General features: G+C 32.3%; 9 protein-coding genes and 3 long non-coding RNA genes across 17 annotated transcripts; 6 read left to right on the top strand and 6 right to left on the bottom strand.

Annotated features, from left to right (window-relative positions):
• The first annotated feature begins 82 nt into the window (after positions 1-82).
• On the top strand, positions 83-9,509 carry Miro (mitochondrial Rho GTPase). The gene is made up of 10 exons (XM_088238549.1): positions 83-255; positions 411-542; positions 1,831-2,027; positions 2,346-2,535; positions 2,813-2,948; positions 3,061-3,191; positions 3,671-3,892; positions 4,166-4,359; positions 5,378-5,449; positions 8,564-9,509. Exons 1-10 carry the CDS (start codon positions 187-189, stop codon positions 8,688-8,690), a joined length of 1,470 nt encoding a protein of 489 aa, XP_088094675.1. The 5' UTR covers positions 83-186; the 3' UTR covers positions 8,691-9,509.
• A 111-nt stretch (positions 9,510-9,620) lies between these two features.
• On the bottom strand, positions 9,621-17,935 carry Polr3B (RNA polymerase III subunit RpIII128). Of its 2 annotated transcripts, XM_088238547.1 has the most exons (12): positions 17,689-17,935; positions 17,220-17,551; positions 16,621-16,733; positions 15,689-15,864; positions 15,256-15,443; positions 14,799-15,183; positions 13,686-14,049; positions 13,046-13,504; positions 12,167-12,961; positions 11,948-12,084; positions 11,324-11,487; positions 9,621-9,875 (listed from the first exon to the last, which is right to left on the bottom strand). In XM_088238547.1, the coding sequence occupies exons 1-12, from the start codon at positions 17,773-17,775 to the stop codon at positions 9,656-9,658; spliced, it is 3,420 nt and encodes a 1,139-aa protein (XP_088094673.1). In that variant the 5' UTR covers positions 17,776-17,935; the 3' UTR covers positions 9,621-9,655. The 2 variants fall into 2 exon arrangements, with proteins under 2 accessions (XP_088094673.1, XP_088094674.1); XM_088238548.1 differs by lacking the exons at positions 17,220-17,551; positions 17,689-17,935 and adding an exon at positions 16,833-16,920.
• A 1,722-nt stretch (positions 17,936-19,657) lies between these two features.
• Positions 19,658-36,382, bottom strand: LOC148273541 (sphingomyelin phosphodiesterase 4). The gene is made up of 13 exons (XM_088238553.1): positions 36,243-36,382; positions 35,867-36,166; positions 34,571-34,673; positions 32,326-32,542; positions 31,738-31,936; positions 30,472-30,740; positions 28,092-28,281; positions 25,514-25,698; positions 24,761-24,987; positions 22,814-22,944; positions 22,593-22,727; positions 20,451-20,573; positions 19,658-20,262 (listed from the first exon to the last, which is right to left on the bottom strand). Exons 1-13 carry the CDS (start codon positions 36,273-36,275, stop codon positions 19,834-19,836), a joined length of 2,541 nt encoding a protein of 846 aa, XP_088094679.1. The 5' UTR covers positions 36,276-36,382; the 3' UTR covers positions 19,658-19,833.
• Positions 36,383-37,575: 1,193 nt separating this feature from the next.
• On the top strand, positions 37,576-40,836 carry LOC148273542 (uncharacterized). The gene is made up of 3 exons (XM_088238557.1): positions 37,576-37,848; positions 37,956-38,289; positions 38,479-40,836. The coding sequence occupies exons 1-3, from the start codon at positions 37,711-37,713 to the stop codon at positions 39,732-39,734; spliced, it is 1,728 nt and encodes a 575-aa protein (XP_088094683.1). The 5' UTR covers positions 37,576-37,710; the 3' UTR covers positions 39,735-40,836.
• Positions 40,837-42,813: 1,977 nt separating this feature from the next.
• On the bottom strand, positions 42,814-51,211 carry LOC148273543 (glyoxalase domain-containing protein 4). 2 transcript variants are annotated; one of them, XM_088238561.1, is made up of 5 exons: positions 50,722-51,211; positions 50,232-50,281; positions 46,186-46,451; positions 45,427-45,582; positions 42,814-43,451 (listed from the first exon to the last, which is right to left on the bottom strand). In XM_088238561.1, the coding sequence occupies exons 1-5, from the start codon at positions 50,809-50,811 to the stop codon at positions 43,156-43,158; spliced, it is 858 nt and encodes a 285-aa protein (XP_088094687.1). In that variant the 5' UTR covers positions 50,812-51,211; the 3' UTR covers positions 42,814-43,155. The 2 variants fall into 2 exon arrangements, with proteins under 2 accessions (XP_088094687.1, XP_088094688.1); XM_088238562.1 differs by lacking the exons at positions 50,232-50,281; positions 50,722-51,211 and adding an exon at positions 48,194-48,311.
• On the bottom strand, positions 48,346-48,820 carry LOC148273544 (uncharacterized). Its single transcript, XR_015824551.1, has 2 exons — positions 48,684-48,820; positions 48,346-48,431 (listed from the first exon to the last, which is right to left on the bottom strand). It is a non-coding gene; the product is annotated as an uncharacterized LOC148273544 (long non-coding RNA).
• On the top strand, positions 50,458-57,734 carry LOC148273545 (uncharacterized). Its single transcript, XR_015824552.1, has 2 exons — positions 50,458-50,507; positions 57,649-57,734. It is a non-coding gene; the product is annotated as an uncharacterized LOC148273545 (long non-coding RNA).
• IA-2 (tyrosine phosphatase IA-2) lies at positions 55,000-142,715 on the bottom strand. The gene is made up of 22 exons (XM_088238554.1): positions 142,564-142,715; positions 129,119-129,223; positions 80,403-80,456; positions 78,143-78,203; positions 77,937-78,068; positions 76,001-76,224; positions 75,112-75,921; positions 74,850-75,026; positions 74,513-74,695; positions 74,207-74,336; positions 69,662-69,748; positions 69,467-69,546; positions 66,772-66,839; positions 66,087-66,296; positions 64,940-65,091; positions 64,783-64,837; positions 63,649-63,870; positions 61,884-62,081; positions 60,359-60,525; positions 60,118-60,171; positions 58,609-58,786; positions 55,000-57,333 (listed from the first exon to the last, which is right to left on the bottom strand). Exons 2-22 carry the CDS (start codon positions 129,216-129,218, stop codon positions 57,223-57,225), a joined length of 3,453 nt encoding a protein of 1,150 aa, XP_088094680.1. The 5' UTR covers positions 129,219-129,223; positions 142,564-142,715; the 3' UTR covers positions 55,000-57,222.
• Positions 142,716-151,454: 8,739 nt separating this feature from the next.
• On the bottom strand, positions 151,455-170,022 carry Ack (activated Cdc42 kinase). Of its 3 annotated transcripts, none has more exons than XM_088238552.1 (13): positions 169,634-170,022; positions 169,343-169,469; positions 168,078-168,334; positions 165,643-166,057; positions 163,715-163,916; positions 162,838-163,033; positions 162,201-162,326; positions 160,337-160,440; positions 157,803-158,054; positions 157,060-157,203; positions 155,462-156,977; positions 154,935-155,144; positions 151,455-151,964 (listed from the first exon to the last, which is right to left on the bottom strand). In XM_088238552.1, the coding sequence occupies exons 2-13, from the start codon at positions 169,436-169,438 to the stop codon at positions 151,868-151,870; spliced, it is 3,615 nt and encodes a 1,204-aa protein (XP_088094678.1). In that variant the 5' UTR covers positions 169,439-169,469; positions 169,634-170,022; the 3' UTR covers positions 151,455-151,867. The 3 variants fall into 3 exon arrangements, with proteins under 3 accessions (XP_088094678.1, XP_088094676.1, XP_088094677.1); XM_088238550.1 differs by having other exon boundaries at positions 160,274-160,440; positions 169,634-169,967; XM_088238551.1 differs by having other exon boundaries at positions 157,060-157,170; positions 160,274-160,440; positions 169,634-169,966.
• Positions 170,023-172,370: 2,348 nt separating this feature from the next.
• On the top strand, positions 172,371-191,732 carry stmA (Protein EFR3 homolog stmA). 2 transcript variants are annotated; one of them, XM_088238555.1, is made up of 19 exons: positions 172,371-172,648; positions 177,061-177,265; positions 177,633-177,783; positions 178,575-178,727; positions 179,086-179,184; positions 179,561-179,721; positions 181,162-181,240; positions 181,564-181,759; positions 182,975-183,045; positions 183,138-183,344; positions 185,112-185,284; positions 185,409-185,512; positions 185,660-185,780; positions 186,313-186,448; positions 187,084-187,191; positions 188,187-188,313; positions 188,732-188,817; positions 190,012-190,182; positions 191,256-191,732. In XM_088238555.1, exons 1-19 carry the CDS (start codon positions 172,639-172,641, stop codon positions 191,454-191,456), a joined length of 2,559 nt encoding a protein of 852 aa, XP_088094681.1. In that variant the 5' UTR covers positions 172,371-172,638; the 3' UTR covers positions 191,457-191,732. The 2 variants fall into 2 exon arrangements, with proteins under 2 accessions (XP_088094681.1, XP_088094682.1); XM_088238556.1 differs by having other exon boundaries at positions 172,396-172,648; positions 190,015-190,182.
• An 8,144-nt stretch (positions 191,733-199,876) lies between these two features.
• Positions 199,877-201,348, top strand: LOC148273549 (cyclin-L2). Its single transcript, XM_088238560.1, has one exon. It carries the CDS (start codon positions 200,006-200,008, stop codon positions 201,209-201,211), a length of 1,206 nt encoding a protein of 401 aa, XP_088094686.1. The 5' UTR covers positions 199,877-200,005; the 3' UTR covers positions 201,212-201,348.
• Positions 201,349-203,269: 1,921 nt separating this feature from the next.
• LOC148273550 (uncharacterized) lies at positions 203,270-215,547 on the top strand. Its single transcript, XR_015824550.1, has 3 exons — positions 203,270-203,403; positions 206,917-206,991; positions 214,240-215,547. It is a non-coding gene; the product is annotated as an uncharacterized LOC148273550 (long non-coding RNA).
• The last annotated feature ends 5,225 nt before the right edge of the window (positions 215,548-220,772 follow it).

Genomic DNA, 220,772 nt, shown 5'->3' on the forward strand with positions numbered 1-220,772 from the left:
CGAGGCTCTACTGTAATTCCACATTGAAATATCTTATCAATTTTTCTCCCGTTTATGTTATAATATAAAATATTTTAAGAATTGTTTAATGATATTTTCCAGTCCATTTTGGAAATAGCAGAAGACTTTCCCGAAATAGACAGCTGTATAGAATGTTCGGCCAAAACGCTGAATAATATTTCAGAGATGTTCTACTATGCACAAAAAGCCGTTCTGCACCCGACATCACCCCTCTATGTAATGGAACATCAAGATGTAAGTTTACCATCCTTGGTGGCTACTTATTTTATGTGCACTTGAAAAATCAATATCACCGACTAGTACTACATATTTTTTAATCATCCCATATAATATACAAAATTATCTGTCTACAGTTGTGGTCTATCATTCTACTATTATTGTTATTTTAGCTGACTGAAAACTGCAGAAGAGCGCTAACAAGAATATTTAAGGTGTGTGATATAGACGGAGATGGACTACTCAATGATTATGAACTTAACCATTTCCAAAGGCGGTGTTTCGATAGTCCTCTACAACCACAGGTAATATACTAGTATATAAATATATTCCTAAACTTCCTTTACCATATCATCTTTCTTCTTCTTGCAATGCCTTGTCAGGTCCCCCGGATGTCGGCGATCACTACAACGAAAGCATCTCGGTCCTGCGCTACTCTTATATTCCACAGCCAGGACAACTGCTTATTGGATGCACTCGCCATAGTGATTCCTGGGAAAAGAAGACCAGAGTGGTTTCCCGTTAACTTCTCTGGTGGATTTTTCTGTCAGAGTCACCTTTCCTTAGCTGGTTGATTTTGGTTTTGAGGCGCCAGAAACTCGCTTTTCATCGTCCTGTTATCTGCTGTGATCACACCTTTACTGGTGAGATTCCACTGCCCAGGGTTTGCGACGTGGACGCTAACGAGTTGGACTAGTCAGTACTATTGCCAGTGGAATGCAACTGGGCGTTGCAGCACTTTATAGAATCACACCCTCCAGCAAGATGTGACTCTTTAAATAACCTTAATTATGAACCATTTTGGCATTGACAACATGCTTAAAATTGACAAACGTAGACATAATGGCTCTATAATTCACATTATGTTTTGTACTCAATTGAACAACCTTCTCTGATTCCTTATTTAAAATTTAAAAAACGACCTTGTCTGGTTACCAGAAATGATTTTTTATATGTTATTAACTACATAACATGGCCATATTGTAAAATTTTTATAAGAAAATAACATTTATGTAGATTTTAATAATTAGTAAATTAATCTCACAGTAAAACCCCAATTATCCGGATTAATGAGTGCCAGATGCTATTCACATAAAAACTTACTTAAACGTGGTGTTCAGCAAAGTTAATTGCTTTGACGAAGAAACGCACCGACTGCCTGTGCCCTTTTTTATTTGTTATTATAACATATTATTTTTTTATTTTCTGATAACGGATGTTTGGCCATCTGGATGACTGGAGTAAAGCATCCTTGAGGTAAAATGGCGCTATATAAGTTATCCATAATAATAATTATTATTAGATAAATGGAATTCTACTGTATATATATATTGTATTAATTGCGTTCTTATGATTTACCCAAATGTTTCAATTTTGAAGACCATTTCCAACGAGTTGTAAATAACTCACTATTGGAAAATGGGAACCAAGGTGTGGTAGAGTGGGGTTCGAACCTCGGACGTCTAATCTGTAAGTCAGCAATACTAGCCACTGGTCCACAACCTGGTTCAAAATAGATTTACAATATTTGTATAAATGTATTGCAATAATCTTTCATTGTAATTTCAATTTTAATGTGATTTTCAATGCCAGGTATTAGATGAAGTGAAAGCAGTGTTGGCACAGAACGTCCCGGATGGAATAGAAAGAGATTCAGTAACTTTAAAGGGTTTTCTATTTCTACACTGTCTCTTCATTCAGAGGGGTCGTAATGAGACCACGTGGACTGTTCTCCGGAAATTTGGATATAACGAGAGCCTGCAAATGTGCACAGAATATCTGTACCCAGTGTAAGATATGTATATGTATTATGCATTCATTATTTACCGTTGAATTGTATTTTTAAATGTAACCAATCTACTTAAAAATATATGTTTTAAAGGTATGCTAGTCTTGAATTTCTGGCTTGCTTTCAATCTATCAACAAAGTGTAAATTTATGCATTTATATTACCATTTATGTACACAGTTTTTCTTTAATTTTCATTGATAAGGCATGAACAATAAAAATAAACCCTCTAAGGGTGGTCTCAAAATAGTTTATAAAACAGTACAGCTTACAAAACAGTTTATATATGCATCTGATTAATTTATTATAATAAATTGTAGAATCAAAATACCATCAGGCTGCTCTACAGAACTCTCTCACAGAGGACAACAGTTCCTCACACAGCTATTTGAGAGATATGACAAGGACAGGGATGGCGCACTGAACACTGTGGAGCTTAGGAACGTCTTCTCATGCTGCCCTCAAGTTCCCTGGCACCATCTACGGCAAACGGTGCCTACTAACGAAAAGGTATTCAATATAATATGCGTAAAATTGTTAGATACTTGACAATTAAAAAAATTATTGTTAATGTAGGCTAAGTGTAAATAATTAATGTAATTTATAAGAACCTGCTGACGAGTTGTATGTATGCAACTCAGCAGGACTTTAATTTAAGAATATTTTGTAAATATTTTTGAAAAAAAATAAATAAATAAAATAAATTGTATTCAATTTAATATTTTACAGCAATTAATGTGCAATTGTTATTTTTTTACAAACTCAGATTTTTTTATTACTTTCATAGGGTCATTTGACATTACAAGGTTGGCTTTGTCGCTGGGCTCTGATGACATTAACAGAACTCCCAAAAACCCTAGAATACTTAGCGTATCTCGGTTTCAATGTCCATGAAAACGAATCTCAGGCTGCGGCTATTCAAGGTAATTTACAGTTCTTGTTTTATTTTTATTCGAGGTAACTGATAATTCTTGTTTTTTTTTTGTTAATATGTGCAACACTGCAAATGGTAAACGGTAATTATTTTGATTACAGTAACACGTGAAAAGAGATTGGATCTGGCGAAAAAGCAATCTAGTCGTAATGTGTACCAGTGTCATGTTATTGGACCAAGAAATTCTGGAAAGACTTCATTTTGTAGGACATTTATTGGAGCTGGAACAAAGGTAAGTTTGGTTCTCTCTTGTTCGTGAAAATCATTTATCAACTCCATGCTTCATTATTTTAATTTCAAGAATTTATTGCTAACTAACTTAGAGTATAGGTGGGTTTTAAGTTGTTTTTTTTTTACGGAAAACTGTAGTTTCTCACTTCTGCTGGGAGAGCATGCCATGTCATAAGGCCTGCAACCGGAAATGCGCATTCATCAAATTAAGTGAGCCGATTGGTATAAAGACTTCCTATTGCTGTAGATGGAGTGATTTAAGCTTAAGTCTTTCAGCCAGCTCATCTGGAATGCATGCTTTGTCTCACACATTGAAACCCGAATGTAAACCATTGTCAGGAGGACTTTATTATTACTGAGCCATAAATTAATTGTATCATCAATTTACACTGAAAATGAATCTTTTGGGCTGTGTACATATTTAATTATTTAATACAGCAATCACTAGTTTTATGAACTTTTGTCCATATTATTTTACAGAAGTCCAGGAGTCCGGCTGGTGACAGCGACAGTGACGCTATCCACGCCTGTATCAACACCGTGCAGGTTTACGCCCAGGAAAAGTATTTGATTCTAAAGGATATAGAAGTCAGTCGAGTGTCGGATCCCTTGCAGCCCTCTGAAGTTAACTGCGATGTGGCTTGCCTCGTCTACGATACCACTCACGCCAAATCTTTTGAATACCTTGCCAGAATATTTATTGTGAGTTTGTTGATAGTTTTTCTTTTAAAATATTTTAAGTATGTTAAAAATTAATTTATTTAACACCAATCTTCATGCAGGTCTGCAGAGTTAAAAATGGATACGTATTAACAAATATTTTTGAATCTAAATATACTTTTTCAATCACCAAAATATAGAGTTAGATTAAATTTTGTTAAAACAATAATGGTCTAAAAATTCTCAATTTACTTTTTCACAAGATTCAACTGATTGATCATAATTTATTGTTTGTATTATTTATTATCTTTCCAGAAATACTTTGCTGAGAGCAAAATACCCGTTTTAGTTGTTGGAACAAAGTCAGACTTGGATTCTGTCAGACAAGAATACTTATTACAACCTGATGAATTTTGTTCAAAGTATAAAATTCTGCCTCCGCAGTATTTCACCATTAAGGACAAAAAGAAAGACATCTTTATTAAACTAGCAACAATGGCCGCATTCCCGTAAGTACCTCCAAACTTTATAAACTTATTCATTACCTGGAACGAGTCAATAATAAATCTCCCGCTTATACTAACTAACTCATTCTCCCTTCGTGTATTATTTAAAGCCCAACATTGTTATTTATTTGATTATAACTTTATTATTGGGCCTCGCTTTCGGAGAGTTTGTAATTTTATAAAACTATCGAAAAAACATGAAAATGAAATGTTGAAAAGGATGAAAAACCAAAAAATATGTGCTAAGATTGATGACGCCAAATCATATTACAGTAATTTTACTATTTTTTTTGTTAAAAATACCTTTACACCAAACCTAAAAATAATAATGAAATATTCCTGAGATTAACATGTTTTTTATCCAAAATTGTTATGTTTCACACTTCCTTATGCCAAAACGATGTTTACACAACGACCGTAGGTTTTATTCCTTTGCAGTACTTCATTTTTTGATTGAAGCTATGAATAATTGTATGTATTTTTAATTCAAATGAACTTACATGAATATTTTTGTCAGTCGTTTCCAAGCTGCCTGGATTTTATTTTACAAGCACAGGTTCGTAGAAATTTGTCGTCGGACAATGTAAGTTTTACATGTAAAGTTTTAGTCATCTCATTTCCAGTTGGAATTTTTTTATTTTCTCACCTAAATACAATGCCACCACTGCCTTTGATGTCGCTTATGTTCGAAATAGGAATGCAAAAAAAAATGGAGACAGTAATATAAAATATAAATATATTACAAAATTTCTTGCATGCTTAACTAAGTCTGAAGCAATAGTTTGTTATGTAAAATTGTGATTGCAAATATTTTCTGTAAAATCAGTTTTTCCGAGGAGTGTCTTTAAAAATATATGTTTTTTAATGCCTGTCAATTTTTGTATTTAATAATATGTATATTAGTATAAACAAAGATTTGTATATTATTTTATTTGTTATATTATTTAAGATTTTTATTTAGCAATGAAAATAATATTTTATAAAGGATCGCTCTATTATGACAAAATTATTTTATTTGCAGTCCCCTACGTCGCTTGATTCACATGTTGTACCTCAGACCAATAAACTCAGATTGGTTTAATGCATACTCCAGGTTATATTCATCACCTTTCCGTATTTAGGTGTTTTTCTTAGGCCTGGCTTTAATCGTTGTGGCTTCATCATATTCATAAAGTTTTAATTTTTATTTGAACTAATGAGAACACGCTTCATATAATTTAAGAATATTTTTTATAATTTAAACTATGAAATCAAATACTTTTATACGGCCATTACAAAATTTATCTTTATAACTTATTCGAATAACACATTGCTTCACTTCACTTATTTTCTTTTTATTATTTCACTTAAATAAGTATTTATTTATTATTATTTTTGCAGTTTTTTTTTTTGACTTAAAAATGTATTGAAATGACTTAAAAATGTATTGTTTCTCTATACTAGTTGAATAATGTATTACCATTTTATAATTTTAAATTAATCTGATGAAGAATTATTTTTGCTTATGGCTGGCTGATATTGTTTCAATCAGAATTGAAATTTTATATTTAACAAATTAATTATTTAATCCTATTTTTTTTTTACACTTAGAAAATTATCCTTAATCAGAGAGATATGCATTTAACTGACAAAATAACGGTACTTTCACCACTTGTCATCAAGTTTTCTGCACGATGATCACAGTTACCTCTTTTTTTCACGTATTTGATACTCACACTTCCGAGATAAGGCGTTGTTTCCCCGACAAAATGTTTGCAATATTCACACCTTATTCACAGTTTGACTTATATAGGGTCTTTTCACGATTTTTTACTTTTGTTACAATGGTAATGGTATTATTTTTTCCGTGCGACATACGATAAATTTTCTACAATGGCTTAAAATATGCATATTTTGAATTACCTGAAAACAAGACATTGCGTTCCGCCATGGGAGAAATGTTACTGTGCTATACTTGCATGCAATGTTTGTTAGAAGTGAACCCAACGGGCATGACATGCGAGTCGTTTTGTCTGTAATCTTTTTTTAACCCCGAAAATTATGAATGAAAACTTGTTTCTTATTCATTGATATCATTCGAATTTTAGTTAGTTTTTTTTTTAATATTGGCATTCTTATAATTTACCTAAATGTTTCAATTTTGGTGGCCATTTTCAACGAGTTGTAAATAACTCACTATTAGAAAATGGATATCAAATTAGGGTAGAGTGGGATTCGAACCATGTGAGTCCGCAACACCAGCCATGGGACTACAATCCAATTATCGTTTTTCCTGATTTGTGAAAATACCCTATATGTATGTTTGGCCCCTTATATACATAAATACAAAGTTTTTTATATTTATTTTACATAATTTTTCATGTATCTATGCAGTTGAGTTTACTTCTTGATAAATTTATTTTATCTTATATGTATATGCATAGTAGTGGCGCTGATTACAAATTGATATTTGTTTTGAATTATACATAAGTATATAAAAAATAGTATTTATTGACGGCAATTGCATGTTATATTAGTATGATTACAAAATCATATAAAGGGTTTTTAAATAAGGGCGGGTAGACGTTGAAATGAAATAAAACAAGTTGTTTGTGAGATACTAACAAAATTCTTTTTTATTTGAAAGGCCCATATGTGCCATTAAGTGTGAAATATGACATTGTTTAAATGCCCACCTCGGCTTCTTACGGCGGCACAGATTCAGATCCGATTTTCAATGACTCTTTCGCGTAGATCCGGCTGAATTTGAGCGATGGCCTGTGTTATCACCTTTAGGGCATCGGTCAATTGTGGTTTATTTGCATAGACCTGTGACTTAAAAAGACCCACAATAAAAAGTCTAACAGGGTCAAATCGCATGACCTTGGTGGCCAATTCTGATCACCCCTGCAAGAGATAACCGTACCATCAAATCGTTCATGCAGAATGTCAATCGTGGCATCCGCTGTGTGGCGCGTGGCGCCGTCCTGCTGGAACCACATATCGTCTAGGTCCATATGGTTCAATTTGGGCCATAAGAAGTTGGTTATCATCGTTCTGTAGCGCTCGCCGTTGACGGTGACCGCCTCACCAACGTCGTTTTTGAAAAAGTACGGACCAATGACGCTGCCGGCCCAAAATCCACACCAAACGGTAACTTTTTGAGGATGCAATATCACCTTGTGAACCTCGCGTGGGTTGGTGTCGTCCCATATATGGCTATTTTGCTTGTTAACACAGCCATTCATTCAAAAATGCGTCTCGTCGGTAAAAATGATTTTTCAATCGTTTCAATGAAAAATTGGGGTCATCTTTCAAACGGTTCGAAGCCCAGTCACCGAAGAAACGGCGTTGTCTATGAGCTTCTGGGTCAGTTGGATCTTGTATGGGTGTAGGCCTAAGTCTCGACGCAATATTCGCCCAGTTGAAGTCTGCGAAAGGCTGAGTTCTTGTGCGGCGAGGAATCGACTGCCTCAGGTTCTGCTGTACACTTTCACGGACAGCGGCGATGTTCTTGGCCGATCTTGCGTTCCTTGAACATACGGGTGTTGGTTGATTGAATACCGAACCGGTCGTCTTAAATTTGGCCACCAAACGTCAAAGAGTTGACTGTGACAGACCACCACGTCTGCCGTAAAATGGGCGCAATGCGCGCAACGTTTGCACTTACGAACTCTTATTTTGATAATAAAATTTTATCATTTGAACGTGCTGTTCAATTGTGTAACTTGCCATGGTGATTTGGCATAATTAATGAATAATAAAAAATATATTTGACAGATATCATCAAAACAAAATGGCCGCCACTTGCTGTCAAAATCTACCCGCGCCAATTGAAAACCCCTTTATATGTTTAAAATGCACAGCATTTGTATATCAATGGCACGCAAGATTTAATATGCATATGTATATATACTGCAATTTGTGTATTAAACTTAATATACATAATAAAAGTAATGAAATACAAGTTTGATACTGTCTCATTTCAACCTTTTAAAAATGATATCCATATAAAAAACAATGAAAAGTTACTTTTTCCACTTTCAACTATTTTAAAGAATTACTTGTCAATATTTCTCCCTTAAAAAACAATTTAATTTTAAGGATGTGCTTTGTTTGCATTCTTTTAAGACGTTTTGCCTAGAAAATATAAATGCTTTTATTGTTGTTTTCTTTCCATTTTTTTTATCTTTCTGGTGTTATTTTTGTTGTAAATTATTGATTTCAGACACCTGAAGCAGTTTGGTCTGATTCCCGGTGAGCACGCCACCTGGTGGAAGGCTGGTATCGGTATAGCGGCTGCTACCATCGTTGGATTCTTTGTAGTGAAAGTCCTCAATACGTCGGATCGATAAAATATTACTTAGAAAATCATTTCACTTACCAAATATATGTCTGTAAATATATTTTTAACCAAGGCCAATGGGTCATAGTACTATTGAAATAAATCAATATAGAGTTTTAGGAAAAGTTTCAATGCCAATTGTAAAGATTTAGTATTTTTTCATTCATAATACAAAATATTTGAGACAATTAGTTTGGAATGCGCTATTTATAACATGTAAAGGACTTAATTATTTTATTTAATATCGATAAGGCTAGTTTTAATATTTAGGAGCGTTGATTCTGACAGCCCTTTTTTTTATCATAGTCAATGAACAAAATGTGTTGTCATCAAAATATCTATTGTTATTTTTTTAAAGCTTTTATTAGTATTAGTTGGGTCAGGTTACCCTAGTCAGGTACCGAGATATGCTAACGGACTGAAGTACTGAAAGGTAACAGAATGGTTGAAAACCTCTAAAGCAACAAATATTTGACTTAATAATGAATATCCAGAAACAATAATAATATGTATTATATCAAACATTTTAATGATTTTCAATTCAACTGCATACTGATTAATTTATGTGATGTCCAATAATAAATATTTGAGGCTAAATAATAACTATACATAGGGAAATTGGTAGAAAAAATTGTAGATCTTCCCAAAAGTATTTTAACATTTTATTTTGTGATTTATTTGCTTTTAATACAAATTGTAATATAAATTGTGAAATTTAAAATAGGCTGAAAAAACATGTTTATATTTGTCAATAAATGATTGTTGATTTTATCACATTCATTTACACGTTTTGCTATAAGTGAAATAAATGTACATACATAATACTGAATCCTGCATTTCTTTTTAATATATCGTTTATTTTTTTGTGCTTACAATAATTGTGTTCAAATAAGAAAGTCACTAAGTCAAAATGTAACGAAGTTTGAAGAAAAAAAACATATTAAAACACAAATACATATTTATTTTGAAAATATACTATTCACAATATTTTTTAAGGGTTAGTCTAGGGACAATATTCATGGCAGTAAGTTCTTGGAACAGCAGTTTACACGCGTACGGCATCTCTATAGTACTTACTGAAGCAGAACTACTACAGGCGTGACACCAGCCATCGTACGCGAGACGGCCGCAAGCGTTACAAATGTCCGTACTGAATGCGTCTGAAGCAATCATCAACCGTTCAATTAACAGCATACTAAAAAAAATAAAGAAATCAAACATTCAAAAAATTATGATAGAAGATTGGGATGGGAGTCTTCTTTCAAGAAAATTATCCACAAGCGGAGTGGGAATTTATGATAAAGATTATATTATTAACTTTTTCAGCCCATTGAAACAAAATAATTCTGATGCCCGTTTTGTGGTATAGCGATTAACACATTTGACTACCATGCATCTGTTCCAAGTTTAACTCCCAGCAACGTCAATGTGAAATATTTATACTGGCACCTGAAGCATACATCTGTTTTTACTTTAACAAAACAACACTGTACAAAAAATAAATATACATAAACATTTTTAAAAACATTAATTGCATAATGTAATATGTATTATGGCGGCCTCCGCGGTGTAGTTAAGGGTATGCTATGTAAAGTGAACCAAATGTGCGTAATGGGCATGTGTATTGTCTGATCGTGAATAATTATTTTATTGTCATATTATATGTTTTAATAAAATTAAGGTACATAAAACGATTTAATTCTTTTGAAAACCCAAATGGATTTTTATACACCATTGTACTTTTTTTACGGTACTGTGTGGAATGTATTCATCGTGCAAAAAGAGGTTTCGGTATACACTGAACTAATGTGAATAAAAGAAGGATTATTATGAATGAAACAAAAATATTTAAAAATTAGCAGTCTAGGCATTTTACACACTGTAACATTCACCATTCTGCCTATGTTTAGACATCCACATTTCCCCAACTCTTCCATCTGTTGACTTTCGTGAAGTAAAAGAGCTGAAACCTTTATTATGTGGGTAAGATTCATCCGGCTAAACCTTTTCACGCGCTAGGCAACGCTTGAAAATAATCTTTCAAATATAAATGATTTTTCAATTTTTATACTTCTTATACCAGTTATTTTAATCAAGATGTTTTGAATATTTCCAAATGTTTGTAGACAGGCTGAATTACCTAGAGTTCCATATTAGCTTATCAAAAATGTTTTCCCTCTGTGTTGCAAAAATCTAAATAACTCCCAAGGGAGGTAACTCAGACTGTCTACAAACATTTGGACATACTCAAAACATTGTTAAAACAAAAATATTTTAATTGACTGAAACTACAGTCAGCTCAAACTTAAAAAAGCTCAGCTAGATTCACTTAAAGGTTTTCTATACTTTTTTCATTTAAATTATTTATTGACAATTCTTGATGGAATTCCATTGTAATGATGTACTAACTTATATTTACAAATATGTTATTAATTAAAAAAAATACTTGGTACACTTCCACTTATTTATTTTGACCAATTAGCGCTTTCACCCTCTAATGGGCATCTTCAGACTGGTAAATGAATAACTTATATGTAAATATAAGTTATTACATCATTTTCTATACTTGTTTATTAATTTCGACACTAACTTCTTGGTTTTTTATAATAAAATATTAAATTGATTATGTTGATGCGTCCTTACCTCGCTCCGTAGCCTATGAGACAATCCCTCTCCATTTCCCCCAAGCGCAGCCCTCCCTCACGCGACCTCCCCTCCGTAGGTTGGCGGGTCAGGACGGCCCTAGGTCCGCGTGCGCGAGCGTGCATCTTATCTTGCACCATGTGCTTCAGTTTTTGATAATAAACCTGTAGCAACAAGGTCATTGGATTAATATTCTGCGAAAAAACTACAGAAAAAATATCATTACCCCCTTTCCACACCTAATTGGGCATAGGGCACTGCTTTAGTACGCCACCGTAGCATATCTTGATCATTTTTAAGGTAAGATGATAGTCTTGTGCTTCAGGTGCCAGTCCAACACCTTTTAAATTGAATATTTCATATCAATCGTGTTGGGAATTGAACCCGAGACCTCTTGCATGGTAGGAAAACACGCCGACTATTTGACCAATAAGCAGAAAAGACATAGTGTTTTAAAATGGCATAATTACATATTTCTTTACTACTTTCATTTATAGTTTACTGTCTGTAATACTATGAATATTTTACTATGCATATTTTTTTATGAATCAAATACACTTTGAGCGACTTCTTAAGAAAGTACGAAAAAAGTTAGTACATTTGTGTATATTAAGTTATACTTACTGGTCCAGAATAAATGTATGCCTCTAAAGGCTCTCCTGTAATTCCAGAGTAGAAGATGTCCTTGCCATGATAATTAAATCCATGTTTGGCCAATTCGTCGCAAATATCAGACACTTTGGATCCACCAAATGCAGTGCCTAAAACAAATTTTCATTTATAAATAAAGCAAACTTTTTTTTAACTGATAGATATCTATCACCTGCAGGAAAATGTACAAACCATAGTGAAATTTTCCTTCTAATAATCCTGCTTTGCCGCCAATCAATTCAATAGTTTTTCCCACTGTCATACGAGATGGAAAACCGTGAGGATTCATAATCATATCAGGACAAATACCGTAGTCATTAAATGGCATATCTTCTTGATCAACAATTAGTCCGGTCACACCTTTTTGTCCATGCCGGGAACTGAACTTGTCTCCTATTTCTGGTCGCCGAGTTTGTCTCAATAAACATTTAATCAGAAAAGCTTCTTCCGCATTAGACGACACCATTACTTTTTCAACATATGCCGGAACCGGACACTTGTAGCATACTGGAACATCTTTGAAGTCTATTTGCTGCGGCTGTCCGGCAACTATCGGGTTAAGAGTAACTAATGGCATCTGTTTATTGATAAGAACTTGTCTATTTTCAACTAATTCACCTGGGGCTGCAATCCCATCAGCATCCAAAATGTCGTGCGATTTAATTATTTTATTTGTTGCCGCATCTCTCGACGGACCGAGGATTCTGTCGGATGTTTGATTAGCGTAGCGTTTCATAGTTGTTTTAACGCTTTTGTAAACTAAACAACGGCCATAACCCCTGTCAATTGATGCTTTATTTAAAATTAAAGCATCCTCAATATCGTATCCACTGTAACTCATAACTGCGACAGTAGCATTCTGCCCAGCGGGAAGTTTATCAAAATTGGTTAATTCTATAGTTTTAGTTTTTACCATGGGACATTGGGGATAAACTAAATTATACATAAGGGTATCTATTCGGTTACGTTGATTGTAGCCAATTGTACCTGAAAAACAAATCAAATTATAATTTATTCGAGTTCATTAAATAAATATTTCAGTAAAAATATTACTCGAACTCGAGTACATACCCATAGCTTGCTTGCCCATGGCACATTGGTAAGTATTCCTAGGACTCTGATTATTATGCGGATAAGGAACGAGTCCCGCACATACTCCGAGTAATGTAAAAGGTTCAACTTCCAAATGGGTGGTTAAATCTGGATCAATTTCATGTTCTCTGCATGCAATATAGCTATCATTCTCTTCATTTACATCAAGATATTCGATAAGTCCATCATTTAAGAAATCTTGGAATTTTCTAATACCCCGGTCAAGTTCAGAAATGTGATGTTGTTCCACTAAGGGTCTACCATATTTGACAATAATGTAAGGTCGACACAGTCGTCCCCCGTCACTGCAGATGTAAACAGTACGCTGGTTGTGATTAGGGTAGATAGAAACGAAGGCAGAAATCAATCCCTTACGCCTGAACATTCTGAATACTTCGATTAAACGATTGTAATTTTTTATGACTCCCAAAATATTACCTGAAATTAAAAATCAATCTAATTTCATACAGATATACCTCTAAAATATAATTGAACTAATTGTACAAAATTATAATAACCCAGTAATGGAACAAAAATACCATCAAATATTCGAAAATTTAAGTAAGGTAATTTTATTTAACTCTATAGATTAATATAATATTTAATGCAAATAGTTTACCATTAAGAAACACTAGATAGACATCGGGGTGATTGATTTCTTCGCCTCCTAAGAGACGAATATCTTCAACACCGGCATTACACGCCAATCTAGTAATGGGAAGTTGGTTGCACTCTGTGGTAATGTGAGTCATGAGTGCTAAGTTCTTCACGAGACCACACGCCTCTCCTTCAGGGGTATCTGAAGGGCACAACATGCCCCATTGTGAGGGTTGTAGAGACCTCGGACCGGAAACTTTGCGAGTTTTCTCAAACTGGGAATTCACCCGTGTCATCATTCCCAAAGCTGATATATAACTTAAACGACTTAATATCTGGGTTACACCATGACGTTCCATCTTAAATCGTTTGATGGTCCAGTTTCCCTAAAATTACAGCAATTATTTCAAGACATTGAACTAAAAATAAGGGAAAAAACGGGGCAAATGTACTGCATACAGACATATTACCCTTTGCAGAAGTATTTTTAACATTTTCTTCTTTGCATAAAAATAGTAGGTTTTACCATTTTTTACGTAAATACAGTAGAGCCTCAATAATCCGGACCCCCGCTTATTTGGTGATCACGGTAATTCGGACAGATGGAGCGGGGGCGTTCGCGGGGAGGCATTTTACCTGTGTCGAGCGCTGTGCTTCTGTTTTTTTTTTATCTTCATTCCAAATGCTCAGCCTTCCTACATGTTTATTATTCACTATTGTTAATAATGTCGAGGTTGTCCTTTGATAATTAAAAAAGTTCTAAAGTTAAACACATATGTTTTATTACCATTAAAGTATTGCAAACCACAATCAGGACACCTTGGTATTCCGCCAAGGTCCTGTTTTTTGCCTGTTCGGATTGTCAGTGCCCTACTGTACTTTATTTTTATAATTTAAAAAAAAATATATATATATATATTAATTTAAACAAACATACATACAATAAAGGTGTTTGACAAATATATTGTTAATTACAAGATTCGCCAAGCCAATCTATATGGCTTGTCATAAAGATCCTTTACAAGAAAAATATTTTGTATTTTTAAAAAACGCGATAAACTATTTATGTTTTTATGTAAAATTGATAAGTAAAATTGATAATTAATATTGAATCAAAACACTTTTCTCTACTTACACTGGATATGGCTACGAACAGCCCATTGGCAATGACATCGGGTCTCATGTGTTTTACTATGTCAAATTGTGCTGCTTTTATTTTTGGTATTATTTTATCAGCTATCATTTTCAATTCCCAATTGAATCTTTTGAATAAATCTTCAAACATAAGAGCCAACATGGATCCGGCAAGTTCCAAACGTTTATTTCCATAATAGTCAGGATCATCAATAGTAACTTTATTAGTTTCAGCTTCGATTACTCTTCTGACCATTAAAGAAACATACACTGCTTTGACATAGAAATTAAAATTTTCTACGGGGACATGAGCTATTATAGTAGTAGCCAGTAAATCCCTCGCTTCGTCAGCGGGAGTTCTTGTTTTACTTGCAGCTGTAACATATCTAAAAAAATAAATAATTTACAATATTAAATGGATACATTTTGGAATATAAATAAATAATATCCGAACAAACCTTTTCACTTTGAGTTTGGATCCCATATACTCTAATGCTTTTTGCTGGGTAAATATTTTTAAATTGTGACATTCCATAAGACACGGCGCCATCTTTTTAAGTGTATTTGAATCGGTTCCTACCAGTTGTATTATTTCTTGATCACTGCAAATTCCCATGGCTTTGAAAATAACGGCTATAGGAATATCCTACAAATATAACATTATCACATTTATTTAATATTAGGTTTTGCATGAAATTATTTATCATATATACATGAATATATTTATTATATGTAATAAAGAATATTGGAAATAGTTCATAATAATTTACATATCACATTTACATATTAATTTACATATAGACAATATTTTCAATCACTAATTTTCCATAAAATCAAAATGAAAGTACCTGTTATTTCTATAATAAAGTTAAGGTTATTTAAATTACTCACATCAGCTAGAGCATTATGTCGGAGAACATATTTTCCATTTTTTACAATAACATTGGTTCGGGATTTCTTCTCATGTGTTGAACTCGTTACCTGGCACTGAATTGCACCCTTGAACTCATCTACGATCATTCTATTTGTAGAAAGCTGTTCTTGAATGAGAATTACTTTTTCTTGACCTGCAAAAATAGTAAAAAAATAAGTTTAAGAATCATTATTTAAGAGAATAAATAAAAAAAAGATAAATGAAGGTAAACGTCATTTTGCGCTGGTTCGATTTATACCGATTTACAATTACACCGGTTGTTGCCGGCGTGGGATTCCCCGGTTCGGTCGACACCAGACGACAGTAGGCGCCGCGATTCTTATAGCCAACATACTTTTACACATTGTTTTATTATATTATCGTGTACGCGAGCAGCCTATTGTGTGTGTGAAATTTTTTCCGAGTTAGTTTTGTGTTTAAGAAAAATAAAAAGGTATAATTACATTTTTATTGTATTATTATTTAAATTAAAAGAATATTCAATTTTTTGTAGTTTATGCTATGATTCTGCAAGAAAGGAAGCAACAATCAAAGCAAATAAAATTCAATGCTTTTTTCAAAAAAGTGTGAGAGCTTAATTTAGTACCGACGAACTGGTGAGTATTTATTATAAAAAAATTCATTATCAAGAGATTATTATTTATTTTGTAAACTAATTTAAACTGTATTTATTAAATACATTTATAATTTATTTTATATACCATATGTATTAAATAAACATGTTAGATTGTTCTTAGAATTTTGACACGGAACCTAACCTTATATTATCTTCCATTAAATTTTTATTCATTTTACACTGATTTTTTTTAAGCCGGTGTCCCTCGGAACGGAACCCCCGCGTAAAACGACGTTTACCTGTACTGTTATTGTATGCTGAATATCATTATACCTCTCACTATGAAATAACCACCAGGGTCATGCGGACATTCATTTAGTTTTGATAACTCAAAATGAGATTTGTTAGTGAGGACACAGTTTGATGATCGAAGCATTAGCGGCATCCTAAAAAAGATATTCAAAATACATATCGTCTTGCGCCGGCAATATTAATATGTTATGTAACATTTTTTTTAATTTTAGAAGATTAATAAAACAATGTACCTTTTGATGATGTTTTTTTTTATATTGATATCAAAAAGGAAAAACATGTAATTTTATTCTGAAAAAATATTAAAGTATATTTAGTTGAAAGAAAATCTTAATTTAAAATACTTTTATAAAAGAAAGATCACTTAACAGATATTACCAGCACAATGAATTGTTGATTGATGCCGATTCTTTTGTAAAAAATACAATTAAAGAAGATTTCGAAAATGTATAAAAGCAATGTTTTATTTAACAATTAATAATTAGAAGTTTGTTTGGATGACAAAAGATAAATTTACTCTACGTTATGAAAAAATACATACCTATTACTTAATGATTATGTAAATTATAATGCGGTGGCAAAATATTATAAACATACTTTTTTTGAAGTTCTGTACATACCTCCCAATGATGAGGTTATTTCTTATAACCCTCTGGTTTCCTCTCGTATACTCGATATCCACAGTAATGGGAGCAGAGTAAGTCATGTCTCTCAGTCGACATTCGTGGGGCGTAGTTGCCTTTATAATGTTAAACCCTTCCTCCACATCCGGTGTGCCGACATAGGCATTTAAATACTTCACGTAAAACAGGGGATCTGCATCGCTCAACACTTTTTCATTTGCCTGAACAATCTTTTTTATTTCGACATTGATGAAATAATTGAAGGAATCGATGTGCTGTTTTACCAGACCCTTAACTTGAAGAAATGCCGGTACCAATTTGTATTTGTCCTATTGAGATATGAATTAAGGTTAGGTTTCATTACATACGATATACAACCGTTTTTTAACTAGTCGCAGCATGTGTACAGGGTTGATAGATAAAATAATGAAAATACGCTTAGCAATTATCAATAGTAAATAGATACCTCTAAAGCCTTGATGGGTTGTCGTAAAAGTTTTGGGTCCGAACACCAATCCTCGTTTACTTTGTCATTGATGTCTCCCCGAGTCATTTTGAGTATTTATTATACTGTGGTTTAAATACTTAATTTTAACAAGTCATGCTGCTTGTTTTTTCAAAATCCTAAGAATGAATATATTGCATTAAGAATATTAAATCGCCCGGCGACCTAAATCCTTAACCATTATTTTGACACTTTAAAACCACAGATTAATAGCACATGACATGCGGAGTTGATCTATGAAATTATTTTTAAATACCATAATCAAAATTATGAGTTCAGGCTCTACTAGTGATGTGCACAACGTATTGATGAAAATAACCGATTAACAGTCAGCTATATATCGATCGACTGTAAATAAGCGTTTATGAAAAAAAAGAAAAACGAAAGCTTAAGTTCTCATTCTTCATTCTTTCGGGATAGTTTGTATTTTTATTTTTTAACCCTTTGTGCTTTTTAAGACCCATAGAACAAAGTGGTACATTAATATTAGAATTGAGGTCATTATTTTCTGTAATGTATTAATATTTTTCTATTATTATTTTGCATATTGTTTTGATTGCTTGTATATTGTTTTAATATGTAAATAAATATTTCTGATTTATACATCGAAGAGTCCCGACTTTACACGGAATTTTCTAACAAGTCGGGACATAAAACACATACAATTGTGTCTATGTAAAATTGTGTATTTTGTGCAATAAAAAAAAATAATAAGTCTTATGTCACAAGAGAAAAAAAAAAGTCTTAATCTTACACTGGTAGATCAATCCACCGCTCAGATTTTCAGATGCAAATGTTTATTATCTTATAAAATAACATATTTTATTAGTTTTGCAAGACGTAAATCAACATAAAATATTTATAAGATAATTCAACAAAGATACATATTAGAAAACATACAATTTGAAGGTATGTGTCCTGGGTAAATCTGCTTGCATGCGCATTACTGACATTCACGAACTTGTTAACTATTGAGTTAGTCCATCCCAATGACATATGATACATAAACATGTCTTATAGAGTAAAATATTTTAAAAAGCAGTGACACGAAAACGTACCCATAGTTACTAAGTACCTTTTATTTAGGCCAGGGCTGCATTCAACGAGCATGCATATGCTACCAAAAATTGAAGTATTGTACCAAAAAAGTTTGTATTTTAATGTTAACAATCAAAATTTCTTTTTGTAACATTTCGACCCATTTATTTCTTTTCACTAGATTTTTAGGAACGAAAAGATCACGTTTATTATATTTTAAAAACACGTCCCTATCAGTGCATCACTGTAACTAAGAGCTTCGCAATTGCGCTGCTAGGCGTAGTCTGACGTTTACAAAAAACAATATGAATTGTTTTAAGCTTTGTTAATCACTCATGAACAAATATTTACCAATGAAAAGTTACACAATCCTTTTTACAATGTTTATTTGTGAGGTTTTTACACATTAAAATTTTTACACATTGATCGGGTTGTGGTCCTGTGGCTAGTGTCTCGGACTCACAGACTAAAGGTCTGTGCTTCGAATCCCACTCTACCCCAACTTTATTCCATTTTCTAATAGTGAGTTATTTACAACTCGTTGAAAATGGCCCTTAAAATGAAATATTTGGGTAAATCATAAGAGCGCAAATATTTCTTTTTAAAAAAAATAAAAAAAATGACACAAGTAGTCATTTTTGTTTTGATTCTAAACGTCACGTCTAGCTGGCGGTCGAAGGACGACTAAGTACGCGTTGGGCATGAGTGAAGGCATGTTTATGTACAAGGAATTAAAAAATATGATGTACACCTAATACCTATTTTTTGCAAAAACCATAAATTATAATCTTACACTTGTAATGCTCATTTAAAAATACATATTGAGAAATAATATAAATATGTATACTCAAAATCAAATAAAGGTATTCGACCAAATAAAACTACAGAAGTAAAATTATGTATAAATTTTAAATGGATATAAAAATAAGGAACAAAACAAAAATATTACATTATTATAAGAATTTTGATACAAAACAATAAATTATTAAGAAACAGAAATGACATTATATATTCAATAGTTTTAACATTATAAAAATATTCATACATATTGAAAAACAAAAGTAATTATTATGTACTTCGTTCTCGATTAATAAACCTAAAACTGTCATCAGTATTATCGAAGGAATTATTAGGAGTATTCACAGCATGTATCTCTACCCTCGCACCTGAATCACTTCTAGAACCGGTCAAGAAATGAATGGTACCTTTGAATATAACCATAACTATCCACAAGGTAACACATAGGGAGACAAAGAGCGGAATTCCATAGCCTATTAGGTAGGATATAAGGCAAAATATTGAAAACCAAAAGATGTAAGAATAGGAAGCTAGGGGTCGCAGGCAGAGACGTGGAGGTAAGGTTTCTGTGATCAAAGCTCCATAGTTTGGTCCACTTTTACAGAACTTGCGAATCTGACACGGTGGTTCGAGGACTTCTTTACTTAGCACGCCAACATAATCTTCTCTACTCCAAAGGACTTTCATGTCTTGGCAATACTAAAAAACATTTTTTTAAATTACATAAACAATTCCTATAAACTTCATAGTATGAACTAAAGTTACTGACGTGTAACAATAACAAAAATGTACATATTAAAGATGCATTTCACCCTATGGCAGCATTATTTTAAGTAGTTCTTAAATTGGTTTGATTTAGTTGCATTTAAATATAAAATTATAATTACCACTTCATTGATTCTTGACGTAATTTGGTTGAATAAATTAACTAAAAATCCATTTTCGTACGATCTCACCGGTTGAACATCCGGATTTCCCATGTACTTAAGATTTTTCTCTCGTTCTCTGGCCTGTCAATGAAATAAATAATTTAGTAAATGTATGGATAGGTATGTATTAACTTCTATTGCTTTCCTTTAAGTTCAATTTATATCCTTTAGTAAAAAAATATTTATATTTTCATTTATTTATTACGTATAATATACACATATATATTTTTTAATCTTATAATTGCAATATTGTGAAACCATTTTTTTTCTTTTTTTATTTCCCTAAAAATTATCCTTAAAACATGATTTCTCGCTCCTTATAGTCAAGTTAGTACATAGTAATAATTATTATACAAATCGTGTAATCATATGTTTTAATGAAAAGGATCTTCAACCGACAAGCCATATAAATTGGCTTGGAAGTTCTGTAATAAAAAAATATGTACAGGTCACCCCTGTTGATTGCGAGGGATACGTTTTGGGCATGGCCGCGATAAGCAAAATTTCACGATCAACGATTTTTCACGAATCACTAATGAATATTTTTCAACAATGTTTTAAGTATGTCCAAATGTTTGCGGATTCGATGGATTTCCTCCCTAGGGAGTTATTTAGATCTAAATATAATTTAATGGTAAAAGAAGAGGTATAAAAATTGGAAAATTGTTTTCAGGCGTTACCTAGTAGGTGAATTGGTTCAGCCGGATGAATCTCACCCCCATGATAGAGCTCTCAGCTCTTTTACTTTACAAAAGTCAACAGATGGAAGAGTTGAGGAAAGGTGGATGTTAAAACATAGGCAGAATGATGAATGTTACACAGTGTGTAAAGTGGCCACTTAAACCAGTCAATGACAGGTCATAAGCCCTGTAAATGCCTAGACTCCTATATTTCCTTTTCAAAAATGTTTTGCCTCTCTGTTGCAACGAATTTAGATATTTTTCAGCTGATTCTATGTCTGCACTGGCCGATTCGCCAATCATTTGAAGGCAGTGCAAGTTTGATCATTATTTAAACCGATCAAACCGACCATTGCTTGCTTTCAAAACAATTTTCCCCGCTTTTTTCAATTGATCGCACTGTATACTCAAGCAATTTGAAATCCCTACCTACAACTGCAATTTTACCACCATTTTTTATTATTTTTAGTTTCTTTTCTAATGTCACTACATTGTAAAAAATATCGCTTACTAATAAATCTGCACTCGGCGGGGTCGCGATCAACTAAAGGTTACCTGTATATTATATGTAAATAATAAAATATAAAAAATACAAAAAAGATGAAATGTAACTAAATAATTTCAACTCTTAAATAAAATGATATACAAGTCGTGTTCACATTTTTGTTGTTTTTCTCTTTAACTGTATTCCTTTGTGGGTTGAAATGTACATATGTATACATTTGCATATTAATAGCAAAGTAAGCCTGTCATTATGTGAACATACATAATGCATTCCTATTCTTATTGTTGGAGGTAGGGGTCAGTGCTATGCAACCTCATGACGTCGCTGCGACCTGTGAAGATCTATTGTGACGGGTCCCCGTGAATAGTTCTCACCCTCCAAGCCCAGGTCTATAAAGGGTCTGACTACTGAAGGAAGACGAGAGTTTACATTTCGCTAAATCTCCCCCTCCAAGCCCAGATCCGTAAAGTATCGGGCTATTAGGTAGGGGGCGAGCTCTTTAATATCCTCAGGTTTAACCAGTGGTCCCCCGATGATGAGGCTCCTTTTATGATGTAAAGCATCACATTCACATAGAATGTGTATAGGTGTTTCCTCATCTGCACTGCAGAACCTACATCTAGAAGTTTCGGAAAGGTTAATTCTAGCAAGGAGTTTGTTCAATCTGCAGTGCCCTGGGCGGGCTCTAGTGATAAACCTCACTAGATTTCGGCTGAGCTTTATAAGGTCAAAAGCAAAACTTTGCGAGTACCAAAGTATCTTACATACTTTTATTGTTATTTGATCGTAACAATTTGTTTAAAATATGTAATTTCCATTGTAAAATTTGACATAATTTAAAAAAACTAATTTTACGTTAGCAATAAAAGCAAATTTTCAAAGTCTATATTATAATGTGAAAAAAAAAGTATTTACATCTTTGGGCGAAAGTGTTAGATTGTATTTTGCAACATTCCTTCTAGTAACTTGATTGGAATTTCCATAAAGGGAATCTGAAGAGTTAGATGAATTCCTAAATGACTGGACATTATTCGCAGAAGACAGATCCAACTGCAAAAAAAATCATTCATATAAATTTTGATATTATGATTGAATACATTCAAAGATTATTACTATGAGAGCATAACATAGATTACCGAAAACAAAGAAGCTAGTTGGGTGACAGAAGCATTCAGATATCCCGGAACTTTAAGTAATTCCTCCAAAGGTACTTCATCGCCAGACTCTGAGTCTCCCATTAGCCAATATGTAATTGCTCCAAAGAAACCTATAAAAAGAAACTCATAAATACGAGGCATTATATCCATAAATTAAGAGTACTGTTTGGCTCTCGTGCTGCGAATTTTTTTTTTCCAAAAGTTGGGAACACTGGTAGTGGGGCATCTCCTGAACACAGCGAGCACCGGCGACCCTCGTTAATACCAAAACTTGCCTTGTAGTGTTCGTTTCTGTGAAAGATATCAATAATAAATCCCGCCAAGTGCGAGGTGCGCGCTGTCATAAGGTTCCTTCTCGCGGAAGGAAAAACTCAAACTGAAATTTTTGCATAGATCAAAACTGAAGGTGCTATGAACCACCGAACAAACGTATTTAAGTGGTGTCGTGAGTTTAATGAAGGAAGAACGAATATTCATGACGAGCAAAGGAGTGGAAGACCTTCAATTATGACCGATGAGTTGGTGCAAAAAATCAACAAAACTGTTCGCGGAGACCGCAGATTGACAGCAGATGAAATGTCTGCGATGTTTCCACAAATTTCCAGATCTCTGTTATACAAAACAATTACAGAAACACTGGAATATCGAAAACTGTGCTCATAATTTATGCTTATTAGTTGTTTACCTGTTTCTATTCTTCATTCGCGTGGCACACACGGTGGCGCGCGGACTGCGGCACCATTATTACGACATAGTTTTGGCTTTTTTGACACATCATCCTTTCCTTTTTCCTTTTTCCTCTTTCCTCTTTTTTCCTTTTTCCCATTGAGTAATAGTTTTGATTTAAGGTAATTTATAAACAAATACAATTTATATACAAAACTATGTCGTAATAATGGTGCCGCGGTCCGCGCGCCACCGTGTGTGCCATGCGAATGAAGAATAGAAACAGGTAAACAACTAATAAGCATAAATTATTGTCTTAACCTAAATTCAAAGCAGGTGCAGTGTAATTGACCTTTTTGTTTAAGTGTCTTTCATTAGGGTTAGTCTATGTTAGAAATATGTAGACCTGTGAAAAAGTGGGCATTATTTGTGATATAGAATGAGGCGTGAAAAATGGTGAGGTGTGTAAAAAAAATCTTCTTATCCACAGTGTAAATATGTAATGTGGAAAAATAAAAATGTTTATTTATCTTCATTTTAAATTTCAAAAGTAGTATGTTTGTAAGCATTTATTATAATTTTTCTTAATAGTTTAATTTTTTAAATTATCAGAATAAACAATACATATATTATTTGTTTACTTAGTGACAATATGCAATGGCGATTGGATTAAAAAAAAACTTTTCTCTTGTATAACGAGTAATGCTTACAAGGGGGAAATTCAGTCGGTCCCATCTTCCTCGTAATAACCAAATTCGACTGTACTGCAATATACATAGGTATGTAGTACAAAATATTACAAGAACACAAATACTACTTCTTTAATTAGAAAAATACATTAAAAAAATATTACAGTATTTTAAAGATGAGTTCCTATTTTCATTTATTTTGTTACAACGAAAAAAAAAACAGTATTTAAAGTTTTTTTTTTTGTAAAATGATATTTTATTTACGTGATTATTTTTCTTTAATAAAGATTATTGTATAGGAGTAAATATGTATGAGGTAAATCCAGAAAGTGAGTTCAATTTGTATTCCTTACCATCGTAGTTTCGCACATGAGTGGAACTTACCCTGACCTATTGAGAAAATGAAACCATTATGAGTTCGCTGACTGTTGTGTACGCTTTATGGTATTTGTTGGAATGCCGAAAAAAAATCTGTAAGGTCTGTAATTATTTTTCTTAATGCGAATAAACCAGTCCACATTCATCAACAGTTCCGTGAGGTGTACGAAGAACACTATATTTCACTGCTTACCCTTCCTCTGAGCTTTTAATCTCTCCTGACAAGCTTGTATGTTGCTGGTGACTTGAGCGTGTGCCTGTTGGGCATGGAGCATGAGGTCTCTGGCCATCGGGCGGAAGGCCCCAAGGAACAGGGGCCGATAGGGCGCAGCGCCGGGCTCCATATACCCCGACACGGGACCTGGACCAGCCTTGAAGGACTGAGTTGGTAAATGAGGCATTTGGTGGATGCCACTAAAACTGAAGAAAAATAATGCTTAATTAAAAGCTTTCATCACATGAAATGTTAATCTAAAAAGGTATTTTTGGACTCAATATTTAAAAGTCTCTGAATTGATTGATATCTATTCTTCTGTAATGCCTGAACAACGGAGGGCAATGTCAAAAACATTATAAAAAAAGAACACAAGAAAAAATCATTATTTTTTCCACACCTCTGACAGCCTCTGAAGTAACATGTGACAATCTCTAAAGCTCTTGATTGTACATAAATTATTCTTGCCATTTGTAAATTCAGTGAAAATATATCTTATGTAAGATATCCTAGTTGCGTATTATTTAATAATACAAACATATTATTTAATAATCATAACTTACCTACTTCTAATTATTAATAATAATAATAATATTAAATCGGGATAATCTAACACCGGATCATGTCCCGATACTTCTTGATATGGCAAATGATTAGAGTACAAATGTACACCATCGGGTGCAGGCAGAAAAATGATTATGAAAATTTATAAAAACAATGACATATTTGTACCTGTTATCTATGGTATTTGATGATATGTCCAGTAAGCCAGGATTACTCGCTTGCAAGAACGAGTGAGCAAGAGACGAGTACTGAGCTAGATAAGTGTTGTTATTGGCTAGCATAGGTTCACCTTCTAGTGCTAAAGACTTCTCTATGTCAGTGAGTATCGGCACAAGATTTGTTTGGGAGAAAACCTAAAATCAGAAAGAAAAAAAAATTTGGCATAGATAAGAATAAAATAAGAGTTTTTTTATCTTTATGCTATTTTATATAGTGGTAACTTTTATATTTCAGTCGCCCAAGGTGTTGCAATATAAATAAAAATACCTAACTTTTCGGGATCTAAAATTTGCTTAATATGGACAAAAATTAAGATAGAATTGACAGTTTTTTTGGCATAATGTACAAATATCTAAATTGATACATATTGACGTGACCACTGTAATACTTACAAACCGGTTTATACATTTTACAATACATATATGAAAAAGTCCAAATATTTCAATACTAATACTAATATGCAGTATTAAATGTTTAATTTAAATAAAAAACCCTCTTCCATATTTATTAAATCTAATTTAATTTTCATAATATCAGGATAAAAAATATTATCCATAGTTACCAAGTTGGTTTATTCATACCAGGGCTGCATTCAACAATAATGCGTATCCAAAAATTGGAGGATACTTATTTTTAGTATATAAAAAAGTTTGTATTTTAACGTTAACGATCAGCATTCGTTTTTGGTGGATCCCAGATTCTTTCCTTAAATTCCTTATAATTTCAACCCATTTCTTTCTTTTCATTGTATTTTGGGAATGAAAAATTATATTTTCAAAACATATTCCTATCAGTGCAGCCCTGTAACTAAGAAGAGCTCGCAATTGCGCCGCAAAGTGTAGTGGGACGTTTGCAAAAAATAATATTTATTTGTGAATTAGAATTGTTTTAAGCTTTTTTGATAATCACTCATGGAAAAATATTTACCAATGAAAAGTTACACAACCCGTTTTACAATGTTTATCCAAAAGGTTTTTATACACTTTCACGACACAAGCAGGCATTTCGGTTTAGATGCTAAACGTCACACGAGGCTGGCGGTCAAAGAATGACTGAATACGCATTAGGCATGAGTTAAGCGTCATCTTTAACCTTAACCACGCTTGCCTACTTTATAAGGCATCAGGTTTTCGACGTCCTCGACGTCCACTGATAACTGTTCGTTGGCAGTTTATGTAAGAACTACGGAACGCGAACCTGACTTGTGAGGATGCACACGAGATAGCAGTCGATAGAGATGCATGGAGGCTCTTTATGAAAACCATATACTCCAATTAGGGAGCGGACATGGAATGATGATGATAAGTGTCATCATTTTTGAGGGCTCAGGGTATGTCTACGTGTATTAATATGTCAATGCTTAAAACATTATTTATCAAACAAATATTTCAGTATGGAGTTTCCCATCTCTTCAAGCGATTCATGGTTTCCATTAAGTCAAAACGTATTTCACAAAGTGGTAATTGAAGTTTTGTAAAAAGCTAAAAATCCTGGGGGGGCTGTGGATAAAACGCATAAATTAAAATCATCAAAAACTGTATTTGTGACATCATTTTTTTTCCCATGTGTTTTTATTTTCATTGAGGTTGTAGCTGTTGATTTACTTTTCGCTCAGTAGAAACAGTATTATTAATTAATATGATTTATACAACTAATATTTATTATATTGATTATAATCAGTTTTTTATTATAATAAAATGACAATAAAATAAGAACTTTCTATTTCGTACAGATGGCAACTCTTTCTCCGATGCAGATACGATCTGTTTTGGTTTGAAATACATGGTTGGTTTCTTATTTGTTTTCTGGACCTGAAAAGCTTATATACTGACAGGATTATTTATCTAAAAGCACTTACAATCGTTTTTATAATTACTGAATGGATAAATAAGAGAAATAGCAGAAAATATTTCAGTAGGTATGAAAATTGCGTCAGAAATGTCACTTGAAGTCAACCATAGATAATCTGTAATTCCAATTCTGGACACCGGCAGTATAGAAGTGGCCAGGGTATAAATTATGATATTTAGTTACTATTGCGTAGCAAGATGAACAAAGCCATCAAAACATAACAATAGGGAATGATCAGGTTGTTTTAAGACAATTTTAAAGTAATAAGGGTCTAAGAAATACTGTTGAGTAAAAAAAAAATATTTTTTCTAATTAGTGGCATAAAAAATATTTTTAAATTAATAGCTTTGAATTCCCGCAAAAACGGTCATTGCATTGGCCACGCCCCTAATACGTCACGATTCATGTTAATTTGAATTTTGTAACGATTAAATTTTTTTCAGAACATCATCACAAATCTTGACATCACAATTATCTAGGGACATATTTTATTATAATTTATTTTTTAAAGTTATGTATGAAAACATTTCTCCACAATATCCATATTGATTTTGAAAATATTATTAATTTTTCTGCATCCATTTCATATATTTTTATCGGTATTCGTAGTATGTGATATTTCCCTATTATACAATAATAACTTTTTTTAAATGACATATAATTTTTATCTTGTTACCTTTGTTAATCGAAATAGCATTATGGCATTTTTGTAGGCTGTAAGATCCAATCGCAGAAATCTCGGCACAATCAACTGAAATATTTCAGTATAAGCGAGTAAATTCTCTGACATGAATGGTAGAAAGGAAGAGTCTATCATATTTGGCCGTGTCACTTCTTCAGTTGATGAATCTAACCTTTCTTGTTGTCTGAAAATAAAAATATATTTTGGTAATGCAGATATAAAAAATGAACAAAATCAACAGTTACTAATGTTTATATTCATGATTTATTAAATCAAGTATAATATTATTATCAGCAATATAAATCTTGCCACTTGCCCCAATCTGTACGGTTACAAAAAAGTTTTATAGCTATCTTGTAACTAACACAATACATACAGTACCCAGAAGTAAATAAAGTACACCAGGCTTAAGAAAGAGATGGCTGACTTTGTAAAGTTTCATATCTGTCGCACGAGTCCGGTATCTGTATGAATGACAAAGACGATGCTCTAAGAAGCCGATTAGGCTAGCAGTCTCTTTCTTAAGCTCGGTGTCCTTTATTTACTGTAATTGTTTTTGGGACATCCAGCAGAAATAAATTACATTACAAAATAATAAGATAAGACCACAGTTTCTTAATCTTTAAAATATTGCAACCTCTTAAAAGGTGATTTCTGATGATATCAATATGAAATAATTATTTAAAAACATTTTTTTTACACATTTAATAACCCCGGATTGGCACATGAACATGTACAATTTTAGTGCCCTATGCAACATCAGGTGCGGATAAGGAAATGATAATAATGATTGTAAAATAGCAAAAAAACAGGCTGTGTGAACTGAATTTTCATAAAAATTCATTGTACTGTGATGCACCAATGAGGAACTTCAGCCCAGAAATTGGATACAAAAAATGTTTTCTTACGCGGGGTAAAAATTACAGCATTAAATTGTACGGCAAAGTTTCTTGAAAATGTACAGAAAAAATAATAAAAAATATTTTGATAAAAACGCACTACTTTAAATGACGTCACTGGTTCATGTGAATCAACCTATGATCTGAGAGCTATGGAAGATTTCCGGTCTGCACTAGCAGGCGACTACGCCTCTGGACCAATGGGAAGAACTGAATGAGAATAAGCGGAAATGAACCTCTGACGTCACACGCGGAGTTATTTTAGAGATACAAAACTTTAAAAAATCGTAGCACCGATAATACGATATGTAAAAATTAAAAAAAAAAATTGACTTAGTTTAACAGTCTAATAAACAAATAAAAAATTTGAAAAAAACCACTGAACTTCCTCATTAAAACAGTATTATGTGGAGTAGTTTGTAAAGGGTGAGTTTAAGTTATTGTTTTATGTGTTATATATATTTCTTTCAGAGTTTTTTACTACCCCTATTTTGTTATTGTTTGTGTTTCGTTCTTTATTATTAAACTAATGTGTTAATAATTCTTATAATAGATAAGAACATGAGAACACTGGTTAAATGGCTTTATTTTAATATATTATGCATGTTAATAACTATGTTTTTTTTTTTGCTAGTACACATTGTGTCTAATAACTATAATATCTTTATAAATATTGGGTTTAGATTTTCAGTATTTCTCCATTACACATTTACGTATCGACTGAAATAATTTGTTATTAAATAATAAGTACTGATTAGGCACAAAAAAAGCATTTTATCGGAAATCGAAGATAAATTATACTCTCAGTATACAAATGTTTCGCATTGTTGCGTATGAAGAAAAGAGTAAAGAATTTACGCCTGTCGCAGCCAGTCACATAGTCGAGTACTAGCTACTTAGTAGCCTCAGGTTGTTGGCGCGGGTGCACGTTTCGTCCGATTAGTTAGCGATACCCAATGGTTTTTTTATGTTTTCAGCAGTTAGATTTGAAATATTATAATCTTTGAATTAAATTATGGTTGATTAAAGCCATTACCTATAAATATACAATTTTTCCCTTTTTAAATCACTTATTTTTTTAATGTGTAGTGACTACACAGCACCGTAATGCGCGGGTGTTTTTAGGACAGTAAGAGAAAAGTTAATGTAAAAACTATTACAGGTAAATAAAAAAAACAAAATCAAATTTCATGTTGCACGTAACAACATAATTAGTAAAAAAAATAAAGAGAGTAGGTATTTTTTTGTTTCGAGTAAATTCAAAGGTAAATATTTTACCGATGATTCTATCATAAAAAATGTTAAGTTGATTATTGCTTTAAATGAACGTATGTGTTCTAATCATCATCATTCCCCATCGGCCAGTGGTAAATAGAGCACTGCATTTGTAAACCAAATGCAGCAGCAAAAGTCCAAGACTTTGGTGTCGTTTGGTTTGGCGGATTTAATAAATAAAATTAATTAAAAATACTTACTCAGCCTTGTCGTCCTTGAGACTGGCGTACCTCCACGGCTGGATGAAGCTGAACCAGAGCTCCAGGACGAGGCGGAAAGAGGCGTCGAGCGGCCATGAGCACATAAGGCGGCGGATGTGCGGCAGTGCACGGGGGCCGAGCAGAGCCCCGGCTGCCCTCCGCAGTTCCCCCAGGCTGGTGGGGTCCGCGGGTCCTGATAGGGAGAAGGCGTGGCACTGCTTGATGAGCGAGCGCGCGATACGGACCTGCTCACTGCCCGGATATGTGCTCTTCCAATTATCACAAACAAATATATTTATTAAAGACAAACGTTCACAACACACATCTTATAACATGTATTTATTATTATTTAATATATTTGTAAATAATTTTACCTTTTATATTTTGGTTACATTCTTTTTTTTGTATTTGTTGATATTATCGCTAAAAATAAAGTTGTTTTGTTAATACCCAATCGTCATCATCATCCTTCCCCTTCCGCAGCCAGTGGTGCATGGGGCACTGCATTAGTAAACCAAATGCAGCATATTTCAATCATCTGTTGCATGAAGGTAAGGTGATCAGTCTTACGCTTCAAATGCCATTCCAGGAATAATGAAATATTGCTGTTAAAAGATCATTTAAAATCAGTATTTCACATCCACCCTGCCAGGAATCAAACTACTACACAATGAAGTGACTTATCTCCACTCCATTTTCTTATTCAGGATTTATAACCAAGTGCAGCCATCGAGTCGAAAAAACCCATCCAGGGTCTGGTTCTATTTCACGCATAGAACTATATTCTTCACCCTTGTGTTCTTTAAACCCTGTATAATAAAATGTGTAAAAATATATCGTCAGGGAAAAATTTTAATGCTCTAAGGGACAAAGCGTAAATTGTCCAAGGGAGGAGAAAAAAGTTTTAAAAATAATTATAAAAACAATATTAAAATGTTGTTTTTAAACCTTTTTTCAATCTCATATGCAATTCACGCTCTGTTACTAATTAAAAACTTTCACTGACGACATAATACGCAGCAAGGATACACAAAAGTATGGTTTCTGTCACGATGGATGTGATCTTGATAACAGCCCCCCAAAGGTTAAAAAAAAAACAGTTGAAAAATTTGGTCTTATTCAATTGATAAACAGATTTTTTCTACATAATTTAACTACAAAAAACTACTTCATTATTTCACTGGTGGGTCTGTTTATTTGAATCACAAATAATGACAAAATACTAGAATGAAGACATTGGATAGTAATCAATTTAATGATACATACAGAATTTACGAGTGTGGACTGAGTTTGCGAGTCGACAGTTTGGTTTGAGGACTGACTGAGCCAGATGTCAATAAAGACTTGCAGGACAGTCTCAGAGCGCCATACTTCTCCACGAGGATGCAGCTGCGAGGAGCTGCTAGACCCGGAACATACTCCCGGAGACTCCTGGTGCACCAGCAGGGAAGAGAACTGAGAGTGCCTAAGTAAAATATTATTTAATTGTACACTCCGTAGTTGATTTGAGAAAAGTCATAGCGTAAAAAATGTAATTGCGATGATACTAAAAATACTAGTATCTTCAATAAATTCATTCATGTCATACGGTTGGTTGCGTAACTTGCTTTGGACGAACATTGAAAAAAAAGTTTTTTACGATTTTCTTAAAACCAGAAGAAGCCTTCAGAGCGGATTTTGTAACTCTATGACTCAAATATAATATTGTGTTTACTGTGTATCATTTTTGCGTTTATTTACTAAGGATTAGTTGTAGGGCAAAACGGTTGATTTATTTTATGATAGAAAATAAAGTACAGTTGATGTCTTCCCAAAAAACAGAATGTTACAATAATACCATTAGTGAACACTCACCGATTAGCAGTTTGCATGGGCGACACAGCTGGAGTCTTGCCAGTAAAGTAAGCAATGTGAGGCATCACAGGAATGTTGGGGTCCGACGGGAGGAAATGTATCAAGTATTCGCAGCACAGGCTATAGTACACTGTATTCCAACTGTCCCAGGCTCCTGTGGAACTCGGGGCATTGTGCATGTATGCAGCAAAGTGGAATATGTAATAATCAAATGGATCTGAATAAAACACGTTAAGTAAATTATCGATTTATTCTTTCTACTTTGAAGTTTTTTTATTTATAACATCACTCCAAGCAGAAATGGTATATGGAAAATTGTGAAATATCGTGTAAACTTATAATTGAGGCCTAATCACAGTGGTGAAAACAGTAGCACAGAATACCCAGCTTTGAGATATCTCATATTTAAATATAGTGATCTTACCAGGAATCGAACTAGGAACCCCCCATGGGCAAGGCAAGTGTCATAGTCATTGGGACATGGTAGACACTATGTAGAAGAAATTATGAATTGAAGAGAAAAGAGTGAGTCCATTTTTAGGCTCAGGCTGAGATGCCCTCTATGTGGCGTGATAAAATAAAAAGAAAAATAATAATCATGCATTGGCATTTGGAAGAAAGCATTGTGGAAAATGGTTAAACATATTAATAAGTATGAAGGTATATTATTATAAGTTTGTTATTCATAAGCCGTCGGTTTGAACTATTATTAGTATGTTGGTAAATAATTTATTCTCGCGTGAGAAATTTCTGTCTTAAAACAAAATGATGAATTCCAGAGAAAATCCAAAAAATTATAATGGATTGTTAACTTTTTATTGTACTAAATAAACATTATTATTTATTTATTTACGGACTTATTTAGTATATTTAAAACTGGTTAATACATTTATTTATAATATATATAGGTACAATCGAAATAATAATTATAGATTATTAACAAAAATAACAAATACTTTATCTACTACATACACACTTAGGTAATAGATTTCTCTGGATCATGTCTGGTCTGCCAAATTAAAATAAATAAATAAAATAAAATACAGTTAAAGAAAATTAAAGATAGGACAAAAATGTAATAATAATTACTATCTCAAGACAATAATAATGGTTTTTGTGAGGAATTCAGTATTATGACGAGAAGTAATTTCGCCTGAGTTCGATAGGGATCATGTTAGGATCTGTGTTAGGATTTTGCCAGTAGTGTCTTGATAATTTGATGTTCCTCTGTAATTTGGTATAGAGACGTATTGTTTTTCTTCTGTTGCTTGAGTGCATGTTGTATAGGGAAAATTATTCTAATGTTTCCTATATGTATTTGGGTTTTGTGTCGTTGTTTGATTTGTTTGTATTACTACGTTCTTCTTCCTTTCGGAGGCGGGATCTGGAGCGTGCGGCCGCGGTCTCAATTTGGAACTAACACTGTATTCCTTCACTATCATACTGGGAAATTAGAAAAAGGTGATTGTGCTGACCATGTGTATTTGATTGATCATAAATTGGCAATATTGCAATGAGGAGTACAATGAAAGCTTTTAAAGTTTCTTTGTTTTGTTATTTCCGCGGTTTGATTGTAAAGAAATATTAAATTTTTGCTTAATTAGTTTTAAAAAAATTATATTGATATGCGAAACTGAAGAAAGACTCAAGTCTTTATGAACAGTTTCGGGAAAGGGGTGAATGCTTTCATTGTATCTGAAGACAAGATCTGGTCTATCAGTGATTGTTTAAATCTAGAAAGACTATTATTATAAATAAACAAATATTTTAAATCAAGGAATAGAAGAAAACATGCATTGCTTTCGATATCAATGAATATACATTATTTTAAATAGGTATTTTTTTATATTCCATGAAGGCAACAGAATACAACACAATAAATATATCCAAACAACAAGTAGGGAGAATAATGCTTAGGTATAAAATGACATTTTAGATGCATTCCAATTAGAGCCTAATTTTTTTACTAGGTATGTCAAAACAGGGTGTGTGTGTGTGTGTGTGTGTGAGTGAGAGGGTAGGTGGGAGGGTGTATATATGTGTGTGCGAGTGAGAGTATCATAAAAAATATATAAGTGAGGATAATTACAGTTTAAATTCTTTTTTTTTTCAGAATATTATTTTTAAACGATGTTGCAGAGTCTAGTAAAATGTCGATGTCAAACGTATCTATTTGATTGTACAAGGTATGCGTTTTTTAGGAGTGTGAATTAAATGAAAAATATATGCTCATACAAAAGGATACTGAGATTTAAGGAGATGATTTGCCTTGTGTGTGGATCCACATTTAGTAAGTCTAAGTAAAACTGAGGCATTCTTCCACTCTCCAACATTTGAAATAGTTCCAACTGTAAACATACATTATAAACATGTGAATCTGGTTTCTATAACTTAAGATAAAATTAATAGTATTTATAACATTTTGACAAACAAATCAAATGAATCAAAATCGTATTAAGTACTGTCCACTATATTTGTACTCTAATCAAAATTATAGAGTAGATTTAGAAAAAAAAAACAAATACACAAGTGTAAATTTGATGTTAAAAGTACTAACAATATAAACAAAGAATATTTTTCAATACAGTGATGTTTGAGTATAATATTATTAATTAAAAAAAAACAGAATTTTTGAAAAAAAAATATCAAAGCCAACATGAACATGATCACAATACCAGAGAAAGGGTAAAAATAAGACTTCCATTTAGAAAAAAGGCGATGCAACAAAATTCTCAATTTGTTTCTTTTTTGTTCCGACGTTTTGGCTACCATTGCAGGAGCCATCTTCAGGATAAAATTAAGTTTTCAGTGACGGGATGAGAAATAGATATTCTACGACCAAAAGGATGTTGTGTACTATGAGCAGCTACAACCTGGCGATTCCATTACGGGCGATCAGTATAGGCTACAATTGATTCGTTTGAACCGTGCATTACGAGAAAAACAGCCGAAACACAAGCGAAGAAATCTTCTGCATGATAACGCTCGACCTGTCGCAAGTCGTAGAAAAATATTTGGAAACGCTCAAGTGGGATATTTTACCGCATCCACCGTATTCGCCGGACATTACTCCTTCTGATTAGTAGTTGTTCTGATAGATGCAGCACGATTTGGCAGTTACTTACTTTTCAGAAATCGAAAATTCGCTCCAAACTTGGATTGCCTCATAAGATGAGACATTTTTTCAAGATGGAATTCGTCATTTGCCTGAGAGGTGGGAAAAATAGTAGCCAGCGATGGACAATACTTTGATTAATCTGTTCATTCATTTTGTTTTGAAATAAATATATTTTTGACCACAAAAAACCGGACCAGACTAATTTGTACTCCCAATATATTACATGTACTTAAATTAAATATAAAAAAGTATATGGAGCAGTACATTAGAGTCTAAAAGAAAGTTAAAGAAAACAGTGACTGTCTAGGCTATATATAATCTAGCCATGTTTAACATGCATACCATTAATTCTTTTTTTTTAGCAAGGAATGTAACAAGCTTATTTATTTGTATGGTAAACTAAACTTAATTTATAATACTTACAGGTAGCAAGCGGCTAGGAAAGACGTACTTCAGCTGAGGATCGTTGATAAGTTTATAACAAATTCTGAACAATGGTCCTGAAGGAAGTAAGAAATTAGAGAGAAGTTCAAAATCAGCATTGTTTTGGGCAGTGATTCTTCGGAGTCCCCAATCTTCAGATGAACCACCATTGCCAAAAATACTTCCGACTATTTGAGGGAATATTGTTTGCAAATCTTTGAAAGGAATTTGCTCAACAAGTTGAGTTATTTCATGCACTCTTGTGTACAACGGCGCCCTTAATATCGGGTAAATGCGAGACTGAAATATAGAAAAACATAATGAAGTTAATGTCCGATTGCTCAATGCACAATTTAATTGTTTTAAAATGATTTACCGAAATATCGTGCATGCCGGTCATTTTATCCATTTAAAATGTGATTTTGATTGTTTACGCCGAAAAAACGTCAAAAACGTATTATTCTATTTGTCATTTTTGTTTTAAATCTGTGTCTATGCCGTCTATGGTATACTTAGCCAGACTGAACAAATAATAATGTGAGTGCAGCATATTTTTATTTTGTTCATCCAAAGATAAATAAAAAAAACTTTCGTTATCGGAGGCATCTAATAAAAGCGCTGTTATCTTGATTTTCCCGATACCGAAAAGGTGGACGCGTTAGCAAAGAAGGCGGTCCATTGTCCATTCTAGGAATTCTGCTTATAGTAATTTCCTACCATTAGGTACAATCTCCTCGTCTTAACGAGAATCATAATGAAGAAGCAACTTCGTACATGGCAAGAATATTAGGTACCTCCTCCCAAGAGTAAATATCTTTTCCATTTTAAACCGAATATTACCAAAAAACTTTGGTTCTTCAAAGTGATTCTAAACAAATTTGAGACAACCTCTAGAGAGGTTCCATATATGGACAGAGATAATGTAGAACTATTAGATTGCGCATTAGACACTACTGCATTGGTTCTCACTTGTTCAAAATCCATGTCCGGTATTCTGCCATGCGCGAAGTTGAGTAGGTAGGAAGAAATTGTTTTAAGGCAATATGGCCGCCCTTAAATGTACATGTATATAAAGCGTTTAATAATAATGTCAGCTTAAAAAAGAAGCTGCAACCCTTTTTTTTTAATGCCCACTGTTATCTTGGGTACCCTTCAGACCTCTCCAATATTGTATTCCACATTTGATCAATATTATAACTCTGCTGTCCTGCTCCAATAAACCTATACCAATTTTTTTTGTAAATAACTTGTGACTAAAACAATTAAGTTGTAAATGTGTTGTAGATAGTGTAATGTTAGAAATTAACAAACTAACATAAACATTTTATTCTCAAAAGCGTTTTTATATATATTTTTTCTGCTTGTGTAAGAAAAGGTTTTAGGCGTATATACTGTTGTGCTATATTTAGTTATAAAGGTGCTTAACTTGCATTGTTTCTTTGTTGTTCTCAATATGTGTTATTTTCTAAATTTTAATATTATTTGTGCCCCGAATTGAGTTGTTGTAACTCTTGAGAATGTAATTCAACGTATTGTACTTGTAAAATACTTTGTGTTATATAATTTATAAATTAAAAAAATAAAATTAAAATGTGTAAAAAATTTAAAAAAACACTCACCCACGACACTAGCTAGAAGACCTCAAAAGCGCGGTGAAAAAAGCCACAAAAATACGAAAAAGAAGAAAAGATATGTGAAATTAAAAGTCTGACAGATTTATCTATGGAAATGAAGATTGTTGAAAAATTGTTTCAGAAATTTGACAAACGCGAATTGATAAAAAAGCGTTGTTATTGCTCGTCTTTAAAATATTCTTAACCTAGACATTTTAGCTCAAAGCAGTCATGTCCGATATTGAAATGGCAGAATTTGATGATGACGACGATTTAGATATAACTGATACAAAAGGCCTTTTGAGTGGATCCGAAGAGGGTGAAATAAACGATAGTGATTCCGACGATGGTCCGGCGCAAATAAAAAAGGTATTTTAGATTTTTTTTTTTTTCTACATGTACACAAGTATTCTCTGGAACTAATCTAATATATTTTTGTAAAATTACGCTTAATATAACCATTTGTTATCTTTAAGGAAAACGACACAGATAATACAGTAAAAAAATATTCCTTTCAAACGGAGGGAAATGATAGTATTAATCGTTCAATATTTGACGATGTAGACTTGGCAAAAATGGAAGAAAGAGCAAATAGGTTTGGGTTTGACAAAGAAAGTGACATAAAAATCCTGGAAAAAGAAAAAACCGATCTATATGAAAGTTTGTCAATTAACACGCAGGAAGATCTAAGGCATGCGAGACTGGATACCATTCACGTATATGGCACCCACAAAATGAAAACAAATGATATTTTCGAGTATTTTTTTGCCCACAAGCCACTGTTTTTAGAATGGATTGATGAAAGTAGCTGTAAGTGTTTTTATCATTACTATTTATATTGATGATTGTACATATTTCCAGGCGTGCCTCATGTTTGTAAACCCCTAAATTTAAACTGGGGCCAGCTGAAACTTTGCATCAATCAATTTATCAAGCTAGTATATAAAAGTCTGCGCAAGTAATTGAAATCTGTTTTAACTCGGAACTAATTATTTTTAGGTAATGTTGTTTGGAAAGATGACATCTCTGCCGCAAAAGCCATGGTGTTTTATTCTAAGGAAATATTGTTATACAGCGAGGATGATATGAACATGAACGAAGATAATTGTCGGAATACGAAGCCAGGAGATGCTGTACAAGGAGCTGATATCAAAGTTCCCATTCCTCCGGGGAAATGGAGAGCCGGCGCTCCTCACCCTCAGGCCGAATTTTTATTCTTACGATTCGCTAATAAAAGTGATAAAAAAGCAAGCGGGACAGAAAAATTAAAAGTCATGTCCTCAAAATATAAAGATAACATAGATAGCGAAAATATTAAGTCAGGTCTTATATCTGAATCTATGAAAAATAAGATCAAAATGATGAAAAGAAATCATTTGAGTTCAGAAGAAGAAAAGAATAAAAACCCGTGGGGAGAGTTATGTCAGACATGGGGAATTAATGATTCTCAAGAAGTGTTTGGAGTTCCCAATCCAAGAATCAGTCATTCTGTCCTCCCTCCACTTGGCGGAGTCAGAGAACGTATCGGTAATCTCGGTCCCTTGCGAATTAACCCCCCTCTGGCCAGCAGACTGTCCTTGCCCTTCAGGAGTGAGCGCACCGACGTTAAAACTAGATTGGGTAAAAGAACTCAAGAAGTAATAGATATAGAGGATAGTTCACAAAGTGACGAGGAAGAATCGCAGAGCAGTGATGAAGAGTGGACCACCAAAAGGAAAGTTCCCCGTATGAGAATGCACGCTGACGATGAACAAGAAAAAATGAAAAAAACAATTAACAGTAACGATCTTGTCTCCTCGCAGTGGGAGGATAAACTGAATATAAACAATATCATGGTGGAAGTGAAGAACGAAGGGGCAGAAGTCCCGTGTGATCCAGTCGACACTGAAACAAGAACAAATACCAAATCTACGAGTAATAATGATTTGCGATCTCGAATAGGCCGAAGAAGAAACTCTACTAATTCCGATAGTGATAACTCCTCTAGTTCACCTCCTCGAGAACATTCTAAAACTAATGTTTGGTCGAGATTAGACATTTCAAACAAAAAGACAAGCTCTAAACCCAACTCGGATTCTGAAACTAGAGATTTAAGGCATACATTGAAAAAATCTATTAGTACTAAAACCCCTAATAGACCCGGATTTCATAATCCGGATCTCCGGTCACGTCTCGGTAAAAAAGCAGAGTTTCGTGCCAGCCCCTTAAGAATTGAAGTTGATAATGAACATTATGCTCCATCTGATGATGAATGATATTACAAGTACTTAATTTATTTAGTTTCAATTATTATTTCTATATGTAACTTTCAAATGTCTATAAATTTTAAAATTTGGACTGACAAATGTTTATAACAGTTGGAAACACTGCATTACTTTTTAATTATATAAAAAGTTGTTTAACAAAATAAATTTTTGGTAGATTTTTTCTTGTCTGCGCTCATCTGATGGGACACTAGAATTGGAAGAATCTTGATCATTGACTATGTGAAGATAAGATCATGTCTTACATCTCAGTCCAGACCGTCTATTAGATATAATAGAGAAAAATATCTAAATAAAATAAGTTAACTGATATTGTCGGGAACCAAATCTGAGTCCTCATCCATACTAAAGCAATATACTGATCACTCTCAATTTACTTAGGTAGAGCCGCTCAACTGAGATATTACAAAGTGCATAATTTTTCAACTATAGTCTAAAATGAACAAAAAAAATTGCTCGGATTAAGGATTGGAGTCTGAGATTTTCACCAAAAAAAGAGTTTAGATTAGGAGAAAATCTGTTTATCTTGATTTTTAAACTAGCATTGCCAGTAAATTGAGCTTAATATATCATATTATAGGTGAAGTGAATTAACTGATATTTTAGAGGTAAAGTAAATTCATAACTTATATTGCATTTCTGTAATCAGTATAATTCAAAAATATTTTTTCCTGCTTTATGTTCAAAAACATCCATGTTAATTAAAATGATGAAAACTAATAATAAATACGCCAAGCCAACAAGTCATTTCTGCTTTTCAAATATGAGATATTCTCTTGTAAAAATAATTATTTTTTTTACGAGAATTCCGATTGGCAAACCGTAAAACAGTAATGCCCTGTAAAATTTGCAATTCAGCAGATACGACTTTTAGACTTATCATGGCAGAATATTATTTAAAAAAATTATGAACAATCTGTTGAAATGGAACCAAATCACTAGCGAAAATACCCAGTTTGGATATTTACAATTATGTACATAAATACAATGGTCAAATACTTCGAAAGTGTAATAACTCATATACATGTAATTTATGTAGTAAAAATAGATTTGATTTTTATTTCAGAGTGAAATAAACCTTTGTACAAATTATTAATATTGTCCTTTAATTTTACCTCAATTGTATATCATATTATATAATATGGACCTAAGAAAACTCTAGGAACTATTTGTCTTGCGAAACTTTTGTAAAAAGTTAGTTAACCTGTTGAAGAAAACCTTTGGCAATGAATAACTGGCGATTGAAATAAAGTGAATAAAAAAAGGTTTTTTTCTATATGGCTGAAATTGTTATCGTGATCACTGGACTTATTTTCATTGTTTCTTCTCTTTACGTACATCTATGGAGAAATGGCGTGATGTTAGTGGTAGATGACAATAATTTATATTTCTCTTTTTACTAACCTTTTACAGAAAAAACCCTTTCAGGGTCACTAAAACAATATATTATCTAATAACAATTTTTTTTTGTATTTGTGTCTCCATAATATTTTTAAATTGAATAAAACTGTAATTTTTATATTGAAATCAATCTACAAAACGAGAAAAGTGACGAATAATATTCAGGATAGGTTTGTTTTGAGATAGGTGTTATTCTTCTTAGTAATTACAATTAACATCCGTGTGTATTTAAAATGTATAAAATTCAGCATTTTTGTTCCAACTAATTCCAATAATTTCTTAGTTGTGTTACCTGGTCCAACCCTCCAAAAACATAAATTCATTTATCATTAAACTTTCTGTTTATTTTCATTGAATGCCTTTGCAAATAGTGTTCTTTGAGTAAGTAACTAAACAAGTTAAATGAGACTTCACTTCTACGTAGGTACAATTGATATTAATCTCAGAGTAATGCGCCAAGTTATAGAGCAGCCCAAATGTAGGAATGTCATTCTATGACTATTGGGTATTAAGTTAGCTACAGTTCGCAGCAAAACAATGGGCCGTACTCAGGTCGAGAATTGCCAAATGGATATTAATTTGCATTCTAAATACTTTTAAATATGTACCTGGATATTTATTATTGCAGGGTTATTCCAATTTATTTTTATATAATTCGCCTATATTTATTTTATAAAACTGAAAATACATGTGTGTGTTTATTTTTTATGTTACATTTATTGAGACATAAATCCCAACTCCATGACACCAAAGTCCTATGTTGAGTTTGTTTGTTTGTCCGTCACATCTCCGAAATGGCGAGTCGTAGCGGCCTAAAATTTGGACACATCATTTATGATGAGATTTCATGGTTAATATTGCTATTTTCGAGTAAAATTTAAATCGACCTCTACTCGATAAAAACTCAAACTCTATATGGATGCCTAGTGCGGCCCCGACATATTGCCCGTAATCAACCGTCATTATCAACAGTAAGCATACTTGAATTCACAAATTTATCTCCCAAATTGAGAAAAAATAGTATCTGAAGTAAATATGTTGATATAAGGAAAGTTTTTAAGCAACATAATACACAATGGGACAATAAATGCCAAAAATCAATGTAAATCATGGGAAAATATTCAAAATCAATTACCTGTGAAAACTGTCTCCTTTAAAACCTTTGACGCTCCTACTGCTGCAACCAAACATACTGCAATTCACCATAGTTGATTTTTATTTATTATAACGTAAATATTTAAGTTATTTACAAACAAAGCCAAGCACAGCTACAAAAGCATCCGATCGAACCGTTATGTTTATGTTGTCAAATAAAACAAAATGGCCACCAATTTGTTGCTAAGCAACAAACCAACATCGCTTTCGTTCTATGAAACATAGTGATAGGGCTTCTCTATAGGTTCACGCATTATTACTCTAAGATATTAATAATACAATTGATAGGTGTGTCCAACTGTGAAACTGCTATCGCAGGTTCTACTCCTGTCAGTTGCAAGAAAAAAATCCAGAATTTTTTTTTCTCAATTGGTCTGGGTGTTGTGGTGTATTTTTATAACTTCCTTCTATACCCCACCCCCTCTTTCCCACCTGCTGACAAGTCTCTATATTAGAGGCTTAGAAGGTTATTAATTTTAAAAACAAATTATGGTTGAAGCAAAACAAATATAAAAACATTATTAAAATCTGTATTTAATTATTATAAAATATTGCTGATACACAACTTACATTTTAAATACATATTGTTCCCTTTTCAGCATTTATACTTAACATACTAAGCTTGAATATACTGTGTGAAATTAATTTGCTTTCGTAATAAAATAAAGCTGCAAAATATTAAAATCTAACCAATAATATTTTGAGTATTGTAAACGCATCAAATTAATAGCTACAAGTCCTATGAGTAATAATACATGTTATCACTCGAGATTTATGTTTTAGAAATAAGATTTAACCCCTTTTAAAAATATATTATATATCTATTAAGATTCTTTTTATCACAATACACGATGAATCAAGCCTCTCTGGACTTGTCCAGTTTAATGTATTTGGTTAACAATTCTTCTCCTTTAGGGTCAAACTGGGAAAGTTGTGTAAAACCTTCTTCATCCACAAAACAGATCTCATGGCCGTCTGGATCAGCAAGAATTATAACCCTTACGGATGCTTTCCCTGGAGTGTCAAGTTTTATCAGCGGAGTAAGGATCTTCTGTTTGGCTTCCTGGATCTTCTTGTCGATCTCTGGCTGTTGATCTAATGGACAAGCAAAGGCAATCCTCCCATATGCTTTAGCACGGTCAACAGCTTTACCTGTTTAAACACAACCTGATTTACATTCTGTTTATTGTACAAACATAAAGCTTTTAAGGCATTAAACTTTTTTACTTAACAAATCAACGCTTGTCAGTTCATGGTTTACCTCTTTGTTCTAATTCTCAAAGTACCCTCTTAATACCCATCCACAATTCCTCTTTCTTATCTAACTCATATAGTGTCCATGCGGCTTGACAATGGAATCATCTTCCATCTACTATCAAAGATGTTACTACAGTATCTCTGTTTAAATCACATCTGAAGAAACATCCCCTTTGTCTTTCTTAATCTCTCCTCATTACCTCTTTATTCCCTTTTCCCATTGAGTGATTTAAGGTTATTTATATACAAATACAATTATTTATATTTTTGTATATCTTTAACTTTTTTATCTTTATTTTCTATTGAATATGTTTTGGAACTTAAATTATAAAAATAAAACTTTTTTTTTAATAATTGGTTTTATTTTATTGGTGGAAGAAATTGCCATTTGGAAAAAAGCCCGCCAATGTACAATTAACATTATTATGCACAAAAAGTTAAATAAATAACCACGTGTGTGCACTACAATACTAAAAATTTAAGTTATGTGTTGCAAAAGAAAGGAAAACCTGATTTAATATTTATATTTTTGGTCTTAAAATAGTACAAAAATAATATATGAATATCCTAATATTAACTTATATTAATTATCATTGAACTATATACTAATTATTAACATTTCTACACTATACACTGGAAAGTTATAATGAAAAAGATCGCAGAGAAGAACATATTTTCAATTTTGGGAAGAACCAGAAGATTTGTTGATATGGGTTCATGTAAAATCACCTACAACACAATCACTAACCACACACACCGACCACCGCAGCAGCGCATTATCCAATCAAACCATGACAAATTTAAAATAAACTCACCATATTACAAAACAAAGCTCCAAGAATAATCCCGAGAAAAAAAAAACAGATACACAAGGGTAAAGTCGATGCTAAATTACTTTATTAAAGTAGGTATTTATAAATGTGTACTTGTTTGCAATGGTAAACGAAGAAAACCCCTCAACACAATAATATTCGTTCACAAAATCATTGACTCTAATGAAAACAAAAAAAAACTTATTTAAAACCAACCCGAGTATGTTACTTTTACATGTTTTTTAACTTACATTTAAATAAAATAATATTTTTTTGTTTTCTTATTTCTAATGGTATTTCCTAATTATATAAATGTACAGCTCGGTGCATCAACGAGTTCTGTGTCCTTGTCTTCTTGCAAAATGGCAGACTTTTTTATTTTTTATTTCTAGTTTCATATCTGTGTTCACATTGATTAGAAAAAACTTTTTTGGCCAACTCTTTTGAGGAATAACCATTAATAATTTTGTGAACAAAAAACTTTTCATTAAAATGTATCAATTAATCATTTTTGTTTGTTTTAGCATCAATTTAATCCTAGTGTATCCATTCTTTCTCGAACTATTCTGCAGAGTAAGTTTATTTTTTTCCTCTTCAGTAGTCAAAAACAAAATACTACGACAATAAATATGAGGCACTAAAATGGAATTATATATCATCCTGCATGAATCTGCACTCGCATATCTTCCGATTCTTCCCATAAGAGAAACCTTCCTTGCTATCTTCTTCATCACATATCTCGTATTCTGGGAAAAATGTCAGTCGAGAATCTATAATAATCCCCAAATATTTCACCTCCTTTAATATTTATTCATCCATCACTACTGTTGTATTGATCTCTTGATACAGTATTCAAAATATACCATTAGTGGTGGTAAAAGACATAAATAATTAAATTTTTGAAGGAATTCCAAGATCATGAAATGATGTTCTTTAAATATATTCCAACTTATGTCATTTTTCCACATTAACTTTTGTTTGTAAAATAAAAAGAAGGAATTTCAATTAAAATCATAATTATTTTTTTAATTCATTAATAAAACTATATTAAAACTCACCAATATCTTGAAACTCAAGTTTAACTTGGTTTGCCTTAAACCCAAACACAGCCGATTTCGATTTCTTTTCAAAAACATCTAATCCAAGTAAACCGTTCCAATATGCCATAGACTGTTGAATATTGGAGCTCGCTAGTATGATCTTTTGAATAGGATCTAAAAAAAGACAAAAGTTTTAGTTTCGGTGCAACAACTCTCAAATTGAAAAAAAAAATCATTTTGAAAAATCCAATTGATTTTGTTGTTTACTCTTTTAGTCACATTTCCAAAACAAAGAGTGTTCCAACTTCACGGAGAAAAATTGCTCTTAACACGTCCGGGGACACTTCTCATAGAATTCACTCATATAAACACGTCATGTCATAACTTTCTTATTTTTTGGAATATTTCACTTCTGATTGGACAGTAGTTGATAGGTACATACTGAGACACTTTCATTGCAAATTGTTTTTTATAGGGACACAATGTCTCCTACCATATAATTACTTCAGTTTCACGTAGGCTATAGCCGTCTTTTAACTACCACTGTCTTTAGAATTGACAGCTTTATCAGTCATTTCCTAAATGAGAGACACGATTTTGACTGCTGTTGTAGACAAAACCATGAACAAGTTAATTTATCAGAAAATAATTTTAATAAACAGTATGTGTGGTTCCTAGCTATTGAATAAGATATAGCAACCTGTTGTGAGAACAACAATGACAAATTTATTTTTAGGTGACAGTAAAGGGTAAATTAGATAAATATGGAAATATTACCAGCATCAGTTGGTTGCGGTTCATCAATAAGGTAAAACTTGTATCCGCCTGGAGCTTGCACAAACTTAGTTCCATTCTCTTCATCCACCGGCCAGCCTTCAGATTCTGCTCGACGAATAGCCTCTCTGGACTTAACGGCGATTCCTATAAAATCGTTTCCCTTCTCATAGGAAGTAATACCGTAGTTGTAGGTCAGTTCTACCACAAAATGAGACTCTTCGGGTCCATATCCAACCATTGTTTTACTCCAGCGATTAGCGTAAGGTCTAAAATTAAATTATAATTTATCAACACAAAAGTATAGTTTAACAGGAAAAATCTTTGAAGCCTTTGTTAATCCTAATTAGGAAGCCTAATTCAAGAATCGGTACCTTAGAGGATAAAAGAGAGGTTGACAGTAGAATAGTGAGTGTTCATGTTACACTATGCAAAGAAATACTCGTAGTACAACCAAACAATAATCCTAGTGTTCGATACATAAAGTTCTCTGTACCGAGACATGATTTATATAAATCAAGGTTGAATCTTATTAACCGGTAATTAAATATGCCATGTTGTGAATACATATTTATTATTGTAATAATTATTCATCATTGATGATGACGATGATTGGAATGATCCATGTCCGTTTCCTAGTTGGAACATATGGCCTACACAAAGAGCCTCCAGGCATCTCTGTCAGCTGCCAGCTCCAGTGCATCCTCCCAAGTCAGGTTCGTGTCCCGTAGTTCTGACATGTACTGCCGATGAAAAAATTGACATGGCTTATTTTGCTTTGCTTAGTCATAAATAATAAGGGGGGCATCAAGTGCGCAACACAACTCCATCCCACAACTTGTTAATTCAGGTTTATAAGACTCTATGTAGTTTCAAACTGAATTCAAGACAGGCGTCGTGGCGCAGTTGGTTAGACGGCCAACTATGAAACTGGCGTCGCGGGTTCGATTCCCGCCAGTTTCAAGAAAAAAATCCAAGAAATATTTTTTTCTCAATTGGTCTGGGTGTTCTGGTGTATTTTTCATTACCTCCTTCCATATCCCCTCTATCCCACCTGCTGACAAGCCTCAAAATAGAGGCTTAGTGGGTTATTCTTTTTTTTAAAAAAAAAAATATACATATTGTATCGTGTCAATTATATCCATTATTTTATGTTAATTATTTTAAATCCGGTAGGTATTAAAGTATTGTAAATAAATACAAATATATTTAAAGAGTGTTATTATTAGGTATTTTTAAATGTAGGTAGGTCTGTCCAAAAGTTTGTGCCCAATTAAAAAAAACAATAGTAGTGTGAATAAATGATTTAAATAAATGATATATTTTCCTAAATTATCTACAGTTTCTCGCCAACTTATAGGTAGCTTTTTTATTCCATTAGTTTGTAGTGTAGAAAGACTCAGGTTTTGTAAAAAAAAACTTTTAAGTCCTTTTGTACTTATCTCTAGAATTTAATTTTTCCCTTGTTAAAAAATTGTAGGGAACTAAATAAGTGAAAATCACTTGGAGCAATGTCTGGGGAGTAATCAGGATGCGGCAAAAGCTCCCAATTAAATTCAGTAATTTTTTGTAGCGCTTTCAGAGCCGTGTACGGTCTAGCATTATCAAGATGAAATAACACTTTCTTGATACTCACCAATCGCGGGTGTTTTTGAATCAAATCTGAGTTTAAATGACAAAGTTGTTCACTGTATAAACATCTGCATTGATGGTTTGACAAATCAAATTAAGCCAAATTTTTAACAGTGCATAATAAATAACACCGTACATAATTCACCAAACTCTTAAAAGTATATTTTTAGGATGCAAAGATACCTTAGCTGTTGGAGTGGGCTGTTTATTATATTTTTAGGATCTGTCCACCGTCTTTTTCTTGTGAAATTGCGATAAACAATCTATTTTTGTCACCTGTTACAAAACGGTTGAAAAATGGCTTTTGTTCAAAGCGATATAAAAGGAAAGTGCAGATGTTTATTCGCTGCTGGCTTCGGATAGCTCAAGGGGTACTCACTTCTCTAGCTTGGATACTTTCCCAGTCTCCTTTAAATGACAAAAGACTATTCCATGAGATGAATCTATCCTATCTGCAATCTTATCCACTATTAATTATGGCTCCATTATCATCAATACTGCTTTCTTTCTTTCTTTTAAATATTTCAATCATTTCTGGGTCCTAATACTGATACAGTACAGTACTGGTTCACCGTGTACACTGTTTATTTTTATCGCTACAGATCTGGCGGTTTCATCTAAAATAGGCGGAAAATAAAAAATATAAAACGGCACATTTGAATTGATTATCGATATTCATTTTCTATGGGTACTTATTTTCATTCGATGTTCTCGTGAAGGGTGACAACTTTCGTAAGTTGGTGATAGACTGACTAATTCAATAGGCAATCGATGACAAGATGCGACAAGTTTGAAAACCTATTGCTCTACGTAGTGAGTCATAGGGAATCCCATATATGCTATAAATGTGCACAAACTTATGGACCTACCTGATACTTGTGTACAAAATACGCTTTGTTTTTATTCACACCACATTAAAAATAGTTACTACAATACTATGTTTTAATGCTTTACAATTTAGATTCAAATATACATAATAATATATGCAACAAATGAAAAATGTTAGATGTATTCTATTTTTCTTTAATAAAGTGGGCTATGTATAGCGTGTGAGCTCGCCAATATATGACAGTAAAATTTTTATTGTCTTTGAATTTCCTAGAGTTTTAACCATCGAAAAAATAGAAGATTGCAAATAAAATCAACAGACAATGGAAATTTGATGTGTACTATTTTAATAGATTGTTTATAACAGAAAAATACATAGAGAAATATGCATTTTTATTTTTTGTAATAAAAACAGTCTAGTAAATTCGAATAAATAAAAATACGCTTTATATTAACAATATTAATTAAAATGCAAAAATAACATTGAATACTTGAAAAATAAATATTACTGAGTGTTACAAACATAATTTAAAAAACGGATAGCGATTAAAAGTAAAAACTATCTTTAGTTTAATTCTTATAGCGATAAATACATAAACATTATAAAACAGGAGTTATACAAATACAAAAATAATATTGTAACTAGGCGGCTACCTACACGGTTAAATTTCGAAACACCACGCAATTTCTTATCTCGGCTACGCTATGTAAAATGAAAAAAAATATTTAAATTAATAATTTCATCACGTCATGAAGTCGCCCCTGGGTAGCGCCTGCTAACGTCAATCAACAAAAACATCCTCGTTTTAATTACAATATTTCGGCTACGCCATAAATCTCTTTTTTTAAATAATTTCTCACGTCACAAAGTCGCCCCTGGGTAGCGCCTGCTAACGTCAATCAACAAAAACATCCTCGTTTTAATTACAATATTTCGGCTACGCCATAAATCTCTTTTTTTAAATAATTTCTCACGTCACAAAGTCGCCCCTGGGTAGCGCCTGCTAACGTCAATCAACAAAAACATCCTCGTTTTAATTACAATATTTCGGCTACGCCATGAATCTCTTTTTAAATAATTTCTCACGTCACAAAGTCGCCCCTGGGTAGCGCCTGCTAACGTCAATCAACAAAAACATCCTCGTTTTTATAACAGTATTTCGGCTACGCCATGAATTTCTTATAAAAAATGTCAAAACGTCACAAAGCCACTCTCTGAGTGTCGCTACTGACATCATTTACAAAAACATAATTATTTGTGCTTTTTTCAGGTACGCAACATTTTTTTTTAAATACACCTACCTAACCGATAAAATACTATTAGTAATTAAACCAAGGTGTGCTTTAAAGTTCCGTATGGCCAAATAATATTATTGACATGTAGTTCAAGCATTGCTGCATTCACGTTGCTTTACTTCTGAGAGCTCAACTGCTATGTTTTTCTATGGTTATGTTAATGTCATCTGTCATGTATTGGCGAGCTCACAGGCTATACTTACGCCAATAAAGTATAAGCTCGCCTGTAAATTTAAACTCAAGACCAGGCATCCAATATTTAGTTTTACCAACTAGTAAAATATTCAACTCACCCATTGCATGCAGCCTCACAACCTTCACTGAACTCTTCATGGCGAAGAACCTTTACAGAAATTATTTAATAAATTCCTCGAAACAAATCAATTTATAAATTTCATAAATAAATTAATTAAAACCACAAAAGAATGCATGGAAGTAGGAATGTGCCATACAATAAATAATAAATTTAATGCATTCATCATGCATGATGCATCTTATAAACTATTATGAACTTATTATCTTATCTGCCACTCTGCCAATCTCAACATTTTAGATAAAATAACATACAGGTATTTATAAATTCAATTAGTAAATATACTAAAATCAAATAATGTTTTTTTTTCAAACTATTTTATAGTGGTTTCTTTACCCTATAGATAAAAGCACATTTTTGCTATTAAAAGACAATTACAAAACAAGGTGATGTTTACACTGGCATATTAAAGAACGCATTTTCAAATACTTTCTAAACTAAAATAATTTAAACTGCAATTAAAGACACACCTTCATTCCGAGAACATCTCTGTAGAATTTAGCCGTTGAGGTTCTATCGCCCACTTTGAAAACGAAATGCAACACGCGACCCCGAATCATTATTGCAAATTATCTCAAATAGGCGGAAACGAAACTATTTTATACTAACGTTAGTGTGGAATTAAACTGATAATATAGGTAATTATCGCGTGTGCGATTGATAGAGATTACATGCGCCCGGCACTCAACGAAACAAGTTTCAAAACATTAGAAAAACTGTATTTAGTTCGGCCAATAAACCGCAGAATTGTGGCAAATAATAGTGTATCATAAAATGAAGAAAAAAAACTAATAGTTGAAAGAAAAATAGAATCGGACAACCGGAAAATATTTTAGAAAATGAAAATTATAAACTAAAGTGCAAAACGTCAGACCCTCAAAACACACAGATTATACACACACACATTATGATAAATGATGACGTATGTCAAACACCCGTCGGACAGAGATGTTAGATCACAGATTGTCAGTCATACATAGACAATGAAAGTAAACAATACCGCAACGCAGCATATGAAGTACCATAGACATAAGTGCGGTTTTTTCGAATTGCTTTCTGCCGCAAAATAATAAGGGTGTCTATAATATTGTGCACATATATTTCGAGAATTATCATGCGCAATCTTCGAGTATATACATATATACTCTAAGTGCGCAATACACAAAAGTTTTTTAATAGTACAGAATACGAAATCGTTATGACTAAAATTAGATAATTCTTTTTTTACAAGTTAGTTTACAATACTTGGAACATTTGTCCGAATTCTTTATTTTGCAACAATAAGAAAATCAGAAATGAATTTGTTAGTTCGACCTTGATGTGGATCATATAAAAAGAATACAAAAGAAATAGTAACTTGATATTAGGATAACACAAGGCTAAAATTAAATTTCCTACAGTTTTGTTTGGTTTTTTAATTTCATCTTACGATTTTCACGTAATCTTTTTTACTGTAATGCATAACATTACAAAAATGTCGTTTGAAATAAAAACCCTCAAAACAAAAAATAACAAAACCTCGGAATATTCTGTACTTTTTGTTCTGTATCTAATAACTTATAATCTAATATTTAAATTTATGTTAATTATATCAAGTTTTTTCTTCACATACAAGTGTATTTTGTGTGTAATCTTTATTTTTGTTTTCCATTTTGAATTTGTTTTCTAATTGTATTTGTTTTACATAATGTATAAGTTTTAATGAAATTTGTTTTATTTTAATTTTATCACCACGTGTACCAATATAGTATTTAGGTATATTTAATTTTGTATTACTGTGTACAATAAAAGGCAGTTAGCCGTGTAAAATAAATAAACAAAAAACTAATAGACTAATTAATTAAAACTCGTGTGAAATGTTAGTTTTAACAATCCCAAAAAACAGTCCATTCAAATATTTAATAAACTGTGCTTATGTGTGCGTAGCAAAAAGTTTTCATATAAATCATTCAAATGAGCGTGGTTAGACAAGCAAAAAAATAACCTTTTTTTGGTTCGCCGACAGACACTAACGCATTAATATCATCATCATCATCATTATCATCATTCCCTTTCCGAACCTAATGGTGCATAGGGCACTGCATTGGTAAACCAATCGCAGTGTATCTTGATCATTTTCAAAGTAAGATGATCACCCTTACGCTTCAAGTACTAGTCCAGGGAGTATGAAATAAATATTCTAGTGTGAAAAGACCCTTTTAAATAAATATTTCACATCAACCATGTCGGGAATCGAACCCGAGACCTCTTGCACGGTAGGCAACTCGCTGACCATTAACATGGGCTTATTAAAAATTCGAACTGTAAATATTTCAATATAAATATTGCATTGTATTATTACGTTGTTAAGTGTTTTAAAAAAAAAACATTGGAATAATTTGGCGATGGGAGGATTTGGGTCAAATTTCACTTTTGCACTTTGTCAAATTTCGTTGTAGGTAAGTGTACCTACTAGGTGTGAGAAGCGCAAAACGTATGTCCGTGTTATTTGAAACTATAATAACAACAAAAAATGTGTGTAACCATGCGGAAAGTTGATATTATTACTAAAATCAATTTCAAATCTAACTTATTTACAAATCATGCTTACGAGACGTGTCCCAATTTTACGTTGTGGTTTGAGATTCTTTGTGTATTTCGATACGTGCTTTCTAACTAAAAATACGTACTAAAAACATTGATAGATATTCCAACAGAGATGGAAAAGGTATTTGAACACGGAAGGAAACATATATCATATTAACACAATGATTGGTTTTGATTTTCAACAAAAGTAAAAAAGGAAACCGACATGAGCTGTTCTAACCACGGGATCAGAGAGAGCCTGCCACGAGAGAAGTTCGAACAATAAGGTGCCAATAATCCCAGTACAAGTTAGGTAATTGTATTCATTTGTATGAGGTCTCGGTGGCAAAGTAAACTGCAGATAACACAAAGCAACGCCAACATCCCGCGAACCAGCAAAAACGCAATATCAGAGCGTCCATCCGCTATCCGCTATGTGGCAAGTGGCGCGATCAGATATACGCTACCATTATATTTACTGCAGTGATCTTCTTGATATTTACTCAACGAGGAAGTTAGTGGTTTGCTAAATTTTTCAATTTTGTTACTAATACAATAATGTATAAACATAGAATTAAGAATAGTCCAGAAACCGTTTACGCACATCAAACAGAAGGCGACTCAACTACTTATAAATGAGTAGGTTTACGTTTTGACCAATTAGTTTTATTGTAGACGTTGCTCAGTACGCAAATCAGGATTTGAATTCAACTATACCGTGTTGTGTCCTTTTAAAGTTTAGAAATACTGCTAGGATCTTAAAGAAACAGGATGCAATCACATTTCATATGTAATTTGCAAATGAATGTGTATATAACAAATGCATTACTTAAAAATTAAATTATTTTTCCATCTGTCAGATTGTCGAAGAAACAAAATGGAAATTTCGTTAGTGTTGCCAGGGTAGAATTTTTTTTTTACCCTACTTAGCTCATCTAATAAAAGAACTAATGAAAATTAGACCTCGGATTAAATAACGCCGTGGGGGACATTTTAACGACATTTTCTACAAAACATCAAATATAATTTAACATGATATAAAAATATCCGTTTTATGTCAAATAAAATTAGTTTTATATTTTAAGTTCAACGTTTATTAATTCAATTACTCTTATTAAATGACCCTTTACTTATCTACTCTGTTGTGTCAATCAATGTTTCCGCGTGCACAATAAAATTTTAGAGAAATTAACAGATTACTTTTTTTTTACCTTACATTTGAGTTATGATTTTTTTTCCAATCAAGCAACATTACCTGGTGACTTCACGAATACGCGCGGCGAAAATAAGTAGAAGTGGGGGAATTATTGGTCCGATGAATTCAAATATGATTCTACGCTCCTTCTGGACTATTCTTAATTCTATGTTATTAGACTATTAAACTAAACCTTTTTTTTTTCAATTTTTATGTATCGTTTAGTATTTCTGAAATAAATCCTGCCCTATAAAATAACATTTCAATTCGAGGCCAATTATTAGGCCGTTCTGTCGCACACGAATAATGCAAAAAATCTATTTTTTGTATGATTTCTTCCAGTATCTTCAAGCGTTATTTTTATTTGGTGATTCGGGCCCTTTTGATTTCGCAGTATTTATAGCCCCGTAAGCTTAAACTGTAAGAACGGATGGTAAAATAAACGTTTAAATGGAAAAGTTCGACCTTCGAGTTTACAATTTCTAAAGATGCGTAAACCAGTTTTGCTAATAAACAATTGAATGTTAGTGTGCGATAGGTGTCAGGAGACCGACGCGACGTTTAGTTTAATAGTAGATAATAATTACCTCTAATATCTATCTCTTATTTTTATTTTTCTGTCAAAATTAAAAAATGAGTCTTGACTACCCCTAAATTTATTTTTCACGGTAATATTTTTCAATTCCTTGTAATGTGCTATTACATTTTCAATTATAATTCTTAATACGGGAAATATATTATTTGCTGACAAAATTTGAAAGACTTGGAGATATTTAGAGATTTCCATAAATTTAATTAATTTTTCATCATCATCATTCCCGTTTTGCACCTGATGGTGCATAGGGCACTGCATTGGTACAACCTTAGGGTATATACATATACATATGTATTATGTATATACTCTAAGGATACAACCTAATATTTGAGAGGGAGTTACTTGTTTTTATTTAATCAAAAAGGGTATAAAATATAAATAACACACATAATGCTGATTTCATCTATTTATTCAGTTAAAATACCTGATACAACATAAATCTTGACAGTTAACTATTCTCTAAAAATACAATTATAGATTTTGGTTACATGTGTCCAAGTTCTATATAGTTTATAATTTTTATAAATAACAGTACGCCTAGATATCATAGTTTTGTGAAAACAAAATAGGACACAATTTATGACTGGTAATCAATAGACATTTCATTTTCACACATTTAGAGATAACTTGATGATGTTCTGATAAAATGGACAATGCAAGAAGTATACTAACTTTTATCCTTCGAGAATAAAAATATTGACATATATTATTTCGTGTAAATAATGAAACTCTTAGAGAGTTCTTATTTTGATATAGATTTAATCTTTGATTCAAAATATGTAGGTACATAGACATCTCAATATGTATGTTTTGGAAGTCATTATTTTAGAGAAAATAATCGTTTTACGAGACCATAGAAGACATTTTACAATGTAGCAATAAAAATAGAATAGTTTTATTTTGTAATGGGGTTGGTTTGTAGCGAAGATGATCTGTACTGCGAGGCTGGGTGCAGTAGAGAACATTCTCGCAAAATGCATTCAAAATATATATTTTATTATCCTTAAGTCATGTATAAATACGTTTTATGCAACTTGTAAATATTTCATTATAATTTCAATACAATAATATAAGTAGTTACCATATTCAAACTTACAATAGATTCATGTTTGCCCACTGGCTCAATTGACCTCCTCTTTCGTAATAAAACAATAATGTAAATATTATGATTATGTTTCTCTTTTACAAGTAAATAGTGGGAAATGCAAATATTGGCAACATTGATAAGTATCATATTGTACTCGAAGGCCTTGAACGTAGAAAATATGTATTTTTGTCCCAGTTTATATTTTGTGCTATAAAAATAAAACAGTGTTTTCAATATTCGTCAAAAATATAAAGATACAAATATATTTGAAAAAGCTTTTTTAGTTGATGTAATAAAAGTAATGAAAGCTTAATCTCTCTTAGTATTTAAATTATCAACGTTTATAAATCTTAAATACAAAAACGATTATACATATTTTAAGCGGTTATCACCCGCCAAAAAGAAGCACTCAAAACAAATAAAGCAATATAGCATTTTGCATGCGACACTCGATATATAGGTAGTTGTTATAAATATATAAATTTCAATATGTTTCATATAGCTGCCACATTATGAATGGGTAAACTTCGTCATAATCTTTTTTCTTTCTCCAACTTATTTACATCAAATTAGTAAATCAACTACAAAATATGTAAGTTTAAATTATGGTATCATCAAATTACGCATTTTTTATAAAACTCTCAATGTCACATGCAAACAGAGGTACAACAGATAAATAAATTGTTTGTAATAAACATCCATGTTTTTTTTTTTTTTTAATTATGAGCCATAATCTACTCGATTATGATCAGATGTTCTAATACATTGATAATCTTATAGTCGTAGATACCGTGTCCTTTGTGAGTGTTCCTTTTGTAATATTTAGCGAGAGGTCAGTTTTGACTTTCCACACAACACGCGCTGTCTCTGATCTGGGAAATAGGGTCCTGTGGACCGTGTGGTTTAGTGAACCAAGAAAGTTTGGTAAAAGCTGAATTTGGTGAGTCCGTGGAACTCTGTCAAGTGGACACATGAGTTTAGTAGACTGGCGGGTCTGATGGACAAGTATGTATGTCCGAACCTGTCATAAATACGTAGATCTCATGAACCTAGTGAGTCTGGTGGACCGACAATTCTAGTAAACTGATGGGTCTAGTGAACCAACAAGTCTAGTGATCTGATGGGTCCGGTGGACATACAAGTCAAGTGATCTGATACATCTGGTAGACCAACAAGTTTTGTATACGGTTGGTCTGGTGGACCAACAAATTTGGTGATCTGATGGATCTGGTGGATCAACAAGTCCGGTGATCTGATGGATCTGGAGGATCAACGAGTCTGGTAAACTGATAAGTCTAGTGAATCAACAAGTTTGGTGATCGGATGGGTCTGGTGGACCAATAAGTCAGGTAAACTGGTGAGTCTGGTGGACCAATAAGTTTGGTAAACTGATAGGTCTGGTGGACCAACAAGTCTCGCGAAAGTATGGGTCTTGACGACCATGTGGGCCGGCGCGTGTTGTGTGAAAGTCTTCCTTGTGGATCCACCGAAAGAATTGGCTGGCTAAGAAGTCGTGGCACTTGCCCACTTTACTTCTCCTTCTCTTTATCTTGCTTCTCCTTTTCGGCAGCTAGCTCCTTCTCCCTCTTCTCGTGCTGTTGCTGAAGCTGGGCTGGGAGGGCTTTCAAGATGGCGTGCACCTAAAATTATAAAACGGTTGTTAATATTATTTAATGTGTACAAAAACGAACCAAATATTAAACATTTTGAGACGATTTTCATTTCGTTGTAAATAACCGTGATAGAAAATTGGAATCAAGTTGAGGAAGAACTGGAATTCGAAACTCGGATATGTAATTTGGGAGTCCGTAAAATTACTACAGGACCATAAACCGACTTTTTTAATAGTGTTAATTGTATTACAGTACATGAAATTTGATCAGGCTGATTATTTTTTTTAGAAAATAAATATTTGTGTTTTTATTATTTACCCAAATATGCACTTTAATTTTCAGACCTCTTCTTAAAGCCGTAAATAACTTGTGCCGGAGAATAGGGATCAAGTTATAAAGAGAGTGAGTCCACAACGCTACCACAATCCGGTGCATTATAAAGGGATAAAATGTTTTATATAACTTCATTTAATTTTTTAAATAAATGTGTATTTTGTTCTTAAATTATTAATATTGTAATCCCATAGCAAGCACAAGAGGTTGCTTCTTTTTTGGTGTGGTATTCCGTTTCGTTTTTTGTTTTTGTACTTTTGCTTTATTATGTATTTCTTTTTTGCTAACATGTAACTTTATATTATATTAAATAAAAAATAAAGAAATAATAATTCATTGCCCCTGTTGCTCCAATACTCTAATAATACAATATTTATTGTAACACGGGAACCCTTTTTTCAACGGTTTTGAAATAAAACGGTACAAATATTAAATTAAATTAAATTTCTTTTTAACATGAATTTAACAATGCGTAATAGTTATTGGAATGCTCTGAATTGCTATTTTACTCACTTGGTGTATAACTCAACGGTTATTCAGTATCACATATTATAATATGTGATACTGAATAACCGTTGTTACGATTTTGCTGTCAAGTATGTTTAAGAAAAAAATTAAGCTACGTAGGTACAACAAATAATAAACATTTTTTTTAAATCCCAAATTGATTTTTATCAAAAGAAAACTATTCGGCATAGTTCTTTTTTTTAGTATACTTTTTTACACGGTACTGTGTGGAACGTATTCCCCTAGTAAAAAGTTATTCCAGTGTACTAAAATTTCGGGTATAAATGTTTTTATCTCTTTTGTTACATATATATCTATACTTGGTACTATTTTAAGGTACTAATATTTTTTGTACATTTTCTTTCATTGCAAAAGAGTATAATATTTTGTATCATGATCCATATTTTATTTTGTTAAATAAAAGTTGCCATCTAGTTTTTGGGTCTGTGAGACCACGAGTACCTCTTCTGCTACTGCCATGAGGACGAACTCGAACTGTTGCTTGGTGGTGACCATGTGAGGACGCTGGTCCCTGATGTGCTCGAGGGTGGCGGCGATGTCTATCTCCTTAGCCCCTTTGGCCATGCGGTTGAGGACCATGTCTATCAAGCAGTACGTCCCTGTGCGCCCTGCGCCATCACTGCAAAGACACATTATTTGGTTACACTTGTGCATCTTATTATAAACGTAAAATATGCTAGATCGATTCTTCCGTCCACAAATGTTGGATTACATTTACCGTTTTTATTGATGGAATTCGAAATATCATCGCTACGTTGGTCATGTCAACAATTATAAAATTTGAAAATAATAAGGATTTAAAAAAAAGAGAAATGCTTAAGTTCTTATTATTTAATCGAAAATTCAAATTTATGGACCATTTCCTAGAAGTCGTAAATAACTTGTGCTGGAAAACTGGAAATCGAGTTGTAGTAGCGTGGGATTTGAACCTCCCTCCTCGTTTCTCCCCTGCAGAAGTAAGCAACCATTTGTTTTTTTAAATATTTTATTTTAAAAAAAATGTATGCGTTCTAAATATTGTTTTAAATATGCTAATATGTCTTCTTGCCCATACTGATCATCGTGGTTTCGGATGTGACAGGGTTTAAAGGACACCCTGTACATCTGGTTTGCCTGCTATTACCTTGGAAAAATACTTTTTATTGATGAGTAGGTACCTAGGTAATTGTTTCTGATTAAATTCCAAAACTAAAAATAGATAATATTCAAATATTTAATTTAAGTAGGTACCTAGGTACTTGTTTATGGATAAATTCCAAAACTAAAAATAGAAAATATTCAAATATTTAATTTAAGTAGGTACCTAGGTACTTGTTTATGGATAAATTCCAAAACATAAAATAAATATTATTTCAAATTCGGCATTCTTTTTGCAAACGTCAAACTCCGGTCTTCTCACTACAGAGGGGTATTCTTATGTAGGAATACGATTTTTAAACATGTATTGAATTTAAAATTATTTTAGTATTACCAAAAATCCAGTAAAAAGAAATAAATGGGTAGAAATTACAAGAAATTTAATGAATGAATCTGATTGAGATCCACAAAAACGAATGTTATATATATTTGGGTAATTTATATAGCGCCGTTTTTGTGAAAATCGTCTCAAGGGCGCTGAAATGAAATGAAATGTTGTTTGTAAACGTTCAAAAACACTTTTTGTATACACAAAAAAACAACATCCTTAATTTTTTTTGTATATGTATTCTCGTCGAATGCAACCCTGTAGGTAGGTCGATGAAAATAAGATTTATGCTTCTACCCTTTTTTTACAGATTCGGTTGAAAATTTTAATATCTACGAACACGCGCAGTGCAAAGATCTATATTTCGCTGAAAACCCCACGTAAATCGGTTAAGCCGTTTAGGAGGTGTTCAGTGACATCACACGTACAGAGGAATTATATATATAAAGATAAATAATAATATAACTTAAGTAGCGCTAATTTACCTGCAATGTACTACGATAGGACAAGAGCGACCACGATATGATTTGTTGACTTTCCTGAAACAATTAGAAATAAAATATTTAATATCTTTTGCATATAAACCCATAAAAATCCATGTTTCTCAGCTACAACCCGAGCATACCCGATCTCGCGCATGCTCGGGTTGTAGCTGCAAAGATTTTCAAACTGCCTCAAGATTAGCATCCAACATCGATCATATTTAATACTTCAAAAGTATGTTACCTTCGGAATTCCAGAAGGGCCTTGGTGGAAGATGGAACTCCACGATCAGGCCAAGATAAGAAGTGAAACTGCGTGACTGTTCTGGTCTCTCCGGTTTTCAGGTTTTTCAAATAGAAGCTGCGCACGAGATAGTCATCACACCAAATATGCTCGCTCACTAGGTGGACCTGAGAAGACACAAAGGCGCATAATCAGTAATGGAAATATTTATATGTTTAGGTCTTCTACGAGGGGGACCGAAAATATAAATGGAAAATAATTAGAATTGCACATGAGATGACAACGATACGAATAGTTCCTCTATATGTTTTTATGTCAAGAAAATATACTGTGTTCAGGTGCATTTGTTAGATAATAAATTAGTGGGATCGATGTAGTTGGAAGACACATAATTAATGGTTCATTTAAACTTATTTTAAACACAGTATACGATACCCACCATTATATTGAACTACTGAGCTCAATAAAATTAAATATCCCAACTATAAACTTCAGAAAAAACTTACTCTTTTTTACCGATATCCATAGAACTAACTATGGTTTTTATTCCCCTATGCCCGGAACTCTTAGGTCTGCCAACTAACATACCAGTCTTGATTTCTTTGATAACAAGTTGTCTTCTTTCAAACGATCACTGAATAAAATTCAATTATAAACACCAGGAAAGTGGGAGCTTTCACTCCTATAAAGTCTACTATATACCATTGTGTCTTTCTATTTATAAATATGTCCTAAAAATGCCCGTTGGGCGTATATATAAATAAATCAAATAAAATATTATGATTAAACATTTTTCTGGTTCCATTCGTAACATACGTAGATTATTCTAATATATTCGTTCAATTATTTTAATATATTTGAAATAAAACATAAACGCGGCAATGTCCACGATTTCAAACGGAATTCGAAGAAATTTTCTCTTGTTTTAAAATAAATTACCATGATTCTAATAGTATTCTTATACCCGTATGCAGAGACAAAACTTAAGGTGAGGAAAGTACATTCTAATTTCAAATGCCGAGAATAACCCGAAGGTGAAGACAATAGAATGTACTTTCCTCACCTTAAGGTTTGTCTCTGCATACGGGTATTAGTCTAGTCTAAGAATAAAAAGCATTCAAGTTCTTTATGTAGGTAAGTTCCTACCAAAAAAATAAAGAGTATTCTGCCTTTAGTGTTTTGTATTATTCAAATACATGCCTAACCAAATTATGTAAATAATTTATGTTATGATGATTTAATTCTTGAATTGTTTGTCTCACCTAGAAGTTGTAATTGTACTCGATTATCCTACTTGCGGTGAGTGTTTTTTAAATTTTAAATACATACCGACTACCGACTTTATCTTTTTTAACGACTTTATCAATAAAGTCGATAGCAAAATATATTTGTGGATAATTAATTAAATTATAGTTAAAATGTGCGACTTATTAATTATTCCTTTAAGATGCTTACCGGCGGCGACAATAAATCTGAATAGAAAAATTCAACTTCTACGTGATAAAAAGAGTTTGTAATATAATACCTCGTAGATGTGGTAGAGCTGTGAGCCCTCCTCCGGCCAGTAGCGGTGGCACAGCGCGGCGCCGCCCTCCGTGAGACGCGTGAGCAGTACCAACACCACGGAGCCCTGCTCCCACACCAGCTGCCACCAGTCGGCGGCCGTGCCCGCCAGGGGGCCCTGCGCTGCGATGTAAGCGGGGTTTCTCGGGTCGTGGTCGGTCTGCGAAAGACAAACTTCAATAATTAGAATAGACCGTCGAGGAAGAACGACAATATCCGAATAAGCCCTCTATATAATTTGCTAAACTCGCAGTGAAATGGGCAATGAAAGCAATAGAACTCTAATTTAACTAAATTCAATTAAAATAGCGAATTATTATTGGATTTTTTAAAGAGTAACTCGTTTATTGACAAAAAAAAAGTTTTTTGGTATCACCTATAGGAAAACGTATGGACTTTTAAACAGTTTTTGGGTATGTGGAGGGAGTGCTTTCACCGACAACAGGGCTGATATTCCGAACGCAATTATAGCGCGTTTTTACGAACTAAATAGGCGTTATAGAGCGCTGTAAATGCGTTCGGAATACCAGCCCAGTAGCTCAATCATAAATAACTATCGACGTGCTAATAAGCGACATGATAACAATTTCTCACCACGGTTGTTTATCGTTTTCACGATCACAATGGAACATCCATGGATACCTAATATAAAATGTCAAAATATTTACGTTCTGCGGCGTATAATCCTGCTGCGCAATCACATATTTGAATTTCACTTGTGTTAATGTGGAAAATATACCAAAAATGCTATTTTTATTTATTCATTTATTATTTATCATGCTATTCATTACATTTAGTCGGCGCGCGGCGGTTGGAAAGCCAAATGTCAAGAAAAGCAGTAGCCACAGTAATTGTAATTTAATTTTCACTTTTTTGTATTAAATACTCCTTACTGTTTTGCAAATGCAATATATTGAATTATATTTTATAGTAAACGCCGATTTTTCGCCAATGAACTGTATTTGCAAACAAAAAAACAAACCGACACGAACGTTAATTTAGAGATTAAACACGCGTTGACTTATGACTGCGATAACTTAAGCATATTCATTATTGTTCATTGTGATCGCTCAAATGCTTAGCATGTTTTTAAGCACGTCGATTGTTATTTGTGATTGAGCTACAGGTTAGTTATAAAATACGATATAGGGAGGAATCAAACGCTCCAGTTTTCTCACTGTTATGCTCACCTTGTTTAAAGTCAATTGATATGGATTTCTGCTATCGGCTTTAGGCTTCACGATGTAGGTGCATTTAGTTAAATACAAACATGTAATGGTATAATATGTTTTTTTTCGTTTTCGTTAAATGTGTTATTCTTTGCATGAATAATGGAGGACATTGGAGCCGTTAAAACAATAAATTAATAACGCAATAAAATGTATTGAGAAACTGAAAGGGATCGAGTAATTGACATTAAAATACATGTTATTTTTTATCTCATGAAACAACTTAACTTCATTTAATTGCATCATATTATTTCCTCGTTTGCTCCGTACAATACAAACAGTCTTCAGACCTCTCTGTGCGGCCTTCCAAATCAGGTCCGCGTCCCGAGTCCAGGCGAGACGTCTAAGACTAATAAACCTGATGGGTTGTCAAAAGGGAAAATTGAAAAGTCCGATAAACCTTTCAATGAAGTCCTGAATTCGTTTAGATAGATAAGAATAGTGAAATACCAATAATACTTAATCGATTTAATTGAATATTTAACAAACTGTACTAACGATAGTAGAGGCGTTGATATAGTCGGAGTTGGTGAGATTGGTGACCTCGTTGAGGACTAGACGAGCGTGGTCGTAGGGCAGTACTCCGGGGCTCCTGTTCTTGGCGAGGTTCTCTGGCTTCTCAGCCGCCGTGGTGGCGCAGGGTTCCGCCTCGTACGCGCACAGGGCACGCCACTCTTGCTCCAGGCGGTCCTTGTTCTTCAGGTGGTCCTCCATATATGTCTGGTAAAGGGGGCACAAATTATAACAACAATTTTACCAATTAAAAAGTATTTTCATTTTTTTATCCAATTATGTGCCCATACGGATGTAGAATACAATTTTGTGTGTGAAATTTAACCTGTACGAATGTTTTCGACTTAATGGCTGCTCTCAGGTAAAAATGTCAAATAATGAAATCGAAGGAAATAAATTCGCCGCGTTGAGTAGTGATTGGCTCATTCGCCTACCTTTCTTGAAGTGCTAGGTTTGATTCCTGGAAGCGAGGACGTAAAATGGACGTATTTTATTTTTTTAAATTTTCACCACAACAGGCCAGGAGGCCCAATTACAGTGGTGAATTACTACACAGAACACCAGGCTTGCGAAAAATCACATTTGATTTTTGCGTTCTCACCGGTATTCGAACCTGGAACCTTCCGTGTGAGAGTCAAGCGTCTTGACCACTACACCGCGGAGGCCGCCAATTCTATTCAAACTTCAATATTGTTTTGTTCCTAGACTGGCACCTAAAGCGTTGGACTGATCACCTTACCTTCATGTAACAGATGATCGAAATAAACTGTATTTGGTTTACAAATGCAGAGCCATATGCATCACTAAGTGCGGAAAAGGAACTGATGATTATCCAATTTAATGAGTGGAAATACCAAAATATATTAAAAATATAATTATTAAGTTGAGAGTAGTTGAGAGTTTTCTATTGTCTCTGCGAACTATGCAAATATAAAATAACGAGTCCTCGTTATTAAAATTAATCGGATTTTTTATTCGGAAGGCGAGAGCTCATACATCATATGGTCCCTTGAGAATGCGGCGTCTTTTGTGACAACCGGTCGAAAGCTTTGCCGTCAATATTATGCTTTAGGAGTTTATGTACGAATATATAAATTATAAAAAAACTATATGACATACCAAAACCATGTGTCCAGTAGAAATATCCATGTTTGTTAAAGCTGGTTCTTCGCTCCTGAATGAAGAAATAACCATTAAGTATAATTTAAACCTGATCAAAATCAACTAAGGTGTATAATGACACTTTCAATTCAGATTCCGTATAAAAAATACATGCCAAGATGAGGTGCTAGATCTGGTAGATGGTGAATTTCCATCAGATTCTCTAGAGAGAGAAGTAATCCTCTGCGCTCCCGTATCTGGTTTTCCTTCAGCTCCGCTTTTTTCGTTTGCTGGCCATTTTCCCGACATGCGAGCTCGACAAAGATCCTATAAAAAGGGAATCCATTGTAAACAAATAATTTAATTACGCATTTTATAACATTGCGAACTTTGTTATAACCAAAAGTCAGCGAACTGCAACGGTAAAGGGATTGAGTAAAACAAATGAGCCAATCGATTTCACGTCTTTGTATAGAAAGCTAAAAAAATCAAAACAATATTAATGTCTTATCTAGCTCTTTTTTCTTCACCGATTATAAACAGAGGAAAGTATGATAAACCTATGATTTTTAAAAAATAATTTTTAAGTCAAAAAAGTGTTTGAATTTATTTGTTTAATTTCATTCATACATTTCATGTCCGCTCCCTAGTTGGAGTTTATGGTGTCCACAAAGAGCCATCTCTATCGGTTGCCAGCTCCTATGCGTCCTTCCAAGTCAGATTCGCGTTCCCTAGTTCTGACTTAAACTGGTGACGAACAGTCATTTCATTTTTACATTTTTTTTGCACCACAACAGGCCAGGAGGCCCAATTACAGTGGTGAATTACATTACAGAACAACCAGGCTTGAGAAAAATCACATTTTTTATTTTTTTTTGTGTTCTCACCGGGAATCGAACCCGGAACCTTCCGTGCGTGAGTCAAGCGTCTTGATCACTACACCACGGAGGCCGCCTCAGGAGGCCGGAGGCAGTCATCAGGGGACGTCCAGGACGTCGAGAACCTGATGCCTTGTAAAGAAGGCAAACGTGGTTACGGCTTTCAGGAGGCATCCGCAGTATATGGACCAGCTAACTGTATCGCCTCCGCTTGAGGACAGTTGTCATAGGAGTTTGCTGCGTCCGTTCTCCTATTACTTCATTCCTCACAACGTCAAACCTAAGATTCTTCTTAGACACCTATTCTCAGAACTCAGTATTTGGCTGTTTTGAGCCCTCATGAGGTGCCACGGTTCGCATCCATAGAGAAGAATAGGTGGTATGCAGGCGTTATATATGTGGCATTTGGTTTTCACTGATTAAATATCTATTTGTTTAAATTACCTGATAGTCTTGACTAGCCTCAGTGTCTCCTGAAGACAGATCGCGCAACTTGGAATGCCGCATGTTCGTCTTGACAAAGCATACTGTGGAAACGACAACCGTAATAGCAAGGAGAGATAGAACCGAAGCAGCTAGAACGGGTTTGTAGGAGTTGTCAAATGTCCAGTTCCATGTCGGAATCTCTTCCAATTTTACAGCAGGAAACTTGGCCTGTAAATAACAAATCAATTTTACTTCGCAAAAAAAAGTTCGTAGAAAATTAGTTGATTGATTACAGTATAAAGAATTAGTTACAATATTATCATTTTAATAGCGATCTAAAACTGGAGTGAATGGTATTAGATATAAAAAAACCCTGACCAAAGTTTGAGGAGTAAAAAGAAATACATATTTTCAATAAAAATTAACCTAATTTTCTATGCCTACATTGCACGTAACTCATTTATAAAAAAACGATGTATTTATGGGTTTTTCTAGGAGACAGTTAAATAAGAGACTGGAATTTACAGACAATGTAGAATACTGAAACAATAACACCGGTCAATAGATATGAGTTTATACGTAGATAAACGTAGCATCTTGTGTTTTAATATTTTGATTAATTGAGATGATTAAAAAAACTGTAACAGTAATAGTATTCGTGTCCTTAATTAATTTAGTTGTAATATAAAATATAAAAACATACCTTATCCCCCACACCCGCCAGAGTTACCTCGACCCCGAGTTTGCGTTTGAGATCATCTTTAATTTCATCTGTAAAAATAAAAAATAACGCCTTTAGATTATGTAAATCCTTTGAAATGATCTAAACTGATTTTTATGCTTCGTTAGTTTAGTAATTCCAACCGGGGTGATATTATCATCAGTAATCGGTTAGCCCGAATTCCCATACGATAAAAATAGATGTAACACGAATTAAAAAAAAAAAATGCAAAAAAACTCTAATAGGCATATTTTCATGCCTGAAACACGAAACATTTGTTATTTATTCGTTTTGTATTCTGAAATCATTTTTATTGATAAAAGTATTAAAAATGTTGTTTTGAGATTTAATTTGCTATGTAACATTGTTTAACATATTACAATAGAGATGGAGAACATTTTAGAGAAAGGATATGAAAGTCTAAGTATTTACAAGGTACAGAAGCTGTCACTGGATGGTTGAAGTGGCCACTTTACACACTGCGTAACATTCACCATCCTATCTGTGTTTGAACTTCCATATCCTGTACCCTTCATATGATAAAACAAAACAAATCGGACTGATTTTTAAATGATTGTTTTATATTTTGTGGTGCCTTAATTAATTTAGGGGAGAGTTGGATATTGGCGCGCGGTTGATAATGGCGCGCCCCCGTCTATTTCCCAAACAATGCAAGTTTGAACATGTTAGATTACAGTAATACAATTGGCTTGGAGCCTTCTTCATGGATTCACTTCTTTCAGCTTCCGGTGTCCTGAGCGTGTTGGACCAGTCGATCTCTATTTTGGTGTGTTTTCTTATAATTTTTGTTAGATCTAAATATTGGAGGTACGTGGCATTTATATATTATATCACTATTTGTTTGATAGTAAACAGATCTGAATTTATTCATGCTTACATTAAACAATACATTTGTTCAATTTATACTATAATTCTTTAAATATGTTTTTTTTAAACAAAAATGACCCAGTTGACAAAGAATGCAGTGGAAAAAATACACCGAATAATTATATATGTGACTATTGCACGAATGACAAAAAAGTGTAATAGAGTGTAATAACTTGATTTTGAAATGGTACTTTTTTTAAGTTTTGTCTTTATTTTTGGTTTTTAACCATAATAGAATATGGTTTTAAAAGGATTTTATTTGATTTTTAACTGTGACTTTAAAAGTTTTGTCTTATGTTTGTTTTTTTATTAAAGTCTCTATTTAAAACAAAACATGTATGTTGATCAAGAAAGGCGCGGAAATATCAAACTAAAGGCGCGCTATTAAAATACCGGTTATATAATACTGCGCTTCAATGACGTTTTTGTTTTTTCATAGAAAACTTACCTAATAACTAATTTTCCGTTATTTTCCTTTGTGTTATTAGAGTTAATAAATGTATGTACCTATAAATGTAATCGAAATCAAAATATCTGTTCAGTTGTGGTTGCAAAATGCAATATACCTTAGGGGCTCGCCAATATCCAACTCTCCCTTACTACATATATTATTTAGTATAATATGTAATATTTGTAACCAATGTTTTTTTAAGACGCCCTTTCTTTGCATAATGTACAACTCTTTCCTCTATTGTTCTTGTTCAAATATTTTTTTCTTTTATTTTTGATATATATATATATAACATTTACCTTAATTTATTCAAAAATGGCTGACACTCCCACTTGCTTTTTAATAATGTACACGCTTACACACACCTGAATATTTACTCTCATACAAATACACACAAACACACTCTCTTACATATATATATATATGCACGCACACATATAAGAATGTACCATAATTTAATATATATTATTTAGAAACTTCGCTGGTCCGTCTTTAATTTTCTTTATCATGTAATTTAATCATTGTTGACTGTTTGTTTCTATATAATAAATAAATACATATTTATTCAATTCATCTATTTGTTATTTTTTTGTAATCAGCTGATGATGTCAATTGCGATCGCTTGGCCAATATGCAAATGGTCGAGTTAAAAAGTACGTGTTTTTTATTTTTATTTCTGAGGAACCTTATTGTGCTCTCAAATACAAAATCAACAGAGTTTTCTTTGGGAGGAGGATTTGAGTTAGAAACTTTGATGATTTCTGAATGATTTAACTCTTTGTTCCGTAAACATAGATTTAATAGAGTTTTTGAACTTTTTATTTTTGAATTATGTTATATATAGCTTGAAAACGATTATAGGTTTTTAAAACTCTTTAAATATATTGAAAAAATGGTAGTACAAAACAGATGATCGGGGAATTACAATATCAAATATTGTTTTTTTTCCAATACGGGATATTTACAAAAATAAATGCATAACCCGCATTTTAATTAAACCACAAAAATATTAAAAATAACTTACTTGCTATCATAATTATAATAATATTGTGGTTTGTAAAGGAGTAATAATTTTACACAACAAAACGGGTGAAAGATATACGCAAAACTGATCCCCAGAAATAATTATTTGAAAGTAATTGTTTCAAAATGTTCGAAACTATTGAAAAATGTCCAAATACGTACCGACAGTGATTAGTTACAGCAATTGTATTATAATATAAGAGATATATGAGTGATTTTACACCTGGTCAAATTTATACCGTCAGGGTGGAAGGGTTTAGTTGGTTATTTCATGCAAACCAAATAAATACACGTTAATATCATGAGCAGGTTTACCTATGCGGCTCGCTACATCTGATGCATTGTACGACTTGCTGTTTTCCTCGACTCGGAAAGTCACCTCGTTTCGGTCCACCCTGTAAAATAATTCATTTAACAAACGTATTAAGAAAATGCGCTTTTAATAGTTCAGTATTTTTCCATAAATATTGTGCTTGCATATATTACATTAAGGATACATAACAATATTACCTCGGATAACTAAAGGCAGATGGTTCCAAATGCAGTAATTCTCTTATGGTCCTGACTACCAGATCTCCTTCTTTCCACGTTCGGATACTAAAAAAGAAAAAATACAATCATATTATAATATTTAACATTTAATTAAAAAAACGGAACATAAATATAACACAATTGAGTTTGAGTGTTTTTTTTATTATTATATTATATTATAGGCGTATGTCTTGTTACTATCAAAATAAATTAATCATGGCTAAAATAGTATAAACTAAAATTACATATAATAAAAACAAAACATTGGGAGAAAAGAAAACAAGAATTCAATATTAATATTGTTGAAGTCATTAATTTCATGGATGAAATAAAATACTTCCAAAAAACATTAAAAAAAATATTAACCCTTAGAACTCCTTCCTTAGGGAGTCACCCGCCCGCCCGCCCGCGCCCTAGCAAATTGTAATGTAAAAACCCGATAACTTTATTATCTTGTATATTTTTATACAAAATGATAGTATTACTAACGTCTATTGGAGAAAAAATAATTCTTTCTCATTAACAAAGGAAAACCTACTTAAAAAACCGATTTCTATTTAAAAATACGGAACAAAATTCACAGGAGCAGCTTTCATTCCATGTCCGGTCCAGGGCGATATTCTGAACGCAAAAGAGCGCTGTGTTCAGAGCCGCGGAGACATATGCCGGATATTTCATTCCATACATAATCGGAACATATCTACTTTACAATGCAATAAAAATATCATCACTCGCTCAAAAGAAACATGCATTTTATTTTAAAATTAAATAGTGCGCTCTTATTGGGTCACCTGTATTTAAAACAAAAGACCTTTCCTAAATTATGTATATGATAATCGATTACGATTACGAGCATTAGCTCATATAGAAAATAATACCCACGTAAAGGTTACTGTTTGATGATATTTTTTTTTTATGTAATGAAGGAAGTGAAAAATATTAAAATCATAATCATCATTTTATTCAAATGTAAAAATAATGCATTATGACATTGACATTCTCATTTAAAAATCAACAAATAAAAAGTAGTGTTGTAATGTAAAATAATGAAGGAGTTTATTCAAATAAAAAGTATCATAAAATTTAATCAATAATGCCAAACATATGAAACTAGAGATAAAAGAAAATAAGATTACCAACGAGGAAAAACGCATTGTACAAGGGAATAAAATTATGCATACAATTAATCAGTTGTAAATCTTTTTTTTAAATACGCTTTTGATATTTTTATACGAAATGTTACGTTAGTTATTAAGATGGTATAACAACATAACTAAAATAGATTTATAAGTGTATTTTAAATTATATCATCATCATCATTCCCTTTCCGCACCTAATGGTACATAGGGCACTGAATTGGTACACCAATCGCAGCGTATTTTAATCATTTTTGTTACATGAAGGTAAAATGATTAGCCTTACGCTTCAGGTACCAGTCCAGGGACTATAAAATGTTCAGGTGTGAAAATACCCTGTTAAATAAATATTTCGTGTCATCACAGCCAATTAAAATTATAAAATTTATCAAAAAAAATAGTAATGCTTGTATTTTAATTTGCTCTCCAATAAGGCATTTTTTAAAAACGTTTTGCTTCAAAAACAAAATTAAAATGCTGTACTCGAAAAAAAATGTCCGTTATTGACAAGTCCATAAGTAATGTTTTTAATATATATTTTTTAATGCTTTTTAAAAATATTTTTTTTTATTACACCTCAACAGGCCAGGAAGCCCCATTACAGTAGTGAATTAGAGCACAGAACACCCAAGCTTGAGAAAATTCACATATCATTTTTATTTTCCCACCGGGCATCGAATCAGGAACCTTCCCCCTTGAACAGCCGACTTAATTGTTGGAGGGAACATAATGGACCTTACTTATAAACTTGGTACAAAGTTACGCCTAGGCACAGCGGTAAAATGAGGTTGGGAATACCATCCTTATTGAACCACTATTATTAGGATGATATTCACATCCGTATTCTACCACTTTGCCTAGGCGTAACTTTATACCATGTTTATGAGTAAGGCCCAATAAAAAAATTCGCATCATTATGATTTAGCTCATTTTAAATACGAATCTAATTTATAATATATTTTGATGGGTGATAAGATAGTCCATAAAAGTACGTTAGGTTATTATTATATGGCCCAATTAAAAATATAGATAAAAATCAATAAAGTCGAATAGCAATTTATAGGTTGAATCATATTATAACAAAGATAATTGTTTGAAAAAAATAAATTGTCTAACTACATTGATTTTTTTAATCATTTTGTGACAAGGTGACGAAATGCGTGATGTCATAAATATGACATGACTTAAATAAGTAAATAAAACATGAAATTTCGAGTCGTATTCATTTATGTAGATATTCTGTAGAAATAATGATTCGCAATTTTGAATTTTGAAACGCAATATTTGTTTTTTTTATCTGAAATTAAATAATTACACAATACCTAACGTCTGTTCATTAAAAATAATTTCTTAATAAACAAACCAGCCGCGTGATTCCCGACGGAGAATAGCCTGTTTCACACATACCATCTTTTCCAAACGGCACGGTAAAATTATAGTGGATTGACATTTATTAGATTCAATAGTACCTATTTAAATTTGATTTTATTTATATTTTTCGTTTTTTTTATAAAACTCTATAGTAAATGACTTTAGTAAAATATCAATAAAAACGCCTCAGTTAATATATTATTTAAAAAAAACCAAAGAAATATTAGCGTTCTTATAATTTACCCAAATATTTAAATTTTAGTGATCATTTTCAATGAGTTGTAAATAACTCCTATTAGAAAATGGAAATCAAGTTGGGGTAGAGTGGGGTTCGAACCTCGGACCTCGGATCCGTGAGTCCGCAACACTAGCCACTGGACCACAACCCAATTCAAATAATAAAGTAAAACTTAACAAAAGAGATTTTAATGATAATTTTATCAAAATCATTGTTGAAATTTAGCGAGTACTCTCAGGTAAAATCCTGCAAAAAAATCGACTGGAGATTAGCCGGTCTCATGGTGTACTACTTATTGCGTTTACCAGGCATTAAATGAGTAAATAATTGTAAAATAATAAATATCGATCCACCGTATTGTATTTTATCATGCCGTGTAGATTTTTGCCGTGGTTTGCTCGTGCACAGCGGTCCAGTCTCCGTGAATGTATGGTACGTACCGTATTACGCCTACTTCCACAGTAACACAGACATTAGAAAATTGAAAATGGCTAAAAACTCCATTTAAAACATACAATTTTTTTCATTCTGTTATCGTAGACCGTTTTCAGTAAATAATATTAACCCTATTTCACATCTCAACCTCAGCACAATGCTGCCTGCACTGCCTACTACAGCCGCAGCCCCCAAATTTTTCGAGTAAGAATTTAAATGTTTAGAAAAACTTCCTCGAAAACAGATATGTCATAAAAATAGGCATTTTTGCAGATACTGTTGAGTTCATACTATCTCCTTTCTATCTCCTTCCTTTATTCCTCTGTTTGTAATATTTTAATTATATGTTAGTTCAAGTCCTGATCATCATCAGATGAGGAGAAATAACCTAGAAACCGGTGGACGTAAAACTCTAAAGTCAAAAAGGTTTATAAATAAATATGTGTGAAATGTCATGCCCCACAAAGTTTAAAATGTTTTTGATATTAAAAATATATAAGGGTATTAGAAGCAAACTTATAAATCTCCATTAAAGGAGTCACTGAGATAGTTGGCGGTGTCAAGTAGTATAATTGAAATCTGTTTTTGCAAGATTTAGAGATGGTTTTAAATTACGTTATTATTTAGGTAGGTAGGTTTTTATGCACAGTTTATTTTGGCATCAATAACTAATTTTCCGTTTTTGGTGGAGATTTCTAATTTTGGTTCTAAATACCCTCATACAACTAATTATACACTTGTTACATAAATTGGATTGTATTTACGACTGAAACGATATACTTAAAGGTGGACTGTGAATAAAAAACGAATTTCATTCGGTTTTGTGATTGGGAAATATTTGAAAAAAGGATAGGAACATGGAATGGATATGATGTGAATGCTTTAATATGATGTGAATGTTCTTCAATTTCGGGCACTGGACGGCCAAATGCCCTATACAATGTAACAATGTTTTCCACGACGCGCGACGAATCCAAGCACTTTTTATCCGATTTTACGTGAAGTATAAAATGTTGTTTCATTTTTATTCTAAATCCAAATCTTCTAATTTTGAATGTTAGGTAGGTACCATAAGGATGGGTCAAGGGAAGGATGGGAAAGAAAGGTAATCGGCCAGGAATAGTATCGATAAATGCTGTTATTTACTTAACAATACTTGTTTTGTGATATACAGTTGCAGTTCAATATAAATATTTTTTTGTGTGATCGTGATGAAGGTACGTTATATAATGAAGGCACAAAAGACAATTACCCACGAATTGAAATGATATTTTGTTCGCGCTTATAACGTGCCCAGCATATTTGCTCATGAACTATTAACGCATAAACACAAATCGTACCTACCTGTCTTTAAAAAGAACGTAGGCGTAAGAACTGTCCACATCATACGTTTCATGGCCCTGCCCTTCGTCGCTCTTCTCCGCGTGTTCGTAAAGTTCCTTTTTCACAATTACTGGAGCTGCTACCGGTTCGTCTTCATATGTAAGAAATAAAATAATGATTCTTACAATGTTTTCAAGCAGTAAACTACAGGTACTACTTACAGGCTTGGATATAAGAATATTTACATATTTATCAGACGTATTAGTTTTTTTTCAGAATAACTTTTAAAAATCGTTCATATTTTTAGATGCAGTTTTTTTCCACTACCTGGTTTTTTGGTGTCGTTTTGTTCAGGAATATGCTTGAATTGTTGGTTGTGTTTGTCAAATGGTGGGCCGGGTTTTTTGACATCTAGGCGCTCCCGACGCTTGAAGCCCCACTCGTAGTCCGCCAGGAGAGCACCCAGCTCGGGGCTTAGCATGTGAGAGGGCATTTCATTCTCAGGACCATCTTTAAAAATAACAAAATCTACTTTTATATACAATTAGATACTGTTACCAAATGTTGTGGCAAAACCGTCACTGTTGGGAAATCAATAAAACTAATTTAACCAAAAGACAAGAAACATGATGACACTATCATACAGAATAAAAAATGTTTGTACTTGTCGGTGTACTTTCTCCAACATAAACTCGTCCTCCTTCGGTGTAAACGGGAGATCCTCGCCCTGCAGAAGTTCTCCAGGTATTGATGAGACGGGATAATAGTGCTGCCTGTCTTCCATCGTCACGAGTTTCTTCTCCATCGTAGGCAACACGAGGACCATTATAACGGGAGTAATCTATTCAAAAATATTTATGATAATACATTATGCATGTCATTAAATACAAATAAATTAGCAGCACAAGGGGTTTATCTTCTCTTACCTTGTGGAGCAACCTCATTGTTAGTAAGATATTCCATTCCTCTTTGTCTCGTTGCATACCCATCATGCTCACCACTCCCACTCTCTTCCTTATAGTGGTCAGGATCCTCTTCATCGATATAAATTCTCTGTTCTGGAATTTCACCTTCTGCTTTATCTTGTTCATCCATAATACTATCTTTGCTTTCATACCCTTGTCTGAACCTATCTGGTGTATTGTAATGCTGATTGAATCGGTCGGGTCTTAGACGGTTCTTGGTTAAAAATTCACTAGTAGAAACGTAATAAGGATCCATAGTATTATCAAATGGTTGTTTCAGTTCCGCTAAAGCAGCTCTAAGTTGATCCAAGTCCTGATTTTCGAGCCATTTATTGACGGGGTCTCTTTCGCCAAGTTTAACGTAATCAACTTCGGGATTTCCCGGTTCTTCGCTGTATTGAGGAAATAAGGCTCGAAGCTCTTCCTCGTTTCCCGGTTGCAACAAATACAGAATGTCATCGGTTGTAAGAGGAATATTTGGTAAGTAACCATTGTTAACTGGTTCGTTTTCCATTAGTTGGTCGGGGACATGTGAAGGATATTGTTGGTTGTTTCCGAATACGGATCCAAGTTTTTCCATATTGAGATCTCTGGTCTCATGGCCTTCGCGGAAATCTCCGGGCGTGTTGTAAATTCTAGAGAAAACTTGGTAATCTCGCGGAGTAGACCGATCGTGTTCTTTAGATCGTTTGTTTTTTCTGCGGTAAGACCTTTTTATTTGCTCTTGCCAGGAATCATATGTTTGTGGGGTTTCTTGAATGTCTATCGGCACTGAAAATATTTTATAAAAATAATATTTTTGTGTTAAATTACAATCATGATGCGCGTTTCTATTGATAAAATTTCTTACTTTCAGCTTCAGGTAGCATCGGCAAGTTTTCTAAAAATTCCGGTTCGTTCGGAGGGAAATAAACTTCATCAGCAAAATCAGATTCTGTGACATCAGTGTTGGGGGTGTATCTAACAAATGCAACAGATTGCGGGTCTACATCATCTCCAGCCTCGAAGGCTCCGAGAGCCGTCGTTAGATCTTGGTCCGCAAGATGGTCGCAGACGGTTGGTTCATAATGAAGCCTAAAAATAATATCGAATTAAGTAAAACCAAATATCATCAGAGTAAAAACAATTATTCTTGGATATGTTCAAAATGCTAATATAAATAACTTTTCCACCTGCCTATTAATAAACCACCTCTTCACTGATATTTCGGAAAAACTCAAATAAATGGACTATGATTTTATGTAGTTCCGTATATGAGGGTACTTCTTGCAAGCCCGGCAATATCCATCTTTCTTTATTTTGATCAATTCACAAAAAACTGATACAATACTTAACTTCAACTTTTTTTAAAAACTTATTTTTCTAATTATAATCAGTAAATATATTATACGTAAGCAGTGATGACATAAGCATGATAATGTCAAGAAACAGTAGTGAAATAAAAAATATATTTTATACATTAGCAACTTTGCAATACTCAAGTGGAAGTTTCCATGTTTGCAACAAAGTTGATAATTTAAAAGTCAAGTCTTACAAATTAAGCCGTATTGACAATGTTAAAATTATTGTAAAAAATTGTATTCTGAATAAATTTCAATTAATAAATCACTTTTTTTAAATTTTGGATTTTTGGGGTTTGCAAGTAGTACCATCATATTTAATAATAGTAAAGTATCAACATGACACAACACGCCCACTGTTTTCGGTTAAAACAAATTAGAGGTTATGAAGTTCAGGAAACGATATTATATTTTTGTCAATTCATCTGTAAAGCATATCGTAAAACACATTATTAATATCTTGTTTTTTGATAGTCATTTTTAAGAACGATTGGTACTTTCGTATCCAGATCACGTTGGAAAATACAATAAAATGTGATCATTCGAGCCAGTACTTGTCGTATGAGTATGGTCTGTATTCGGCATAATATATTACGAAGATTTACATTTCGCAAGAAATATTGTATTTAAAATTATAACAAGAACGTATGAAATTCAATTTCATAAATATTATAATGCGATAATGAAAAAAAATCACAATTTTACCACGAGACGGCATAATATAAAATAAGAGGTATTTCATATGATATTTCGTATTTTTTTCTTAACTCTTAAAAGACTGGTAAATAATTGCTTTGCGCGCGGTGATGTAGCATCGTGTTACCACTAGTAAAATACAGAATATTCTAACGTTCAGCCATTTGAAAAAAAAACATGGAGACGTACTGTTTAATAATTCTTTTTCCATAATTTATGTGAATAAACATATTATAATTTAGCCCTGTTATAACAAAATAAATTAAAAATCACAAATACGCCGCCCATGTTACGCGCGTACGTCCCCCATCACTGTCATCAACCGACTGAAGATTAAATCTGTTTTAGATAACACTCGCCGCAGAACAGCGTCTCTGTCTTACTTGTTATAATTTGTATCTTCCTGATCTCTCTTGTATAAGGTATCTGTATAGATGTGTTGCTGAATTAGCGGATATTCATTCTTCGCGAAGCAAGGATAAATGTTTTTTGGATTAACATCTAGCATAGTTATACAAATTTTACTTTCCAAATCGGGTGTGAAAATGTCCATTTGAAGATTGCAAAAAATACGAATTCATAATTTTAAAAAATAAGAGAGATAAATCAAGTCTTGTGTCATATGTCGACCATTGTGACATCACAGCCACACAAGAGCTAACTACGCAAATGTAAATACAAGCATTCACTTAGTTATCCTGTTCTGAAGAAAGCTAATTGTTATGGAATCCGTAGCATCACGTATCTCACCTGTTCCTAATGGAGTAGAGCATGGCTTGCAGAATACATTGTGTATAGGCGTGACTCCATCTGTATCCAAGTAGCAAAAGTCGTTGGAGCTCATGTTCAAATCCACGCAGTTCCACAGTCGTCAATTCGTGCCTAAAAAGTGGAGATGTTAAACATGGCTCAAATTTCTAAAATACAAACATTAAAAAAAGACTGATCTGTCTTACCTAGCTAAATCTTCTTCCTCTACATTGCCAAAAACTTGGAGACATTTACCAAATGCGTAATCTGAAATACATAACGTGCGTTCTATAGTGTCATTAGGTTAACATGATATCACCATTTCAAGTCAGTCACATTACATATTTTTATTCCTCATACAAATTTATTATGTTCAATGTGTTGATTTAAATAGTTGTACAAAATATTTAGTTTCACAACCATAACATATCAACTACATTACCGACACCTAAGCCGTATACTGGCTTCTAAAATTAACGTGCATACATAATTTATCAAAATTTCGAAGTAACGTTAAAACATTTCCTAACAAATCAACAAAACATAAGACTTTTTTTGTTGTGTTTTTTGTTATGATTCTGTCTTGATTCAACGGGTAAAAAAAAGTCAAATAACAAAATGAGTTATGAAGTCTTAATTTCTTTAAATACACAGGTCAATGTAACACTATTTTTATAAAATATTAAATAATTTTTGTCCCGATAAACAATGATATAATAGTTTATTATCGAGTGCGCAAACATGATTTTTAATAATATAAGAAGAGAGTACAGACTTGAAATATATAATACTGTAAAAAGATAAAAGGATAAACATACGTCTATTGTTTTGAAATTAATGTTTTAAAAAAAAGTGTACTCAAACCGCATAAATAAAATAAATTAAATTACAAAACAAACAAAAAATATCACGCTGTTTCTCCTTAGGGGTAGGCAGAGAGGATATAACGCCATATCACTTTATCTTTGCATACAGGCCTCGCTTCCTCTACATTCGTACATCTTCTCATGCACGCACGCCGATTATTCCTACTTTTGACATGTCCATCTGCAAGTATTTGATGGACTTGATCGTGCCATGTCTTTCTCGGTCTTCCTCGTTTTCTGCATCCATCAACATTCGCATCGTAGATCTTTTTAGCCGTTCTTTCGCTGCCCATTCGCTCTACATGTCCAAACCAACGCAGCACACCTTTCTTGACTCTGTCGATAATGCATATCTCAGCCTTACACAGTTCACGGATCTCGACATTGTGCACCTATCATACATCGTTTTACAACACATTCACCTGAGGGATCGCATTTAGACAGCATATAACCTACTTTCATCATCATTTTTCCATTTCCATACTTCGCTCCCATACATTAGAGTTGGCACTAGAACTCCATTGTGAACTGCTAGTTTAGCCTCCTGCGATAAACTAAAGTTTGCCAAAGTAGATTTCAGTGCACTGTTCACCCTGTTCACGGCACTCACCCTCCTTTCAATATCTTTCTCGGTCTTTCTATCCCTAGTAAACATACTTCCCAGATACACAAATTTTTCTACCTGATTCAGAATATCTCCGTTCACACTGATCTCACATTTAGTTATATTTTCATCCCTTTCAAAAACCATCACTTTCGATTTAACAACATTCATAAGCGAATCGCTTTTCTTGCATACATCGTAGACTTTTGTTTTTTTTACCAAGAATAGTGATTAAATTAAAGGAAAGTAAAATAAAAGAAGAGGGAAAAGAAATCACACAAACGATTTTTTTTTATTATTTGAAATACATACGTAAATCAATTTAGAAAGTTTCTCTACCAAACATTTTCAAAATAAATAAACAATTTTATTAGTGGAACATGTTTTCAATCAAATTAATAATTATCAAATAATGTAATCTAATGTTCCCTGTCCATATTAATTTTTATTAAAAACATCAATAAACTAGACTAACAACCGACTTAAATCCCGTTAGATAATTGTGTTCTAATTTATTTTTATACGTAGAGTTGAACATGTAAAATATTTTACGTTTTATACATAAATAGCCTCTGATTGTGTACATTAGTTGGTGCAATCAATTAGACTAGTGGATATAATATTATGATTTATAAAAATAACAAAAAAAATCTCCATCACGTTAAATACTCACCAATCCTTTGTCTCATAAGAAAAACATCACTCACAGAGTAAGTCGTAGAAACCAATCTACAAAATTAATTTTCTAAAAGCTTTCAAAAGAAACAATAATTATTATTTGAGTCACTTCTCCGTAGTAATTTTATATTCAAAAATATGTTTTTAGAAACGAACGTTTTTTTTTAAAGTTTGTTCTTTTACACCACTAAGCAATTTAATTTACAAAAACGTTGATTACCTTTGACTAGGGTAAAGCGATATTAATAAAATTAAGAATAAAGTTCGTAGACTGCCATTTAATTTGAAAGGATTTTCAGATTAAAATATTAAACTTACCGTCATAGCACCACTCGATTTTCTCAGTACACAAGGACTCGCTAAATAAACAGCCTGAAACAAAAGAAATATGTTTTTAAAATCATGACAGGGATATTTTTGATGGTAAACAGAAAATTATTGTTAACTTAAAAAATTAGTATTTGCGTTCTTATGATTTAACGAAACATTTAAATTTTTCCTGCCTTTTTATTTTTTTTTAAACAACAACAGCGTGGTGCGTGAATGCCTACTATGCAATAAGTCTCGGGTTCGATTCCCGACATGGTTGATTAAGCTTACAACTAATAATAACTTTGTAATTTATTTTTTTTGTCCTAGCTTTTATTTTATTAAGTTGTTTTTTATGTAATTTGTATCTGTATTTAGTACAAGAAAATATGTTTACCATTATTGGAATGGACTGTAAAAGTCCGTCAATAAATAAATAAATAAATAATAACAGATGCGATTATTTTGCATCTAAACCTCAAAAATTAGAAATTTGCACTAACTTTGGTTTTATATTTACGGAGCGATATATGAAATAAAATAGTAATGTATCCTTTACTCCATGGGGCCAAAAGCCCTGCGTTGAGTTGGGATTGAACATAATGGAAAGTGGAAACATACATATTTAATAATGAAAATTAAATGGATAAGACAAAAGTTGAATACATGGATGAAATTGAAATTAGTTTTGATAAATTAATTATGATTGAAATTAGCAGATGTACGAGAAATATGCATATATTTTTAATTCGATTTATCTGTTTTGTTCATAATCACAAATTCATTTTGATAGTAAATATAATTAGATGGGGGGTTCTGGAGTGGATTTTCTGAAGTAGATTTTGAGTGACTTTAGTCCGATGGAGGTGGGACGTGCGCCTTAATAAATTTAAACAAAATTATGTCGTTAACAATTCGTTTTTTTAAATAAAATAAAAAACTATGCTCCAATATTAAAAGTAATTAATGTGTTGTATTTATGCTATAGTTGTAGTTACAATTAAAGAAATTCGCTGAACAAAGAGAATAAGAAAAACAATTAATTTACCTTCACTAGAAATAAATCAGATACGAGTATATCGGCTTTTTAATTGGAGTTTACTGCGGGGGCGGAGGTATAATTTAATTAGTACAAGAATCAAACATCTCTAGAAAATACGTATCCGAGAACTATTCCTATTAAAGTTTTGATTTTATAATTAAAATATTCAGAAGTACCGCTGATTTCAAGTTATAGTAAGGTTAACAATACATTTAAATTAAATTAAATTAAATGAAAGTAGGTTGAATGCTGTCGAAATGCGATCCCTCGGGCGAATGTGTGGTAAAACGATGTATGATAGGTGCACAAATGTCGAGATCCGTGAAGTGTGTAAGGCTGAGACATGCATTATTCACAGAATCAAGAAAGGGGTGCTGCGTTGGTTTAGACATGAAGAGCGAATGGACAGCGAAAGAACGGCCAAAAGGATCTACGATGCAAATGTTGATGGATGCAGAAAGCGAGGAAGACCGAGAAAGACATGGCACGATCAAGTCCATCAAATACTTGAAGATGGACATGTCAAAAGTAGGAATAATCGGCGTGCGTGCATGAGAAGATGTATGAATGTAGAGGAAGCGAGGTCTGTATGCCAAGATAGAGTGTTATGGCGTTCTATCCTCTCTGCCTACCCCTACGGCGTGATGGTTTGTTGTTGTTGTTGTTGTTAAGGGGGGCAGTTCCAGTGTAAACTTGCGGACTAAGACTAAATCCAAAGCGTAGGATATATATATATAAACTCTTCTTATTATCACAATATACCACTTAGATGAACATATTTAATGGTAAAAACATTAAATTGATGCTTTTTACAAAAATTGAAGCACATAATTAAATAATAAAATCTGATACATCACGCTGGTTGATTATTTTGGTCCACTTTATAATATAGTTCTTTTACTATTTTCAAACAAGATTAATAGTTTCTTTATATTACCAGTAATTAGTTATTAACTAATTTACACAGTTAATTACACACTTTTAACTTTAATGTCTTATTCATCAAAATTTTTGTTTTATACAAATTCATTTACTTTACTGTCTTGGACATGTAGTTTTACTTTTCTGTCTTGTGCTTATTATTTTTCTTTACTGTATTTTGAATAATATTTTGCTGTATTATATTGAACGTTTTTTTTATGACTTATGCATGTAATTTTAATTTATTGTCCTGTTAATATTATATTACTTTACTGTATTGTAGGTACATAAAATTTTACTTTATTTTCTTGTACATATAATAATGATTTACTATCTTGTATATATAATTTTACATAATTATCTTGCGCGTTTTGTTTTTTTAATTTACTGTCTTTTAGTAGCATTTTACGTTTTTCATATTTACTGCGTTGTGTTTTTTGATTTGAACTATTTTCCACACATTTTTTCTGTCTGTTGGTGCCATCAAGTATACGTTTATTTTTATGTATCCTATGTGCAAATATAAAAGTGTGTACATATTTTGCATTATTTATGTGAATTGTTATGTTCGCGATTTTTCGTTTTCCTTACCGTCAGAAGGAAGTCATTAAAATATACGTATATCAAAAGAACATAATGTAACTTAATACACACATACTCGTTCATATTATGTTAGCTTGAGAGAATACAAGCAGTGAGTTATGTACACAAACACAATATTATGTAAGTAAGTAATGTATATGCGAAGGTTGTGTTGATCCTTCGTCTCAAGGACATTTATTTTAAGAAACTCGATACAGAACCTTTGCTTTACTCACTCTGATGATTTATAGTCAAGTTTCAAAGATTAGTTATTAATCTTTAACTGCATGTATATGGGACATGCCTTTAATTTGATTTTAATTTCTCCAATACAATTCCCTAATCGACAGACTACACCGGCTCGGAATTGAGTATAGAGAAGTTGATATGTCTTATCATTAATTGTAGTGCTTTCACACTTATAGATTACGCAGACAGGGTATAGTCTAAGCTTATAACCGAGTTACACAGTTTAAACCCGCGCTATGCCAGCGGGTACCCTGCAAGACATCGGACCCTCCCGTCTTGTTTTCCATTGGTAGTTTATAGATTAAAAATTCTTATGGCGACAAAATAAAAACAACTTGCATTAAATCACCTCAACTTTTTGCATTTTGTTTACCTACACTTAAATAATACGTACTGAAAACTTTAATGTTTTGCCTAAAACTGTTATAATTTTTCAAACACATTTAATTATGTACCTACTACATACTGGTATTATTTTATAATTATTTATGTATATTTATAAAGCATAATGTATTTCGATACTTTAAAAAATAAAATTTGCTGTTTATTAGAGCAGTATCTACGTATTCACTTGATATACAGAGTCTCTCTCTTTACTCTTGTGTGCATAATTATTTTTTAAATTTATTATTGTTTAATATTAATATTTATGTTAATCAACGAAGTAAACTTTTTAACTTTCCTTTTAAAGCACTTTCTTGTTTTTTTCCTCTTCCTCTTTTTTAAAAACTGCTATTATCTTTTATTTGCCTTTCTTTTATAAATGTAAATATTTATATTTGTTACAGATGTAATATTTCTTTTTTTTTATATAAATACTGTTTATCATTATATACTTTTCTCGATGTTTTTGTTCTTTCTTTGATATTATGTTATTTTTTGTTGTATTTTTTTTTCGCTGGTTTTATTGTAATTATGTAAAAAGGTTCATGGAACCGTAAATAAATAAATAAATACATAAATAAATAAATAAACCATAAAGCTCTTAAATTTTAATTTTGTAACTGTCATATAAAAGCCCCCTGGGCGTATATAATAAATAAATAAATAAAAAAGTGGGCATTTCACTCGGGGAAGAGTAGCGGACTCCAGATCCTGTCAGTTCCAAGGTCAGTTCCTTGCTTTATCATAACTAGATTCCCATTTTCTAGCTAAGTAACTTTAAATCAGTTGAAGTTGCGTAAGAATTGTAATATTTAGAGTTATCTTTAGAAGATATGCGGTGGTTGAGAATTTTAATGAAAAACCTATTCTAGATTGAACATTGTTTTTCTGTCACTCTCTCGCAAATGCCTCCTTGATACTGGGCGAAAAATACAAGTTCAGATCCCAACTAAAATCTCACTTCTTTAGATTATCATACCCTCAATTTTAAATCAGAAAATATAATATGTCACTTTAGTTGAGTTAGAATGTAAGTTAAAGTTTACAATTGTAAAGTGTCCTTGAGGGGATTTTTCACAAAAAATGCGCTATATAAATCAGCCAAATATTATTATTATCATTACACGTTGGACTGATTATGCCTAAATTAATCGACAAAATCGACATTTCGCTGTCCCATTTTCCGCGCCCCAAAACTAAACAGATTTAGTTGTTATTTTTAAGAAAGAGTATAAGAATGAAATTTTCTGTGTTTTGTTTTGGGTTTTGCAAAAACAAGTGTTGCATTTAAAAAAAAAATCACATTACAATATTTAAGTAAACAATATTAATACTTGGTGCATTTTTTGCATCAATGAAATACATAAATATATTTACATTTAAGTTTCCATTATGTAAAAGAAAAAACGATTATTGTGTACATAATGGTATAAATGGCTGCAGACATTCTGTGCAATTCTTTATTATCTTATAAGTCCGCAATAACACGTTTATTTGTAGCTGCTCGTCAAAGTATTATTGACAATTCAATTCCATAAATTAAGAAAATACTTACTTGTTTATTTTTATTACCTTTACTGGTTTTTTTTATTTTTTACTATTATATCAAATTGCATTGTAGTATTAGCAAATACGCATTTCATTTATACATATTTTTATTTCTTCTTTTTTAGCGATAATATATGCTTGCTTGTTTATTGATTTAACTTAAATTTGTCTTTCTTGTTTACCGTAACACTTTATTTACTTTGTTTGCTTTACAAAATTTGTTTCATAAGCTTATTTCTTTGCATTATTTGTTTATATGCTTACTGTTTTTTCTTGCATACCTTTGTTATTATTGTTTTATTTTTACTTTGCAAAACTTTTTATTATATCCTTTCTAACTAATTTCACATATTTTTTCTGTATATTCCGTGTTTATTATTTAGTGTGTTAGCATGTATTTTTTTTTTTAAATGCCTTTTGAGCGTTAATGAACTAAATAAATAAATAAATAAAAATTACTTATGATTTGAATCTGTGTATATGCAATTTCGTAATAAGGTTATAGCAGTATTGCTAAAAGGTAAAATGCCGGTCATTTTGTAAATATCTTTTATGTGCATTTCTGTTGGAATATTAAATACATTTCTTAATGCCCTATTTTGGATAATCTGGATTTCAGACATGTGCTTTCTAGTAGCAAAACCCCATATGCATGATAAATACACTAAGTGTGAGTGAATCATTATATTTCCTTCCTTAAAATCTGATAGATATTATACATTTGAAACGTGTCAAATCATTGTATTGTATTGAATTTCCAATTAAAATATTTTCTTTGAAAAATAATGCCACTCCAATATTCGATTGTTTGAAATGTTATTGTAGTATTGTCATTGGCTGGTTCAAGTGGCCACTTTACACACGGTGTAACATTCACCATTCTACCTATGTTTGAACATCCACATTTCCTTAACTTTTCCATATGTTGACTTTTGTGAAGTAAAAGAGCTGAAACCTTTATCATCATTTCATAGGCCTAGACTTCCATATTTTCCCTCTCTGTGGCAAGAAATTCAAATATGAATAACTCCCTAGTGAGGAAATCCAGCCAGTCTGCAAGCATTAGGACATACTCAAAACATTGTTGAAATATTTAATATTCACAAATTAACACGACATATAATAAATATATTCGGATTGTTTGTAAATTCCAGCAAAAGCAAAATTAGAATTAAAATTGACACTTTATCTTAATACTGCCAAAACAATTAAAAACTAACTCGACTTTCGGTCAAAGAGGATTAGGTAACTTGAGTTAAATGTACAACCTACTTCCACTATTCGTGAGGACAATTAGTCAATAATCACTATAAAATTGCCATCGAGAAGTGGATGGTATGGAGGTAGGATGAGCCCAAATGGGTAAAAATGTGTTTTTATTTTATTTTGATTTATTTTATGTTATTTATAAATAAACATAAAACAGCATTGTAATAAAATTTTCAATTCCATTATAAATTTCCATTTTCTTTTTGTTTGTCATTGTATTTATTACTCACGTGTTATATTTCCCGTCACGTTCCATTGTTTTTGGATCGCATTAATGGGATTTGATTCAATTAAGTTCTGATTAAATGTTTTAAATTATAATATACTAAATAAATATTGATAAAACAAACTCATCCTTTATATTAGAAACAGAAAAGTCAAAATAAAAACCCTCGAGATCACTTCTGTTTTTCGTTAATTACAGTGAAATAGGATCTTAGGATTTTTTATTTGTTTTCCCAAAAAGAACTTTGGAATAGGGTTTCTGTTATATTTTGGTTACCAGTGAGAATTTTGTAACTGTGAAACAGAATACTACAATAACATTTCAAACAATCGAATATTGGAGTGACATTATTTTTCAAAGAAAATATTTTAATTGGAAATTCAATACAATGAAACGAGTTGACACGTTTCAAATGTATAATATATATCAGATTTTTAAGGAAGGGAATATAATGATTCACTCACACTTAATGTATTTATCATGCATATGGGGTTTTGCAACTAATAAGCATATATCTGAAATCCAAATTATCCGAAATAGGCCATTAAGAAATATATTTAATATTCCAATAGAAATGCACACAAAAGACATATACAAAATGACCGGCATTTTACCTTTTAGCAATAATGCTATTACCTTATTACGAAATTGCATATACACAGATTCAAATCATAAGCAATTTTTTTATTTTTTTATTTTGTTCATTAACGCTCAAAAGGGATTTACAAAAAATAAAAATAAAATACGTGTTTACATACTAAATAATAAACACAGAATATACAGAAAAAATATGTGAAATTAGTTAGAAAGGATATAATAAAAAGTTTTGCAAAGTAAAAAAAAGACAATAATAACAAACGTATTCAAGAAAAAACAGTAAGCATATAAACAAAAAATGCAAAGATATAAGCTTATGAAATAATTTTGTAAAGCAAACAAAGTAAATAAAGTGTTACGGAAAGCAAGAAAGACAAATTTAAGTTAAATTAATAAACAAGCAAGCATATATTATCGCGAAAAAAGAAGAAATGTAGCTCACACTCACTACACTTATAACCGTGATGTTTACAGTTATGACACAAGACAAAGACACAATCTACATCCACCTGATACTCGTACTACAAAATTTAGTCAAAAGTCTCTGCTGTACCTGGCTTGTAGGGAATATAATAGGCTTGCTGAGGGTATTCGAGGCTCGAATAATGTGGCTTACGGTCTAAAGCTGTCTTACCTATGGCAGTATTTTTTTTTTTTTTTTTTCAAAAATATTTACAAAATAGTCTTAAATTAGAGTCCTGCTGAGTTGTATACATACAACTCGTCAGCAGGTTCTTATAAATTGCATCGATTATTCATACTTGTGGAAAGTGTTAATAATTAACATATTAGTGTATTTTTATTTTGATCTTTATTTTGCTTGTTAAAATATTTTAGTGTTCATAATAAATGTGTGTTCTGGCGTTAATGTATATTATAATAAATGTTATTATCTTAAGGCCCAAAATGAGTTATAATAACTCATGGGGAATACATGTAATGTATTTTGATATAAATAAAATATAAAAAAATTCTTTCAAATAAGTTTTAAGACGTACAAGTTATAAAGCGATTATCTTGTTCCACTCTGTTTTACTTAACTACATTTTTATTTTTTTTGTAACAAAATGATTACGTCATACGTTTATTTATTGAGTATAAATCTTTTTAATGTTTTATTGTCACAGTGTCGTTAATTTTTCTCAATTCTTAAAAAAAAAACACTAATCATTCGATTAGATTATGTCCAACAGCATGCCTAAAAAGTTAATTTACGATTCATAATACTCAACATAAATACTATCAAAATAAGGAATAAAAAGTCACCTACTTAGTGTTGGCTTACACAGATGGGTAGGGTGGGTGCCATAGTAATTGGACATGCTATAGTAATTGGACCCTTTAAATCTAATGGTAAAAAAGAAGTAAACGTCAGAATTTATCTCCACCATAAAATAAACACTTTTTTGTGTGTATTTTTCCATAAAATGAAATCATTACATTTATTTTTTGACCATTATATTTAGAATGTCCAATTATTGTAGAATCTTCAATTGCTATAGCACCCACCCTTCTCCTTTTCAGTTTTTGTGTAATTCTTAATCAAAATATTTCTTTGAATTATAATTGTTATTTAAAGATACCGCAGAAAAGGTGAAAAAGCTTTTTTTGAGAAAGGGGAAGTAAATGCATCTACATAAGTTTGCATTTTAAAAAACATATTTTATTTTGCTTCGAAAAACATACATTTCAATTTTGTTAGCGAAAACTAATTCTAGATGTTAATTGAAATTTATTATATAAATAAACGGCGAGTGATACTAAAATCCACGATTATAGAATAATTGGTGACCGGTTTCATTGCTTTCGTGGCACCGGTATATTTCATCAACATCATCGTCATTCTCTTTCCGCATCTAATGGTGCATAGGGCACTGCATTGGTACACCAATCGCAGGGTATCTTGATATTTTTTGTTGATGAATGAAGTTATTTTACATTTAAATATGTTTATACTTATAAAATAAAGGCAACACAGACAAACATATTTACGTTTATGTCATTTTGTGAATAAATAAAAACATGTAATAACTGACTTAATGAAAATGATGTCGTTATTTTATTTGCCAAAGTGCTTGAGTTTGTTTTTTTTTCAATCTTATAATGACTCATTAAATTAATGTCTTGTTTAAACTTACAATAATTTATTTTTACAACGCTTTTTTTTTAAATATTATTTTTCTGCATAAATTTTAATTTAAAATTTTGTGCTAACTTCGAAAAATACGAAACAATCGTCGAAAGAATACGAAGGTGTCACAATTTACATTCTTCTTTTGCAATTTCTTAAAAAGTTGTTTTTTTTAGTGGAGTCGTTTTCGTCTTAAAAGTGCGATATGTATGTATTAAAATTCGTTAAAATATTACATTTTACGAACTTATGTATTTACCCAGTAACGGTTTGTAAAAAGGTCGTCCAGGCAAAAACAATTACTAACACTGATTTTCTATAAATCTGTATAATTTTATAATTTTTTTTAACATTTTTTTTTGCACCACAACAGGCCAGGAGGCCTAATTACAGTGGTGAATTACATCACAGAGCACCCAGGCTTGAGAAAAATCACATTTTTAATTTTTGTGTTCTCACCGGAAATCGAACCCGGAGCCTTCCGTGCGTGAGTCAAGCGTCTTGACCACTACACCACGGAGGCCGCCATAATAAAGATACCAGTCTTGAAGATGTCGCGAAACCGATTAAACCGGTCATTGGATATACCAAATTTGTGGGTTTGAGTATTACTCATCTTTAGTTTCTGTATTTTTTTTAAAAGCATTTACGAATTATCATTTTTTTTTAAAGAAATATTTGCGTTCTTATGATTTACCCAAATATTTAATTTTGAGGGCCATTTTTAACGAGTTGTAAATAACTCACTATTAGGAAATGGAATCAAGTTGGAGTAAAGTGGGATTCGAACCACGGAACTTTGGTCCGTGAGTCCGAGACACTAGCCACAGGACCACAACCCGATTTATTAGTTAACGAAGTTATTAAAAACACAACTGGATGGATTTGAATAAATGTATTTCCATGATTATTTTTACCATTGTAAAGAATGCATATTTTCAATTCTCATGGTACCAATATTTTCACATTTCAATAAGCAATTTGAGTTCCCGTAAAACGATCATTTATCACATTCCACGCTCGAAATTAAATTTCTACCACAAAGGAAATCATTTTCAGAACTTACAGAGATACCTTAAATTTATCGGCTTTTTTATACAATTTAAACCTGGGTGATATTTCTGATGATGGAGTGAGATCGTAAATCACAATCTGAAACGAAAACTTGACAGCAACAAATGAACCTTAACATATAATGATAGTGTAAAATTTTCAAGTGTCAAAAAAATAGGTCAAATAGACGTTATTAGTTAGAAGTTTAGAAAAAGACTCTTGAAATCCTTAAAACTAAATTATTATTTTTTTGTCCATGAATGAGGAAGTTCAGTGCTACGGAAAATTGGAATTAAAAATGTTTTCATGGATGTGGTAAAAGTCAGAGCATTTAACAGCTCTCAAAAAAGTATGAAAAAAAACACTAAAATAAACTAGGTACTTTGAAACGTCACAGGTCTGAACCTGAAGTGAACAATAAATAACCAATCAAATATAGCGTTATTATGTGCTGTGATAGATTTCCGGTTTCCGGGCAGCCATGCTTTTCAACGTTAAGTGTGTTTTGACAGGTACGAGGTTGTCTTTTTAAACGTCAGGAAAACTCACCGACTTAAACTCGAGACGTCACGGACGGTGTCATTTAAAAAAAACAACATTTCAAAAAATCATGGCTTTAATAATACGATGTACCTACAAAAAAATGTCTGTGTTTGATAGTTTATTAAAAAAATAAAAATACTAAATCCTAAAACTCCTTTATTCTCTAAACATGAGTTTTTACTCTATTAGAGAGCTTTAAAACGTCATTATCAATTGTGTATGTACAAACATTTGTAATTTGATACTTACGAGTAGGTATTTAGTAACAATAAAAAAAAATAAAAAAATGTTTTCTCCTTTGCTTCCTCGATTGAACGCGAACAAAAGGTGTCAAAAATGCTCACTTTTGCATACTTGATATTCCATTTTGAAAGCATATAATTTAATAAAATAATAATTGTAACGTAAGATTAAATTGCCAGAGACTGTTGCGAGACATTGCATAGATTTATATATAGTTCTAATAAGAGTGTTTTCCAGATGTTTATTGAAAAGTATGTTAATGTAATAATTTTCATTTAATAATGTGCATGCTTCCACTTTCTATTATGTTGTATCCCAACTCCCAACTCAACACAGGGCTCTTGGCCTCATAGAGTTAGGGATACGTTATTTTTTTTGTAAAATGAATAAATAAAATAAATAAATACAAGATCTTTTAGAACTAAAAAACTTCTTTCAAATGACGTATAACCTTTACCATTTTATTTTACTTTTGATGCACATTTTTAAATTTAAAAAAAAATTAACACAACCTATGTTAACACACAACAAAATGGATTTATATTAATTTATTGGATATTTTAGATAAGATTTAAAACAATAAAATATTCTGAATATAGTAGTCACTTTTTCACAAAACCAAAAACAAAATAATCCATAGGAAATAAAATAAAATAAGTAAAAAGAGAGAAAAGGACCAATTTACCGTTGATTATGCCTGCAGATTGGCCTGTTGAACAGCCTACCAAGAGAGGTGGATCTTTTCTATGCTAGGATTACCAGCTTTTGACTCTTTCTATCAAACCATGCATCATAATTTATATAAGTGATTTCTTTATAAATATGTTTGAAGATATTTTATTTCTTTACATTGTTGCTATTTTCTTTCAGTTAAATATAACGATTGTCTTTGTTTGCAATAGTTTTAATGGACTTATAATCGTTCTACCTTAGTCAGCTAATGTGAACTTTTTTAAACGTATTTTTGTAAATACTAATCTTATGTGTACTATGTAATTGGCAGCAGTTGTGTTGTACATTTAATAAAATAAATAAAAATCAGACCAGTTGGAATTGAACCCGACAGAGAGGGACAAAGTGACTAAATCTTGATTACGACGTCAGCGTTTTATTTGCAAACATTTTTGTAGTCTACAATAAAGATGAGTAGGTACAATTCAATCTGAGAATGAAGAAATGTGATCATTCTTGTAAGTTGTTTTGGCGTCTCCGAAACAAAGACACGTGAGTAAAGAGGGTATTCTGAGGATTTTGACCTTCTCATAATTTAATCCCCTCCTCGTGGACAACGCCATTGTTCTTGTAATACTTTTTTTTTTTTTATTTCAACGGACGTTAAAACGAGAAATCATAATGATAAAATCGAATTTTTAATACTCGAATCAGAACAACACTCAAAATGAATAGTGTAAAACGATTTTAATTGTGACTAAGCGATACATGACATTTTTTCCACCATTTTAGTTTGATTATTAATTTTGCAAAGGTCGAAAAAATCAGACCACTAAATATATCGTGGAGGTGTTTTAACATTATGCTACAACTGCGCAATATAAAAACGAAGTTTGTTTCTAAGAATTGGTGAGGAACAAATCACCGCACTATTTTTAAATGTTTTATGTAAACACAGTTTATAACACAGGTTGTGGTCCCGTAGCTAGTGTCGTAGACTCACGGATCATAGGTCTCAGGTTCGAACCCCACTCTACTATAACTTGATTTCTAGTTTTTAGTCATTAGTCATTTACAATTCGTTGAAAATGGCTCCCAAAATTGAAATATTTGGATAAATCACAAGAACGCCAATATATCTCTTTAAAAAAAAAAAAATTTAATAAAACATGTTTGCTATTTTTTTTTAGTAATAACCCTTAAAGCCTCTATTTTAAAGGCATGTTAGCAGGTGGAAAAGAGAGGATGTGGAAGGAAGTTACGAAAAATACACCAAAACACCGAGCTCAATTGAGAAATAAACCTTACTTGGATTTATTTCTTGCAACAGGCGCGAATAGAACCCACGACGCTAATTTCACAGTCAGCCGTCTAACCAATTGCGCCACAGTGCGTCACGGCGCCTATCATGACACTTATTACACGAAAATTCAAATCCCACTATCTTCACCATAGAGGCGGTAAGTGGTTATACACAAATATTAGCAACATTTATACTCCTGAAATAATTTCTAACACTATCTACCAATCTTCATATATCTCAAAGTTATTCAAATTGTAAAGGCAATTTCTATATTTCTTTCAAATGCGAGTATTCTCCCTTCATGTAAATCAATCTATTTATACTCGAGAATTTCACTTTTGACTTTTCAAAATGAAAAGGGTAATATTAAACAGTCAACACGACAAAAAAACAACTCATACTTGTTACAAGTACAAAAAGTAATTTGAATAATGTGAAACATACATTTTTACAGGGTTTCAATTATAAAATAAGATCGAATGTTAGGGTACATATACATAAATATTTTGTTGGTGTAAGACTATAGTAAAATATTGTCAATAGGTACGGTACCACTTTTAACATTTTTTTTTATTGAACAAAAATGTATAACAAGCTATTTATTTCAAACAAAAAACTGTTTAACAGCTTTAGTTTTTAGGTATTCAAGCGAAGTCTATCTACTTAGGATGATAAAAAAAATACAGCAAATAATTTTATAACTGCAAGGTTTACATCAAATTATAATAATATCTTTCAAAGTACTTTCTTTGGCTAGATTATTACAGCCGATGCACTTACCGCAACGTTGATTCCACAATGAGCAAGTTCAGTTTCTTTAAATAAAAAAATATATCTATATTTGTTAATAGACTATTAAGCTAAGCCAAAAAATAACATTTTATTAATGTCAGCGGTATATTTTTTTTTTTATGGAAAAATAAATATTTGCGTTCTTATGATTTACCCAAATATTTAATTTTGAGGGCCATTTTCAACGAGTTGTAAATAACTCACTATTATAAAATAGGAATCAAGTTGGGGTAGATTGGAATTTGCACCACGGACCTTTGAGCCGTGAGTCCAAGACACTAGCCACGGGACCACAACTCGATTGGATATGATTTTGAAAGTTTTGTATTTCTGAAATAACTCCGCGTGTGACGTCAGAGGTTCTTCTCAGTCAGTTCTTCCGATTGTTTCGTTTACGGTTAGCAAACCGGATATCATTCGCAGCTCTTATATCATTGGTTGGTTCATATGAACCAGTGACGTCGTTCAAAGTAGTGTGTTTTAATTAAAATATTTTTTTCGTGCATTTTCAAGAAACTTTGCTGTACAAAATGTCTAATTTTTACCGCGCGGGAAAAATATATATTTAAAAAAAATCTAATTACCCGTAGGGCTGAAGTTCCTCATTGAGAGCATTTCTGAAAGACTTCCTCTTGGAAGGGCCTTCAGCTGCTCCGTGGTCCCCTCTCAATGTCGGGAATGATGTCAAAACGTTTTCCTTTTAGCATGGATTGTATTTTTAGCCCTCGTGAGTATAATGTTGTATATCATTATGAGAAATTAGTGTTTATATTTCTATCTGACTCAGATCCAAAAAAAATAATACACATTAGTCCCAATGCAAACTGTTAATATTTATTCGCGTAAAATACATAAATAAAAAAACAAATATTACTAAAAGAGTAATAAATAATACTTACTCGTACATCATTTAGCGTATTAAGATAAATAAAAAAATGAGCTGTAAATAATCATAATTAAAAGCAGGTAAGCGTTAAAAAAATAAATAATATTAATAATAATATTGATACATCATATGTCTTCAGGCAACAGTATTGTTTTTTATACAAGATTAGAGGCTACCGTGGTGTTATTAATGATATTGATTTTTCGCATGCCTGGGAGTTCTGTGCTCTAGTTAACCACTGGGGACCCCTGGTCTGTTGTAGTGCAAAACAATTATATTGTTAATTATTATTGACTAATTCTATTAATATACCTACAGTGAACTTGCCATAAATAACAAATGGTAAACAAGGGGCGACAGTGTTTTCTAGAAAAATACTTGTAGGTAGAACGCAAAATATAGGTACTATTGGATTAAAATTAGTCCGTATATGAAGTCATCCCTGTATGTAAGACAAAGGAAAACCTCTATAAATTTCCCTCCTAAATATTAAAATAGTTGATTCGTTTTAGGGGCACCGTGCTTGCCAGTACTCGTTATACGTGGGAGTAGAGTAGTAACGATTTTGCCTCTTCACCCGCGCAATAACAAGAGCCGCTCGGGGCGCCCACGCGCCCTCCTGCGTCACGGGTAGGCGGAGAGTGGGGGGGTACGAAAAAGGAGTGGGGATGGGGGTGAGAACGTCCCACACCAGCCAACCCGAGACTGTGGTCAGACAGAAAATAGATTTCTCTACGAATTGTTTGTATTTGCGAATTATGAGCGACGTTTAATTAACAAGTTTTATTCAAAATTATATCGAGCTATCATTAAAAGCAACTCTAAATTTATACATCAAATAATTATTTCTTAAAGTACGTATGATAAGATACGGTTGCGACTTTTTTTTGTTTTTGTTTTTTTTTTTTAAATATATATTATAAAGTTATGCCTAGGCCTACTAGTAGGAGAAGACCCGTGCTAAGGCAGACAAACATATATGTTTATTTATTTATATATCTCCATATACATACACACACACGTGTGCACCCTTATAAACATTCATACACATACACACGCACATACACATACATACACATACACACATATACAATACATGCATATACATATACATAAATATATGTATACATACACATACACATACATATACACATAAATATTCATTCGTAAGACTCGACTCTTCATTCGACTTTTATGGTAATTGATTTGTTTTTCTACGATAGCGTCATACTAAACTTCCAATACGAGTCAATCTCTTACCCTGTACCGTACAAAAAATACAGCTGCATATTATTTAGTTTTTTAGAACACCTTAGTTCTAATTTTTACTCCATTTCGCTTAAATAGAATGTGATTGGTTGAAATTATAATAATGCCCTTTTTTGACGCTGCACAAATTAGAAAACACAGTGACAATATTTTATTTTACATGCTTTTCTTCTCAGCGGTATGTTCCCTTAGTTCACAAGTATGATTTTATTTCCACAATTTCATATAATTCATATTTTCCATTTACAATCAATTAAAAAGGGGACGCCATTTAATAAACGCCATAAATTAGAAAAACACAAACACGATTTTTTAAGCATGTTTAAAAAAAAAACTCTAAGGGGTGCATTCATTTCAAGCATTATCAAAACAAAACTTAAGAACTGAATTTGTACGGCAATATTGTAATTATTTGCAACTGTAATAACTATTTAAACGATGTTTAGTAAAACTGTAAACAAAATTTTGAAAATTAAATAGAAGAAAAATGAGGAAGTTCAACGCTAAGGGAAATCGTATTTAAAAAATGATATCTTACACGTGGTAAAAATTTAAGCATTTAATTGTAAAGCGAAGGTTCTCGAAAATGTATGGTAAAATTCATAAAAATAATTTTAATAAAAATGAATTCCATTGAACTACGTCACAAGTTCTTCCGAATCAACCAATGACAGAGTGAGAGTGTTGAGATAGATTTTCGGTTTCCTAAAAGTAAACTCACCAATCAGCAGAATTCGCTGAGAAGAACTTGTGACGCCACCGGAGCAGTAATTTCAAAATTACAAAACTTAAAAAAATTATAGCGCTGATAATACGTTACATAGACATAGGCCAAGATGAGGGTAGCGTTTAATGGGGACCCTGTTAGTTCCTATATTCAATCGGTTGAATAAAATAAAAGCTTTTAATCGATCAATACTATTATGAGTCTGTGTATCGGTCATTTTAATGAAAATGGTAAATAATATTGATTTAAATCTGATTTATACGAACCTACTTTATTTTTTGGAGAATTTTTATTTATTATCTTCAAAATAGTTAATCTAACTTTTTTTATTGTAATATTGTGTTTATAATTTGCCAAATCAATTTTCAGCGCGCGCCGTCAGCATTTATTTATCTTCTTTATTTCCTTGATTTTTGCAAGGTAAAGGTAAAAAACGACGAAGTCTTATGAAACTTTATTTTAAAATACCGCAAGGTTCGTAATTAATGTTTCGAGTTGTTTCCGATGTTTTCAGGAGATAATTGGAAGCATTTTACGGAAGTTAAAAAGATCTTTTAATTAATAATTATGTGAAAAGCTAATATTTGTTTCTTTTAAATACAGTCTTCAAAGAAATTTTATTTGAAACTGTGCACAAAGATATTTTTGAATCTTCTTCGACATTTTTTAATATTCTTAAGAACTTTCATGTGATTCGAAAAATTTATTCACGTATCAATATGTCGATTTGCAAAATTCTATCAGGTGAATTTGTTTTTAAATATGAAAAGAGAGAATCAAAGGCTATTTTTTATCAATTTAATTGAAAAATAATTACGTATTTCCTTCTTTAAATAATACTGTGTTTTATGAAATACTGAAAAAAGTGAGTTTTATTTTTTTTTTATTTATTTATTTATTTAGTTCTATGTAACATAGTCGAATATATATTTACAACACAATATTTACATCTATACTTATTCTAACATTATTTATCACTATTATACACTTAGTATCCTAATTTATAATATTAACTGTTTCAAATGTACATTTTCATTAATTATATTTACTATTTACACTATATACTACCTAATATTTTTCACAAATATACTTTTTACATTTAATTTTAAATATATTTACATTAATTTCATTTTTTATGCTTTCTGGCATTTCTTCAAATAGTTTTATTCCCTTGTACATAAGGCAGTTCTGGGACATTGGTTTTGATTTCTTTTCCAGTCTTATATTTTTAGATCCTCTTGTTGCATAGTTATAGAAAATATCTCGGAACTATTCCTTTAATAATTTTGTTTATTTCATTGGCAACATTGAATTTGATTCTTTGATCAATTGTCATGATATCTAGAAGTTGAATCATTTTATTAACATTTGTTCGTCGTTATGAGTACACCTCTTGGCATAGTGGGTAGAATATTTGGTCTTAAACAGGCAAGATATTCCTAGTTTGATTCCCAGACATGATTAACATGAAATATTTATTCCATGTTGTTTTGTTTTTAGTCGTAAAATGAAATACAAATCATTACATTCTTCTTCCTCTTGGTCTAGTTCGAGTGACCTGTTTGTGACGGTGGACTGTCCTGGGATGATGGCATCCAGCTGTCCTATCTTTTGCCACTTTCCTGGTAGTTGTCAACTGCAGGGGTTTTGAGATTTGATGATTTTCGCAAGCCATAATCTTCCATGCGGTCCCCGTGGTCCCCGGTCATTGTTAACTACTTTTAAAATTATGTATTATTAGTAGCTGTGTGTGTCGAATTGCACATAAAAATTTTATCTATAAACAAATATTATAGAGATCTTTCACGCTTGTGCCTGAGGTTATGAAAAATGTGTATCTGGGAAGTATGTTCACTAGGGATGGAATGACTGAGAAAGATATTGAAAGGAGGGTGAGTGCCGGGAACAGAGTGAACGGTGCACTTAAATCGACCTTGGCAAATAAATGCTTGTCACAAGAGGCAAAATTGGCAGTTCACAACGGAGTCCTGGTCCCATCCCTGATGTATGGGAGCGAAGTATGGACTTGGAAAAACAGGGATGAAAGTAGGCTGAATGCTGTCGAAACGCGATCTCTCAGGCGAATGTGTGGTAAAACTATGTACGATAGATGCACAAATGTTGAGATCCGTACATTATGTAAGGCTGAGACAAGCATTATCGACAAAATCAAGAAAGGAGCTCTGCGCTGGTTTGGACATGTAGAACGAATGGACAGCGAGAGAACGGCTAAGAATATTTACGATGCGAATGTTGATGGATGCGGAAATAGAGGAAGACCGAGAAAGACATGGCATGACCAAATCCAACAAATACTTAAAGATGGACATGTCAAAAATCGGAATAATCGGCGCGCGTGCATGAGAAGATGTATGAATGTAGAGGAAGCGAGATCTGTATGCAAAGATAGAGTGTTGTGGCGTTCTATCCTCTCTGCCTACCCTTACGGGGAAACGGCGTGATGGTTTGTTTGTTTAAAAATATGAAGTTCCGAATATTTTAGTGAGTCTTCTCGGAGATATTTTTTCGTAAGGAGTCTATTTATAAAACGACTGGATGCTTGAATTGGATTGGCAGAATCAGCAAGTTGGATTTGCCTAAATAATTCAACCTGACTCTTTTCAAAAATTTTTATTCACATTAGATCTTGGATTAGATTTTAAAAAACTAGAGTTAATAAATATTTTCAAAAAAATACTGTGCCTGTTTGAGTTTCCCTCGGGTTGATGGAAAAATAACGGATAATGGATTTAAAATTAATTTTAAATGAACGTATTTGCCAGTTATCTTCAAATTATTAGTCAGTGACATTCCTTGATGGAAGTTCGTTGCAATTTTATGAAAATCAATTTAATTTACGAGTTGATACTTTGATCCGCTTAGATAAATTGAGTTGATTAAAATATCAAACTAAAATGGATTAAAGTATAAACTGTTTGCTTGATTAATTGAATTGTATAAGCAGTCGTCAAAAATTCTGGTTTATTTATACACAAAATTATATTCTTTATCCGGACACATTGACACGGATAAAAACTATCGGGCGAAAATCCAAAAAAGGGAAATCGAGTACAGATAAGTTCCCTACGCATTCTACAAGTTAGCGCAATTGTCTGCCTTGCATGAGGTCTCGGGTTCAATTTTTACACGGGAATATTTCATCGTTCCTAAACTGGCACCCGAAACATTAAACTAATCATCTTACCTTCACGCAACTGGTGATACGCTGCATTTAGTGTGCTAGTGCAGTGCCCTATGCACAATCAGGTGTGCATAACTTTACAAAACAGATTCATTATTAGTTTCACAGAGTTGTCTCACTTTTGTTCACGTTTTGTTTTGCTCACGTTCTCAAAAAGTTTATTATGTTTAGAAGACTTTTGTGCTCTTTTAAATTAAAAAAAAATCACAATGCGCAAATTATGTACCTACAAAATATGTACTCATTTATATATAAAACATAAACCCTGATTCATATAGACAGGCGCCGCGCCGTAACGCAGTTGGTTAGACGACTAACTGCAAAGCTGGCATTGCGGATTCAATTCCCGCCAGTTACAAAAAAGATTTTTATTTCAATTGATCCAGGTATTGTGGTATATTTTTCATAACTTCCTTCAATACCCACCCTTTCCCAACTTCTGACAAGCCTCTAAAATAGAGGTTTAACGGGCTATTTCTTTTTAAAAAATCAATACACAATCAAAAATTGATGTGAAAACAAGGGAAAACCAAAACGTACGCCAATAAATGCCATCAAGGAGCCTTTCGCTCAATCTACCCCTTGGAATATTCAGTCCTTTGTTAAAAAATAGATACCGTCCCGCAAGTTTCAAGAACTCTGCGAGAACACTGTACACATCGAGCAAAATAAGAGATGTTTATTAGAAAAGTCGTGCGGACTATGGTTCATCTCCCCCCTTTTCCACACGAGTACCATAATAGGGTATTTTCATATTATTCTTGTTTTTAAACAAAGAAAAAATTACGATGAAAACGGTATTAATATTTTTTTCGAGCGACGTCGGATAAATCTTTTAGAAAGGTTTAAAATATCCATATTTTGAATTACCCAAAAACTAGACATTTCGCGTCCTGTAGGATAAACGTCACGTATGATGTTTTGGCGTCAAACTTGTACGTAATGTCTATTAGAAACGCAGTCGGCAGTCATGATACGTGACGTCAAAATGACGTTATGCCAACTGCGGGCCGTATTGAATTCTTGCTCATTTTTAAACCCGAAAATTATAAATAAAAACTTGTTTTGTATACGTTGATAGTTAAATCATTAGAATCGTAAAAATCAGTTCTAAACATGTATTGTATTTTTAACGATATTCTCGACTTGTGAAAATACCCTATTGAATCTTATTTCATAGCACAGCAGCTATTTACTAGTTTTAAATGTATCAATTTAATTATTTCGATAAATAATACATTTTTAGAATAGCATTTGATATTTATAACGTTTTATTTTTATTGCTGCTCTTGATCTTTAGTAAAAAATGACTACTTTAAATCCTCTTCCACGTTTTATTAATTCAAAATAAGTCTCACCCCCTTTCACTTTATTTTCATATCATGGGAAAACTTTTCTATAAAAAAATTATGGTGCCTACTCTTCACAATTTACACTGGCAATAAATTGAACATAAAAAGAAAACAATTACTAAGCTATCGTATTACTGATGAAAATTAATGCTGCCTCCGTGGTGTGATGGCTAAGATGTATAACTTACACACGGAAAGTTTCGGGTTCGATTTTTCAGTGAGAACACAAAAATTAAAATGTATTTTTTTTATTTATTTAAATATATATTACAAAGTAATGCCTAGTAGGAGAAGACCCGTGCTAAGACAGACCAACATATATTTTTTTTTATATATCTCCATATACATACACACACGTGTGAACCCTTATAAACATTCATACACATACACACATACATACACGCACATACACAGATATATATGCATATACACATATATATATGTACACATACACGTACCCACATAAATATTTATACATAAATATATACATATATATATACATACATATATATACATAAATATATATATATATATATATATTTATACATTTTATCCTTTTTGTCATTGTATTGTAGTGTTAAAGTTGTCGTGAATAATATTAATATTAAAATAATTTACCTTGCAATGCAGTTAAAAAGGTTTCGGTTTCTCTTCTTCCTAACTTAATAAGCCACTGGGTTATTTTTTTTTTGCATAGAAGTTACATCGTGTTGGGCGAATAAAATATCTTTAACCTTTTTATAAATTCTAGGAGCCATAAAGCTAAAAGATCTTTGTCCGAAAGAAGTTTTCGTCCGCGGTACAATGTGTTTCTGTGTTAAGGCGTGGTCAATTTTATTATTGTGATGATTAATTATTATTGTTTCAGCGTACAATTGTCTAACGTCCAAAACATTAAATTCCTTGAAGAGTTGCTCTGAAGGATAGCGATACGGTTTTTATTTATTACTCTAAGAACAGACTTTTGACACTAATTGCGAGGGTCGAGACAAGACAATGATGCACCTCCCCATCCTAAGACACCGTACGGCAATACACTTTGTACAAGCGCAAAGTATACATTTTTTATCAATGAGATGGATACAATTTTTTGTAGAATTTTGAATATATATATTATTTTTCTTAATTTATTTGTTGTTTCCATTATATAATTATCCCATCTCAAAGAATCATCTAAAGTTAAACCAATGTATTTAATAGTTTTAACTGTCTCTAAAATTGTATAGTTGCATGGTGATTAATCAGGAGTGATCACTGTCAATGTTTAGACACTGGTGGATCTTTATGGTCCCTATTGGTTGCTGGTTTATATTATTTCGAATTTTGAAATTTGTGATTTTGTTATTTTTCTCGTAAAGAGTCAACAAGTTATAATCTAACAAGTTTTTTACTCGTCTTAATCCGTTTTCAAATTTACATTTTTGTCAGAAAATACACTGGCCATATTGTCTGTTTTATGTTTAGTTCTATGCTGTAATTTATCGCAATAGTTGGGTTTCCTGGTCTGTTCTGGCGAAAGAAAAATGCATTTAAAAAAATATAATTTCTAAAGCCTGCTAACGAAAAAGTATAGCATATTTAACGTTATAGCTAAACACTAATAATATATAATATATTTTGTTACTAACCCATTGTACTGATTTTTAATATACAGACATACAAAGGTGAACAAAAGCAGCACCTTCCAAAAAACAAAATTTAGTTTTCACACCGTCATATATTTTTCAAATGCTAACTGAATGGTTTATGCTCACTGAAATTTGCAAAAGGATTTGCGCGGGTCCTTGTTATACCTTTATTCAAATTTATTAACATTTTATTAGACTCCATAATTCTAATAACATTATTCTAACAATAACATACATAGACGATAGATTTCGGAATAAATGTACGTGTATCCGTGTATGTACGTATCTACAATCATCTGTATCAGTGAGTTCTTTGTGTATAAAATACTTTAATCCACTTATGCTTGTACACAGAATCCCGTGAGTGGATTGAGTAAAACTGTTTTTATTTGGTTTTTTTATCGCATAAGTAACTATTGAAATGAAACCAGTAAAATATTTTTTAAATTGTGTGAATTACTGCGACGGATACGTATTAAATTATTTTGCAATAAATTTCGTTTTTCATAAAATTTGATAAACGTAAACCGTAAATTCGTTAAAAACGGTTTCAAGAACTTCCAACAGAACTTTCTTAAAGAAGACTATTAAAGAATTAGTGAAATGCTTCCAGAAATAGAAACGCGAGGTCTGTATTCTGTTTCGGTAGACAATGCTGCTACCTTCTTTGGAATATAAAAGCTCGAATCCCAAATGAAATTAGTTTATGTATGAGAAACAAAGCTATTTTCGTCGTGGATGGAGCATGAAATAATAAACAATGATAAACAATAAACCTCCGCACCCCAAATTTACCTGATTAAATTATTTATCAAAACCATTTTATTTTTGTGCTCTAAAATGAGATAAAACCTTTTATTTCCGGAAACATAAAAAACCTTGAGGCTAAGGGGGGTAATTGAATTTTCAATTTAAATAATTACTATGTGATTTACTTTAAAATAAAACGAAAATTTTACGGTCGACGTTCATATTTAATTTTTAATGGGAAACGCAGTCTCACTTTTCTTTATACAAACGCATTCTCGCATTTTCTCCCAGGATTATAGCGCTAGAGCATTGATTTTTTTTACACTCTAAAGATATTTATTATTGGCGTGTTTTGATTGTTTTGCTTTATTGGTAAATGGTTTCTTATGGGAGTTAGGACCATTTAAAAATCCAAAAAACACGTCCAGTTTTATCTGCCGTCTTCGGACGTACGGTATTCAAATATGATTAATAGTTTTGAAAAACGGAGAAATACCTTCATAGAAATTTTTATTCTGATACTCTTACTTTAAAAATATAACCAAATCAGTTCAGTTTTGGGGTGTGGAAAATGGGACAGCAAAACGTCGATTTTGTCGATTATAGTTAAGCAAAATTAGTCCGATATAAAAAAGTTAGTCGATTTTTGGAAATATTTTTTTTTCTCTATTTTAAACAATGCTAAATAGTGTGGCATTAATAGAACAAATTTTGATAAAATGTAGACATAAGATATATTTTTAAAATAAATTTCAGTTACAGGCGATTTTTAGCAATTTTTGAGTAAATATACTCGCAATATGTATACAGGAACCCGGGCGCTGACAAATATCCATTGCATTTAGCATTCTAGAGAAGGGTCCTCAGAGCAGTCTATAGCCTTATGAGAGATCATAACAGAGAGCGTCGTCGATACAATAGGGAGTTATATGCTGTCTATGGAGAGCCCAGTGTGTTCAGTTCCATCAAAGTGGGGCACTTGAGATGGGCTGGTCACGTAATTAGAGTGGACAATTACCCCATAAAACGCCTCTCACTCACTGCGAAAAAGGGACGTAGAAGACAAAGAAGGGCCAAAATGTGATAGATGGATTCCATCAGCGCTGATACATCTATACCACACATAACAAGTTGGAAGACAAAGGCAGCAGACATTTGAGAATAGGGAAGACTTCCGGATTCAGCCATGGCCCAACCAGGGCTGTCGAGCCTATTATGATGGTAACCTATTTCAAATAATGCATATTCTGGTTTTATTAATTATATTATTGTTTAATAAATTTATCTGATGGAAAAACAATAACTATACGAATAAATGTAGTAGATAATGATGAAAAATACTCTATAAATAAAGAAATGAGGGTTGAAAATCATTGGTAGGTCTAATATAAAATCTGTTTTATTCATATTTTCTGTGGCCTTCGACAGCAGCCTAAGGAGTTAATTACCTTATAAAAACCACTATCTCAAAGATAATTTCTACATTTGCCACGTGTCGGTATTTCTAATATCGATTAAAAATTATCTGCGTCCCAATAATGTGATTTATTTGACAAGAATAATACTAGATTACATCCATTAATACGTTGATAACATCTAACGCACTACGTGTGATCAGAATATTAATAGTACATATTATGTTTTTTTTTTGTTTCAGCATAATGTACAAAATGATAACGTTCAAAATGTAACGTTCAAAGTTATTTTAAAAATACGTTATCCGCCTTAATCTGGAAAAAGTTATTCAAATATTTTTAAGCTATCTTTTTAAAGGCATTAATTAATAAAAAAAATAGTATGTAACTTTTAATTGGGCTTAAACTACAATGCATTTGTTTTTTTACAAGAGAAAGACATGGCATGAATAAATTCAACAAATACTAGACGATCAGTACGTCACAAGTAGGAATAAGCATCGTGCGAGCATGAAAAGGTTTAAATACAGAAGAAGCGAGGTATATATGCAAATACTGACCAAAGTGGCGTTCGTTGGTTTTGCGAATAAATATTTTTGGTTCGCGTCCAGGTGAATGAAAACACAGTTGTGTGTGTCAAATACTTAACATAATCCTGGACCGGTGTTTTTGGGTCAGTGGCTACTTTCATGTTAAAATACTGAAAAAGGAAATTGAAAGGAGACAAGTTTACCTTGTAGTAGTTAGCGCATTCACCTACCATGCTTGAGATTAGGAGTTCGATTTCTGGCAAAGTTGACAGGAAATATCGTCTGTGTACCGCGGAAGAATCATTTGTCAAAATGTTCAGGAGGGACAAAAAACCTTGTGATTTCGTAAAAATAAAAAAATAAATGCATTTCATTTTGTGTTTTTGATTTAAATTAGAAAATATGTTTTCACCATCGTATGCGTCTATAAAAAGTTAATTGTGGTAATTAAACTGGCAGTTACGCATGGCGTATTTGGTGTATTGCCTTTAAGCAAATCGTGTACCCGCTCCGTAATCCGCTGTATTGGATTTATGTGCATAGGTACGCGGTATTACTTGCCTTTTTAGTGGGGATGATTCATAAGCGGTATTTAATTTAATCGAATGCAAGCGGTCTATTTGTCAATTAAGAAATTCAAATTAACCAATTAATGCGGCTTGTCCTATTCAACTGAAAACAATTTTTTTTGGCTCATACACGGTACTGAACTTTCATAGGCGATATTTGCAACAAAGGTGGTTTCATCGTCCCTGAAGCATTAAACTGACCATCCTTCCTTCACGCTACTCTAGTTCGAGGTATTATGTTGCATTTGCTGTATCAATGTGCGCGGTGCCCTATGCTATCAGGGGTGGTATTCCAAACGCTTTCGAGGCCGTATTATCTCGTGTATTTACGTACAAAATACACGAGAAAACCTGTTTTCTCGTGGCGCGAGAGCGGTTCAGAATAGCACCCCAGGGCTGGTATTCCGGACGCATTTACAGCGCGCTATAACGCGTAAAACGTAAAAACGCGCTATAATTTTGTTTGGAATACCAGCCCAGTAGCCCAAGCACAAATAACTATCTACGCGCTTAAAAACAAGCTAAGCAATAGAGCGATCACAATGAACAATAATGAACATGCTTAAGTTATCGCAGTCATAAGTCAACGCGTGTGCAATCTCTAAGCCAACGCTCGTGTCGATTTGTTTTTTGTTTTCCTCGTAAATAAATACAGTTCATTGGCGAAAAATCGGCGTTTATTATAAACAATAATACAATACACTGCAAAATAGTGAGTATCTAATACAAAAAAGTGGAAATTAAATTACAATTACTGTGGCAAATGCTTTTCTTGACATTTGGCTTGCCAACCGCCGCCGCCGGCTTAATGCAATAAATATCATGATAAATAATAAATAAACATAACAGTTCTGGAATATTTTCCATATTTACACCGGTGAAATTCAAATTTTGACATTTAATATTAGGTGGTCACGGATGTTGCATTGTGATCGCGAATACGATAAACAACCATGCCGAGAAACTGTTATCACGTCGCTTTTAAGCAGTTATTTGTGATTGAGCTACAGGTGTGGATAAGGCTAGAGCGAAGAATTGACGTCAAGCGATTACGTAGATACGAGACTAACGTACGTAGTTAAATATTTTATTTTATTACATGTTTTTATCTACAATTCATGTAACTGAAGTTGAATGAAATTGACAGTAAAATTATGTCCATGTGATTACCTGTCAGATACAAAAAATATTGAAGACAATTCAATGAAAAAATATTATGTAATAGTCCAGAAGTCTAGACGTTTATCAATTTGATTAATTAAATTACAGTTATTAAACGACAACAAAAATTCATTTATTATTATTAACAGTCGTCACTAATTATTATTTATGCTAAGAGCTATTGAACAATTATCGTCACGTCTTAATCGTCCTATTAAGATTAAAATTAGATAGTGTCAAGTAGACGATAATGCAATAAAGCGTAATATGGCGTATAACTCATAAAATTTTAAATATTGGGAATAATTTGAATATCCGTTTTTTTATATAATTAATTTATTTACGCACCGGGTCATGCGGCTAGTGTTGCGGACTCGCGAATCAGAGGTCCGAGGTTCGAACTCCGCTCTCCTTTTTTTAAATGTATTATCGATATGTTTCTTCCTATAATAGTAATCAATAAGTTAGACAAAAAATGTATGAAATTATAAGTATCGTTTATCCCTCTACAGATAAATGACAAATTTAAACCCCTTGTAATCAATCAAACATAAGAAAAGTTGTGAGAAGTGCGTGGGTAAATGGATTTTCATATCCCAGTACATAGTACATACATGATAATTGTATCTTGTGTGTTGTGTGACATTCAGAATGGGGAATGAAAACATATTCCCACGCCCCTATCTCCGACCTTTCAGCCCAATCTAATATTACTGCTTAGTTCTTCAAGCTCAAAGAGAATTTATTATTACATTACGTAGGATATTGTACCCTGGTATAATTAGCGTACGTATTATTTACATTAGCGTTAAAAGTTGAGATTTTATCACTCTCTCTCTCTTTCTTCAATCCGTGCCTCGTGTCTGAGGATGGCGATTACGCCTGACTCCAGGCATGGCTCGTCTGTGAACAGTCTCCTTCCATCTGGAACGGTCTTGTGCTCTTCTATAGGCATTCTTCAGTGATGATTCTGATAATTCAGTGACTATGCCGCTCTATCTTGTCGGTTGACGTCCACGCGACCTTATACCTTCGACACTTCCCAAGAGAATAGTTTTCTCCAAACTATCCGAGTTCCCCCTGGAAATATCTCCAAAGAACTGCAGGATTCTTTTCTCGCACATGGATGTTAGTCTTTCTCCTATGTCCAGTTCCTGGAGTATAGATGCATTCGTACGTCTGGCCGTCCACGGAATCCGCAGCATTTGCCTCAGTGTCCACCACTCCACGCCGTACATGAACACTGAGAAAACCAAGGCCTTCACCAGTCTCTTTTTGGTGTTAATGGTTATACTGCGATTCTTCCAATTCTTAGCAGTCGACTCATAGCACATTTGGCAATACCTATACGTCACCGTATTTCACCTTCACACCCACCACCACCGCTGATGAGAGAACCTAGATAAATGAAATTTTTGACTCTTTCTAAGTTGCGCAATAAGGATGATGGTGCTACTTTATTAGCTCGATCAATGATCATAAGCTTAGTTTTGCTCATATTCATTGAGAGTTCCAGGTCTGAACTAGCAGCGTCTATTCGGTCAATTAGTTATTTCATTTCAATCTCTGACGATGCAATATGTGTGGTGTCATCAGCATATCTCAGATTGGATAACTTCTTTTCTCGAATTGTAAAATAACTTGTCTAGTCGTTAAGTGCCTTTCGAATGATATATTCAACATTATTGAATTATTAAACAAAACTGGAGACAAAATGCAATCCTGTCTAACGCATTTTCGAATTGGGAAGTTATATGATAGTTCATTGTTGAAATTCACAATTGCTGAGCTTTTATAAACAAAGTGTGCTGGTACCCCTCCATCTCATTGAGGACAACCCATAATTTGCTCCAATTTACACAGCCAAAAACCTTTTTATACTCAATGAAACAGAAAAACACAGGTTTGTGAAATTCTCTGCATTTCTCGATAATTTGCCAGACATTATAGTAAATATTGTATTATTATAATTTTTCACTATTTGTTTATATGTATATGTATGTATCATCATAATTTCTCTATCCGCATCTCGTAATGCGTATATTACTGCATTGCCATTGGATACAATAAATGTTTTCTTGCGCGCGGTAAAAAATGGAGCGTTAAATTGTACAGCAAAGTTTCCTGGAAATGTACGAAAAAAATATTTTAATAAAAACGACTACTTTGAACGACGTCACTGATTAATATGAATTGACCGATGATGAATTAATTATAGAAGATTTACGGTTTGTTTGCCGTCAATAGACCAATAGCAGAACTGATCGGAGTTATTTCAGAAACACTAAACTTTAAAAAATCATAGCGGTGATAATACGATTTCTGAAAATTGGGAAAAAAAATTGGCTTAGGTTAATAGTCTATTTTCATTTATTATTAATTTATTATTTATTTATTTATTTATTTTAAAGAAACAAACAGTCGATAAACAGTTTAAAGATAGACCAGCAAAGTTTCTAAATAAGAATCATACATATTATAAAATTATCTTACAACAAAGGGTGTGTTTATGTGTATTTGTATGAGAGTAAGTTTAGATGTGTGATTCTGTGTATTAGTGTGGGAGTAAGTGTTCAGGTGTGTGTAAGTGTGAGCATCATTAAATAGTAAGTGGGATCGTATCGCAGCCAGAAATAATAAGTCTTAATTTATTTTTAAATAAATTAGGGGCATGTAAAATATTTCAATAGATGAAAAAAAAAGCATTATAGTTAGGGCAAGAACGATAGAGAAATATTTACAAATAATAATATTTATAGGGAATGGCTAATGGAATATTAGCAAATTATTGGCGGTTTCCGTGGTGTAGCGGTCAAGACGCTTGACTCACAGACGGAAAGTTCCGGGTTCGATTCCCGGTGAGAACACAAAAATTAAATGTGATTTTTCTCAAGCCTGGGTGTTCTTTGGTGTAATTCACCACTGCGATTGGGCCTCCTGGCCTGTTGTGGTGCAAAAAAATAAATAAAATAAATAAATAAAAATAATAATTTAAAAAACCATCGAACGTCCTTATTGCAGCGTATCTAGATCGTTTTTCATACGTGGGAGGTAAGGAGATGTACTCGTAATATGAACCATACCATTGCTTCATAAAAAATAATCAAATACACTATGTCTACTTCTACCGAAGCTTAGATTCTTAGTGTAATAAAATTTTATTTCGGTATTAACTTTTATTGGACATTACTTTTCCGTGCAGAATAGTTACGAAATATACTAACACCTACAGGAAATGAATGAGCGGGTGTAAATAAAAACTAATAACGCTTAAATCGTTTTCAAATAATTTCCGTTAAATTTATGGACTTCCTAACCTTAACTTAACTTTAATTTTATTAATAGATAAAGCAGAATATGCAGAAAAGAAGAAGAGATATCAGGAAATCGGAATATATATTTTATTTATAATAAGTTATTCACCTGTTATTTATGTTAAAATCAAATCCAGGACCCCTGCGCCTGCGGGAGAACCCAGAATCCTAGTCGTTGCATCATTCAACCTCTTGGTTTAACCCCCCCTCCCCGGTGCGCGGTGATGTGTAGCTAGTACACATTGCGTCTAAAACTTTATCTTTATAAATATAATAAATATTGGGTTTAGATTTTCAGTATTTCTCCATTACACATTTACGTATCGACTGAAATAATTTGTTATTAAGTAATAAGTACTTATTAGGCACAAAAAAAGCATTTTATCGGAAATCGGGGATAAATTACAAATATCATCAAAAGTATACCAACAACACTTGGCGTTACACGTCCACTACATGTCCAGTCACGTAGTCCAGTACTAGCTATTTAGTAGCCTCGGGAAGTTGGCGTGGGTTCACGTTTCGCCCGAGTCGATAGCGATACTCAATGGTTTTTTCATGTTTTCAGTAGTTAGATTTGAAATATTATCATATTTGAATTAAATATGGTTAATTAAAGCCATTCCATTACCTATAAATATACTTTTTTCCCCTTTTAAATCTCTATTTTTTTTCATGTGTAGTGACTACACAGCACCGTAACGCGCGGGTGTTTTTAGGGCAGTAAGGGAAAGGTTAAGTAGTTTTAATATTGAATTTTTGACCAACGAGTAAATCTAGGCGAAAGCGTAAGTAAAAAAAAAATTGATTCTTTATATCAAGATTATTAACTAAGAAGATTTTACAATTTACCGTTTTATTCTAGTCTCCCAAATACTGTCCATCTCACAGTATAGAGATTAGCACGTTGACGAGGGTGATTTCTTCAATGCAATATGTTATATAACTGGGTTATGGTCTCGTAGCTAGTGTGGCAGACTTAGACGGATCAGAGGTTCGAGGTTAAAACCCCACTCTGCCACAAGCTGCTTTCCATTTTAAAAAGAAAATTGAAACACTTGGGAAAATTATTAGAACGCAAATATATATTCTTCTACTTCCACATCCACTCCTAAGATATGTGAAAATCGCCTGACGACTCCAGGAGACCATATCGCAAGCCAACACTCTCGCCTCCTCCTACGTCAATTACGTGTCCCTTAGTTCCATCAAATAAAGCCGAAAGATCATCATCGACGGCCACGGCCGCACCCTCAAAACGCTCTCTATAGGAAACTTTTGCGGTCAAAACAAAATGCCGATTATTCGACTGTTGTATAATGCCAGTAGTCCTGTATGGGTGTGAACTCTGGCATTTTACCAAAACTCAAAACACCAAATTTCGGACTTGAGAATAAGTGTTTAAGGAGAATATTAGGTGTAAGGTTCTTCGATTTCACTCTGACATTAAAGTCTGAGAACGGACGCAAACATTTCCTGTGAAAAAATTTTTCTTGGGCATACCTATAGCGTCAAAATAGTAAATAATCAAGGTACCCCGAAGTTGAAGCAACGCTGTTCTCTGTACACCATTATGAAATGTAAACAAATTATACGAATTCTACACATCTTTGTAAATTTTTTCTTACTACATAATATTATATTAATTTTTTGAACAAACTAATTATGTGCAACTCGTATTAAGTTCGTTGCTAATACCAGTTACTATATAATCGATAACTAGCGCTTCATAAAAAATATATCGTTAACCAATAAAAAAAATTCATGTAGCCAGCTTGAATAATGAAATGAATTACATAATACGCCTTCATTTAAATATGTGTTTGGGGATGATATCTTTTTTTGAAAGAATTGGTATGACATAAATTGATCTTTAGAAGGGGTGGGTTAGTGATATTAGATAGGTAACATCTTAGTCTGTCCTTTATAATTTGTACGAAAAGGTTGAAGGTTGTCTTCTAAGCAGTACCATAATAATGTTTTCTGACTAAATAAGTTTTCAGACCCTTATCAATAATGCAACGAACTGACCAGACTTGATACTATAAAGTAAATATTTAATTTTCAATTTCAATTTTTTCAATTTATTTATTTTAAATATAACATATACATTACAAAAATATATTCAATACGTACATATTATAAAAAAGGAAAAAAAATACACGAAAGAGACTAATGTCAAAGGAGTCGAAGAATCCTGCTCCGGAAAACCCCTTCGGATACATGGAACAGATCAATATCCAGAGCGATGTTGTTCAACATAGCGGTAGCTCTTCCAACAGGCATAACCATAGGCAGGTTGGTCCTGAATATCGGAATATGAAACAATCTATGCTGACGCTGTCTTAGGTAATTATCAGGAACATACAAACCAATGCTCATCATAATTTCAGAATTATCGATCATACCGCGCAACAATCGATAAAAATGTGTGGTCAAATACACATTCCTTCTAGTCTCTAAACTGTTGTAGCCAAGCATACTCTGGAGAAACTCGGTCGGGTAGAGCCAAGGATAATACCCGCACTCTTTCATGTAGAGATATCTCAGAAACTTCTTTTGGATTTTCTCTATCATAAGAGAGTACTTCAGTTCATGTGGCCCCCAAATCATCGAGCCACTCTCGAGTCTACTTCGCACCAAGGAGTTGTAAAGAGTTCTCAGTACGCGGGTATTTTCGAAAACCCTGGCAGTACGCAGAACAAATCCTAACATCTTCAATGCATCACCACTGATTGTCTCTATGTGTTCATGAAATGTCAGAGTGCTTACAAATCTAACGCCCAGATCCTTAACATTCGATGTTCGTATCAGATTCTGGTCATTCATTTTGTAGCGAAAAAAAAGAGTTTTTTGGGCCCTAGTGAAGGACGTGACCGAACACTTGGAAACATTAAACCCAAGTTTGTTTCGCCTTCCCCATTCAGATATATTAGATATATCCGCTTGGAGAAGACGAAAATCGTCAGAAGTTGTCACCTTTAAAAACAGTTTTAAGTCATCCGCAAACAACAGAAAACGCGAGTTCAAAATTACATTTTTAACATTATTAATGAAAATTGAGAACAACAATGGACCCAGGTTAGAGCCTTGCGGGACACCCGAGAAAGTATGGAAACACTCTGACGCGAATAGACCGTAGGAGACGTATTGGTTTCTGTTTTGGAGGTAGCTCGCCATTAATTTTAACATACCATCCGAGAAACCGATCTCATACAGCTTATTTAATAAGACATCATGGTCGACAGTATCAAAGGCCTTGGCGAAGTCATTATATGAACAGTCTACCTGATGTCCTGCATCCAGAGCTTCCGTGACGTAGTTTGTAAAAACCATTAGATTGGTTTCAACCGAGCGGCCTTTCCTGAACCCATGTTGTTCATCAATAATAAATGGCTCTACTCGGGAAGTGACGATTCTACATATGATAATTTCAAATACCTTCGCTCGTGCAGAAAGAACAGCTACAGGTCTGTAATTTTCTACTGATGACTTAGATCCACTTTTATGTATAGGTGTTACTTTTGACGTCTTCCATGTTTCTGGGAAGACCCCCGTATTAAAAGAAAGATTATACAAAAAACAGAGGGGTTTTTTGATCAGTTCCACACAACCTTTTAGGAAGAATGTCGGAATAAAATCTGGTCCGAGAGAATTAGTAATACTTAATTTTTTGATAGTGTCGGCCACATCCTTCTCATTGATATTTTGAACATCAATAAACTGTGCACCGGTCTGTGAACATTGCTTAGCAATATAAACATCTAGAAGCGGAGGTTCATTGCTATATACTGTTTTAAAATGACCTGCAAACGCTTCAGCTATGTTTGCACCTCGAACCAATTAATGAAGAAGAACATATTGTTTTCTGATTATTTCGAAAGTCTACAAGTGACAAATCTAACACTTGATACGTCTTTCTTTATTTTAAATTTGTTTTAACATGGTGTAAGTAAAACAATAAATAATATGCTATGAATGTGACAATGCGATTACCTATCAAATTATTTGTCGTTTTGATTTTTGTTAAAATTTTCTTACGTTTTCTTCATATTTTGTAATACTTTATATTGTATTAATTCACATACTTATACCGAGCAAAAAACTCTAATATTATAATCATCAACGCTCCAAACCCAATGGTGCATAGAAAATGCACTGTCAATAAAGTATTGCGGTGTAAAAAACATTTTTAAAGGCCGTCCTTTTTTTTATTAGTTATATGGAAAATACTCTCAGAAATCCAGCAAGCACATTTTTGAGAACAATAAATGAATTTATTCATAAGTTGCAATTTTTTGTTTTTTTTTTTTTAATTAGTAATGTCAAAATGGCTACACATTTGATAAATGAACGCAATCATGATAACAGAACAATCTATTTATACAATAATTTTGTTTTAAAAATAAGCAAAAGTACTATTAAACATATTAAATACACAAAAACGCTTATTTCGATAAATATAAAAAAAATCCACCCTTCAGCCATTTTTTATTATAATGTGCGATACGATTTAAGTTTTATATTACTAGAATGTTAACTTATACTATTAGCCCATTTTGCAAACTTAAGGTGTAAGAGGATTTAAATGGAGATATCTGATAATACTCAACAGGAGAACATAGAAATGCACAAGAAAAAAGATAAATGTAACGTTTGTTCTATTAGTATGAACTTTACTTAAAATAAACCTATTTGAGAAAAGGCTTTTCAACAACACAAAGGGTTTCGTTATTTAAATGCACTCTTTAAGTAGAAAGAATATGCTTTTATGTAAAGATTTTCCACGAATGAAAGCAGACCTCATTTACATTCAATTCAATATCAAATTTGAGGAAAATTCGACAAATAGAATTCAACTAAAGAAATACCCACTTAAAAGATTTAAGTGAATTCTATTATAAATACTTGTTGGAAATAAGAATGTAAGTGCCATAAAACTTAAATGATTATTTGTACCAAAAAAAAAACATTTCAAGAAAATTAATATAATAATATAAACGTATTTGGAAAAATATTTTAAAGTGGTTTAAGATATCGTCATTTCATTTATCGTTAAAATATACATCAATAATTCAAATTTATGTGGTAAAAAGTACTAAGTGATAATTTTGTGAAATGGTTTCAAGGCGTCAAAAAAAATTCACAATAAAGGGTCGACAACCTTAACAAAATGTTTACGTTTTAAAAACATAGGTGGGAACACTAACGGTATTACTAAAGTGATGAGGTAAATAAATTAATCAAATGCTTTTATAAAGTGGGTTTACTTTTAAAACTACTAATACTCAATTCACATTAAGGTACACAAAAGCGAAATAGGTTCGTCCTAATGTTTATTTTGTTTACTGAATTTTATGGTATATTAATCAAATTTAAAAAAAAAATCTATCTCAAAAAAACATTGAAATTGTATAATAATATGTACATATTTTTTAAATTTTATTCACTGAATTTTATAGTGCATTTAGGAAATTTAAAAATTCATCATCACCATGATACCTTTTTCGAACATAATTGTGCATAGGTCACTGCATTGGTACATCAATCGCAGTGTATCTTAATCATTTTTGTTACATGAAGGTAAGATGATCACTCTTACGCTTCACGTACCAGTCCAGGGACTGTGAAATATTCCAGGGTGAAAACACTCTTTTAAATAAATATTTCATATCAACCATGTCAGAAATCGGACCCGAAACCTCTTGCGTGGTAGGCAAACGCACTGACCATTAAAAATGAAATTTAAAAACTAAAACGAAAAAATATATATTTGTCAAAAAACATGTGAAACGTGTGTATGTGATATATTTTATTTATTGAATTTTATCGTATTTAATAGTTCATTTTTAAAGAACATTTTTATAGAAAAAATATGTTTTATGCACTGAAATCTATATTACATAATATAATAGTAGGTAAAATATTGTCGAACTGCCATTTCTTGGAACGTGGAGAAACTACGACAGACGCTCAAATATATTTTTGACAATCTGGTTGCGCCACATGTACTATGTATATGTGTATTGCATTTTTACTTGCAGGGTGCTGTTGTATGGTATTTATTGCTTCCTACTGTTGTGTGGATGTTGCAATTATCCTTCTGTGGGTACAATATTTTTCTATCCGGCCCAATAGGAACTGTTCTGTCAACGAATGTTCATGTGATTTAATATTTCTAGCGCGATCGCTTATAATTTATTTAAGCTATCAATAAGTCATTACAATCCACTGTGTCGTGTTATCGTGCGCATTTATAATCAGAAATCGACAATTGCAGATCTGACCACGGGATCTAATAGAACCTGTCGCGAGAGAGATGTTCGAACATTAAGGTTGGAAAAATCCCAGTACAAGGTAGTTAACTGCTTTAACTTGTGTTGGTTTGGTGGTAAAGTAAGTGAAGATAACACATAGCAACGCCAAATTCTGCAAACCAGCTAACAAAGCAATATCCGAGCGTCCATCTGCTATCTGGCAAGTGGCGCGATCACAATCAATACCGACAAAATTATGAAATGATAACTGTGATGGTTTGGACGCGTAGAGCGAATGGATAACGAACGTCTATTATTTCCCTTTCTCAAATTTCATATTTTCAGGTGTTCGAATTTTACGGCCTGCTTCTTACGCCTGGTTGAGCTCAAAATGCTTAGCATTTTAGCGATAAAACGGCGTCGTATGGATTGCTATTTTATTTATTTATTAGTAATTTTAAAGGCTGCATGGAGTCAAATTTTTTTTTGATTAATTTTCACATTGATGGATTACGGAAAATTAAGACCCGAATATTTCTGTAAACGGGAAAAAAGTCACTTTCACAACACCAGAAATAAAAGTAAACTCAAATTCCATTGGTGAAAAAAAAATTGATTTAAAGACAGCTCAAATGTGCAATCGTTAACATTTATAATAAGCTATCAAAAACAATAAAGGAAATCAATTGTTAAAAGTGTTTTTCATTTATAAATTTTATTTTATTATTGACGAATATTTGGAAGACGTAAAGGAGTAAATGTATGTTTTTAAGCACTGGGCATCATAATTAATATATAAATGTTTACATAAGTTTCAAAAGTTGAAAATGAGCATCAAATCAAAACGAAATTGTAAAAATTATACGTCATTCGAAAGGAAATTTTCTGCTCTACAAGCTATTATGTTTGCTTTTAGTTATAGATATTACAAGGCTTGAAAATGGAATGTCCGCGCAAAGAGTTTCAGCTCTTAAACTTCGCAAAGATCAACATATGGAAGAATTTAACGGAATACAGATGTTTGAACATAGGAATAATGGTGAATGTAACTCAGTGTTTAAAGTTGCCACTTAAACCAGCCAATGACAGGTTATAATCCCTGTAAACGCCTCGACTTTTAAACTCCCTTCCATAAAATGTTGTAATATAAATATATTTTCACCGTTTATTTATAAAAAAATAAAATATTTTGGTCATACTGTAAAAAATTGCCAGTGGCAATAAGTCCGTCGTTTGACCATGTTTATCTCAGTTTTCTTATTTTGCGTGTATTACAATGTATAGAATGATTAACAAAAAATAATTATTATTATCTAATAATTATTTTTTTGTGACTTTTCACAAGAATGTGTTGTGTTTCAAATATCAAATCTCGAATCGTCGAATCTTTATTTTTGGGTATGTAAATATTTTTTTGTTTCTTTTACTACATCTTATATCTTCTTATTTTCTCTTTTTTTTCTTTAGAAACAATTAGTCTTATCTTCAACTCAATCTTTATTATTACTGAAATTGATTTAATTAAGCTACACACATACAATGTATATTTTTTATAATTTCTATGAAGAATGATACCAATGGATATATATGAAGAATGATACCAATGCTTACTAACAAATTGTATGTATTTTATGTATCCCTGTTAAACTTCAAAATAAAATTAAACAAAAAAATATACATATAAAATATGACGGAATCTGATTTTTATTACCTTTCACGGTAAATGAATACATTCAGTTTTATCAGATCAAATGTTTAGTGAATGAATGAATCCAAATAACAATGAAATGAACATCATCACTATCATTATCATAATTCCTTTTCCTCATCTAATGGTGCATAGGGCACTTCATTGATACACACCAATCGCAGCGTATCTTGAGCATTTTTGTTACATGAAGGTAAGATGATCAGTCTTACGATTCAGGTACCAGTCCAGGGACTATGAAATATTCCGGTGTGAAAACACCCTTTTAAATAAATATTTCATATCAACCATGTCAAGAATCGACCCCGAGACCCCTCGCATGGTAGGCAAATGCGTGACCATTACACCACGAAACGAACATCAGCTTTTAATATTTGACCTCCAGCTGAAGCTATTTTCGAAAGAAATGCCTGAAATTTGAACGTATGAATCACTTGTTCGTGTGTACAAGTAACTACGCCTTGAAATACCAACACGTCAACGTTAATTGACACCAATTAGAAAAAGAGTGAATTTCTCCAACTAAAGCGTATTATTAATGATATCATTAACGTAACAAAATACATTATAATGTATACTTCTTTGAGCCTTAATGTCAGTCCTTAATGAAAACATGTTTTATTTAGACAGATATCGACATCTCCTACGTATAATACCGTAAACCATGAAAAGCAATTTTACAGGAGGATTTAAAGTTATCTTCGTCCAATATAAATCTAAATGTTGAATAATTTTTGAAGAAATCGGTTACGCATATTCATTTTTATGCCATTTTTCATATAAGCTTACAAAAAACCATAAAATGATTTAAACACCACGCTTGCTAGGCGGATTGGTGTGTATAGTTTAAGCCGCCCTTAACATAGGGAACATACGCTATTTTTAGCCGCCCCCTCTGGGTCAGATACTTCGTAAGAAAAGAAAAAGAGTAGGAAGACAAAAATGGCAGTGGGCGGGTCATGTAGCAGGAAAAGAAGTTGATAGGCGGACCCCCAGAATACTAAATTGGAGACCATTCGAAAATAATAGGAAAGGGGGGAGACTACCGAGGAGATGAACTAATGACATCGTCGAACTCGTGGAAACAGAGTGCCCAGGATAGAAAAATACGAAGAATTTTGGAAGAAGTCTATAGTATATCTAACAGTGGAAAGTAACGTGCTGATAGTAGACTAACAATGTTATTAGTATGTCCAAATTCTGTAGACAAGAACTGGATAAAACCCCCTAGGGAGTTGTTACTATAAACATACCAGAACACAGAAGGAGAACATTTTAGAGAAGAGAATATATAGGTCTAGGCATATACTGGGCTTATGACCTGTCATTGGCTGCTCACTTCAGCCACTTAAACCAACGAATGACAAGTCATACCCCTGTAGATGCCTAGACTTCAATATTCCCTTCTCTAAAATGTTCTCCATCAGTGTTGTGGTATGTTAATACTTGTAGACAGGACTAGTACAAAATAATTATATTGTTATCGTGTATTTTTTGACAAATTAAAATTATTTCATACTGAATAAGACACTTTAAATTTAACAGATTCTTCAATTTAATTTTCAGAATATTCATATTTGCTGATTAAAACAGATTGATAGTTCAATTTCAAGTTCAATACAAATAATAAATTGATATTTAAGTATCGTGAAAAATGCTATGTAGAGTGCAAAAAATATTTCGTAGGCGCAATGAAATATTTATGTTTGTAATTATTAAATAATTTTTTTTGCATTTTATTTTATTTTACCCCCTGAAACCTGAATTAAACCGTCTGTTACGAGTTTGTTATTAAACTAAAAACCAAACTAAACACTTGGAAAGCTTTTGTTCTATGCAGCAGAGTCAAAGAGCTTCTCTTTAAGCGGAATCGAGTTATTACTTTAAGGTTTAAACGTTTGTACATTATTGATGTAATAACTTATATATATATATATATATATATATATACATATATATATATACATATAAGTTATTAATTTAAAAATAATAAATTAAGAAGATGCCCATTAGAGGGTGAAAGCGCTAATTGGTCAAACAAATAAGTGGAAGTGTACCAAGTATTTTTAAATTAATAACTTTCATGTAAATATAAATTATTACATCATTAGAATGAAATTCTATCAAGAATTGTCAATAAATAATTTAAATGAAAAAGTTTGTACTTTAAGTTTCATGGGTTATTTTTTATTAGTATGGGAAATAAATACAATTTGCAAGTACATCTAAAATCTAAAATGGTCATACAAAACATAAAAATGTTCTTAAATGGTAAACTGGTTTATTTTTTGATTTTACGTAGAAAAAAATTCAAGTGGAGGTTTGATTTAGTTTGATTTGTAGAATTATTTTTTTGCCTTCCTCGTGGGTCACGCGATTTATACATATTTTTTACAGAATCAATCCTGAGGATTGGTTTGCAGCAAAGTCCTGCTTCTCGTCCTCCTTTGCGCTCTATTCTCTGCAGCCCTCTTCATCTCAACATATGAGGCGCGGCTCAAGTCCTCCCACACTTGTTTTAAATACTCCCATCGCCCTCTGTGATTTGTCTATTTCTCTAATATACTTCTCTAATATACTCTCGTGGCGCACAATGTAGCCAATCTATTGGGCTCGCCTCTCTGAGATAGTTTTGATTAGATGCTTCCCTTTTTCGATTCTACTGAAAACCGCGTTATTAATGATGTAGTCACTCTTGGGAATTCCTAATATTCTGCTGTAACACTACATCTTAAAGGCCCCTAGCCTTTTATTTGGTAAGGCACCATGTCTTACAGCCATCAATATGCACCATACATGTCTGTGCAAATTGTTTGCGGAGCTTTAGGTCTTGCTTGACTCGAAAATCTTTATTTTTTTGTTGATTACAAGCTTGTTTGATGCATGCAGCAGTCGACGTCTCTTTTTGCTTTACCATCCCCGGGCTGCTGTTCCAAACGCTCTCGCGCTCGTAGAAAAAGCTTTTATATCGCGTATTTACATACTAAATACGTGTGATAAAAGTGCAACGCATAGGTGGTTTTCCAAACGCAAAAGCGTGCGTAAAAACGCATTTTTTACGCGTATTTACGTACTAAATACACGTCTACAGAACGATCTCTTCGGGCGCAATTCCATTCAGAATACCAGTCCAATGTTTGCTCCTAACATTATTTATCACTGATTTAAAAAAAAAACGTTTTATGAAAAATCTACTGCCCACTTCGGGAATCGAACTAGTTCAAATTAAATAGTATTTAGAAGTATCTAGGTTCGAGTCTTTCCTTAGTAATATTAATATATCACAATTAAAAGATTTATATTTTTAATTGAATGTGTACATTTTGTAAAAACATGGGCATATTTTAAATAGGTATGTGCGAACATTGAATTAATCTACTTGAATAAAATTATGAATCACATTTTAAATATGCTTTTATATTATTTATTTATTATCTATATGCGCCCAGAGGGCTTTTACGGTTTATGGTTTTATGGTATAACTAGTTAATGTGTAGGTACCTATTTAATAAACAACAATTTTAAAAAATAATTCAAAGAAGCATCAAATGACATTATGCTTTATAGATAAGATAAAGTACTGCATAAAAGTAAGTAAGTACATAGTTAAATGTGTTTGAAAAATTATAACAGTTTTATGGAGAAAATAATATGTTTCCAGTAGGTATTATTTAAGTCTAGGTAAGCAAAATAGAAAAAGTCAGAGTGATTTTTACAGCATTCGAATAATGTAAGTCATTTTGATTTTATCGCCGTACGAATTTCGTTGTGTTTATATTAATTTTTTTTCCATTGTATTTCGTATTTAACGAATCTTCAATTTAATGCAAATATACAGGTTTCTTTGGTTTACATTTTTTTTTCAGTAGGAAAATGGCTATTTTGGTCGAACTTTTCGAGTAAATATAATTAAAAACGATTTTTAGATAAAATGTCTTCATTATAAGAAGTATTCAAAATCGATCGTATACATTAATAGCAATTAAGCAATATTATTTCCATATCCAAAGTATTTTTCTTAGAATTGCTTTCTCGCCTATAATCCATTACATTCTTGGGCTGAAGAACTGGAAATCCACTCATCGATCTGAATTTGGTTTATTTTCGACGTTCCAAACTAATTAAAAGTTCTCGAAGTTCATTAAAAGTACATGTAAGAGAGTGGAAAACGACGAGATTCGGAAAGTAGAGATCAAGAAAACAAGTAACTCGACGTGTCATCAAATGCTTAAGCAGCTGTCAAGACATTTATCCTAGACATTGTGCCTTTAAAAAACACAAGCTGCGCCCCTGGATCTTTGCAGTTTGAACAACCCTGTTTGTTACACCCGAACGAAATCAGCCATTTTTATCTTATCCAATAGGAATCCGCGACGCAATTCTTTTTAATCGATCCCCGAGTGTTTGTATTTGTAGTGGTGTTCACTTGAAAGCATCTCTAAGAAAAATACACGACCCTACACCAAAAGTACCAAAACAAAGAGATTCCGTTGCAAATGGTCCTAATGTAAAACAAACAAAATCAGGGATAGGGTAGGTTGTGGAAGATCAGCGCGAGAGGAAATACGGGGGTAGTGTACATATATACCCTGGAGCAGGGCGCAGGGCCTGCCAGTCAGAAAAGAGCACCAAAGTATTTGCATGTCAGCCGCCCGCCCCGCTGATTACAAACAAAACAACTTTTACTTCGCGTGTCGATTCTATAACAACGGTTCTCGTGTGAATCGACAGTATTTGGCTTGGAATACGAGCGCTAATCTTACAAGACATCGGGTACAAGTTAATTAGTGGATTGGACTGCATACAGGTACGTGTAGTCTGTAAATTCCACCTGAGCTTTTCGCTCTTTGTAAGTTTCTAACCTAGAACGTATTTCTACAGGGCGCTACGTTACGCTACGCTACGTTACGTTACGTTACGTTACGTTACGTTACCCACGTAACAGGGCTTCGCATTCCGTCGCACTACCTTGCATCACGGTGCACGTTGCGGCAGGTTACGCTTCGCCCGCGGACCCCCTTTGCCTGATCATCTCACCCGGAGACCCGCGCTATGGTGCGAGGCTCGCCCGGTCGCCCGCCGTCCATCGCGGATTGGGGTTGCATCAGCTCGCTACTCGGACGCACCTCCGCTGAATTGACCAGCGTTCTCTTGGAGCTTCGGCCCTCCAGGGGCCTGAGCTGCGCCGCGGGACGCGTTGTCCTTCATTCCGGAGATGTCCATCTCGACGCGAGGAAGACCATACCAGATAAGACCATTCCACCCCTTTCTGTATGTCGTATAGTGGAATCCTGGTTAAAATCGCTACTAGCCGGCTTGATCCGGAGTAGTCGATAAGCTGTGGTCAAAAAACCTAGAGTTCAATTTGTGGTATAGGTTATGTCATTTATGATTACGAGGTATGCCTCCAACTATCGGAATATACATTCATGTACTAGTGGATAACCATCAAACTGTACTACGTCACTGTAATATCGAACGTCTCCGTATGAGATACGTTCTGACATGGGTTATGTATAAAACGTTCCGATCTAGTGTCGGTCAGCAATAACGGTACATTACAAGAGTAAACCTGGTTCGTAAATGTTATTCTCCGTGTAATCATTTATAGCTATGTGTATTTTTACGTCTGCCTGTTTTAACATTTAAATGTAGCATCTTGCAATAAACCTAGTTATGTAAAATACCCAAAGCTTTTTCAGTCAAGTAGACTTGTTTCCCTACGTTTACAGCGAAGAACATAGAGGAGATCACTGGACACGATGGGCAAGTAAAAGTGCCCACCTCGGATGTCGTCTCATGCTCCCGGGTAAATTATTTAAATGTAACATCTAGGTAAAGAAAGTGCCCCTCCGTACCAGGGGATAATATTTGTATGTACCTGTCCATTGGTTAACATTACCAACAATCTCATTTCCTTTTGCCGCATTGTAATAAAGTTTAGTTCATTCTACATAATAATATATTCTGTAAAATACATTTATTACCTAAATCGAGATCAATTCATTTATACTCGACATACATATATTGCAGTAGAGATGAATGATATTTTTGAGAAGATAATTTTGGGCAATTTTGGAATTACAGGACTAACGACCTATCATAAGCTCTGTAAATGCATTGATAACTCCTCAGAGAGTATAATTTATTCGTGTCTACATACGTTTAGATGTATCCAAAATATTGCTGACCCTTTAAGTACGAGCGTGACCGTATGTTAACAATGGACAACGTTGCAAAATACTATCATCATTCTTTCCGTTTCTAAATAAATATGGTCACATTAAAAATATTGCGTTCTTTAGTATGTGGTATCCCACGATATAATAAACAGTGTGTGTAATAATTGGCGAGTTTAAAAAAAGTTTATAAAATATATTAAATCCTCATTCTTGAAGAGTTAAAACTGGTTCTAAAATAATATGTAAAAAGTCTAAATTACTTTTAGGCATTACCCAGTAAGGACAGATTAAACTTACCCACTGCAATAAAGGTTTTATTTATTTCGTTCTATGAAACGAGAAATAATTATACTTATATAGAAAAAGTTTCCTAATTTCTCAAAATACAACAGATGGGAGAATTGTAGAATTACGGGTTTTTAAACATTGGCAGAATGGTACATTTAATACAGTTGTAATGTGATAACTTAACTAACCAATGAAAGTCATAAGCACGGTATATTGTATATGTGTAGACATTTATATTCCCTTATCAATGGGGTTTCCCCTTCTCTACTAAAGTATATTTTGATACTCGTATATTGCTTTATTAAATATTTTTTAATCTTTATTGATTGCGCTGATATCAACATACTAACCCATTTATTTAACTTCATATTTAAATGGATTGATATTGGCGCATTCATAAAAAAGCATAGAATTTTGAATCAGAAGATCAAAATATTAGGCTTGTACTTTAGAATGAATATTGTGAATACGTTTGGAAAGAGAAGGCATTTTTAAAAAAAAGTTTTAATAAATTTAAGAGATTTTAAACATTAAAAGTTACGCCTTTAAGTATCTAAGTAAAGGAAGATTTTACACAATTTTATTCAAATCATCCAGGTATTTTTAATTTATTTATATTGTACTCAATTAATAATGTACAAATGTACCTGCGTATTTCAGTTTCCAATAATTATCCAACCTATCTTTTTAATATTCGTCACATTTACGAAAAGTACGTGTGATTATGAGTAAACTCCTATTATAATAAAAATAATGAAAAATCTATTTTTGGACAGCTAGTCAAGCTCTTATGAAACCTCTATTTTTATATTGAAATCAATACGACTTTTCTAACCTACTTTCTTTCATAAAATTGGTCAATATTTCTTTTTATCCCTTATCCGGTCATTTTGGCCAGTTGAACGAAATAAACTCATCGAGCACTCTAAACAATGAAATATTTCAAATATGCATATGGCACTGCAATAAAACATAAGTTGTTACATAATGTTAACTGACTTTACATTTGTATCGATTGTTGCGCAGTATGATCGATAATTCTGAGATTATAATGAGCGGTTTGTGTGTTCCGTCAGCATAGATTGTTTCATATTCAAACATACAGGACCAACCGCTTTGTTTCATATTCCAATATACAGGACCAACCTGCCAACGGGTTTGCCTATTGGAAATCGGAAGGGCTACCGCTATGCTGAACAACATCGCTCTGGATGTTGATCTGTTCCATGTATCCGAAGTGGTTTTCCGGAGCAGGATTCTCCTACTACCTTGACAAGAGTCTCTTTATTGTATTTTTTTATTTTTTATGAAATGTACGTCTTGAATTTTAGTTTGTTATGTACATGTTATTCAAAAATAAATTCATTGAATTGAATTGAATTTGAAATAAACTATTCGGAAAAAAAATGTATTCTCGAAATAAAAAAAAACATTTGAAAGAAATATTTCGTATTGATCTAGTGATGATAAGTTCATTCTATTCGTATACCATGAGGTGGAAAATTTCATAATGTTGAATATTTTAATACACATCGTATTCAATTCTCATGTCAACATATTTTTCACGATTCTTGGCATTATTTATTTTATATCACTTTGATATAGAATTCGGGAGATTATTACCAAAATACATTGCCAAAAGAAAAATTCAATTTAGAACCATAAAAAATACAATATTCATTAAAAAAAGGAGAAACGCGGATATACATTTCGTGATATAAAAATTTTAATATCTACTACCTAAGTTCACTTTTAGAAAAAAAAATCTTTATTATTTCATTTTACTCACACTACGTATAAAGAGTTAGAAACTACCTTAAATATATCTTTTCTTCAAGACCGTCGAAATAAATTCAACCTTCTAGTTCTATTTAAAATTGTCAACTCACTCTTTGATGCGCCTGAACTACTGAGCTCAATAAAATTCAATATCCCAACTAGAAACCTCAGACAAAACTTACTCTTTTATACCGATAACCATAAAACAAACTATGGTTTTCATTCCCCTATGCCCAGAATTCTTAGGTCTGCCAACAAACATACCAGTCTTTATTTCTTTGATAACAAGTTGTCTTCTTTCAAACGATCACTTAGTCAAATTCAATTATAAACACCTCTCTCCCGCTTCTACTCCTACAAAGTCTACTATATACCATTGAGTCTGTCTACTTTTTTCATAATAACTTTCTATATAAATATTTCCTTAAAAATGCCCATATATATATATGAATAAATGAAATATGTGAATCGGGTTGTGGTCCTGTGGCTAGCTTATCGGACTCGTGGATTAAAAGTCTGTGGTTCAAATCCTATTCTACCCCAACTTGATTCCCATTTTCTAATAGTGAGTTATTTACAACTCGTTGAAAATGGCCCTCAAAATTAAATATTTGGGTATTCCATAAGAACGCAAGTATTTCTTTTTTAAAAAATATATAAAATAATAATAAAACAGTTTACGATAGTCGATTACTAGTTGTTTTTTTTTTTATTAAAGTAAAAAAAAATCATTTAAAAAAAGTATCACCAAAAATCGAATACTATTGTTTTTTATACATTTTCATTCAGTTTATAGCGCCTCAACAAAGAAACTTATTTTGTTTCCAAAAGCAGTCGATAGCTATGTTAGTAAAAAAATAATAAAAATATATTCATTACTAATAATAACGTGGCAGGGTCACAAATTACTTCAAATGTTAGAAATACATATGTACATTTTATTCCTCTCTAAATTTTTATTTCTTACATTCGTGCTTTAAATAAAAAACATGTTTTAATAAATAAAAAACATGTTTTAATTTAATCATACAAATGTACATATTATGTATATCGTACAAATACATGACGGTTAGAATTTTGTTTTAAAACTGGAACAGTTTTTTTGTTACAAATTCTCTTTGTCTCGCCTCCTCGGCCATGAAAAATTTTCCGCTTTTCGCGAGAATTTGAGCACTTTTCTGCTTTTAAAAAAACAATATGAGTGTCAATAACAGGAATGTGTGGGATCATAAAATATTTCATCAGAAGAAAATAATGTCAAAGAAAAACAGCCTGAAAACATTCCACAGAAAGGTTAAGTACGTCAATAATTTAAGGTTTTCCGAATTCACAACACGTAGTCATCTAAATTTTTGAGTTTATTCGAGGGGACGATAGTATAAAATATTCAACACGATAGCTATACTGATAGATATATTGATATATCCTGTCAAATTTTATTTTTTGAATACTTTTTGAAAGTTTCGCGTGGATCGGAATGACCCGAAATTGTTTTTCGAGCAAATAAAAATATGTTTTTATCGGCATCTGTAAGTATCGACTTATGTAAATACATATATAAACCTAGATATACAACTGGATAAAATTAATAATCAATATGATACCTAGATATTCTTACACATTATTTTACTATATATTTAGATATTTGTAAATACAAAAATTTGTAGGGAAATTTTTTACTCACAATATGATATATTATGTACAAAGGGGACAAAAATAAACTTTGCTACTTTACAGGCTTTAGATCAGTAGTAGCAGTGAGTGTTTTAAGCTCTCCGAGTAATAATTCGCTTTCGCTTAAAGATAAGCCCTTTAGCTCTATTAAATAGAACAAAAGCCTACCAAATTTTTGGTTTGGTTTTTAGTTTAATAACAAACGTGTAACGGACGGTTTCGATTTGCGCTTGCAATTTTCGACCTGAGTACCTACGAACCATTGTATTGCTGTAAACTGTAGCTAATTTCGTGTTTAATAATCGTGTAATGGTTTTTGTCCGTATCAACGCCATTTCAACGCCAATAAAATTTTATCCGGGTTTTAGCCGGTTTTCTTCAATTAAAAAAAACAAGAAAATATCAATCAACCATCGTAGAAATTTTGTACACTTTATTAGCTACCAGGATGATATAAATAAGAGAGTGGTGTTCCTTACCGACATTGCCGTCTGCCTGGGCTGGCAGTGCGCCCCAGCCGCAGTAGGCGACCAGGAGCAGCAGCAGCGCCCGCGGGGACAGCGCAGCGCTCAGCCGCATACCACCTGAAAGTAGCAGGAAAATTAGTAAATCGTTTGCCTCTCGCTTTATAATGTTCTCCTGATCTATAATGTATTGTATTCATATTTTTTTCATTAATGAACATTTTAGATCAAACATTTTATTAAAATAATCGTGTATGGTGAGATTTGGAGCAAGCATGACACAAATATTTCATATTTAAACATCATTATGTTGGAAAATAAATATCGTTTATGTATAAATAGTTAATTTCTGACGCACACACTTAACGAATGCTGAACGCATTTGATAATATTTTTTTATGTGTTTACACAACAAACTGATGATAATAATTGTAGGTGAACAGTAGGTAGGCATACAAACCATTTAGAAGAGCATAATTGTATTATTGTTACTTTATGCCACGAAGTATAGGATCATGTTTATTGTTGCAAAAAGGAGGTGATTATTATAGTTTATTTTTATGATCAATCCATAGAATTAAGAATAGTCCAGAAACCGCATACGCACATCAAACAGAAGGCGAATAAACTACTCATAAATGAGTAGGTTTACGTTTTGACCCGTTAGTTTCTTTGCAGACGTCGCTCAGGACGCAACTCCTGATTTGAATTCAATTATGTCGTGACGTGTCATTTTAAAGTGTAGAAATACTGCTAGGATCTTAAAAAAACACGATACAATCACATTTTATGTGTAATTAGCAAATGAATGTGTATGTAACAAATCCGTTACTTAAAAATTGAATTATTTTTCCATCTGTCAGATTGTCGAAGAAACAAAATGAACATTTTGTTAGTGTTGCCAGGGTAGTAAATTGTTTACCCTACTTTGCTCATCTAATGAGAGAACTAATGAATATTGGATCTCGGATTAAACAACTCGATCGTAGACATTTGACCGACATTATCTTTAAAACATCAAATATTATTTTACATGATATAAAAATATCAGTTTTATGTCAAATAAAATTTGTTTTATATTTTAAGTTTAAAGTTCATTAATTCAATTACTCTTATTAAATAACCCTTTACTTATCTACTCTGTTGTGTCAATCAATATTTCCGCGTGCACAATAAAATTTTAGAGAAATTAACAGATTGCTTTTTTTTCCTTACATTTGTGTTATAATTAATTTTTTTCCATCGTGCAACATAAGGCGGCGGCATCACGAATGCGCGCGGCGAAGGTGAGGCATAGTGAGGGAATTATTGGACACAGTCCGATGTATTTATATATGAATTTACGCTCCTTCTGGACTATTCTTAATTCTATGGATCAATCTTAGATTTTTTGCATTATGACCATAATACAGAATAAAGCAGAGTACGCCCGAGGACAATACAATAGACATGACAATGGTGTTTTGTCCCAGCTCCGGGAACAGCCTCGACCGTTTAGGACACGTCAGTGGGCTATTACAACATAGAACAAACTGACCGCATTTTTAAAAAAAATAATTATTTTTGTGCTCCCCAAATATTTAATTTTGAGTTTTTTTTTTGCGAGTTATTTTGAGTTTTTTTTTGCGAGTTTTTGCGAGTTTTTTTGCGAGAACTTTTTATTAGAAAATGGGAATCAAGTTGGGGTAGAGTGGGATTCGAACCATGGACCTTTGATCCGTGAGTCCAAGACACTTAACTAGCCACGGGACTACAACTAGATTAATTTAAACACGGGACGCTGCTAAAATGGATGGAAACAGAACGACGCACGCGGTGGTGCGAGTAAAGCTCGGGTTTCCTAGGACAGCGGTGCCCGTATTTTAACGGCCGTAGTGAACATTAATGCGGTTGACAGCCGTCGTAACGGTGACTAGAGAGTGGTTTCCTATAAAAATGGTGTTGATAACACCGTTAAAAAATAAAACCACTCTCTAGTCACCACTACGACGGCTGTCCACCGCATCACCGTTCACTACGGCCGTTAAGATACGGGCACCGCTGTCCTAGGAAACCCTAGCTTAAGCAGTAATTGAACGTAGTTATGCAGAAAGCGGCCAGTCCACAACTTAAAAAAAATATATGTTGTTGTTTTCGGGTGCAGTGAGGTCACTTCTATGTTCTGCTAAAACAGCCAGACCGTTTTTATACAATTAAACTGTAATAATCACCTACAGAAAAAAAGTGTCGATCATAAAAACGGCATTTCTCAATTTGCAAAAAACACCCACAGCACTAAAAAAATCTGACGGTTCTTTAAAAATCTGAAGAATCTTAAGAAACTGGTTAAATACATACTTGTATTCTTGTTTTTAATGTAAAAAACTAATGTATTCATTGTTTATCATTTGTCAAAATCAAAAACATTCCAACTGTCGTGAAGATTTGATCATTCACTCGTTTCATAAAGCTATTATCTCAGTTTCACTTTCTATGGCTGGCTGATTTCTGCATAACTACGTACAATTGTCTCACCGAGATAGCATATCAGTCTATCTCTAGAACAATGTCTTGATCCATTGTCCTGTCTTCTAAATTTCTATTCACACTAGGACAGTAGGCCCGAGGCTGGGACAAGATAATATTGTCCTGTCCTCGCGTGAATTACGCATTACAGCTATAAATATAAATATCATCTGCCATTATGGTTAGTTTGTAGCGTTATAGTAATCTTTGTAATAATAACGCTATCGATCACAAAGCTGTTTTACATGCGAGGTATCTCTGTTAATTTGGTGTTTATCTATTTTATCAACGTACGTATCCATTATTCTACCTGCGTAAAATTATTATATCTCAATACCTGCTCCAGTTACTTTGTGATCTTCCCGGAATACAATATTATTATCAGCATAATTATTATTATTACAAACAATTACGATAAGGCCATTGAGTTTTTTACATTATTTGATAATATTTATGCTCGCCTGCATCGACCTATACACATAGACGCGCCCTAAAGAGTTAAATACATGTTTTTTAAAAGTAGTGACATATACAGATCACCAACTTTTTCTTCTGAAACTTCAGAGGATTGGCTTTAGTGACATTCTTCTGAAGCTATTCACAAATTATCTTACAGATCGTAAGTAATATCTGTCATATGGACTGTATCAATCTGAAACATGTAATACCTCTTCAGGAGTTCCTCAAGGATCTAATTTGGGACCAATGTTATTTATAATCTTTATAAATGATATTGGTAAACTCATAAAATTTTGTAATTTTCTCTTATTCGCTGACAACCTAAAAAATTTTTGTGAAATACGGACTTCTTCAGATTGTATTAAACTTCAGTGTGACATTCAAAATATAATTCAATGGAGCAAACAAAACAAATTATTCTTCAATGTTTCCAAATGTTTTGTAATGGCATACACTAGAGCATCCAAAACAATATATTATCGTTATCTCATGGACGGAGTGAGGCTTGAAAGGGTTTTAACGTCCAGAGATCTCGGGGCGTTGTTTGATGCTCAGTTATCTTTTAATCTTCATAAAGTTAATCTATGTAATGACTCCCTTAAAATGCTTGGTTTTGTTCTTAGAAATGCCAAGATCATGATCATCTTTTTCCGTCCGTCGGACAACGTCATCGTTTCGGACTCTATCCACCCGGAAGATTTTTAATATCCTCCTGTAGCACCACATTTCAAAATTCTTTGGGTGAGTGTCCACGTTTCCACGTTTCCAAAACAAACATTTCACGACAACCCTGCCAGGAATCGAACCCGAGACCTCATGCATGGTAGACAAATGCCGCGACTGATTACACTACGAGGCCAATTTATCCCCACTCGATTTCCCTTTTCAGGGTTTTTACCTGAGAGTAGTCATCTAGTCGAAAACACTCGCTCACATTCACATAAAAAAACAGTTACATTTAATAACCATTTTACGTTCGATTGCAATAAATTGTATGAAAATTAAGAATATTTGAATTCTTCTTTGAATTTTTGTTGACACTAATGTCTCAGTACCCGCTATTATTGAATAGTTTGTCGGGACAAAATATGTTTAATATTTTATGTGTTTATAATGTAAAATAAAAAAAGTGTAATAATATGAATACATATTTCAAGCTTTACTCAGAGAAACAGTATCTTTACCTTCAAAAGTGTAACTGTAGTAAGCAATCGGTAAAACCTCATTTTATAAATCGGATTAGAGGTTGGCACCTTTTTGTTCAAATTTGACCGAGGCAACTCGAGCTTAAAAAATATATATTTCTATGTAAAGTACTTGTACTATTTCGTCATTCGAATAGCTATGCATACGATATTATTTCATCTAAAATATATACGAATTATCCATTTCACATGTCGTCACATGTGTTGGTGAATAATAACAATAAATGAATAACAAAAGAATACCTACAATATTTATTTATTAATTTTAAATCTTCAAGGACAAAGAATAATTACTTTAGCAGACCAAAAAACAGACTGGAAAATGAGAGAAAATTGTGCAAAAAATTAACAAAAAAACCGATGTATGTAAAAACTTAATTGATTCAAAATAACAAGTCTTTTTTTAATGGGGAGTTGAAGCTTACGCACCATTTCAACTTAATAACATTACATTATATTATAAACGTTCAATAATGAATAATGTGGGAACAGGTAATGGGATTGGAAGGAGACAGGAAGGGGGAGTAAGGAAAGAAGAAGGAATAAAAAATATATGTTTTTTATAAGAAAATAAAGGAGGTTAAGGTTCTACGGATAAATAGTAATGTTTCAACCCTTTCTTGATAGTGGCCAGAGAAGGTGCATTTTATACATAAAGAAGTAGCTCATTTCGCTAGCACCTTGAACTGAAAATGAATTGCTGAAAAATTATGTGGTGTGTTCAGGGCTGGTATTCCAAATGCTCTCGCGGCCGTATTAAAAAACTGTATCCTCGTGTCGCGAGATTGGTTCTGAATAGCACTCGAGGAATGGAAAGTGTTGTCTCCTGAAAAGAGCGAAGTGATAGACCATGATCAGAAGGGTAAATGAAATTATCTGCGAGATATTTTGGTGCGCAAGGATTGTGAAGAATATTTTAAAGAAGTTCTAGTGATTGAAAGTTTATTTTTGGATTGAAAATAAAGCGGATGCTTTGGTTCTGCAAACGCTCTAGACGATCAATGAGCTCGGTAATCTTGGTATTGGCGTCAAGATAGCAAATACTCCTACTATGGCACAGAGAAGACAATATAATAGATTGGGACAGATTTGTTTTTGCTGTGGTTGGAAGAAAATTCCGAAGTCTTTTCAGCGAATAGAGGATGTTGTAAAACCTTTTCCCAGCCTGGTTTGTTTTTGCCACGTTAAGTATTGGTCCATAATTAACAAGAATAAATAACCAAGATTTTAAACTGTTTTTATTACAGGAATCCCATTGTTGTCAATTGCAAAAAAAGCAATGGTTGGAAAATTAAGAATGGAGATTAATTTGTCTTTGACTACCAATTTCTACCCGTCATTTATGATGATCTAATAAAAGTTACGTGAGCCACTTTCCACAATCCCTAGCTTATATTTTACGACATTGTTGTAATACAAAGAAAATCCGTACTCGAGATTATTTCTGATGAAAAGTTGAAATAGTAAACTGACGTATTAACAAAAGGCATAAGAAAAGAAATACCGAGAAGACTATCTACGAGTAAAATATCAACAAGAGCAGGTAACATTATATTTTACTCAGTACCTCTTGCTCACAATATTTTATGATTTCCTTTAGACAGCATTTAATTAATCCATTTGACCTTTATGTTGTCTCGATTACATAATAATATGCCTTTCGACAAACATGAAAATATTAAAGTTTATTTCAACAGAGAGGGAAAACATTTTTGAGAAGGGAATCTGGTAGTCTAGGCATTTACAGGGCTTACGACCTGTCATTGGCTGGTTTAAGTGGACACTTTACATGGGCAGAATGGTAAATGTTACATAGTGTGTAAAGTGGCCACTTAAACCGGCCAATGACAGGTCATAAGCCCTGTAAATGCCTAGACTACCCTTTTCCTTTCTCAAAAATGTTTTCCCTCTCTGTTGCAACAAATTTAAATATGAATAACTCCTTGGGGAGAAAACCCAGACAGTCTGCAAGCATTTGGACATACTCAAAACATTGTTATTACGAATTATTTAAAATTATTTCATTCACGGTGAATATATTTATAGTAAGGTGTGATTATAAAACATATTGTACAGTACAAAATTTAATGAAACGTGATTTTTAAATCACTCTTATTTACATAAATTGATATCACAGTGTTTTCGGTAATATTGGTCTTTTAAATCGGTTCACCCTTTTACAAAAATAATGCTTCCACTTTAACCCATTAACTACTGATAATAATTTTTGTAGTTCTATGTCGTCATTGGAATTTGCATGGCGTATTCATTAATATATTTGGATGTTTCTTAATAATTTATCATGCTTTTTATGTTTTTATTGTGATCATAGAAAAAATCCACTGTCAGTCGGCCATAGCTAAAATACTTATGGAAAACTGATTTTTTTTTACTGAATGTAGTCAATATAAGAATTCGTTTTTACCAGCATTTTGACAAGGATAATCATGACTTAAATATACATTTTTTAAATGCATTTATAGACTGATAATGATAACGTAAATACATTTCTTGAAAATAACATGTCATTTACTGTACCTTAAATTTGCAATTTCATACACGGAAATTAACAAGTATAGTAAATACTATGTAAACAGGGGCTAAGACGTCACAAATAGACGATATTGTTTGTTAATTATATAATCTTCTGATGACATTACCCGCATAATTAGAAAAATAGTCGTTGTAACGGTGTTTTATCGGGTCCCACTTCTAGTAACGCTTTATAATACTACCTATCTAGTTTATTTATTGGTCTGTCCAGGATGGAAAGTGAGAGTCTAATCACGTCAAATAATACTCGTAGAAAATTCCATTAAAATATTGAATATAATGTTCCAACAAAGGTTGAATTTACGGCCCAGCGAGCTCTACACATTCTTGATCGGCCATGGAATACACAAGCTCATTTGCCCACTTAAAAACAGCGGTTATTCTAAAATTAGTATGCACATAATATATATGTTTTAATTAAGGTGCAAATTTTGACCAGTGCGTATATTTTTATACTTGAAGTTTTAATAAATGAAAATATGTTTTGATGAATGAACTTTCTATACATACTAAACCTTTTTGTAATTAGATTATTTACGGAACCTGATTGCACGGCGCAGGTTTAAACTACGCACTATGGGTAAGCCTAGACTACCCTGTCTGCTGTCTGCCTAATATTATACGTGGCGCATCTTGATTATTTTTTTTACATAGAAGGACATGAGGTGATCACTCTTTCGCAGGTACCAGTACAGTAACAGTGAAATATTGCACCGAAAAATCACATTAAAAAAAAACAATATTTCCCATCCACCCTGCCAGGAATCGAATCTAGGATTTCAAGTATAGCAGGTGAACGCGCCAATTGTATTCATTATCTGCCGGGACACGGACAAATAGCTACGCAATCAATTCGTATTTTATATGTTAAAATTGAAAAATTTGTATAAAATATTATGCCAACTCCGCTGTCTGGTTGTCTTTGCTAAGTTTTACTTTGTTTCCTACGTAAATGTATTCATCAACCATAGTGATTTTATTGCTGTTTTAATAATGTGTTTCCTTGTTGGATTCATAATCTTTGTTTTATCAGTATCTTAGCAAATATCGATCCCGGAATCTTTTGCGTGGTCGATAAATGCGCAAATCACTTCACCGCAAGATGGATAAAATGATAACTCTACCAACTGTGAATCAATAACATCTTGGCGAAAATGAAAACAAAAATTACCTGTGAGATGGTAAAATCGATATGCCATCGTCGGGGTAAGTAAAATGAACGTATTACCCGTACTTCATTATGCTATTTTTGTAACGAACGCAATTACAGCGCGGTATAGCGCTTTTACGTACTAAATACAGTTATAGCACGCTGTAAATGCGTTCGGAATACCAGCCGGATTGGCATATTATTAGGGGTAGTTCATATTTGAATTATTAGCGCATTTCGATCAAATTTTATTTTATTCTTTTTATCAAGCTAAGTTTCTATTTGAGAGGCTTGTTGACTAGTAGGAAAAAGAAGATACTGACTGAAGAAGTTTATAAAAAAATCAGAGCATCTAGACTAGCGGTCCTCAACCTTTTTGTCGCCGCGGACCGGTCAACGTTTCATAATTTTACCGCAGCCCACTGGGGGGAGCCACATTGACTAATTTTATTTAAAAAACGAACAATATATTTGTACAATATAAAATAATAAAATATACAACTGTGGTACATAAGTTATAGTGACAAATAATAGTAGAGAAAACACGAGGTTTGTGGGAAAAATGAAGAAAAAATATAATATAACAATGAAGGATTATTAAGTTTCAGATATTTTTTTTATTTTCTTTTGGATTCATGTGTATTTTCAATATTTTTGAGGTTCGACGGAAGGTTGAAAGTATTTTTTTCAAGATAGAGAAAACAATTTTGAGAATGCTCAGAGTTTAATATGGGTATTTTTATATTATTCTGATATCTTAATGTTCCTTATGTTTGTCAATGCTTCTTTTTTTATGTTTTAAACTATTCTTTTATTAACAAATTACAACAGGGATGAAGAATACCTTAAATAAGGGAATATGGAAGTCAAGGCATTTACAGGGGTTATGACCTGTCATTGGCTGGTTTAAGTGGCCACTTTACACTCTGTGTAACATTCACCATTTTGCCTATGTTTGATTATTTTATTGTAATATTTAAATCCTATAAATTGTATACACGGACAATGTTCGTTAATAAATAGGTAAATAAAATAAAATAAAATCAAATAAAGTTATTTATCTATTTTCCTTAAAAGTTTTGATGTTGAAATTTTATGTGTTTTGATTTGATGCTAAATAAATGAGAACCCTGAGCTTGCTTCATTGAAATGAGATGATTCCATCTGGGAGATGTGGGGGATGTGGGGGATGTGGGAGATGTCGGAGATGTGGGGATGTGGGAGATGTGGGAGATGTGGGAGATGTGGGGATGTGGGAGATGTGGGAAATGTGGGGATACTGGGGATGTGGATCCTATTAAGGAGGTTATGACACCCGAAATGTCTCGATTATGTCCAGTTCATTTCTTTGTTTTGTTTTGGTTGCTGTCAGTCAGCACTGCAGAAAACCCCGCTTCACATAGATAGGATGTCGGGAATGGCAATAGGGATTAATTTGAAGTCATTACAGCACTATGATAAATTTTATAGGTATGTTCGATTTTTCAAAAGTAATTTTGATTTTTTTTTGGCCCTTCCGCGGCCCGGGGGTTGGGGACCACTGATCTAGACCATTGTAACAATATTTTGAGTATTTGGTTTTTCACTCCCTATGGACTATGGAGTTATCAAGAATGAAATCTATCGCCACGGAGAGGGAAACCATTTTTGAGAAGGGAATATATACGTCTCCGTGGTGTAGTGGTTAAGATGCTTGACTCTCGCACGGATCGGTTCAGAATATCGAAATGAAAATGTGATTTTTCTCAAGCCTAGGTGTTCTGTGATGTGATTCACCATTGTAATTAGGCCTCCTGGCCTGTTACGGTCCACAAAAAAATCAAAATAGAAAAATAAGTCAAGGCATTAAGGCTTATGACCTGTCATTGGCTGGTTTAAGTGGCCACTTTAAACACTGTGTAACATTTGCCATATTCCTAAACTCTTACAGTGTGCAATTTGGCCACTCAAACCAGCCAATGACAAGTCATAAGCCTTGCAATTGCCTAGACTTCCATATTCCTTTCTCGACAATGTTTTCCCTCTCTGATGAAATATTTAAAAAGATATATTTACCAATAAAATTGCTAACTATCTCATCGTCATTCCCTTTACGCACCTAGTGGTGCATAGGGCACCGCATTTTTGCCCCAAATGCAGTGTATTTCGATCATCTGTTGTATAAAATTTATCTCTAAAATATTAAACTATATAGTAGATACTAACCTCCTCAACAAACTACAAATAAATTCTGGATTGAGAACACTTAGACATCGGCACATATTCTAACTGCCTTTGTTTTCAAGCAATGCAACATAACACACACCTTTGGCCCGCATGTGTCGGGAATATATCATATACTGCCGAAATAATTAAATCGATATATTTCGTGATACTCTCCCAACTTTTTTGAGAATAATCTCTAAATAACAAGTACATAACAACTTATTTTGTATTATATTGTAGTATTATATATTTTTTGAGAATCAAAAAAAAAACAGCAAATATAATTCCATCTATTTTGTGTAATTCTATAATTGAAGATATATCCAGGAGAAGTGACGCCTAAAGGTAAAATGTAGATGCCTCATATTTAGGGGTATCCGAATCAGCCCCATGTATGTTCCTCGATTTTGCATTGTTTTCGAGTTATGATTTTCTTAATGGGTTTTTGAAAATCTTCGACCGGATCGGTTTTTAATAATTATTATTTTAATTTTTGGATGGTTTTTTCAGGATTTTTTTTTTAAATTGTACTTTTACGCATAAAATAATCAGCTTTGCAGCATTAACGGAAGCTACAAAAGATTTGAATTAAAATGCAGAATTTAAGTTCGAGCAAGTCAGACTTGAACTTTCAACTGAAAATTAAAAATGTAAAAAAGGAACTCTTTAGTTTTTGAGTTATTTCAAAAACAGCGCTAGACTCTAAGCTTTTGTAATAATACAAAAAAAATGTACCTAATAGTCTATTATTTGCTAAAATCAGCCTTCAAAGATACTGGGGTCGTATTTATATCCTCGGTAGATTGAATAACTACTAGACCGATTTAAGTGCGGTTTTCAGCGAAATATAGATCTTTGCCGTGAGCATATTTATAGCTCTTAAAATCTGCAATTTATTGAATAGAAAAAAGTTAGGAGCGTAATTTTTTTTTCATTTTCGCCAGGGCTGCATTTGTCAAGAATGCTGGAATGGAAAAAATTGGAAGGACGTTTTTTTTTCGTACATAAAAAAATATTATTTTGAATGTTTACAAACAATTTTCGTTTATTATGAATCCCAATCAGATTATTTTCTTAAATTCCCCATAATTTCTAGCTATTTATTTCTTTATACTGGATTTTTTGGTAAAAGGAACTAAAATTATATTTACTGACATTCAATACATTTTTGAAAATCGTATTCCTACATCAAGTGCATCCCTGTTGTCGAATGAGCAGAGTTTGACATTTGCAAAAATAATTCTAAATTTGAATATTTATTATTTTGAGTTATGGAATTTAATTATAAACAAGTACCACACTACCTTCTTACAAACGAAAAGTTGTATGATCTTTTTTAGGTTTATCCGAACGGTTTTTACACGTTTTCAAGTCACAGTCAGGCATTTTGGATTCGAATTAAATGTCAGGCTCACGCCGAAACCCGAAACCCGAGAACGGCTAAATACGCGTTGAGTATGACTGAGCATTTGGGCATGAGTAAAGCGTCATAATTTAAGAGTGCTTAGTGTGCGTCTTTGTATCAATAGGTCGATGATTTTATTTAAGAAAACCGAACCTATTTTTATAGTTACGTAAAAGCAATATGAAGCAAAGTTTTGTAAGTAATGTTTTATCTAAAAATGGAACGTGGTCTGACTTTTCTTCATGCAAACGTATTATGACGCTAGAGCAGTGTTTTTTTGCACACTATAGATATTTACTATCGGCGTGTCCCTTTTTTAAAATTTGTTTTATCATCCAAAAACCCTTACAAGAGCCCAGGTTTATCTGCTCGTTTCGGGTGCACGCTATTCAAGTCTGATAAAAATTTTCGAAAAACGCAAAAAGGAACGAAAAAGGAAATTTTATTATGTTACTCTGTCTAAAAAAAATAACAAAATCGGTTCAGTTTTAAGGTGCAGAAAATGGGACAACGAAACGTCCGACTTGCGGTTGTCTTTTTTGCACAGTATTGGGGAGGCATTTATAAGACAGTGACAGATAAACAAAGTTCAAATACCTATTTTGCAAAATTCTATGTCACTGCATATTTTTACAATTTGTGTAATCCGAAATACAAAAATAATAATGTATATGTCCATATCTAATTTTAACTAAATCCAATAATTAATTTCAAACTTTTGATTGTGTCAATTACAAATATACATTGCCGGGTTCAGCTCGTTACCTTATAAAATAAAATCCGTTACATGGAGGCGATCAGTCTTACACTTCAGAAACGGGTTTTTGGAATAGTGGAATGTTACTGTGAACCTTTGAAATTGATAATAGCCGTCGAGTCGCTCGTCCAGGGTTCTGGTTCTATTTCACGCACAGAATTGTATACTTAATCGGCCCAGGATTAACAGATAAAATATTCCGCGTCAGGACAGCATTATTTTGGACATAATTTTAATAATTATCATATAAGTAGGTTTATAATATAATCAAACAACCTAAATCTAACGGTAAATAAATATCTACTTGTTATTCAGTCTTCAATAATCCCGTTCCAAACTAATTTATTTCAATGGGATCCTGTTTTCAGGAACGTACATTTTATTATCCTGTCTTTTGTCACTCCCACGCAAAACGTCTCAATAAGCGCCTGACATTTGAAAATCAGAACATGAACCTCCTTCTGTCTCTCTCTGGAAAATACTTCATACCTGAACTTGTTTACATTTTTTTGGAATTGGCAACTCCAGCACGCTTAATATTATATTGTTTGCTGATGACAATTTTATGTAAAATTGTAACATAATGGAAGGAGAAAAGAAACACCTGTTTGTGTTACCAATTATAAGTGCTAAACATTAAGGTGTGTGCGTGTTCCTTATCACTACGCCATTTCGTATGAAGGGTATTTTTTACAAAAAATGTTGTTATAAAACAAAGAATCTTTCCAATAAAATGTATATTTTATAAGTAAACACGCCCCGTAGATAAAACGAAACTCAAGGTTGTGTAGGCGATTTAAAATAAGGGTTTCTGCGTCACAAAACACGATCATTTTTCTTGAATATCTCGGGTAAAAGCCAAAATATAAGCCCTACAATATTTTAATGACTTTTGTTCCAAAATGAAAGCATCTTATAAATTACCACGTTCCACTAAAATCGCCCACTCAAAATCTATTTATAAACGAAGCCATTATTATTTTTTTGTTTGGGTTCTAAAAATAAGCGTAATGTAACCTGCTTGATTTTACTTAATACTTTTTAGCTTTCTAACTATTTGCGATAAATAAAAAAGACATTAATAGCCGGGATATTTGGGAAAACATGAAACATATGTCACGAGGTTCCATTGACATGACCTTTTGCGTAACAGGTACCATCGCGTGATAACAGGAGCGCAGCGGGTGTAGGAAGGCGAAAGGAATATTAGAAAGAAATTACCTTTCACGGGTTTACCATGCGCCTTCCCGCTGCATAGTCTCCAGTATAAAGCGTTGCACTCGGCTTCGCGGGCCGGTAACTTTGTATGGGAAGTGAATATTCCTAGGACTGCTGTCCCGACGTGAGCCTGTCCAGCTGTTGTCAAAGCGACTGAATCGAGGTTGCTAAGGACCTGCGCAATGGGACTCCATCGATTTTCCACTCTGGACGAAAGGATGCGCCGGAACGGGCGTTACAACTCGATAAAGTCAATCGGACTTTTGTTATTTTTCGTAGATTGGACTGTAATCAGATGAAGAGCCTGATTGACATGACAGGTCTAGTAATCTTGGCTTTCGTGACCTCCAACCCCGTTTATACGGACATTTCTATATAAGGTCACCTAACCCAACCGCTGCTGTTATTATAAATCCACCCCCGAAGCGTGCTTCTCACGCCTCGCCTGTAAATAAAGATTAAGTATTTCGAAAAAGAGTTAAAGGAGTTACTTGGCTTTCGTATTTACGTGAGGACATTTACGTGTCCGATATTATGCTTTGAAAAGTAAATAAATCGTGGAAAACATTATTGAATTCGAAAATGTCAACAATTTAATGAGTAAATTATGGGTCTTTTACGAGCATGCCTTTATTTTCTCTCTATATTAGTTTATGTAGATACATAATATTATATTCTAAGGTATATTCAACCAACAGCCTTTTCAGTTCAAAATGTCATAAGCACAAATTATAATTTCATGGTATGACCTACATTGAAGCTCAAAGATTATCCGTGATGTTATGGAATAAATATCCGCGTGCCAGCATTTTCCAACTCGTCTTAATTTACTGTATTATTATGGATTTACGTAAGACGGATGGTTCGGAATTTCTCATTCAATGACGCTTTATTAAATACCTATTATGCAGTGGAAAATCACATATACTACCACTGATACCTAGGGTTTTAAAAGAAAACTGTAATTTATTGTTGGTATTTGATTAATTCTCGACTTCTACTGCCCCATCACGCCATTTCCCCGTAGGGGTAGGCAGAGAGGATGGATCGCCGCATACGTCTTTCCTGCCATATATAAATTTCTGTTCTTCCGTTCATGTTTTATGTAGTGAAGGGGAAATTAAAAATATACAAATTCGTCAAAATAAGGCTTTGAGGATTATACTCAAAAGAAATATTTATTCTAGAAAGAATGTATAAAAAATTGTCTTGCTCACAGTAAAGCAAAAATAAACTATAATGTAGCAATTTTTATACATAAAATAATTAAGGGGATAGATTAAATAAAAAATATTAAATTAAATTTCACCAACAATGTGAAATGATGGGATAAAAAAGATAAGATTACCAATGAGGAGAAATACAGTCTCAAAACCCATCGTACAAGGGATTGAAGCTGTATAATGGGTTACCTGAAGAAATAGAAAGCATTGAAATATTTTAAATATTTAAAAAAAAAAAGGTTCTTAAGAAATTTTTATTTAAATTTTAAAAATTATTAAAATTTTATACTAGTTCTTAAGAAGTTACGAACTTACTTAATAAAGCATAATAAATAATACAAACATTTATAGATTCTTCCACATTCACACATCTTGTCATACATGCCCTTCGGTTGTGCCTGCTTTTGACATGACCAGACTTGAGATTTTGGTTTATCTGATCAACCCACGTCTTCCTCGGTGGTCCTCGTCCTACATTCATTGATTCTCGTAATGAAAGTATATATGATTTATCATTCTTTCGTCATCCATTCGTTCAACGTGACCAAACCATCTCAGTGACCCTTTCTCAATCTTTTCAACTATGGCTGTCTTAGATTTGCACTCTCGCTTGATTTTATCATTTGCAACCCTGTCATACATTGATTTCCCACACATTCGTCTAAGATATCATTTCAACCGCGTTCTCTCTGCTTTCATTCTTCAAACTAAATGGACTTGAAAAAACCTTTCGCAGCCTTAGATTCAATTTTTCATAGTTTTTAGCACAGATATATTAATATATTCAGTAGTTTTTAGTAATTCTACTATTGTTCAGATTTTTAGAGTAATTTTAGAATGTCTACTTTATTTAAAAGCACTAATATTCGTTAGATTTTCTTTAATTTATATTAATAAAACATATGACCTTAATCATGGCTGGCGCGTTCGCCTAGCATGATTAAGGTCGCGGGTACGATTCCTGGCAAGGTTGACGTAAAATATTTAATTACAATAATAAAAATTCGTATATAGTTTTATTCCACTTTTATTTTTAAAAATTTACCAGTGACCGGGTTTCGTCTTGACCGACATTGTCATAGGAATTAACTGCTGTGAATTTTTGTTTTCAGAGAATCACTTAATTACCTCCGGGCCTGACATAGCTGTCGATGGAACTACCAACTAGCGGCCCATGTTATTTTTTTCAAAAAGAAATATTTGCGTTCTTATTATTTAAGCAAATATTTATATTTTGGGGGCATTTTCAACGAATTGTAAATAACTCACTATTAGAACATGGAAATCAAGTTGGGGTAGAGTGGGGTTCGAACCTCGGACCTCTGATCCGTGAGTCCGCAACACTAGCCACGGAACCACAACCCGATTATAGCCTTAATAAAATTTAAATACATGTAATTCAAATACATTTTTATTATAAAACTTCATAAATTATATAATTTTTGCCGGTTTTTATTATATACATTCAAACAAAACTTAAATTCATACAATTGTTATTACTTTATACAAAAATTATTTAAACTCGTTTATTTCCATAATCATATAAAATCATGATTTACAACCCCTTTTTGCACTTGTATATAACATAGAAATTTGTTTAGTCTCCCACCAGTCTGACGATGTCAGTCACGACGAAACCCGGTCACTGGTAAAAAAATCTAAATAAAAGTTGAGTAAAACGTATTTTTATTATTATAATTAAAATGCAGTTCCACCAAGAAATGTCAGTAGGAAAACTCAATCTAGTAAAATATTTGTTTGAAGGTGGTTTACATTGCAATATTTTATACAGTCCCAAGACTAGTACCTAAAACGTAAAACATATTACATTACCTTCGTGTGATCATGAGATGATCGAGATACGATGGATTTGGTATATTGATGCAGTGCTCTATGCACCATCGGGTGCAGGTAGGGGTAAAATGAGTTTTAAAAAAACTAAAAAAGAACTACCTTTGTGTCTCAGGTTCAAACGTTAGCAATCATCATAATATATGGCTGATAAATAAAGGCTCGAATTATTATATTATAAAATAATTAGTTACTTCAGAATTCATGCAGATTTCATTTTATTTACGTAAAAAAAATTTTTTTTTTTGAAAAACATTTGGCATATAAATATCCAGACACAGCTTATAGTAATACAACCAGGGACGACCGGTGTCTGCGAACGTGCCCCGACTAGCTAGAAAGTCCGTGTTTAGCCGGGTTACAATCGATGTGGCTATTTATCACCATACCCTAGTGAAAGCCTAGAGGCTGTTTTACTTTACATTTGTCGGCAGTTCATATATAACTAAAATAGTTAAAATAGCACGCCCGAAAAAGCATGGGTGTGTGTACCGTACCGTACGCGCCGTGTGCAACAAAAAATATTTGCATCATTTTATTAAAATTATTTTACCCCCGTCAAAATTTGTAGCTAAAAAATATTGTAGGTACTGCCGCGAAACCAACGCAAAGCGTCCAATTTGTTTTTTTCGACCAGAAGTAGCAGCATAACGTCGGGTGACATGGTTATTTTTGTGACAAAAATATTGTAATTTCGCTTAGTTATAATACTAATAACTTTGTTTTTAACCACTTTTTTTTTCCGGCCAGTTTCAAAGCTACACAGGTATAATTAACTAGTGAATTCTAATGTGTTTTATTTTAACACTGATTACTAAATATTACATCGATACATATGGAGATAATAAGTCAAGTCTTTTTGTCACGTTGTTTTTTTAAAACGGGAAGTGTGAAGTGAGATGGATACGATCTTTAAAACTAGATAGGTGGACCAAAATAAATATTGTTTATTTGATTATTTTTATTGTGAATCGCTTTTTAATTTCTAAGATTTCCAAGTTGTCTAATTTTTTAAAAAGTGGTTAAAAACAAAGTTAATGAATAATCACAAAGTGCTTCAAATATAAATTTTCTATAATAATACCGCCTATCTCAATTCAGACAGATTTTCATGACAGACTATAATGTCGTGCCTATTGAATATACATGTTATAATTTTACTAGCATTATCATCATTCCCATTTTCGTAAGTAATGTTTCCTAATTCACGTATTACCTTTTACGTAAAGTTAACATTTATCTACAAAGTAACATTACGTTTTCTCTATGAAAAATAGACTTGCGTTTCCCTGTCACACTTATGATTTATTTATGAACACTTTTATAGGCAACATGGAGTCCAATTTTTTTTAAGACTAAATTCAACATTGACAGATATTTATATACTGGAACATTATCTTATTGCAAAATCAAGCTAGGTCTCGATTACAAACGCTACCGTCATCGGTACACATCAAGACGATTTAAAGTAAAATCGATATTTATGTACGAAAATGAGTAGGTATATTTGTACAAAAATTTACAGTATCTTCTTCGGTAATCTGTAATTGAACATGTTTAGAATAAAAATTGTATGCATATTGTATTTTTATGCAGAAAACGTAATTTTACTTTGTAGATAAAATTGAAGATAGATGTTAACTTCCTATTGCAATACGGGCCCAGGGCCCCGATTACAATGGAAAGATAACATAGTTATTTTCGACTGTCTATTAAGAAAAACCGATATTTGTGTAGGTACAAAAATGAGTATATTTGCATGAACATTTAAAGTATCTTCGTCGGTAATCTATAATTGAACATGTTTAAAAGAAAAAGATGTTGTATATTCAGATTTTCATGCAGAAATTTTAATTTTACTTTGTAAATAAAATTGAAGATAAATGTTAACTTTCCATTGTAATCGAGGCCCATAGTACATATTTTGATGGGAATTAATTTTTATCTTAAATTTTATCTACAAAGTAAAATTAAGTTTTCTGTACGAAAAGTATAATATGTTTACATTTTTTTTAAACATGTTCAATTACCGATTACCGACGAAGATACTTTGGATTTTCATACAAATATACACACTTTCGTACATAAATATCGATATTAGTTTATACCGTCTAAGTATATGCCAATGAAGATAGCTGTTCATAATTGCGGCCCAGGGTTCGCGTTAAGATAGGCATGTTTTTAATTATCTGAAAACCAGATATTTCGCGCCCTGAGGGGCGGGCGAACGACAGATATTACATGCCAGGCATGACGTCAAAGTGACGTGATGCCAACTGCAAGCCGCTTTGGTTTTTTGCACATTAGTGGATGATTAGAATCGCAAAAATCCACTCAAATTATCAAGTTCCGAGATAGATTTCACTGTATTAAAAGATGTATATGTTTCGGTAGATTTTATGCAAAAACTACTGTATTTTTTATTTCTATAATTTTGTTTTTATTATTTTCTGTAAATGAGGAATTCCAGTGTTTTTTTAATCTTTTTTTATTTGTTAATAAACTATCAAACTAAGAATTTTTTTTTTTTATATTTATGTCTGCATCGTATTATCATCGCTGATTTTTTAAAGTTTTATAATTACTTCGCCTTTATCGTCACGTGTTGTGGTCGGTGAGCTGTGCTACCATTTAAAAGGCAAGGTAAGTAGAACCATGTAGTTGTCAAAATACAATAAACGTTGAAAAAAATGGCTACCCAGAAACCGGAAATCTATACATACCAACGCTATAATTTATTGGTTATTGTTCACTAGAACTTGTGACGTTTAAAGTAGTTTATTTTCATTAAAACCGTTTTTATTAATTTTTTCATGCATTTTTGTAACCGTACAATTAAATGCTCTTATTTTTCAGCGTGGAAGAAAACATTTTTTATATCCAATTTCCTGTAACACTGAACTTCCTCATTCTTATAATTTGCTTTTATTCGTATATTTTTATTTAATTTAATAATGTACCTGCAATAAAAAGGAAGAAAGAAAGAAAACACTATAAATAAAAGTTTGTATTTTATTTTTCATTAAAATAATAACAGTACAAAATAATATTATGAACATGATAAATATAAACAAAAATTATTACTGGAGAAATAAAAAAAATATAAAGGCATGTACTTGTAATAAAAAGTCAAAAGAATCTGCCTAAATTTAAACATCCATTATGAAATAGCAAAAGTTTGTGCAGTTGCTGTTTTCTATGGTTTATGGGTTGCCCATAATCTTTCTTTAATGTTTGTATAAGTTTTTTAAATTCTTTTTTAATCATCTGAATTATTACTGGAGAAATAAAAAAAATATAAAGGCATGTACTTGTAATAAAAAGTCAAAAGAATCTGCCTAAATTTAAACATCCATTATGAAATAGCAAAAGTTTGTGCAGTTGCTGTTTTCTATGGTTTATGGGTTGCCCATAATCTTTCTTTAATGTTTGTATAAGTTTTTAAAATTCTTTTTTAATCATCTGAATTATTACTGGAGAAATAAAAAAAATATAAAGGCATGTACTTGTAATAAAAAGTCAAAAGAATCCGCCTAAATTTAAACATCCATTATGAAATAGCAAAAGTTTGTGCAGTTGCTGTTTTCTATGGTTTATGGGTTGCCCATAATCTTTCTTTAATGTTTGTATAAGTTTTTTAAATTCTTTTTTAATCATCTGAAGTATTATGAAACTTACTTACACGTTGCACAAAATTATTTACAAATCCATGTGCAAGCAATGAAAAGGTAAAGAGTACATGTTACACATGATGAAAAGATAAATAGTATATATCTTGTGATGAAAATGTAATTAATACACGTAATTTTTGTGATGAAATGTAATTAATATCTTGTGATGAAAATGTAATTAATACACATAATTTTTGTGATGAAATATATCTTGTGATGAAAATGTAATTAATACACATAATTTTTGTGATGAAATATATCTTGTGATGAAAATGTAATTAATACACATATTTTTTGTGATGAAAAGGTTATGAGTATCTAGATGTTGTAACGAGTACATGTTACTCTTATGATGAATAATTGTTTTAAAATATAATTTTGACAAGAAATACTTATATATTGTCATTTAAGCTTGTTTAACAAAAAAAAGAGAAAAAAAACATAGAATCATTAGTACATTTTACTAGTGTAATCAAATAATTCTAAGGAGAAAAATACATGTTTACATTTGTAGTACCTTCTTAACAATATTACTGTCTTTGGAAGACTATTAATTGACCAATTACAAAAGATAAGATTTTTTAAATAACACAGGTCTATCTACAATCTCTACAGAGATGGAAAATTTAAGTTTAATTTAACATCAAACCTCAAAACTAATAAAAGAGTAAATATAAACAATACATTAAAAAAAATGTGAGTTTTCTAGTTAAACTTTTGCAATTCTTAGCCTCAGGGTAATAATTTTAACAGATAAGAATATAAAAATACAAAAAAAACCTGAGTAATGCAAACAAAAACCATGCAAAACCTGAGTAGTTTTCTTTCAAAAGAAATGATATTTTATTAAGAATAAAATAATCAAATCAAATTGAAATCATAGAGGAACATTTTTCAGGGGGCTAAAAATCATATGAATATATATTATGAGAATTCTTAATATAGAGGAAGAGTATTTATTGCATTTAGTCATGTAATTTCAAGCACTATAAAACAAATGTAAATTATTTAAAGCATTAAAAACAAAAGAAATGTTTCATAGTCATCGTTTTCACCAGAAAAAACATTTTTTTTTCTGAATAAAATTAAAATCAAATAAAATTATTTAAACAGTCTTTAAAAATGGATACCTAATTATTTGTTTATTATGATTGAATCTTTATGACCTTTGTTATTCTTATTTGAAGCCTCAAAAATTTCAAACAACATTATTACTATTGTTGTGTTGTTGCCTGGGCACCTATTGAAGAAATATCATCATCAGATCAAAGAAAAGTGGGAATATTAAACATATTAATTACAATAAATAATTAGAGAGGGAATTCTTCTAAATTTTTGTTTTTTTCCCAATACTAGTTAGATATTTAACCGTATTATAAAAAAAGTTTAATTATTTCAGGTACATTGTAAAGCAAAGCAATGTATTTTTGATGGAGCATTTTAATAAATATGAGTGATAAAATTATACCCTACAAATCAATAATAAAATACATAGGAAGTTTTGATCTATCTGGATTACTAAATGAATGAATGTAAGTTATAAATATCTATGTGTATGCATTATTTATGTTACACTTATTATATGTAGTCAAATTATCATTCAACACCTAATGGTGCATAGGGCACTGCATTGGCACCCCAATCGCAGCGTATCTTGATCATTTTTGTTACATGAAGGTAAGATGATCAGTCTTACGCTTCAGGTGCCAGTCCAGGGACTATGAAATAATATTCTAATGTAAAAACACCTGTTAAAATAAATATTTCACATCAACCATGTCGGGAATCGAAAACGAGACCTCTTGCGTGGTAGGCAAACATGTTGACCACTACACCACGAGGCCGACAGTAGACAAATAGTTTGGTTAAATACATAAAAATTGAGATAAACAATAATAATTAAAGGCATATTTTTATATGGTTTGCCATATTTCTATTTTTAAACCAACTCTTTTTTATACATGAAATTATTAAGTGAAAGATGAATCAACAGCATTGTTTTACATCAATGTTATGAAATAATTGTTAACTGTTAACTATCTAAAATGGTAATACAGATATTCCTTTTTTTTATAAATCACAGCAAACGTGATATGATGAACACACTCGTCCTAACTGGGTCCTGCCACAATTTTAATATTCTTCGTTATTTATTGCTTTTTTATATCATCATACATTATCCAACACACATATATTATATTGTTTTACTAGAATTATTCTATCTATAAACTAATGATAGAGTATAAAATAATTCGCTTTAGAATCATTGAATATTTATGAACTAAAAAGAGTCATACCTTTTCTTATGCGCTTAAATATAAATAATTGAAAAAATACCAATCATTTACCTACGTGATCAGACTAAATTTTCATTGTAAATTTGCAATAATCAGATCATTTGAGTATTGTAAAAGAATATTATGTATACTGTTATATCTATAAATATTATACAAGTTCGTTGCTATTGTTTTCTTTTTAATCTAAAGTAATGACGAATTAGAATGACATTATTGACTATAGTTATAATTAGATTATTAGATAATATAATTAGTGTAATCACAGTTATCGACTATCTAAGAGAGATGAGGCAGCTAGTTCCACATTCCAATTGGTCGCCAGTAAGGCTGACTCACACTGCTCCTTTGAAGCAACCCCCAACCTGAAGTGAAAAACATTTACATATATGATGATTACAATATTTGAGTTTGTCCAAATGTTCGTAGACAAAAGAATCATGTCTACGAACATTTGGACAAACTCAAATATTGTAATGAAACCAACTGGTCCAAGAAAAAGTATAAAAATTGAAAAATTGTTTTCAGGCGTTGCCTAGTATGTGAAATAATTCAGTCAGATGAATCTCTTCTAGACAATAAAGGTTTCAGTTCTTTAGCTTCACTAAAATCAACAAATAGTAGAATTAAAGAAATATGGATGTTCAGGCAAAATGGTGAATGTTACACAGTGTGTAAAGTGGCCACTTAAACCAGCTAATGACAGGTCATAAGCCCTGTAAATGCCTTGACTTCCATATTCCCTTATTTAAGGTATTCTCCATTCCTGTTGTAATTTGTTAATATATGATGATGTAATAACTTATATTTACATACAGTGAAACCTCTTTTTTTCGTTTTTCAAGGGAGCAACAAAAAAGTGTAAAACTAAGGAAAACTTTAAAGTGAAAAAATGAAAAATGTATGAAAAAAATGAAATTTCATTAAAATATAATTATTGTACAAGACTATACTAAATATACCGCAGAAAAATTGTAAGAACTGTCATGATTGAGGATTATTCATATTTACCAATGATATAATCAAAAATATTTTGTATTTATTCAAACAATACTGCAATGTGTTATTGTTTATTGAATTTAAAAAAATACAGGCTTAAATAATTTTATATAGGTACTTAATCTTGAAAACACGAAAATAAAAATTGTAATTTGCATAAAATGCATACAATGATTTTTTCCCTAAATATTGGGAAATTTTATTTATATGGTATTACTTTTTTTAGTATGGCACTTAAAAATTTCATCTGTCATTTACACCGTGGACTGTTTCACACTTTTATGATAACTGTTTAAAATATCTCCTTTGCACATTATGTGTGTATAACATCAAATAATATTTATATTGCCAATTTTTTTAATTTTCTGCATCGTAATTTATCGATGTAAATACTTTATTCTTCCTAAACATGCGTCAACCGCATGTCACTATTTCGTAAAATGTCAAAATTAGACACTTAAACAAAATGGTCAATTACACTGCACCCACTTTGAATTTAGTTTGAGAAAAAATTTACACATTTTTTTATTTACCTCGATTTTATTCTCCATTCACGCGGCGGCGCGCGGCTCGTCTTTTGACAGATCGAATGAGTTATGAAAAAAAAATCGACGTAAAACCGGGGTTATGAAAAACGTAAAAAACATTAATTGGGTGGAAAATTGAATGAGAATGTATGGGAAAAAATGGGACCTAAATATTTCAGTGTAAAAAGCGGGAAAACGTAAAATCGAGGAACGTAAAAACGAGGTTTTACTGTATAAGTTATTAATTTAAAAATACTTGGTGCACTTCCATTTATTTGTTTGACCAATTAGCGCTTTCACCCTCTAACAAATATATATATATATATATATATTATGTACAATTTAAACACTCCATGAATAGAGAATTATTTTCAGCTCTGGTATTTATCAGGGCTCAGAGTAAAAAGGGCCAAAGATTGAGTTAAGTACTGAACAGAAAACACTAAAAATAAATCATTCTAAAGCTGAAACTCCTATGATACCTGATAAATTGAAAATATCGCACATCCAATAAAATAGAGTCACAACTCGAAGTAATATACAGGTAAACGTCGTTTTGCGCTGGTCCGATTTACGCCGATTTACAATTACGCCGGTTGGTGCTGGCGTGGGATTCCCCGGTTCGGCCGACACTAGACGACCGTAGGTGCCGCGATTCTAATACCAGACACACTTTTACATGTTGTTTTATTTTATTACCGTGAACGCGAGCAGCCTACTGTGTGTGTGAAATTGTTTCCGAGTTAGTTTCGTGTTTAAGAAAAATAAAAAGTTATGATTACATTTTTTATTTTATTATTGTTAAAATTAAAAGAATATTCAAATATTAGTAGTAACTATGATTCTGCAAGAGGAAGCAACAAGCAAATCAAATGAAATTTAATGCTTCTTTCAATAAAGTGTGAGAGTTTAATTTAGTACCGACGAACTGGTAAATATTTTAACATATTACAACAGAGATGAAGAACATTTAAGAGAAGGTAATATAGAAGTCTAGGCATCTACGGGGCTTATGACCTGTCAATGGCTGGTTTTACTGGCCACATTACACACTGTGTAACATTCATCATTCTGCCTATATTTGAACATCTATATTCCTTCAATTCTTTCATCTGTTGATGTTTGTGAAGTTAAAGAGCTGAAACCTTTATTTATGCGAGTGAGATTCATCTAATTCATCCACATAAATAAAGGTTTCAGCTCTTTAACTTCACAAACATCAACAGATGAAAGAATTTAAGGAATATAGATGTTCAAATATAGGCAAAATGGTGAATATACACAGTGTGTAAAGTGGCCACTTAAACCAGCCATTGACAGGTCATAAGCCCTGTAGATGCCTAGACTTCTATATTACCTTTTCTTAAATGTTCTTCATCTCTGTTGTAATATGTTAATATAAACAGCTCCCCGGGGAGTTGAATCCAGTCCTTGTCTACAAAAATTTGGACAAACTCAAAATATTATAGTAAGTATTTATTGTAAAAAAATTCATTATCAAGAAATTATTATTTATTTTGTAAACGAATTTAAACTGTATTTATTAAATACATTTATAATTTATTTTATATACCATATGTATTAAATAAACATGTTAGATTGTTCTTAGAATTTTGACACGGAACCTAACCAAACCTTATAATATCTTCCATTATATTTGTATTCATTTTAAGCCGATTTTTTTACACCGGTGTCTCTCAGAACAGAACCCCGGCGTAAAACGACGTTTACCTGTATATCAAAATCAATTTAGATACGAAATGACATGTTGATGCTGAAATTACTTATGGGAAATAAGTATCAACTCACTTCATCAATTGGGCGAGTTTAAGGTGTTTCAGTGCCACGGGGATGCTGCCTTGCGCAGCTTGGAGTGCTGCCAGACACTGGTCCCTTCCCCCTTCTCCAGTCCCCGCTAAGCTCTGCAGTCTTCGTACGGTCTCTTCGCTGATGGGAAGTACTCCTGATATGCCGGACACCCCCAGCTTCCTCTCTAGTTGCTGCATGGACTGGGGGCCACTGCAATACATACTCATGTTGTTATATAAATACACCGACAATAATGACGATCTGGAGAAGCTTGCGCTAGTTGGCAGCGTGGATGAAGAGAGAAAGCACCAACACACCGCCGACCAGATCGGGAGATCGGGACTAAGTCAGAGTCATCAGTGATTGCAGCTATTCTAGAGTAATTGAGTGACAACTGGAGGAATATAGCTTTAGTGAAAGTTGATTACAATTCTCAGTGATAATAAAACAACGGCAACAGAATTGACAATAAGCTAGACTGATACGGACTTTGTTCACTTATAAAAGTAACTACAATGACAACTTACACATCAGATATCTCATGGTATACCGGTTGAGGATTGACTTGACTCTGCATTAGTTCTAAAGGGGAAGGTGGTGCTGGGCGATGTGGTCGCAACACAGCACCCGTGTTTAGAGTTGATCCGTAAACTCCTTCAAACACTTCGTCATAAACTCTTGGAACTGAACTACTTTCCACATATGCGGGGGCATCGTTGCTATACAGGTGATAAGTTCCATAAGTGGGCTGTTGGTCTACACTATAATGATCGTTAATTTCGTTATAAACAGGTTGGCTGTATACTGTAGAGTTTCTTCTGGTGTCATCTACTGTTCTGTCGTAATAAGTTGAGTCCGTTGTCGGCCTGGGGAGAGTACTGTTTCTATTTGACTTGAACTCTCCTAGAGCAGTTTTATTTTGGATCATAGATGACGGTCTGTTAGATAACATCGTAAAGGTGTGCACTTGGTTGGGTCGCATGTTATTGTCTTGAGAATTACTAGCGGCTGTGCTATAATCTGAAAATTCATTATTTACAACGTGGGTGGTTCTTGTTAATGTATTCTGATTGGAATTTATCAGTTGTGAGTTGTTCGAGTATTGATATTCTTCCTTCCAATTTCTTATAGGTTCTTTGGTTTCTCCATTGGAAGAAGAATTTAAAAATTTGGAAGTATCTTGCGTTAAGCTACTACAACTTGCACTGATAGAACTATTATTGGGAAGAGTATTTGTACTATATCTATAAGCATTATTTTGATGTGGAGATTCGCTAGAGGGATTATTGTACTGCAGTGTAGAGTTCCTGCGCAGTACAGCCGACTCCCGTAGAGATTCCAAAGCTTGATACTTGTTGGAGAGCTTATTGGATTGTGGAGGAGGGCGTATACAGGGAATAGTATTTTCATTTTGAGATTCATAGTGAGACTGTTCTTGATTAACATTACTGTTTGCGGTAGCCTCTTTCTTTCCTAAACTCTTTTCAAGTTCTTGTAAGAACTTCTTATCTATTTTAACGGGAGAAGTGTCTAATTTCAGTGATTCTATTTTACTGGTAATATTGCAGTCATCATTCGAACCATGTTGTTGTTCCGCAACAGCTGCTGTTTCGTTAATAGACACAAAATTATTTTCAAATACAGAATCAGATATATTTTGTGGCAATCCATAGGACGTTTGCGATGATGAAGCGTAATTATGATTATGATTTTCTAGTCTTAAACCGGTAGGTTCACTACCTAAATGTGACGTGTCAAATGGATCTTGTTCATTGGCAGACTGCTTAGCGCTGTATAAGCTGGCTGTGTAATTTTTCAATTCTTGAACAGTATAATTGACGGTGTTTCTACTTCCGTAATGAGATTGTGGGACTGGGGAGGGCGCGGTAGCAGACTGTTCCAGAGAAGAATCTAAATTTTGATGATAGTGAGAAGTATTTGCATAACTCGGAGGTTGTTGGTAAGGAGGAGGTTCACTTCTAACTGAGGATTCGTACGAATTTTCCACAGGGTCATCCCAATTCGGATGCTGAGCTTCGAACCCTAGAAATATAATGTGAATTATATATAAAATTATGTGAATCAAGGTAAAAACGAACATTTGTTATTTTAAAGTTTATTTTACCAGTTTGCGGTACGTCGATGGGTTGATCGAGTATGGATTCCAAAATACGCACAGATTCAGGCTGGTTGAGGGCTTGGTGTGTTTGATTACTGGAGGAAGGTTTGTCATCATCTGTGGAGAAATCTATGAGTACACCCTCGTTTGCTGGAAAGGCAAGTAAATCAAACTTGAAATAATTGAGGGAGTGCAATAAGAGTTAAGCGTGAGAAGGGAGGTTAGTAGAAAATTAGTCACAGAGAATCCAGGTAGAATTTCACAGAAAAAAGATAGAAGATAATATTATAAGAATATTGTTTTCTGTGTCTAGTGAATTAGGAATACAGTTCTGAGTGTTAAATAGACACAGAACCCTGAATGAATGTAAAAATCCTGAATCCTAGGATGTTTTACACCACAATATTTCATTGTTCCTGGACTGACATATGAGGCATGAGACTGATAACATAAATGGGTCAAGATATGCTGCAATTGGGGGAACAATGCAGTGCCCTATGAACCACTGGGTATGGATAGGGAAATTATGATATTGTAAAAATTTTTGTTGATTTCACTTAGCAAATTTTCAACAATATATCTTAAGTAACCTACACACAAATTGTTTGCAAGCAAAGGTTTACACAACTTGTAACATTTTAGAAATTACTTATATGATTAAAAATTTTGGAAATAATTTTGATAGTCCTAAGAAATTACACATCACGGCTTACAATAATTATGTTAGTCAGAGTGTTGAAATAAAATACCATTATGTGTAATCTTGGGTTGTGGTGGTCGATCAGGTTTGTTCTTCTTCATAGATTGTCTCGAGTGCTGGCTACCGAGAGCGGAGTGAGTAGGACTGAGGGTACTGTCGTTAGTCAGTTTGTTGTAATTAAACTGTTTGCTTCCCGAGTTGCCTCGCCTTAAGGACTGCGGCTGCACGGCTTCGGGAGACTTCTTTTTCACACTTCCAGTAGGTCGTAAGTTTCTAGAAGACGGACTTGACGGACAAGAACCTGGATAAATTATTTAAAATATAATTAGAAAATTTACTTAAACCCGCAACAAGTTATTTTGTATTAATTACAATCTTTTCAAGAAAATAGGAAATTTTCAGTGATCTCAAAACTAACCATTGTGCATTTGGGTAAGTTGATACAGTAGAACCCCTGTTTTACGTTTTTCAAAGGAGCAGCAAAAAAATGTCAAATTGAGAAAAACGCTAAAGTGAGGAAATGGAAAACTGCAGAAAAATTGTAAAAGCGTTCATAATTGGGGATTATTCATATTTACCTATGATTTCATTAAAAATATTTTGTATTTTTTCAATCAATACTACAATGTGTTTTTTTAATTGAATAAAAAAAAACATGTTTAAATAATTTTATGTAGGTACTTAACCTTAAAAACATAAAAATTTTAATTTTAATTTGCATAATTTTATAACATTCACACATACACATGCATTTTAGGCACACAATGATTTTTGCCCTAAATATTGGGAAATTTTGTTTATATGGTATCATTTTTTTTAATATGGCACCACAGAATTTCAACTGTCATTTACATCGCGGCAAAACTGTTTCACACTTTTATGATAACTGTTTAAACAATCTTCTTTCCAAATTATGTTTATAACTTCAAATAATATTTCTATTGCCAAATTTTTCAACTTTCTGCATTGTAATTTATTGATGTAAAGACTTTATTCTTCCCAAACATGCGTCAACTGCATGTCGCTATTTAGTAAAATGTCAAAATTAGACACTTAAACAAAATGGTCAATTACACTGCACCCACTTTGAATTTAGTTTGAGAAAAAATTTACACATTTTTTTATTTACCTCGATTTTATTCTCCATTCACGCGGCGGCTGGTTGTTTTTTGACAGATCTAACGAGTTTTTAAAAATTTTCAACGTAAAACCAGGGTTATGAAAAACGTCAAAAAACGTTAATTGGGGAGAATATTTTAATGAGAATGTATGGAAAAAAATGGGACCTAAATATTTCAGTGTAAAAAGCGGGAAAACATAAATTTGAGGAACGTAAAAACGAGGATTTATTGTATATATTTTTTTGTTAAAAACTTTCCCCAGCTAACAAGGGTATATACCCCGAATTGTTAAAAATTTTAGTACATAATTTAAACCATTAATAGATAAAGTAGTTTAAATTGATAAAGTGATTTATATGTATTGTTTTAAAGTGCAAAAATAAATATGCTTGTGATATCAAACTATATATTGACGGTTGAAAGTAAAAAGTTACCAAGCGACATATAGCAACTTTACAGAAAAGCCGATTAAAGTTGTTTTAATTAATAAAGAATCTCGTATTTAAATTATCTAGGAATCATACCTAAATAATACGTATGCATGTGACTTTTTCATTAATTAAAAAAAAATTGACTCTTCTGTAAAGTTGCTACATGTCGCTTGGTGACTTTTCCTTTCCACAGCCGATGTGTAATTAGAAAAACATACAATCATCATACATAGTTCAAATTAGACCAATAATGATCAATGCTGAGAGCAGTTGTTCAAACATGTACATAACACATGTTTTAGAAAACACGTGGACACTGCCTGGGCTCGCATTACAATAGGAATTGATCAGTTTTTTCAATATTTTTTTTTTAGAGAAATATTTGCGTTTTTTTGAAATACCCAAATATTTAATTTTGAGGGCCATTTTTAACGAGTTGAAAATAACTCACTATTAGAATATGGAATTCAAGTTGGGGTAGAGTGGGATTTGAACCACGGAACTTTGAGCCGTGAGTCCGAGACACTAGCCACGGGACCACAACCTGATTCTTCAATAAAATCAAATAATTATATTTTTGTAAATATAGAAAATGTTAGATTACAGGTTACCGACGAAGATAGTTAAATTTTTCATACAAATATACTCGTATATTTTTTCTGTTAACTTCCCTTTGTAATAGGAGCCCTGATATCCGATAGGATTTCTTTGAATATGTTATAAAATTGTGCAATCGAGATTAATGAATGGTGCAAGCAATGATTTACAAAAGTGAGTTAGGAAGAAAAATGGCGAACTTGTGAAATAATGAAAATGTATAATCTATTTTAAATCCCATTGTTGATGGCATGAATGCTCTACCACAAGAATAAATAAATTGATTCAAAACTCGTACTTGCATTTTCTTTAATCATCAGATAAATTACTGGCAAAGAAGAAATGGACTATTTGACTGTGGTACGACATACCATCATTTTTGGGAACTAATGAGGGATCTCTAAGATAAGTTTCTTCCAGAAATCCAGGATTACCCCAGGACTTCCCGAATGCTGACCCATGTCCAGTGTGAACTAAAGAATTCTTCATGGGGCGACTGATATCTTGTTGGTGTTTCCTTCCCGAGTCCACTATAGATCTAAAAAAAAAAAACTTTTATAGACAATGCATAGAATAATAATGTCTTGGTATTAAAAAAAATATATTTTCTGTATTCCGGTAGATGGAAAATTAATTTATGTGTGTGAAATAAAGCCAGAATCCTTGACAAGTGTTTTGCACTCAATCAAAATCCTGAAAAGGAAATAAAGTGGAGATAAATGCGCCTTGTAGCGTAGTGGCTAGTGCTTTCATCTACCATGCTTGAGGTCTCAGATTGGATTCCCGGCAGGGTGGAAATGCAATTTTGGTTTTAAAATTGTTCTGTCTATACTGCAATATATTACTGTCCTTCGACTGGCATATAAAGCATAATACTGATCACCTTGCCTTCCATGAAACAAAACTGATCTAGACATGATGCAGTTAGAGTGCCGATGCAGTTCCCTATGCACCACTGGATGTGGATATGAAAATTACGATGAATTTTTTAAATTTATCAAAATAACAACAGAAATAATATAAATAAACATGCACAAAGAGTAGCAAATGCATTTGATTTAAATTTTTTGCAAGTATAAATAATTTAGTTCATCATTCCATGTCGGCTCCCTAGCTGGAGCATATGGTATCCACAAAGAGCCTCCATGCATCTCTGTCGGCCGCCAACTCTTTTGCGTCCTCCCAAGTCAGGTTCTCGTCCCAAAGTTCTGACATAAACTGCCGGCGAACGGTCAACAGTGGACGTCCAGGACGTCGAGAACCTGATGCCTTGTAAAGTAGGCGAGCGTGGTTAAGGCTCTCAGGAGGCATCCGCAGTATATGCCCTGGCCAACCGTATCGCCTCCGTTTGACGACAGTTGTCACCGAAGTTTGCAGCGTCCGTTCTCTTATTACCTCATTCCTCACAAAGTCAAACCACCGCATACCTAAGATTAATTACAAAAATAATTTAGTTACTCGTACAATATATCTTTGATGGGCGTGAAAGTATAATTACAAAAGTGTAACTTCTCAGGAAAGCAAACATTATTATGAACCCAATTATTATTTAGCTTCAGAACTCAGATTTTGCAAAATAGGTTATTATTTACAGATCATTTCATATGTGTAACCACATTCGAGTAATTTGAACGAATGACAGAAATATTCCAGATATACTACTTAAATCATTAAAGATGGGACAGAAATGAGTCTACTTATACTACTAGAACTAGCTTATAGTGTTTGTACCACTCAATGAATGATAGAAATTACTCTACTTATATTACTGAGACTATCTTTTACTATTTGTGCCACTGAAAATATGCCACAAACGCAAATACTTATTTTATTAAAACCATTATTTTTAATAAAATAAGTTGTTTATTTATGTTTTGAGTAGTCGTATAAGTGTACTGTTGATACCATTGAAGCAGGCATACGACAAGGAATATTATCTCATATGAATCGTAAAATAAACAAAAATGCCGTTATACTGTTATGTCCGCCCATCAAAGATATTATATTTTATGTAGCAGTAAAACTTATAAATCCACATATGTGTATTTCAAAACTGCAGTTAAAAATTAATAATAAAGATTGTGCACATATTGGAAAATGAATCGAACCAAGTTTGCTCTAGTTTTTTATCTTCATTTATTTTACTTGGATACTATAAAATATATTGTATAATTAAAAGAAAAGAGAAGAATTTCGGTAAGGTGGTAATGTTATTAATGTATTCCTAAAATATTAAAATAAATTTACAAAATGTCACAACATTATCACTTTCATTATTATTTTAGTAAAAATACTCACTTTGGAAATAGGCCGATATCGAATGTTCTTTGATTTTGTCCTTTCCACCAGTAAAGTTCAGATCTACCATCAATAATAATTATGCAATCACCAGCTTCTGCAGACAACTTCCCTTCATCTGAATAACTAAAAATCAATAATTACAAATATTAAAATTTACAAATGTAAAAATCAACAAACTTTTGAAAACACAAGACTGAGTAACAAAGATGAAAATAATGCACAGACAGTTCCTTCCAAGATTCAAACAGCAGCTAAATTATAAGGACCCAGGTTTTAATTCTAGTGGACAGTTGTGTTTATCCTGTGATATAATCAGTTAAAATTATCATAGTCAATTTTCTCTCTTGATATTGTTACAAAAAATATTTTAATCATCTCGTACTAAAGTAAATGTTTACATTTTTTAAGCTTTAATGTAGTTACTAGTTTATAGGTCGTACATAGTTTTATCAAAAAAAAGTTTATTTGAATTTCCAATAGCTATAATTACCTTTGACATTTGTAAATACATTTTGCTTGCCAAACATAAGAGCCGGAGTTTGCGAGTCTAACCAACATATTTTTTTTTATTAAAAAAGGTTTTGTTTTTATTTTTAAATAATGTTTACTATGTAGTAATAAAAATATAAATTACTTTTGATTGACTGTGACAGAGACTAGACGATTACTGGTAAGATATTGCAAGATAGCAGCGAAGGAAGGTCTCTCCCGAGGAGTGAGGTCCCAACACTGCATCATCAGAAGATACATGTCAGGAGGACAGGCGTCCGGTACAGCCAGGCGCTGGTTCTCCCGAAGGATGAGTCTCAAAATGGCGGATCCATTTAAACCTAATGGAAAAGTAGCCAAAATACATATTAGGTTATTTTTATAATTAGTATAATAACAAATGTTTTACATCATACTGATATTCTTGGACGGCGATCAAAAATGGAAAAGACATGAAAATTACAGAAAAGTATTTCATTGAAACTATTGGTTTTTTATAATAACTAAATGTCTCGTAAGGATAATAAAATGCATAATTAAAACAATATCGAAATTAAAGAAGCAGACATTTTTAATTAAAAATTTATTCATACCCCACTGAGGCGAAGATATAAACTTCTTACATGCTTCTATTGTACGTACCTAGCTTGACAATTTACATACACATACATTACACATTAATGTTTCATTTGTCAAGTTTAAAATTCAATCTACGAGCACCAAGTTCATGTAATTTACTAAATAAATAAAAGATGGGTGGTACAAATTTGTAGATTTTATTTCTAATAATATAAGAGATTATAATTTCTGGTCGGGTAAGATATTGTATTTCTTATGTCAGTCTTACATGTTTTTGTATCGCCTATGTTTACAATACATTTACAGGCTCTTATAAAAATACATATATATAATTATATAGAGAACTAAGATAAGTTTACTTTAAGCGTTTACTGTTATATATACAAATACACAAAATACAACTTTATCAAATCAATTGAAGAAGATAAAATGTATATTCATACCCATCCAAGGATCCTCCCCAAATGTCAGCATTTCCCAAAGTGTAACAGCATACATCCAGACATCGGAAGCGTGAGAGAACTGGCGAGAGCGCAGAGACTCCGGAGCGCACCACGGAAAGGGAACTTTTTTATGTTCTGTCATTACGTAGCAGTCGTCAGAATCCGGCAGAACTCTCATCAACCCAAAATCTCCTATTTTAACCTACAAAATATACTTAGTTTATCATAAAAACATATCAAACAAGATATCTATAAAATGTTTGAGGTTCAAATGTGAAAAATAAACTAATCATTTATATTATTTCAGAAAAATTCTAACTGTAATTTTGAACAAAATATTAAGAAGCATCAAGATTTTCATATGGAGAAAAGTTGAACAAATAATGTGCATATGTACATTTGAGTATCGAAATATAATGAAAATATGACATTATTTACGTGTTTTATATAGTGGGATAATTACTACTATAAGGTAACTTTAAAATCAGCATTTTTTGAGTTACCCACTAAAAACACATACATAATATTTGTATCTTCTTCAAAGAATGCTACAATTAGGCAAGTAGTGATTCATTATAATAATTTTATAATGATTTGGATGTGTGACTCGTCTATTTGTAGCGTTCATGAAGGAGTATAAAAAATGTGTTTTTAGTGGGTAACTCACAAATGCTGATTACGAAGTTACCTAATTGTAGTAATTAACCAGCGATATCTTGTGATGTTAATTGCATTTCCATCACTTAATTAGCAAACTATAAAAAAACTCTACAAATAGATACCGTAGTTGAATTATTTATATGTTATTTTAAACCTGGAAATATTGATCTGCCAAGAAACTATCCAGAATATTTGTTTTTTACTTTGTAGTGTGCGTGTTTATTAATAATTATTCAATCCTAGAAAAAGAGAATAGTCTGATTCATTACTTGTACTTCATTATACTCTAACCGTTTAAGACCTTTAAGACTGAAAAAGCACACATTATGATAAAACTGTAAATACTTTTAAATATCATTGAAAAAAACATAATTTACTGCCTTAGAACGGGGAAGCTATCCCTAGTTAGGCAGTTTAGATGAACCAACAGCAAAAATAAAAAATATGTATGCTTACTTTTACTACTGAATTAATTTGTTGTATAAATAATTACTTGTATATTGCTGTAATAAATATGTAAAATAATATAAAAATAAAATAAAATAAAATAAAAAAATAAATTTATATATATGTTTATTTGTGTAAATTTGCACACACAATAGGGAGATATTTTTTAAATTCCCTTTTCGCATCTAATGGTGCGAAGGTAAGATGATCAGTCTTACGCTTCAGGTACCAGTCCAGGGACTATGAAATATTCTAGTCTGAAAACACCCCATTAAATAAATATTTCTAACCATGTTGGGAATCGAACCCGAGACCTCTTGAATGGTAGGCAAGCGCGCTGACCATTACACCATGAGGCCAACATGTTTTAATACATAACTTTAAAAAAGAAATTATAAAAAAAATGTCCCTAGAAAAACGAGACATGTTTGGCATTGATATTGTGACATCAAGATTTGTGACGATGTTCTATAAAAGTTTTAACGGTCACAAAGTTCAAAACTAACATGAATCGGGATGTATGGGGGCGTGGCCAATCAATGACCATTTTGGCAGGAATTCAAAATTATAAATGAAAAATATTTATTATGCTAATTAGTAAAAAAATTTTTTTACTTAACATTATTTCAAAGACCCTTTAAAATTGTAAAAAAAAGTGATATTTCCCGATTGTGCTATTACGTAAAACATGAAATCACTATGTCTATGCGGGATTTTTTTTCTTTATAATATTACCCTATTTTTTACTGTATTGTAATGTACTGTCAATCTATGTTCTTGTAAGAAAAAAAAAATCAGTAACAAAATCTTTTTAAATGTACCATGTCTAACGTTGAAAGAAGAACGTTACGGCAAGCCAGATCTCTGTGAAGAAATCTTTTCTGTTCGAGATAGGCCATTCCTTGCGCGACCTGAACTGCCCAACGGCTGATCAGGTGAAGGGAAACCCGTCCGTTCTGAGCCCGGAGCCAGTCTATCAGGGCTCCCTTGGGCGCCAACTCGCACACCATCATCAGAGGCTGGAACACCACTCCGTGTAATCGAATCAGGTGCGGGTGGTCGAGGCAATGCATGGCTTGAACCTCTCGCACAAAGTCATCGAATACACCGGGCTGAGTGAGGGCATCCGCTTTGAGGACTTTTACAGCAACCGATAGTGTAGGTGAATCTGGACTCCTTTTCCATTCACCCCGCCGGACCACGCCGAAAGATCCATCTCCAAGCTTATCACCAAGCCTATAAAATAAAATATTTATGTACACATACGCATATATGTATATGAAATCAATATATTGCTGCTCTTACTATGTGTCATTAATTTTTTTAAATTGACATAAATTTATTTTAAATAAGTTTAAAGATTCTTCTCATCGTTTCTTTGAATCCCTTAAAATACTCGTATGTATGTGTATATTTATGTTTTTCCTTTTTAAAAAAATGTTATTATTATTTTATTTTTACATCTGAGCATATTTTTCATTCTTTATTTTAATTCTTAACTTTTAATTACTTTTACAAATTTTCTTCATTTTTTTAACTTTAATTTTAATTTTTAAACAACTTCTATTAATGTTTATTTTCTTTCTCTTTTTTGTACTTTAATTAATAACCTTACATATAATTACTTTATAATATGGAAACTTCACTGGTCCATTAGAGTTAAGTCTAACTGTGTAAAATATAAAACTATGTAACTGTACTATATGTTTCCTAAATAAAATTAAAAAATTAAATACTACAAATACAAATATTAAATAAAATTATTTTATTTGTAGTTTTTTTCTTTTTTTTGCACCACTAAAGGTCACTTTTAGGTCAGGAATTACAGCACAGAACACCCAGGCTTGAGAAAAATCACATTTATTTTTTGTATTCTCACCGGGAATCGAACCCGGAACCTTCTGTGCGTGAGTCGAGGGTCTTAACCACTACACCACGGAGGCCACCAATGTTTAATTTTCATGTGTAAAAACAATGTAAGTAAACAATAAATAATTTATTAAAATATTTTTTTTTAATATTTTGCTATGAGAAATATTTATATTATTAAAATTGGACAATAACATTTATATTTTAAAATGTCTCCAATGACAATAAAAAAATAAATAATTTGTTAAATAAATTTGTTTCTTTAAACAAACAAATCATGCCATTTCCCCATAAGGGTGGTAGGGAGAGGGGACATAACTCATACTCGCTTCTTCTACATTCATACATCTTCTGATGCACGCCTGTAACATTCGCATGGTAAATCTTTTTTACTGGTCTTTCGCTGTCCATTCGCTCTACATGTCCAAACAAACGCAGAACTCTTTCCCTGATTTTTTTGATCATGCTGGGTGGAAAAATATCACAAAATCATAATTGATTTATCAATAATGAATAATCTATAACAAAAACAAGTTTTAAATATATGTACACATTTTATCATGACCTAAATAAAGACAATCTCTAAGCAGACAGTTTCAAATTTTTATTTTTTTAAAGATTTAAGGTTTATTAGAATTTATTGCTGTGTGCCTTGGACAGCCAGAAGGACAAATGCATCGATACTGGAAGAGCTCCATATTACAACTGGTCTATCAGTGGTGTGTTTGAGAAGGATACTGGCTTTCTTTGGACATATTGCTAGACGTGAGCCAGACAATCTAGAAAAGGCAATAATGTCTGGCCGAGTTGAAGGTAGGAGAAGCCGGGGTAATCCCATATAGATGGACTGACCAAATAAAGGTGGCTACGGGGCTAAAATTTGATGAGTCTGTTCGTCGGGCTGAGAAGAATTTATAATCTAAGTACTATAGTTTTGACCATAGTAACGATAATAATTTCATATTTTATCTTAATCAAAATACAGACACAAACATGAACCCTAGAGGACGGTTACAGGAGATAAGTATTTTATCATTTACACTCAGTGATAATAACAGGAATATCTGACACTAAAACTAGATGGATGGGTTTTAGCTACTTTACTGGTAATATTACTATTCGTGTAAAAAAATGTGTGTGGAACAAATAAGTTATTTTATTTTATTATTTAATAGTTAACTCTTCAAGTACGAGCGTGACTACATAACAGTGGACACTGTCGCGAAAAACTATCTTTATTATATTTTAACCCCGAAAGTCATGTTCTTTAGTACGTTGCCACTATGGAATAAACAGCGTGTGGAATTAATGATGAATTTTATTTTGGTCTTTGCTGGGTGATCTAAGAATTTACAATATACTTCTGTATTGAAGGAAATTTACATACGCAATATCCTTTTCCATAATAAGACAGGTGAGAACATTTCCTGAACCAGAGGTAGGCGGTGGTTTAGTAGCGACAGTAGAATTACTAGTAGCACTCTGCTTCCCGCCGCCAATTAATTTGCTCAATATATTCTTTTTCCACTGGCTCATTTTTTTCTTCTTCACCGTATCCATCAGCCTCCGGATGCCGGGCTTACTGAGACCGATCTTCTCCAAATCATCCGGATGAACATAATCAAAGTGAGCCAACCGAGAAACCTGAATATTTTAAACAAAAATTCATTGGTTATTACAATTATCGTCATTTATTTCATTGTGTTTTCTTTGCTTATTTCATGTTATTATTTGTTTTTTTTATTGATATTACTATTTTTGCGTTTCTGATCCTATAAATATTTGTGATGATATACTTATGTGTCTGTGTCAACTATTTGCTCTTCCTAACTCAACACAGGACTTTTAGTCCCATGGACTTACGTCTCAAATAATGTAAATAAATAAAAGTATCGATGGTCCCCTTTAACAATGTCGGTTCTGCAAAATGACTACTTTTGAGTAGAGCAGTTCAAAGTTAGTTTTACTAAAACTGTTGCATGGACAAAGTTATTACTACTGACAATATTAGCCTAGAAACTTACTAAATAAAATGATTTTCAATCAAATAAATTATTGTATACTATGTAACATTTATTGTGATTATATTTATATAAATAAGTGAAAATTGGTAAAAATGTATATCCGACATTTTTAATGGGGACCATCATGGGGGTTTTTTTGAATATTTTTTTTCATACCTTTTTTTGTTTTACCTAATTATGTATGTTAAAAGACATATTAAAATACTTATTTCTTTTATTTAGTAAGTTCATATTGATTTCAAATTTTTATACTATTTATGTTTATTTTTGCACCACGACAGGGCACAAGAATTAATCACAGTGGCGAATTACAGTACAGAACACCTAGGCTTAAGAAATATTAAATTTGAGCCATAATATGCACCCGAGTACAGCCGAACGTAATCCAATACATCCCGACCGCAGGTTTCGGCTGAGCCGAAGCTTCGGTCAGTTTTTGGCCAAAAGCGAAACTTGCCGGTCACTAATGATATCATTATAATTTTCTACATTTTCTTGACAGTGTTTTATTTTAATGGAATCACATTACAATTTAAAAATGACATTTTCTAAGGGGCACACTTGTAATTTCAAAGAAATATATAGGTATTAGACATAGCCAAAAAATGATATTAAATATAATACAAACCTGTAACTCATCGCGTATTCGTAAATAAAATTGTTCAAGCTGGACATCCCTCAATAAATCGGCGAGCCATTCAGTGTCAGAGTAATCTTCAGCCATTGTATTATATAAACTAATGACTTCTTTCAATCTGCAAAACGCACAACAAACCAATTTAATAATACAATCATGATCATGAGAATACATGAATAAACATTAACAGTACTTACATATAAATATTGAATAAAAGAGAAACTCTCAGGACAGGATAATATATCTATGAAAATTCTAATATGATAATATTATAACATGTACCTGAGAATAAAAAATGTTTGCAGCAATCGAACCGATCACGACACCTTGGAAGTGTTTGCACGGCATTCAATAAGCTTACGCCCGAATTATGTTAACGACTAACAATTGTTTAATGTGATCGCAAGTGTATTTTCAAGGTAACTTTCACGTCCATAACATAGAATTAATTTCTCAAGATATTAACAAAAACTGTGTTTGCAAACATTTGGTCGGTCGAATAAGAGAAAAACTTAATCAATTTGTTTAAAATAAGTCGTTATCAATGTAAAATAAGAATAAGAAATAAAAAGCATCACAAAACACGACCAAACGTCAAAACTAAATTGTTACCACAGACTAAAGATATAATACTATCTATTATTACAATATTTTTTTATTATAAACTATATGTAATTTCTGAACATTTCTATGGTTTGTTTCTGAGCATAGACAATAAACATTAAGAAAACTTTCCACATACAGGATAAAAAGCGGCACCTACGTGACAGACATACATTCATGGACAATGTCCGTTAATAAATAAATAAATTTAGGAATGCTCTTGTTTTCACTTTAGCACGGGAAACATCGATTATTCAATCAAACATCCAGCGATCCGAAAACACAGCATTATTTATATTACATTACATTTTTACATTTTTTTTGCACCACAACAGACCAGGAGGCCTAATTACAGTGGTGAATTACATCACAGAGCACCCAGGCTTGAGAAAAATCACATTGTAATTTTTGTGTTCTCACCGGGAATCGAACCCGGAACCTTCCGTGGGTGAGTCAAGCGTCTTGACCACTACGCCAAGGAGGCCGCCAAACATAATAACACCAACCCCAACCTACATAATATTATATCGGTAATCGGTGTGATAACATTTGCACTGAGGTTACCGTGTTGGGTCATTTCTCAACTGTTTTATTTACAATAAAATTATCTGTGTTTATAACAAGATAATATAATCTACAAATTTAAAGACCATAAAACGTCAAGATACCCTACATAATAAATGTATCTATCGGATATTGATTTAGTGCTTTATTGCAGCAGCTGCAAATTTACTGATAGGTGCTGCACTAATATAATTTGTGATATACGTATTAGTAGTTAATGTTTACGTTCAACCATGAATCAACACTATTATGAGTTTGTGGACTTATTTATTATTAAAAATACATACCCGTTGCTCATATTATGCGTTGCGTATAATTATATTATTTCATGGGCGTTTGTTTATTAAATAAAGAGTTATAATATTACAAATACGCAAACAGTTTTATTCCACTTTTATTTATGATTTTTACCAGTAACCGGGTTTTATCCTGACCAACATCGTCAGACTAGTGGGAGACTAAACAAATTTTTATGTTATATACATGTGCAAGTAGGGGTTGTAATTTAATTGAATAAAAGTGGAATAAAACTATGTACGTACTTTTATTATTGAATCGGGTGGTGGTTCCGTGGCTAGTGTCTTAGACTCACGGCTCAAAGGTCCGTGGTTCGAATCCCACTCTATCCCAACTTGATTCCCATTTTCTAATATTGATTTATTTACATTTCTTTGAAAGTGGCCCTCAAAATGAAATATTGGGGTAAATCATAAAAACGAAAATTTTCTTTTTCTTTAAAAAAATATACAATTAAAATGCAGCTTCACCAAGAAATATCAGTAGAAAATTTTGATTTATTTGTAAAGAGTGTTTAAAATGTATTTTTTAAACTTTAAAACACAAACACGTCTTTGTTTATTATTTACACATTTAATATTGGTGAATTACTATAATTGCTGCTCCATTTTACCGTTGATTTAAGAACAATATAATACCTTTTCTGATGTAAATGAAAGTACGTCTGAGTCTGAGCTTATAATAAAAATAAGATAAACGAATGAACGAGCTTCTGCAAGTATGGCAACACTTTACAGATTTCTTCTATACCATAACCACAGATTAATTATTTTTCCTTGCGCCATCTGTTTTCCATATTATGAAGTGCGCGCAAATTAGATTTTCACGATTTTCTGTGAAACAGTGATAGTTATGTATATTTGTGATCCAAATTATTCAAGACATTAATGCTCACGTAGTTTTATTAATTTCCACGAAATTTTAGTTTAAAGTTCATTAATAACATTGGAAATTGAGAAATATTCCAATAAATCATGAGTATTTGTTTTCTTGATTGTTATTTAACAGCAATTAGAAAAATGTGTTACAAAAATATTTGTTTTCCAAAATAATTATTCCTTTAATAAAAAATAAAAGTTTTCATACAATAATGTCTTTTGTTATATGTTGTTTTGATGCAAATGAAACACACGACATCGTAGAGGCTATAGTACAAAAATGTACGGATCCTGGATGTAAGTATGTTAAAAAATAAACGTTATTTTTGCATTGTTGAGTATGTAATACAATTATTTAAATATAATGCCTATTATTGTAATGCTGTAACTATTGATTTTTGTCTTATTTGTGTTGCCGCGAAAATTTAGTACTGCCCTACAACTTTATTGAATAATTAAAAGTACCTAACTAAGAAATATTATGTTTAATAAAATTATTTACTCTTATAATATTACAGCATTCTGTGCTTTATTTTGGATTAAATGCTATATCTCAAATGAATCACAAAGTTTTGTTATTAATATATTTTATTTATCATACAATCTTTACACATCAATATTCAAATTCAATAGCCACTAGAAGCAATGCTGAAAAATGTCACCTCCTACAAACTTCTAATATCATTTCTGCGGTTATTTGACATAACAAAAAACGACGAAAGGTTAACGTTTAACGTCAAACTTTTGACGTTTTCACTTGTAATACTTGCACGGAGTCCTTGGTGTTGTGGGCATAATTACTATCATTTATGGACCATTCCCGAGTTATGAAATATAATTGATTAAATGTAGAAACTGTCCGTCAATAAAGTTGTGTGAATCTTTGCCTTCGTAAATTTATGTCTGAGTCATTCGATGTCCCTCGAACGGTCAATCTGAATTAAAATGTCTTTTGGTAAGAAACTTTGTACATTCATACTATTTAATTATAAGTCATATTTAAGTACCGCTATACAATTGAGTGGAAAAAGCTTGCTTATATCGTGAATACATGAGGTATTTCGTCGTCTTGAGTGGCCTTCCATTTTTATTCAATTTCCAGTAAAAGTGCCGTTCTGAAATAACTTTTACCACTTTACAGAGTACACGCACATTTTTCCCGAAAGATAAAGACATTTTCGCCTTCATGATTATTTTTGATGAAAGTATTTTTAGTAATCTGTCAATAAAAAAATATACCTCACTGACACGTAAACTAAGAGTAACATTCTTTAATTACTCTAGTTGGGGTCAAACTCCGAATCTCGCGCTTACGAGTACGAACTTACATTTGTTATAATATTATATTTTATGATTTAATTATACCTAATTATAAAACATACCTTGACAGTTGCAATTGAGCTAGATAAAATTAAGTCAGCGGAGAATATTATAATGTTAGAATAATGATATAAACTAGCATGTAACAATCATTGACTGTTACATGCAAAAGAATTCAGCCCTTCGGGTCTAGTTTAATTGATTGGGATCTCGGACACCTATAAATTTGAGCCCTTCGGGCTTCACAATGTATTTTTTGTTGCACCGAATACTTTGGTGCAACAAACATGTTTTGATATAATATGTATAATGGAAAGTTGGAAGTTGGTTCGATGGAACACAGTGACGCCCTGGTTCTTTGGTCTGGGGTCCCAGATACAGACAGTGCCTGCCAGGGTGTTGCCACGTTTCTGTCGCCCAGAATGATAGAGTGTATAAAGGAGTATATCTTTATACTTATGTTTGTCAGATTCAAGATTGGATTGACGGGAATTATTTTAATAAAAGGATATGCGCCTGTGAATCCTGACTGCGAATCTGAGAAAGATAAGTTTTGGACAAGTGTGATGAATGGAAAAGAAGATAGTGAGAGAGTAATATTAAATTATTATAAGAGGTAAAATGAGACAATGTTTTTTAGACTGTGAATCTTAATGGTTGGAACCCAGGAAAAGTCGGAAAAATAAAAATGAATACTAAATGTAGACTTGTCAAAATCTATAATCAATGACAAATAGACCAAATCTTTGACAAAGGCAACACAGGTTGTTCTACCTATCACGAGCAGAACCAACCTGCCAATGGTTATGCTGGTAGGTAGAGTAATCGTGTTATTCAATTGTATCGCCTCGGATGTTGATATATTTCATGACAGTGGGATTTCTCTCAGGAAGGCAATTTCCAAATTGTAATAATATGTATGTCCATTTTACATGACTTTTTTTTTTTCTCTTTTCTTTTTAATAAATCTGATGTGTATATTTTGTAAAGTGTTGAGAACGAATTGGATACTCTGTAATGTTCTCAATGTAACAAAAAAATAAATTAATAAACATGAAATGTCTTCTTTTGGTAATTTTGCCGCTGTAAAATGTGACTAATTTACAAAACCTGCAACATTTTTCTAGCAACAGCAAAAAGTCACTAAATAAAAAAATTGTTCAATGTTTCCCTTGACACAGGATACCAGTGAGGGAACATTATTATTAATAAAAAATAAAAAATAGTAAAAGAAAAAATAAATATCTAAACCATTTTTTCTCCCCTGTGAAATGAATATTGTATGCTGTGTGTAAATAATGCAAATTTAATATTTATCGTCATATAGAATATAATTAAATATTTTGAGTTTGCCCAAATGTTTGTAGACATAATAACAGAATTTTAAATAGGACTATAAGGTCGGATTTATTTAGACGGTCTTGAAGAGAAGATATATTCAAGGTAGTTTCTAACTCATTATACGTATATAGGTCTCTGGATAAGCCCAACCTCCAGCCTATCTTTCTTAAAAATCGATGTTGAACTGATTTAATATTCTTGATGTGAACATCATAATATGGAGACCAGATAACAGAGGAATACTCTAGGTGCGGGCGAACTAGGGAACAGAAGAGAGTTTTAAGGGTATTGATATTTTTGAAGTCAGCTGTGCTTCTGTTAATAAATCCAAGAAGTTTTCAGGATTTATTGATAACATGTTCAATATAAATTGTAAAAGAAAGTTTAGTGTCAAGTATAATACCCAAATCTCGTATACTAGACACAGATGATAATATTTCATCGTTCAGTGAGTAGTCGTATATGATTGGATTTTCCAGACGAAAAAATCTCATAACCTTGCACTTACTTAAGTTGAGATGTAGATTATTGGATGAGCACCAGGTGCTAAAAGACAATAAGTCAGATTGTAATAGAGAACAATCGGAAGGGCTGTCAATCTGTTTGAGAATTTTAGTGTCATCAGCAAACAGCCAAATTAATGAAGTAAGAAAAGCATTTTTTATATCATTAATGAACAGATTGAATAGCAAAGGAGCAAGGTGAGCACCCTGTGGTACACCCGAAGATACATTAACGCTGTTTAAGATGGAATTATTTACCCTTACAAACTGTTTCCTTTCACTGAGTTATGACTTGAAAAAAGATAACAATGGATTACGAATTCCAAACGAAGACAGTTTGGTCAAGAGTATTTGGTGAGATAGACCTTGTCAAATTGTTATAAAACAAACTGGTTCAAGAAGAAGTTTAAAAATCGTAAAATTGTTTTCAGGTGTCAGATGAATCTCTTCACGGAAATAAAGGTTTCAGTTCTTTAATTTCACTAAAATCAAAAGATGAAAGAATGGAAGAAATATGGATGTTTAAACATAGACAAAATGGTGAATGTTACACAGTGTGTAAAGTGGCCACTTAAACCAGCCAATGACAGGTCATAAGCTATGTAAATGCCTAGACTTCCATATTTCCTTATCTTAAATGTTTTCCATCCCTGTTGTAATATTTAATAAGTATGTATATTCATTTTGTTTTAAATGCATTTTCCATAGTAATATAGAATTATTGTAAACACTACAATTATATGCAGTCGGTTGCATGTCAGCCCTAATTGAACAATCATTTATATTTCGCATAGTATAATATTTTTATTTGTTCCAAGGCATCTCAATGGTTGTCATTATTGGTGTTAATCCCTTGAGAACACTTGTGCTGTTAATGAAATTGTGTTATCTTTACAACTTTTCTGATAAAATATTATCTGATAAGTGGAAAAATACATTCTATTGATTTATATATATAATATCGTATTTGCTGTTGGAATTTATGAGATCAATCGTTCACCTTTTATTATATCTCTGTGACTTAATTCTGTCAGTTGTAATGTGCATAAATATTTAAGATAATAATATTTATTTAGTGACGTGTTACATCAGACATATTTGAAATATTTTTTTGGATAAAGTTAATATTTTTGTGATTATGCGTTTTAAAAATAACTGGAAAGATTTTTTGCATGTTGTTTCTCGGCTTCTGTAGAAAAAATGTAATCGGTGAAATCTGTGACATTCATTTCACTACAAATATTTACTATAGTATTGAATGTGATTTGATTCTGGTTTTAAAGAAGTACAACAGAAATGACATGTAGTCGTTTTTGCTTTTATTTGGCAAAAATTGTTTATTTAACATGTGAGTACCGTATATTGATAAGATAACCGAACACATTACATAGCTGGATATTGAAAATATATATTAACAGCATAGTTGTATGTATAAAATATTTCGGGGAAATGATTTTTTTTATCTAACACTGTTTATTTGTAAAATCTTCACACTACTTATTTGTAGAATCCCAGTAAATTTTTGTAAAAATTAAACATTAATTCAAAAGGTGATAACTAATTAACTATTTCACCGTACACAGAGAGGATAGAACACCATTCCACTCTGTCTTTACTTATATATTTTACTTCCTCTACAAATCGAGATAGATAACATTTTTGGAAAAGACATGTGAAGGTTTAGGCATTTTACCTTCCACTGGCTGATTTACGTGGCCACTTTAGGCATTGTAACATTCACCATTTCTAAGTACCCACTTAAACTAGTCAATGGCAGGTCATACAAATTAAAATCTTAATCCCTTTAAGTCCTCCCTAAAATGAGAAATTTCCAAACAAGGCCACAGCTGACTGTCTTTCCACTTACACAAAAGTTAGAGCAGTAAGAAGGAACATTCTTTTTGCAGTAAATATAAGTCTTGTTCATAATAAGCGAGACAAAAAATAAACTATAATTCTTAGGCTTCTATATTTATTTATTCCACTGATTGCTCATATTTTTTGGTTTTATAATTATCTATACAAATTTATATTCCCTGCTCAAAAAAATTATTTATCTAGGTTAAATATGTATGAGGCTTTTACTATCTCAATCCAGTTAGATGGCCTCACAAGTGCCACTGAGTTCAGTGACACTTCTTTGACTTAACGCTCAGCCTTTTATATCTTCTTATTTTAATGTTCAGTTTATGTTCCCTTTAAGGTTGCTGTGGATGTTGTTCTGCCCTGCGGCCGCGCTACAAGAGATTAGTGGACAACATATTTCCGGTGAACCCTCACGATGGCCTTGTCAAGTCCAATATGGAAAAGCTCACCTTCTACTCCCTCTCCAGCCCGGAGAAACTCGACCGTATCGGAGAATACCTCTTCCAGAAAGCCAGCAGAGACATATATCGGAAGAGAAATGGGTACCTGGGCTATTTAATTTTTTTAATTATATTTGTTTTCCACATGTATTCAAAATATTTAAAAAAAAAATTGTAATTTTAAAATTTCAGCTAAAAGTTTATAGCAAACTTCAGTTGGTATTTAAATATACCTGTTCAGATGCTTTATATAAAAAAAGTATGTCAAAATGAAATATTAGCTTTCTTATAATTTACCCAACTTCCTTTTTATCTTTTCTTGAAATTAAAATTATGTATGATTATTTACTCTTAAAAATACTCTTCACAAGTTTTGTATCTACGCCAATTTTAATTGAGAAGTAATCTCATTATTGTTATGACATTATTTCGTTATAAATAAAAAAATTTAATGCTTTTTCAACTCTAGTCTTGTCATCATCGCCATGGAAGCTATGGACCAACTGTTGGTGGCCTGTCACGCCCAGACCCTCAACTTGTTTGTTGAAAGTTTCCTGAAGATGGTGCAGAAACTTCTGGAGTCTACTGATCCTCAGCTGCAAATCTTGGCTACTCAGAGTGTATGTTTGTTATTATATTTTGTAATTTATTTCTTAAGTTAGCTTATATTACAATTAGTATAAAAACTAATATTTACATTTACTTTAATTACATATCTATTTACATCATCTTACAGTAAACATAACATTTATTTTTAGTATAATACCTAGACTTCCATATTCTCTTCTCTAAAATGTTCTCCATTATACATAATGCAATTTTGGAATTCTGTTTTTCTTTTTAATTGGCATCCTCATTCTATCCTTAATTCTAGTAATATACGTATGAAATTTTTTATTTAACACCATCTTATTAATGAAGAATAATTATTTTAGTATTTTAAGTTATTTTTATGAGAAAACCAACAACCATGGCTTAAAGTAGTACAGTGCCTCGCTTATTACCTTTCTTTTATTCAGTGATCGTGGTAATCTGGACAAATGGGGCAGGGGTGTTCACGGGAGAGGCGGGAGGCATTTCACCTGCGTCGGCTGCTGAGCGTCTGTTTTTTTGCTTTCATTTCTGTTTTTTTTAGCTTAGGTTCAAACGTGCGTTATATTGTCAAGGTTGTCTTTTGAAAATAATTACAGAAATTTCTAAAGCTAAACATGATGCTTTATTAGCATTAAAGTATTATAGACCACAATCTGGACGCCTTGGTACTCCGCCAAGTCCTAATTTTTGCATGTCCGGATTATCGAGGCCCTACTGTATTTAATTTTTAGTAGTAATGAAAGCTTAATCACTTTCAAATGGCGAAAGGTATGAAGTGCTTAATATCTTTTATAATTCTGCCATTTTTTTGTTTCAGTTTGTACGGTTCGCTAATATTGAAGAAGACACTCCATCATATCACCGTCGATATGATTTCTTTGTGTCTAAATTCTCTGCGATGTGTCACAGTAACCATAACGATAAAGTCACAAGAGATAGTATTCGACTAGCTGGCATCAAAGGACTTCAGGTTAAAATTTTATTTATTTTTTAATATACACGGCACGCAGTGCCTTTTCCCTTACAGAAATAAATATTTAATGGATTATAGACAATTCAATATAATGTGAAAAAGAAACAAATAAATAAAAAAGTTTTATGTTACAAAAATACTTACACAGCAGTTTTATATTAAAAACATATATATTATAAAATAAAATAAACATTAAGGAATTTAAGCAATGTGTGCGTATAAAATTTTAACCAAATTTTACCATTAGTTTAAAAATTTTCATAGTTTATAAAATATGACTTAAATTGTGTGAACGTAATTTCAATTATGGTTAGTGAAATTGTTGCATATACATAACTAATTTATTTTACTTTAGGGTGTGGTGAGAAAAACTGTATCAGACGATCTTGTAGAAAACATTTGGGAAGCTCAGCACATGGACAAAATAGTTCCGTCTCTTTTGTATAATATGCAGGTTAGTAACATTATATTTTGATTATTATTGGCCGGTTTAGGTTGTACAAACATGTCTGGTAATTCAATCCGCATATTGGACACATATTTATTTTACGAGGTAAACTACATAATGTGTCACTTTAGAGAAAAATACTGTTTATACATAGTAAACAATAAATACTTACGTATTTTGAAAATGGTAATGACAGTATAATTTCTAATAACCTTGCTCATAATTTTAAAAGTTTATATTTCTCAAGAGGATTTTACCTTAAGGCTATTTCTATCTGGTGTATCTAGTGTTGGGATCAGGAGGGAATTTTAACAATTTCATTTGTTTACTTTTTTATTTATTTATTCAGGGATATTTTGTATATTACTTCTTTTCTTTCCAGAACTGTCAATATGAAAAGTCTAATGAAGGAGCTATAACTTCAGAGGGTGTAGAAGGAAGCCAGGACAGTACTCCGCCTGCTCTTGCTGAAGCATGCCTCAGGGAGTTGGTTGGCAGAGCGAGCTTTGGCCACATTAAGAGTGTCCTCAGACCTGTTCTCAAGTAATTAATTGATATTTCAAATAGTAGTTATCAAATCTTCAAAATAATTTTTCCAATTTCCCTTATTATTTATTTATTTTATTCACACTCTTTATCAATTGTAATTTAAGGTCAATTTTTAGTATGGATAGTATTTTTATATAAAACGTATATAGTATTAGGTGTACAACATTGCTTCCGCAGTTTTCCTGTAGATGGCTTAGGGGTAAGTAGTGGTCGAAATAAATAGATCATACACGTCATGCAATAAACTTGGACATTTGTCAACAAAACCTCATAGAAACATAAGTCGATTTGTGTCTGTATCATAAAGTTATTCTCGATTGAAAATGTTAGTTTACGAGACAAATTTTCATCATTTGCGGGAGGCTTTAATTTTCTGCTTCAATTTGAAGAAATCTGCGCCTGAGGCTCATCGAATGTTCTAAACTTATGGTGAGGCCGCTATAAGTGAAATAATAAGTCGTGAGTGGTTTCAACGCATCATGAATAATGATTTTCACGTCGAAGACGGTCATAGCAGTGAAAGGGGGAAGATTTTCGAATGTACAGAATTGGAGGCATTACTTGATGAAGACTCGTGTCAAGGTCAAGAAGAATTGGCACGTTCGTCGGGAGTGACTCAACAAGCAATTTCAAAACGCCTCAAAACCATGTTAATGATTCAGAAACAAGGAAATTAGGTGCCGTTCGCGTTGAAACCGAGAGATGTTAAACAGTGTTTGTTTGCTTATGAATAGTTGCTTGAAAAGCAAAAAAGGGAGGGATTACTGCATCGCATTGTGACTAGGGACGAAAAGTGGGTCCAATATGGTAACCCTAAGTTCAGAAAATTATGGGGATTTCCCGGCCATGCTTCCACGTTGACGGCCAAACCGAATATTTACGGCTCTAAGGTCATGCTCTTTATTTGGTGTAACCGAGTGGAACAATCACAGACAATTGTTATCGAACCCAATTAATGCGTTTGAGCTGAGCATTGAAAGACAAACGGCCCCAATACATTGAGAGACACTATAAGTGATTTTGCAGCATGACAATGCTCGACCGCATGTTGCAAAAGTGGTCGTGACATATTTGGAAACATTCAAATGGGAAATCCTACCCCATTCTCCAGACATTGCTCCCTCCGACTAATGATCCACGGGCTGACTAGCACTTCCGGTCTTATAAAGAAGTTAAAAATTAGACCGATTCATGGATCGCTTCAAAAGATAACCAGTTTTTTCAATGCAGGATTTGTACGCTGTATAAAAGATGGGAGAAAGTAATAGCTAGCGATGGACAATACTTTGAATTATAAATGTTTAACCAGTGTTTTACAATAAGGCCTCGAATTTCGGAAAAAAAAACAGTGGAAAAAAGTTATACACCTAATAATTAATAATATCTATCGTGTGTTCTCAACCTATTTGTTAAAATATCTTTCTTTATTTACAGACATTTTGACCTTCATAAGTTGTGGGTGCCAAATGATTTTGCCATTCATACTTTTCGGATCATCATGTTTTCGATCCAGGTATGTAATTAATTATTTTATATGGTTTTAAGGTTTTAGCATTTTGCAATTGAATAAAAAACTTAGCTTTTTAGTAATTCCATGATTAATATTTTTTTACTACATAAGTACCCGTTGTATATAATTTATTCAGCTGTCCATACAAGCAGTTGTGTGATTTAATTTACAGACATATTTTCTTTTAATTTTACTTTAGCACACTCAAAATTATTATTATTTTACTCCTGTATTTTAAAGAATTTACATCAATATAGGTTTTAGAAAAGATGAATTACAAATATCATAATCGTTTCTGCTATAAGTGAATGTATTTCCTTTTCTAGGCTCAGTACTCCTACACTGTAGTAGAGACACTGATGACCCATTTGGATGATGATAGGAAGCCATCAGAGCAGATGGTCGCCACACTAAATGTGACCAACCGTCCCGGTGCTACGGGAAGAGAGAGTACTAAAGTGCGTACCGCAGTAGCTGAAGTTTTGGCTAAAATCATCGCTATTGCTGCGGGTGAAAGTGTCGGTAAGAAAGACTTAAAAAAATTACAATGCTTACCTTTTATATCTGTTACTTGAATCATGTGATTGCTAAATAGTGTTTATATTTATGCGACGTTGGCTTCAGACCTTTTTTAAATTCATTGCACAACTCAATATGTACTCGTGTTGTCATACATAATATTATGTTTAACGTCTATTCCTGCATACCAGTAATAGCAATGAAATTTGTAAGTATTGTTCTCATTATTGAACATTCAGAGCTTCATTGAAAGTGGCCATGACTTTGAATAATTATTAATCAAGTTTTTATTTTTGCAACATGTGTTTGCTGCTTAAATTCATATCTAATATAAATATAAAACCGCCCTTGAACCTGTAGCAATTGCACAGAAATCTTTAATCCGAGTCATCTTAAAAAAACATTTCGCTATCCAAGTGACTTGCTCTTCAAAGAATTCAGAGTACTGAATATTATTCAACAGTATATATTGAGAACGGTAGTGGTTACACACATAAAGAGAGACATTTACCCAAGCGTCAACCACAACCATAACACAAGATACTCTAATAGGGATCTGATACTAAGTGAAGGGGTCAACACTGTTCTGGCATCGAGACAACACTATAACGTAGGCAAAAAGGTCCATAACCTTTTGCCAGAATCGTGGAAAGACGGGAGTGTTGTCAAGTTACGGAAGGTGTTGACCTCGCTCTTTCATGACATTGGTCGTAGGGAGTCAGAAAAGTTGATGCATGCCACGGATTGGAGAACCTTACTGGATGTCAAAAATAAAATATAAAAAATAAAGAATAATTTAAAAAATATATATTTATAGATGACAACCATGAAGTTTCGCATAAATAAATTGTCTATGTTTTTATGAATGTATGTATGTGTATGCGCATGCGTGTATGTACGTGTGTGTGTATGTACATATGTATATATGTGTATATTTATATATACATGTGTGTATATATGTGTATGTCTGTATGTATATGAATCAAAATGTGTATCCGAATAAGTTTATATTTTGTTTGTCTGTGCTCTATATTAATTTGTTAAGTATTATAATATATTAAAATGTAATTGCCTAGCTTGGAACGGGGTATGTACCCTTGTTAGCTGGGCAAAGTGAATATGGAATTGTATTTTGATAATAAGTGTGAATAAATAAATAAATATTTAAACGACCTCGAAGTGTTGAGAGAACAGAATTGTATAAAATGTTTGTTTCAGGTCCATCGGTTCTGGAAATTATCAATTGTCTTCTGACTCACCTGAGAGCTTCTGTGACTCGTGATTCTGAAGTGAGCGTTCAATATTCAACTGTTTGTTTTAAAAATAATTACTCTGTTTCTGTCTCGAACTTCATTATATTTTATCAAATCATTATTTTCAGAATGAGACCGATGAGAAACAGTACCAGGAGGCATTGATCAATGGATTGGGAGAGTTTGCCAATCACCTTCCGGATTACCAGAAGATCGACATAATGATGTTCATCATGTCCAAGATTCCCTACCAGCCAATGGGAGGCAATAAACAACACAAGCCTAAGAAAGGAGACATTATGTTGCAGAGTATTCTGCTCAAGAGTTTACTGAAGGTAAATTTCAGATTAATATAACAATTATCTAACTACACTCTCAAAATTAAATCAATTTAATAACGATAGTTTACACCAGCTATGAGAATATTTTATAAACAAACACATTTAAACAAAGTTACATCACTAGATAACTTATGTACAACAGGTGGATTTATCAACAATGTTTTGACAAACTGGTCCAAGAAGAGGTATATAAATTGAAAAATATTTTCAGGCATTGCCTAGTATGTAGGTGAAATAATTCATCATATGAATCTCATCCGCAACAACAGAGGTTTCAGCTCTTTAACTTCACAAACGTCAACGGATGGAAGAATCGAAGGAATATAGATGTTCAAATATAGGCAGAATGGTGAATGTTACACAGTGTGTAAAATGGCCACTTAAACCAGCCAATGACAGGTCATAAGCCCTGTAGATGCCTAGACTTCTATATTCCCTTCTATAAAAAGTTCTTCATCTCTGTTGTGTTATGTTAATATTAACAGCTCCCTAGGGGGTTGAATCCAGTCCTTGTCTACAAAAATTTGGACAAACTCAAAACATTGTTATTTATGTATTTGAATTATTATTTTGACAAAATTTTTATTTTTAGCATTATATTACAAATAATAATAATAGTTTCTAACACAACTAGTCCTATAATCTACTACATTTTTGTGGTAATATTTTTCTCCTGATTGTGTGTAGTCTGCCTAACTAGGTACAACCTGTTTTAAGATGGACATTTTTATATGCAGTGTAAAATAATAATAAAACACGACTACCTACCAGTGTATTATTACACAAGTTTAATTTTACATACACTATTTATCAATGTGTTTAAGTAATTCTTCTGACTTCAATATATTATATATTAACATATCGTTAGTCGGCGTGCATTATTGCCAATCTACTAAATCATCTTTTTTTAGGAGACAGAAAAAACTGTTCTTAAAATCAAATCTAACTCATTATATACTCCAATCTGCGATACTGTTCTTCTTCAGAAAGCTTGCCTCCTTTTAGTCCCACGCATATCTTATGATTAGGGAACATCCAATAAAAGTTATAAATCCCCTAATATGAAAATATAATTTTTGACAAAAATGAAGATTGGCGACAATGACTACATATTTTTTATGCTCAATGCAAATACATTTTTTATACATTAGGTTAATTACCTAGGAAATATTTATTGATGTCTCTATAAGAATCTAATTACATCATTCTTTAGATAATATTGATGTTTTTTGTTGATACTTCTTGATAAAACTCCATAGTTAATGATTATGATAAAATTATAAATAAACTTTTCAATGAAACTTCTTGGTTTAGTTTTACTTTTTATTATTTTGACCAACGAGCGCTTTCGCCTAAGTAGGCATCTTCAAGACTGGTGAATTGTTTACAACATTTACAGTTTTTATACTATTCTTAACATATTTTGGAGATCAAATAAGTATTTTAACAGGGGACAGAAACATAAATATTTACAACTAGTTTGACCGAAATTGGGATTAAGCTTTTATTATTTAAAAGGTGGGAAAGGAACACATGGCTTAAAAACTGTAAATGTTGTAAACAATTCACCTGTCTTGAAGATGCCTACTTAGGCGAAAGCCCTCGCTGGTCAAAATAATAAAAAGTAAAACTAAACCAAGAAGTTCTTTAGATAATTTGGCTTATAAATTCTGCTCAATAAATTGTAAATCTACATGTTTAATCCTTTTCTGGTAGTTAGTAATATGAATACTGTGTAACAAATTAAATGTGTAATTGTAGGTTGGAAGTAAATACAAAACAACCCAACTGAGTAAAGCTTTCCCTGTATCCTTCCTCGAGCCATTACTACGCATGGCTGGAGCTCCGAGTCCAGAAACCAGAATTCTGGTGCAGCAAATCCTTCATCAGCTCATTGACAGGAGGAGCAATTTGGACAGACTCAGTATCATGAGGTACGAAAATCAAATCTCTATTTGTAAACAGTAAAATAATTTCATTTGTAGGGAAAGCAATTTTGAAGATCTTTTTTGTAGTTTTTAAGTGCATTTGTTTTAATGTGGAATTTCAATTTTTCAGTATTCAAATTACCGATTTGGAATTAAATCTTGAAAAGTCTTCAAGACCAGATTTAATATTTATGAACAAACATGGACCTGCTATTTACTCATCTCTTTATGAAGGTAATAAATTTGTTTCAATTTTATTTTTTTACATATTTACTCATGCAATATTTATGAAGTAGGTACTTTTTAATGATATCCGTAAATTATACATATTTTTGTACATTATTCTACTTGTAAAAACATTTATGAAATTTGAATTTTTAGGGCTTCAAATAGAAAATAATACAGCTGAGAATATAGAAACAATTTACACCACCTTAGCACTCTTATCTGTTGAATTGGCTTCTGAAGAAACCGTTTGTGACATGTTACAATTTGTTTTGGGGTTAGTATGATGCATTGAATAACTATATAATGCACTTTGATTTGTAGAATTCTTATACCGTGTAATATTTACCCAGTTACCTGTGTGAAATATTATTAAAATACTAAACAACAAAAGTAAGAAATATGTTTTTTTTTAAATATTCTTCTATATTGCCCTCTACTGAACATTTTACTGTTCCTGGACTGGCACCTGAAGCATAAGACTGATCATACAACCGTCATGTATCAAATGTTCAGGAACACTGCTTTGGAGTACCAATGCAGTGCTCTATGTATAAATGATGAACAGTTTATTATTTTACTCTTACTGCTAAAATATCCGCCGATAAAATGTAGCTATTGTAAAATAATTTATTGATCTCTGCTTTAAATTTTCAGACATTCAAAGATCCAAGCTAAATTTTGTTGGCTTTTTTTATATAAGTATTTTTACAATCATCATTGCCTTGTTTGTATTTCATGTCTTTTATTTTATTTGCAGCTGTATGAATGTGAAGTTGATCACATAAACAGTTTTATTTTTATTCTAGAGTGCAGCATTTAGCCCTTACAAACCCGGCCTTATCCCGCTCGAGACGTTACCAACTTCACGCTCTATCTGCTGCTCTTCTTGCATTATTACCCCACACCCTTCAATTACCTCCCCTGGATGAGTACGCTAAGAAAGTAAGAACACAGCAAGCTTTTAATTAATGTGTCATTTATTATTATAATAATTAACTTTTAAAATACGATTTAAATAACACTGTATACATATATGTATGCTTAAAAAAATATATATATACATATATATTACAATATTTTTAGTTTGTCCAAATGTTTGTAGATAAAGACTGGATTACACCCTCTAGGGTGTCATTAAGATTAAAAAATTGCAACAGGGATGGAGAACATTTTAGAGAAGGGAATATGGAAGTGTGTAAAGTGGCCACTTAAACTTGCCAATGACAGGTCATAAGTACTGTAAATGCCCAGACTTCAATTTCCCTTACCTAATATGTTCTCCATCCCTTTTGTATTTTTTTAATATGTATATATATATATATATATATATAATAACAATATTAAACAAAATTGTAACATTTTTATTTGATTAAATTGGCATTGAGCAATTAATTATAACTACTTCCAAATATTTCAATTTTTCAATGCCATTTTAAATCAGTTGTAAAAATAACTTACTTTCAGAAAATGTGAATAGAGAAGAGAAAGTTCGGACCTCTGATCTGTGAGTCCACAACACTACCATGGAACCAGAACCTGGTTCAATCTGATAAAAATGCACATTTTTTCTTTTGTAGATTATTGAAGCTCGAATCAATGATGCCTCCCATCTTCTGCCATCCTTGTCTGATGAATATGAGGATTGTGAATCTCCATCCAAGATGCCCTACTTAATGATAGATCAGGTAGATAAAAATATATATTTACACTTTGTTCGAGAGTTTAATTAAAAAAAAAAAAAAAATATATTTTTCAAAAATATTTACAAAATAGTCTTAAATTTAAGTCCTGCTGAGTTGCATACATACAACTCGTCAGCAGATTCTTATAAATTACATGGATTATTTACACTTAAGATACATTAACAATAATTTTACTTGAAAAACATTACATATTACATTATGAAAAATTAAAAACTATCACTAATACAAAAAACTTTTTTCTAATAACCATAATTTGAGCAAACGTCTCACTCCTGTATTTAACTCAGTATTTTTAATATTGTTTGGTAACATATTAAATATTTTATGTATACCGTATTGCAGTGTCCTTTTGTCATATTTATTGCAATATCTAGGAACAGCTAGCCCTTCCATACTAGTAAACCTGGTGTTGTAATCATGTACCAACTTGTAAAATTATTTTACATTTTACTATATTCCGTGTTTTTTATGCATTCATATTTTCAATGTAGAAAAACAATTTTAATCACATTTTGACATTTCTAAATTGAATTTGTTTTTTGTAGATTTAAATATTTCTTCTTAATTTGAAGTTACATAGGTTTTAAGAATATTGATGCTCTGCAGCAGCGGTTTCTAAAAGGTGTTCCACGGAACCCTGCAGTTCTGTGGAAGGGTCACAGGGGTTCCAAGAGTTGAGGATTATTATCGTAGAAAACGGGTAGAGATTTTTAACTCAATATACCCATAGTTTTGCTTTTCAAGTCGAACATTACACATGTAAACAATAAGGTGTCATGGGTCTTAAAAATATTGTTTTTGTCAATTTACTTTTTTATTGCCGAGATGGGGTTCCGCCAAAAAAAGGTAGATCAATTAGGGTTCTATTCCAAATCAGCATTACTAATTCCTGTATATTTCTTTTTATACTATTATTTATTTGTAGATTAATTAAATATTAATAGATTTTAAACATTTACAATTTGTTTGTTTAACAGATGGCGCTGTGTGAGTGTCTAAAGGCATCAGGTATCGATGCATCTCGTTTGCAGGCTGCCAGTCCTTACACAGGGGGCTCTGCCATGCATCATCTTAGTCACCAGAGGCACAGTTGGGTGGAATCTGGTACGCATTATGCATATATTAAATAGTACATTTGGGACAGAATGTAAAAATTTAAAAAATAATATTGTTTTAAACTTTTTTTTATATATTATCTGATGACCAAGTAAAAACATTAAGCAAGTAAAAACATTAATAAACATAAAATGAATCATTCCACTTTGAATAAAGTGAAAGAATTCATTTGTTTTATTTTCATTCAATTCAAAAATGTTTATTTTTTATGTGTTCTGTGCTGGATTGTAAAAACATTTTTTCTTTAATATATTTTAGAATTCCTTAACTATAAATTAAAACCTTTCCATGGAATGCCTTTGATTATGATTATTTTACATTTTGCTTTAATAAAGGTATTATAAATGTGCCAATGAAAAGTGAGATAAAATGGAAGATATTAAAATCATACTAATTATTATTTTAGGACATGGTCGTGACAGTATTACCGATCTCTCAACCAATCAGAATACTGACGTAGACAGTGTGAACAGTTCTCCGGGAGTCCAAAGAGTAAGTGGATATTTTCAAAATAATTGTCAAACAATATTAAATTGATCAAAACAGCCATAGGTAATGCATTGTCTTTGCCCACTTCCTCCTCTCCGTTCCTCTATCCCTACATAAATATAACATTGCGGGCGAACTGTTTGTGACTCCTGATTTTTATCATTCAAATAATTTCTATCAAACTTATTTGTTATTCTTATGTATATATTATGTAGGTGCATATAATATATTTATTTGTATGTTCATTTTGAACTAAAGTATGCATATTGTCATACCTACCTAGTATTATTGTTGACATTACATCGTATTCACTGCATTTTGTGGTTACCTACTTTAAAAAAAAAAAATTACCATACTTTTTAAAAATACTTTTATAACATTAATTAACTAAAATATTTTCAAAAAGGTTTCGAAAATTGGTATAAACTATTATTTTTTCATTAATAATCAAACCTCTTACCAAGCTCTTTCCTATACATTTTTCAATATAAATACGCACACACTCCGTCATTCATTCACACACGCACATACACATACATTCACATACACACACATGAATACAAACGTCGCACACATGCGATTATGTAAACTCTTTTCTTATATATGTATTATTAGATTTACAGTGGATTTTTAAAATTGGTTCTAGTATTGTTAATATATTTCTACTTATTTTTTATATAATAGCTGTAAAAATCCCAAATAAAATACAATAAATAAAAATAAAGAAATGTTTATTAAAACATTGCTCAAACTGTTGGCCGATCAAAAATCTGTAGTTTTGTGGGGAATCTAATATTTCATGCTGACCTGCTGAGAATCGAACTAGCACGCCACGAGACGAAGTATTCTCCATCTGATTTTCTTATTCAGGATTTTTACCTGAAAGTAACAGTCGATTCAAAATTTATTTTATATCATCGTCATCATCATCATTCCATTTCCGCACCTAATGATGCATAGGGCACTGCATTGGTACACCAATCGCAGCGTATCTTGATTGTTTTTGTTACATAAAGGTAAGATGATCAGTTTTGCGCTTATTTTATATACAGAACTGAATTTTTATTCCGCTCGAACACAGGAAAGGTCATATGTACGGTATATAAATCGATAATTGAAACTTTTGAACTTCCTTCTCAAAATATGTCTCTGTGTCTATTGAGATATCTACATCCTGCATTTTAAATTGATTAATAGCAGAAACCGCCCCCATCTGAATTGACATTTGAGTGCATGAGGCGCGTACTGGCTGATACTGGAGAAGCTCGAGGCAAGGAACAACAAGAAAGAGAAGAACATGCACGGAAGTTGGCACAAACATTCCGCACTGCTCCATTCAGTGAACTGCAGACTATGACCCAACCAAAGGTAAATTTAGCTCAATCTTAGTGTTAATAATTGTTAATAATAATCAGCAGGAAAGTTTTTGTAAGAATCACATTCTTTAATTCATGTAACATTCAATAAGTTTAATTTTGTATAGCAGTGTAAAAATATTAGTAAACTGTGAGTCGTAAGTATCTGGGCTCACTCATTCACAAAGACGGAAGATGCGCAGCAGATGTTAATCATATAATTTTGTCTTTTAATTTCATCTTTCAATTTTAACTTTTTAATTTTAATTCTTAATTTTAACTTTTCATTTTAGCTTTTAATTCAAACTTTTAATTTTAATTTTAAACTTTTAATTTTAACTTTTGATTTTAATTTTAACTTTTAATTTCAACTCTTAATTTATACTTATTCATATATACATCTACTACCTGCATCTTATTAATTATTGTTGGTTGTGAATTTTTACTAAGAAATATAAATGTTCATGGAAGCAAAGAGAGAGGGAGAAAAGTAGAGTTGGAGCTATACAATGTCTTCTCCCTTTTATGTACTTTTTATTTAATATTTATAGTTTTACTTTTTTAGAATTTAATAATTTTTTCCCCTCTCCTCCTGCATTCATAATAAATTAGTGTGAAATCTGTAATTAGTCTTACTTTTTTAATTATTCTTTTGTACCTTGTATTTATATAAAGACTGTATGATTTCCTTAATAAATAAATATAAAAGGTGAGGGATAAATGAAATTCAGATTGGTAACAGGAATCTTGTGTGACCCAAAAATACCTATAAAGCTAAAAGGAAAGGTATACCAGGCTGTCACTAGACCGGCGATTATCTATGGCTCCGAATGCTGGACTATGTACAACTCCTACTCCAGGCAACTCTGAAGCAGAAGAAATGCGAATGCTGAGGTGGTAGACAGGAGTACCATTAGACCTTGGTTCTGTCGAATAAAGCCGTAAAATCACCATCGACGGTCTTCCGGCACAGGGGGAGCCCGAAAGTGTGAAGAAGAGGCCATTTGGGTTGAGGCTCTCCTGAGGCATCCGCGACACTTGTCGCAGCCAGGAAAAATTCATTTTAAATTATTTATTTTTTTACAGCACGATCTCCAACACAAGTTATCAGAGATCTTCAACTCTCTGGACTGGGAGCCCCCGGTACCTGTTCACGATTGCCGCTCCTCCCCGACATCCAGTCGCCAGAACTCCCCCATCAGCCAAACTGGACGGAAGAGCTTCCGAGGATACCAACAAAACGTACCCGCGTACGAGAAATACTTCCCTGAAATGTTCCTCTACTAAAACCACAGCCAAAGCATTCGGAACTATGCTCACAAATGCGAATACATAAGGTACTAAAATACGTGGTTTTGAATTATAAAAAAGTTATATTTTTGATTTGACAATCGATATCAAATCGTTTAATAATAATTCCGAGACAATTTTCTATAAATGAAAAAAGGTACTTTTTAAATATTAATACAATTAAATATTTGCTATTGACTTAATTATTCAATTACAGACACAGTGATTTTAAGCAAGGTAAATATAATATTCATAAAACTTTTCAAAAAAAAATCTCTTTTATTGAAAAATTTATTGCTTTAATAAAATTCAAATAAATAAATAAACTTGTGAATTTTGACTGTCCAAATATTTAAAAAATATTTTTTATATTTTTTGTTATTAATTAATGAATTAGATCAACCGAGATACACATCTGTAGACTAATAACTATCAGTTCTACTGATTACATAAAACAAGATATTAATTGACTGCTAATTAAAGAATCTCATGTTCGAGAGCAATACTTAATGTTACTAATGAAATAGTGGAACCTAGGTTTAACACCGCCCGTCTCTTGTGAAAATAATATCTCAACTGTCTATTGTTAATTTGATTCATTACAATGGAGGTTTTTCAATGCATTCCCCACACTTCACGAAATAAAGAGAAGTTGGGTAAAACCACAGAAGCATGTTAGGAGTTAAAACCACAATATAATATTATTATGTTAAATAAAAAAAAGTATGCTTATGATATTTGTGTGTTTATATTGTTTTGTTATGGCCTGCACTAATACTTTATAATATCAAGGCTATCAATAAGTGTAAGAAAAATGTGTCATCAATTTTTTAAAAAGCCAAGCATTTTGAATTTTTGTTGGATGAGATGTTTTAAGGTCTCCAGCAAGAAATTATGTTTTAAAATCAAAGATCCACCAAGTAAAATAATTTTCTTTAATATATAAACATTTATGAATAGTGTGAAGGTATATTTATTAACTACACACATTAACTGTTAAATTCAAACTCTTGGGTTGCTCCCAATCTTTTGACTAAATTCACAAATATGATTTATCAATATGCATCATCTTTTTAGGGTGATCCCGTTTAGGATGAATTTGTTCCGTTTCAGCTATTATTGCAGGAGCCATCTTCAGGGTAGACTATGTAAAGATAACTCCTGAAATCACTATGTTTTGAGTATGTCCAAATGTTTGCAGACAGGCTGGATTTCCTCCCTAGGGAGTTGTTCAGGTCTAAATTTGTTGCAACAGAGGGAAAACATTTTTGAGAAGGGAATATGGATGGACATGATAAAGGTTTCAACTCTTTTACTTCACAAAAGTCAACAGATAGAAGAATTGAGGAAATATAGCTGTTTAAACATAGGCAGAATGGTGAATGTCACACAGTGTGTAAAGTGGCCACTTAAACCAGCTTACGACAGGTGATAAGCCCTGTGTATGCCAAGACTTCAATATTCCCTTCTCAAAAATATTTTCCCTCTGTTGCAACAAATTTAGATGACTCCTGAAACGGTAGTCGAAACGTTGGAACGAATCCATCGTTCAAGGGATCACCCAAAAAGACGATACATGTTGTTAACAGTGACCATGAAAATCTGCACACCTATAAGATTTATCAGTCAGTTAGTTGTGACGTGATCCCTATAAATGTATATAATACGCTGTTTCCAAATCAATTTACTATTCAATTTTAACATATTAAAATAAGGTATGTATGACTATCACATTATCTTTATTTACAAAGTACTATTTCCTTGATGTTTCAGTCATATCTTTGTAGCTAATATAGTACTTATTACGTTGTATATCCTATTATAAAATAAAATACCTTGTTAATATGTTGAAAATCAACGTCTTTGCATTTTTCCTTATTGGATAATTAGCTTTATACAGTTATATTGGATAAGTAATAGACAGACACAAGTTCATAATAATTTTTAACATGTAATTTTCACAATAGGGTTTTTTCACAAATTAGAAATAACATTAAAAGTATGTACATTAAATATTCAGAGCGGGTTTTTATGATTCTAATGATACTACTTTATGAGTGGAAGTGTAAGGGCCATTTAGTTCATTCCTATGAGCGGCGGCTCATACATCTCCATCAACTATAGATAAGTAACAGATTTATTAAAAATAATATATCGATTTGAAAGTTTCGTCTTAAACAATAAAATTGCAATAACTTAGAAAGGATGATGTATGTTACAATAACTATTGATGTATAAAAAAAAAGTTTTCATTAATAGTTTTTGCGTTTAAAAACGAGCACATATAAAACGGCTCGCAGTTAGCGTCACGTTGCTTTAACGTCACACATCATGCCTGCCAAGTGCGCCTCTAATAAATATTGTGTACAATTATGGCGCAGACATGTAATACATGCTGTTTGCACGAAACATCTCGTTTTCGGGTAATTCAAAATATGCATATTTTAAACCATTGTAGAAAATTTACCTGTTTTACAAAAAATAATAATACCATTACCATCACAATGTTTTGCTTAATTAAAATAATAATGATAAAAAAACGTGAAAAGGCCATATTATTTGAAGGTTGTAAATATTGAACCTTTCAACTTGATATTATGTATGTAAGAGTCGAATTTATTTATTATTATAATGGTATAAAAATACCTTTACTATTCTACATATTGCAGTACAATATCAAATTTACAAAATAGATATTCGATGTATGTAAACACATTTAACAAAAGAGAAATAGCATAATAGTTGAACTTGGATTTTTTGTTTACCTCAATATAGTTTTTAAATGTTGAAATTTCATACAAATTTGCTGACAAAATTATAAATGGAATCACTTTTAAAACGTACAGGAGAGGTAATATGTGTAATATCAAAATATGTATCATATATGTATACATCAATCAAGTAATTCAATTGACAAAGTAGCATTTATCTGAATATATGTGATAATTTAATATATTCAAAAAATATTATGTACAAGTGTGATGATGTAGTATAGTTACACTAATTTAAAATGTAGATTTTATGATGTTGAATAAACTCGTAAGCGCTGCATAACTTATTTATTAATGCATTGTAAACTAAATAAAAGTACCTATAGCAATATTGATAATCTCCAATGTGTTCACAACAGTAAAGTTGATTGTTTGGGAATTTAACTTTTTATATGTCGTTGCTTTATTGGCCTTTTTATGTCGAGGAAAATAGGATACTTCCCTATTAGTTTATTAAGTAAAAATATTTTAACTAACAAGCAATGTGTATACTCTAATGTTTTCCTCTAAATCGTTTTTTTTTACCATATATTTGACCAAAATATCATTTGAAGTATGGCATTTGACAGAAAAATTGGCAAAATCTCTGTTTGATGTCAAGAAAATTTCAAAGTCTTGTTGACTTTTATCACATTGGAATTCGGAATTTTCACTTTACGAGAAGCAATACCAAAATTTAAGTATGCAAATATGTATGTACATATTTTTATGGTTTTAATAAATATCTAAATAAATTTTCAGAACTAACTTTGGCGATGTGTTTATTTATGTGAGTAATTTTGCTTTTTTGCCAAATTCATAATTTAATAATGCTTAAAAATTGTTGTTAAGTTTTAAATCAATTTAATATTATTGTAGATTGCTTAGAAAACTGTTAAAAATGTAGGTTAAATCAAAATATAGTAACACATAATATGTATGTACTAAATCAAAACATTATCAAATTTATAAAATCTCTTATATGCATACGCGTATCAATGTGTGCATTTTTAAACTGAAATAAATGGCATTTGACTATATTAATTGTATAAAATCGTTTAAATGAATTTAAAACACTTAGACATAAAATTATATGTTATATGTATGTGTTTTTCATACTCGTGTTACATTGTTAGGGGCTTTATAAAATTAACAATTTATTTTAATATTATTATGGTTAAATAGTGGTTCAAAAAAATCAATATTAAATTTATTATTTTTTCCGAAAAAGGTAATTAAATTTTTCTTAATTTTTAATATGTTTTTGGTAATTTATGTTTAGAAAAAGATTTGTTATGTTTGAGGTTGGTATTAATATTAGGAGGGTAAAATGAATTTGAAAATATATTTTTTTTTCACCGATGCTGACCTAATGAAAAATATTTAAAACTATATCTTTTTTTTACACTGAGTATTAAAATAGTGATAAACTGTTCAATACAAATTATTTTATTGAAAATAATGATTAAACGCAATACATATTACAAATCTAAGAAATTATTCTCTAAAACTACAAATAACTAATCAATCTTAGAACAGGCTGAGCCATGTTAGATGGAGACTATCCTAACCAGAGAACGCTCCGTATTCATTTTCTATTATCTAGTTTTATATAGATTCCCTGGTAGTAAATATTTATACTTATATATGCAATAAATTTATAAAAAATCTTACGGACCTTTCTTGATTAAATTGATAATATTTTTTATACGTCAGTAATAGACTTGGATAAATACAAATATTAAAAAAATATATATATTAATGTACACCGCAAGACAAAAAAAATTACGAGTTTACCTGCTACCGCGCCCCTTGACTTTACTGAACCCTTTTTCTAAGAAATCCTTTATCGATACCTCTTTCTTTTGTTTAATAAATTAAGGACACTATGTGTCACCTTTCTACAATATTTACATTTTAAAATGTCTCAACAGTCTTGTTTTACCCGCGTTTGAGTGAACATAACACAACAATCATGGAAAGTGCAAAGCAAATGTCGATTGCGATAAAATCCAAAATAATCACATTGTCGCAAGAAAACATATCTAATTGTGAAATATCTCGTCGAGTTGGGTATTCAGAAGGTGCAGTGAGGTTTTTATTTAAAAAAATCCAAGAAACTGGATCCATAGAACGGAAAAAAGGAAGTGGACGGGGGCGCGTGACATCTGCCCGAGATGATCGCTTAATAAAAAAAATTGTTATGCGCGATCGATTTTTAACGGCACCTGAAATACACGCAGAGGTGCAGTCTACCAGCACATCAACATTTTCAGTAAAAACAGTGTCCAGGCGGCTGTTGGAGCATGGTTTCCAAGCACGGAGTCCCGCAAAGAAACCATTACTCACGGACAAAATGAAGAAGGCTAGACTGGATTGGGCGAAAGAGCACCAGAATTGGACCTTGGAGGATTGGCAAAATGTTGTTTTCTCTGATGAATCAAAATTCAACCTTTTTGGTCCAGACGGCAGAAAGATAGTTCGACGAAAACGTGGGGAAAGATATCATCCGTCGTGCGTCACTCGAACCGTTAAACATTCACCCTACGTGATGATTTGGGGGTGCATGACAGCATACGGTTTAGGACCTCTAAATTTTGTACAGGGTACGATGAATGCCATTCAGTACAAAAAAGTGTTAAAAAAACATATTATTCCAACAATCGAGGACATTACGCAGTATACCGCGGACCCAATTTTTCAGGACGATTCTGCGCCGTGCCATAGAGCCCGCACTGTGAGTACAAATATATATATTTTTAAATGCATTTTGTGACCACATGATAAATAATTAATTGTTTTTTTATAGATCAATGAATTCAAGGAGAAAATTGGCTTAAAATCGTTGACGTGGCCCGGGAATAGCCCTGATTTGAACCCGATAGAAAATTTATGGGCGATTATGAAAAAAAAAGTCGGGAAAAAAAAATCAAAAAACATTGAGGAATTAAAAAAAAACTTAATTCAAGTTTGGGAAGAAGAAATAACATCAGAAATTTTAGATTCGCTTTACGCTTCTCTAAATAATAGAATTTTACATGTTATAAAAAATAAAGGTGAATTCACTAAGTACTAAATATTTTTAAATGTTATAAATATGTTTAAATGTAAAATACTTTAATTTAAAATAAAGCGATAAGAACCTACTTCTTAAATATGAATTAAAAAATAACATGTCTTTTATTATTCATCACAAACACTCGACCATAAATGAACCGTTATGGGTCTCTAAGGTTCGGGTAATCTGATACCTGATATATAATGGCAATTTCTAAGTACAATTCATGAGTAAGATTTTTTATTTTAACCTTGAAATAACGAGTAGTCATCACATATGTCAAACAATATAAAAAAAACTAATTAAATATCAAGAATAATTCATTATATGTCAATTTTAGTTTTTTTTGAGAACTCGTAAATTTATTTGTCTTGCGGTGTATATTCACCGTCAAATATTTCTGTATTCAGCCAACTGTGTATATTTATTTCATGTATTGTTTGTTAAACTGTCATTTATATTTTTTGTACTATGTATTTATTTATAACCAACTGATTTTGATGACTACTACAAAAGATGTGGTCAATATTATTTATTAAAATAATATATATACAATAAAATTTCATGATGTTATCTAAAATAATTTTTATTTACCTCCATTATAATTATAATTTGGCTATGAGTTGTTATTGTAAGTCTTGTCTGCTGTCTTGGAGTCTTCACTGTTTATGTACCATGCTTCTTCCTCGCCTCTTCCCAGTTTATCTAGGGTCTGCCTTTCCGGTACGCAGTCTCCGATTCTCCGTCTTGTGTCATTCACTGTCACAGGTCAGCTGCACCCTCTTCAGGTCCCTCTCAATATTGGTCCACCGGGTGGCTTGTGGACGACCTCGAGCTCTCGCTTGTGTGGGGATATCCGAGGCAAGTCTGACCATGTGATCGTCATTCTGTCTATTGACATGTCCGTACCATCGGAGTCCAATTTCTTATAGTTTCTCCGGAATAAACACGACCCCAAAACTGCCGCAAAAATATTCATTATTTATCTTGTCAATCCTAGTTACATCTGCGGACCGTCTGAGTATCTTTATTTCTGCAATATTAATTTTCTGCTCATGCTTTTTTTCATGGTCCTGCATTCTGATCCGTAAAGCATAGCTGGACAAACGGCCGTCTTGTGTATTTCGCCTTTGGTTTTTATCGGCATTTTCAGGTCGCACATAACACTTGACAAGGCTCTCCATTTTATCCAACCATGCATTCGGTATCAAAGTAGGAGCCTTTCTACCATTTAGCGCTTATAAGGCAATTAATTTGTGAATTTAAAAATTAAATTAAATAATCTTTTTTTCAAATAGGAATATTATTTATTAGTAACGTACCTACCGCCCCGGCAATGTAAGACGGCACTTTGGAGATTTGGAGTGATTGCGTTTACATGGTTTGAATCAATGAGGAAGTTCAGTGGTTTTTTTTTATTTGTTAATATTTTTTTATTTTTTGTAATTACTCCGCTTTTGACGTCACAAGTTTTCAGTGAGTTCTGCTGATTGGTGGATGGCTTCCTGTAAACTGGAAATGACCATAACAGTATCGTTGGTTGATTCAGAAAAAACTAGTGAAGTCATTCAAAGTTCAAACACCCAAATAACATAAACAGAGACGACGGGCTGAAATTAAACTCTGCAAGGTTTCCTACACTACACACTACAAAAATGACTCAGAACAAGCTTACTGCCGACTGCGAATCTGTACAAATTACTAGTACACAGATATATTTTCTACAAAACACACAGTTTACCATGAATATAGCTTCTGCAATGGTAGCCGAAATGAATCCAACTTACACGGGATCACCCAAAAGCGATACATATTCGTTCAAAGAAGTTTGTTTTTATGAAAATCTTTTTTTTTTCATGCATTTTTGAGAAACTTTGCCTGACGATTTAATGCTCCAATTTTTACTGCTCGTCAAAAAATAATTTTTACATCCAATTTCCTGTAGCACTGAACTTGCTGAAATGAAAATGAAAAATCAAATACATTTTGTACATACTTTACTATTGGTTGTTCAACGCAATAGATTTCTATAATACATAGATTTTTATTTATTTATGAAAAACATGAAACATTAGTTGATTATAGAGACCCAGTTTATAGTGACACAACCAGGAACGAGCCATGAGAGTCGGGGCACATCTTAATAGATTATTTGTATATTTGCAACCATTATTGGAGATTTACATTTATGATTTTTTATGCTTGCCTACTGAGTTCAAAAGTGGGTCACCGATTTATGTAGAATAGTCTAGCTCTATATATCGTAGTAAATAGTCATAGGTAGGTCATCATTATCATTCCCTCTTCGTACCCAATGGTGTATAGGGGACTAAATTGATACACCAACTCAGCATGTCGTGATCATTTGCAAATATCTCATTTTTATTCGTATTCTCAGTAATACATATTTGCTGTTCTTTTTTTTGAAATTCTTAGCAAGTAAAATATTATGTATTGTAAATTCCATACTGTGGATTTAATTTTTTTTAGCTGAAAGGAGAAAAAACATAAAAGAAAAAGAAGAAACATTTTGAGCATAGACAATGTGAAAGAAATCCAGAGATTATGCAGTAATAACAGAAGTTTTTTGTACAGTCCGGTCTTGTTTATGGTATGTAAAAAGTTTGTTTGTGAATTCTGATGTTGAATTGTCATTTTTGTTTGGTTATAAACGTTTGAAAAATCTTTCAAATGCGATCAAGTTAATATAAGTATATATTACTCTGCACATTTTTAAGATGACTGCTTCACAACAAAATAACAAACCGGCTCCGACCAAACCTGCTCCTAAAACGTATGGAAAAATAGTTCTAACCTTACAAAATTGTCTTCTTCCTGACGAAGCCTTCGCTCAAACACCATCGCAAGCAGACGGTCTAGACATCGAAACAGAAACCGACCTTCGCATATTAGGATGCGAATTGATACAGACTGCGGGTATTTTGTTGAAAATGCCTCAAGTGGCTATGGCCACAGGTCAAGTATATTTGCAAAGGTTTTACTATTCCAAGTCCTTTGTCCGATATCCTATGGAAACTATGGCGATGGGGAGTATTTACCTGGCTTCGAAAATTGAAGAGAAGCCTTGTAGGATTCGAGACGTTATAAATGTTTTTCATCATATCAAGCAAGTAAGATCTCAAAAGCCCATTACTCCATTGCTTCTAGACAACAACTATATCGAATTGAAAAATCAAGTAATCAAAGCGGAACGACGGATTCTTAAGGAATTAGGTTTTTGCGTTCATGTCAAACATCCCCACAAGTTGATTGTTGTCTATCTTCAACTCCTGTCCTATGAGAAGAATAAACAGTTAATGCAACTGTCGTGGAATTACATGAACGACGCTTTAAGGACTGACGTGTTTATGAGATTCCAACCTGAGACTATTGCTTGTGCTTGTATTTACCTTACAGCTCGCAAGATCGGATTACCGCTACCCAACAACCCTCATTGGTTTTCTTTGTTTTCTGTAAAGGAAGAAGATATCCAAGATGTTTGTTTGCGAATTTTAAGGCTTTACAAACGCTCTAAAGTCAATTCTGATGAGGTGGAACGAAAAGTGGAGCTGCAGAAGCGGATATACCAAGCTAATAAATTGATTAGCCTCGGAGTTTTAGGGCCTTCAGCAGCGAATTACGTAAAAAGCTCGGATAATAGAGATAAATCAGGACAATCTTCTCCATTGGGAACATCGGCCAGCCGGGATGATAAACGGGATAGAAAAGAGTCTTTGAAATCAACGACTCCTCCACTGAAGCATCACAGGAAGTACAAACACGAGTCCAGGAGATCGCGTTCGCGTTCACACGACAGGAAAGATCGCTCACATAAGAAGCAGCGCTCTCCACTATCGCCCCCGCGTCAGAGACATCGCTCTAAGCACCACCACTCGGACAGGTCACGATCCCGGGACTCTAGAGATGACAAACGGAAATATTAACACAACCGCCAATACTTGACTGCTGTAAGTTACCTAGTGAATAGCAACTATATGTACCCATTTTTTAATTACAATATTCAATATTTTTACATTTTTTAGTATAATAGTCACCTAGCATTCAAAATTTATCAACTTAAAGTAACAATAAAAAAGATCATGTGTTACATAGTAAGATGCATTGAGCTTAGTAGAGGCTGGTAACAAAATGTGTGGAAGAAAACTTACTCTGAAATAAAAACAACCTTAATTACTCGTTTTATAATATACACTGAAATTTTTATCAACCATTTTATATTTTATTTTCCTGAATTGAATGAACTCCGGATTATGCTAATAAATGGCCTGTTACATAACATCATCGGTTTTTGTAAAAACAATATTGTTCTTTTGATTATAATGAAGACTCCCAAAAACATAAAGACTCCACGTTGCTTAGAATGATTTTATTATTTTACAAAAACTTATACAAAAAACGGTCAAAAGTATTGGGTAAAATACGAAATGGCGCATTGATCTGTTGATGTAGTGTTCCTCTGTTAGAGGAGTGAGTAATTTGTTGGTTTATTATAAGGCATAATACGGAATTCAAGATTTTTATGTAACAATCACTTGATAAGTTCTAAATTAATAGGGATACGTTGTCTAGCTAGTCTTCCCACCTTTTTGTTGTTTCATTGTATGGGTACGTTCATCTTTAAGAAAAAGTAAATGCCATATACAGTGTGGGATGAAGTTGGATTGGCATGGTTTAGCTCAAAGTTTTAGGTCTTTTGTTTTTTTGAATATATTGTATACAATTATTGTTTTGCCCTTGTTTGTCTTTGCTAAATAGTTTTATGTTATTTTTGTTCAGTTTCTTGCATTTATGTTTCTTCATGTAACTGTTGTAATTGGCTTAGGCCGTTTATATAATAAATAAATAAATATTTGTTAATACTATAAAAATTAATAAAATCAATCTAATTTAAACAATAAATTTTTACATGAACAAATTAAAATGTTGATTCATTTTCTTAAAGTATGTTTTATAACCAAGTGATAGATACATTATTTCTTCTTCTTTCTTCTTATGGTTCCTCTCCCCGATGGAGGTTGGAAATCATCATTGCGATTCTTACTTTATTGGCAGCTGCCCTGAACAAAGACTGAGTGCTACAATGGAACCAGTCGCGCAAGTTCTTAAGCCAAGAGATGCGCCTTCTACCTGCACTGTGTCTTCCTTCAATCCTTCCCTGTAGAATGACTTGTAAAATTTTATATTTTTCACCTCTCATCACATGCCCAAAGTACTCAAATTTTCTTTTCTTTATAGTCTTCAGTACCATTTATATACATATTAATATAAACATTTAGAATTCACAGAAGTAAAGTCAATATCATTCCCTTTCCACACATAATGGTGCATAGGGCACTGCATTGGTATACCAACCACAGCTTATATAGAGATTTTTTGTTATGTGAAGGTAAGATAATTAGTCTTATGGTTCAGGTGCCAGTAAAAACATATTTTAAATAAATATTTCATGTCAACCATGTCGGGAATCGAACGCGAGACCTCTCGCACGATTGGCAAATGCTGACTGTTTTACCAAGAGGCTGACAATGTTATATCAGCATATTTTATTTCAAAAAGCCAAATATATTTAGTTTGAATATTAATTTATATTGTTGGTTGCTCATTTACAGGTACTTTTATATAATAATTTTAAATATATATTTTGTAACAAAAAAATATTATGTAAATATATATTTTGTAATAAAAATTATAATTATGTGAATAAGTGTTTTTATTAATGTTATATTATGAACCTCTTCCTTAACCTTATCTGCATTCAATGATGGATATGGCATTTAAAATATTAATACGTAAATATTATATGAATATTATGTTTATTATATGTACAGAGTTAATTAATTTTGTTACTTTGGTTGAGAATATAATATTCTTACTATGTAAGTAGAGTAAGTACTTGCCCAACTGGCTAAAAAAAATTGAATTGTTCAAAAATCGATGTTCCATAGAGAAAAAAATAAAAGAATAATAATATCATCGTACATTTTTTTTTCTATGGATTGGTATAGTTGAGTAAAAGTATTGTGGATAATAAAATAGAAGAAATAAAAAGGTACAAAATTTTATGCATTCTGGGATTGTTCATTTCATCCAGATTCGATCCGCAATTATTTTAAAGGTAAGATATTAAAATAATTATGTACCCATGGTGATTGTTAATTAAAATCGGATGTAATAAATTCTTAGTGTTCCTGTTGCTTTTTACAAAGTAAGCTATTGCACTTTTAGTATGTCTCCATAAAAGTAATAATTAACCGTAATTAACATTTCATACAGTTTTCTTAATTCGATTTCACAAAACTAAAAAGGAAATATTTCGTTTTTTTTAAGAGGTTCATAATTATTTGCATTTCAATAAAATGGTATACAAGATTCTTAAAAAAAACAAAAATTTCATCATAATGTGTAATAATTGGACCGCGGTACGTTACTTACAAAAAATAAAATCTGTCATGAGTCACGATAGTTTGATTGCATTTGTCTAAATTTAAACACAAATTTCACAATGTATTGTATGTAAATTTGTCGGCCTCGTAGTGTAATGGTCAGCGCGTTTGCCTACCATGCGAAAGGTCTCGGGTTCGATTCCCGGCATGGTTGATATGAAATATTTATTTAAAAAAATGTGTTTTTTCACTAGAATATTTCATAGGCCTACGACTGATATCTGAAGCGTAAGACTGATCATCGTACCCTCATGTAACAAAAATGATCAAGATGCGCTGCGACTGGTGTAACAACGCAGTGTCCAATGCACCATTAGGTGTGAAAAGGGAATAGGGAAATATCGGATACTACGAATACCGATAAAAATACATAAAATGGATTTAGAATACTTGTATTTTCAAAATCAATTTGGATATTGTGGAGAAATTTTACATACATAAATTAAAAAAAGAGCATCAATAAAAAATACGTCGCTAGAAAAACGCAACATGTTTGGCCTTAGCAGCTTGTGACGTCAAGATTCGTGACAATGTTCTAAACAAATTTGTATGGTCGGAACCAATGAACATGAATCGTGACGTATTAGGGGCGTGGCCAATCGTATGACCGTTTTTGCGGTAATTCAAAATTACAAGTTTAAAAATATGTTTTATGCTACAAATACTTAGCAAAAAAATTTTTTACTGGACAGTATTTCATAGACCTTTATTACTTAAAAATAAAAAACAGATATTCCCTATATTTATTTAATTATTTATTAACGGACATTATCCATGTATACAATTTATAAGGTTTAAATATTATAGTAAAAGAATAGTTTAAAACATTAAAAAAAATAAAGAAGCATTGACAAACATAAGGGACATCGAGACAAGATCTGGACTATTTATTTAATGATTTATATTAATGATTTGATTATCATAAGGATTGTAAACTAAGAGAATTTTAAAATTATATAATTTGTTTATCACTATTTCAAGATTTTAAATTTAAAAAAAAAACGTATGTAATTATTTCTGTTATTTTTTTGACGAATCTTAACTTTGTCTTGTTTTATCGATTTATTTAACCTTTGATAGTCTTCCTATGAGGAAGTACAGAGGTTTCCATTTTATTTATTAGAAAACTATCAAACTAAAGCCAAAAACCTAAAAATAAAAATATATATGTTGTATTATCATCTTTATGATTTATTAAAGTACGGCAATTTTGAGATAACTCCACCTGTGACGTCACGAGTTGTCATCGGTGAGTTGTGCTGCCATTTAAAAGTAGAACCTTGTAGCTGTCAAAATTCACTAATCGTTGAGAAAAATAGCTACCTGGAAACCGGAAATCTATCACAACATATAACAACGCTATAATTGATCGGATGAGTCACACAAACCTGTGAGGTAGTTCGTTTTATTAATTTTTTTATTCATTTTCGAGAAACTTCGCCGTACTACTAAAAAATGCTCTAATTTTTACCCCACGTAAGAAAACATTTTTAGTATCCAATTCCCTGTAGCACTGAACTTCCTTATTTCTGTTTTCGAACTGAACCGATCCTATTCCTGGTCCTCGTTAACTATCTTCGTTAATAAGGAAGTTCTTATCTGTTAATAGACTATCAAACTAAGCCATCAAAAAAATATTTTTATGTATCGTATTTTTATCGCTACGAAAAGTTTTTTATTTTGAAACTACACGAGTTCAAGTCGGTGAGATTTTCTGGCATTTAAAAAGAAAACCCCGTAGCCTTCAAAACACGCTTAACACGGCTAACCGGAAACTGGAAATCCATCACAACACATAATTGATTGGCTATTCTAAACACGTGATCACCTAAACCTGTGACGTTTCACAGTAGTTAATGTTTATTAAAACGTATTATTTTCATATATTTTCCAGAAACTTTGTCGTATAGTTAAATGCTCTAATTTTTACCGCCTAAGAAAACAATTTTCGTATCAAATTTCCCGTAGCACTGAACTTCATTAAATAATGGCGGAAAAATATATTTACCGGCGACACGGTTTTATTATTCAAGGCTGGTGACTGGGACTCCGTTTTTTCAGAACGCAAACTGTGGTATAAACATTATTAAACAATGATACGATGATAATCTTCTTACTCTTGACATCGATAAAATACTTATACCTATAAATGACAGTACCTACGCTACCAAGCAGTGCGCATTATCTATGAACTAACGCATGCCAACTTTTGAAACGGGTAGATTCCTAAAATACCTTGGCATTATCATTGATACGAATCTGCGAAGGGTGGGTTAGGTCTAGCCACTATCTAGATGTGTCATATATTTTGCTCTCTAAGAGACATTCTGGATATTGTAACTCTCAGAAGTTTGTACTTTGCTAATTCAATCCACTGCAACCTGTGAAATAGTTGGCTGTGGGGGTTGTGCGGCATCTATCATGAAGCCTTTTATGATTCCATAGAAATTATTGCTAAGGATCATATTCCGGTGTTCTCCAATATGTCAGTCAAAACAGTAAAGTTGTTCCAGTGCATGAAGGTGCTGGATGTGAGATAATTTGACTTAAAAGAAGCATTGACACACTTATGGTCGAACAATAAGGATAGGTTTCAGCAAAATGTTCGTACGAAGTTTTCCCAGAGTATGAATAACATAATACATAATATATTATTTTAAACCCGCACTGCTCAGAGGCACCTCTCCTTTGTCGAGCGTTCAATATTTTGGAAAAGCATAATAAGCTCTAAAGCACTGTTATTCAACCTTTTTCAATACGCGACCTTCTTACGAGTAGAAAAATAAAAAACAGCTCTAGATTTCATGAGATATGGGTCCGTATAATAATGGAAAGTTGACATTTACCTTCAGTTTTATTTACAAAGTAAAATTAAGTTTTCTACATGAAAAATACAATTTGTATTTTTTTTCTAAATATGTTCAATCACAGATTAGCGACGAAGATACTTTAAATTTTCGCACAATTATACACATTTTCGTATATTAATTTCGATTTTACTTTATTCCGTCTCAATATGTACCGATGAAATTGGCGTTTGTCATCGCGGCCCCGGCGCTACCCTTTCCCCCTCCTTTAGGATGTCAGTTTTTCTTTTTAATGTCTTATTTTTTTCTTTTGCCATGCTTGGGCCCGCGACACACAATTTGAAAAATACTGCTCTGAAGGACAAAATCAATTTTCAGGTGAGGGGTTCACGACTGTATTTTCTTCGGGAGGAGCGATTTAAGATGGAAACTCCTTGATGATTTTTCGATTATGTGAGTATTGATGTGCTTTGTTTTTCTAAATGATATTTTTGCTAAGCCATTATAATACTATTATGCTACTATTTATGTTATTGTGGTATATTATTCGTCCCAACTCAAAACAGGACTTTAGATCCATGGAGTTTATACTTGTGTCTGAATAAATAAATATTAACAAAGCAATTATTCGTGAATGAATAAAAAAGTTCGAGACAAATTAAGATATGTACGTACAAGTACAGTAAAACAGTGGGTAATATTATTTTGAAAATTTTCTGACTGTACATAATGTTTTCTAGATTTTATGTATTCTTATTTGTAAGTGCATTTTAATGTGTCCTCGGCACGGATAACCCCAGCGAAAACACATTATTTCTTTTAGTATATTTTATAAAAAGTGAAAATGAATAAATGAAAATTGTCCAAAAAGTTCATTCGTATTACCATTTAAATTATTAGAGGTTTTAATTTTTTTAAGAGCATTAATCACCATCGTCGTTCCCTTTCCGCACCTGATGGTGCATAGGGCACTGAATTGGTACACCAATCGCAGCGTACATTGATTATTTTTTTTGTTACATGAAGATAAGATGATCAGTCTTATACTTCAGGTACCAGTCCACGGACTATGAAATATTCTGGTATGAAACACCCCTTCAAATAAATATTCATTTCAACCATGTCGGGAATCGAACCCGAGACCTCTCGCTTGGTAGGCAAACGCGCTGATCATTACACTACGAGGCCGAGTATTAATTAAAAGTTATATAATATTTTTTATTAAATATCTACGTAAATTAAATGTATTTTTAAATTTCATAACATTTGATTCGCTAATTTATGTAAGCGAAGCTACTACTACTACCACCATCACTCTATTCCCCCCTAGGGGCAGGCATAGAGGATAGACCACTACACACGTCTATTCCAGCATCCATTCCTAGCTTCTTTCGCATTCATACATCTTGTTATATATGCCCTCCGGTTCTGCCTGCTTTTGACTTGACTAGATTTAAGATTTTGGTTTATCTGATCATGCCACGTCTTCCTTGGTCGTCGTCGTCTCACATTACCGTTCATTCTCGCCATATATACCTGTGTGACCATTTTTTTGTCATCCATTCGTTATACATGACCTAACTATTTCAGAGAAACTTTTCTTAATCTTGTCAATAATCGCCAGATTGCATCATTTGATTTCCCACACATTCGTCTAGGAGATTGCCTTTCGTTTTCTCTGCCAATATCATGTTTTACTTCCATACATAAGTGTTGGGACGAAAATTCCGTTCTGCACTGCCAGTTTAGCTTCGATTGACATATTTTTATTAGCAATTACTGTGCTTAGCGCACCGTTAATTTTGTTGCCCGCATTCACTCTCCTTACAACAACTTCTTCTACTCTTCCTTTTCTTAAGGCTGTAGTCTGGTAAAACGCACGCAAAATGAGGAAATCATACGATTTTGCCATTTTAAAACAAATGTTTTTTTTCAATCGTGCAATAATAAAAAAATAAAATAACACAGATTAGATAAATACAATAATTTTCAAAGGTATTTCTACTAAAAAATATACTTAAAAGTTTTATGTAACTAAAATATAATGACTTTTAGACCGGCCGATTATGCCATTTCAAATTAAGACTAAACTTAGGTATCTGGGTTCTCACATAAAGACCAAGTATTGAACTAAAATTTCGTGTAATAATTTGAAGATAATAAGTTGAACATGAAAGTGGCCGAAGCAAAATCTTATTTTTTGTTTTTGAAAAGAAATATGAGCATTTTAAATCACATAAATTTTTGTGACATTTTCCTTTATTTCTACGTAAAATTATACCTTCGGTTATACTTATATAAATTATACTTTGAAAATATTTTTTATTGAAATATTTTAGTTAAAACCTTTTTTTATTTTGTTATTGTATTCTCTTTTTTTTATTTTAGAAAGACGATAATTTTGGTTGTAACATTCAATTTCTAACAATATCTTATTTACGTTTATATTACCTTCATACCTGCCCTTACCGAAACCGATAAAGGGCAATGAAATACACTAAATATGATTAATTTAGTCATTTCTGGCTCCCGGCAGATTAAGATAAGAAATTTAATCATATTCATTAAATTTTACAATAAATATACCAGTCTCGAAGATCTCGCAAAAGTGATGAAACCAGTCACTGGTTATCCAAAATTTGTAGATTCAAGTATCACCAGTCTTTTATTTCTGTAATATTGGTTGTTTGACATTTTCGGATAATTCAAAATAATTGCGGTTTGCTGAATATCAATTTAGAAATCGGTTGCATATCATAATGGTATAAAAAATATTTCATTGGGAATCGCTGATTTCATTAGGTAGATTATCAACATTTTTATTACTTTAATTCCCTATTTTGATCGAATACCAGTAATGATTTTAATGAATTAATATACACATTTCTATTTCTGCATCAATTTTGTTTTATTTGAAAAAATATATTTTCTCTCAAATACGTTTTAATAACACCTTCATTTTATTGGTTGGTTGTAAGAAATTACCATTTGGCAAATTTTTCGCCCATGTACAAGTATTTGTTATGTACAAGTAGTTAAATAAATTTTAAAAAACAAATCTGCTGGTAAATTTGTGACTGAATAGGAATTGAAACAAAAGGGAACTTGAAAATAAACTAAAATATGCTTAAGTTTATAACTTCAAATATGATTTCATAATGCTCAACTCGTTTGAAAATGATATACTTTGTCATTCTCGAAAGCTTTTGTTAAATTATACGACCAAGCTTATAATTTTCAGATAGCGGCCACATGTACTATGTGTGAGAGAATTCAGTAGAATGAATTAAGCTAGGTTAAAATGAAAATGGTCCAACCTTTACGATAGGAGATTAACTCTCCCAGTTTCATTCCAACAGAAAGTCAAATCTCATTTATAATTTGTGCGTGAATAATAATTAATCCGATTACACTTCGTGTTGGCGGTCAAATGATATCATTACTGCTAATGGTTTATTTCTAATTAAACATTCATCGAATGTGGATTACTAACTTGTACGTCACGGCAAAGGGATCTTTTGAGGGAAATGGTTATTAAGGCTCACGTTTCCGTGCTTGAGGGTGAATGTAATCATTATTACACTCTAGTCACTGGATATATTATGTCCTTATTCTTAATGAAAGCCGACATTATAATGAATATACATGTGGTCGTGTGAGTTATGATAAACCTTCACGAATAAAACCTACCCATAGAAGCACACCCCGATATGCAGAAAAAAAAATTTAGGCCTACTAAGTACCCTATTAGTTATTTTTATTATTTTTAAAATTTTATTTCCACAAGATTTTTTTTATTGATTAATATAAATAATTGAAACATATTTTTTCCATACAATCTACTTTTATACTTTTTTAATTAATTGACGGGCGCCGTGGCGCAGATGGTGAGACGACCAACTGTGAAACTGGCGTCGCGGGTTCGATTCCCGCCAGTTGCAAGAATTCAAGAAATATATTTTTTCACAATTGGTCTGGGTGTTGTGGTGTATTTTTTCATAACCTCCTTCCATATTCCCTCTTTCCCACCTTCTGACAAGCCTTTAAATAGAAGCTTAGCGGGTTGTTCCTTTAAAAAAAATTTTTTTACGGTTTTCATCTTCTCGTTTTATTTCAAATTTTCAATGAAATTATCTTTACGACGTCTTGACTAAATAGTATTTTTTACTATTGGTTTTGTAGTATAGGAGGTTTCTTTATTTATTTTTAACACCAAACTGAAAGAAAAATGTATCTATTATAGAAAAATTCCAAATTGATTTTTACCTGAAAAATTGGTAGGATAAATTCCCGAATACAAATGAGGTAATACTGATAGTCTCTCCTGGGTTCAAACCTCCATGTCGAATATATTTCATAATTATTTAAATATGATATATTGAAACATTATCATTAATGCAAAAAAAAAATTGTAAAAAATAAATAAATTAATAAATGATGTAGTTAGTTTTAATATATTTTTAAAAACACAGATTGTCGGTGATCTTGCAATACCGCGTAACCTTTTTTTTACTGCAATAACAATTCGTTATAGGGATTAAGAGTCGTTAGTTTTAAATTATTGATATTTTTATTTGTATTTATAATGTATGTATGTACAAATGTACGTGTAATATAAATGTAATATAATATTATTTATTTACATGTGTATATAATGTTTATATATACAACATTAATAATGTTAGTTATTTCGATACTCCAGCGGTATTTTTGATTGATTAAAACCGTAAGTAATATTTTGACGGAACGCTTTTTAGGTTCCTTGGCCAAGAAAATCAATTTATAGTTACGCGGTATTGCATTATCACCGATAATATGCAAAATTACAAACCAATATTTTACTTATCTTAGTATTTTGTATATATTATCAAAAAAATATTTCTCGTAATACGTACATGCACAGTGTGTGATATATATCACGTACATAAATCAACGTAAATAAATGTTCAAAAGCCTTTTTTTCATCTCGTACGCTTGAAGAAAATATTAGTAAATATAATTCTAGGTTCGTTATCGACGTTAAATACGAAAATATGCATACACATCGAGAGCTTTCGTGCAGCTTTAATTTGCCTAGAGACGACAATAGTATTGCGATAACGATGGAATGAGGCGGAGAGCAGTTCAAACAGTTTCCCGCACCCGCCGCGTGGCGCTCGCGTCGTTTTCCCCCGGAACCTTCAATTCAAAATAAATATAACACAAACGCGCCCGCTCGGAGCGTCACTTGAAACTTGACATTTGAGTCCGGCGCAACTAACTGGCGCCGAATAACTTTCGGCTACCGAGTTGTCAAACTACTTCCGTTCGCGAGTTTCTGGTGATACGAGCGTGGGACATCTCTAAAACTTGATAAATAATAATTTGCTTCTGGCTAGTAAAATATTTTAAAAAATAATTCATTTTTACATATCAGTGTTTAAGCGCTAAAAAGAGTAACTGGCGACTAACTCGCGAGAAGCTTTCCCGCGAAAAATATTATGAGGATAAATCATGCGGGCCGGGCAAAACATCCTTAGAAACTCTGGTTAGGTTCGGGGGTCGTGATGCGCGCTCGTTAATTTAGGAAATTCAGCAAAACGTAAAATTATATCCATGTCGCCTGTTAAGGAAGTGAGCGCGGTAGGAAGCCAGGCGGGGATTCCCGACCAGAAGAAGGAGCAGGGGCAGTGGAAGAACTCCGGAAATAACGGATACTTGTGTTCCCCCCAAGAGAACGGAGGGAGCGACGACTCCACCGGAGTACTGCTGGAGGATCTGAGTGCCCCGCGGAGTACGGTGGTGCACTTCGGGCCCGGAGCCAAGACACACACTGTGCTGACGGAGGAGGGAACCACAGCTGGCTGTAGGAAGCCACACACCAGGTTCTGGATAGTCTCCGCACTGCTACTTTTCATCATCAGTATTATTCTCGCCAGCACTCTACTCCAATTCAGTGGCCAGAATTGTGAGATTGCTGCGGAAGGTAAATTAATATATATTTTTTAAAAACGTGCACTATTTTTAATAAGGAACGAATTTGACTGAAATTCCAATGTAAACATATTTTTCTTAATACACAAAATATCCTCGGCTCAAAAGTGCTAAAAAGTTGCCCACGTATTGATTACCTTAATTCATAATACTTTGTTCACTATATATTATAGTTCATTTTATATTATTATACAGCCTAAAAAGCCTTAATAAGTTCATGAATCTGTAAAGGAATATTATTTTGAATGAATAAATAAAAAGTTGTTACTCTTTTGCATACTAACAGCTTTACATAATACCTTTTCGTTAAAAATAATCATAATAAACATATTCGCTCGAGTAATATCTTCAGTACTGCATATATTATCTGTTTATTATATTGACGCGTTTTTATTATATACGCTGTTTTAATTAATAAATTTTAATTAAAAATGTATATTGTGCACACAATTTCATAAATATTTTGAAGTTATATGTTATTATTATGTTTACTTTGAAAAAGTTAAGTTATTGCTAGGTGTAGAAAGGGGAGTGATAAGTTATTATTATTTTTACTAATGAAATTATACTGAAACTAGTTTTCAGACGAACAAAAAATATTTAAAAAAATTCAAAGATAATAATTTACATACATTTAAAAATTCTAAATATTAACTTTGAAAATTCGAAATATGAAATTATTCTCGAGTATTTTTTGACATTTCAGATTTCAAATAAAAAAATAAGAGAATGTTATTCTGTGCATATTTGAATTAAAATACTAATTGCAGACTCCGATTACAGTCTGAAAATATGCCGTCTGTTTGTATGTAGTTTTCACGTACGCTCTTGAAGCGAAGTTCAGCGGCGGGTTGAATCTTGACTTTTTACTCTTCAGCTTTTGAGCCCCGGTAGTGGTAGTGGTACAGGTAGAGAGAGTATTACAATTACAGGCACAGGAAGAGAGGTAAAGGTAGTATGTGGCGCGGTCACGGCCGACTGAGACTTGCTCAGGTTAATTAAAGCCTCGGGAACATTCATCCGCGTACGTCCGCTTTCCCGACTCGTTTCAATTATCATGCATTTTTATGCAGATTTTAAGGGAGCATTAAATTTTCAAATTATTATTTCAAAAATAAATGCAATATGTATATTATTTAAAGCGGGCTTCGTCACTCGGACTTTTGATTTGTGAGTTTGCAACATTATCACAGTACTACAACCCGACAATTTTTTGCATAAAGCAACCGATTAATCTGATATCTATTAAAAGTATTGTTAAAATAAACACAATTTGACAAATTGAGCTTGTAAAACCAGACCGACATAACTCAGTAAGACATGTTTAAGATAACTTTGTTCTCTAATCAAATAAGTAAATTGAAGTTTTTCATTATCTTTCCAGTGGCGGACAATTATTGGTAAAAATGTGCTACGATTAATTTGATGTACTTAATTATATTTATGAAAAAAAATCTAGAGACTTTTAATAGTAGCTTATTAAAAAAATATGGTATTTTCACAAATCAGGAATAAAGTTGAAAAATATATAAAATATTTAGAGCAGATTTTCGCAATTCTAATGATATGACTCTATTTAAAAAAGTTTTCATTTATAATTTTATGGTTTAAGGACGAGCATATACAAAATGGCTCGCAGTTGGCGTCACGTCATTTTGACGTCACACGTCATGCCCGCCGAGTACGCTTCTAAAAAATCTTGAAAAGACTTCTTTTTCCTTGTTTCAGAACCGTTGGTCTGTTTACCTTTACATCAAGTTTTCTCTTGAGAGGTGGACTGGCAGCTGTTCTGCCGTATTTTAAAAACACTATTTGTATAAAAAAATTGTGTCTATCCTACTGTGGTCAACCACGTTGTCATAATATAAAAACCGCTTGGATGATTTTTGAAAGAGCGTACAATTAAGCAAATAGTTCGTGCTGAATATAAGCATTCCAGAAAAAACTGCTTATGTTTAATCCAATATTAACGTTGGCGTTAATATTTTTTATTACTTTCAAAACTTAAATATATATTGTTCTATGCCTAACAGTGAATTAGGTTTCTGCTATACGCACGTAATATATTATGTGATGTGGGTACCCAACTGCAGTAAACGAATGTATGTGTACCTACCTTAAAAGCGCATTGTTTAAAAGTAAGGTGATTAATTTATTCTCACCTCGCTCCAGATGATAGTCGAGGGCAATTATCAAATCGTATGAAGTAAAAAAAAAAAAAAAAAAAATTCCCAGGATTCGAATTCGCAACATGCAAGTCAAACGCACAAAACTATTATACCATGAGGATTAATAATAAAATCAGATATATAAAAATTCCGTAAATAATTGTTATATGTGACATAATTGCGAACATAATATTTAAACGTAACTAAAGTACAATAGTTACTCCTAAAATTAGGCAATCTGCGATACACAAATTTATATATTAAATAAATACATTATTTTATAAAGAATAAATTTATTAAACTGTGCGCAAGCGGAAAATAATACTAAATTTGTGAGGCAACATAATTAAAACCCAAGAATACAATTTTACAATACAAGGCTTTGGGTGTTTTCCTGATTATTATAAATGCCTTATTGTTTTCTCTAATGAATGGTCAGCTTAAATAGTTTTGTTGTAAGGGAGCCATGAAATAATTATGAATAAATGGTTGGTTACATACATTTTTTTATTTGTATCAAAACAAGCAAAGAAGCCAAAATAGAGTGTTGAATTCCGGGACAGATACCGCCCAGGCTTGAAAAATCACATTTCTAAATCGTGATCTAATATTGACTTACATAATTGAGATTATGTATATATTTTTAGAATAATAACATTCTAGTTTGATACAAGATTATCGGTATCTTGATTTAGACGAATTGTAAAAATCAGTATTTTGTAGTTAAGAATATTTGGTATACAGTATAAAAAAATGTTTCTTAATATCGAATACAAATACCAGAATATAGAATTTTTAACGATTTTCCAATACGTTTTGTTATAAAATAATAAGTAAATTGACCATTAAATTGTTGTTTACGTGATTTCTCGTTTAATTTTTTTTTGTTTAAGATTCTTGTGAACCTATAAAATAAATACTCTACAACCGATTGATTGCAAATGTCCCTTATCCTCGCGCATAGGCATTTGAGCCTTAATATCGTGGTATCAATGCTAAATCAGGGTCATTGACTGTTAACATTTAATACTCGAAGGAATGATAATTATCTCTCTTTATTTGTATTATATTTAGGTCAATTTAAAAAAAAGTAAACCATTAGTCAAAAGTTTAAAATCTCGTCTAGATGAATTCATTTTTCTATTTTAAGATAGTCCTTTCCAAGCCAACAGGTAGCTGTCAAATTTATACCCCAAACGAAATTCACTCTAATGAAATAATTCATTTTCCCTTTGAATTTGTTCCACAAAGAAATCGTTACACCACCCGCTTTGACTTTTTTTTAAGGAAATGTGCAATTTTATGGGATTTGCGAATATTTTTATTGGTCATACCATTTCCAAGAAAAATTCTAATTACGTTGATGGGGGTGAAGTGGATTGATCTATTGATTTTGGAATACCATAAAAACAATGTATGATAGGTGCCCTAATGTCGAAATTAGAGCAGAATGCAAGGCTGAGTTAAGCATTATCGACAAAATTAAGAAAGGTCTTTTGCGATGGTTCGGTCATGTGGAGCGAATGAATGATGAAAGAACGGCTAAAAAGATTTATGATGCGAATGTGTCTGGTTGTAGAAGTCGAGGAAGGCCGAGAAAGACATGGCATGATCAAGTACAACAAATTCTTGAAAGTGGTCATGTGAAAAGTCGGAATAATCGACGTGCGTGCATGAGAAGATGTATGAAAGTGAAGGAAGCAAAGGAAGTGTGCCAGGACAGAGTGGTGTGGCGTTCTATCCTCTCTGCCTACCCCTCTGGGGAAATGGCGTGATGGTTAGTTAGTTAGTTAGTCAATAATGTGGAAATGTCTCGACCATTGTCTATTGGAATAAAAATATTTATGAATATATTTTATTTTTTACTATAAATATTACATGTACAAAATACACTATAAAATGAACAAAATAATTTCAAAATGGCATTGCCTGTGTATAAATATTCATAAAAACATATTTTAGATACTAAACACTAAATTTCTCTAAGCTTCAAAAGTTCAGTTTCGTGAAATTATTAATTGGAGGGAAAAGTGCATTTTCTACGAATTTTAAAACAGTGTTTGTGAAAGGTTTCTTAAGGCTCAATATGATCATTTTCTATCTACACAGGGTATAAAGGCATTTAAAATCATTTTCATCACATTTCACATTTTTTGGGATCGGAGTTGAAAATTTGTAATGGATTTGATTAATTGATCATTTTACATTTTTTTATTTAGGATTTTAAAAAAAACATCGGTAGACGTGTTCTATACGTTTATTTTCAATAGGTAATAAGCATGTCGTCGCTTTAGTTCGTTTTTGTCCAACAGACAATTTTTAACGAAATTAAGTTAAGTGTACATGAGTTTTGAGAAAACCTTTATTTATACAATTCAAATGATAAAAGTATTTTTTTTTAAATGTTTAAGCGGTTTTTTTAATTCCTTTTTCGTAAAAAAACTTTAAAGGTCTATTTCTGAAAATTTGTGTTTTGATCTGTTGGGACAAAAACGAACTGAAGCGACGATGTGATAAGAAGAACAAAAAAAAACGTGATTTTTGTACATTTTAAGTAGCTTCTTTCTTGGTGAAATTGAAACTGTACGTTATTATTATTATTTTTTTTCATTTCTGATTCTTTTAAGTAACTCATTTTCATAATTGTAAAATTCCAGAATTTTCTTTAGCCTCTATATATTGAAAAAAATCGTTCCTGAAGATGCTCGAGTTGACATTGTTATTGAATTTATTTATTGATTAACACACATTTGATAATATTTATGCTGCATAATAGTGTGCTTTCTTAACGCTTTAAGACCAGTCTCAAAAATATCGTGAAAGTGATAAAACCGGTAACTGGTTATTCCAAATTTGTGGATTCAAGTATCACTCGTCTTTTATTTGTAAAAACGAGCTGAACTCGGTAATGCTTTGCTGTTGCTAGATTTGAATATATACGCGTATATATATTAAGTAAACACAATCAAAAGTTCGATATCAACTATTGTTTTTTGCTTAAAATTAGATATGTACATTTACATGATTATTTTTGTTTGTCGGATTACACAAAGTGTGGGGATATGCGTTGACAGGGAATTTTGATAAATAGGTATTTGAGCATTGTTTTTCTGTCACTGTGTTGAAGATGCCTCTCCGATAGTGTATGGACGAAATTGACAAAATCGACGTTTCGTTGTCCCGTTTTACGCATCTCGAACCGATTTTGTTATTTTTTAAAATAAGCTTTTTTCAGAAATAATTAATTTGTATACCGTGCACCCAAAGACAGCAGATAAAACTGGGCGCTTTTATTGGTTTTTTTATGGTTCTAGTTTCCATAATAAACTATTTATAAAAAAAACAAACAGTAGGGACATGCCAATAGTAAATATCTATAGTGTAAAAAATCAATGCTCTAGTCCCGGTAAGAATATAATAAGATAAAAAAATATTAAGGATACTTACAAAACTTTGTTTCATAATGCTATTAATACAAATAATGTACTTTGAACCACCATAATACTATTAATACACATAATGCACTAATGACCTATTAATAAACATATTGCACCTTAAACCCTCTAAAATTATGATACTGAACTCATACCCAAACGATCAGTCATTTCCAGCGCGTATTTAGTCGTTCTTTAACCGACAGCCAAGTTTTGACGTGAGCTTGAAATTTAATTCGAAATCAAAAAGCCTGATTGTGTCTTGAAAGCGTGTAAAAAACCGTTCGGATAAACACAAAAAATATCATGTAACTTTTCATTTGTAAGTAGGTTGATGATTGAATTTTATAACATAAACCAATAAATATTCAAATTAAGAATATTTTTCACTAATAAATATTCAAATTAAAAATATTTGTTACTGATAAATATTCAAATTAAGTTTTTTTTTAAATGTCACACTCAAACAGGGGTGCACTTCATTCAAGAATGCGATTTTCTAAAATGTATTGAGTGTTAGTTGATATTATTTTAGTTTTACCAAAAATCCAGTGAAAAGAAATAAATGGGTAGAAATTATAAGGAATTTAAGAAAATAATCTGATTGGGAAAAAAAACATTCTTCCGTTTTTGTGTGTGTGTCTTCATCAATGTAGTCCCAGTGAGCGACGAAAAAAACATTTACTCTTCTGACTTTTTTTTACTTAATAAATTGAAGATTTTAAGAGGGATAAATATGCTAATGCAAAGATCTGCGTTTTGCTGAAACCCGCACGTAGATCGATCCGGTATTCAGTCTATCGAGAACACACATACAAACATTGCTTTTTATATATTCAGACAAGCTGAACCCGGCAATACTTTGTAATTTCTATATTTGAGTACATACTCGCACATATTATATGTATAGATTAAATGAACTCAATCGAAAGTATAATAGCAATTATTGTATTTAGCGTACTTGTTGTACCTAGGTACTGGTTTATAATTGAATTCCAGAACTTAATTTTTTTTTCAAATATTGAATTTAAGTAGGTACTTAGGTATTTTTTTATGTTTGAATTCCAAAACATAAAATAATTTGTTTTCAAATAAATAATTATTTTTGCAAATGTCAAACTCTGATATTCCAACCAACAGGGGTGTACTTTATGTGGGAATGCCATTTTCAAAAATGTAATTAATGTCAGTTGATATTATTTTATCGTTACTGAAAATCTATTAAAAATAAATAAATGATATGGAATTTCAGAAAAGAATCTGATAAGGATCCATAAAAAAATAATTTTGTTTATAAACATTCAAAAACATTTTTTTTACATACAAAAAAATGACACCTTTCCATTGTTTTGTACATGCATTCTCGATGAATCCAGCCCTGGTGAACAATGAAAAAAGTATTTGCGCTCCTAACTTTTTTCTACTCAATAAATTGAAAATTTTAAGAGCTATAAATATGCTCATGGAAAAATTCTACATTGCGCTGAAAACCGCACGTAAATCGGTCCAGTAGTTATTCAGTTCATCGAGGGCACACATATGAACATTGCTTTTTATATGCAAGTACATAGATAATTTTATTAATGAACTTCCACCAAGAATTTTCACTTACAAACATTCATGTACGCTTATTGAAATATCATTTCAATGCTATGTGATCATCATTCATAATTATTTATTTCTTTTATATATACATTATACATCTATATATACTGTGTACAAAATGCCATAATAATAAGATATAAAAATAAATTAAATAACCATTTCACAATAAATTTCCTCCACCTTTCCATACGATCGACATGTTTGAATCAATATTTTAATTTACTTATATTATAAAATAAATAAAAAGTGTATTGAAATATCCGATGTACTTGTATCTATATATAAAACAGAAAAAAATTCTTCCGTTAAAGATATAACTTATTTCCTTCATCAGTGCCTCCTTGATGGCACTGCCATAATATTGACCGTGGATTTTTATGGTAAGCAGTTTTTTGTCGAGTGTCGATTGATCGAATTTTAATTAACTTGTTCGGAGGAGGAAGGCCCGATGTAAAATACTCGTATCACCACCGATCGTTTGTACCAAGCGGAAATTAAGAGTGGACGTACGGATATTTGATATGCCAATATCGCTCGCGCCGTTTACCAAGTTGGAGATGTGTCGGGGGTGTATGTACATGTACATACATAATGTACATGTATAACATATTATATAGGAGTATAGAGACTGTGTGGAGTGGTGGAGTGTAGGAGACAGTCAGTGTAGTGTGTAGTACTCGCGGGTAGAAGAGAATCCAATATTCTATGCATAGATAGGGACCATTATGTAGACGAAGACTAGAGACGAGAGGAGTTAAGTACTTGTACCGTATGTATATTATGGTGGCGAGATTCCTTTGAAAATAATTATTAAGCGCTTCATCGGGTATTCTCTCCGCATTTCCTGGCGGATTGGTTTTCTTATTCCCCTCTCATTCTATCTCTCATTTACCGCATCGTGACATCTTCTTTCCTGGGTAAGCGTCTAGCATCCTCGAACCGTTTCTAAAAACTTGCACTATCCATTTCAATATTCAAAACATATCGCGTATTGCGAATTTTTCTGTTCAACTCGAACAAATATCTTTCAAATTTAATGCATTACTTTCCACCA

Source organism: Micrasema longulum, unplaced genomic scaffold, assembly GCF_059751315.1.
Source record: "Micrasema longulum isolate JH-2025_06_02 unplaced genomic scaffold, ASM5975131v1 h1tg001917l, whole genome shotgun sequence".
Taxonomy (NCBI): domain Eukaryota; kingdom Metazoa; phylum Arthropoda; class Insecta; order Trichoptera; family Brachycentridae; genus Micrasema; species Micrasema longulum.

Excerpts from the sequence above, each read along its gene's own strand:
- LOC148273542 (XM_088238557.1), top strand. The coding sequence starts at position 37,711 with ATGTCCGATATTGAAATGGCAGAATTTGATGATGACGACGATTTAGAT. Across the intron at positions 37,849-37,955 it reads GTCCGGCGCAAATAAAAAAG|GAAAACGACACAGATAATAC; the intron begins GTATTTTAGATT and ends GTTATCTTTAAG. Across the intron at positions 38,290-38,478 it reads ATGGATTGATGAAAGTAGCT|GTAATGTTGTTTGGAAAGAT; the intron begins GTAAGTGTTTTT and ends AATTATTTTTAG.
- Ack (XM_088238550.1), bottom strand. The coding sequence starts at position 169,438 with ATGGCTGAAGATTACTCTGACACTGAATGGCTCGCCGATTTATTGAGG. Across the intron at positions 155,145-155,461 it reads TACCATGAGATATCTGATGT|TGGCCCCCAGTCCATGCAGC; the intron begins GTAAGTTGTCAT and ends TATGTATTGCAG. Across the intron at positions 151,965-154,934 it reads AAACTCGCCCAATTGATGAA|GTTGGGGGTTGCTTCAAAGG; the intron begins GTGAGTTGATAC and ends TTTTCACTTCAG.
- Polr3B (XM_088238547.1), bottom strand. The coding sequence starts at position 17,775 with ATGACTCGGGGAGACATCAATGACAAAGTAAACGAGGATTGGTGTTCG. Across the intron at positions 13,505-13,685 it reads CTATCTAGTGTTTCTTAATG|GTAATATTTTGGGAGTCATA; the intron begins GTAAACTATTTG and ends TTTTAATTTCAG. Across the intron at positions 12,962-13,045 it reads CATGGGCAAGCAAGCTATGG|GTACAATTGGCTACAATCAA; the intron begins GTATGTACTCGA and ends TTTGTTTTTCAG.
- LOC148273541 (XM_088238553.1), bottom strand. The coding sequence starts at position 36,275 with ATGGATAAAATGACCGGCATGCACGATATTTCG. Across the intron at positions 30,741-31,737 it reads AGTCCACACTCGTAAATTCT|AGCACATATCCGGGCAGTGA; the intron begins GTATGTATCATT and ends GATAATTGGAAG. Across the intron at positions 22,728-22,813 it reads AACTAGCTTCTTTGTTTTCG|TTGGATCTGTCTTCTGCGAA; the intron begins GTAATCTATGTT and ends TTTTTTTTGCAG.
- LOC148273549 (XM_088238560.1), top strand. The coding sequence starts at position 200,006 with ATGACTGCTTCACAACAAAATAACAAACCGGCTCCGACCAAACCTGCT.
- IA-2 (XM_088238554.1), bottom strand. The coding sequence starts at position 129,218 with ATGCGGCTGAGCGCTGCGCTGTCCCCGCGGGCGCTGCTGCTGCTCCTG. Across the intron at positions 69,749-74,206 it reads TACGTTCTTTTTAAAGACAG|TATCCGAACGTGGAAAGAAG; the intron begins GTAGGTACGATT and ends TTTCTTTTTTAG. Across the intron at positions 57,334-58,608 it reads TCATGGCAGTAGCAGAAGAG|GTGCACGCCATCTTGAAAGC; the intron begins GTACTCGTGGTC and ends TTATAATTTTAG.
- stmA (XM_088238555.1), top strand. Across the intron at positions 181,760-182,974 it reads TGCTGCGGGTGAAAGTGTCG|GTCCATCGGTTCTGGAAATT; the intron begins GTAAGAAAGACT and ends TGTTTGTTTCAG. Across the intron at positions 185,285-185,408 it reads GACAGACTCAGTATCATGAG|TATTCAAATTACCGATTTGG; the intron begins GTACGAAAATCA and ends TCAATTTTTCAG.
- Miro (XM_088238549.1), top strand. The coding sequence starts at position 187 with ATGTTCTACTATGCACAAAAAGCCGTTCTGCACCCGACATCACCCCTC. Across the intron at positions 543-1,830 it reads ATAGTCCTCTACAACCACAG|GTATTAGATGAAGTGAAAGC; the intron begins GTAATATACTAG and ends TTTCAATGCCAG. Across the intron at positions 5,450-8,563 it reads TGGTTTAATGCATACTCCAG|ACACCTGAAGCAGTTTGGTC; the intron begins GTTATATTCATC and ends TATTGATTTCAG.
- LOC148273543 (XM_088238561.1), bottom strand. The coding sequence starts at position 50,811 with ATGATTCGGGGTCGCGTGTTGCATTTCGTTTTCAAAGTGGGCGATAGA. Across the intron at positions 50,282-50,721 it reads GAGATGTTCTCGGAATGAAG|GTTCTTCGCCATGAAGAGTT; the intron begins GTGTGTCTTTAA and ends ATTTCTGTAAAG. Across the intron at positions 45,583-46,185 it reads ACCGCAACCAACTGATGCTG|ATCCTATTCAAAAGATCATA; the intron begins GTAATATTTCCA and ends GTCTTTTTTTAG.